Consider the following 266062-nt stretch of genomic DNA (forward strand, 5'->3'; position numbering starts at 1 on the left):
AGTACTGAGCCAGTTACTTATTACAGATACAGGAGCTGCTCATGCAACGTAGCTCCTGGTGCACGGCTTTTGTGCTGATGTTAATGAACACAGGAGGTTAAACGCTTCCATTTTATAATAATACCACCTGCAGTAGGAATACCAAGAAGGGGAGAAACCTGTTGTGATGGTGGTATCCTATCACGCTCAAATTAGCAGTGTTTTTAAATTAATATGTTTGTAAAGGGATTGACACATGATTTTGTACATCACTGCCAATGGGACTAAAAATAAAAAAATCAAAGATTAGGAGATGTGGCCCAATACTTTTGTCCATATACTGTATATATTGTATATGCACAAGACTTTTTTTCACAATAGGATTACCTATTGTCAGCTACTCTTGAATGGTATAGGCAGCACTGTTAATTGGAAAATATGAGTGAAAAATAGATTACCTAGTGTCAGTTAAACTGTGTTACAATAGTTATGCATTTGCCTGTCAACTAGTATCTGTGTCTAATACAGAACTGCTTCAATACTAAGCAGTATTTAGAAAATCTAATGAGCATCTTCAACGGTTAATAAGATAAACCTGCAGTAGAACACAAAGGAAGAATGCACTCATTAAAAATATGGTCAGTTTTCACAGCTGACATTCTGACTTGTTAAAGTTTGAAAAGCACCCGTTATTAAGATTATTTGCCTTTCAAACATGACAGTGCTTCAACTGGAAAAATCCCTTAAAAAAAACTTGCATCAGCTGAATAGAAATCAGCTGTGATGCATTTTATCTGCACTTGTAATTTCCTCACTGTGACATGTCAAATTGTCTTCTCTAGAGTTGCATGCTTCTCCTGGTCATGTAAAGCAGCCCAAAAGGGAACCTAATGAGAATGCTTTGCATGACTGGCATTTCATTATTACCAAGCAATTAACATCTACACACACTAACTCGAGCTTGTCTCGGGGTCTTAAACACAGTATGATAATGCAGTGCTAACATTTGAAATAATTATCCTGACATATGACAAAAAACAGCATGTTACAGTTAAATCTCTACCGACTGGAAAACCTTCAAACCAAGCACGACAGTTTCTTCTGTTGTTGAACTAACGTGGCTATAATCGTGTTAGGGTTACCTTTCAGAGGGCAGATTGTGTTAGGATTTGCATATCAGGTTATTAAAGCAGGACTGCAACACAAGAAACTTATTTCCGCTAAAGTATGGAGATCTTGTTTTGGATGTAAATGCTTTGGGGAAAGTATGTTCAGAGGTGGAGCAATTATAGTTCCTGGTTAAATTACAGACCCATGCTTATAAAATGAATTCCCTTTCAAAATTATTACTGCATGAAAACTAATGAATTCAAATGAAGCTCAATTTAAAAACAGTCTGGTCCGCCTTTTCTTTCACTTGATTTGTACCATATTAACACTAACTTACTTTTGTCACCCAAAAGGCTCATGTCCTTTATTCTCACCAGTTTCAGACGGGGTGATATTCTTTTGCACACTAGGAATGTGACAAAACAAATTACTTGTGATATGCTTTGAGACTTACTCTGGCACTGGGAGTTGAATATTCAAAACTGGAGAAAAAAGTACAAATATTAAAAAGTATTGATCACATTTGGTAGCGATTTAAGCAAATGCTCAATCTACCAGCATCATCACTCAGAAAATAAAGTACTTTATTATTGTGCCTTTTAGGCTTTGACAGCAAGGGGCGGTACAAGTTAGTGCTGCTGAACTCTTGAGAGCAGGTGCTTCTTTGTATCCTTTCTGTATTGTCACCAGAGGTTCAATACTGAAGACCAGTCTTAACCTTATGGTTTTGTACAACAATCGACCTTTTAGAAATGGTGGAAAACCGAGTATGCTGGGTACCTGAAATCACCATTTAACGTTCAAGCAATTGAACTGTAAGAGGAAAGTGAAACACCTGGAGAAAAGATAGAGAACAAGTGCAAAACTCTGCACCACAATGCTGCTGATACAAGACAGTACGAAGCTACTCAGAATCTATTAAAACATAATAATAATTAAATACACAAAATAAATTTCCATTTAACTCATATAAATAAGGAAATGGGAAAACTTTAAAGGTACAGTGTTTTATATATTCCTGCTAGATCTCAGTAGATTGATCAGTTGCAGTCAATTGAATTCTGTTTTCTTACTCCTTCCAGTTTAAGTGCATACTCCTAGCTATGGTGGCCAATGCAGTGAAAGCTCTGGCTGCTGTTCATCTGTAATCAGCGTAGGCTGTCAGTCTGCTGTGTACCTCAGCTGTCAATGTGTGTCGTGTCTATTTACTCTGGAGGATGCTATAAAACTTTGTGTAAAGAGTCGATGAGTTAGTGAAGCTCACTTCATCCTAATAGCAGTTGTTGGTGATATTCTGAACTTTTTTGTAATGGTTTTAGCTGTCGTTAGCCGCTGTCGTTAGCCACTGTCGTTAGCCGCTGTCGTTAGCCGCTGTCGTTAACCAACATTAATGAAACCGTCTCTGAAGTTTATCTAACATTGTTGGACTCAGACACTTAGTCAATAACCTCTCAGGAAATTTGAGAATCTAATCAAACTGTTTATCAGAGGGCAAGTATGGTTTGTAGGACACTCAAGCCTAACATTAGCTGCCATTATGTTAGCTTATAACCAGCTGTTGTTGTTTAGCTGTTTGCTGTCAACTGTAAGGGGACAGGAAGAGTTGCCTGTCTAATCTGCTGATAATAAGTAATTCCGTCAATATCAGGAATAAATATGATGTTTATGCACATTTTTGTGTATTGGAATTCTGACCACTTCTGGAGATGAGGCTTGAGGTGAGGAGGAAGTGGATGAGGTGGAAATGAGGGAGCTGTGATGGAGGAGGAGAAAGGCATAATGAGATGACAATACACATGTACAAATGTTAGATGGTCATATATCGTTTGCAGCAAATATGTCCCCTTTGCTGCTTGGTAACAATAATGTAGTTTTTGGTCCATAAAAAATGCAGCTTTGTTCCAATAATGAGCCATATGGTGTAAATTGTACTGCACTCCTGTTTCTGAGGGTGAAAGATTAAGTGAAAGAAAAGGAGAAACAGGAAAGAAACCGGTAGCGTCAAGCGCCGTCGACCACAGGTGAGATCAATGCACTAACTGCTACTTGTAATCTATCAGTTGTCAAACCTGCCTCAGTGTCACATTTTGTTAGTGGAGGCAGCAGAACTGACAGAGAGTTTCTGACAGAGAAAAAAAGGCAGAAACGAAAAAACCCTGCTGCCTTGCTGCATTCAACACATCGGAGTAGCTCCCCCAAACATCCATTTATTCATTTTCACATGACAGTATCAATGGGGACAACACGAAACAGCTTCACATCTGAACCAGAATTATTCATTACAATCACGCTTTCTGTCTGTACAATTATTTATGTGCTTCAATTATGGATAAAGCAGTGTGAAAGGGCCAAACTACAGATGAAATACAAAAAGTTTATGGATTTCAAAGGCAGAGCTGAGTTTTTCCTGCATGATCCACTTGATAATTTTGAATTGTTTTTAGAAAAAAAAACCTTGTGACTGTAAAAGGATTAATTCTGTTTCATTGTGGTGCAAACGAAATACAGTATGATGATGAAACGGCACTGAAATAAATGAAGTCACTTGCTCTATGCTTCATGTCTGAAGGTTCAGCAAAAAACAGGACTCACAGCCAAATTAGGTAAACATAAAGCTGACATTTTTAAGGTAGGCAGTCAAAGTTCACAAGGGGCAAAACCTTGTGAACTTTGCACTGAACTTCTATGCATATATATCAATTAAAAAAAAACATTCAAAGCATGAAATGAGAAAGAGAGAATTAGGACATAAATAGACACAAGACAATCAGGGAGATAGGAAACAGCAGGCAGACATAAGCAAACCAAGGTCATGACAAAAGGAAGTAAAACTAAATACAAGTCACAAGAAACAATTTAGTGCCAAAATAAAAAGAATAACTGGAGGTCACTACCATCTTCATTACATCTGATTCCCAAACAGCAAGGTGGGAAAAAACAGCTACAATTCTGAGTTAGGCTTCACAAAGGGACATCGCTAACGAGTGACTTATGTCACAGTGGCTACATGATGACCATTTTTTAAAACGGGCTGTGCTTCCAAACCTCAACGTTAGCAACCAACACAGAAAAAGTGCCCAGCTGCATACTTCATGTCTAAGAAGCACAGGGTCTGAAGCCAATTTTCCAATTTTCCCAATTTGTGTTAACATTTTTTTTTTGCTTGGTGAAAATTTAGATAAGTATTTGATCTTGTAGTAAAATTAAATGTGAATCCAGTATTCTATGATTGCATATCACACAGAATTATTGTAATTCATGTCAAAATTCACACTCCTTAGTCAAATTGTGGACCTAACCTTTCTACATTAACACCGACTAACTCAAGGTCTTACAATAAATAGCAACTCCCCTTTGAGCAAACACTTTTTAATGACAGGCAATGTGACCTGAAAGAGAGGAGAGTATAGAAAAGATGCTTAATGCATCATGGGAGGAAAACAGGTGTTTTTCTTCCACTGAAAGTCAGCCTTATTGCTGAAGGCTCTGGAAACAACAAGTAAGCCTGTCCTCTGAAAGTAGGGTTTGATATTGAGATAGTATGCTACTATGATGTTTTTAAGATAAGATGGTAACTGGTCTGGGCCTTGTTTGATAGCTGTATTCCATTTTTAGGGGCTGCTGCACCAGTAATCTATTCCAGTTCACTATAGTGGAACAACCAAGCCATCATTACTGTTATTAATTCTACCTGTGGTCTTCGTGCTGTGAGACGATATGATCTAACTGTGATGTGAGAACAGGTGTTAAGTGTAGTTGCTTCAGTTTTTGAAGGAATGGGCCACCCTTGTTAGCGGGCTCTAGTTTTAGACAGAAACACAAGCATTACAGCGGACTGATTTAACATTTCTATGCCAGAAATGTAAAAAGAAAGAAAAATAGTGAGCTCGTAAGGTATAATAGGCTTTAATTTTGAGCTTTATTTATACTGCTTTTCATCTCCTTAGAGGAGATAATCTACTGTTTTCTGCACACATACTTTTTGTAGTTCACCTACACAATCCTTGCACTGATTTAATTAAATAACTACAATGTACAAAGAAAGTGGCTTTTGTTTATGTCAAATAAAGGAACGCAACAGGAACACTTGTATAATTTTATGTAATATAATAACTTTGCAATTAATACCTTTCTGAAATCCTAATTGCCTCAAACAGACTGCCTAAAACAACAGATCTAACAACGACTATGTGCCTTTTAACTGTCCTTCACAACTCATAAAACTCAGTGTTGCCTCTGAAAGTAGGGTGGTGACTGTAAATATTAAGGTCTGAGGACATTGTTAATGGATTCTCTGATGACACATTTCACCCAGGCACGGATTGTAATTGCTTTTTACATGACAAGTAATTGTGTGAGGGCTTTAGAGACAGTGAAAAAGTCCCTTGAAAATAGAGACCTATGAAATTAAACCTTGGTTTTCAATTTTCACTCCCACAGGGGAGTGGGCAATTAAATGGGTTTAACCTAGTACTGTATAATAAGACATAAATAAGTTTTTCTATGCATATATATTAATATATTTTTATATATACCCATTAGCCACGTCATTAAAACCACTTGTTTAATATTGTGCAGGTCTCTTGCAACAAAACTGTCTTTGAGCACGCGGGGCACGGTAGACAGGATTTTGGGGCATGCATCAGGTCCTTTGGGTTGCAGAGTGAAGGCCTCCAGGGACTGGACTCATTCCAGTGTTCCCCATAACCCTGAACCTTTGGAGTTTGTGTCAGTGCTTTGGTCTCTTTGTTGTGGTCTTCGAGCCATTCCTGCTCAGATTTTTTTGCTCTTTGTTGGGATACGTTTTTCTACCACGCACCAGCCCCATGTTTAGGGACTCTCATCGACAATGGGGTCGTTTTATAAAAGGGCAACAAGTGCAAGACTTGGGGTGCTATTTTAGAATCATATTATTAGATTAAGATATAGATTTTTTTTTTCTTTTTAAAAGGCTCAAAAATACTTCAACCAGCAAGAGAAAAGCAAAAACTAAAGTTGCTCCAAGTTTCTTATTGATGATCAAAGAAAGATAAAACCCTGCAAACTATCTCAAAAAAACTGCAGGGCCTCCTACTTTCTGTGTACCAGGGTCCATAGGATCTTTAACGAATGGTGAATTGATTAGTCAGTAGGTTTTGGTTTAGTATGTGCTGAACTCTTATCTCAGCAAAATATGTTACCATGGAGAGAGGTAGTGAAACACATTTGTAACCCTGAAAATCCTGAGTTAAAGCTGAAGTTATCTAGCTATTCCTCAGAAGATTGATTTGTACGAAGATTATCAATAATTTCTGTTGGTAGTTTTAATGTTGTGGCTCACTGGCACGTAGGTTGTACTCATTAAACCAATAGGAACAGATGCAGAGTGTTGCACCCACTCACTGTGTGTTTATGCTTCATTTCAAACCAACACTGGAGCTTCCATATTGTGATAGACTGACTCACCAAGGTCATTCCCATAACATAAACATTGTCTCTGAAATGCTCAATTGACAGCTGCAGTTCAGTGATTAAAAATCTTGGCTATCCGCTTCTTTATTGGACAAGTTTTCCCTGTATAATGAGTTTTTGTGGAAATGTATTTCCATCTAGTATCATCCTAAAAAGTGTCTTCCTCTCAATGCCCTAAACCCTTTGCATTAGACATTTTCAAATAAATCTTTCTGCCTCTGTCTTTGGCTCTCTCCGCTGTCTTTCTCTCCCTGGATTTAGGATAAAGACTGAATTACACAGCAGAACAATCCTGGATAGCAGAGACAGAGATTACCCTCCCTGATCTTTCTACAGACAAGAAATTCCGTGCAAGAAGTTCAGTGAAAAACTCTCCCTGAGGGTCTTACCACCTCAGTACTGACAGACTGCACATTAGCATGCATCAGAGAAGAGAAAGAAAACGGTTTTATCCTTTTTGACCCACCACTTGACTTGAGATAGAGAGGAATCTAGTGAGCCAGTGCAGTGGATGTTAGGCTTGTCACCACACTGATCTGTACTCGGGGAAAAAAAAAAGAACGAAAGACGAGAAGCGAGGTTCTGCATACTACCGTGTCAGGGGCATATGGCTCTAGAGCCAACAGGTAGAGTACACTTCTCCTTTTTTTCTGTTTAATATCAAAGACTAAAAGACCCTGGATTTATCTGCTCTAAATATACATTTGCAGCGCGTGTCTACACTTACTGATGTTCACAGAGACGCAAATGTGCAGAAACGGTTGTAGCCACATTTTAAGTCATTAGACTGTCCATTATAAACAATAAATAATAACTTTATTACTGTGTCAAACAGAAGACCAATAATTTATTCTTCTCCACAGATTCCAAATATCGATTACAGTTCGAGCTACAAGGATTGATTAAACAGCAGGAAATTAACTAGTCATAAGGTCATTAATCAAACATAAACAAACAATGTAGTTTTTTTTAAAGGTTTGCTATGTTAAGCACTGCACTAAATAAAGTACTTACCTTATATCTTACCTTATATCACTTTATATTTCTACTCCACTACAGAACTGAACGTTTACTAGAGCATAAACATAAAAACTTTATGATCAATAATGAAATCTGTTGCCATATCATTATAAAAGTTAAACTAACCTTTATGTACATCTTGGGCTTTACCTTCAGAACTGCTTTCATTCTTCATGGCACAGATTCAACAAGGTGCTGGAAACAATCCTCAGAGATTTTGGCCCATGTTGGCTTGATAACGTCACACAGTTGCTGCAGATTTGTCAGATGCCTCTTCATGATAGCAGCGTCCTGAAATATCCATCAGAAGATTGATGCAGTGTAGGATGGACTTGGTCAGTAACAACACTCAGGTAGGCTGTGTTGTGTAAAGGATGCTCAGTTAGTACTAAGGGGCTGAAAGTGTGCACAGAATTTGTCCAACACCCTTTTAAACTGCCAGCAGCTGCCTGAACCTTTGATCCGAGGCAGGATGCATCCATGCTTTCATGTTGTTTGCACCAAACTTTGACCCTACCATCAGAATGTGACAACAGACATTGAAACTCATACCAGGTAAGATTTTTACAATCTGTGATCCAACTTTTGTTAAGTCCATGTGAGTTGTAACCTCCGTTTCTTGTTCTTAGCTGATGGGGACTACACTGTGTGGTCTTGGGTTGCTGTAATCTATCTGCTTAAAGACTCAACCAGTTGTGCCGAGATACTCTTCTCCTTGCCTTTGTTATAACATAAAGAAATTCCTCTCAGCTCAAAGCAGTCTGAATTCCCCTCCAACAAGAAATATTTTGCCCACAAAAGTGCTGCTATTTGATATTTTCTCTTGTGTGGACCATTTTCTTTAAACCCTAGAGGTGGCTGTGTGGGTAAATCTTATGGTTTATGGAAGCTGTTTATCTTCTGGAGTTTCGTGTGTTCTTAAAGTCCTGTATAACATTCACAGTCTTTAATATCAGTCAGTCTGTGTGCAATCATGATAATGAGCACTCTGTTCTCATTTGTAAGTTTCCTCAAATGACCATAATAACATAATTTCTTGTAGATAAAAGCACCACCTCCTTTGCGATGTCTGTCTCAGTGCCATTTCTTATCGTGTCTTCTTGTGTATGTGGTGGCAAAGTTGCATTTAAAGTGCCATCCAAGAACTCGATGTTCTGCATGTTATTCATATAAGCTGCTGCTTCACTGCTTAATTAAGAGGCATGAATAATATATTGACTTCTGTCATAAATGGAACTGGCAGTCGGTCTGCCCTGGATGCAAAGATGTGTCAGACCTTAGTCAGGAGCTAATGTTAAGCAGAACACCTACCTTGCACCGGAAAGCTATGGGGAGAAAAAAAGGGGGTGGGAATTGGAAGGGATGGATATTAGATGGTGATGTGCAGCAGAGGAGTAATATTAGAGAACGGATTTAAGCATGACTTACTGTATGTGATCTGAAAATGTGAAATTTTGAGGGTTGGCTTCTCTGGCAAATGGGTCAGTGCCCATGGGGAGTAGTAGGGATGGTCTTAGCGGTGGCAGCCATGTTTGTGTGAGCCATAATAAGTGGGTCAGTAAATAAAATGGAACTCATCTCTCAAAATTGAAAGCGATGGCAGCATTACTAAAGCTGTTGCATGAACTGAAAAAAAAATAGGACAATGATTCATTATTATGACCCAACATAAAAGCGTTTAGCAGTCAGGTTTAATATAAGCATTTGCTGAATTTGTCATATTTTAAGGATTAGTGCACATTTCCTCTTATTGTTTGACAGGATAGTCATCTGTTGTGTGCTACACCCTCTGGAATAATTCACTGTGTGTTTCCAAGTTTCCAAGAGTAGATATAAAGATAAAAGTAAGTGAGAAGGAAACTCACAATTTACACAATTTGAGGACATAAGGAAAGCAAATCTGTTTCTTATGTAATTTTGATTCTCTGTATAATAAATTCAGCTCACAAAAAATTCAAGAGCTAAATTTAGACAAATCTATTTTTGTAATGTTTCCCGTCTTGTCACTATGTATGATCTGTAGCATGCAATTATTTTTCCCATGTTGCCCAGTTTCAGTTTCATCTGTAGGTTTCAGTGAGTCATTAACTTTCCTAGACTGTATACTAGACTGTCTACTGTATACAACAGTGCTGTGAGCGAGTATTAGCCCCCCCCCCCCCCCCTCTTATTTATGTTAATTGTTTTGCACATTTGTCACAATTAAATACTTCAGATCAAGCAAATTTTTAATATTTGACAAAGATAACTCAGGTAATCATAAAATGCAGTTTTTAAATTATGACTTAATTTATTAAAGGAGAAAAACATGAAAAAGTAATGGACCCCTAACCCTAATAGTTGATTGCCCCACCCTTGGCGGCAAGAACTGCAACCAATCGTTTGCTATAATTGGAAATGAGTCTTTTACAGCGCTGTGGAGGTATTTTGGCCCACTCATCTTTGCAGAATTATTTTTATTAGCCACATTGGAGCAAAGAATCAGAATCACATTTGAGTCTGGACGTCTTCTTTTATTTGAGTCATTCAGAGGTAGATTTTTGAGTTTTTTGGATTATTGTCCTGCTGCAGATCCATGTTCCTCTCCAGCTGGAGGTCACAAACTGATGGCCTAACTTTCTCCTTCAGGATTTTCTGCTAGCGAACAGAATTTATGCATCTATCTATTCTGGAAAGTCGTTCAAGTCCTGAATCAGCAGAGCAGCCCCAGACCATCACACTACCACCACCATGTTTTGTTTTGTTTTTTCATACAGGGCCATGTTGGTTTGGATAGCCCCTAATAAGTGAAATAATTTCAAAAGTTGCCTGTTGCCTCACAGCTAGAAGGTCCTGAGTTCAATTCCACCATCCAGGGTCTTTCTGTGTGGAGTTTGCATGTTCTCCCCATGTTTGCGTGGGTTCTCCCCGGGTACTCCCACAGTCCAAAGAGATGCAGTTAGTGGGGTTAGGTTAATTGGAACCACTAAATTGCCCATATGTGTGAATGGGGGAGTGAACGTGAGTGCGGTTAGTTGTCTCTGTCTATGTTAGACCTGTGACAGACAGGTGACCTGCCCAGGGTGTACCCTGCCTCTTGCCCTAAGACAGCTGGGATAGGCTCCAGCACCCCACGTGACCCTGAAAAAGGATAAGTGGAAACCAAAGGATGGATGGATTTTGTATTTAATCTGGTTATCTTTGTCTAATATTAAAATTTGCTTAATCTGAAATGTGTAAGTGTGACCGATATGCAAAAAATAAAGAAATCAAACCAGGCAAAAATGCTTTTTCCTAGCACTGTGTGTATACAGAAGTTGCTTTAGTCTCCTAAGGTGAACAACATTTCCCTGTAGTAGAAGAGTGACCAGTGAATGAATGAGGAGTGAGTCTCAGAGTGATGAAAAATGAGGGTGAGTGAAAAGGAAAGTCGAGGAGGGAAAGGATGAGATGATTTATCGTAAAACCTGTGCTCTAGTCCTGTCTGATAATCTGGAAGCAGTGGGTGGGTAGACAGTGATGAACACTATATTGATGAGACTGTTTACACCATTCTCAGAGGGACTAAAAAGTTGTGTGCAGACAGAAAGAGATTGAGAAGCCCCACGCTGCTGTCTCCAAGAGGTGCGAGAGGTGTGTCCGATTGGGGAAAGCCTTCAGATGCCATTAATTTCTGAAAGCACACATCAAGAAATGTTGAAAGCACATTTGGGGCAGCAGGGTTTCTTAGTTTGGTTCTCAGTAGAGCCGACTGTCCTCTTTTTTGTCTGAAAATGAAAAAAAAAAGTGAGAGAATAGAAGCATAGTCCTGAATAAATGCGGGTCCTTAACCTTACCGTTGAATCAAGGCAGTGAATGTTCACTCAGATATTCATGTTATCATTCTTAATGTCTTTGTGTTTTTAAACTGTGCGGGTCAACAGCAGCACTTGACCTGAGCTACCTGTTGTTGTCAGCCCTACCAGCTCGTACTTCGGCTCATATGAGTAATTATTTGTATATGTACTTACCTGTGTGTAGCAGATATGTGACTTTTAAGTTTGTGTAGGAGGAAATCTGACCAAGAGTTCACAACGTGCTGGAGACTTCAAATCTACAAGCGTGTGCTGACACAGGGATGTGTTGCAAAAGAGCAAAGCTTTGTATTCAAACCTGCATGTTTGTGTTGCACCTCTTCCTTTGAGCAACAGTGAAATGGAACATTATGAGCTGTTAATGCAATTCTGATTGTTGTCTAAGTGCTACTACCCAGAAAAGGGTTACCACTACATTCCACTTACATAACCACAGCAGTCAAGGTGTCCAGAATAAGCACTGTTGGAGCTAAGAAATTAGTATAATAAAGTAATCCACTGGTACTGCAAAACAACACTGTAGAAAAGTAAAGGCAGAGATTGAATTTCATTGTGGAGCAGAAAAATGAAACGGCCACTTGATCAAACAAAGTGATCAAACCAAAACAGTGCTGCAAAAAAACTTACCTGCAAAGCTAAACAACATGTATAAACACCAGGACTCACTGTCCAGTGTGCAAACAACATTTTAAGGTTTGACTCAGCCTCAAAGTATGGCTTACCAGCAGCACATTACTTTTACTGTACATATATACAGTATATCAAGTGGGCTGCAGTGAATTAGTTGCCATATGAAAGCAATAGTGTTATTTATAACATCTTATAGTGTATGGGACTATGACGCAGGAGATCCAGCAGTACTGGAGAACAGGTGAATGGAAATAGCTATTAGTGGGGGGCAGGGGGTACACAGGTAACAAAAGGTCCTGCACCAGGTGTGGTGGGGTACAGCAAGTCTGGTGGGGTGGCCTTTGTGGACTGAAGGCCCCCCCCTCCCCCCCAAAAAACTGCCAACTGCATGGGAATAATAACAACATACCAAGGCAAAAGAATTATTAAAAAACTTTGAATGCACTTTTTTAAACTAACTGCTAAATTTAAAAAAAATCCTGTTAGGCCAAGGTTTGTTTCATGCAGTGTTAATGTAGCAATAAGCCTTATTTAGTTAAAAATGACCTCTTGCACTTCACAGTAATTGTCAGTTTTCAAAGACATGCCCTGTGTTCAGGGTAAAGCTTGTAAAAACACTTCCTTTACCGTGAACAACTTGATGAATGCCACAAGGCTTTGGCTGCATCTGCACTGTGATGATTAAAGCTCCTGTCTAAGTTGAGGCTAAACGTTAGCCATTGTCAAGGTCACAGTCATAATTCTGAGTGAAACAGAAACCTCAACGGGAATATGAAATTAATCTCTGTATGCATTTAAGCAGTGCTCAGCATTATTCCCCTCAGAAGGTCCCAGGAGCCGTTCTTCACTATGCGGAGATAAAAGACTCCAAAGACAACGGTTCATACTATCTTAAGCTTTACCTCTGAGTAATTTTGAAGACAGCAAAGTGTATTGTAATTGGACTCACTCCAGCACAGAGAAACTACTGCAATGGGAACTGTTCAAAAATACCTTTTAAAATGCAGGAGTTCATTAATATCGCCATTCATTTCTTAGTCTCTGTGTGGAAACTGAACACTGTCCTATTACCGTCCAGGTTCTTCAACTCCCAATTACCAGTAATGAAAAATGCCAAAGGCAAGGTTTCTGCAAAGAATAACTGCACTTTGAGACGCTGTCACAAAATTAAACATTAAAGCATTGTGATTTTATGATGTAGTTTCACTTCAGTCATTACTGAAAAATACTTCAACATTTCACATGATATTATCGAGTAATTACACCAGCAGACATTTTAAAAAGGTTTCTTTGATGGTTTTGGGGGTTAAGCGTAATAATGGTAAGTTCACAGTAATGTAGCTCACTTTATCTTTAGCTTGAATCTGGAAAGAGCTTTCCAAAGTGTTTCCCATTCACGCAGACACTCGTGCAGCAATGGAGACAGAGTTTTCCTGGAAGGCGATCACTTGTCATAAGAAGCCAGTTGCTTGGCCACGTGGAGGTGTCCCTGTGATTAATGGACAACACTATACCACCTGAGCCACAGCAGCCTGATATCCACAGACAATACAGACGGTGTCTTGAACCACTAAGTAGTTATTTAATTAACATTAACAACTGTTTCCATCATCACTCCGATCTCAATGAGACCACATGGTTAAAAAATATGATTTAGTGATAATAGTTGTCTTCTGTATTGGTTCCATAAAGGGAACAGTGTCAACTTCTTTCTTTTGTTTAGTCCTGATTCTGTATTAACCTCTTAAGCCCCAACGCCCCCTGATACGGGGGCAAAAAGCAGGAGATCAGGTAGGCTTGGGGCTTAAGAGGTTAAAAAGAAATCGAGTTACATTTAAACATCTTATGAGTCTTCAGAGGTGATGTAGTTAATGGTTAATGGTTAACTGTGTAACTCTTACCTGAATCTAACAATTTTTTTTATTTTTTTTTTGAAAGGCACTATTTCTTTTGTGCTTATTCAGTTCAATTTTTACATGGCACATATGGCACAGGGTAAGAAATAACATGTTGGATTGCCATAAATATCTAATTAAGTTATTTGATTTATTTTATTATTGTGTATTTTGTAATTGTTTATATAAACAATACTTGTATAACAGATGTTTCAAAACATTTTGGTTGCTGTAGTTTAAATACATGCCTTTAATAGAAGCATTTACAGTCATAGTAAAACAAAAGTATGCTAGATTTATGTTCTGAGGTTTAATTATGTGTTTAAAAAATAAATATATTAATATTTAATCAATTACAGAAAATTGTTATTTCAAGTTATTACTGATAACAGGTCACGGCAGATGGCCACCGTTCCATGAGCATGGATCTGCTGGAGGTTTCTTCCTGTTAAAAGGGAGTTTTTCCTTCCCACTGTTGCTTGCTCATCGAGGGTCATATGATTTCTGGAGTTTTCTGTTTTCTTTGTACTACTGTAGGGTCTTTATCTTATGATGTAAAGTGCCTTGAGGCAATTGTTGTTGTGATTTGGCGCTATATGAATAAAACTGAATTGAACTGAATCATGGGGTATACTTTGTTTTCACACACTGTGTGTGCATTTTGGGGTTTTGTTTTTTCAATAAATAAGTGTTTGGTTATATGTGTGTGAATGTTGTTGTTCATCTCAGGTTATATCTACATAATTTGAAAACAGAGTATGGAGTAGATCATTTTTATGATGTCCTGATATAAAAGTTCAAAATTCTGACACACTTTACAAACTAATAATGAGTTTAATAATCATAATAATTGCTCATGATCGGATAGAGTTTTACATTCATTATTTTGCTGTTTCTTTTTAAGTCTGTAAACTGGGCTCTTGAGTCAATGTGTTGTTTTATATTTAAGTTATAATTAAGAAATAGTCTTTTTTTCTGATTAAAGAAAAGAATAATAACAGACAGTATTTCTGTCCATGTCACATAAAAGACCAAATATTAGCTTATGATTACTCAGAAAGAGTACAATATGCAAAAATCCACGTGTCATTTCACAAATATAACTGTTACAGATGAAATGTGTGTTCACTAAGAGCATCAAATGGGAGTGTTTTGCCATATCGTTCTCAGACTAAGGGTGAAATCACTATGTGACACGAAGTGACATCCACTGAAGACCCACGATGAGTAATTTTGTTGTTCGCTAAAAACAGCAGTCTAGATGATCTGTCATAGCCCTGTAGTTAGAAACACAATCAACTGGGATGTAGCTTGATGCACAATTTAATAATAGTCATTGGTAGTATCCAGGCCACATCTCTGCCGTAATGAGGCAATTGCAGCAACTTAAATGGGCAATTTGGAAGAAAAAGGGCATGTGGCAGACATGCTGCAGCCCAGCGTGAAGGCCTTGGGGTATTCTTCTGTCTTATTCACCATGTGAATGACTACCGAGTGACCAGAGGGACTTAGAGTTGAGAGAGAGTCCAAAATCTCAGGTTTCTGCTTTATTCTGTTCCAACTCTCACAACTCCTCATGACTCATCATCAAAACACTGCAGATTCAAGGTGTCGACATGCGGCCACAGCGCTGGACAGTGAGGGGCTCTTACTGTGTGCTCCTCAAACCACCAACGCCAAAAATGTCAGCAAAACTGTTTTACATAAACCTGAAAAAAGTAACAATGTTTACTTTGATAACTTTATCATGAAGTGTTAACATGTGCTCTCATTTATATTTAAACGTTAGACACGTACAGACACATACAGATTACTTTTCCAAATGTCCAGGGATGGTTAGAAGTCACCGTAAGCCTGACGAGGAGCAAAACAAACTGTATGGATGACAGCTGAAAACTGGAAAAACATGCTTTAATTTAAGTCATGTCGTTGAGTAATCATTTCATTTTTTAAACTGCTGATATTTGGAAATACAAGATTGTGGTAAAAAAGCAAACCAAGAGAGCCACAAACAGGCAGAAAAAACAGACAGCTTGTAAACAGTCCAAGACTTTATTCAGAGCTGAAACCGAGTAACTCGTGATCACTGCAAAGGAAAACGCGGTGCAAAAACTATGGCAAGTACAGTAGGTCAAAGCTAAACCTGAATCTAGTCTGTTAACAGTGATTGATGTATAGTATGGACATTTAGTTATTTTACAGTTCGACTTCAATCTCTTGTTCTTCTCTTCCAAACCCATTTCACTTGACCTGATGGTCCGACTGGGATTCTTGTAATGTCTGACCTACTTTTAGAAATGCAGTTGCATTCCAGTATCTAAGCAGTCACTTCAGTGCACTGACAACATGAAAATTAAGCCCCAGATGTAATGAAAAACTTGTTATTTTACATGTAGTACACCCATTTCATTTTGCAAATTACACATTTTCTCTCCAAACTCGATATTAGAAAATAAACATGTTATTCAAGAGGTTCTGGCATGTTGCAGTGACAGCTCAATGGCACCTCCTTGGCATCACTATCAGCCTCTGGCCCCTTTCCTCCCTCCTCTGGATAACAGTCTCGCTATGTAGCAATAAAAACTATATAAGACATCCTTATATATCAAATCCGTTCTTTAAGTAAGGAGAACCAATATAACCTGGCATCTCTATTTAGCCTCAAGGCACCTTTGTCTCTGCGTCTGCCGTATGTCATTATGAGGCTGAACACATTCTTCAGGGGTGTCATTAAGACGGTTGTTCAAACGACAACAGCGCTAACTTTGAGGGAAGTAACCTGTGATATAATTGGTTTGAGGCAGCAATTGTGACTTATTATGAAGTCAAACGACTGCCTCAAGTTTGTTTCCAAGTGCAATTGTCATTTGGGAATCTCGCCCAAGATCAGAAGCCACAAGATAAGACACTAAATCGATGCAAGAAATGATGAGTAAAATGTATACACGTTTATTAATCTTGAGACTCAAAGCTTCCAGCTAGTTAAACAACCTTGAATGCATTAGAGTCTAACCTGGCGTATAAAAGGTGAAAATGGCCAATGAAAGTAATTAGTGTTCGCGCTTTCTCACAGCCGCAGTCTGAGCAAGGTCGCAGGCTTTTAAAATATGATTGTATATGATCAAACAGAGCACCCAAGGAAATTATATTTCAGCTGGAAAATAAAAAAAGCTGCGACTGAAGAGGGGATTTAAGGTGAAGCTAAAGACAAAATCCAATTTGCACTTTGCGCCGCTAAGTTCCACATTAGGATGAGCGGTGAACAGTCATGGGTCTCACATACATTTCTCAGCACATATTAATTGTAATATGACTTCATAAATTAATTTCACATCCTCCTAACAATAATCATTATTGGTTATTACTCCTATTAAAGTATATTGTGGTAGAAATCTTTCTGTACACTCGAACCATTATAGAAAAAATTGGAATGCCTCAGTTACACCGCGATCTATATTTACAGTAGCAGCTTTAAGGTTTACCTTTACTTCTGCAATGTGTACTGTATGTATTTATGTGCATATGCTAAATATAGTAGTGACATTTTAGATATAAAAATGATCATTTTAGCCACTGGAGAGAGCTCCCTAGGATATGTGAGCAAAGAGCCTTTCTTCAGTACCACTTTTCTCTCTCAGCCACTGAGAGACCTGCATGGCATATGTGAAACAAATCATTTTACTTTTCTCTGTACGGAAACCTGTCAGCGGCACAGCGGCGGTATGCAGGCAGGTAGAAGGTAGAAGCAATTGGATTCTTCCTCACCAGTGGCTCCAGGAGCTATCAGCCCCTATCCAGGCCTATGAAGGCAGAGGAGGATTGAGTTTGAAAGATGATAATAGACTCCTGAGGAAACTAATCTATTTCTAAAGAAGAAAGGGGTATAAATTCTCTCACTTGCCCCCCACGTCCACCTGCTCACCGTTCTCCTTTCATCGTTTCTTTTCGCATAGCATCACAGGTCAGTTTTACAATTGAAGTATACCAATTAAATGGATCCTGGACAGCAAGGCAGCTATTATCGAAGAGAAGCAGATATTTCCAGTTCCTTTTTTGTATTTGTTATTAGTAAAATGTATAATATACAGATCATACCTGACATGTAAGTTATTGAAGGTTTCAACAATGATTTGAACACTTTTATATTATTAAAAAAAGACTGCTTTTAAATGAAATACTGCATGTACATGTAGTTTGATTCTTGTAATTAAATGCTTTCCACACACCTTATGCTGAATATACAGAAATCCAACTTTACAACATATGCGGTACCATTTGTTTTTTGACATCACCTTTTATAAATAAGTCATGGTTAGTGTTAATTAATGCCAGGTGACTGATAAAAAAAATAATTCATACATTTCAAAGCCACCATATGCTTATAGGAGACACTGAGTCTTGTAGTTTCCACACAATCACTCCTGTCCTCCTCTGTGTGGAAGTGAAGGTCCATGATTTAGTAGAGCTTCCACTGGCCCTTTTCTGGATAAATAATCTTGAAATCAAGTCTGAAAGTTTCAAGCTGCAAAGCAGCAGCTGTTACAAGGCCAGGAGCACATGTAAACAAGGCAATACCAGGACCCAGATGGCTGCTGTCAGTCTGAAGCTCCTGGATCTGCCCTTCACTTCTGAATCCTTGGCAGGTGGATGGTGATAATGAAGATGATGTTTGTGATTACCGGTCACATCCGGGCTCACTGAGGAGAGAGCACAAACCAAAATGCCAGTCAGAAGGAAGCTCATTAGAAACATGACATCATTGGAAGGAATGATGCTGTTTGTCCGTGAAAGGATGAGACTGATATATTTCATTTGCTTTATCATCAACAACTGCCATGAAATAAGAAAACAACAAATCATCTCCCTGCCTTATAAAACTGCCCAAACTTTCTCCCTTTTTTGTGTATTTTCCCCTAAATTCATTTAATTCTGCTGGAGATTCACAGCTTCAGATACATAACTGCATATATGTCACTGTTTAAGTACATAAGCACTGAATTTGTTGTGGAGTATTTTCAGCAGTAAATTAATGCAGATTTGTTGAGTTCTAATGCCAGCATGGAATCTTGCTCAATTAAACTACTGTCCTCATGTTCACTGCAATAAAGTAAGATGTAGTGTTGCTCTGTTTTAGGTTTTAATAGCTTTTGGAGGGCTATGGCATAGAGATGTCTCGGGCTTTGGATCTACACAAAATAATTAGGATCAATTTGTTGTTTATTCAGTGTGCTGCTGGCTGTTCTTTAGCTAGCAATGAATTGATTCTGTATGGGATGTTTTTTTGAGCAGCAACTTCTGGAGCTACAAAGTAAGGCCAACATGGAAGTGCCGAAAAATGGACACTTCAAGCTGACTGATAGGTATATGCACAGGTGTATATATGCTAGGAATCACAAGCTAACTCCTGTCACTGACCTTGAATTATTTATGTTGTTTCTGTTGGTTTTAAATTGTAACTGGAGTGTTTTTTGGTATTTGCCTGCTGGAGAAGTTTGTACGGCAGTTCTGGTAAGAAAGATTATTTAGTTTTATTTTAAATGTTTATGTTAGCAAACACTGATTGGAAGACTCTTTGGTAGTAAGAACTTTACAGTCTAAGGAAGCACTCTGCTAACCAAATCTGCTAACTTTAATTTTCATCCAAAAATACTTCTGCCTCCTAAAAACATGTTACTTTCTAAAGAAAATGTCGCTGGTATTTAATTATAAGTCAAGTTTGCATATCTTTGTATTATATTGTCAATATAGACTACATTAAAAAATACATTAAGACCTGAAGTCTAATGTCTTGCATACATTTAACAGCTGCAATACAGCAATGCTCGGACTGTATCATTAAGGGAGTTGGTTAATTTTCCACTACCCTATTTATAATCAGCTGATGCAACTACGGTGCATCACACAGCCTCTGTGTCATCCCCCCAAAGGTGCTTTAAAAGGCATCTTGGGTGTTCCTTTGTGTCAACAGCCATTAATATGTTTATGTCAATGTTTTAACGGTGAACGCATCATCATCATCATAACACGCTATAAATAGTAATCCTCAGATGGATTACAGGAAGTTTTTTTCTTCCTTCAGTTTATGTGTGCACTCCAATTTGGGGCATCTCTAAATTACCTATAATGTATAATGTATAGGGCGTTTGTTTCAACCATGAAGCTATCAGTTTGAGTTTGAACACCACCCCAAATAATGATAACATGAGTCTAATGATGTCATATTTGGATGCTAAATAATTTGTAAATACATACAGATACGCTCCATAGACGACCTTCTTTTTCCCCCCCACTTTTACACATAGTGGTCTACTCTACAATTCCTGATACATCCATCCCGTTTCATGACTGCTTCTCCTCTTTGGGTCACACAGATGCTGAAGCCTATCCCAGCTGACACTGGGTAAGCAGCAGAATTTGTTGAGCAGGTCGCTAGTCATTCGAAAGGCTAACACCAATTCAGAATAACCAATTAACCTCAAGTGTCTTCAGACGGGAGAAACCCCAAGCAGCCACAGGAAGCAACCTCCACTGTGAGGCAACAGAGCTAACATCTGCACAACAGTGCCACTCGCTTTACGATGCAAATCATGCAAAATTAAACATAATTCTAGGTATTTAGGATTTATTTTGCACATATTGTAGTGACATTGTTTATGTGTATCCACATGCTATATAATTATAGCATGTGTGTGTTTGCTGATTGCATGATACTATAGTCTTTTGCATGTTGTAATATCTTTTATTGCCGTTATTATAAGCGTCACAGTGATTTTTGCTACTGCTAATACTGCTGCTTATTTGGACACTATGTCAAAGTCTCTATTATATTGCACTTTTTCATCTAAGTAATTAGAATTTTCACTCAGATTATGCATAAATCAGAAAGTTGTAGAGCAGTATGCCTCTGGTATTAACCCTCTGGCTGTTCACGCTGGTTTCACATTTTCTGAAAGGTGTATCATTAAACTCAGTCAAACCGGTGAATAATACTGAGCCTTTAAAAGTAATATCCTTGATATCAATCCATCACAGTTGGGCAGGTTAGTGTAATGGTGATCAAGTATCCCGATAGTGGGCCTATGGTACAGTGTGCAGGATCATAATTTAATAAGCTTTAAAAATAGAACAACAGTCCCCCTGATCCATCTTTTTTGCCCCTACCTTTAACATCATAGAACTTAAATAACCTAGAGTTCAGCACAAACACCCCCCTGTGTGTACACCTCAACAGATATCAGTTCAGACAACTGCACCATGCCATCTGTCAGCATCCATCTTGCTGTTTACACCTCTCTTTGGAGACTTGAAGTGTTCAGGGGGGAAATTCAGTGTCCCTTGCCAAGTGAAATAGGGCATCCTCTTTAGCCTAGCTGAAGCTACTTCAGGATACCTCAGACTTCATCCCGGTTCATTCCCAGAGGGAAAGAGTGATGCTGAACTCCAATAGATGACCAGCTGCCCCAGGACTTTCGAGTTTCTTGCTTAGGCCCAAGAGTCATAAGTCTGTCACGGGCAGGATTAGTCTAACCCAGACCTTTTCAAAGTCTATAAAGGCTGTGCTATCAGAGGGTATCGTACAAGCAGAAATATAAGACTAGCTCCAGAGGCCATCTGTACTCTGGGGATTTAATTCCGATTTTTATGGTGCAGCAGAAATTGACTGCAGCTCTTTTCCCCATAACAGCAGCACCCACAAAAATTACTAGTTGCTTTACCAGCAATCATAATCTACGAGTTTAGTCTTATTTGGTAAAATAACAAGAAGATAAAGGTAAAAACATTTCATTATAACTAATACAAAATTATATAATCATATTTTGTATCTTTATGACCAGTTCATTATTCTAACTTGTTGGATTTCACCAATTTTTTTGTCATGTAATGCAATGTTGCAGTAAGTGACTACACTTACACACAGGAATGACTTTTAAAACTGGCTGTGATATGAAGTTAAGTATGCATTGATTCACTGTCCCCAGGATAGCTATTTGATGGTATACAGCTTACAGATAAGTCTTTGTGCCCAAGAGCACCTCAATCAATTCCTCTTACTGAAGCTTCAAGGTTCAAATGCAGCAACAAGCTGCAGACTAAATCACAGAACGGCTTTCTGATGAATAAACCGTGCTATGCTGAAAGCACTCTTTACTTTCTTTATTTTAGCTGCAGAGGAAACATCCAGAGACTTATTGTATATAAAAACTTAAAGGTACAGACATGATGTCAGATTTCAAGAAGCATCAACAAACATAAATGTAAATAAGTAAATACATAAATGCAGTGAATATATGTGAGGATTCAATTGAGACCTAGCAAAAAGAACAGTAACATCAGTTGTATAACAGCCCTCAAAAAGCTGTAAGAATGACCTGATCTTGTCCAACAGGTAATTTCCTCCCCTGCAAAGGTGCCTTCTTGACTCAAAAAATGAGTCAAACTCGAGGTAAAATGCCTTCGCAGCAGACATAAACATGTTTATAGACGGGTGCAGGACAACAGCACAGGTGGAGAATATTTTATTCACTGAATTACTCATTCAAATTGTAGACGTGCATATTTTTAGGCCTGGCCACAATGACTGACAGTGGTTCTGTCTTCTCTTGCTCAGCAGGATTCAGTTTTACCTAAAGATACTCTGGTAAGTATATTTGGTCTTATACTTTTGTTTTGCTAGCCAAAATATTTCATATTCACATTTAATATCACAGTGAATTTGAGATAAGCTCTGCTAATCAGGCTAGCTGTCGAAACTAGCATTAGCTGCTAACCGAAACGTGCAAAAATTGTCTCCTAAATCCTAGCCGACAAACCAGCAGATTACCTTAACATGATTATGTCAGTCTTTTATATACTATGTTTGAACTTTTTCTTTCATGCTTTCTTTTTACCATCTGATTATTATTGTAACTGTGACTGGAGAAGTCCTCTAACGTTAACAAAGCAATAACTTCAAGTTGTGCTTCCATCAGCAGCCTCAGATCAGATATATCTCTTCCATTAAATGTGCGAAGTTTACAACGCAACAATTGTGGGATTTTTGTTGACGTTGTTGGAAACCAATTAAATTATATATCTTATCGCACCTTATTGTGTATTCATGAACTTGTAAGGCATAATAAATCCTGGTACAACACAACAACTCAGTGCAAAATGTAACTGAATTCACTTTGACAGAATGAGCAAAAGCAGAACAATGTGGAAAACATAAAAGTGGGATTCATAACAGAACAGAACTAGACTGTATTAGGATGCACAGGAGTACATCGTGACACAGTCAGTAGTTGGATTGACTATTATGGGATGTGGATGAGGTTTAATTTGCATTACTGACTTAATCACAGGGTGCTGTGTGTGTAGTCTGTGATGCCAAAAGCAATGGCCAGAAATCTCTTTTGGGGGAAGGAATGAAGAAATGAAGATGCAACAGGCATTTTACATTGCCAAGTTTTGTAGGACACTGTTAGGTTTCATGTGCAAATACAATCAGACAAGGGAAGGTTGAGGCTGGGAAATAAAAAAAAAGGGAGCAAAACTAAACAGTTTCATGTAGCTGGAGTAGATAATTCTGCAGTTTAACAGTAAAATATACATTAAAGGTCATCTTTAAATTCTTGAAGTAAATTCTCAAAACTGCTTCTTCACTTTGCACCCACATACTTCATTACAAACAGACTAATACGTGTTACTTAATCGCTCATATATGCAAAAATATTGACTTTGACTGCCTTCCAGCTATTAATATCCACCATTATCTGGCTATACAATAAGTAGGTTCTTTTTATGAACAACAAAAAAGGCCTACACAAAAGAGCAAATTATGGCTCTAAAAGGAAAACTACATCCTCAGTGTACAACAGACAATAAATATTTCTAATGGTCGGTTCAGGAGGCAGCCTATCTAGTCTCCAAAAACTATTGGCTGAAAATAGATATAATGGGCTGCCTTTTTTGGGATCCAAGCAGAGATGATTTTGGAATTTGCTTGGAAACTGCTCCTGTAATGACATGTTTTACTAAACCCACAGAAGAGAGGTTAGAGGGTTGGAAAAGGTGCTTGGGCTGAAGAGAGACATAGGGCAGAAAGAGAGGCTTACAACTGAAGTGAAATCAATACAAGCTGATTTCCCGAGGACATGGACCAGCAATGATCAATACCACACTAACAGCACTAGGAAAAAATACCTAACAACTGCAATGATAGAAAGCGCCTTTTGTATGATTATAAGAGGTTCAACCTTCAGAGTTTTTACGTCCAAATCTGGTTTAGTAACAAAGTTTTATGTACAGCCTGATTTTGACAAACTCCATCAGAGCTTTCTGTAGTTTAGAGGTCATATTACTATGTAGAGTTTCTCAATGGGAAGTGTCAGTTCATCCATCACTCCAGTTCTAACCTGGTGGCCAAACAATTCAATAAAAAAAAGAAGAAAAAAATCTAACTTCTCACAGGGTGGCACGATAGTGAGTTTGTCAAATTTGGTGAAAGAAAATGCTCCAACTGTCTCCTGTTTTCAAACTTAGGCTACGTCCACACGTACACGGGTATTTTTGAAAACGGAGATTTTCTGTTTTCATTTTTTTTAAAAATCCCATCCACACGTAAAAGCCAAAAACGAAGGAAAACGCTGCTAGGAACATGCCAAAGCAGCAGGTGGCGCTATATTCCTATCCGTGTAGAAATGTTGGCCAATCAGAAGTCAGCCTGGGTGGGAAAGAGTAAACAAAGATGGCGCATAGAAGCAGAACTGAGTCCTATGTGTGGAGGGACAGTAACTGTGTGTGTATATGTAAGCATTTAAACACTGCAGAGAGTAAAATTAACAGTAATGGTATTTTGTGTAAGTCCGCCATTGTAGAAATTCATTTCACCGAAACAATAACCTGGCGCACAGTGTGACGTCAAAAAATGCGCACACCTTTGACGCTGCGTTTTCTCAGTTTTTCTCGTCCACACGTAAACGCAAAAACAGAGTTTTCAAAAATATCCACCCTGGCAGGAGTTTTTAAAAATCTCAGTTTTCAGTGACCAAAAACTCCATTTACATGTGGACGAAAGGTGCAAAGAAATTTGTGTGGAAGCACAGTTCCCCAAAAACATGATGGATTCCAATAAAACTACTCTAAACATACTTGAACATGAAATAAATGTAAATATCAGTCAATGTCAGTTTGTTTGAATTGGAGCCTTTTTTTCTGAACTCATCTTTAGCTAAGTACATTTCATCTCACTTAGGTCCATCACTACCTTTTAACCACATTGATTTCTGTTATTGGGCAGTGCTACTAGAAAACAAGCTGCCAGATGGAACAGCTTGTTGTTTATTTTCAGTCTGTTGTGAAACTGTAAGTTTATAGAGATTACACCAGCATTACAGAAAGGCAGGAGCAAAAACCAGTGATTCGGTGTTCCAGTGTTTTACCATCATGCCCATACATGCTGTTATGGGTGAGTAAACAACTATTCCCCTGAAGGTTATTTCTGAGTATTTTCAATAAATAATTAAGAAGCCAGCATTTAAACTATTACTTATATGAGATTATATGATGGTATCCTATACTATACTATAGTGAAATATATATACTATATTACACCATAATGACAACTTTCATTTATAATTTGAGAGAAGTCTGGATATGTGGAGTGTAAAAATGAGTATGTGTGTGGTTTCAAATACATGTGTAAGTACCTGTGTTTTCAAAGCTAGCTGGTCTTAAGTGTTTCCCCAACGCCTCTTCACACCTTCTTCAAAGTCTCTTAGAATCCTCTCACCCGCAGTAAAGTGTGTGATTACAAACAGCTAAATCATATGTAGTGGTTAGCCTTGCGATCAAGCCTTTACTTCTGGACGGAAAAAAATCAAGCTGTACAAAAGTTATTCTTCTGATCAGAAGCAGATGATGTGGATACAAAATGAACACAACAGAACTAAGTAATAAAGTATTTAAGCAACTAGAAAAAAACAGGTGTAGATTTTTTTTCCTGAGGTAATAAGTTGTATAACTTATGCTTTTGGATATTGGTAAGGCTTACAGTTATGGTTGTGGCTCTTTTGATTGACAGGTGTGCCAACAAAGGGAGCTATAACTACATCCCTAATGTTTTGGAAAAAGATGCAGGTTTTAAAATTTTGCCTTGGTAAACCACCTCAGTTGATTTTAAATCAAACAGTCAATATGTGGATGAAGTGTAAACTGTAAATTTTAATTCAAATGGTTTTATTAAAATTTTACATCAACTGTTCAGGAATTACAGCAGGTTTTATACATATTTGACTGTTTTCAGTGGATCAAAATCAACTGGACAAACCAAAATGATTTTAAATACCAGGTGTGTGTTGATAGTGTGTAGTGTGGATCCCAAAACTTTTTCTTTTTTGAAAGATTCAGTTTTCTACAATGGTATAGTGGTTAACACATTCAATTTGCGAGGGAAAGGTTGCTGATTTAATTCCATTTACAGACACAGATCCCTACTGGGGTACCCAGTATAAAAGTCTGCCAAATCCACCCAGTGGCGACCCCTTGTGGCATGGAGTCAGCAGAAAGCGATGTAGACCAATACCAGCAAATTTCACTTCAATCAGCATTTAGCACAAGTTAGCTATTCCAGTAAAACAAATTCAGTCTCTTCAGCTTGGTTCATTTATAATAAACGCAAATGTATCAACATTAAAACCACCTTTCACCAACTCCTTTCAACCTGGACCTGCATCTCCAACCTGAAAAGCTGAAGTTTGTGTCCCAGTGGCAGGTGAGTCACAGAATGGCCTTAACACTTAGGATATGACTGGAAAGCATTAACAATTCATAACCGACAACCTGTCTTGCTTGTGTGTGTGTGGGTTTTTTTAGATAACATTTTCAAGGAAATACACCACTTTCTTGTATCTTGATTAGAGTAAGGATTTAAGATTGGGTTTTTTCTGCTTTTTAAGTGGCCCGCAGCACTCTTGGCTTTGGGAATTGTTGCTATAGAGGCTTTTTAGAATTCACTGTTTTTTGGCTAAACCTTTTCGTTTCACATCGAGTTCCAAAATTGGCCTCCCGTGAACTCCACTCTGTTGTTGACCTTTGTGATATCTCTATTAATCTTGAAGGTAACGGCAGCTTCCAGAAATTTCTGGAACCTGTCTCTTTTATTTGATATAAATAGAGAAAAGAGGCTTCCATCCCCCAGTTTTGTGTGTACAAGATGAAATGATATCGATGTGTGCTGTCCACATATCTCCAGTAAAACGATGTTTATCTCTTGTTTTAGCTCCTGGTGTGGTTGTAAATTTTCTCCTGACCAAAGGCTGCTAATCACACCCAGAAGACCCAACAGCTGTGAGTGTCGATGGAAAGCGGATAAGCTAATTTTTCAAAGTGTGAAACCCACACAAGTTACGTTAGCCACTCTCACATACATATGGATGGCACATGAACGCTTGAAGAGTGTGCACTTAAGCTTCGTACAATGAATTTCAGTGATTGCCGTAGAGCCCAATCTATGATATCAAGAATGACAGGCAGGATATGTGGAAATAATAAGACGTATGCATTTCTCCAGCCAGTTGTTTTTTTCCCCCGGAATTTTGTTTACACAAGAATGAGATCAACTGAGGAGAGAAACTAAATGAAGAGAAACCACCTGAGACCTCTTGCAGGGAAGGCTGAGTGCTCCCATTCTCAAACAGAACAATTGAATATAGCTCTGTGCCAGAGACATCATCCTCTTTCAATTAGATTCAGACTCCCACAGAAAACGGAATAAATTACCTCTTTATCCACAAAAATAATATCATTTAATAAAATTTCATTCATTTAGTTTGCCCGCACAATTAATGAATAGCTAGTTTATGATCACTGATCTGCTATAAATGCCACTTTCTTCTTTTTGCATTTTTTTTCCTACATCTGATTTTGTCTTTATCTGCCACTTATCTTCACTTTGGTGTCTAACACCTCAGTCAGAATTAAATGTCATTGAACAAGTGGTCTCACAAGCGCTTTACAAATACAAAAAGAAATGATGTATATTTCTAGGCTATATAATGAACCTGCAAAGGCAGCTTTTTTGCCACATAACCCTATTCTGAAAGAATCAAATGTTGCTTCTCTAATTTTTTAGCAGTGCTGATTGTGTGACTTTTGGGATGATTCATTAATCGGGTCACCAGTTTGGTTAGGACTGAAATGTCTTGTTAACCATTTGGTAGCCTGGCATGCAATTTTGGAAAGATGTGGTATTTAGAGGACTCTTAATGACCTCCCAGGTGATCCTATGACAGTACCTCCAGCATCACCTTGAGGATGATACATGTAGCTTTTTACTCGTACCTTTTTGACCTAAAATTTGTTTGTGTGACATTTATGTTCCTCTTCGTAACTCTGGGGATACCTTATTTTGTTTTTATGGCCAAATAAATACTGTCATTCACATAAGCCTCAACTACTTTGTGTTTAATGGCAACAAGAAAACATTTGCATGCCAACAATTTGAAGTCAATGTTAGCACTTTATTAGGTTTGTCACTCTGATTATGTTGGTATACAAAAATGATAATTTAGCTTAGAGCATTGGCACGCACTGCATCTTCTGCCAGCTGCTGGTATTGTCTAAGTCTAGATTATGTTATCAGTAAGTACTGAGAGTAAATCAACAGTAAATCTCAATCAGTCTTTTTCAGTCTGTGACATATAGTCTCAGCCTTAATGGTTTCTAAACAACTTTAAATCTTTCACTGTTCGTATCTAAAATAATAATGACCAGTGTAGTTGTAGCGTACATTTCCAGACACAAGAAACTGTGTATCTGTTGGGAACTATTTTCTCTAGACGTACTAAGTATGAATATTATATCGTAACGATCTCCCCTACGTGACCCAAAGCTCCAACTTGTCCAAATATAGACACATGACCCTTGAGGGAATGGAATATGGAATGAGGCGCCAACATATTAGCAACAATCCTGTAAGTCCAGTTAATTCGAGGGAGATCTCCATGGATCAGACACATTTTCCCTGCACATCCCAAAGACCAAATTGGATTGGCCAACTTTAGAATTCTGAGGTTAAGTAAACACCTTGAACTCCTTTCCCTCAAATCAGTCCTGAACACTTTCTGACATGTGGTAGGGGGCATTTCCCTGCTGTAGGAGGCCCCTGGTGTAAGCGGATACGTTTTCCATAAAGGGATGGACACTGTCTGCAACCATGTTTGAGAAGGCTATCTGTCAAAGTATCATCCACTTAAATGCCAAAACCCAACATTTCCCAGCAGAGTCATACTGCCTCAACATGATGAGAAGATGGCATCATACTGCCTCGTTTGTTTGTTTTGTAAAGCAGCCTACTGTCATACGTTTCCACACAAACATACATGCAGACCTCATGATATGAACTTTAAAAAGGGGAATTCAACAGAACAGGCCACCTTCTTACTCTTCTGTGTTATTTCCAGCATTGTGTGCTATAGTGGGTGTTTTGTGGCATCGGACCACATAGGCCAGCCCTAGCTTTGCCCGCAGTGAACCTTGGTTGCCCATGACCCGGTTGCTGGTTAACCAGTGGTCCTTTCTTGGACCGCTTTTAGTATCTGCTAACCACTGCATGCTGGGAGCACTCCACAAGATGTGCTGAAGAAGTTCGACCCAGTTCAGCCATCACAATTTGGCCCTTGTTAAAGTAAAGAATCGACTGTTCACTTGCTGCCGAATATATCCCATGCCTTGACAGGTGCCATTGAAACAAGATAATAAGGGTTACTCACTTGGCCTGTTTGTGGTTGTATAGTTGTGGCTGCCTGGTGTAAGGCAGCAGATGAGTGACTCAAAATAAAATACTGCATGTGTAAGGTCATGGTAATGAAGATACAATGCCTGCTGTAACATAGCTCTATATTTTTTAATGAAACATTTGTTATTATGATAAGTTAATTTTAATGATAAGTTTTTTTAATAGATTTGCGAGCAAGAGTCAACAAATCAGATATTAGCAAGCTTATATTTTGACGCAGACATAGACTATGGTTATAACATAAATCATACGTCTTAGGAATGACTGAAGGAAAAGTAATGTCCTCTTTGTCTGAAGAGAAAGCTAGACTATTTGATGGTATATTTACTTCCTGTCTCGTAGCCATAGTGAAATGCAATCAGAGACTGGCCAGGCTGGTAAACACAAACATACTGTGTTTACTGACCACACATCGCATGGCTGTTTGGATAGCAACGATATAAACAGATACCTATTCCCCTTCCTTGCTTGGTTGTCATCATAGCAGAATTAAACACACAACACTGTAGTACACTGGCACAATTACATTATCAGTGAAGCAAAGACAAATGATGAGTAGCCACGTGCACTCTTTTTAATAACTAAACTAGAGAGAGAAGTTAGTTCTAAGTTAAACATCCCTTAATAGATCAATCACTTTGAATCAGCTGTGCCTCCCTTTTGTCTGATTTAATTTACTTTCTGTAGTTAAAGCTAAAGTATTTGAAATGTCTGGTCTGACCCCCAATAAAACTAGCATCCATCCTGTTTGCACAATTACAGAGAAAAGGAGGATCAATGGGATCTAATTTAAGACAGAAGCATTATTCTAAAACACAGAGCCCAGTGCATCGCTACATGGAGCCAGCAGAATGATTAAGTGCCTTGGTTATATCCTGTATGGCTCTGCTGCACATGCCACAGGGAGAGTGTTCATGTCCATGAGCTCATCACCCCAGCCTCTATTACATCCTCAGAGCAGTCAATACTGGGCTCTGACCACCAGTCACTCTCAGGTTGCACACACAGGCAGAATACAAATCAGCTTGGAAAACTGCGAGCTCTGCTGTGTCCAAACCCTTTCTTACCAGACTGCTCTTTGGAAAGACATGTTCCTACAAAGCTAGTGGGTCACACAGCAAACATATCCATTAATGGGGAAATAAGTAACAAAATCAACTAAGGGTAATATTGGCGTGATAATGTATAAAACCATAAAGTTACCGATTGGGGCCTAAGCAGCAAAGCTGCGCGGTTGCCCATGTTACTTCAACAATTTCTCAGATTTTTTTCAGAATAGCCAAAAACTTACCCACAAACTAAGACTTGTAAAAACTGTTAATGGCTTTTAGATTTTGACTGTTAATAGCCCAACAAAATAAGAACCAAAGACACCCACACATTAGATCTTAGACAGTATTTTATCTGGTAATGCTAAATGTTGATATAGACAGAACATGCCATCCTGAGACTGTCCAAACACAACATACAAAATGGAAAATATTTGTATTTGTGTTAGCTTTCCAAAAGTTTTCCTTCTATCAGGTCATATCTAACTGTAGTAGATCCCATAAATAGGACCCAACAACCAATTTGTTGATTGGTTAGTTACCTATACATCTGAGTATGAACCCGTCTGTTTAATCCATATGCAAGATGCGCACAGCGCTGCAGGCAAATACTTGTGCACAGACTCACAGCTTTCTCCTAACATATCATTAGCATGCCATTTGCAGTTCATAAAGTCAGAAATAAGCATCTGCCATGGAAATTGTAGTTGGTACAATTCTAGCCTTACAATATTCCATGTAATAAAATAAAATCACAGTTGACAATAAACACCATCAAATCTTTCTCCAAAGGTGGCATAAATCCTCCTCTGAGTAGTCCCCACAAAAGTAATCAGACAGACATTTATTTTCAAATTATTTATCTGTTCCACACAAGGGAGAGCACATCGTAGCATCTATTGATCACAACACTGGAAAACATTCATAGGTTTCAGCTTTTTTGCCACAGATGAGAGCGGCTCCATATCGTAGTAGTTTATATTTTTTAATATAAACTACTATATTTAAAGTGAATGCCTTTAAACTGATGGCCAGTTGGTGTATCAGCTTGAGGTGTTGGAAATATTTGACTAATTTCAGACATTTTGTAAACAAATTGATTGAGCCTTGATGAAAACCGTTGTGACCTGGAAGATCAGCACTGATAAACAAGAGTTCCTAAAAATAAAATCTCAGATGAATTAAACAAGAACAGTTTAACTGGCATAGGCAGCAAGGTGGCACAGTGGTTACCACTGTTGCTGCAGTGCTATAACCTGAGTTCAATTCCACCATCAGGCCGGGGTCTTTCTGTGTGGAGTTTGCATGTTCTCCCCGTGTTTGCGTGGGTTTCCTCAGGGTACTCCGGCTTCCTCCCACCGTCCAAAGATATGCAGCTTGTGGGGATAGGTTAATTGGATAATCCAAATTGCCACTTAGTGTGAATGTGCGAGTGAATGTGAGTGTGAATAGTTGTCTGTCCCTATGTGTTGGCCCTGTGACAGAGTGGCGACCTGTCCAGGGTGTACCCCGCCTCTCGCCCTATGACAGCTGGGATAGGCTCCAGCGCCCCCCACAACCTTGAAAAAGGATAAGCGGAAGCGAATGGATGGACTGGCAAAAGTAGAAAAAAAATCAAGGGTTCATTCCTGCTGAATGATAAACAAAAGGTTGAAAACAACCCTGTTAATATTGTAACAGAAGAAGTCAGAGAGTGTTAACAAAGGGAAGAGAAGTTTTCAATTTTTCATGCGTAGTTCCTTTTTTCAACTGAGGAAAACAAAGCACAGTGGTCTGCTCAAATTGACATGTGCTGGTAAAGGTCTCTGCAAACTTGCCCTACACTATCTTCCCCTTCTTTCTCTTTATAAGCTCATCTCACATCCTCAGAGTTAACCCTAAAGTCAACTTTATGCAAGAGCAAACCGACCTCCTTGGCTGCCTTATAAGAAACAGAAGGTCATCCAACTATTTCTTTGCTCCTAAGCTCATACACTCCTGTGTATGAGCTTCGAGTTACTAAAGTTTCTTGCAATTTTTCCTCAGTGATCGTCAGAGCAGAGGAGTCCCACATGAACTCTACAATCTTGGCTGTTTTGTGAAAGAGATTCTCTGTCATGTTTCTGTCAATCAAATCACTTCTAACCCAGGCTATTTTATGAAGACCAGACAGACTGTTCTGATTAATGTATCTGTAGCCTTAAATATTGCTATACTACAGAGAAATCTTTGGGTGCTGAATACAACCAGCCTTGTTAAAACTACTTTCTGTATGATTAAACATTAATCAGTAACTCAAATGTAATCGAGTTCATTTGAGGAAGGCATATGATCGCTTTGCCAGTGTATCATTTCTCATCTGGTTGTATTTGTTGGGAACATTGACTTTTGATTGACAATTACATGATATACGCGTTAAATGCTGAGCTCAGCATGTGGTTAACTGTATCAACAACCTATAGGAATGCACTGGTCCCAGTTTAGATTGTATATGTAATAAAGTCTGCACACAGAGTCAAAACAGTTGATTTAAAAAAAAAAGAAGAGATTGCTAAGTCAAGCGTGTCTCTGTCTCTTCAGTAGGTGTTGATGAAACACCTTGATCGAGACTTATCTGATGGTGTCTGTAATCAGCTCATGTAAGCTTAATATAAAGAAACGGTTATTTTTTCAACAAATTATACCTCAGATGTGTCTCTTTCAACCAATGTGGTGACAATCTGCTAATTAGTATGGCCAGATCACGAGCAGATACAGTATTACTCTTTTCACAAAACACAATTTCCATAATAAGGGTTTTGAATTTGCACCGTTCCTCTTATTAACCTTCCATTAACCTTTAGATAAACACAGGGAGCTCTGAGCATTATTCCCTGGGATCACACACCAAAAGCCTTGGTCGAAATTCATCAGACCATCTGTGGAATTGCTCATGGGTGATTAGGCCACTGATAGCTGCTTGGCTCAGTGAAGATGAAGATCTCATAGAAACTGCTTGGGAGCAAGTAGACGCAGAATAGCAAAAACTTTGGTCCAGCCTGCACGTCTTCCTTTACATTAGCAATTTAAGATAGTCAAAGGTTTAGGATTGCTGAACTATGTCGAGGGGGAAATCTGTTTATTGCAAAACTTTATTCAGCAGAATTATGTATAGCAGTATACGCTCATGCTAGAATATGGTTTGGTCTGTAATTTTAGTCTGCCTATAGGTGGTTGCCAGGTACAATGATGGCCCAATAAAATACCGTGACAAAAGTCACGTTTTGTGGATACAGACTATGTTAGCGTAATGAAATAAAAAGGATGCAATGAGTTTATAAGGTGTTGCAGGTGCATGAACGCCACTAATGGCCCATTTTATTGGTTGCTAGGTGGTTGGTATGTAACATATTAGCATCAAAATGTGTGATATTGATAATAACCTTCTGGCTAAGATGTACTCAGATGTACTTGTTTGTCAAATTTGACTGCTAAACGCCTGAGTGTGTAGAATGAGTTTGCAGACAGGCAGAGATTATAGTAAGATTTAAAATAAAAGTAAATTATTTTAAAGAAAGAGGCAAAAAACATAGCAAACAGTCACGTATTCTACAATTATCAAAAAGAAGGTACCATATAACTTGAATAAAGTCTGATTATGAGTGAGGGCCTTAACAATTAAAAAACACATACATGTTTGGTTTGGACAATTCTCAGCAGCACTTAACTCATAAGAATGATTCATTAAGCACAATGAGACAATTTATCAGCATCAAAGCCAAAAGAAAAGTTGTTTTTATAGGAGAAATTAGCAAGTCAAAAAATCATCAACAGCTTCGTCTGCAGAGAAACAAACCAGTCTCTAATTCTGATCCATCAGAGGGACTGAGTGCAGCTGTGGCTGCGTACCACAGGCTTTTAAGGTGGCTTTAATTAAATTATTACTTCAAAAGCCTTTACTTGACCCAGGTGTCTTAGCTAATTATAGGCTCATTAGTCATCTTCTTTTTATTTCAAAAATTCTCGAAAGTAGTAGTCGTAAAACAGCTGGGTGATCATCTGCAGAGAGATGGTCTAGTTGAAGAGTTAGAGTTCATCACAGCACTGGTGAAGGGCACTGATCCTCCTGTGGCCTCTGACAGTGGAATCATCTCTGTGCTTGTCCTGATACACCTCAGTGCAACATTAAATACTACTGATCACAATATTTTTACCACAGAGATCAGAATAATTGGTGCGAAAATGTAAACCAGTGCACTGCAGTGGTTTCAGTTGTATGTACTGGATGGACTCCAGTTCTTCTTCACAAATGAAAGCTGGTCAGAGTTCTGCAGGGTTCTGTGCTGGGACCTTTTACATTATACAAACTTCCTTTAGGTAGCATTATTAGAAAACATTGCCTACATTTCTATGCAGATGATAAACAAGATTATTTATCCACGAAATGAGACAACCTAAACCAATTACTTAGGTTGTCTCATGACATAAAGACATAAAGGCCTGGGTGACCTCTAAAGTCATACTTGTAAATTCAAACAAAACTGTGATTACTGTATTAAAAAAATATATCAGTAAAATGGTGTTTAGTAATTAGTGATTATTAAGTTTTGGCCGTCTTCAATAGTGTCTCTTTTGTTGTGTCTGCTTCTGCAGTCTTCTCCTTCCCCTCAACCCTGTGTGACTGATGCTGCCTTCCCTTAAACAAGTTCTGCTGGAGGTTTCTTCCTTTCAAAAATGAGTTTTTCCCTTCCCACTGTGTCATAAGTGGTTGGGGGTGGGTTATCTGATTGTTGGGGTTTTCGCATTAATACTTATATATATATAATATATATATAATATAAAGGGCCTTAAGGTGACTGTTGTTGTGACTGGTGCTATATGAATAAAACTGAATTGAACTGAATTAAAATTAAGTGAACAACGTCAAAGAGAACGTCACACGTGTGACTCGACTGCTAATTTGAAAAACATGAAAAAAAGAAAGATGAAAAAGTGTTTGCTACTAAAGAAAAGCACAAAAAAATAAAAAGATAATTAAAAAATGTGAAGAAAGGTTGGTTCCATGTGCACTTCCTTTTATAGAGTGACGAATTTCATGCTTGGTGGAACAGATGTGCGCGTCTTTTCTGCTACCATTATGGCAATTATATGCAAATCTTACAGCTTTGACTGCAAATAAGTATTTGCTTAAATTTATTCATTCCTTGTTTTAGCACACACAATCACTACACTGACAACATACAAAGGCTGCAGACACTTGATTGCTAAATGCATATATAACTTGACTGCAGCACCTATACGTCCGTCACCCCAGTTTTCGTACTGAACATCTGCGCTTCAGTGAATTTCACCGATAGTCTGCCTCCTGTTTTATCCTATGCTATATTTCACACTTTAAAGCCTAGCTACTAATTTTTACCTACTGTGTTGTATTTTTTTATGCTGTGTGTATCTTTGTTGCTTTTCACAACAAGGGTTCTGATAAACATTATAGGTATTCTTATATATTATAACAAAAAAACTGTACCACATTCAGTTAAGCTAACATTTACATTGAATTCCCAAGTTTTTAGGGACAACAGTGAAACAGCACTACAATAAATTTTGCATTCATGAAGTTTATGAAGTTTATCCGTGTGTGTGTGTGTGTGTGTGTGTGTGTGTGTGTGTGTGTGTGTGTGTGTGTAAGATGAATCCAGTCTAATGGTTCAACCTCCTCTCCCTACGGTTGATTAACTTTGTGATCCATTAAGTGGCTTCATCCCCTCAGTAGGGAGAAAGTGCCCTCCAGCCTACCCTCAGAGGATTAGGGGAATCCCTTACACATCATCAAAGGAACTCCAAGGTGAACCATGCCACTGACTTTCTATGAAGTGTCAGTGAAGAGAGCAGCAACTCAACTGAGCAGGCTCAGATTTTAGTCTCTATCCAATGCAAATGTGTTTGAATGATGTAGGCGGTGTTAGCTGTAACGCATTCCAAAGTAATGGATTACTGTAATCATGTTACATTGCTCAGTAACCCAGTAATGTAATGTGTAACAGTATAAAATTCAGTAATCACATTATAGCTACAATTACATTGTTACTTGCGTTATAAAGATCGTGATTGCTTTAAAGTCCCTTTGTGTTGGTTTTCACCTTTGCTTTGTGTTCGTTTTCTGTTCATACATGTGTTCTCATTAGGATAGGCATTTGATTTGTAGCACTAACATTTATATTGTTATCTGGTATTTAAGTGACAGTGGGCTAAGATCAAAGTTATGTGTTAGCATAAGGCCATTTTTATGAAGTTCCATTGAATTATTTTTGTGTTTTGACCCTTCATTCTTTATTTAATATTCATAAGCAAGATTTTTTTATTCTGTACTTTAGACTTGATCAAAACAACATATTTTTTATTAAAACACTACTGAGAACTCTGAAAAATTAAGGATTTATTGTGACCTTTTGCTAATAATTCAAGATTCAGCGCAATATCATCCTTGAAAAGTCAATATAAAAGAAGTAAGAGCTGTGAAAACCTTACATAAATAGAATATTTAAGAAGATATTTCTTCATTTTAACCGTATTGGCACAGTATGAAAGTATTTATTAACTCATACGTTCTCTATGTAGAGCACTCACAAAGTAAACTGCTGAAAAGTAAATGTGTACTCTATAGGTTGTGTTCATCAAAAGAACAGAAGCTTTATTTTTAACAGTTACACCGAGGAAAAAAATGATCACAAAACAATTCCAAAAAATATTGAAAATACCAAAAATAATTTCACATTGCAGTATTTCCCATGTCACTCACATGATCTAAGTCTTTTTTTTTCTTTTAATGCTGACACTTTCCCAAACCTTGTGTGTTATTATTGATAACAATGTCATTTATTATTGTTATTTCAGTACAACTATAAAAATGCGCAACTTAGTTCTGCTCTAATGAGGACGGGATACCAAAGAAAAAGATCAAAACAACAGCGAAGGTCTGATTAGTGTAAGGCACGCACTGAAGTAAAAGCACTTTGATGATGTGTGATTATGAGGACACTGCAATTAACTGTAATTATGTAAATTTGATTAAGTTCGTAATGAAGGCATTCGTATTTTTACGAAGTGTGAACTTTTCACAGGTAACACCTTCCCATCTAGTATCATGTACACTAGCATCAGTAGACAGTAGCATCATGTACACTGTCTTGCACAGCCGCATTTAAAATCACTAAAGTTCATTAAATCGCATATTTATTTGCTTCTTATTTCAAGTGTTTCATAATTTTGTCAACAGAATGATCTAAATTTGCAATCAGATACGATCTCTTCTTATTCTTACCTCGCTATAAAATATTACTGTGTACAGTAATAAAACTGTAGTTTTTCCTTGTGCACTCCTCGTAGAAATGAAGTCAGATTTCATAGGACCCACAGTGCTTCAGTCGAGCAGTGCTGTGAGTTATATGAAACTGCAAGGCCACAACTTTCATTTTAACTTTCCCTCAACGAGCCCAGACAAGGTGTGAATGTGGCATGAAATGAGGTACGGAAGCAGGGCCAATTGATATTTAATTAATGCTAGGCCTGACTGGAGGGCCCAGGCTCATCTGCTGCATGTCTCATCCAATATGCATGATTTACAAGCAGGCTTCTTGCCACAGCAAACTTTCCACGCAATAAGGAGCATTAGTGTGAAGTGGTGTACACAGCCAGCACAGATAGAGGAATTCTGGAGCGCACGAATCATGACAAATTCCATGTGAACTCTGCCATCATGCTGCACATGCAATGCAAAAGAATCTGAGAGCATCAAAAATGTTAGAGGATCCCTGCTGCTCTCTGTTTTACCTCATCATTGTATTTTAGAATTAACATTTTTGCTAAAAAGCCCGAGTAATTTTATTTAAAACATTTATAAGCAAAGCACAGCATAAACACCGTTGCTGTTTTGGGAAGCTCTGAGTTGCAGAGGACACCTTTTTTTTTTAAAGGGAAACCTCCTGTTTTATTGATTCATGTGCTATATTAAGATGAAATTGATGTTGACTGACTCAAGATAATATTTTACAAATCCCCTACTTGCAAAATAGTATCATTAAACTGTTTGACACTCATATTAACCCAACTACTGTTATTGTAAGCACTCTGAATCGCCTTTCCTTACATTATTGTGGATAGAGGGCTGCAAAAGGATCATTTCTGGAATATTTGAGAAAAAAATACACTAAAAATACAGAAGAGATACAAAGTTCCTATCAAACAGGACTAGAAATTTAATCACAGCTAAATGCTGAGAGCTTTATTTATTGGATCAACTTATGTTTCTATCATGTCATCCCAAACAACCCAGATGTTCAGCCAGTTTGGATGACTTTTCACTTTAAAGGTGTTGACAATGTCCTTTAAAATGAAGGGGGAAAAAGACAATGTAAAGTCTAATCGTACAATAACTTTGGAAAGCACTGCATTGTTTTAATAATGTTTTATAAACTCATAGCCAAGAGGATTTTGGATAGATGTACACCAGGATTTGCGTGATGCTATCACTAATGTAAAATGTTTCGTCTGAGCGAGTACTGTGGGTTCTAGAGTATGCTTCACAACACATATTTTTCATGTACATATTTTATTGATGCCGCATATTCAAGCCTGCTCAGGTTTTTCTGTGATTTACCTGACTGAAAATCTAATGTCTTCACAGGGATAATGACGTTAAAGATGAGTTTGCAGTTAAAAAAAAAAAGGTTTCAATGTTCTTGAACACAATAAAACAGATATAAACAACCCCAGTCAAACAAAACCCCAAAACATTATTCTATGTGTTACGTTTCCCTAAAAAAGTACGAGGGATGAGGGAAAGTAACAATGTGTCCAAGTTGAAAAAAAGGAGACAGAGAGACAAAATGGTTAAAATAAAGGGTTTTATTACTACTTCTATTAATAACTGAACTAAAAGAGACGGACAAGCTGCTATCACCATTTATAGAAACAAAACGAAACTCAGGTGTTGGTCAGTAAACTGAAAAGTAAGTTTAAAAAAAAAAGTATTAGTCACCAAACCCACAAAGAATCGCCACACACAGCTCACTAGCTGCAAAGCAACAAGGCTCTCACCCTGGAGCTCACCTTTCTCTGGCCTTAAATACTAACTGCTGATGGGAGTCAGCTGTATAGAAAAAGGGTGGCACCTAAGGCAGGAGAGACAGCAGGACACACCCACCCAAGGGCAACCTCAGGAGGCGGCCCTGCTGGGGCCTTAACAGCTACTTTTTAAAAAAGTAAATAATGCATCAAAAATAATGAATGATCAGGCTTTACAGCAACATATGTTATCAACAATTAACTATTGTGTTATTATCCCAAAAAGTTGGTTCTGTTCATCTGGACGGAGCATTTTTAATGGGAGAAATGTTTTGTCACTCATCCAAGTGACTTCTTCATTGTAATTAAGAAAAATATAACAAAATGGAAACATGAAGGAAAGAAGACGCCCTCGGAGGCCTCATTCACACAGGCCAACAGTTAGTGATCTCTGGTTCCTGGAGAAAATGTGTATTCCCCAATACACAAGTTGGCAGAGAGAGTGCTGCGCTAAAACCCTTCTTGCGACTGCTTTGGCCACTAGCAAATTATAGCAAATAATCGGCAACTGTTGGCCGAGCAGTAGTAAAAGTTGAAGGAGTTCGATGCACACCAGAAACAGAGCTTTTCAAAGACTACTTTCAAAATAAAAGTTTTGCCTTACCACTGCTTGGTGTCCAACCAACACATTTCCAAACTTGTGTCATACTTCACAGTTTCTACCACTTGGTGAGTAGTTGGTGAGTGTTTGCAGAGATCTCGGCTTCTTCCATGCAAACTACAGGTGAGCATAGCAATATGTTGGCAACTAAAGCAGTTGCAATGTTATTTTCAGCACTGTATATCTCTTTGTGAGCAATTTAAACTAGGAACTGACAGCAACCACCACCATCTGCTCGGGGAATACATTTTTCTCTAGTGACTGGAGGTTGTTAAAGCATCGCTGACTGGTCTAGACTTGTCTAACTGGGACTATAGAAATGGATTTCCTAACTAGCAACTATTCGTTGAATGCAATTCTCTAGGCCTGAGTGACTGACATTCTCCATTACATTATCCCAGTGTTTCAAGGAGCTGGTTTTTGTTTTTTCATCCAACAACCTCCCTCTGAATCCTTTGTGGTAAAAAGATGATATCTTTCAAATGTTCAAATGGTTGTAAATGCTTGAAGCAATAATTTCCGAGTCCATTTAGGAAAGCTTATTAGTAGTATGAAAAAAATGGAGAATGAATATTATAGTATATTCTTAAAATTAACTGAAGTTAAGCTAATGTGGACCCTGATTTATATTCTCTACCTGGATTCAGTGGATGCCTGTGGAATTTAGAAGTTTTATAAGCCTTTATCGTATATCACATTTCCAAACATGCACACAAAGAAAATAAAAACTCTTCATTTACATTTTAATCCCTACAGAACGTTAAAGGGAACAGATTCTTTTTCCTCCTCAGGCTGATGTCCTGTGAATTCAGCAGGCAGTGGAAACAGGACATCCTTTTTCCTGCCTGGGCCATCTGTCAGCCCCCCAACATTGCCCATGTTACATTAAATAAATGCCTGTTTTTTTCTCGGGAGCCCATAGCCGGGTTATTAAACTGCCTACCTGTGTTATGATGATAGATCTCCCCAAAACTTTGGATGCCCAGCGAGCCCTGGTTACCCATAAATGCAGAGCATAAAGAGATTACTTGTGCGGACAACCACTGTAAGCAATGAAATCAGGCTCCACACAACTGACTGAGTTTGTATGTGAACCGAGGGCAAATGGATGGGATAAAAAGACTTTCATAGCATTCATTTTGGGTGGAACTATGCAGTACAACACAATGCAACACAGTTACAATAACAGTACAGCAATATAAATACAGGCCCCAATAGTAAATTAAGCACATGGAAGGAGAAATGTCTTTGGGAAGAAAAGCTCACATTTATAATCACTGAGGTAGTTGAAAGGTGTTGACATTTCAAATTTCAAAAAATAGATAATTGCCTGGAGGCCACACAACCAAGAGATGGCATTATATGTCAAATACACCTCTGCTTGAGTAATATTTCTTAATTTCTTCAAAATCTAAAAGGGCAAACCAAAAAATATTTGCCTTTTGGCTCCCTGGCTTGCTACTCCATGTGCCCGTCCCATAAATTTTTAACTTTATTTCAAAACGCCCAACTTAAAAATATATATATAAACAGTGCTCAAGACACACATAAAGAAAAAACAACACTCCAAGAGTGAGTCTTATTCCACGAGCTTAATGTAAATTATTAAAAATATATATATATTATGGCTGGCACACAACAAAACAGCACAAACCTTGTACCTATTCTCAGTAGCAACCCATACAGTATAGACTATGGCTGATTAATTATGCAATAGCTTGCTGACAGAAACTGGAGAACCTAAATCTGCCTCTGCCTCACAGTCCCAATCATGTCTGCTTGCCAATTTCCCACCAGGCCTTAGTGACACGGCTGTGGACGGCAAGCGTGATAATGGATCGTTCTAATGGTCAAGCCTGGACCGCACATTAGGAATCTGGTCGATTCTCAGTATTGCAGAACAGGAAGTGCTGCCAGCAATCAATGCTAGGCTAATGTGCAAAGAGGAGTAAGTTGAATGTCAGTGTTGCTGATCAATAACTATTCATTTTCAGCAACCGCATTTCCACAAATAGGACACTTAATATTGTGTGATTGGATAATTACCATGCCCAATTAAGGATGTGTGACAGTAAGCGATGAATAGTGGATGGAAAACATCTGCCATGAGGCGCTAATGGAGACACGCGCCAGACTCTGATCGACAGCTGGGAGATGGATCTTGATGTCTGTAAACTGTGGGACGCCAGCTGAACCTGCAGGAGTCAGATAATCCTCTCTCTACCTCCACAGCACCAGAGATAATGGATGTCCATCCTCTCAGATTCTGCTCTAACAGGAATACCCTGCTCCAATGGATTTTCAACTATTGCTGACTTTTTTCATAGAAAAACAAGAAATGTCCTCAGAATTTAGTCAAAACAGAAAAAGAAATCATCTATGAGTTCCCCCTATTTAAGCACTATTGTTTCCTCTTATGGTGATAAAACGTGAGCTGATGCAAACATATTTTGGGACCAAAGCAGCAGAAGGTCAGAACAGATTATCTTGTAAGGGAATCGAGTGACGTCTCCATCCTTCCAGTCCAGCTGAATCCTGCTCTGTCCCTGCTGATAATATTAACGTATTTAATCTTTATGACTCCTCACAGACACATAAAGTGAAGTACTGTAGGCCAGCATGGCATTCAAGCATTTGATAAAACATCTAGCCCGCTCAAACCATCTGACTTTGTGACACTGGACGCAGGGAACCTTTGCACATCATGTTTTCCCAATAATCCTCACAAAAAGGATTTGTGTCTGATGAAAGGTCATTGCCGCATGACATCTTTCAAGCTTCTTTGCAAACTCTGAACCAATGTGATCAATAGCCTTACTTTAATGTAACAATACTGTGGGATAATGCTCTTAAATGCACAAACTGCAAACGCACTCTAGCTTCATAACTCCAAAGCAGCAGCTACTTCACTTTAACTGTTTATGTCATGTGGAGCAGAATAATTTAAACTGTACATCTTTGACCAGTACTCACAGACAAGTGAAGCAAAAAACGTCGGCATTCAGAGAAAGCCTAAAGAGGCCCATTACGATTGTGATAAGAGTAATTGCTATTTTAGTGATATCATCCTTTGGGTAATCTAACTCTTGATTGTTTACTCTCAGCTGAAATGTTACTGGATTAGATGCCTGATGTGATGAGCGTTTATCCGATTGTGAGACAGGAAGCACTTTGATGGACCATTACTGCCTGATTCTCTACGGAGAATGCTCTTAACAAATAAAATGTTTATCCTATATACAAAAAGGTTTTTTATGAATTGTGGGAAACATAGGTGCAGACTTCAATGATGCATTTGACATCCTACCATACATATTCATTACTAGAACACGCTATCACTGCAGTATTTGTTGGTCTGGTCAGGCAGGCAAACTGATATACTTAACAACACTGACAAAACAAGTACATTAAGTACATAAGAAAAATTACTATGCAAAATCTTCTTTACTTACCATTACACTCATACAGTAAACGATGATTTCATACATCATTAAAATGTAATATTACATTAAATTATTATTATTATTATTATTATTATTATTATTAATTATTACATGTAATTAGTAAATTACATTTCATAAACATCTATAACATTAAAGATTCGTTACAGTGACTTTGACTTAAGTTCATGTGCTAAATGATGTACCCTAATAAGGATACTTTAACAATCACAATCTAGAGATATAAAAAATTCATTTATTCAATATTTGCTAAATTAGATATATATTTTTGTGAAATAAAATGACATTCTAACCCAGGGGTGGGCAATTCCAGGCCTCGAGGGCCGGTGTCCGGCAGGTTTTAGATCTTACCCTGGGTCAACACACCTGAATCACATGATTACTTCGTTACCAGGCCTCTGGTGAACTTCAGGACATGTTGAGGAGCTAATTTAGCCATTTAAATCAGCTGTGTTGGATTAAGGACACATCTAAAACCTGCAGGGACACCGGCCCTCAAGGCCTGGAGTTGCCCACCCTGTTCTAACCCACTGGCAGGTGGCTGCTAAGCAACTAAGGTGTCACTGTTCACCAAATTTGCTTAACTCCGAATAGTGTAGAAGCAGTTTGTTTTGCTTTGCTTATTAAAGCAAGATTTAGAATCAGAATCAGGACCTTCTTTACTTTTAAAAGTTTCATTTTTCAGCTCTTATGAATGTAGATACCAAAAAACTGGCCCACCAATAAATCGGCCAGGCTCTAAATTATATAATAAATTACTTTGATTTATTGTATAACACAGACTTTGGAGGCTACATCATGAAGCTGACTAAAACAGTGAGTTTTATAACCAAAAGTCTGTCCTAAATCTCCACAAAACAAAAAACAAAATAAGAAATAATAATTGTATTGGCCAATTCAAACCAGAACTTAATTCAATCATAGCTAAAGCAACATCATGTAGGTTTCACATCCGCACACCACCTAAAATCCTCATTATTTTGAGTTGCATCATGGAAATTAAAAAAAGAAATTGCACACAAAGAATTTGATTAGAAATCTGTGAGAGAATTTTTAAACTACAGTAGAGGTTTTCAGGCCACAACTTCACGTACGTATCTGTCATCATAAAACACATTACACGTTATGGTAATGCATTTCCATAAAAGCAAAGATGCTACTAGTCCCAACCCTCCCTAAAAAGAGCCAATCATCTGCTTTATAACCGCCAATCACAAAATGTAAGTGAACTGTGTTTTTAGACTTCAACTGGCTAGTTGTATATCTGCTTGTTACAGTATTAAAGTATACTGAAGTATATGTCTCATTTTTTTAATTTTAATAAGCAATTCTAAAAAATCTGTTAAAGCCAGGAAACTTGCATGTTAGGTTTGACCAAAAAACTAACTAAACTCACTAAATGTTCACAGATTGTTGGCAGGAAGCAGGTTGATGCTATTAAACAGCTTGCCATTGCTGTTCCTATTAACAGGTTTTTACTAACACACAGTTTTATTACTGAGCTTTTTCCTGTTATGGATTTGGCAGAGGTGGACACGAGAGGACTAATTCTCTAATTCAGTTCTTTAGAAAAAGGAACTTTGCTATTCCACAATGTGTTAGACGCTCAAAGTTAATTGAAATGGAATAAAGAAAGCCTATTGAAGAACCCATAAAAGAAAAGTCTTCTGTGTATGCCAACTGCTTGAGTTTTGGCTTTTTGCTGCACATTCATTCACTGGAGGCAATCAATTGAAAATATGAACGTTGGCCTGAGATGCAAAACATTTTCTCTGACTCCAAGAGGAAGTACAAAAGCAAGTTAAACTGTTTGCTTTAATAAGACTGATGGGCTGCTCAGCTTTGCAGTTTAATGTTTTCTCTATGTTCTTGCATGTAGGTGTCAAAACTTTGAGCTTTTTAGGCTGAACCCCACAATTACATTGAAACTTCAACTGCTAAATTATTTATAAAACTACTTATTTAAAGTCCAGCTTCTGCAAGAACTGTTAATAGTAAAATTTTAAATGAATGTAATCCCAAAAATATCATTGGATTCTATTTGGATTCTTATTCACAATAGTAGACAAATGTGTTATTGTTTTTTGAAAAAGTCACTTTTCACCTTCCTTTTTAACCTGGTGATGAGTACCAATTCAGATTCAAGTCTTTTTAAGAAAGGAGTTGTTTTTTTTTAGATCACCAAATACAACTACATCCTTACTGCTTCCATAGGAATTAAGAGAGTAAGTAGCAGCCAGGTGCAGCTAATCATCTCTATAAAAGAAGTAGTTTTGGTAGTTTGCTTTCTGAATCATTCCAGTATAACACAATAGCACAATCTTTCCAGGAGTGGAAGTCCTAGCAATCATTCACTCCAACGTCAGACTGTAGAGGTCTCAGTGAACCCTCAAAAAGAAAAATAAAGAGCTACATTTCAGACTCTGCAGACCTCAGTTAACGTGTTAAATGTTAAAGTTCTTGACAGTACAATAAGAAAGAGACTGAACAAGTATCGTTTGTTTGGAAGGGTTGCCTGAAGAAAGCCTCTTCTCTCTAAAAAAAAAAAACATAGCAGCACGGCTTAGGTTTGCAAGGTTGCATTTGAAGAATCCACAAGACTTCTTGAACAATTACCTTTGAAACCAAAGTTTGCACCAAGTTTGGAGAAAACCAAACAGCATATTAGCACAAACACCTCATATCAGGAGTCGAGCACGGTGATGGAAGGATTATGATTATGGCTTGCTTTGCAGCAACAGGAGCTGGGTGCCTTGCAGTCATAGAGTCCACCTGAAACTCCTCTGTATGCCAAAGTATTCTGTAGTCATACGTGAAGCCAAGTCTGACAGCGAAATCTTGGACCAAACTGGGACATGAGGATGTTCTCAAGCACAGCCACAAATCTTCAACAGAATGGCTGAAAAAGAATCAAGGTGTTGCAATAGCCCAGTCAAGTGTCAACCAGATTAAAATGCTGTGCTGTAATCTGAAAAGAGCTTTGAATGGATGAATAGCTACCAATTTCTGAAACTGAACTGTGAACTGAAACATTGTTGCCAACATTCCTCTACAACAACGTAAGAGACTGAAAAAGTCGTAAAGAAACCGATTTCTTCAAGTTATTAGTGCTATAACTTGTTCTACAAGCTACTGAATCATTGGGGTCTAATTTACTTTTCACAGGACTCCCGTGGAGTCTTTTTTCATATCACTGTATATATATGTGTGTGTATATGTGTCTGTTCACATCTGTGCTCCCTAAAAGACTACACACAAAATTAAATTGAAGAATTCAATTATGAGTGACTTTTCTTCCAACAAGCACCCAAAACGTTCAAACCAAAATTTCTAACTGAAAGGAAATCACTGGAGTTCCAGCTACTGTACCATGGTCTCTTTTATATATCAGCTGGGGAAGATTAGTGAAACTTGCAATCTAGTCCCACCAGCTTATCTGAATTAAGCAGCAGTATATGAAACATATATATGTAAAGCTAAATGTGGTAAAACTGGCAGTGTGAAAGAGACAAGGAGACGAGTAAGCAAATGTTAAACAGATTTTTTCCACATTAAAATTTGAACATAGTGAACATTCTCCACTACTGCTTATGTAACAGCATTTATCCATTTTGTTAACAACTTCCAGGTCATGGCGAGTCTGGAGCCTATGTCTGGGACTGGGAGAGGTGAGGTACTGGATTGGTTGCCATTCTATCACAAGGCCAACAATAATTAGACATGCTCACATTCACACCTTTGGGCAAGAATCACTAATTAACCCAACACTGTACTTTGGTAGGAACCTGGAATGACAACAAACTCCACACACACAGGCCCCAGCTGGTCAGTGGAGCCAAACCTCAAACTCTGTTGCTGTGAGTTGTCAAGGCTAACCACTTTACCACTATGCCATCCCTGTTATAGCATGATGAATAATAAAATAGCATAATCAGTTTGGGGAAAACTACGTTTTCACAAACACAATCCTTTGAAATTCACCAGGCTGGAACAGAAAAGAAGTTGTCAAAACTGTATGAGCAATACATTTGTAAGTTAGGTCTCTAAAATGAGATGAAAGTAGTGTGGTCTGTTATCAGTGAATTCATCTCGTTGCTGAAGAGAATACACATGGTAAAAATAATTGGTTTGCTTTTTATAAATATTTTACTTGTTGTTTCTCCTATTAGGCAATGCAAGTACAAATTTCCATATCCGTGTTTGCAAAATGGAGAGGAAGACTTCATAAGCACCTATTATAAAACGATATATCAATATGTTTACTAGTTCTACAAGAAGAGTGAGACTGAAGGCTTGTATATATAATGGATGGCAGTCATAAATCCTCCTTCAGCACTGAAGCATGAAATGATGAAGGTGAGCTTTGTGCAGTTTTCCTCTTCGTTTCTTATCACAGGAAATAAGCCCTTGTTTGCAAAGTTTGCAAAGTCAAATTATATTTTTTAAAGAAGTGTTTTTCCAATGAGCAACTTTGACTTAAAACTCAGCATAAGTGCACTACATCTTAATCTCAAATGTATTATTTGAGAGTAATATTTAGTCAGGGCTGAGTCATTGTGGACATTTTTATAGTTTATAGTTAGTGTTACTTGAATTAGCCTTTTATAACATGCATTTCAATGTAGTATAAAAAAACTAATATCCACGTGCTGTGTGTGTTTATGCATGTGTGTGTGCGTTGTGAAGTGAGAGGGGCACACAGTGTTGTGACATTCAATCACTCTGATGTTGGAAAATGAGTAATTGTGGGTCTTGAGGAGGCAAACCCAGGGAAAAAAGTGTGACTCCCAAAGGGGGATCAGAGATCACTGACATATCTGCTCGCTGGCACTCTGATATCTGACTGATAGGATCATGTGGTTGCAATACTGTTGCAATACTGCACACTTTCTGTTCTAGATTGTAATCACTGAGAAATGTACAGTCTTGTTCGCAGTCTCTGCAGATCAAGGAGCAGATGGGTTTTTTTTTTCTTTTCTGGTTCATTTGTGAATTTCACATTTTGAGAGCTTTTGCATAAGTACTGGACCAAAATAAATGTCTGCAAATTAACACAGTATTAGAAGACGTAAAACGTGGCCGTGAAGTATAAATCAGAAGAGCGTAGATGCAGTGACAAATGTGCAAGCTGTTTCCTTTTCTGAGATATTTATTCAGCCCGTTAACTACAGTCTGAAGCACCTGGAATGGTTAGAAGGGGGGAAAATGTAGCGTGATGTTAGTGGCAATTTGGTACAGTGGGTGAAAACATCTCATCAGTAAGTGAGGTCAAAGGAAATTGGCAATAGTTGTTCACACTAACAGGAAGGACATGAGTTAATGAATAAAAGTGCAGTACAACGGCAAGGAGCAGGGGAGCATTCACTGCCACATCTTGTTGAACCTTGAAAATGTGCGGGTCGCTGTACCAAAGGACCCTACAAGGTTCAACTGCTGTCTGCTATTGGAGAGGAAATAAGGACAGAGAGAGCCTATGTTCGCCAGACCTACAGTACACTGTGCATGATGGCATAGAAGTAAACATTTCTCACACAGAAAACCTCTGATTTCTGTTGCACCATGTTGCTGTGGGATGAGAATTTATTGCAAATAGCATCCTGGAACTATCCAGCCTGTGTCGGAGGAGCAAACAATGGTGCTGTAATTCTGTTAGCACTGTTTCTTGGCATATACTAGCCCACCTAACGCCAAGTGAGCATCATTTAAATGCTGCACCATTCTTAGCTGCTGACCAGAAGCATCTCTTCATGGCTGCAGTCTACCCGTTTTCAATAGGACACCTCCAGCAGAATAATGAACTATGTTACAAAGCTTGCATTATCTCTGCAAGCTTCCAGGGAAATCACAATGACTTCAGTCTACTCAACTGGCCTTCCATTCACCGGGAATCAGCACAGCACAGCACCTTTAAGCTGTAGTAGAAGATCTGCCGCATGAATGTGTAAGGGACAAAACTTGGAGGAACTGAAAGATGCTATAGCCTGAGCATTAACTCAATTTTTTTTTTTGCCTGTCCCATTTGGTTCTTTAGCTGTCAGAATTGTTGTCTGAAGACCAACAAGGATACCCAATGGATTTACTTTGCCAAATGGATCATCACGGCCTTGCCGTATTTGTCCATTTGATCGACCTTTGTTGTTATTATTTATTTTATTATATTTTCAGTTGTTACAGACGGGACAGACATGACTGAGGGATAGGAAAAGGAGAAAGAAAGATGAAGGAAAAGAAAAACAGAAGGGAAGAGGGACAGTGAGAAAGGGCTCTTAAAAAGAGAAAGAAGAGAAAAAAAATCTCCTGGATCACCTGTTGAGAAAAAGAAGAGAAAACAAGCAAAAAAAACAGAGCAACATACTAAGCACAACACCATCACATTAATCTAGCTAAGTGTAAACAGCAGTAAATACTAAATATTGAATGTTGTTGTGTAGCAAGCAGGACCGACAGCGCTTTATTGGCTGCTTGGAAATAGCAGCCAATAAAGGTGTAGTTTATGTCTATGAACAGTGAACACCCGTGTGCACACCTGTGTGGATCAGCGCGCTTGTATTCAAAAGGTTTCCCCATGTAATGGTCTGCTAGAGGATGTAGAGAACCATAGCCTTGTCCCCCAGGGCATGAAGCAGGCATGGAGGAGATCCAGGCTCCAGACGTCCAGAGGCCCCAGAGTGCGAGAGCCCAAGGAGGACCACCGGAGGGGCATCCGTGCCACCCTCCCGGGAAGAGCTGAGGAAAGACCCAGATGAGGGGTCACCCAGTAGCCGCAGAGCAGAAGCCAGAGGGGGCTGCAGTGGCGTGCCCGCCGGGCTCTCAATTTCTATGAAAATTCCTTATAAATTCATTTCTATGGAGTGTTTTTTTCCTAAAGATAAAAAAAAAAAATCTCAGAATAAAAATAAATAGTAAATTAAAAGCCTCTGGCTCTAACTCCATTTGCACATTTCACAATAAAAGCCTTGTTAGGAAGACATTTCCATCCATTGCAACTGTAGAGATTTAAATTTGAAATTGTCACAAGAAGATTTTAAAAAAATTATCTTAAATGTGATGCATGCCCTTGCACAATGAGATGCTATATATCTGCAGCGTTTACAGTTGCGAGGCTTTATGTGTCTGTGCATGTGTGATATGAGCAAGGAGACAGGCAGACGGTCTGTTGACAGTTTTTTTTTCCAACGCCGTAGTGTCAAAACCGTGCAATCGAACTGCACAGGTGTGTGCTGACATTAAAATGAAGGCCAACTTCAAAGGAAGGACTTCATGCCCCCGTACCGCTTTTTTCTTATCTGCGAGTTGGTTTGAAACTAAGAAGTTCACAGTTAAGAGTTTTATAAAGCATCTCAAAGGCTACAAAAATTTTTTTTAAAAATTAACGTCATTTTGCTAACGTAGACCTTGAAAACAGGCAATTACAAACAGATTATTTAATTTGTGTGAATCTGCTGAAGCTAGACAACAGTGAAATTGGATTTTGTGTTCATAGCAATAATGTGTGTCTATGTGATAAATCTCAACCACCATCTAACCCCCAAAAATGCAACATCAAAGCTGTCGTCTTAGCTCATGGCCATGACAAACAGTTGCTTCACCAATGTTTCATTCCTGGATATCAGCTTTTTCCATTATTTCTCATCCATTATCACTGAAGGTCAACACAGGACATCAGTCTGAGTAGATTCAGACACCTTGTTCCTGTTGGGCGACTCAGATTTTCACCGGTTCACCTGGCTTGGTTCTGTCAGCGAGTGTGCATAGCGTATGTGTGGGAGTGTGTGTGTGTGTCCATGCATGCCTGTGTATAGATGTGGCTGTGCATACTATTGGAAATGAGGGTGAGCTGAGGGCTTCTGCAACACATAGACTAGTTTTCCTTTCTGCCTGGCAGGGCAGGCAGACAGAGAGGAGGGATGATGGGAGTGCAGTGCGTGGGTCTGCCAGGGCTGCTGAAGCACATCTAAGGATGACCTTGAAGGTCCAAAGATGAAGGCTGAGCGAATTTTTTGGGGGCATGAAAAGGAAGGAGACAAAACCTGCCTGTCATGTCACTTTGCTGACACGCAGCGTGGGTCTACTTACATGTCCCGCAAACTGCGATTACGCTACACTGTAAGAACAAAAACAATGATAACATTCGTATTCAAAATGATGACTCATGTTTTTGGAGGTGAAGAGTATAAGTTAAGAGTGCAATAAGACGTCCTCACATGCTAAGAGTAGAAGTCCTTATGCAGTCACCACAAGTCAACAACTGTCCATGTAGAAAAGCCGCCATCACTCGGGTGAGAGTTTCTGCATGGAGAGTGCTGGAGGGTATACAGGCTCTCTGCTCTCAAAGTTAAAGGTACAGTAACACATTTTTTGAGACTGTTTAATAGAAAAAAAGAATACTGTAGTCATAAATACATACTGAATAGTGTTTAATTACATCTCCCTACAGACTGATGCACTCTCATAAAATTTGAATTAATCCATTAACACATTTGAGCAGGTGCCGTTTTGTGCAAGCCGCCATGTTGCCCGCCATCTTGAATACAGTGACCGAGAGGGACATTCCACCTTATCATGTTTTATGACAATTTAAAGATCACAAATGGTTCTTTCTAACTAGAGCTGACCATTTAACATTTGTACATGTATATTTTCATAATCTCCTTCTTATTATGTCTTTTGCCTCCACCTCCTCGCTCACTTCCGCCTCACCTCCAGAACTGCAGACAGGGCTCTATAAAAATGTGCATAAACACGCTAATTTATTCTCACAGTTACTTATTGTCAGCAGATTAGACATACAACCCTCCCGCCTCCGGACGGCAGACAGCGAGCTGGCTAAACAACAACAACAGCTGTTTTAATCTAATTTTATTCCAGCTAATGTTAGGCTCGGCTCGAGTGTCACAAAAATCACACTTTCCCTCTGATAAACCGCTGATTAATTCTCACACCATATGAGAGTTTATTCGCCGAATGTCTGAGTCCAGCAACGATCTACTTCAAAGAAGGTTTCACTAACACTAGCTAAGAACCACTAACAGAGGTTAACAGAAGCTAACCGTATCACTGTTATTGGTCTGTGACACCACTTGGAACTTGAACTACAAAACAGACTGCACACTGACAGAGAAGAATTAGAAAAGCACAAAGTCTTAGGTAGCAAAAATAGTATCCCTTGCCAACAGATTCAGATGGCATCTAATTTAAATCAAGATCTGTGATTAGCAGTGCTATTGTTAGCACTACTAAGCTAAGCTCATGGCTGGTTATTTTAAGAACTGCTACCCATTTGCTCATTACACTTAAGTTGCAAAATCATTTGCATTTAGCAACAATACTAAAATGTGCATCTGAAAGCCTGCCTTAGAGTCAAAACCTGTTGATCTTTACAGGCTTGTTTTACCAAAAGCAAAGGTTTAGCATTCTTTCTAGAGGAGAAACTATTGAAAAAATATGAAAAAATATTAACACAAGGGGAGAAAAAAATAAATAAATCAGAAAATTACATTAACAGCAGTAAATATAAAATATGTGACTCTAAACAGCTCGACAGTCAACATTAGACCAATGCTCCCAGTGACATCGCGTCATAAAATAAGATTTGCACTTGATCTTTCATGAAAATAAATATTCATGGGAAAGCTAATGAACCATTTTAAGATCACAGTTGAGCTTGCGACAGCAAATTTGTGGGAAGTCGGTATAGACTTGAAAACATGAATTTGGTAGCACATGTAGTTGAGAGAGAGAGAGGGAGAGGAAGAGTTGGAGAGATGAAGAACAGCGGCAGAGTGAAGACAGTGATTGCTGAACTATCAGAAAATAAGTTGTCTAAATGAAACATTCGCCATCAGTGCTTACTGACAGAGCACAGTTTTGGTAGACGGCACCATGTGCCTGACACCGGGCTGATTATTAAAACCGTTCACACAATGATGTGTGCTTGCCCTTTTCATGGTTCATTAACACGATGAGATGTCCTTCCACATTCAAGCCGCAGCTCATTAAGCCAGCCATTAAATCATGCCAAGTATGAGAAAATGATTGAAAAACAAGAATGTGCCGCTGAAGATAATGACAACTTACTGTGGTTAAAAAGCTTTGCTTGTAAAAAACACAAACACCTGGGAGGGAAATGATAAAGAAAATGCAAGGTTTCTATTATCGTACAAGAAAAATGTCATTATGTTTACTGTGGCAAATCAAAAAGCAATTGCATTTCATTTTCATCCAAGCATGTTTGTGTAAGAGCAGGCAATGATGGTCAAAGCGCACACGCTAGGTGTGTATTTCATCTGAGGGAGAATTCAATCTACGCTGTGACCATATGTTAATACATAACTGATATTAATCTGTACGCTTTCATCTGCCTGCTTTGCCGCTTATTAGTGTGAAGCTGTGTTTTGTTTTGTTTTTCTTTATGTAAGTAAGCAACCAAAAAAAAGTCTTTTACTGTATATTTAAGGAAGGGAAAGAAGTATGAAAAAAAACTTAAAGTTGTGGGCAGTTTTGTCAAACAAAGTATGTTTTTGATGACATGTAATTATGCTAAAGACATGTAACAATAAACCAAGACATAATGTTCTTGCAGGGTCACTAATTTGGCAGAGTCTTGCATTACATAGGCATTTTAATGTGCATTTAAATGTGGTTATGCAGTTTGATATAACTTTAATGCATAAAATCTTGGATGTTTAAAAACGCCAGCACAGCTTTACACAGCACTGTTATTTTGCTTACATTACCCTCCTAATTTCACTTTGATAACGACCATTTTGATAGGTCTCACACATCTGTCATTTCCAGTAGTTGAAAGCAGGCTTAGTTAGAGAAAGGTGCATGATTATCCATATAAGTTAGATAAGCCCACAGAAAACGGGGGAGGAATTCATGATGAGTCACAAGAGACTGATTACATAAACTAATCCCACCACAGCGAAGCTAAAACCTTGAACAATCTGCAGATGAGTAGGAGGTAGTGGGGTTAATATGCTTTTGGAGATAGTTCAGTAATCTAGGGTATGTCAAGGTAACCTAAATGCAACTGAGAAAGCAACATTAACATAAAGCACATCCCATGTCCACAAAAAACAAACGTGGATCTAAAGTTACCAAGGAAACAACCATGAAGCTCATACTCAAGCTCTGGTGGAGAGAAGAAAAGTGAAAATCACAGGGAAGGTGTGTTATGTGTATTTCCTAATTTATTAGCATTTAGAAAATGAAGGTGACACAACTTAAATCATGTTGTCCTTCTTTGTCTACCATATCTGCAGACATTACAACTGGTTAACCCTGCTGAGTTTGAATTGAAATGTTTGTGTAATTTATTGCTCACAGTAGCATTGCATGTATCTGACTGCATACATCAGGTTTTTCAGGGGGAAAAAATCTAATCAAATCACACTGACGATGCAGACGTCTCAAAAAAACTCAAATATGTTACTCCTGGTGTTACAGGGTTAAGCAGCAACACTACTGAACAGCCAGCGGAGTGTGTTCATTTTCCAATAACTGGCAAAACCTTTTCCTCAGTTTTTTAAGATCAAGATAAATCAATTGAATATGAAGGGTTGTATCTCTGGCTGTGGTATAAAAACAAAATAGATTTTTAAACATAAATCAACACTATTTGATGTCCATCACATTCAGGCCAACAAAGGCCAGAGCAACTTTTTCCTTCTGCTGCCTGCTACATTTGAGTACGAGCACATCTATTCACTTAGAAATAGCAGAGCCTAGCGAGGCCTGTCCACCACACGGACCTGGCTGAAAGATTTTTTTTTCTTTAATTTGTTCTCGGTCTTTAAAATTTAAACAGGTATGAATGCTTTGCCTGTGCATTGCCCCAAATATATTTCTAAACACAGTGAAATCGATGGCACGTTTGTACCTGCGCTTGTAAAAAAATAAATAAAAAGCATGTAATTAAAACACTGCCAGACGAACTTCTCAAAAATGCTGAATTAAGAATATATACTCATGATAAAGTCATTTGCTACATAAGGCACACACCCCCACCAAATGGCAGATGGTGTCTTTTTCTGGCAGTCTTTGGCAGCCACATCATCTGTCTGCTGATGACAGGAGCCATTTTACTAATGTACTCATGAATGCTTTGTATGTCACACAGCGTCCTTGACACTCACCTCGACTGTCTCATTTACATTTATATAATTATAATATAATATTAATAATACAGCTACAACTGTCTCCTTATTTTCTTTGTATAATACCATCTAAATATTAAGGCCTTATATACCTAAACACAGTGCCTTTGCTGGCTTATTTAGCTTTGAACACCCAGGCTCCTGCAGATGTCCTGCCACCAATCTGTTATGTGGCCTTTTGATAGCTTGCCCCCTTCAGTTCTAGTTATTCTCCCTCCATTTGTTTCCATCCAGCCGGATGTTTCCACTCCAAATAGCTTTCCTGTGTCATTTCTGCAGATCCTCCTGTCATTCAGCTTGACAGTTTGCGTGCAGACAATTTGACTGATGGTTGCCCTCCCCTCATAAACCTGTACCCTAGTCTTCATGCGGGTCTGACTGAAAGGGTTAAAGCCTGCAGAACAGCACAAAGGGGTCACACTTCTTTAGTTTCTAGGGAGTCTCTAAGTGCGTTGTTGACCTTGTATTCTGCAAGTCCTCGAGGGCTGTGCTGTCTTATGGTTGTTCAATCAATTTCACATCTGGCAAAGGATTTATTGCAACATATTACAACTGGTCAAAATCCTGTTAAAATAATCAATCTAAGGATCATCTGTGTAACACTGACAAAGTTTAATTTTCACATTTGTTTTTTTTTTTTATTAATCATGGTGACAGATACTGTGTACATAGTTTTAGTAGCTGTGTATTATTTTGCAGTATCCCCTTAAGTGCAAAGTGCATAGTTAAAATACCTCTATTATATAATCTATTCCACTGCCTACCTGTGCCACTGTTAAAGCTGCTATCATCAGAGTTATTACTTATCTATTTATAGTTTCAATTATGATAGAATAGAGCATATTTTTATACTCCTTTATTCTAATAGTATGACTTAAGTCTGTATACACGAGAGCCAGCTCTAACTTCACTAAATAGCAAAATGCTACATATTTATGTGTTGTAAAATACTTTTTCACAGCATTACTTTACTTAATTTTTACTGATACAATAATATGTAAGTAACACCATAAATAGTGTAGTGGATCCATAGTGAGGTGGTTAACATGTGTACCTAACTCCTCCTCCAAGAGGAGACACAAATCCCACATTTAAAAAAAATCTGCCAAATCAACTATGCAGATCCACCTTGTGTGAATAAGGGAGCAAGTGAAAGAAGCTTTAACCCATAAATAGTATAACTGTCACATGAGTACTTTTCTTTTCAGAACTGTTTTCATACTTTTGATTAAAATCTTCTCTCGCTGAAAACAAAAAAACCCTCAAATGATAATTCTGAAGTAGTAGTATCACCAGAACCAGTATCAGAAGCATAAACCTACAAGTTCTAGCATATCCTTACATGCTAAAGACGGAGGACAAGAGCAGTAAAAACTACATGAGGCATGTGGAAGATGGCAAATAGTGATAATAGTAAATCATGTCATTATACTGGTACCATCTATTAAGCTTCTGGTACTATGATTCTTAGAGAAGGAAACAAGACTTCTGTAGCTCATCTTGGTTCTGTTTTTAGGATTTAACGAGTCTGACCAATCACATGTATTTTCAGAGAGGAAGAAATTCAGTTGGCTGTTGAAAAAAAATTAAAAAGGGCAACAACTGCCTAACAAAGCAAAACAACCAAAAACAGAAAGTGAGACTCCCCCCCCCCCAAAAAAAAAAAGAAAGAGAGAGAGAGAGAGTCCTATAGTCTGACATTAAAAGCAATTAAATATGTTGATATGAAAACTGACTTTGAGAAATGGAGTGAAGTTGGTGACTGTCTCAAATTAGATTGCAAGCTTGCTGTTCTTCTCCTGGTCATGTAAGCTGATGACTACATTTCCCATTGCAAAATGAAGGTAACATTTAGCTACCTAATAGCCACAAACACAACTTCCTGGGCTAGGTTTCCAGCATCTACCTCTTTACAGTCTATTATTCAACCATAGTGATAGGTAAGACGTAAGCCTCGGGAGGACCGCTGTATTTTAATTTTTTCCTCCTCATTTTCTAACTTTCTGCCTACTGCTCCCTAAGGTTATATTTTTTTATTGCAGGGCTTATACTCTAAGTATAAGCCCTGCAACAGGGTATTATGTAAACTGAGTCTTATTGCAGTGCTGTGTATGATGTGAGTTCTTCTACCACCACCGTCTAATCCAGATTGTATTCAAGTTCATCTGTTTCAGCTTGAAATTGTTGCACTGACACTTCTGTCTCTGTCTTTAGTAGCTGCTGCGTCTTTGAGCCTCTGGTGTTGTTTTCTATCCCCCACTGAGCTTTGTGCTTGCACTGACACACCTGTCCCTTCAACTTCAAGACTCTGATGTCTGACAGGAATTTCGACGGCACACACTAGCTGGATTGTGCCATTGCCCTGTCAAGATTTTTAACGATCTTTACTGTCCTCACTTGGGAGTCAGACTGAGAATCTCTTGTTATTTAACTGGTTCATTTATGCAGCTCTGTTTCTAGTCTTCAGCCAGTAGGTGTGGATTGTTTTAGCACCCAGCTGCTGCTGTAACGGCAATGGATTCCTGACTGCAAAGTTAAAGAGGGCCTGTTTGTTTTCATTAGCATCTACGTTATTAGGATCACTTATTAGGATACCAAAACATTCAAATTTAGGTTTACAGGTCAAGTCCAAAAGTTAAACCTTGTCATGTTACAGCTCCTCAATATTAATCACATTCAACACAATCTGAACTAAAAACTACAGGACTATAAACCAAGGACACTGTGAATTTGAGTCCATCTACGTAAAATATACAAGTGATGTCAAATAATGACTTGATTGTTAAAAATTCATTACATTTTAGGAGATAAACAGATAAATGTAACAGCAGAGACTAGTTCAGTAGGTCAATTTAATTGAGTGATGATGAGGCAACCCAGGAGTCCGCGCAGTGAAGTGCACTGGTCAACAGCTTATGAGAAACACTTGTGTAAATGATTCTGATCCCATTATATTCAGCTCAGAGGAGGCTGGGAGTCACAGCAGGTTACCTAATTTGATCTCATTCTGTAATGAGGATAAACATCTTTATAATAGGTGCAGCCAAGTACTGCTGGACCTGGTAGGAAACTCTGAAGGGCTCACTGTGATAGCCCTATTACCGTATACTGTATGTCCAACAAAATGGCCTTGATGTAATTCTCCATCTCTCAGATCCCTCATTTAAGAGCTGGAACATATACAAGACTGTAAAGCATGATGGAAAATTGCTTTTACTAAATGTGTGCTCATCCCCTGTTGACTGCTGTTATGGCCATTATCGCTTAACATTAGATAGTGGAGGAGTTCTAGATACAACAGCTAGTGTAATTCCCAGTCATTTAACACAGGCCTGAGTGGTATGAGCTCAGATAACGCTGAACGTTATCCTGCTGAGACACTACTGGTTAATAAGAGTCATGCTAAAGGAGCCGCTTCCCTTCCTCTCGTTGTGCTTATTTGCTAGAAATCGATTTGTGTCTCTCCTGCTGCCAATGCGTCTGACAGTTGTCTTTTTGCATTCACACTGCAAGCAATCACACTGACTCGTCTGACTGAACTAACTGCTAAGCTATTCCAGGCCAGATAGGAGGTCTCTTATTGAGTATTGGCATAGGAGCACAAAAACGCTCACAGATGTTCTCCGCTGCAGGTAATGTTTAAAGGTCATCCGATTCTAAGATTAGTTTTGAATACCAGGAAGTCGACGAGCCCCTCGTTGCTGCTTTGCCTAGAATGGATCTGTTGTAATCAGCTAAAAGGAGCAGATAAGTTTGCAAGAAATACCTTGTTAGCTGTCCAAAGCTACAGGGGTTACATGTCAGTCTGTCAGACACAAACTTCAGTTTAGAAGAATTTTTCTTCTAGCAACAGGGTTTAGGGTTTTCCATTATGCTGTGAAATATCCAAGCATGCCCTGCAGGGCTCTCTGTAAAAACAGCATGTCTTGAAGCATGCAATACAAGGAACAATCAGTACATAGCAAAGTGATATTAGCACCAAGCTAGCATAGCTTGCAAGTCATCCCATCGCCTACAGTGTTAGCAGAAAATAGCCAGGCATACAAGATTGTAATGTCACGTTTTCAGCAAAACTTAGTTTAGTTTTGTTGTAAAAGTTTCAGTTTGTGGTTCAATTCATATGACAACATGTGCAAATTCCAGTATTCATTTGAACTACATCAATTCTTCATACAACTTTCCTGAGGGTAGCAGCATGTGAACGTAAAAGCTGAAGTAGATAAAAGCAGCAAACCAAGACTCAGAGGGAAGCAGCTTTTAGAGGGTACACATTTAGACACAAGAAGCCCTTTCCACAGATGGTGAAGGGAGAAATAACACTCATGTCTGAAACATTACTCACAGTTGTTAAAGGTAAACACTGTTGGTAAGTGTTAGGTTGGCTTATAGCTGAAATATATGTGCTTTTTGCACCAAAAGAAGACCATTATTTACCAGTCATCACCAGTTTTCTGTGCTGCTACTTTTTATGTGTTTTTATTAAACTGCCCCTTCTGTAGATGGCGTTGAGTGGGACATGACCAGGTGCAAACAGTTTTCACCGTGATGAGTCAGGAGCTGCCCACCTAGCGGCTACTTTAACCGTTCAGTGTCAGTCCTGTGGAGATGGAGATTATGATAAAATTATACTTTACAATGCAGCCGCACAGAGGCAGGAGCATGACTGTAACATTGCTTGTTCTTTTGCAGTGTGTGATGAATAATAACTAAATGACTACATTTGCAAAACTGTATTTATTATATCCAAAGCCAAGCTAGGCAAAAGTTCTTATGTGAGTAACCCAGGTGTATAATGATCTCATCGGGTTCATAAAGAAAGGCTGCAGGAGGTGCCCGTTAGAGTCTCCGACTTCACCTCATTTGGAGACATTAAGGTCTGGATATCAAAGCTGGAATCAGTCTTCCTGCTGTTTTTTGGGGAGCGTAAAGGGGCTCAATTATTCCGAGATCTGAATTTGTGCAATAAAAACATAAAAAGAGTTTTACCTCGTGTCTGTGGAGCCGCATCAGTTCAGGCTGTGGCTGTGCGTGCTTTGTAAAGTACAGCTTTTTTAAATGAGTATTCCAATTATCAATATTATAATTGGTAGTTATGATGCTGGTTATGATGCTTGACATGCTCTGCAATCAGCTGCAATACACAACAAATTGATCTTACAATGGTTTTTAAATTGAGGTACTCATCAGCATCAAATGTTAATTTAATTTAATTAAAGACTAAAAGTCAGATGTGTGTGTGCATGTGTGTTTAAAACGAGCAGGTGTGAAACAACTGTAAAAGCAGGACCCAATGTGGGGAACAAAACATGAAGCACTGTGGATACATGTTCTATGTATTCAGAGTCGGTGTTAGCCAATGATCTGTGAGAAGTCGTGCAACTCCATGTTGAACAGGGTGAAGTGAATCAATCATCTCTTTCAGCATGTGCTTTACATAATACACCAAGATCCAGACACGGCTAACTGCTGTTTTCCAAAATGGAAACCTGGAACGCAATGCTTCACTTAAATATTCAAAAATCCTTCAGATTTTCGAACAATGCGCCGCTCCGCTCACACTGTCACCTCTTGTCACATACGTAACATTTTCACAAAGCAGTCATTCTGCATAATGAGGATAATCCCTTAAATCAAGCTCCTATTGTCAGTATTGAGCTGATCCCATTTGATTTCCTTATCACGCTGATCTATCGTCAGCATGTTCTGCTGATAAAAATCAAAGACACAAAGAGGTTGGATTATGAATAATGGCAGAGAAGGAAATCTAATCAAATTATACATGGTGTTTAAGCTCTGAACTGACGCTCAAGGACTTCAATGTGACAGTTTACTCTGATAGACTGGCGTACTCGTTATAAAAACATGTGCATTATATGCTGCATCTTTTATGGTTTGTAGAAACAGTGTACAAAAAAGGTTAGTACACAAACCACAGCATTACACTGCTTAACAAATTTATTAGACCAACCATGGCCCAGTGTAAGGATTATACCACAGTTGCCCTAAATTAACAGTATTGGTGTTATTTAATGGATAATGTTGTTATCCATTAAATTTCCAATTTACAGTTTTACAAGCAGAACAAGTAGTAAAATACATTTTTTTTATTAGGATGCTAAATTACTGTTATTTACTTGCATTTATGAGCAGAAAAATTAGTTTGAGAGGTTGAATGTTAGGCTTAATCAACCTCTCAAATCACAGAGATGTGAGTGCCTCCAATTTGGGTATAAAAACAGGAATTCAGTCATTTTTAGTTTCTTACAAATATTCACAAATCATTTATTTTTCTCATTGCTTTTTTTGGCATCTCACATGCTCGCTGTGAGATTTTATCAATTTCTAAACAAGTTCACGTAACTCCAAGTTCTGAGCTTCGTTTGCTGGCGAGATTTTACATGAACATTAGTTTTGATTTCACCTGGGTGCATATTTGTTGGTTGTATTTGTTTCTGATTCTGCAGTTTAATATTGTATTTTCATCTCTGCGGCTTTCTGTTTCTGAACTTTTGCACATGGACTAAAATAAAAACCGACAGCATTCATTAATAGTGTTTCCAAACCACTGTGATTTAACCTCGTGGCAGCCAATTTATGAACTCTGTAGCTCCGGCATGATGTAGCAGCTTCACAGAACTAAAAATTTTATTCCCAGCAGCAAACAAAGCTAAATGAATTGCTCCACACATTGAGAATACTGTTAACATGCTAGCTTTCCAGCAATTGGAAATAACAACATAGCTCATTCCCATTTGTACTACAAGTTTGTCTGATAACAGTCTGTCTTAGACAAACTTCTGACTGAAGTGAGAGCTGAGCACTGTAGCACATCAGACTCAAGGACCAAAAAAAAAGTGAGAAAAAAAATGTGATAATACGAACAGGCGGTCCTTAGCGATGAACCTTCAGAGGATTCTCAGCTGAATCTGCAGCTCTCTGTCTTTGCAGAAATTTGAAGTCAGCCTCTGCTGTTTGAGTGCGTCTTCACCAATCTGGTTACCTCTGCACTGCACTAAACAGAAGCAGCAGATATTTATACAAGGACAAAAAGAACTGAACTTTTTTTTAAACAAGTTAAACTGTACACACATTTATTTCTGGTGTAAAGTTTGACATATTAGCACGGAAGTCTGTGGGGGTTCGGATCGCTCAAGAGGCCAGACGAGGCACGGCGCGCTTTTGGCATTTTCATATTGGTTGCCGTTGGTTACCGCAAAACTATTATAAGTTTGCGACAGCTTTATAAATTATGAGAGACAAATCCTTTTCTCTAATCAACAGGTTCAGACCGTTTGCAGCAACATGACAGTCGTGTGTGCTGAGGGAGGAAAACTCTTTCTGCTCACTGCATTAGCAGCCCAGCTCGTCTGTAACGTGCTCATTCATGACTAATACGCTCATATCACTGGTCAAATGAGGACTTAACACATATCCATTAACCCGTGTCTCCAGTTATGTTTTATTTGTTGTCTCGATTTTAGCGGCAAACAATGGAAAATGATTCAGTGAATAGTGGGCTGCCTATTTACCAGTGACCTTTTTTCACTCCTACAAGCTGAAGAGGTGTTTTGGATTCAACCCCATGTGTTACACTTTTTTTTCTTTTTTTTTTTTTGTGCTTGAGATGAATCAGCATTTGGATCATTTTATAGCCTCAAAAGCATTGGACTGGCTTTTTTGTTGTTGTTGTTTTTTTAGGAAAATTCTTGTTTTTAGCTGCTTTATCTTTGGCTTGTAATTTGTAATAACTCTAAATTGTACACAACGATAGAACCTAAAAATAAGAAAAACAAACCCCAGATCATTAGGGGGGAAAAAAGAAGAACTAAAAACTTGAAGTCATAACTGACTGACCAGAGGTGGTGCGATTCAGGAGGGGGAATCCACAGTGTTTGTGTTAGGGTCAGGCGGCAGGGGACAGATGCTTGACAGAGGTCAGACAGACAGGTCATAAATATGGTGGACAGGCTAATCTGGCCTATGACAAGTAAAGGGCGGATCTGCTGTAATGGGTGATAAATGTCAGAGCCTCCCTGCAGCCTCAGATGAGTGATTGTTAAGCAGCTTCTCTCAGCTCGAAGCTTCCAGCCAGACTGACAAGCAGTAGAGGAAACATTTACACGGACAGAATGGCTTGTTTGGACAACCCCCCACCCCTCCTGCTCCCTTTTCCTTATTGTCGCCATAGGCAAAACGAGAGAGGGGAGATTAATCAGGCTGTTAGCATGTTTGATGGAGAGGAGAGGAGGAATCTGTGTGCAGAGGAGAGTGTAAAAGGTTAAAAAAAAGAAAAGAAAAAAAGAAGAAGAGGAGAGTTGTGATTCATCAGGGGTTAGTGATCCACTGAGGAGCAATAATTTTTAAAGTAACAGGCCTTGATTACAATAATGTCCCCATAGCAACTATTATCTTTAATGACTATTATTATTACTGTCATAAAGTGGAGAGTGGAGCAAGTCTTATTGAAATATGGTGTTATGCAACTACGCTTTTGAACGGTTTCGCTCATTAAAAAATAGCTTTCCTGTTAAAATCCTGCAACTTTAAACATGCAGACGGACAAGTGGCATAAATGAATGTGTCCTTCATATAAGGTGAAAGGCATATGAAGACACATATGTATGACTCCATAAAGGTGCTACATTGCACCCAATTCAGTCTGTTTGTGTTATGAAACCTTTATTAGATTTGTTTGTCAGGGTTATGTTGGTGCTCGTGTGATGACGGATGAGTAACAACGTTACAGAGGGGAGCGACTTACATTTGGAGACTCTGGAGACTTTCCTCTTAACCTCACCAGCGCCTGAACCGGCACAACCATCCTCATCGTCACAGTCCCCGCTGTACCGCCCCTCTGCATCGCCGCTTCCTGTTTCAATCTGATCCAGTGAGCCCAGTTTAGGGATTGACTTTCCCTGCAGCAGCTTTTTGAAAAAGAGAGATAGAGAGACAAAATTTGATGTTTTTAGTAGAAAAAAATATATAAATGAACTGGAATGCTTTCACTTTGAGCTCTAGGTATCTATGAGTATGTATTATTATGACAGTATAGACAACAGGAATGTGAAAAAATCTTGAGCTACCTTTTATTTACATATTTTTTCAAAAGAGCCAGACTTCTCTTGAAGCTTTCTTTTAAAGTTTTTCTTTCAAAACTGGCAATTCTCAGAGGAATGTTTTTTTTATTGAGCCACTTAACTGACTTATGAATCATTCACCTAACTCAAAGGATGAAGCCGGGTAGTGTTTTCATATGACAGACAACTTAGCAAACTACCAATTCTAAACTGTATCTTTAGACAAAAAGACATTTCTTCCCGTTTTTTTTTAAGCCAAACTTACAACAAATCCCAAAGAATCATTTCCAATTTGATTCTCAGAGAGCTGTCAGCTGAAAACTTTGTAGTCTCTCCAGCGTGTCCTTAAAAAATGAGAAAAACTGGACAAGTGGAGGACGAAAGAAGAAAAGGTTAACTAAAACTAGACTAAAAACTGGATGAGTTAACTAGAACAAAGATATTGGCTAGAACTTAAAAAAAAAGGATTTGATGAACTCAGAAAACTAAAATCAAAAATAGAGGGAGGAAATAATTTCAGCTTTTGTTATTTTGGTAAAATCTATTATCACAGAGGCTTTGATGCAAATGTTTGAGACTCCGGATGTGTACAAGATGGTGAGTTAACGGCCGTGTTTTTATTGTAATACCTGTACTGATTTTCCTAAATCTTGCAACTGGCATATGCCCCGAATACAAAAATAATTAAAAGCACTAAAAACTAACTCTGAAACTCACAAAAACTAAAACAAATCTTAACACAAATAATAATACCAAACTGAAATAAAATAACAGCTGATTAGAAAACACAACACTATAATAACTTTAGTGTCTGTCGCTGTGTTTAAAGTGCGGTGGAGGCAGCGTCATGGTTTTGGGCTGCATTTCAGACACAGATGTACAAAATCTATATCTGACAGAAATCCACTGTGAGATATGGACCCAACATACCAATTTGACTGGGAATGGCTTCATTTTTAGTGATTCAGGACACACTGCAAGTGTTGTTATCTTAGCAAAATATAAAGAAATGAAAGTCAGTTTAAGACTTTTGCACAGTAATGTAGGTTGTTGTGAAATAAAGAAAAGATGGGAAAAAATGTGAAAAAAGTTGCTCATTATGTTGCCAATCAGCCTGAATCCTCCAGTTAAAAAAAAGAAATGCATAAAGAAACAATGAATCCCCACAGCGACTGCACTGCAGCTGACTTTTGTTTGTAAATAAACACGTCTGCCCTGAATTTTGCAGCGTCCTGATTTTGAATAAGATCTCTTAAAAAGAAATACTTTTAATAATGAATAAATACATAGTAAAATGTCCTTATTTGTTTACTCGGGGATTATCACCATCAGCTATGATGTACACTTCACAGAATCCATATATAAGGTTTATGACAGTCGTCCTCCTTGGCCGCAGTGGTCTGCAGGCCAGCTAACCTTTCTGATGCATTGCTGTGCAGCAGAAACCCAACGCCGGGGGAAATGCATTCACTAATTGGTTCATTTAAATTCATGGTGCGTCACTGGAAACAAGAAAGATTTGTGTGTGTGTGTGTGTGTGTGTGTGTGTGTGTGTGTGTGCCTGCGTCCGTGTGTGCACTGATCAAAAAGGTAGTGTCTATGCTAATTAGTTAGTGCTGTGGTTCAGGGCTGAAGAGGGTCAGAGTTGCTGGGAAGGCTGAGCCGGGACATGTGTGTGCTGGTCTGAAGTCTCATCTGCTGACTGGTGACAGGTTAGATTGGAAAATCTAAGCTTTCCCTCCATGTGTGTAATTAGCATGATTTTCTCTCTAATTATGTCAGAAATATGGCCAAATGTTTAATAGATTATGAAGAATAATGGGTTTCTGTGTTGCCTGAAATTAGCCTGGTCTGGAGGTTTGAATCTGAAGGAGGCAGAGCACTGCTTGAGGGCTCATTATGTGGAGTTCAAAGGCTGTCAACTCAGAGCCCATTTTTAAAGGAAACAGCATCCAGCAGTAATTAGTCTGCACATGGGAAACAATACACGACTCGAGATTTAAGATTCTATTCATCATCTGCATGGAGTTGAAAGGTTAATGTCTATATATACATAAACCTGCGTGCATGTGTGTGGCTGAGAGGGAAAAGAACTGCTTTCTTATACATAATCGGAAGAATTCAAACACATGACCTTCAGTCGTCTCGGGTCACATCTGTATTCTGCAGAAACTTTTCTGTTCACAGTTTACTCTAATTGATTGGTTTGTCAAAAACTGCAGAGGGCCTGAAACTAAAAATAAAGGCAATAAGCAACACATTTCTGTACTGTTAGCCAAAGATAAAAACCTGTTAAAAAATATACTCATGAAGTGCAAAGCCAGTGTCTGATATCTTATTTCTGTTGTTGATTAGAACACACTAGCTGTGCAGACTTCCTAATTTTATATGTACAGTGCAATTCTTAAGCCAGCCCTGGTTTCTTTACATAAGGAAATTTGAAACAGGTGCAGTGAAACATGTGGAAACTTGTATGCAAATACAGTATTTAAGACAAAAACAGTGTTTCAACAATTCTGTAGAATGCTCATCTTCAGGCATCTCGATGCCTTTCGTTCTGTTTTTTCCCCAGTTTTTACACACAGTCCCAACATGTGTCCAGTTTTTGGAAAAAGCTCTTGGGGAATCACCTTGCTGGTCCATATATAACATTATTTTTTTGTCAAACTATGTTATCGTCTATGTTTTGATTGAAAAAAAAATGATGCATGACAGATCTTGGCTGTACACACTCGCTGTATGAGACATGTGGCCACTATTATCAGTCTAGTTCTGATGTAACTTGGCGTACCTCAGCCTTTTCTCTGTGTTTTCGGTCCTTTAGAAAGCCTCCCTTTCACTGAGACGATTTCTGATAAAGTTTTGATGACCAGTAGATGGATCAGCTTCAGGGCCTGCATCAAGTTTTTGCTTTATTTATTACTATTTCTTGAAGTTTTCTTTCTTTTTTAGGCCTGCTACTTATTCTTTTGTCTCCCACTTGTCCCATTTCCTGTAATTTTTCAAGGGCACACAGCACACCATGCTGAGATATGCCAAGTGTTCAGCTAATAGCTCTTTGGGAATCACCATGTTGTTACAAAACTCTTTGTGATTTTTCAAAAGTTCAACTAAAGAAACAATATCTGTATTTTTGTGAAAGAAAATGGTTTACTTTAATCATTTCTTTGCTAAAGACACAACACTGGATCGTCCTTTGAGTCAGGTGTCTTTTGATGCTTGATTGATTCACAAGTTAGTGTTAAGAAGTGGTTTATCAAACAATAAAATTATTCTACAATATAAGGACTGCACTGGCTGCTTTTTCACTCTTTTCAATGTCCAGAGAAACCAGTCTGGCTCCTTGGGAGCAGCATATAAAGAAATGGACAGTGGCTCGAGACTTTTGCACAGCATTGTAACTTTTTTTTAATGATGACCACAGTATTGATTTTAAGTTGATCCCACATATACATCGTCCTGGTTCTGCAAACATACATTCTATCCACTAATAAAAAGAAAAGGTCCACAAATCTCCACTCCCTGTAAGCTCTCATGTTTTTCAGGAAACTCACTTTTTTTGTAATGAGAGTTTATATTCATGAGCTGTGCTTTCAAGACATCAATACACTTCAAAAAGACCCAATGGTGGTATGAGCTGAGAGCCACAGCAGGATAGGAAAGTCAGAAAGTGCTGAGAGACTGACCAACCCTAAATAAACATACACTAGCCTGCAGCTATAAGCTGGTTTTGGTCTTTTCATGGGATTTGCTGCCAACAATGACTGTATATTGCCAGCTATAGCCTGCTGTAAGACAATGATAGGAAAATAATAAGACTCAGATGAAAGCTAAATATAAAAAGGTTAAGGTCAGGCAGTGATAATATGAAAGCAAAATGGCTTAATTTGCTTCGTTATTTAGTTATTTATAGTACAACAGTTTCACTCTCATGTTTTATGTGCTTTTGATGTGCAAAAGCATGTGCCTTTGGTTTTTATAAGGTCACTGGCAGGTGACTCGATTCCCCAAACGGCGCTAATCAATGAATCAGGCTTTATAAGCTAATAATATTTCACAGCTAACTCATTTGTTCCATCAGCTGAGGAAACATTCATCATGCCTGACCAAGAATGTCAATCAGCAGGCTACTCGATTCTTCGGCTTTTCCTGTGCAGGAAAATAACTGCCCTGCGTTGGATTGTATTGAACAGCGACGCTGCTCTTTCTGAAATACAATGAAGTGAGCCCAAATTGCCTAACAGTGTTATTAGCCTCTCCTCTGTGAATGACATGAGGTTTTGTCCAGCACTGGCTGGGAGACAGGTGCTTTGATTCGCTCTAACCCATGGTAGCCCCCCTTGGGCAGGCCTCTGGCTGTTACTGGAGTGTGTGGAGAGTTAGAAATGACCAAATGATATCAAGGACTCTGTGCACAAACAAAACTGTCTTTGTGTGAAGCAACTCTGCTACTACACACGTTGTATGATTTTTTTTTTCTTTACAAAGGTATCACCAATTCATTGCCTTTTTTCCCTCTTTTCTTTGGAAACTGCACAACAATTTAGAGCCGGCAAAAATGATAAAATTATTTTCTACAAATCCACACACCATTCCACTTTATTAACAAAAAGAAATTAGAAAAAAACTATTAAACAGCAAGTGTGCTACATGGAAACGTTTGGGCTTCCCAGTAGGTCACAGCTTTCATCACGGCTTGCAAACACTTTTTGTAACCAGCTAAATTACAGAATTTTTACCTGCTGCTTCCTGATATGAAATATATCCAAACTTTTGCTTATAACAGCCTGAATCATAAGGAAAACTGGACATTTATTTACATCAGATTCAGCACTGCTTTGTGAATGCATCGCTACTTACTTTAATTAACTAGAGGTGGGCGGATCAATCCGAATATCAATGGTATCGATGCCAACACTAATATTGGTATTAAATCAATACTAGCGCGATAGGATCGTTTTTTTTCACAGCCTACAGCACATTTAAACAATAGTCAAAGAGGAACATTTAGAGGTCTCCAAAAACCCAATTTCAAAATAGATGAAAATCTGAAAGGTGTGTTTTGTTGTGTCAACTAATTATTGCGGAAAGAAAGAAAAATCTGTGATTTAGTGATCATCAAAACATGTTCAGAATTAGAAAATTAATGGTAATTTATCTCAAACCATGAAGCACTGGTATTGGTACAATAATGGCCCTGTATTTACTTAGTATTGGATCAATAATGAAATCTGCAATTAACCAGTATAATTAACGACTGTATTTAAAAATCATGTCCTTCTGAAAGTCTCACGCCTTCATTTGTAAGCCTGCATTTCTTTAAGGTAACTGGCTGATTTGAAAAACAGGTACAATGTTTGGCTTCTGTGCTATGATCCTACGTTACACTGTACAGTAAAAGGCTATTATTTTAAAGGGAGAGAGCTGTGCCCAGAGAGGCTGCATCTAATAGGATTCTGTCACAGACAGAAGTTCGGCTAGCGATAATTTAACGGCCAAGCAAAATGGCAAAAAGGAAAAAAAAGAAGAAGAAGAGTTCCTTTTGTGGCGTTCTGAACTCGCGGAGTAAAGTAACTCTGCTCTACTTTTTTAACTCAAAATCAGTGAAACGTTTTTCAAGATTGGCAGAAAATATCAGAGGACACGGGATGGCGAGGTGGAAAGCGAAGACTGTGATTATTGCATTCTTAATCCTGGTTTGTTTATTTGTGGGATTTTGTGTTGCTCTCCATTCTGTGCTAAACCATTTGCTTTGGCGTCTTCAGACAAAAACTGGTATTACGCAATATTCAGAGGCCAGTGCCAGTGCAGCCATGCAGTGATTTAGAAATGGCTTTTTATCTTCAAGTTGCAAAACAACACCTCGGTGACACCGAGGCTCATCCACCGCTCGCTTACCAAAGCATTTTACAAACCAATCAATATTAGAAAAGCAGCAGAAAATGAAACATATTTTCACTGTTGCGGTGACCACACAGCTCCTGTTCAAAGCCCTTTGTTTTAAATTGCATTTAGGAGGAGTTTTATCGTGCATGGTCTGCCTGTCTTTCTTCCTTTTGTTCTTATTACACATCGATATGCGGGGAATATAAAGACAAATCACAAAGAATTCAGAAACTCACATCACAAACAACATGCAAACAAGGCAGATTAAAATTCTGCTCTTAAAGTTCCAGTAATGATAATAAGGGTCTGTCAGTAACTCCACTAATTTGGTCAGGGCTTAAATATCAATATTGGATGGATTCTAATTAAATTTGGTACCAATATTCATTGTGCCCTGAGGTTGAATTTTAAAGAGTGGTGTGATCGCTGGACCATCCTCTAGCGTCATCTTAGGGTCAAAATGTGACCTTCTCCCATACCTTACATCACAGACCTTATGGCCATATAGTCCCTCCAGCCTCAGCTATACTCAACCTTCAATGCTAATCAGAGGCCTGGCACACGACCGTACCTGCTAAAGATCGGGATGTTAATATCGTCTTTGTGAGCCTTAAAGCAAAACCTAACCCAACACGCAAATGTGAGGAAATGCTTGTTAGGTTAATTGATGATTCCAAGTTGGCTGCAGGTGTAGATGCGAGAGTGTATCGGCCTTTCTCTGTGCGTGTTGATGTGCCTCTCCAGCGTGTAGCCTGCCTCTGGCCCTATGTCAGCTGGGAAAGGCTCCAAATTTTCTCACCCATTTCCCCAAAGCGATATATACACCGATGAGCCCTGTGAACTGGAAACCAATCTGAGTGCACCACCTCGAAGGATGTCTCAATAACCTAAAAATGCATCTGGAGGAGAAAAGAGCAAGGAGAGCAGAGGCCTGCAAGAGCTGTGATGGAGGATGGACAGTTGAATGCTTCACAAATGTAAACCGTTTATCTGAAGAAGGCATGTGACACACAGATGGGACATCCAAATAGGGGCAGGAAGACAAATTTATCAATAAATATTTCCTTTTAAGTCATTTCAGTTATTTAGGGTGATCTACTTCATGATCTTTGTGCCTTTCCACCTTTGCGTTTGTGCAATTTTTTAAAAAAATGCACGACATCTGTACATTCGTGTCACACTGAGGCACATTGTGCATTTGATTAAAAGCAGGCCTGGATCTACAAGTGTCATGAACACTGTTATGCTTATCTGACATCGGAGATAAAATACAGCAGTAGGCTGTGACAAAACAATAAACATAGGATACAGCTGCGCTACATGTCACATTGCTGTCACATTGCTGTCACATTGCTTTTGAAATGACAGCTCAGAAGCAAGGGTGCCTCATTTGTCTGTTGCTTCCACTCCTCCGCTCACATCTCTGGTGGGAAGAACTTTCCATGCGTCTTTCTCATTGAAGAAGAAGAGGCACAGAAAGAAACTGAGGGTGTACAGTCTCAAAAGATGAAGAAGGGTTGTTTAGGTGCCTCTTATTTTTTCTTGTTCTACCAAAAAAAAATGCAGCTGGAGCCTGGGGAGTCCAGGGGTGTCCCATGGTGTCTGGTACCATATTAACAGAGGATTCTTTGGGTCCTGTGGGTTGCCAGGTGGAGCCTCCATGAAAAGGATTTGCCCCAGTATATCCCACGGGTGCTTGATCAGATTGGGCTATGGGGAGCATGAAGACTGGGTCACTCCCTCGGACACACTTTGTGTCCTTTAACTGTTGAGTGGTGGTTCAGTTTCCTGCTGAGGAGACGGGAGGTGCTGCCTGCCATCGGGGGCATGGTTATCGGGCGGAGAATCATAGATGTCTTTGTGTGTAGTGCGTCTCAGAGTAACAGCCACATGAAACAAGATTTCCCAAGTATAACAACATGATAGCGATGACTATTAATAACTTCCTATCAGTGGTTTTAATAATATATTTAATAATAATGTAAATATGCAGTATTACAGGAGTTTGCCAAGGATCCAAGGGCTAGACTATCTTCTGATTTCTTTAACGTGGTCTGAGCAATACTTCTGCGGACATCCTGCAGGTCTTTCAAAGGTTTGTTTTTTGTTTTGTTTTTTGGACATTGGCTGCTTTTTTACTTAGTTTTAGTCCAGTCATTGTACGTGACCATTTTCAGAGGAACGGTTGTTTTTAAGCCACTTAACACTGAGCCATGTATCATTCAAGCATAAAGAAGGCGCAACAGATAAAACAGTATTGTGTCGACACAGAACAGAAAACTTACCAAAGAGCCCATTTTAAATTGGATCTTTAGGCACTTTGTCACTAGCAGCCTGCCACAAAAACACATCATTTGTTCCCCTTTCTTTAGTCGAATCTATAAAAATTCCAAGAATAACACAGCTTTACCATATCGTGATTGACAAAGAGCTGAAAACTTGGCGAGAAGTCTGTCTACAGAAGATGAAAAGCATCTGAAAGTCAAGTCGTTAAAAAAACAGAGAGAAAATCCAGCAAAGACCTGACACAGGACCTGAGAGACACATTTGGCCCTTCAGCTGTCCGTCTACTGTTCACTGAAGCCTCATCAGAAATGGCCTCAGTGAAAGGGTGCAAGTCATTCTTAAGGAAGGGAAGCAGGGAGAAAAGGCACAAGAACTCGACTGAAAACCGGTGGCCACAGGTCTCCTGCAGTGAGGGTGTTCAGGCATCTGTAAAACGCAGTGGAAGCTTGGTCATGGAACAACAGGCAGCCAACATCCGAGGAAGACATTTCAATGTCCTTTCAGAAGTGTGAAGAACTGAAAACTACGTCAAGAAATTACAGGAAAGCTTGCATAAAAGAGTTCAGAATAAAGTTGGTCATAGCAAATATTGATATTGAAGCTCATTACAGTTGTACAGACGCCATTTATGCCTTATATGCTGTATTTGTATACATGTAAAGTGCTGTACCGATTTCCCGTTTCATAGCAAAATCTAAAGGAAGGACGGATGGCCCAAGACTTTTGCACAGCACTGGGCACACATACATTTCGCTGTATTTTAGAGTCCTCCTCTCCCCGCCCTTAAAAAAGTCCTGGCTGCCTGATGTATTAAGTTCCAAACTCGCCACAGTGCACATCACAAACTTTGTCATAACGCGTGCTGCTTCCTCCACCAGCTCAGAAAATCACAACAAAGACTCAAAGTCGTAAGGTGACTTAAACGAGTTGGCATGGGAACCAAGCTTTGGCTTACCTTTCATCACTGCGCCGTACTCTGACTGGCTACATCGCACTATATATACTGGCAGTTTCAACTGGACAGGACTGAAAACTGCTGCTAAACACAGTAAAGCCTGCCTCAAAAAAAAATCGTCAAAAAATCTGGCACACACTTACGATGGGCTTATGATATCTTCATCACCTGCTCCATAAGGAAAGCCCAGAGCATCATCAAGGACACCAGTCAACCAGCCCACACACTCTCTTTTCTCACTCCTGCCATCTGGAAAACGCTACCGAAGCATTAAATCAAGCAGCAGCTATTTCAAAGACAGTTTCTCCCCACAGGTAGTGAGAATAATGAATACTTCCCACAAACACCCCCCCAAAAAAAGCACACATACATAAACTAAAACAGTACCTAAAGCATGCAGGTCAGAGTTTCATTTGCATTTTCTGAAGTATCACTCAGTTATACTATCTGGCACAAAGTGAGGTTTTATTAAGATGGGTATTGTTTGGCATCTGCTTTTGGAGTAAATGTGACTCAAGCAATTGAAACAAATAAAACATAAGAACTAATTAAACTCTGACTGTAGTTTCATTTGTTTGACCTGCGGCGACTTTAAACAGCGAAACCATGGTTTCAGCGAGCGTTATGCAGACAGCAGAAAATGTCACCGCGATGCTGTCAATTTTCACTCAGCTGTCAACTCCAATTTGTGACCTCGCACCATTAAGGCACGCACTTCAGCTGCATCTACAGTAATGGAAAGAGGTGACTGCCATGTAACAGCATCTTGTAAATGTTAGGGCATTATCATTATATTTATCCTGCCTACACAACCACTCAGTCTGCATTTCACAGACCAAAGTACATACACTCCCCAAAAGCACTGCCAAAGAATTCAAAGTTTCAGGTAAACTGTCACAGACAACTAAAAGCATTTCATTTCCAGATCGCCGCTCGTGTGCAGGGTACATTTCCTAAAGAGGTGCAGGGTGTCGTATGGCAACATGAATCACACCTTCAGACATCCAAGCAATGAATCAAGCCCTGTGCAGATTTTTAAGCTCATTAGTATTCCCTTTGAACATGTTCTGCTATCTGTAAATAGAGGGTGGGAGAAGAGATGTTACAATGATCATTTTTGCCAGTCAGAGCAGGGGGGAGAAAAAAAGTGTCAGTGTGCGTGTCGGCTCCCGAGACGCTCGCTGTCATCGCCCATCTCCCTCTCGTCAGCAGCGGCGCTGACAGTGTGTTTATGCAGAGCAAGTGCATCAGCGACAAAGAGGCAGCGGGTCAGCGATTGAGTGGTCAGAGCAGACATTAGACTACAAAGTGAATATTATCATTCAAGTTAAGCTCTCCTATGAGTCAGCTTAAAAAAAAAGACACTGCTGCCAAACTGATAATGCATTATTTATTTATTTATTAAGTTGCTTTATTTAGCCACTTTGTTAGGTACACCTGATAACCACTTTTAAACACAAATAGCTAATCAGCCAATCACATGACAGCGATTCACTTCATGTAGGCATGATCTAGGTGACCCTCTAAAGTACATTTAGGAATATGTAACAAAGGGGATTTAAGCGATTTGGAATGTGACATGGCTCTTGGTGCCAAGCAGGAGTATTTCAGAAACTGCTGCTTTTCTGTGGGCTCAGACATCAGAGAAGAATGGCCAGACATTAAGAGAGGCAACAATATCCCAAATAACCACTATTTACAACCAAGGTATATACAGAAAATAATTTCTGGGAGCAGAACGGGAAACTGAGGCTTCAGTTTACACATGCTCACCAAAATTGGACAACAGAAAATTGTTGCTTGGACTGACGAGTCTTGATTCCTGCTGCAACATTCAGATGGTAGGATAGGAATTTGCCAGAAAACAAAATGAAAGCATTGATCTATCCTACTGCGATGATGTGCAGGTCACTTTCTCGCCACACTTTAGGCCCTCTGAGGAATGTTGTCAACACCTTGCTGCACGGTGAAGGATTAAATATGAACAAGGCGTACCTAATAAATTGTCCAGTTACTTGTTAGCTGTTCTAAACGTTCACATCTGTTATAGAAAACAGTTCAGCTTTAATTAAAAGCTAAGCATAAGCACTGCTACTGTAGCTGACATCATTAGGTCGCTATATTTGAAATGAACACTGTATTTGCAGAACGCGCTCCTCCACAAACCAAATCAACTACACACAAACGCAATTGAGAGGCGGCTCTTAAAATTTAGCATGAACATGAATTAAAATTTAAAAACGTGAATTATTCATGTGTGATTTTGGACTTTGCTGTGCTGCAGAACTTGAATTTCACAACCTATGTCCAAGTGCACAAAGAGGATTATGCTGCTGTTGCTTAAACTATAATCACATACATTCACTTAAGATAAACTTATCTGCGTGTAGGCAGCTTAGCCGGATTTGTCTTTGAATGTTTTAAACACCTTGTGTGGGTAAAAAAAAAAAAAAATCATTATCCTGCAGGTTCTGGGATTTTTCTCTAATTAAGACACACTTGCACAGTAATGACATTTATGACTTTACACACTCCTTCGTAAGCTGCAACAGGAATTAAGTGGATGTGTTGTGTTAAAAATAAATCATCTTGAGACTTGAGGATAATGGTGATAAATAAGATTGGGTTTAATCCCAAACCGGACTTTCAGATGCTGCATTTTGGTATACGCGTTCAGGAGCACAACAAATAAAATGTGAATATATTCGCAGCGTTAATCCTCCTCTCCTAAGAGGAGAGACGATATGAATAATTCAGAAGCAAAACTGCTGGTCAACCACCACATCAATGGCTGGTAAATAATTCAGCCGGCAGAGTGGGTGAGGAGCTGCTTGCCCCTGATTTTGATTGAGAGACACTGGGACAGAGCCTACTTATAGATTCTTGATGGGTTTTACCATATCAAGAGGAGAGGACAGGCAAGGAAGGAGAGGAGCCCACAAATAATTCATAGGAAAGAGCTGCTGATGAGCAAGATGATGAAATCTAGAGTTTGTACACTCAGATTGTATAATAAATTTGTCAATAGATGCGTTGCCGTTTTGTGTTTTCTGCGGTCTCGAGTGCAGAATAGTAATGATATATTTCCATTTGGTCCCAGGGAAACTTGGAGAAGCTTTTGTGCTCTGGTTAGTCAAGGTCAGGGGCAGATGAATGAAAACATTTCTGATATGTAGATGGAAAACATGAAAATCAACATTTGCATGGCTATCACTCTTATCCTCATACAAATGCCCAACAGCCGCATCTTTAAAGATAATAGGAATGCCACCTTTTGCCTTTCAGTGTACACTTCCTTCTTTCTCTAGAAAAGAGATTCCGGGATTTACCTGCACACGTGCATACTTTAAGACAAGTTTCATCATATTAAGTTAACCCCCACTATAATGATTTGCATGATGCTGTTTTATGTAGTGGATATGCAGATGTGCACACAGCCACTTGTGTGTACACTGCAATAAATAATTGATGTTTCTGCTGGTCACAGACTCATCCCTCAACACACAAACACACACAGAAATTCAGGATCAGCATTTAAAAGTGACTGAATTTGAAATATGAACCCAAATATCCTTCCCAGGACCAAGTCTCCTTTTTAAAAAGCCACACTGGCTGTGAATCACAGCCACTTCTTAGCACTCCTTGGTGTGTAAAACCATGCTGCATGCCTCATAACATGAAATGGTAGAGAAATAAAGTCTGACAGTTTAAAATGAACGCCTGATGGCAATTCAGGTCATACACTCGGGCTGATACTTGTGCCGCACTTCAGCAGCTAATGACATGCCAATCAGAACTATTTGCAAATCAGACCCATTTGCAAATCAAGTCCCAGCCAGATGATAATAACTAGACTGAAGGCTTGTGAATGCACAAGCTGCTAGATGAATCGTGCCAGATGTATAATTTAAAGTTTTTATATACAAGATCATTTGTAAAGTTTTACCCTCCTCCATTGCCGACTACTACGAAAACACACACAGTTTTCATATTTCTCCTTTCTCAGAAGTAAAAGCACAATCCCTTAAGATGCCATTTTGCTCTCTTACAAATTTACTGCTTCAGAAAGTCCGAGCTCAACATTTTAAGTGTGATTGTCTGAACATTTGTACCAACCAGCCTCCCTAACAAGAGAGTTTCCCTGAAAACATAAAAGACAGCTCATTTCCGCAAGTTCTCATCCTGAAAGCAGAGACACAGTCGGGGAAATTTATGGCAAAAATTCAATAATGTGCTTTATAACACCCAAAGTGGGAAACATGTGGCCCTGATGCAAGCGCAGAGGTGATGTTTAACTGTATAATGGATGGTTTTGTATTAATGATATAGGTACTATGAGGAATAAAGGTAAGGTTTCTTTCCAAGTACTCTGGTGAGATGACATGCACACCGAATCAAGCCATAAATAAAGCTTCGCAAATGCAGAGTAGAAGGATAACATGTAAAAATAAAAAAGGCTTTTTGGGGAAAAGTCTCCAAAATATTTTTTTCCCTTGAGACTGAACTTGTAATTCTATACAAGCAGATTTTACAGCCCAGTCAACACTGAAACTCCAGTAATGCTTCACTCCCTCATTCATTTAGGGGCCTGGTCTCGTTAGCCTGAAGTAACTGACCAGAGGCATTTCCAAGATAGGTGTTGAGTGGCAAGGCTTACTTCCAGAAGGACTAAACTAAAACTAAAAAGCAAAGTTGACTGAAGTGGTTGTGCCATAGATTGACTAACTGAGTATTTTCTTTCCTTTTTTAAAAAGCACTGCAACACCCACACTGCTGAACATGAAGGAAAAACACTGAAAAACATGTCTGTCAGTTAAGTATCTGAAAAAGCATGCTTGACAACAGGTTTTTAATTCTGCTGATTACTGGAATTATTGTGTAAAAAATATCAATTAGCTTGGCTGGTAGAATAAATTACAGGCTGTGGTGGGTGCTGCAGGCAGAATGTACTCTGATTGATTAGTTATTAACTGGTTTTGGTAGCTAAATGCTTTATGTATCTAATTGACCACTTACATCCATTTTAACTTGTATGTGCATCTCCACTGACGTTCTCCTCTCAAATTAACTGCTAACCGATTCTGCCTCTTTTTTGCATCACACTGGTTTGTACTGATGGATTCCCTGCTGCACTAACTGTGCATTATAACCGTGTAAAATAAAATACTGGCAGCCTCCAGTGCTACCCTTAGCCTCCTAGTAGATCCACCTGTGGTATAAATGTGAAAATCCAAGGTGATTGTTGGAAAATCGGCCTGAGATTCAAACTCATGTGAGATTTTTAGTAGATTTTGAGTATTTGTTGAATTTCGAAATCCTGCATTAATTTTCAGAAAACTCGACCTCTGATTGACCTTGAGGCCTCAAGGACACCACTGGTCTAAGATTTTTAGTTGATGCACGTATGGTGTCATTTGGAAATCCTCTGCCACCCTATTCTCGGGTTATTGTGTTCAAAATCTTGGATGTCCACGCCACCCGCCCGAACCCCTGGCGGGATAACCACAATTCCCCACAAACCTCTTGCAGCTGAGGGGTAAAAAAAACAAAAAACAAAAAAATCTCCATGAAATCCCTGCTTTGAAGAAAAGGGAGGAGTAAGGGTCTAAATCAAAATCTATATCTGGAGACTTGTATTCAAGTCTGGACACTTTGGAGACCTTTTGGTTTTCTGTCGCTGTTTGGATAGATTTGAGAATGTCATCGTTTGGGTTAAAATAAACTCTCTAGAAGCTTCTCTACTGTCATGAATAACTGAAATCCAACCTCATCTAACATATGATTTGTAGTACCAAGTTTAAAAAAAAGAGGTTACAGCCAAGATATGTGTGTTAAACTGTATTTTCAAGGCGTTTAAAGCTTCTGCAGTCAGAAAGCTGGTTTAGATTATCTGAATGGCCGTTCAGTCTCCTGCCATTGTTAGTTTTTATACGCATCGTGTTTTGCTGCAATCACTATTTGAACAACAATGTTGGCATTTCTATTTTTCAAGATCTTTTCAGTAGTAAATCGCAGTGAAAAAGAGTCTGAATATTGTCTGTACTGTAGCTACTGAAATCTCTACCTACAGGAAAGCAGTAAGAAGAAAGCGTACGGAGTGATATGTTATTATTTTTAACTGATATGAAGCAATAATAAAGCACTTCCATTGAGCATTAGTCTGACTCAGTATAACTTTTACTAAATGTGTCGGTGCAGGGTCTTTTCTTCTTGTTTTTTTGTTCATTTACTTATATCTTGAATTCATTGAAACAAAGCCGGATAAAAATCTAAAAACAGGACTGATGTAGATGGTTCCCATCATGACTACACACGAATAGGCAGGGGTCAGCATTTACCCTGCTGCATCAGCACAGAATCTGTATTTTTATTTTGTCTGCATGTGCCGGAGGCTGTGCTGGCACACACCATGAAGACTTGGCGAACAGAGCGTGTGCAGAAGGGCAAATGTTGTATTTAAACACGGGTAGGTTTTAACTACAAAAATCAGACTGTCGAGGGCTCTCCTTTCCACATAAAACTGCTTATTGAACAGCCATCACAGTCAACCAGACACTTGTGGAACATTCAGAATTAGCCAATTTCAAATTGACTTTAGGAAGCAAAAGTAAAGGGGAAACTGGCAGCACAATTTCAAAGCTGAAACGCGACGGTGTTTGGGCCAAAGCGGCATCGCCAAGTTTGTCCTGAATTACTGGAGACTGATGTCTCCAAGAGGCTGATCAAGAGGCGTCTTTTGCTTTCTGTATTGCTTCTGCTTTATCTGTTCAAACACGTACATTTTTGGAGAAAGTCACAAACGCACTTTCCCCTCTGCATCCTTCCACGTTTGCAATCAGACTTTAGTTTATGGTCCGCTTAGCCAAACGAGCAAACTAATTAATGTCACGAAAATTCTTGCTGATCACGATAACGTCATTTGTTTTCATACTTTAGTGGAAGACTATTTGCTTTGCAGCGAAAATGATATTATTAGCAGTAAACACAAAAAGTCGTCTGTGTTTAACTCTGTTTAATTAACAGAAAAACTTTTATTGTCTGGCATTTTATCTGGGTACTATTCATACTCCCTGGGACTCGGTGCCATCTGTGATTTGCTAACATTTGTGTGCTGTGTAGTCAGCGTCGATATTCTTGAAACACCTGAGCGAGTAAAGGAAGCTTTGTTCCAAGGAACACGTTTGTGGGCAGAGTTCTCTGAACATTTTATTGCACAAATGATGTTCATCATTGACCCGCAGCTGACCCGCAGATCTAAAGTAGGCTGCGATGTGTCAACACGTTTTTCAGCAGTCTGTCTCATACAGGTCATGCAGTAGATGCATATTTTAAAGTATCCCAGATGTTTACACATGAGGCGAGCTGCTTACATTTTATTTGCACCATAAACTTGCAAACACGGCCCAATACGTGTTTTTACATTTATGTTCATACTGAGGGGGACACAAAACTTTAAAACACATTTTAAGAGAAGCCATCCAATAGCTCTCAAAGCATTTTATTCAAAACCGTGAACTGCACACCTCAATGCCTCTTTGTGACAGCTGATGAGAGCAGTGGATACCGCTTGTGCATGCCAAAAAAAACGTTTTACCAGGATGCTGCAATGGTGCCTAATGGTGCCTACGCAAAACTAACAGCAATCTCACAATGTATTTTTTAAGCTTCAGACTAGAGATGTCAAATTCATTTCATATCAAGAGGTCTAAGGAGCTTGGAAAGAAAAGCGTCTGGACTTCTTTAAGTTGCTTGAAGATGTTTCAACTCTCATCCGAGAAGCTTCTTCAGTTCTAGGGTCAAATGGGGGAGAGTCCCAGATTTAAGCTCTATTTCAGTGTCCCCCAAAGAGGGACATGGATTGATCCTCTACCTAATTACACGAGCCAAGGTGCGAAAATGGCTGTAGGTCACAATCAGCCAAGGTTTCGAGTTAACCCACTGTGAAACTAGCCCCACCCTATTGTGTGATTTACTGAGGTCAAAAGGCCCAGGATGTGAGTGGGCGTTAAGGCGTCTGGGACGGGATCTCAAAACTGGATTATAGATGGCAGACAGTTGGTGTTGTAAACCATCGCCTCTCTTCAAAGATCACAGTGGACATAGATGGTTTCTTTCATATCAAGATCCACATAAGTGGGCCAGACAACTGACACTCCCCTTTCAAATGTGCAGTTTAATTCCCCTGTTGAACTGCACATTTAATCTCTGAGATAGTTTAATTGTCCTAGATTTTCCATGTGATATAGAAACGCTGCTACGGTAAAAGAAAGAAATCTGTCAGCACGACTCTTTGGGCTTGAATTTTAAAAAATGTGTAAAATTACAGGAAAAAAAAAATCACATGGCTCATTGCCCAGAACGTCCTGTAATTATAAACAGAAAGTTTCTGTAAATTCACAGAAAATGTCCCTTTTTTGGACCCATTGTAAAAAAAAACAAAAAAAAACAGAGAGAGGACAGGAACTTTTCTGTTATTTAATAGTTTATCTGTTTTTTTAATTACTGTGCTATAGTATGAATGCCCAAATTATTTACGCTCCCTGTCATATTTTCCAAAGGCAGATTGGAGTCTGTGCCAGGCTGCTTCTGGTCCCTGGACCTTATGTTTGACACCCTCGCTTTGGACATTACTTAGTGTACATCATCACTGCATGTTGCAAAGCTGCTTTGGATTAAAATTGATCAAAGTTCACGCTAATTTTATTGAGTAAGTTCAGTAAATGTATTTATTTCAGTAATTTAACAACTGGCTTTGTTTAAAAACAGCCAGCAGCCACCGAGTCTGTGTTATATGTCTTTTAATTTAGTTTATTCCAAACACTAGCATGTTAGATATTCAAATATAATTGAAATAACTAACTTTTCACAGAACTCTTATTTTTATTGTTCCAGGGATTTTGTCTGAAATGTAAGATTGTACAAAGACAGATTATTATTCAAAAACAACAGAAAAAAAACTGTGACACCTCACATTTTGTGCATTTCCTGAAAATCAGATGTACCTCAGTAAGTTTCTTCACACGCCAAAGATTTGATTCTCAGATGAGAGAGTAATGTGATAATGAGCTACATGTCAGTGTTGTGCCCAAGTGTCACTTTTTATCACTGTTTGTGATGCCACAAATGAGGTCGCAGACTTTCTCCTTTATAAAACGTGGCATAAGGAAGAATACAAGTGACACTTGAAGAGAAAGGAGAAAAGAGACGAGGAAGAAACTGAAGAGAACCAGCATTTTTCACCATGTAAACAAACTGAACAATTAGTCATCGGTATATTTCACAGGGAAAAACCATAAAAATCAAAATAATTTTTATAAACCAATCACAGTATAAAGCATCTTTTTTGGTACTTTAAATACCAACATTTAAACTTAGACAGCATTAACAACATTTAATAGACTCCTCAGAAAAAATTAGTTGATTAATCAACGTCTTTAAATATCAATGCAGCCAGCGCTACTTCAGTTCTGTCTTGATTAAACTGAAAGAGACTGAAGAGCACAACTTTCCCTTCCATGTGCGTATACAAAACCTGAAATAGACAGCACAGCAGCAAAAACACCCCTAAAGCAAAGAATACAGCAGGCATCGACAAAAACAGGCATAGGTGGGTTTCAAAGCAGCTTGCACAGGAAGGTAAGTAGGTTTTCAGCAGCTTAAATAAGTAACTTATATGAGACTCGCCAGCTAGATGCACAGAATGGTATCAGCTGATCCACAAGCCTATGTGCATTATCAGCAGTTATCAGCTGGTGCACTGCAGTTGTGAGGGTTCACTTGACTTTCGGGCGGGCCTGAACTACAGTTATGGTCAGTTTATAAACTGCCAAATATAAAGTACTCTAGGCAGTATGGGTCTGTTCTGGGCCCACCTCTCCTTATATATGGAAATTGGGGGTAAAACCTGAGGACAGCAGTGAAGACCCTCTAAACAACACCCAGCACGTGAGCATTGGCAATGCAAAAAGCCTGTTTGAGCAACGTGACATGCTGTAAGACACACTGACTTCACACAGATTTCCTGCTCTGGGGTAACATAGCAGTGATGTAACATGTAGGTATATATGTGCATGCAGTGGAAGCTAAAACTGGAAAAGATGGCAACTCACTGGCTTAATTAGGGAAGCTGCCAGCGACTAAATTACCAGTCAATTAAAAGTCAGTAAGACTGTAAAAACAATCCAAATTAAACGTAAACTAACGAATTAGATCTGCATGTAGGAGTCATCTGAAGCAGCTAAACAGCAAATCCTCAAATATACTCATATTTGAAATGTTGCTGAAAATGTTTGGCTTTCTGCACAGTGCAAAAAAATTGCAGACATAGCCGTTTGTATCGATCAAAGTACTGCAGAACCACATGGCTACCACCAGTTCTGCTTTCACTTTTGCCTCTTTACAATGAGAGGTGGATGCTGCCCGGTATATTGATTTCAAAAGGTGATCTAACCCCTTAATTAGAGATCCCTTAAGGTCTATTTAGGCTGTCTTACTATCTATTAATTTTCTTCCACTTATCCAATTCAGGATCGCAGGGAGGGGGCTGGAACGTAACACACAGAGAGACAAACAACACTCACATTCACACCTATGGGCAATTTAGAATCACCACTTAACCTCACTAACTGCATGTCTTTGGGTACAACATGCAAACTCCACACAGATGTGGATTAATTCTGGCTATTTTTAAGACTCTTTCTGACTTTTGATTGACTTTTAATGGAGTCAAATGACCAAAACAATTTACTGCCAAAAATGACTGCAGATTTAAGCAGTGTGTTTTTGCAAAGTCAAAAGTATAGCGTGGTTCTTGCAACTGTCGCCAATGTTTCTGTTTATTGTGTTGTTGTTCCGTTTGCTAATCATTTCCTTATGAATGCTTCTCATCCTTAGGTCTCTCTTGTAAAACAGACACCTGAGAGAGAATCTTAATGAGACTGGCTGATGAAATAAAGATTTCATAAAACAAATGTGCCACCGTTAGACACAAATCTTTAGCCATATGTCATGAAGCTGATGATATTACTGAAGATCAATCTTGCAAACTGACAGAGATACAGAGGATTCAATGAGCAAAACGCTGATCATAGTTTGGTTTTTAATTCTGGCTGAGTCAAAGACAGCAGACTGACAAAAAAACCCAAAAAAGTGTGCTAAAATAGCCGAGTGTGCTACATATAGAGCAATGAGCTACATTAACTCCGGGGATTATGAATGACTGCATAATATAGGCTCAGCCGCTGATCATCCGTTTCATACTTACTTGGCAGCAGAAAAACAATTTCTGAGTCTTTCTCCATTAAATAAAACATTTACAGAACCACAAGGTCACATAAAGAAGCACATTTAAGATGCCAGCAGCAAAAAGGCACACACCAAAAGATAAATACATACTGAATGTCAACGAGGCAGATCAGGGACTCTCAAATGGTTATGATATAGATTTATGTGTTCTGACATCCCACAGATGGTGTGAATTAGTCAGAGAGGAGGTGCCAGCATGAGGTCAAAAGAGATGACCTGGCCTTCAGCCTGCCACTTGGGAAACCAAAGCAACAGACATGTGAAGCTGCCACTGCTGCAGTGGAACAACCCAAAGGGAAGCTATGGCAGCTGTTATTGGAGCTGCAGAAGAGAGAGTGCTCCCGTAAACTGTTCTAATCTCATCATCGTCAGAGATAAACAGCACTGAAAGGAGCCACAGCAGCACAAACGTGCATAAAAGCAGAGGGGGTGATAGAAAAGCTACATTGATTTTAACAAAGAGCAGAAAAAGAATTGTGTAAATATAAGGACAGACAAAGCGGATCAAATGGGTTTCTAAACGTGTAATGATTGATTTTTTTCCCCATTCATTGCCTAGAAATGATTTTGCATTTGAGAATAGTTTTCAATAAGCCAGTGCTTACCGGTAATATGAAGGATGATATAAATGAATTAATTTGTTGAGAATCAAAGGTTGAGGCCTTCAGCTTTACGAGCAGCTAACAAAGGACGCCTACCGTAATGTCTCATAAAGGTGCCGAGAAGCACAGAGAATTACCAGACTGCCTCAGGAGGCAGTTCCCATATGTCTGACAGAACGAGGGGTGGGGATGTCGACTTTAAAGGAAGCGAGAGACCCATTTAATGATGAAATCATAAAATCCTGTGTAAATATGTACAAAGCACGGGCGGCTCTTACCTGATTGATGTGCTTGAGCTTGTCAATGATCTGATTTATGACGGGGTCAGCTCCTTTCACTTTGACTTCGGGGTTGGCGATCTGAGCTTTGATTCCGTTTCCGACCACACGGAGAGTGTAGCTGTGAACACAAGAGCAGAGGACAGAGGGTCTGTAAATATATTCAGATACCTTCCAGTCATTTTAAATAATACCAGTGAGGTACATTTCACAGATAATTCATTTAATATAGTTTTTTTAGCACTTTTTTACCTGTGCAGCGTTTACATGTTTTGCATAATGTCCAACATATTGAAACAATTTCACACATTTTCATCAGCTGGTTTACAGACGTCACCACATCTCACAAGAAACATGCAGCTCATAATGACATCTGATGATCTGCAGTGTTATGTAAAAGTCTTGAGCCACCTCTCATTTCTTTATATTTTGCTTTCTTTGATTTGTTTTTAAGTGGTTGTGAGAACTAGTTCTAGGTTCTATTTTATTTTGTGTCTTTGGGCACTTTGTTATTAGCATATATTTCTTTAGTGAATCTACAAAAAATGCCAAAGATGACACAGTTTGAATAAAACAGTATTTTTTTGCAAAAAATAACCGTTTTCAGCTGTTAGCTGAAACTTGAAAACTTGGCTGAAAATCCCAGCATGGTGTCCTTAAAAAGCTGGACAAGTGGAGGGCAAAAGAAGAGGCAATCTTTAAAAAAAAAAAAATCTATCTACAGCAGACGAGCAATATCTAAAAGTCATGTTTCTAAGGAATAAAACAAAATCCAGCAAAGACCTGACACAGGGCCTGGGAGATGATCCTTCAGCTGATCCATCTACTGTTCACTGAAGCCTCATCAGAAATGGTCTCAGTGGAAGGATGGCTGCCAAGAAGCCCTTTATAAGGAAGGGAAACAGGCAGAAAAGGCTGAGGTGTGCCAAATTACACAAGAACTGACCTGAAAATCAGTGACAACAGGTCTGATGGAGTAATGAATCCACATTTGAAATGTTTGGTTTAAATCGTCATCAATATGTACAGAGGAGGAGAGGACACTGTGAGTGTATAAAACCTGGTTTGGAGCTGCATTTAAGCCACTGATGATGGGAATATTGTCAAAAATGATTATGAACACAGAAAAGTACCATTAGACTGTGATCCACCATGAAAAACCATCTGGAAAGCGTCTGATTAGCAACAGCTTCATTGTTAAGCATCATCACTCATTGATTGGCCTCTCAGATGGGATGCTAACATTTTTGAAGCAGGGTGGGATTATCTTGACAGAGAACAGAACAAAAGGCAGCCAACATCCAAATAAGTGTTTTGAATGTCCTTCAAGAAGCCTGTAGAACTATTCCTGAAGACTACTTGAAGAAATTACAAGAAAGCTTACCTAAGACAGTTCAGGCTGTGTTGAAGAATAAATGTGGTCACACCAAATTCTGACTTTCCAGCTTGTTAGAATTGAACAAACTGTTTTTTTCCTTATTTACTGTATTTCCATGCACATTTCAATAAATATCTGCACCAACTTCCCATTTTCCCAGCAAAATATGAAGAAATGAGCTCAAAAGACTTTTGCACACTGCCTAGTTTTAACAGTTACTGCAGCAGAGAAAAGAAATCTACAGCATAGCATACAAAGACTAATCAAATAAGACAAGAAAAAACTTTACATTCTATTTATCTTCATAAGTAGTTGGAAAATACCCATATGGAAAATAAATAGTAAAAACTTACATGATTTACTCATGAAAGTGGACACTTTCTCATTACTTTCATCTATTGTTTTAGTAAGTATCCAAAACATACAAGTTTCATTATATAATTTTTCAAGGGATCTTATATCTGTTTTCACTCTTGTATGCTTTTCATACAAGTTTCACACAAGACATATACAAACTTTATAAGATTTATATATATCTTTTCCATATGGGTATGCCTTATTGACTTACAAAATGCAATAAAAATGTAGTAATAAAAAGTCAATAATATATCAGGGAATTTTCTCCATCACATATTTTCACGTTCAATTTAAGCACATTTTACAGTTCTACTAGCAAACACAAGTGTTGCTTTATAGTGACAGAGCTGAATGAAAATTTGTTGCTTGTATCAAAAAGTACTGTCAGCAGTAACAGCAGAAACTTTCACACTGGAAGAAAATTCTAATATCATCTTGTCTTGTAATGGCAAGTAATACTAAACTGTGATAAATATTCTGAATTCACACTAAGGTGACAGTAGAATTACTTTGCAGCCATACCCTGAGGTTAAAGAGGGATTTGTGGTATGGAAGAAAACATCATTCACTGCACATTTGTACAGATGCTCATATAGCGGCTATCGCATTTATGGTTTATGAAAACTATAGCCTGTATGAATCCTCTTAGAAATGAAACTAATATGTAGCAATATAGCTGTTCAGCATACAACATCGGCCCTTGTTTTAAAGCTGTTCATTGTTGTCATAGCTTGGTAATAGGCTTCAGTTTACCTCAAGGACTCCTCATTCTTTAGCCTGACTGCAGTCTGTCAGCTGTAATGCCTCTGACTGGACACAATTCACTCACATCTCAATTTACAGTGTATCATTCAGTCAAACTGGTAGATCAAGGTAAAGTCAGTCATTGCTGAACATTTGCTGAGCTCTTTGAGCTTGTCATCCGACACAGAACGAGGTGCCGACCCGGGCGATCGCTTTGAACTTCAGTGCTTGAGAGTTAAAAATAAAACAGAAGACGCAAGCATGCTGCTGAGGTGGCGGCAAACTCCAGCTGAGTGTGATCATCAAGAAACCCAAGGTCACAAAGAAATACTTCTTTTTTTTTTTAAAGAAAGAAGGCCTTAGTTATTTAAATGCAAAGGTGACGACACAATTCAAATATAGTCAAGAAGCAATTTTAAGATTAATTACTTGCAAATCAGAGCCTCTAAATGTAATTAGTTTGAGAAGAAATGGCAGCCAATCCATGCCCCTTCTTTACTTTTAATCAGCAGTTACACTGTTATCATTCTAATTATATTATCAATGTATTTTTTTTGTTTCTATATTCTTTCTTGTCTTCACGTAGTCTCTCTGCTGTCTGTCTTCTGACAGCAGCTTACAAAGAAATGTCAAAGTTGACATTTAATATATGTGGACAATAGAGCTATTAAAACGTCCAAATAACAAAATCAACCTCAAAGATTTTCCATCATGCATTCGTCGTGTCATTAATCTCTTAAAAATAAATTATAATTTCAAAAGTTAGAAGAATTCCGTGACTATATTGGCAAAAGAATAAACAGCTGTGTCTGGAGACTTCTCGATTGTTAACATCTTCATTGACGCTTATGACTCCGGGAGTAACAAAGCCCTGATAAGTAAACTGTACAAATGTATGACTAAACTCAAAAGGGACTCGACAATTTACATAAAACAGAAATGGGAAAAAGAAATGGACATTGAGATTACAGAAGATGGGTGGACACAGATTTGGGAAACACAGTTTACCACAACTAACTCCAACATGTGGCGGGACTTTTGTTGGAAGAACATTATACGCTTTTTCATAACACCTAAACAAAAGTCTAAATTCAGTGCTACACCTGCACTTTGTTGGAGAAACTGTGGGGAAGTCATGGCAGATCATGGACACATATTCTGGTCCTGCCCATCCATACGACCCTTATGGACGGAAGTTGCAAAAATAATCACAAAGGTACTGGGATTCAATGTGACTTGTACATTCGCATCATTGTATCTGGGATATTTTGCAGAAGATTTAGTTACAGACGATGTTTATCTCCTGAGAATTTTCTTGGCATCTGCAAAAAAGGCTATAACAAAACGCTGGCTTTGTAAAGACCCGCCCACTATAATAGTTTTTACCTCTATAGTGGAAGACATCAAATTGATGGAATGTATGACTTTCACCCTGCGACTCCAGGGAGACTTGGGAAGGAGACGTTGGAGAAAATGGCTGGGCTTTACAAATTGTGGCAGCACCCTTTAAAGCATAGAACTTGCAATACCAAAGTATTGATATATGTATGTGTGGATGTACAGCTGTATACACGGGTATATATTGTCTTCCCATGACCTCATATTTTGTCTTTTTTGTTTGTTTTTTTCTTCATAAAAATGTTCCTAAATAAATAAAAAGTATAAAAAAAAAAAATTAGAAGAATCATATTGTTCCTCATGCAAAGGATGACGTGATATAAATAAAGGGGATTTTGGTAGGGCGTTCATTGTCAGCACTCCTTGAACACCATGTAATTACCGATGCATAAATAAGCTATCAGGCAAACAGTCTAATCGGGAGGCGAGCAGTGTTTGACACGAACTCATCAGCAAACACCTTTTGCATGTGGATAAAATTGATTCCTTTTAAAACAGCTCTTCCAGCTTTTGTTGTCTGCGTACTCACAATTTTTACTACAAACCACAGCAAAAATTGATTTTTGCTCCGGGTACTTAACATCATCTTTTGAAAAACAAAAAATCATCATTCAGAAGCACACGGCTGTTTTACAATAATGGGACTTTGAGACCTTTGGGGGTTTTTTTTACCAAATGGCTCTAAAAGCAGAAAATAAATAAATACATCTAAATTGTTGTGTTAAATTTACTCCTGCAAAATTCAATGTCTATAACCAGCAGCGCACTCCTCTGTAGGCAGCCTGAGACAGCACAGACACCTCGCTGGATGTTGGTGTCTTTGTAGGAGCTGCTGTGATAAAGCCACGTGGGGGCTATGCAGACACTTCTGTGTCCATCAGCGGCATTTAAAAAAAAAAAAAAGACTTCGACAGTACCAAAAATGCAACAGTGACATAAGTAAAGTAAAGGACGTCATGTAACCATGTATCATGACATTTTTAAAACATAGAACCAAACTGCGAGTAGGAAGTAAGCTAACAATTTACTAAAAGTTTCCACTTGGTTTTAAAGTTTGTTTGGGTTTTTATTTATTAGTTAGACTTCTTAAAGCTATTTAATATATCACATTTTCACATTTTTATTGCATGTTGACACACTCCTGTCCATTCATCCATCCAGCTCCTCCACTAGGAGCCAGTACGAGCTGTCATGGGCCAAAACTATTTTATGTATCCGTCTACTGTATATCCAATAACTGCAGTGCTGTGTTAGCTCAGCGCTGTATGCATTGGCTGGAGCTTCATGCTTTGGGACTATAGGTGCAGCTGAATCTTGTACACTATAACTGTGATCCGCCTGCTTCCAGCTTTGTTTAATCCCTGGACACACCTGCAGAGATTGAAATTGTGTGTAGGAAGTGGAAAGAACAAAAGTCCTTGTTGGGTCTGCCCTACCGTGAAAGGTCCACAAGAAAAGTAAAAAAAAATAAAATAAAGTCAGTATTAAAGAAAGATTACTAGGTCCACATGCACTTGTAGCCTTTGATAATCTCATAAAATCCCCCTTCATTACCTATAATACTGTCTTTTTCCCTCTTTCTGATTGACTGCATATTGAAGAGATTACATCAGAGCCATCTGTGCTCACGTCCACCCAATGAAAATGTGACAGCTACATTTCTGCATAAGAAAACATGAAGGTGAAATCTGCATACATCCTTGAATTGGGATGTAGTTAGATATGGATTCTCATATAAAATGGATGTCCATACATACACACACACATACTCACAGAGTCAACTCATCTAGCATTCACTAAGAAATGTATTTCATTATGCCACTGGGATCCATAACCTGAAACGCATGCAATCTCTTGTAACACGCTGCACGGCTGGCAATGCAACACTAAGGCTCTCGGGAGGTTGCAACACCAGAATATAAGAGGTGAGCTCCTTAAAAAGTGTCAGAGATAAAAAACATTGATCATAGCCATCATATATTCTTCAGGGTGAGTAAAAAAAAAAAAAAAGCACACCGTAGCACCAAACACAACCTGCAGGAGGATATCAAACAGTTGAGCGATTGCCTGTGTCTCTGTAGACCAGCAGCAGGATCCTATAATCCATATCACTCTCCCCAAAGGGACGCTTGGTTTGCATCTCATCTCTGCTCGCCCTGCTGTTCAGGGTTAGATTGAAAATTTCAATCATTCTATTCGTGGTTCCCATTCCTGTCCCATCCAACTACACTGTACTGTAGGTGCAAAACATTCACATCCAGAACAAAGCAATCTCAGGCCTCTTTTGCTTTGTTCCTTGACTTCAGGACAGAGTAGGATAGGTACGTCAAAGTAATTTACTCTGATCACAGCACAGGAGGAGCATGACTCTTCTGCAGACATCAGCAGCACAGTGCACTACAATACCGAGGCCTTGCATAAAACAGATAAAAGCCGCCGTGTGTGATTTGATGCGTTCCTTTTGTGCAATCCATGTCCCATATTTTGGTCCTTTTTGTCCTTTGATTAAGGTTGTGATAAAAAACTGGATGAGAATTTGGCTGAATGTAGCCATCTTATTTTAAAGAACATGCCTTTTTATCTAAGGGGATATTTCTTCCCACAGCTTAATGAAGATTCGGTGAAGAAAACATTACTGGTTGCTTTAGGACTAATGCATTTGCTAAAAAAAAAAAATTTGCATTTACTATATTAAAAATGAAGGTCGCAGGGACCTTTCAATTAAACTCTTCAAATCTATATCTCATGTTAAGACTAATTTAATGCCTTCACTTTGGCATGGAAGGAGATTTTGCCGAAGCTTTAAAAAACTTCAATGATGTTTACTGGAAATAAGTTCAGGCAATATACTTGGCCGGGTCATAGCTGTAATATTATTCTCCTTCCAGGCTTCTCAAGACTGGGAGACATCAGCCAGTATTCTGATATAACCAAAAGGCATCTCTATAAATGTCATCTGCAATCACCTTTTGCACTCATGAAGCCCCGGATCATCGTATTACCAGATTTATCCGTCACTGCTGGAAGTTTACACTCAGTATGGTAGACCTGAGGATCTGAATTCCAAATATCCTGGATTCAAATGAATCTTGATGAAAATGTATCAATTTTTTAAAACTTTAATCTTGCTTTTTTGTTAAGTGCAAATAGTTGTTTTCTTCTTGAACACATTTATAAGGCTGAGAGGTACTGAAACTTTAAAAAAAGGTGTGGCACAAACCAGAAATGTAAATATAAAGAATTGTTCTTTAGCGCTGCAGCTAAGGATGGGAATCAAGAACCCAGGAGTTCAATTCCCTGGAATTTTTTAGTCCGCCTGCCTGTCAATCCCGATTATTGGTTCTATTTGAGCGTGTGCTATAATCATCTGATTTCAGTTCATGTGTTGGAGGAGGAAAATAGCAGCACAGTCTACAGCGGGGATATGGACTTTACTTTTATTGCACAAAAGGACGAGAGTGCAATGGTAAAGCGGTGGTGAAGACAAAAACGGCTGCATCGTGCTGCTAACCCAACATCGGCTCTTTGCAAGCACCTCCACAGACAACATGCTAACGCTAAGCTAGCCACAAACCCAAAGTGATGTTAAAGCCGAGTGAATGTCGACCCCAGCCCAGCAGCCAAACCCTGAACTTTAACAGGTAACAAACTGATGAGCAGTCAGGCTGGAGCCTCTGTTTCTACCTATTTTAAAGCCATTAAAGCCTCTGTGTGGGTTTTCATCTTTGCTTTGTGTCGTCGGCTTTGTGTTCATACCTGAATCCAAAGAGAAAGATCATATGTGTGTCCTCATTAGGATAGGGTTTGTGTTGTGTGTGGGACTGTAGCCTTTATACTGCCAACTGATAATTATAAGACCACAGGTTTCAGGTAATTTTACAGAGACATGCAAAAATAATGTAACATGTAGAATAGCAAATGACTTTCTCCTTGGAGTAATTAAGTAACATACTGCATTAATTACATTAGGTACTTAATACATTAAGTATGCTTTAAAGAAAAGCGTTCTGTGTAATAAATGCATTCTTGAGTAACAACCCCAACAAAGGGGGGAAATGCCTCCAACATGCACAAAAACATTTGACCACACAGCACGCAATTAATCTGCACAAATGTAATGCCTTTGATATGCTGCTTAGAGATGGTGGTGGCTCTCAAAACAGTGATCAATCCCCATATAGCTGCAATCAACACATTTAAAAAGGTAAAAAGTTTTACTTTGAAACTTTCAGGAACCTCCAGCAAACACGCAGTCGTTCAGGGAATGGACATTTTCTCCAGTTTACCGGTCTGTAGGCCAGTGTGAGTGGGGCATTAATATTAAGTTGAAATTCACTCTAGAAAGCTCAAAATAGTTGAACTAACCCGTAGGCTTGAGTAGTAACGCCTTAAATGTCACTCTGTTGTATATGCTGCTGGATGCACTGTAGATCTGTATTTCTATTGGTCAAGAGATTTGGTTCTTTTTTTTTTTTACCTTATGCCATAATTCAGAATGGTGCTCCTTTTATTTATTTATTTTTGTCCTTAATTTACATTTTAAGCTTCATTTTTCAAAAAATTGCTGCAAACTGAGGCACAGCACTCCACTTGTTGTGATTTCTGGAAGCAGTTTGGTGATAACTGCCAAACACTCATCGTTTAACTAGCAGGTCACAGGCTGCTCGAGCTACTTTAGATCAATTAGTATGCTTCTGACGCCTCTGAGATATCAATCACGGGTTGAGCATCTGTGTTTATAGCGGGAAGTCACAGACGTCGTCTTAAAATCATATAATATATGATTGTATTTTATATAACGGCGATAAATAAGACAGCGTTTGTTATTTTAAGCAAAAGCTGTCAGATTGTTTTTTCCCCTACCCTCATATGATAAGACAACTGCTTAAAACTATTAGAAGATAAACAGCCATCAGTGTTCATTTGAATTTGAATCTAATTTCCAGCGTCTTTCCATCCATCTATACAGCTCGTGTGCTCTTTGTTTTTTTAACATTACGCCGTGAACAACAATCAAAATTGATAAAAGGGGAAAAAAAGAAAGAAAACAAGCTGGCTGTAAAAACACAGAAATATCTTTTTCCTGAGAGCACTTTCATCAAAATGTTATGGAGCGAGTAGTTCAGCATCCCAGGAGACGAAGGAGGCAGACCACGCACACTGTTCATGGTTGGCTGAGTGAGAAACAAAGCAGGCCTGCAGTTAGTAGGCTAGAAGGCAATACCTGCCTTTCAGTTGTCACAAAGAGAACAAAAGTCCTTCTGGCTCATTGCCGAGTGTGGAGAAGATCTGGGGGAGCCCGGCACTTCAAAGGAGCCTGTCCACTTAAGCTCAACAGGACAGAAAATACTTCAGGCATAACAAGCGAACATATGCAGTTTAATGTATAAAAATCAACAAGAAGGCTGCGCCTCGAACAAACATCTGCTCGTTACCACAAAGCAGACTCGATGTGAAAATAAGACAGAAGAGTCTAATTAAATACTACATCGAGACTACCACACGTCCTACACAGGAACACAGGAACATGTTTAGGCTCCATAATGCATACAGTCAGTCAGGATCTTTCAAATATCTGCAAGAATGTCACATTTACTTCTGACTGACTCATGAATTAATTGACAAAAACCTTCACAGACAGACAGAAGGGATTAATATAATCGGGATTATGGGGTTTGCCAGTATGTGTATCTGAAACTGTGTACCTTTACTGAGAACTGTGACAAAGAGGATAATACAACAGCAGTCAACTGTGCTTCAGGCAAAGATTTCGCTCCAAACATCACTACTGTCATGTTTGTTCCAATTACTAGAAAGCCCTGAGCCTTGAAGTTGTATTGACTTGTGCCAGAGAGACACCATGGAATTAGCCAGACAGAGCTGTTTGAGCAATGTGACAGCGGTAATTAATATGGTCTGGTAGTCAGTCAGTGGTTAATGGGCATTTTGTGTCAGAAATCTGTACTTACACTGCTCTTGGATACTGGAAACTGCTCATATGAACAGACAGATTAATTATGGATTTATAAACAAAAAGTTGTCCAGGGCTAAAGAAAATAAAAGGCAGACTGTGTAAGTGCACTCTAACAGCAGTGGAGCAAACACACAAAAGCTGGAGTTCTCAAAGTTTTTGATGACTGAGTGCCAATTTAGGGAACCAGCGAATGATCAAGAGTCTCAGGAAAACACGCAAAATACTTTCAGTGTTTTTGATGTGTCGGTTCAGAGGCTGATGGCTGATGCTGGTAATTGTCCTTGCTGTGATTTCTGCAGGGTTTGGTTTTTTTTAATCATCAGTGAGGTGACTGTTAGATTTCTTAAAAGTGGCTCTGTTTGTCAGAGCTAGGAAGGGTTAGTCTGCTATAATGGCTACAGCGAGAAAGCTTAAACACAGCTATATCATATATCATGTGCGCAGGCTTTTACTGATGAGAAAATGAGAACAAAAACACTCTTCAACACAGCCTGAACTCTCTTAGGTACGTTTTCTTGTACTTTCTTTAAATATTCTTCAGGGATATTTCTCCAGGCTTTTTGAAGGCCATTCAAAGCTCTTCTTTGGACGTTGGCTCCCTTTTGTTCTATTCTCTGTCAGGATGATCCCACCGTGCTTCAACAATGTGAAGACTCTGGGGAGCCCAATCCATTACTGATAGTGTCTCATTGCATGTTTTTCTATCCAGGTATGCTTTTTAGTGTTCACTGTCACGCTGAGAAATTAAGCTGTTACCAATCAGAAGTTTTCCAGGTGGTATTGCATGGTGAATCACAAACTGTCAGTATGTTTTGACAAAAGCCCCAACACCACCGACTGAAATGCAGCCCAAAAACCAGTGACATAGCCTGCACCATGCTCTGCAGATGGCCTTGCACACTCACTGCTGTACCTCTCTCCTGACCTCCTCTGTACATATTGATGACATTTTGAACCAAAAATTTCAAATTCATGACTTCACCTGTTGACACTGATTTTCAGTCCAGTTCTTGTGTATCTTGGTACCCCTCAGCCTTTTGAGGAACAGCTTCTTGACAGCCACCCTTCCGCTGAGACCATTTCTGATGAGGCTTCGGTGAACAGCAGACGGATCAACTGAAGGGCCAGAGGCATCTTTCACGTCCAGTGGCAGGTCTTTGCTGGATTTTTTTCCCGCCCTATTTCTTAAGGACACGACTTTCAGACACTGCTGTAGATGGATTTTTATGTCTGCCACTTCTTCTTTTGTCCTCCACTTGTTCAGTTTTGTCAAGTTTTCTTTTAATGACACACTGCACATCATGGTGTGTTATGCAAAGTTTTGGGCTAACAGCTCTTTGGGAATCCCAAAAAGTTCTATTTTATGCCAGTCAAACTGTGTTATCTGCCAAGTTTTATACTTTCAACTAAAGAAATTTTAACCAATCCCCCCCCAAGAGACTGCAAGTAACAAAGTGCTTCAAGGTGAGCACTTTGTTACAAGCTCATGTGTAATATACTGCACATGAGTACGATATATTTTAGCTGTTTTAGAGCACATTTGGTGTTTTAGAGCACATTTGGTGTGTTTTAGAGCACATTTGGTGCACAGATGTAAGCCACCAAGCAATCCACTCCTGTATTAAAGGCTCTTACTGAATCTGTAAAATGTCTTATTTTTCCTCTGTTTTATTTCTTTGCAAGTTTTTATCGTCATACTGATTGAATCACACAAAGAACGGGATTAAATCGTCTCCAAGTTAAGTACTGACTTGGAGCATAAGGAATTTTTGAATGTTTGAATGTTTAACCAAAACTCAAAGTCTTTTATTGGCCTAAACTTGGACAGCATCAGCCTCCAGCATTAAAATGTGCTCTGTTCATCAAAACTCCAGTGTGATCCTTCTTACAGCGCTCTGTAGGACTGTCAACCTTTGGCTTTTAATGTCTCGTGTCTTCCCTTTGAGGTAGGTGGTTTTACGCCTTGTGCAACCAGCAGAGTGTGTTACTTTAGTTCTGATACTCTGCACCGTTTATGTGTAACATTTACTGTGCGACTGCCACGCTTGTCCGAAAGCACATTTCCTGTTGGGGAAAAATACGAGAAATCTTTATTTTTTGACCTGAAAACTTGCTGGCTTGGAAGAAATGCTGTCAGTGGTTATAATGCAGGTAGCAATTACTCAGCCTCGAGAATGTATTCACATATTTTTTTTTGTGATAAAGGTGGATTGTCAGGGATCGTGTGTGTGTGTGTGTGTGTGTGTGCGCGTGTGTGGGTGTGTGTGTAAACAAAATTACACTTATTGAGTTACACACATGACTGCACTTCCATTGTGGCTGTGTTTGTGTGCCAGTGTGGGTTCTAACAATGACACAACAGCTTAGGATGACAGGCACTCTTTCTTTACTCAGTGTTAACTTGTTTGTTTATTCATTCATGATTTTGCAGCACACTGTACTTGGGGGAAATTATAATACACAACCTTTAAGTGGCAACGAGCCCTGAGATCCCTGAACAAAAGGAGCGTGGCGCAGGCTGCTGGAGTAGACCGTATGCTACTACAACAGGGGTCAAGTATATGCCCGCATTTAATGATTCAACAGTTCTTCTAGCAACAATATAACGCCATTAGTGCACTTTGATGTTAACAGATGGTTATGCCAAAGTCAGTAACACATTGCACTAAGGCACCTGCACTTCATGCATGCAGGTGATGTCAATCAGCTGCTGAGCGAACACTGACTGCTACATGTTTACTTTTATTGCGCCTCCTTGTTTGCGATCCTTTTATTATCGCCATCACAGCCTCCTGGTGCTCCTGAGCCTCATTTATAACATGTTTTACACATATTTACAGAAATAAGTGGAGAAAAAAAGATACAATGTGGTAAAACGACACCAACCTAGCATTCACAGCAATCCATTATTATAGTTGTAAAGCTTGCGTTATATTGCACTGATAATTTTCCCCGGTAAAGCTAAGTGGCTCTTTGTGCTTATGAGCAACTGCATCGTGCACACTTTTAATGCCAAATAGATATCAGGAGTCCTCAAACAGCGAGTGAACTTTTATAACACCTCTTAAATATTTGATTTTTACGGAAGGTAATAAGGACAAATGGAAAGCTCGGCTATTGCGGAGATACAATGGCCTCATAAAAGCAGATGGTCACCAAAAGAGAGAAATTTTAAAGATGTTAATACCCCATAAGGGCAATAATGTTCAGGATTAAACAGATGTCGTAAGAGCAGGGCGGATAATAAAAAACTCATCGGAGCTTTTATGATATCAGTGATCATCATACTTACATCCAAAGTAATGTCCTGCTGTATTTTCTTTTTCTTTTTACAATGGATAAATACTGTCCTGTCTGAAATTTTCATTTGAGTGCAAAATACAAATAAATGCTCTGCAGAATTTAATACAGTGATTTTCTGGTCTTATTCCAGTGCAGATTATCAAAATCATCCCTCTGATGAAAAGATTTTTCCTCTCTGGCACAAAACTTAAGAGGCTTAGTCATCTTTTCCATCTTCATCCATTGACCGACGCGTGCCCAGATTTCAACACCTGCTTCGTGGAGATTCAGAGAAAAATCAGAAACAAAAATAAATAAATAAATCACTGATTATGCATTTATGAAGAGTTCTGTAAACATGAATAAACAAATCAGGACTGCAGCAACAACCTTATTCCCAGGCTATCAAACAACCGGGGCAGCGGGGATGGCAGGCTTAAAGTAAACACTTGAACAATGATTGGACTTCCTCTCACAGTAGCACTGTTTCATAACAAGGTGTCTATCCAGTCAAGTAGCAGAGCCAAAGGAGCACGGAAATATAATAAGCAATGGAGAAGCCACACGCTTGTCTGTAAGCAGGATGTTAACGTAGCGTATTTCAATGCCGTCCCTGGCAGCACTGCAGTTCCAGCAGCCTGTATAAAGAAGCAGATCACACCTGCAGCGACTCAACACACATCAGCGTGTTCCTCTGATAGATCCGTGCCTTTTCCGTCACATACTGGCAGAAAGTGCGCTCTTAATAAACATATCTTAGCTTAATGCCACCACAGATATTTCACATTAAACCAGTGATACAAGAAATCGTATTTACTGATTAAAAACAACATATTGTATATAAAACACTGACTTTGCCTCTATGACATCACCTGCTGAAACAAGGTCTGCCTAAACGGCTGTCACCACCTTTTTTCCTGGAACAAGCCAGAAGGGAGCATATTTAAGAAAGACTAACACAAGCTACCATGGTTTGTAAGGGTGCATTTGCAGAGTGTACAGGACCATCAAAACAGACACAGAATCACGCCACAAGTGCAGCTTATAAACAGTTTTAATCACTAGAATTTAACCCACTGAAAAAAGGAACAGAAGTTATAGACTGTTGGATGTCCTGGTGGTAAAATTGCACAGGAAACCATATTATTTGTTAGATAACTGCTTCAGAAGGCAGAAGGCGTCCAGTTCACCTGGTCAAGGGTAGTAATTATTACCAAGAAAATGTAATTAAAGTATATGTTAATTATTCCACATGCCCACTGTGCAAAATACCGTTGTCAGTGAAGTTCAGACTAACTTTTGTTACACTGACACATCCAACAAGGTGTCCCCCTCGACTCACTCCTGATTCCATGCCAGGCCTTGCATGTAAAATCTTAACATTCAAAAGTAACTGCATGCTCTCACAGGGGTGTCAATACTGTACAAATACCTTTTATATTTCAGGGTCCAGCTTTTGAACCTGGACATAAAGGCAGTCTGGATAACTTTAAACGTTCTAGTATTGGATGGGTGAAGGAGCATATCAGACTTGCAGCAGCCAGATTAGATCAGTACTGATATTCTTTCAGCCCCCCCACCCCCCCAAGGTGGAGTCACTACAACATGTTACATCGCACAAAGCGCCTCATTGTTAGTTAGCCAAGATGTCTTCACTGTCGCTCTGTGTAACAAAGTGATTGCAAGTATGTAAACAGTAGCGCGCTAGGGAATTAAATCTGTCTGATAATGTATGAGCTATCCATCTAGTGTTGCAGCAATGATATAGATAAGAGAAATCTGACACCCAATCGAAATCTGTGCCAGCAGAGGCGCATGCAGTCCTTGTGTCAAACACAAAACTGGCCACAGCCAGATAATAGACAAAAACCAAAGACTGATTAGAAAATCAAAAACTAACTCTGATAAAAGAAAGGGAAGAAACGTTGGGAGGAAAAGGACCAGTGAAAGAATTCATTTTAGCAGATTGTCAGTACATTCCTACTCTTATGTTATACATTTGTTCAGAGACTTTTTTGCCACAATAATCATTCCTCCTCTCCATTATGTCCATGAAGATAATCCTTCTAAAATGAATAATTCTCGAAGAAAAGAGTAGAAAATACATGCAGAAGCTCAGGAGCTTTAAGAGCTCTTAAAGTGGCTCAAATGTTTATTTTGTAGCAACAGGCCACATGACTACATGGAAAAGATGGTTTGTAAAGATGTGAATCATCAACCAAAAATAAGTCAAATCTACAGCTTACGTCAAATCTTTAAAACATATCAGCTCACTGAACAAAACACCTTATGATGCCATCGACTAATTCAAAGCTCCACACAAACAGCAGTGCAGTTTGAAGCTGCAGATTGTACCGTGTGTACAGGTTTCTCCCCACACATATTTCTGATTATTTTAAACACAGCTGGCAAAAACAAGTGGCCACATCTGCTGTCTCGCCAGCCACAGACAGTGAGATCCGCCACACTGTCACAACACCTCAGAGAAAATACTGCAGATCCACAGTGGTAAACAACACTTAGGCAAAAGGACCGAAATACCAACAGTCTAATCACCCCTGTGAAGCAGTTTGTGGATATTTGCTCTCAGCCCCATTCTTCTTTTCACTCAGCCTAACAGCGACTGAATGGGTCGAAGGGAAAACTGCTTCTAATGGCAAAGCAGCTCATAAACCTCCAATGGCTCTCCAAAGCTCCACGGTGAATGACAGCTGCAAAACACCATTGAAATTTGAGTTGTGTTTGGGGGTTCTTAAGATGAAGAAGTCTGTGTCATCAAAGCTAAAAGAATGACAGTCATCCTTGGAAGGCTGAGTGCAACGGCATCGAGGCAGACTCAATTTAGAGCGTGGGTGGATTTTTTTCAGTTGGAATCAGTTCAGCATGAGCCTTGTAACGTTTGGTAAAACATACACAACAGAATAGAGAATTTTTTTAATATATGAAATTCAAACACCATATTCTTCTCATCCGTTAACTGGCCTATTTTACTAGTTAGCATGTCGTAGTCTCGTTCGTTATGGGAATTAACCAGACAAATTTCTCCTCACACTAAGAACGGCCATGCACCGCCTCCCACAGAATCGAGAAAGTCTGAACATAACTTTCTTCCAAACAGGTACAGCAAAGTTACCATGATAATTGAGCCAGGTAAAAAAGAGAGAAATCTTCATGTAACAGAAAACTCTGACTTTAAGCTTGGTGTAGCTCTCTAACCCTTTAATTTAGCTTCGTAGTACACCTCTTCCACTCTATCAACCTGGTGCATGTTTGATGAATGTGGTCACTGTTGCTCTGTGGGTCATGTTAACCTTGCACTTTCCAGCTCTGCTATTGTTACATTTGGTGAAAAAGTCTAAACTCACTTTTTGGTAAAGCTGCAGGAAGCTCACGCTTTTACCCCAATTCACTTTGACGCTTTGTTTCCAAGAATCTCCTTATTTATACATTATTTAGACATCCTTTACTTTTACTGCTATAATCCGACCACTGACCCACAATAAAGACCAGATACGCTGGGTCTGAATAGAGATTGCTTCTTTAGATTCAGACGGTTAAGTCCATGTCCATCCATCATGGCCGCAACCGAGTAAGACACAGTTTACCCAGCCTCAACACAGCCCTGATTTATAACCTCTGGGAAACAGGGTTTATTGTATCAGACTGCATATGTTTAAGTCAACTGATTGGTTTGGTGTTTAGTGAAGTGTAGAGCTCAAAGCGAGGCACCATACTGTGTACTGCTTTTCTTACATGTGCTCTTCCCCGAGAGAGACTGTCAGTTTTAGAGTTCCCCTTCTCCGTCCTCTAATAGGCTTATCTGTGTTTATGTTTCCACACAGTATCTCCCCACACTCTTGTGGCCAGTCGCAGGAGATTAACACAACCAACCCTTACCCTCAGTAGAGCTCTAAAGACTACTGCAGTACTCCCCCATCGTCCATCACGATTATGCCCATCTCTCAATGTCTCTCTGCTTGATCCTAAATAAGTCAATATGTTTCTCCCCTCAGGTGGAGCTTACAATTTAACTTCCTTTTGTAATTAAGGAAATGTTCAACAAAACAGCTTTCACATGGTGCGCTCACAGCTGTATTCAATGTCTTTGAGAAAAAAAACAGGGTTTAAACAATGCAATTGTTGTTTTAAGGGGGGGGGGGGGGGGTGAGAAGTGATATGCACAAACAAACAAGTACAGTTGCAAAAGAAAAAAAGAAAAACGATGCAGCGGCTTTTGTGGCAAGTTCAGAATTAGCATATTCAACAAAACATTAACAAACAGCCGCAGCGGTTCTGGATGATGTGCTCGCACAGTTTTGCAAAGATTAAAGTTACATGTTTATTCATTTGAAGAGCACAAACTGGGCTGATCCTTATTAGCACAAACTATGATATGCTTCCTTGCTGAATATAGATTTGAGGGGGGAGAAATAATTCTCTTTCGCACTGTCAGCCTTGTACAAATCAGCCTACTGTACTCTCTAAAGATCACCATAATTTACCCAAGAAGGTTGGTGCATTGCACTCCATCGCAACTTTTCAGATACATTAGAAGAAAAAAAATCATTTAACAACAGCTTCTGTTTATGAGTTTGAAACCACCTACACTTTTGCAAATACCACCGCACGCCCTCAGCCTTGATTGCATGTCAATGGTTTGATGGGTTAATTCAGTTGGTGAATTTTTTAAATAACAAGCCCTAGGGTCGGCCGTGAAGTTTTGCGATTATCATCTGTCGTGTTACTGTGCTTTAACGACGTGCCCTCGCCGCTGGGCAAAGCCATTACGATTCCATCGCTCCTCAAACAGACTAATTTATCGCTGCCACGAGGTCCTTTTATGGCAGCATAGTGTCAGCGCAATTTAAATGTCAAAACAACATATTCACTGTTATTTTATACGGGCAGACAAAGTAATTTGCTTCAGAGTGACAATTCATTTCCATTTTACAAGCTTGACCCCAAGAACAAATTTCAATTTAACTGTATTTTTCACATTTGAGATTAAGTAATCAGTTGAAGTTAACAGAAGAGAGACACTAGATATCAGTCAAGTATGCAAGTAGCTAAAGTAATTTTATGGTTATGTTTACCTTAATGCCCCATCTACTCATTTAGCTGCTAGTTTCCGGAATTTCTTCTCGGACAAAATGTGTCAATTTGAAAAATTGTCAAGTCAAATCTCTGTTGTTTGCACAGCTCAAAATCTTTCCTAATCCTCACAGCCTGCCAATCATAACTTAAATGAGCAAACATCAGCTAACAGAAGAACTTTATTAATCTGCACAGGGTGAACCAACACAGAGGACATGAACGTTTTTACTCATTGGCCACTTCATTTGGGTTCAACTGCTCCTTAACACAAATAATAAGCCAATCACACGTCAGGAAGTCAGTGCATTTAGGCATGATGGTCAAGACAACTGAAATTCAAGCTAAGCATCAGAATGGCATGGTTGTTGGTTCCAGGCAGGCAGATCTGAGTATTTAAGAAACTGCTGATCTGCTGGGATTTACCAATACAAACATTTTTTGCAGAGAATGGTCTGAAAAAGAGAAAATATCCAGAGCGGTTCTCTGGGTGAAAAAGCCGTGTTGGTGGCAGAGGCCAGAGGAGAAGGGCCAGAAGGAAACTCAAACAATCAACCAAATTATGCAAGAGCATAATTTGCATGTATAACACTTGAAGGAGATGGGAGACTGCATGAGAAGGTCACACTGGGAGTCAGCGCTGTCAGCTAAGAACAGAAAACTGAGGCTAAAATTCAAACAGGCTCTCTGCTGCAACATTCAAATGCATGAACAAAGCACGGATCCATCCTGCCTTCTATCAGCAGTTCACGCTGCTGGTGGTGGTGGTGGTAGTGTAATGGTGTGCGGGATATTTTATTGGTGCACTTTTGTACTCCTTAATTCCAACTGGGGATTGTTTAAACACCACAGCCTGCCTCAGTGTTGCTGCACAGTTCACTGTACTCGTATGGCCTCCAAAGCTACCAGATCTCAATCCAATAGAGCACCTTTGGGAAGTGGTTGAACAGGAGATTCTCATCATGGATGTGCAGCCGACAGATCTGGAGCATCTGTGTGATGCTGTGACGTTAATATGAGCAAAATCTCTGAGGAATCCTCACAGCACCTTGTTGAATCTGTGCCATAACAAATTAAGGCAGTTTTGAAGCCAAAACAGGGTCCAGACTGGTATTATGAAGGTGTAAGTAATGAACTAGATGGTGAGTGTACTCCCACAACCATATTTTTTTGTCAAAGAGGGCACTGAAGGAGTTCTAAGAGCCACAAACCAATCAGCTTGTAAATTGAATGTCGCAGACAATAAAACCAGACCTTTTGCTTAATAAATGAAAACCAAAGTTTTGACCTTGATTAATCTCCCAATTATTTATTCAATTAACTAATTAATTAAACTTCAGAACCTTAAATCAGGTTTCGCCCTGCTGTGATAGCCACATAAACCATTTGTAAATTCAAGCATCAAACATGCATGTCTGAGAAGTTCTGACCTGTTTCACCAACCAAAAATTCAGCTGAAGAAAACTTGAAGAATTATTTGAGAAACACACTCGTATGTCAAAGAAAAGGCATTCAACAGTTGCACAGTTGTGGCGTTAACAGGCCTTCTAAATCATTTTAAGGAGCATCTTATGCATCTACAAGCTCTCACTCAACACACTGAAAAAGCTGTTAGAGCAGGAGAAAAAAAAAAAACTTCGAGAGAAAAAAAAAAAAAGTCCAGCCAACAATTCACACAGCTTGAGTTCAGGTGTTATAGATGTGTTGTGATAAGAATTCATCTTATTTTATAACTCGCAAAAAAATGTTCCCTCCGTGCAATTCTGTAAAACGTCAGAGTGACGAATGGAGCATGCAGCGTATTTGGGTTTGCTCATTTTTGACTGAAGCAGGTTTCCAGGCTATGCAGCGAGGACCAGCGCTAATCTTCACAACCTCTTCACACTTCTTCAGCTTGTGTCAACAGCACTGTGAGTCAGTTAGCCATTCATATGCTGCTACAGATGGTCCCATCCTTCTTCTTCAGCTCTGCCGACGACATGATTCATGGGGCTCTGTGTCTTGATTTAGGGTCTCTTTCATATTTCTACTCGCCCACAGCAGAGAGGCATTTCTCTAACATACCCCTGAGGCAGTGACCCTGGTCTGCCTGGCCTGTCTGCCTGAGAGGGAGGGAGGAGGGGAGCACTGCTGGACTCAACACAATGCACACACAGCACACACACAGCTGTAGGTGAGATGCACATATAAGCTAAAGCAAAATTGTATGCACAAAGGCAAACGAGTCAAAGTCTCTGTGACTTTCTCACAAAATGTGCTGTAAAGTCAACAACGAAAACACATCAGGATCAGGTGGACAATCGAAGCGGGGCAAATAAGCGTTCATTTAAAGTCAGCGCCTCCACCAACTCATTAACAAATGACAAATTAGACCTCTGTACCCTTCACTTTACACACTGCAACTATTATCTGTTATTTCCACACCAAAATCCAAATAAATCAGCACATCTTAAAAAAATTAAACCAGCAGCCTCTGATGATTGTTTGCCCACTCAATCTCAGTTTACTAGATTTGTATAATAATAACCTTGCATGTTTCCCTTCTACGTGGAGTCGAAATTTTCCTCCAATTTAGACTCGATGGGCTTCAGATTGCCTTGTCAGAAAGGACTATAACGAAAGACTGTGCGCACCACTTCCTTATCGCTACCAGTAAATTACCTCAGGATCAGATACAGGCTGCCAACTCGCAGAAACTCCACTCAGCAGACACAGAGAGAGAGAAAGAGGGAGGGGAAGATAGAAAAGAGAGAGGGCGGGAAGAAAAAAGTGTCAAGACATGACAAGAGCAGGAGAGTAGCCCCATGGAGACTGATTTCAGCTGCTCTCAAAGGCCATCTGATGTTATCTAAAGATCATCTACGGTCACCTACACTCACCTTTCTACACTCCACACAGCAGCTGGAGTCAAGCACCTGTCAATCAAAACATTCATAACCTGCGGCTACAACAAAGCGCCTTTGTCTTTGCGGTGTAATTAACAGAGGGGGTGATTCTAACTTTGACAAAATAATGTTAGGGAGAGACACGAAGGCAAAGATCTCCTGCAACAGTTTGTAAAACACATGATCAGACGTTTCAGTTTTAAGGAATGCTGTAGTGACCACGCACTGGTGTTCCCAAAGAAAACTACTCGAGACAGACGACTCGGTCATTTGTAATTTGTCACTTTGAAATGTTTTTGCCACTTTTGATGAAGAATTTATTTAAGTAATGATTAACAGAAGAAAAAAAGTGATTTCATCATGTTGTGTGTACAAACAGGATAAATATGTGACATTTAAAAAAGCATATCTAACAGAAAGTCTAACAGAACGAACTATGAAATCCAACAATAACAAAAATGATTTTTTTTATTTTTTTGGTTGCTAACAGAAGCCGAGTATCACAAATCAAAATCTGTAATATTCTTTATTTTATGTTTTTTTGTAGTTTCACCTCTGCACAAAACCACAGAGAATTTTAAATCAAACAATCAAGATTTGATTCAAGTGCAGATTTTCAAAATTAACTCAAGAGGTTTTATAAATTATAGCCCTCTGTTTGTACAGTCCCCCTTTCTCAGGGTCTCAAAAGCACTTAGGCAATTGACTGACAGCAGTTTCGTGGAAAAGCGAGGCTTGTTCATTCTTATTTCATGACAAAAAAAAAATTAAGTGTTGAATTTTAGAGCTTTCACTATAATTTTAAAACTGAGGCCCAAGAGATGTCAGGGCAAGTCTGACAAACCAGAGAGCTCCTAACAATCTGTTTCCACAGTTAAGAAAAATAGCTTCACAACATCTAACCAAGCCAAGAACACTCTCGAGGAGGCAGGTATCATTGTCAAGGTCTGGTCAAGAGTAGAAACACAAAGGTTACACTGGATACACTCAGGAACAGAAAGGCCAAGTTAGACTTTTCCGGAAAACATCTTAAAGAGAGTTTGCATGGATGAAACCAAGATGAACTTGTACCAGAACGATGGAAAGGATAAAGTATGGAGAGCATGATCTGAAACATAACACATTACCTGTCAAACATCATGGAGGCAGTGTTATGTCATGAGCATGTGTAGCTATCAGTGGAACCTGGTCACTAGTGTTTATTGATGATGTGAGCGCTGCTAGAAGCAGCAGGATGAACTGTGAAGGGTACAGGGTTTTACCTTCTGCTCAGATTCAGCCAAATGCTAGAGGTTCATAGTACAAATGGAAAATGACCCAAAGCAAACTGCAAAAGCGAGCCAAGAGTTTCATGAGCTAAAGAAATGGGGAATTCTTCAATGGCCAAGTCAGCAGAGCATGCTTTTCAGTTACTGAACACAAACCTGAACGCAGAAACCCACAATCAAGTAGGAACTGGAGGTATCTGTGTTAAAGGCTGCTTCTTAAAGAAGCAAACAGCATTTGGTGATGTCCGCAGGCTCAGACTTCAAGTACTGACTGTAAATGAATCTCATCCAAGTATAAAAAACAATCCTTACATCTAAAATCACCTAAGTTTGTCCAATTAATTTTGAACCTGTAAAAACAGGGGACTCTGCACAGAAACAGCTAAACAGTCTTAAACGTCTCAAATTAAAGCTACAATCACATCTTCATTATTTAATTTAAAGGAAGCAAAACTACAAAAATTGTCTTTGTCCGAAAAACAATGGATTCATTTCATTTGACTCCTCAACAGGGAAAATTACTATATTCATCTAATCATTTAAATAATTTTTCATCACACGTATCAGTTCTTTGAATTCAGCTGAAGTGTGTTATTATACTGTTTTAAAGTAAATATATTTGTTTAAGTGAGTATGACATATAAAAATAACCACTGCATGCTATGACACCATAGTGTAGCGGTTTACACACCTTCTTAACAAACCAAAGATCCACCGTTAGATCCCGGGAGGAGACAGAAATCCCTCGGGGGGTTCCATCAGGAAACGCATCCAGCATAAAAATCTGCCAGATCAAATATGCAGACCTACCTGCTGCAGCGAGCCCAAAGCAGCTTCCTTTATCAGATCCAGTTACGCCAGCAAATATGCTGGTATTTTTTACATGAAATGGACTCCTTTTAAAAACACTTCTCATTAAATAAATCCTTAAAACTTTAGGACTTTGTTTAGGGAAAAAAAAATAAAACTCCAAGGAGGATGATTTAAAACACATGCACTCCTTTCATGGTGCATTTCAGGGGTTCATCTGTCTGACATCATTTCCAACGTCTTTTCATAATTTATATCTTTTGCATGACCCCTGACTTTTGGTATGCTTCTCAACTAAAAACCAAAACAAAACAGAAAAAAAAACTTTTGACCAATCCATAACAATTAAGCAGCCAGGGTGATTAATGCATCGATATTAATTCGATTCAATTAGCTTGTGCTGCTCTGCTAGCAGGCGACTTTACTGAAAAGTTGCAGGGATTTTTCCACTGGTGACCACTATCATATCAGCCGACTCCTCCTGACAGTTCAGGTGATATATTAAAAAAAGTGGCCTCAGAGACTTGTCACTTTTGTAGCTTTGGGGTGTGAAGGTATGATTAAACTCGCAGCAGAGTCATCTGGATGCAGGCGGCGGTCTTTCACACGCGTCGAGGGACACTGTGGTACAGACGTGCCTCGACTCCTCTCTGCAGCATTGTGGGGAGCAGCTCCAGCGTGGTGGAACCGAGCAGATGGTGAACGTATGCGGCGCTCATGCATGCCATCATCACCTTCATTAGTTGAAGGTGACATGTGACATCATCGGGCCCGTGTGCATTATGGGGGCCAGAAAGAGTTGTTTGCTTCTTTTTCTTCTTTTCATTGCTGCGTGGTTCAAGGTTGTCGATGGGAGGTATTGTGAGTAATCACAAGGCGAGTGCGTGCACGCACGCACACACACGCACAGACTACATCTCAAGCCTCCCCCACTCTCACCTCCTCCCAGCATTAAGGTAAATAAGGGCTTCCAGCAGAGAGCCAATGAGCACGGGCCACTGAGCAGAGATGCATGTTTGTGTTGCCTTCCTCCCAGGACCCTGCTCGTTTATCTTGGCTGTCAGGTAAAGGGCAGACTCAGAGAAGGTGAAACTTTTTTTTCTTTTTTTTTTTTAATAAGGCCGGGCTTGGTTTCCATAGAAACTGCAGGACAACATTACAGGGACGATGATAAGAGAGCAAAGTCTGGTCTCAGGGCATCCCGCAGTGTGCCACATTGTTGCTGGAGACATTTGTGTTTACGTCAGAGAAATGAAAGAGCTATTTAGATTAATTTTCAGGTAGCCTCCAGACTCAGACCTTTTACTGCGGGAGGTGAGATTAATGAGAGCGTATTCACACCCAGCTTTCAGCTTAGGTCAGGAGCTAAGAGGGAGGTTTCCGCTTATAAAGAGGTGCTGAGTCTTCTGTGGGTACAAGCTCCCTGATAAAGGCAGAAAAAGGACCTCCAAAGACTGCCCTGCTGTTATTTTATTTATTTTTTTACTTCTATGATAAGGAAATGATACAGCTGGATTTACCTTTTGAAGAATGCATGAAAGATATGAGGCTAAATTACTGACTGTAACTTTGAAAAAATAAATAAATAAAATAATGGGGGGAGAAAAAAAAAAAAGGGCTCCATTCTAAAAATGTCAATATTGCAAATGAGAGCGACCCACGCATTCAGAATATTCTCCCAGCTAAAAGAGCATAAAGAAGAAACAAATTGCACAGGTAATGAATACTTAATGACTACTACATTTTTCACTTTGTGGCAGTAAATGGGATGCATGTTTAGTTAACAAATGAGAAGGAAATCAAAGGAACAGAAGGTAGCACATGCACCGTCAAAAGCCTGCAGCCTGGAGATAAACCAAGACAATGATACAGAGATATGAGAGTCTTTTGTTTCCAGCCACAACCCTGCGAGAGAGAAAATTAAGTCTCTTCTGGAGCAGAAACTCAACATGGACATCGTCCACGAGCCGCCATGAAGTAAATATGAAACAAGGCCCCCGTGATAAGGCGGCAAACACGTCTAATTCTTGTGCAGACATGCTCAGAGCCACTGCTGAAAGTGCCGAACTCACCATTAGGCTTTTTTGTCATGCATTCAATCGACAATACGACCATCTCAGTGACAGAATAAAAAACACACACACACAGCTCTCTGCACACGAAACAAACACAGAAATATCGGGAGGTTTTATTGTCAATGTCCACTGCTGAAATAGCTCTATTAAATTGTTTACTGGTCTGATTTTCACAACTATTCCCCGCTATGAGCTGCGATAATGGCTTTTGTTATCAAAACAATATTGCTGTGTCCTTGCGATTAAATCACGAGGCAGGACTTCTCCGTCAGCCTCTCCAGGTCTTTATAACATTCTTTTACGACTAAACAAATAGATCAAAGGCAGGGCTTCTCTCACCACTGCTCCTGTTTTACGAGCATTAACTTCACTTTTTTTTCCTACCAACTCTATGTTCCCTGTTTTTCAGCGGCCTGTGATTTATACCTGAGCTAAAGAGGAAGAGTGCTCCGCGGGGACCGACTCTGCGTTTGCTCGACGGTGGGCGGAGGAGGCCGAGAGATCACGCGAGGGTTGAGGGTGTGCGCTCTGACAGCTCATCAGTGGACAATGAGGCCTTGGCTGTTAATGTCCTGCTACCTGGCATGCCGCAGGGCCGCAATCTGCTCCAGATGCTGGAGGCAGGCGTCCAACGTCTGGTGGCAGGGGAGGGGGGAATCAGTGCATGAGAGGCAAACGGGAGCAGAGTTGCTGAAAAATGAAAGGGACACGCAAACACGCGCACACATACAACATGCGCCACCTGCCGCCAGTCAACTATAGATTTACAGTTTCTTTGGCGCGGTGGTCTCACTGGCAGTTACTGTAGCAACATCACTGATAATATCTGAGCACAAATAAATGAAATCTCTTTTCCAGGATGCTGGATTGAAAAATTTATCTGTTCAGAGCAATCATGCATAATTCGAGAACAGGGAGGGTAAAGCAGACAGACACACACACACACACACACACACACTCACAAGGATACAAGAGGGACTTATGAACTCAATTTGGGCAGCCAGACAGAGTTCTTGATTCTGTCACTTGGGATAATCGTCAGGATGTGGTACTCTGACCGAGCCCCCGCGTCTAAACCCAGGCAGGATATAAGGTCATGTTGGAGTGGAACTCTAGCCATGCAGCACCCAGACCTCAAGTGCTCCAGTGGTTTTGTGGTTATCTGCAGCAGCCAGCTGTCGCACAGAGGAGCTTTTCAAGAACGTCCCCTCTCCTCTTCCTCTGCGTCTCATCTTTCTCCCACTCTCCCTCTCTGCCCTAATCAAAACCGTCCAATCAAGCCCGCCCATCTCCGTCCTTCTCCCGTGTCTTAACTTTGGGAAAGATGGGTAAGATGTGAATTCATGTTTGTTGCTAAATTTGAGCCTAACACAAGACACTAATACAGCTTCACAGTCTGTTGGTAGCTTCTGAGGTACTGATGAGTCAGGATGTTTGGGGGTTTTTGTTTTTTAATCCAAGGTTTGAAGGGAAGCAGTTCTCTTACTTGCATGAGAGTGACTAAGAGGACAGCTATGCATAATATATTTGACAGCGCATGTTTAAAAGGTTATTCCTTCCTGTTCAAAATTAGGTCAGTCTATCGCTGCAAACGAATGGAGGAGGCGGTGAGACTCGATGTTCTGCAGCATGTCTGTTTATCATTTAAATTTTGTTTTCTGTCTGTCACTGTCAGGGACAACATGGATAAAAACCGCTGCTCTATGGCATACATCATCAGAACTGAGGAGCAGAGGAGTGATCAGCAACCTGGCATGGTCTTTTCTTTGGCATGGGTCTGGAACCCAAAGTGGGAGCTCCACCTACTGGCCAAAGCGAGGCAGAACTACCTTTAAAAAAAAAAAAAAAGCAGGCCTGAAGCCCAAGCGTTTGGATTTACAACTGTGGTGACAGCTGAATGTGACACGACTGCTTCGCCGGCAGGTTTATTAATGGATGAAGAGAGGGCGTAGTGTGTGCACTGAACAAAGAGCCAGCTGTGGTATCATGTTTATTTGAGGCTGCACAGCTGGAGAGCTCTTTAATACATGCACATGTAGAAGGACTTTGGCATAAGGTAATTATTTTCAAATGTTGTGTTTTGTTGGAGTGCTCGACACAGACCTGTTTTATGCAAAATAAATAACAGTTGCAAGTATTTACTCTTGTGACTTTATCAAAACACAATATGAGGAAATGGGCAGAAGTTGCAGCTTTCTTTTTTTTTTTTTTTTAATTGATTCACACGATTGATCAAAGCCATCTAAAACAGACATAACCCTAAAGCAGCAATAGAGAAGCATTTTATGTTTTCTAGGTTATACAGCAAAAAAATTAGACAGTTTAGTTGGTATTGAACTTATGAGGGAAAAACTGTTTCAAAACTTTTAATAAAAGACATTTAAATTAAGTTAACTAAGACTTTGGAAAGTAGCTCATCAGAGATGGTGAAAAGTAGATTCTCTAAGTGCATCTCAATAACATTAGGGTATAATTATAATAAAAAATATAATAAAACAATACCTCCTAGTAGATGGACCAATGGTATAACTTTGACCTTTGACCTGGGAATTCAATGTCTTCTGAGATCTTAAGCAGGTGCACCTGTGTTATGAATTTCAAAATCCTACATCGCCTTGTTCCTGAGTTATTTTGTTCCCGAGGTTTTCAGAAAACCTGACCTTTGACCTTGAGCTCAAGGTCACTGGGATTTGAACTCAGCCAAGCTTTTAAGTAGCTGCACCTATAGCATCAAGATGAAAATCCTAGATGATGTACTTCTTGAGATATTGAATTCACAAGATTTTCAGAAAACTTGACCTCTGACCCTGAGGTTGAAGTAACTGAGATTCAAATTCATTTGCGATTTTTAGTAGATGCCCCCATGGTGTGAATTTCAAAAATCCTGCAACATCGCCTTGTTTTCGAGCTACCACATCAATAAACTTGGGTCTCCACCCCACCTACCTGGCTGGGTGACAACAATACCCCATCAGCCTTTTACAGCTGAGGGGTAAAAAGGTCAAGGGTACCCAGAGCTCTCTGGTTTCCCATTTGACTTCTTTAGTCCAAGTTCTACTGATCATGCAGTCCATGTGAAAGGAAAGGAGAGATTGCATTTCCCAAAAAAAAAGTCTCAAAACCATGATGTGATAAAAAAATATCTTAATAGCTGTTTTTTAAATTTTGGTGATTTTGTAAACAACAAATGTAAGAGGAAGTCTTAGTCACAGATATCTGCCTCGAGCACAGGAAGCCCCTGGAAACCTGGCCGCTGGCACCAAAGGCTAAGTCAGCAGACAAGCCGGCAGGTTTCCAGCGAGGCTGCTCGTTAGATGTTAGAGATTAACACAAACATCAAATGATTCCATCAGATTTTGCTCCACTTGGTGATTTCTATGATATAACCGCGACTTTGATCCTGATATAAAAGGGAGGAAAAAAAGCATTGCTCAGAGACACATGCAGCATGGGATTAAGGGTCACCAACAGTCATTGCTGAAGAAGTTGGACAGTGCTCCCATATTTTAATATTCGGCGTATGTTGTCCCCTCATGGGAATTTTGCACTGAGGCTCAAACAATCCTCAAATGAACTGCGTTCCCTGAGCAGGCTGGGATAAACTAAGCTCTTGATGCTTCTTCAGTGGATTCCCATTAGCAGAGCTTAAATCTGTCATTTCATCTAAGCCAGGGCAAAAGTCACCTGAGCTTCACATCTAGTTGGGAAATAGATGTGAAAATGAGCCAAAATTATAAGCAAACGATAAAGGAGGAAAACTGAAGTGAGCAGCGAGGACCTTCACATAAAGAATCAGTCTGTTCCTCTGCTCACAGAGCACACATTGAAGACTCCAGGGCTACAACTCCAGGGCTCTTATTACCATGTGATTAACCTCTTCAGGATTAACCGGGCAGCAAAGACACGGCAAAGGTCAAAGGTTAGCACTCAGACAGCCACTCCAGCATAAAAGGTGCCCTATTAAATGAAAGGCCACGCTGAAATCTGCCCGCCTGTCTTCAAGCATCTTTTTGTTACACACTGTGGCATTCATCCCGCTGTACTCATCACTACATGTTAAACTCCAACAGCATGCAAGGTCAGTTGCCTTATTACCGTAAAAATACCAAAAAAAATAAAAAAAAAATGTTGTACTCAATTAGAAAAAAGCACTTTGAAAATATAAACACGCAGCCAAACACCTGGTGTGTGTTGGCAGCAGTAAGAAAGACTGCAGGTGGGGAGGAATTAAAGCGAGCCTACGCCGGAGGAGGTAATCATGAATAAAATATCACACTCTGGTACTTGTTGAGGCTTTCTAGCACTGCTATAACAGCTGGTTGTTTTCATCCACTGGTAGGAATTGTAAGAATGGGAAAGTATTTACTACATAGCGATGGGAGCACCTCAGCCATGATGCCAATCAACAGGCTGATGAGTACTGAGCAGTCAATACTACTTCATTACACGAGTACTCAGTACTGACCACGATCAGCTTTGAAATGAACATTAATAAGTTAAAACTCTGCATTTTACATGGTTGTGAAACCGCTTAAAATCCTTAAACTGCCTTTGAGGTGGTTAATGGAACAGCAGATATCTTAACGTTTGCCTCAAATACATGGAGGTAAAAGAGCACCAGCTGAGGACTAGTGCTTGAGAACAGGACTTCAAAAAAAGGAAAAGAAAAGAAAAGAAAAAGAGCCTTATAAATACAGGCATAGTAAAAGAAAGTACACCCCCATCGGCTCTGAGGTTTTACATATCAGGACATTTTAAAAGATTATCCAGGCTATATTAATGTTAGGTCATTAAAGCTGTGATGAACAACAACGCATGACATACTATGCTCTTTTTATTCAGTGGTGGCTGTGGCTCAGGTGGTAGAGCGGGCCTTCTACCAGTCTAAAGGTTGGTGATTTCTCTGAATCCTTCATGTGTCGAAGTATCCTTGAACAAGATGCTGAGTCCAGATTCGTCCCCAGTGTTCCCATCAGAGTGCGAATTAATGTAAATGTTAGATAAACGCAATGTATGAAAGTGTGTGCGTGATTGTGTGAATGAAAAAGCACTACTAGTGCTCAAACTGAGTGGAGGGTGTTCCATAAGGATTCGTCTATTTACAAAATCCAGAAGCTGTGTGTGTAAAACTAAGAAAAGCTCACGATTCAGGATCCTGTAGAACCAGCTTTTGTAGTAACAACCTGAAGTAACTGTTTTCAGTCTCTCACATTGTTATGAAGAAATTCTGAAATTCTCTTCAAGTTCAGGTTTGCATTGAGGCTCAGCTCTCCTCTTCAACATTTAAATCAGATTGAGGTCTAGACTTTGACCACAGCAGCACACTTTACTTTAACTGATTCTGTTGTAGATTTGCTGATGTGGTTGGAATCATTGTACTTTTGCAGTATGTTCACACGCTGCTTCTGCATTGGGGCTTAATTTTTACAAAACAACACAGTATAATATATCCAGTTCAAGTCCATCTGAGGTTGTAATGACCTCATTTTAAGGACCGGACTTTTGTCATGATGATATCTTGAAGCATAAAACCTTAACATTTAAAGAGGTTGAACAGCAGCTGCTGTTCAAACCTTCTGTTTGCAAGAGCCAGCCAATCATAAGATCAGCCAAACTCTGTGGCTTACTGAGAGGCTATAAGATAAATTGTTCCCACTTTATTGGAGGACAAACAAATATTCAAAATGAGTCTAAATGAGCTGCACAGTGGTTCATTCAAGCCTGAAATCATGAAAAAGTTTATGAATAACAGACTTTTTTTTGTTGTTTACGCCTGAATATGTCATGTCATTGGGACAAATGACACCCTTGCCCCAATCCCTTAACTTTACTATTTCATGTGCCAAGAAATGCTGAGAAGTGAAATGAAAAGAGAAAAAAGAAAAACGGGGAACCCACGTATACGTAAACAATTCAGTCAGGATGTTTAAATGGGCAGCTTGTTAGTTTAGAGGGAAAACTGTCAGTGTTTCATATACAGCTGCTTTCACCTCGCCCCGAGGAGGACAATAAATGGCACAAAAAAACAAAAAAGCTCTCAAACTTGTATCAACGTCAAAGCACAAACACACAGTGCAGATGTAAGGTGCAAAATTCTTAAAACAAGGAGTCGAAAAATGGTCAAAATTCTGCTTTAAACCTGGACAATAACGACTACAAAGCATTCAGCGCCAGTTAAGAGACAGCTTGCATGAGAACATGTTATTACAGATCAAAGCAGCAAATTACAAGGCTGACTGCTCTGCAGGGATTGTAAATTGAATAAGTTTTTCTTATTCTTGTCATATTTACACATCCACGGCTAACACATTGCTTCTGTTCCACGCAGAGCCTCGCCATGGGGTTATAACAGGTGAACTTAGCTGTCACCAAAAGAAGAAGAGAAAAAATCTGTTTATTATCTATAACACAGATTAATTCCTCGTGCGATTTCTTTCCCTCCCAGCATGAGCGACAAACCGGGAGACGGAGAAAGAATGTGAGAACTAATTCCCCCTTGAAGCAAGGCCACGTCATCGACATGAGATAAAAGCGGCTTGTGTTTTTTCTTTTATGATCTTATCTGATTGTTCTTTATCTCTTTGTTTACCAGGGACCGTGATGAGGACGTGCATTAAATCTCTCTTAAATCTCAGACTCCTGTGTCGTGTTTTTTGTGCTCAGCCTTTTTATTAAAAACGACAAAGCTTTGGTTGCCTTAGTCCTCCTTTAAGACCATAAAACAATCTGTGCCAGCACACACAAAGAGCTGTTATAAAAGGCATCCGTGCACAATCCAACGTACAGTTTCAGACACATAACACGCACACACGAACACACACACACCAACTGCACTAATCGTTTAAGGTCTCAGAGGCCTCGATAAGCTTCTGTAAATCAGCCACCAGCCAGCAGTGAGTTTTATTCCCCTCTCTCTCAGTGGATGTTGGGTTATGACCCGTAGGCAGGAGGTTATTTATTGCTTTTGTCTCAGCTTGTGTTGACTCCCAGCCACTCATCTATGGTTCTAGGCTAATAGAAAGCAGCACAAGATTGCAGATCTGCAGGAAGGCTGCTAAGCTGCAGGGACTTCGCTCAATAGTCTCCTCGGAGCCCGGTCTCCCCCGATTCTTAATGTCTCTCAATCCTTCTGCTTTTGCAGTAATGGCAAAATCAAAATGAAGCGAAGCTGTGAGTGAACCCGAGGTGAAGGACTCCCTATCAATACGTGTTAGCGTGAAAGTGGAAGAAAGAAAGGAGGGTTAAACTGCAGAGGAACGCCCACAGACCATAAGCATTTCCCAGCGGCTGCTGCCAGACATGATAGACAGGCTGCAGCCTGCTGGCCTGCCTCTTTCTCCAGCACTTAAGAAACATCTCTATTCTCAGAGATGGCTGCACTCCATTGCGATGGAAACCCGAGGTGTTAAGGCAAAAAATAGCAGAAGATGAAAAGAGTAAATTGTCGACAGCAGAATGAAACTTAACCTTGATACTCCGTCTCCATAGTAATGCCGCTTCTGATAAGCAGCACTGAGCTACTTTCTTAAGAACTCTGAATCTCTCCGTTTGCTGCGAACGTCCTGAAAGACCTTTTCCCCGCTCCTTCCCTCTTACCTTCACATGGCACCGCGAAACAATCTCAACACAGCTGTCATCCTTTACAATAGACCGTCTAACCTGAACTGGCAACTCCAACCTCACTGTGGCTTGAAATACAGGCCCACCTGTCGTTTCAGCAGCCCTGACAGCAGCTGACAGTTAAGAGGAACAACCGCAGACTGAGAATATATGAAGGGGTCCTTGACTGATGACAGCACGGGTAAGATCGAGAGCTGTGATGTAATGGAGACAAGGCCACTGACGGATACCGTGAAAGAGGCCAGGTTGTCTGCTCCAGCTCACAACCATTCATATCCAAGATCTATGTGTGCGGGCAGTAACAGCTAATAGATTAATTCTACAGTGGTGTCATGGTGTTTGTAGGGGGCAATATATACGAGCAGGGTCAGATGGTGCACAAACAGCCTATTCATGACAGGAAAGAAGGAAACCTTTGACCTTATGTAAAATGGGATTATACTTCATGTGTCAACAATATTGCATCCGTCGTTTTAAACAGTTTAAAAACCCTATTTGGGCAAATTTAAATCAATCGGGGAGTTAAGTTTATCTTTACGTCCACAGCTGATATTTTCAAATCATTACCTCAAAGTCCGCTTCAGTCCCTTCACTCGAGCCTCTTTGATGCACACTAAATTCCCTCCAGTCTCTCAAAACCGTGACTCTTCAATCTGAATTTTGGGAAAGTGGTCAAAGTTTCTGGAAGAGCAAGTAAAGGGACGGGTATACTGAGCAATCACACACACATTCATACAAGCACTTTTTCCTGTGTCTCAGCACTTTGTCTAACATTTGCACACACACACTCGCACCGGGGGAAAGTCGGATACGGTGACAGGCAGACTGCAGGGATCCACCGACCTTCCAGTTGGAGGGCGAACCCGCTCTACCTCCTGATCCACAGCCGCCACTGAACTCGTGGATTGCTTTTGGGCTCAGACGCTGCAGATTCTTCAACTGTAGACTAACGTTTGGGCTCTGTGTTGTAGCTAGAGGCCCAGCTGTCATCAGTGAGAACGACTGTTCATAGGAAAGTTGTGTCAGTTTGAAAGAGATCAATGTTTGGTCTCTGTAAAAGTTTGAAGTCCATGCTGAAATCCAGACTTGTAAGTGTCATAAAGTCATAAAAGGACAAATTTAAAGAGAGCAGTAAAGAGATGCACAAGAAGACAACCTTAAAGGGGATTTTTTTTTAAAGCAACCAAATCTTTGAACTACATTATTGTTTTATCCTTGTCAGTTCATTTAACAGTTAGACTTCTTTGCAGGCAGAATTCTCCGCCCAGTGTGTCATGTTAGATTGCACGTGTGGCTTCAAGTGTAGCTGAGACATCACAGATAGCGCCTGCATGTAGGTATGTTGGTCTCAGCTGGGTGAGACTAACATACTAGCAAGGAGATTGCAAAGAAACTTCTAGCAGACGAATGTCAAAGCAGCCTCCTCGAGTCAAACCGTGCACGTGCATGAATCTGCAGAGTGAAGCTAAAACATCACATCAAAAAGTCTCACTTCCTTCCAAACTGCTGTTAGTAGTTTTCTTTAAGTAAGCCTATCAACCAAAAACAAAACTGTTTCTCAATGCATCTTTTAGGCATTTGAAAATACCTGCAGTACCATTTCTAATATGAATTTGATGAATCCTTTTGTATCACTGAGCGTTGGCGTGTCTCCATCAGCATGATGTCAGAAATTAAACGATAAAATTATCAGTGACGGATTCTGACAGCATGCCCGCTGGCTCAATAAACTACAGATGGGAGACAAATTAAAAGAAATACCTGAATATCACATCAAATTTTGATGATTATCCCTCCAAAAACACCCTTGATCCCACTAAATTTATTTCAGAGGCTTACAAAAAATACGTTTTACCACACTAACATGGCTTTATCTAATGTGTCACACCGTCTGTATGCATCATTTACATCTTTAAAACAAACCTTTTAACGATTTCTGTTCCGTTCCAGCAGGACATCGCGTCATTGGATGCGAGGTCGCTCGCACACAGCTGATCAGCCAGGCCGCCGTAGTAAGTGAGGTACAGACGCAGACTGCTCAGAAAATCCCTGCAAAAGCAGCAGCCACATGGAAGCGCGCAGCTAATTAACTTGTTCAATAAAGCGTTGTGCATTTTAATTGTGCATTAAACCATCTAAAAAAACGAAGAAGAAGAAGAATGGCACCACCTCTCCACATATCTGACATCTTCCTCCCACTTACTTTCTCCTGTTAGCGAGTGAGCCTCCCGGCGCTCTGACAGACGCTTTAAGAGGGATGGATTCTCTGCTGCTGTGCTGGATGCTGACCGACTGAGCAGGCTTCCTGCTTGGTGGGCCGCACAGTTTGTAAACCTATAACCCGATGAGAAAGACAGAAATTAAACACTCTAAACACTGAGGGAGAAACAAGCATTTTAAGAGTTCGCTCGTTAAACTGTTCTGGCGCATAACAAATTGGCCTTATTTTAGATAGGTGAGAGGCACATGTTTATACTGAAGCCATTAGTGCAGCCAAGCCTATCATGTCCAATTTCTGAATCTACTGTATGTGCAGGGTTGTTCAGCAGCTTTAGTTGACCACTAGATGGAGCTGTGGTGCCTCAATTAGTTCTGCAAAGTTGGCATGCTCAGAAGCAAGCACCCCGGGGCTTCCAGTTCCCAGCAAAAGCTGCCTGAATTGAGCTACACGTCAAAAGAAAAAAAGTGCCTCTAAAAATGTTCTCATAATATTGAAGGATTTGCAATTTCTGACCAAACAAACACTGATGTACCTGTGAGGAGTTATTTAATTTATTAAAGGTAATTTATCCTATTAAACCTAAATAATATCTCCAAGACTTTTTTTAAATTCCTTATTAATCTCCTCTTAATCTCAGACATTAACAGATCCACAGTGGACACCAGTTTTACCTCCTGCAGAACCTCAGCACAGTTTGAACTCTACTCATCTCAAACAACATTAAATCATTCGTCATGATCTAAACCTGTGCCGAGAGCCGCGGTCCATTTTCCTGAGCATGCCTGACAGCATTACGAACGAGCCTGTGAATTCCCAGAAGCACTTGCTCCAAATCCTGAGGTCCGTGCATCCTTGCTGACAGGCCCTCCAGCGAGCGTACAAACTCCCTCCAGTGGATGTCAATCTCTGCCATGCTCGCCAAACACCCTCGCATCACGTTGATGCAGTAGCCCATGCAGGGCTTGGACTGGGTTAAGCCCTGTGGAGCAAAAATTAGAGAGCGATCAGTGCTGACGATAAAAGAAGTTTCATTAATTCAGATCGATACGCTTGCTTCAGAGAGGTCCATCCGTACCTGGCAATGAGGGCAGTAGTGCATCTTAAGCAGGGCCCGTCTGCACTCGCGGCTTAGCTGTAAGTGGTCCGTGGTATTGATGACTTCGATTCCCAGGTGCAGCGCCTGAAGAAGAAGCTTCCCAGAGACCCCGGAGCGAGCAATCTGATCGGCCAGGTCACCGGGCACTCCGCCAAACGGTCTGACGCTGCGGCTTAATGACCTCACGCACTCGGCGTGGCCCAGCGATACGCCGCCGAGGCTCGGGCTGATGAGGTGATCGTAGACCAGAGGGAAGAGCGCGTCAAAGAAGCGCTGCACTAACTCATCGACGCTGAACTCAGAGCCCAGCAGGAAGAGGCTGATGTCAGTGAAGAGTTCCTGCACGGGACCCGCAGCCTGATCAGCCATGCTGTGATACAAATCCTGGAAGAGGGTGATGGTGTAATTCTCCGCCTGCCACAACAAGGCCTCGAAGGACTCTGTGAGATAGACAACAGGAGAAAGAAAAAATTCAAAACTTCATATTTCAGCACCTTTAATTTGAACTCTACACTAGGAGTAAAAGATGTGAAAGATACCTGCTATGTAACAGTCATCATCACGCCTTTATTGACATATACTGAGGTGTCAGAACTCATCATTAAGGAGGATGTCAAATATATAGAAAAGAGTTAAAGCCAACAAGAGCGGGATATTCAAAAGGAAAAGCCTAAAAATCCTCCAACAGAGCTTCTAATAATGGCTAAAACTGCTCTGGCATGAACAGAGCTACATACACAGTACAATACTCTTATAGAACTTCGGCTTCCATTAATACCAAATCAAGAGAAACAGAAAGGAAGACGAGTCTCTAGGGCTCCCAGCAGGGGCTGCAGCTCCCCGCGTCTTTCCAGAAAGAGCGAGGGGAGTACGTGCAGGGAAGCAATTTGTTCTCTAATCAAAAGTTGAGCTGACAAAGAAAAATGGCAAAGAAAGAGACGGGAACACACTGAAGTGGGGACTGCTGTGATACATAATGTGAGCGGAGCTTCCGTACATACGCAGCGTTTAACCAGTGAAGCGATTCAATTCATTTAATTCAATTCCTCGGTTAAAAAGGAAATTGCATTTATCCAACTTGCACACAAAAGGCACGTATATTCCAAGACCAATTAAAACCATGTTTGACTCTTTGTTTCTTCTTTCCTGACTGAACACGTAAAAAGTCGCACGTGAGCGTAAGATTTCCTGAACATGATGTGAGAACGCCTCTGCGTTTTCCCTACAAGACGGAATAATCCTAGCACAATAGGGCATGGTTCACAAGGGCAGTAAGCTGGCCTTTATCCCTTTGTCTCGGCTTATACCTGAGCCACGGCCTTTCTCACATCATGTGCTTGTCATGAGTTGTGAGGCAAAAGTAAGGGCGAACGCCTGGAGCTACCTAGAGGGGGGGGCCAAGAGTCTGCGAGTGAGCTTAGACTGTCCAATGCTGCATAATATGCACCGATGCAGAAAGATTGACCGAAGGCCCCCCTGGTGAGGGCGACTGCAGGGCGGACAGAGAGGGATCTGGCATGCCTACAGGCGCACCATCTCAAGAGGCAGCACTAAACACCGAGTCACCAGGAAAAGAGCGTGATCACAGGCCTTCTGTGATCTCGAGACTCAAAGATGTGTGTTTGTGTGTGAATGAGAAAAAGAAAGCCGCGCCTCCTACACAGCAAGTGCTCTGGTCAGAGAGCAACATGAAAAACAGGGAGAGAGCGTGTAAAAAAGACACACAAAAAAAAAACTGCACAGACAAGAGCAGCAGCTGTTGGAGTGTAAGGTGTGTTTGTGCATGCGTGTGTGTGTGTGTGTGTGTGTGTGTGTGTGTGTGTGTGTGTGTGTGTGTGTGTGTGTGTGTGTGTGTGTGTGTGAAACAGACACGCATGCAGACCATCAGAGAAACGGAAAGAAATATGTGCTCACAGAGTACAGTTTGAGATTTTTACTGCCTCAGGTGTGTGAGGCAGAGCAGGCAGAGTTATGAAGAGTCCCACGGGGATTATAGTGCATGCTTCGGGGAGGGGGGGTTTACCACGTTAGATTATGGAGTTAATGAATCCCACCTGTCAAAGCACGTAATGAATATCTGTGGAGTAAACAAATTTGTCTCTGTTTTATCTCTCTCGCTGCTTTCTTCTCCCTCTGTTCCCTGGGATATAAATCTCTCATCATAGGTACATTAAAGCAAACTTAAAAGGCTTGAATAATAAAGCTGATCACAAATTCTGCTGTCTAAACTAGTTCACGGCACTGACACAAAAGCTGCCCGACATGTTATTTTTCATTGAAGATGGTGAGTGGGAAGCAGAGCCTTTCACATGAAGCCCTCGTCCGACGGCCAGGCTTCTGGGTAAGCCTGAGGACAGAAATAATAAGGAGAGCGAAAAAACTGGAAAGATGGAAGGAAAGTGACGCGGAGGAGCTATGTGGAGGATGAAAAGAAGGTACATCTTTTAATATTTGGACCTGTTTAAAACTGCTGAGATCGATGGTTTCATCAATAAAGGAGGGCAAAAGGTTCGACTTGGTGGCAGATCGAGGTTCAACCGTCAACACTCACATCTGCTTCAGAGCAAGAGAGAAATCCACAAGCAAAATCCCAGGACGACAAAGACAGCAACTAGCTGACTATCTTACAAAACTGGAGTTTCATTTTAGACTTTTCCGCTGTTTGGTTAGTTTAAGGCAAAATTAGAGACTTACCAACACATAAGCAAGCCAATATCAGCCATCTGCAAATCTAACGGTATCGGCATTTGTAACTGTAGGTAAATGAAAATGTAAGAAGTAAAGAAGACAGCGGGAAACACCCTTCAGCCATGTTGTTAGTGTTGATGTTGCATAGCCCAGCACAGCTGATCTGATTGAGCAGCATAAATGAGTAAGCAAATAACAACACAACAGTTGGTTAGGTTAATGAAAGGTCAAACCCTCCAACCCACAGGCGATTCAAAACATGCGGTATTCTGCAGTGGAGCTGCAAATCTTTTATTTCCATCCTGCCTAAATAAAAATGCACTAATAGATGTGCAGTGTGGATGATATTTCTTTAAATGTTCTAATTGCCTATTTTCATATAAAAGCATTTTAATAGAAACCTTAGAGGGTTTGTTTCTGTCTGTTAAAAACAAAGCCGAGGATGAGACAATGTGCCCGTCCTGCCCGTGTGTATTCTGGCTGTCAGTGACCCTCCCCACTACGCCAGTCATGTTTGCATTTCTGGTGATGGGAGGAGGAGATGCTGAAGCAGCATGATTGAAATCACTGTGGAGTGACTTTTACTGAATGTCTGCTCTTCTTAAGTAACTACAGCAGCTTGATATACGTGTAAATGCTGCCTCACAACCACACAGCCAAAGTAAGACGGGCAAGAAACTTTGTTTGACCAGCTATGGAAAATATTACATGAGAGATAAAAAGCATTTGGCTACTGAAAGGGTAGCCAAAAGACTGCATCGATATATAAACTTCAAATGTAAAATTGGGGAATGAGAGTTTGAGTGAAATTCTGCCAAATGGAAAAGAACGAAAAATAAAAGTTAGCTAATGTAAAACAAAAAAGTGTAGTTTTCAATGTATCATGTGCGTCATTTGGAGTCACTACAAGCCATTACAGCATGCCACCCATCAAACTGCACAGATGCCTCCCTCGCCTGCTCGCATGGTAAATAAACTGATATATGAACATTTCATGTTTGAAAGCTCGAAGGTCCGCAGCTATCATCCAGATATATTGGCTATTATATCACAAAGGCTCCTCAGTTGAATTCCTACGTAGCTGAGCCTCTCTCCATGTCTAAAAGGCTTTTAAATTTGATCCCATTTCCCTCATTTCTTCCATAATTGCTGTTCTTCTCATTTTCTTTATTGTAGGATGATCTGGTTAACTGTGACAGGGGTAGCTAACAGAGTGATGAGTTACACTTGAGGTCGGAGCCTCTGGCACTTCACGCGAAACCAAACAAAATCATTTTCCTTCCACTCCCTTGTGTTGTCTCTCTTCCCCTACATCTCTGTGCATCTGATTGTGTCGGGGAGTAACAGAGATATTGTGATAGCAAGAAAGCAGATGAGGCATCGGGTTCACATCTAAGACAGTAAATCAATACTGCTGTTACAGCAATACATAAAAAAGTACATGGTCAAGAAGTTGAAGATGTAAACTGATAACAAGATGCTGATTGGTTGCTTCTCCACCAGAGGGAGACATTTTTTTATTCAAATATGAATATGTGAGATCAGCACAGCCTGTCGAAACTGACCTGTGCTGCACGCTCCCGCCAGCTACTGCCCACCAAACAACCACAAGTGATTGCTAATCCAAATATATCAAAACATAAAGGAAAAACAGCTCCAGTGGCAGATTTGCTCACATACACACATTCACCTGTGAGTAATCCACTGCCACTGAGCTCATACCCTGAGCTACTGCAACCACAGGATTTTTCTACAAATTAGACGTTATTTAATATCAAGGTCAGGAAAGGTTGAGCGGCTCAGACAGACAAGAAGGGAAAAAAATCCTGTCATAATAATTGAAACACTGATGCGCGGCCTTCAAACCATTCAAAACTGCAAAACCAACAAAGTCAACAAGCCTCCACTTCTTTCTAAGCATATTTGCATTCACAGACGCGTCACTGAGGAAAAGGATCACTCAGCAGGATGAGGAATAAGACGAGCCTTTGTAGTCAGAGACTCTTTTAAAAGCAGACAATAGACCAAAAAGCTGCGGCTCTCTTTCACACGCGCTCGGAATAAGCAGAGGCATGTTGATTCAGTAAATGCACAACACTCGAGACGCATCCCTCAATGTGCGCCGTAACGCACAAACACATCAACATCGGCGACTTTGTTTGAAGCTCGCCACTTTTTCAGGTTTCAAAAAGCTTCAAATGCCACCAGCTGACCTCAGCTGAGCTGCAGAGCTATGCAAAGATGGCTTTTATTAATGTGATTCATCTTCTGTGTACGGCTGTGTGACCACAACAGAGGAGCCCCGGTGACATCTGATAGGCTGCAGAAAAGGCCACTCTCCATCTAGAGAGGATGAGTCACTGGTGCTGTGCGCTCGGCTCATCCCAGAGCAAAAGACACACAATGAAAGTCAATGACTTTTAGGGTGGCACAGTCAGTACAGTCAACAGAAAACTACGCCTTCACTGTGGGATATTAGAGGATGACAAAGAGCACCAGCACACTTTGATGTTCCAGGATGGAGTCTGATGGCAGTGTCAGAGATGCCACAATAACCACAACACAAACACAAAACAATAAAGACATACAGGGAGACCGGGCAACAACTTGTGTGTACGTGTGGAAAAATGTACGTGTATTTTCGGCTCATGCTTCATCCCAGTTTGCAATTTATTTATGAGTCATTTCCAATAAGAAGTTATTTCTCTTTATGGGATTTAATTGCATCTGTTGACACATTCTGGCGTGTCGAGTCGAACAGACTCAAGATTGCTTTATGCTCACAATTAAGGAGAACATTGTATATAACGGGGAATAAATCACAAATTGCAAGCCCATAAAAACAGTGTTGCCACATGCTTCTGCCTGATTATGTCCCTTTTTTTAATACTTAGCCTAAAAATCAAAAAGTTACTTTTAGTGTGCCTTTATATAAATCACCCAGAAACGTGTGCGAACACTCCTTTAAATGGACCCGGTAATAAATTAGGTCTATTTTAACATGTGACCTGCTTCCTCTCAGGCTGTAAACTGAAAGCTGGTTCAGTCAGAGTTATCCTTAAAAAAATGAATGAATGAATGAATGAATGAATGAATGAATGAATGAATGAATGAATGAATGAATAGACTTTTAAGCTGCTGGATATAGAGCGTAAAAAAACTTGCCTTTAATCTGTGCAAGACGCAGCACTGCACACTCTTTTACCCACCTAAAGTACTTACTCACCAAAATCCACTCACTGCAGGACCATCGGGGGGTTGATAAGAGTTTAAAATAGTCTTATTTTTGCTTTTCTGGCATGACAAACATCCACACAAGGATGCTGCCATTATCACACGGCACAGAGCTTCCCAAGTCTCTGCTGGGGACGTAACTGACAACCAGACCTATTTTTTATATGCTGGGACACGAGCGAGCCGGCAGCTCAGAAAAACACATGATCAGAGAAGTGTCACCAAAAAAAAGATACCGTAAGGCAAACAAATCAGACTTTGCATCAAAACACGAGCAAGCGTGCAGCAAATGAGTCTGGAGCGCTGCTGCGATATACGAGGAGATTGAGACGAAGCACAAAAGTGTTATTCAGTGTACGTGAGTGAGCACCTGCCTGCTCCCATTTACAAACCACCAAGTAAAGCTGGGCCTTTCATGTATGTGTGTGTCTGTGTGCTTGTATGTGTTAGGGCATGTTTAAGCGCGTCTGTATGATGGTGGTACCTGGAGTTCATATCTGGCTGAGCCATTATAAAGTATCTCATATCAAAACCTTTCTCTGACTAAGTTTTGACTTTCTGGATTGCCAATCTGGCAACTGCAGCACTGTAAACACCAGCAGTGCGACCACCTTGACCCGCAGATGACCAAGGTGGGGGGGGAGGGGGGGGGGGGCTCAGGAGGAAAGAAAAGCGCTGGGATGTTTTCTTATTCCTTCTGTCTTTAGTTTCAATAAAGGGGGCATTGTTTAAAACTGAAAACAGTCGCCCGCTCTGAGGTGTTACGGAGGTTTGCTCAGGCTCAGGGTTTTCTCAAACAGAGACGGGGAAGGGGAGAGAAATGTGATTTATTTGGAAAGGAAAGGAAAGGAAAGGTTCTGCAGTCGTGAGTCATCCATCCTAACATGCACACTCTCAATACAGACACCAGACAACAAATAAGCAAAGCACAAAAAAACTTTAAAAACTGAGTCATGACGGCTGGGAGAAAGCTGTTTTTAAACCATGCTTTTCTGCACTCTGGGACCCGAAATCTTCCTCCAGAAGGAAGAAACTGAAACTCACTGTTCAAAGGGTAGCTAGCTGTCAAGAAAAACCAGAACAAACCAACCGCTGTAACCATCTGGCGTACAGGGATGCTGTGTTCTGCTGTGGTTCACCAATCAGCCTGTTAAGATCTCTTAACAATTTGATTGGGAGAGTTTCTGTTTTCTACAGATAAATATTCAAACCACGACACCGAGGGGAAAGGATAAAACAGATCGAGCAGAAGCGTGCTGAAATAAAACCATCGTGGTTTTATCGGTGTGGAAACGAGAACGCTTTGTCAAACACAAGAGTCTCTGGTCCCCATTTTTGCACGCAGCTTCAAAGCTTGATTTAAAATTCAGCTTTGAATCAATGATTGTTCGAAGATATTTATAACACCAAACACATTCTACAATGGAGCCCTTAATGGACGTGGTCGCTTGTGCATGAGTACACGATCACATCTTTTGTCAGAATCATCGTTGAGCGGGACGCGGCTGGTCACGTGATCCTGAAGACTCGTCTGCAGACTTTAAAATGTCCCTGTTTTTTCAAACCTGCTCTGACACATTTGTGCACAGAATAAATAGTGAGGGCGAGAGCACGCATCCCCGACTGGACAGTGTCCCATGTACCCGGACTCTTTGACTTCTGCTTGTTAAAAAGTCAAGAATCCAGCCCACGAGATTTTTATTTATGCCCAATTGTTCTAAAAGCCACCTTATTGAAATACGAGCCTGAACTGTGTCGAAGGCTGAACGGTAGGCTTTCCCACTGGTGTTTAACAATCAGGTTCAACAAGGTTACTGTGGCATCGTCCACTCCTTTGGGTGGTGTGTAAACAAACTGCATGGAGTCGTGCCTGTGCTCAGTTTGCATTAAAACCCCTGACTTCACCAGTTTTTCATGCATTTTCTAAAGTCATTTAAAGTTTTGAGATAACTAGATTTAGGAACAGCAACTTTCCACACAATAGGTACATAATGTGCCTGCAAAGACTTATTAAAAATGTAATGAAACCCAGTACTAAGGAAGGTAAAGGAGCATTATGACAGGATAAATTAAGACAGATTAATCTGCTTTGCTAGGATGGAATCAGGCTCAGCTTGCCATCAGGCCTTATCTCTGTTTACTTCTATATATATATGCTCCCCACCTCATAGCAGCTGACAAACGCATATTTATCCAACGCAAATTCAGCCATCCTGCCATAAATCTAACTACGCCCACCTACAACAAAGAGCCTTCTCTCTATCTGTCCATATCTGTGCGAGGATTGCTTTTCTCCATCTCTCTCTCTCTCTTTTTTTCCCCTCTCTCACTCTCTTTTCTGCAGCAGGCTTAAGAGTCAATATTTGAGGATCTGTTGCAGCACTTGAACACTTCAAAGAGAACAGAGCTCTGCTGTGAACATGGCCTTTAATACGCCGTTCAGGAAAAGAAGCAGAGAGGGTCAATAAAAAAGGACCACAAGTGCTTCTTTTGGGGAGGGGTGTGTGTACCTGTATTACTCACGTTGTGAGGCTCTCTGTGTTTACTCTCTGTTTATATTGACAGAAATATAAAAGTCTCTAAGTTTAGGTTCGGGGTTATGTTTGGGTTAGGGAGGCAGCATCATAGCAACCACTGAAATGAATATAAGTCGGTGTAAAGAGACAGAAAAACAGCTGTGTGTGTGTGTGTGTGTGTGTGTGTGCGTGTGTGTGTGTGTGTGTGTGTGTTGTACGTGTAGAGCAAACATCTATTCGTACCCGTGCAGAAAAAAACATCAGGTTTAGCACACTTTGACTTTTTCAGAGGATTTTCAAAGTGACTCACACATGCAGAAATGCAGACAGAAAGAACGGGAGAGCGAGCTGTCACCGTCTTAGCAGCCAAAGTGAAAATAATAATATCATAATAAAGCTTTCATTAGCTTTCAAAGGTGGCTCTGTGTGAGGCTGTTCAGCGTTTCCTGCGGCTGGCCTCAGGGAGCTGTTAGATGCCAGCGATGGAGCCAACAGGGCTGTCATAAACCTGAAAAGAAGGCCTAATGCACGCACGCTGCCAGTGATTACTCTATTGAACTGGGTAATTACATTAGATTTATATAAAGACCACGATATGGAACATTAGGTTGTAAGGTCTGAAAAGCTTTGGAATCTGACCCCACTGACTGGCCTACATAAGAAGATAAACTTTTAACTAAAGTAGCCAAGTAAGAGTGGCAAGGAAGAGCTTGTGATTAATCAGTCTTACAGTCATCATAATCTCTGTGTCTGCACTGAGCATGCCCATATCACCAGTGCAGAAGGAAAAATAAATAAAACAAGTAAACACTTGGATGGAATAACTCATCAAACATCCAAACTAAGAGCTGCACAGGAAGAACTTTGTCCCATGTTTTTCCCCCCTCTCACAGATCTGCTTCAGCTCAGCCGTGTTATCAAGATGTCTGGAGTGAGCGGCTCTCTTGATATCATTCCAGATGATCTCTAAGGTCTGCGCTATAATTAGGCTGCTCCAAAACAAGGATTTCTTTGGTTGAAATCATTCTGCTGGAATTTTACTTTGATGTTTAGGGTAATTGTCCTGCTGCACGATTCTCCTGCTGAGCTTCAGCTGGCGGCCTGCCACCCGGACATTATCCTGTAAGACGAATGACTATCCATGACAAACTTAGGAATTCATTCATTTTCGAAAATGTCCAACGCAGTGCAGCGAAGAACCCCAAATCATCACGACGACTTTTGCCCAGCCTTCTTCCCCTCACCCCCGACTGGTGGCGGCAGATGGCCGCCTCTCCCAGTGTGAAGGAGTTTTCACCAGTGTCCTTTCAAAGTGATTGTTGGGCTTTCTCTGTATTACTGTAGGTCTTTACCTTACGATATAAAGCTCCATTGTGCAACGTTGTGATTTGGGGGTTACATAAATAAAAATTCAACTAAATTAAATTCTAGGTCCCCAACACTAAAGGATCTTAAACACAGATTAGGAGCACCACGAAAATAAAATGAACAATATCCCAAAGGCCAAGTTAACAGCATGAAAAGTACATTTTCCAATTTGTCTGTTTTTAAATTTTATTTCATTTAATACTTTTCTTACTAATGAAAATCTTTTTCCTTTTGCTCGCTCCTCAGTCGTTTAGGGAACTCTAACATTAGAGCCCGGTCGATATATCAGCATCTATAACAATCAATAAATGAAAACTACAAAAGTACAAAAAACACAAGAGAAACACCCTTCAAGCATGTTATCAGAACTGATGACGTAGGTTGAATCAGGTTCTATCTGAAATACTGAAAAATATGCTTCTACGAAATAACCCCACACAAGCAAAAAAAGATACCTACACATGCATTTAAATGTGACCCCAAGCGCTCCTTTGCAAGAGGACCACCAGCTATTGCACAGCACAGCCACCAAAGCACATCCTTCTGGGAATACAAGCAGTTCGAACTGTCCCTTTACAGCAATCAGTCAAACTAAAGAAGCTGATACTTCCGAGGGGGCTAATCAGAGGAGGATTACAATGTTTCTATTAGACAGTTTTATCAGCTGTAGTGAGCAGGACACCAGACACTGGACGCCCCCGCCCCACAGTAAAAACAACATTCATTTGTCACTCATGCCAGGATACTAATGATAAGCAGGACAATTATGCCATTATACCAGTATGTAGGGGGAAAAGGGACAGGATGCAGGGGAAGAGTGTAAGAGGAGTACAGACAGTAGCCTTGGTGTGTTGCTGTGTTTAGGATTCTATCACACACACGACTACGCCTAATCCCTGAAGACTCCTTCATTACTTAGGAAAAACTTCCTTCCATCCAGCTGACAGAAGAAGTGATATGTCTTTTCTAAAACAAATACAGGAAAAAGGAGAAAAAACAAACACTAACTCTAGTGTACTGCAAGAAAAAGAAAAGAAAAGAGAGAGCCAGGCAGCAGTATATGTTCTGTTTTGTGTAACTTAGAAAGCTACAACCATTACACTTGTATCCGATCCTCCTTTAAACTGGACATCAAACTTATTTAAAGAACCCCGGTTTAAGGGCTACTTCCAGAAAAAGAGACTATTACAGCCCCAAACCATTCACTTAACATACCACCAAATCAAAGCAACATGGTTTTAGTGGGAACTGGTGAGTGTGAGCTCAGGCTTTGCTGTACACTGTTACAGCAAAGACTTTTTTTAAGCTGCACCGTCAGCTTTTCTGCACAAACTTCACACTGCAATATTACCCCGCTGCCCTCCTCACTGCTCTACACTATGTAAATCCTAAAAACTGTGTAAACCTGTCACCAGGAGTTCCTGTTTAGCAGTGTAGCACTGTGTCATCTAATCTAGAAAATGGCCTTAAGACAAACAGCCAGCAGCCATAAATCTACATTTCAAACGCAAGTACACAGGAGACAATGTAAAGTGCTGACAAGTGTGGGTATTTTTAGGGCTCATCTCTATGCATCGAGTGGCTGCAGTGTGTGTGTGTGTGTCTGTGTGTGTGTGAGAGAGAGAGAGAAAAAGTCAAAGATCAAATGCCAAGACAGAAGAGAGTTCACGTGCACATGTGTTCATGCTGGCAAGCCTGCGTGACTGCTAACGTCCACTTCTGGAAGGCAGTAAACAATCCAGGATTTGTGGAAATGTGTCAGCTGAAATAAATCTCCGGAGCAGCAGTAAACTGAACACACACGGCAGCAGAATGATGGAGAGTCCGCAATTAGCTTCTCGTCTGACACTGTAACTGCACTCGAGGGTTTCTGCTGGAATGTCAGATGAGGATGTTGGGTAGTTAAAAACAAAAGAAAGGAGTATTTATGGAAAAAAGACAATATAAAACAGCAGTTTACATGCTTTAGGTTTCTGTGGTTCAAAAGACTAAAACTAATCTAAATTCCAATCTAAAGAGACAAAATAGAGCTGTGTGCTGTAGTACATGATGCTGCAGGGAGACTGCTGTGCAGGTTTGCTGCAAACAGCAATGAGAACGCCAAGTAGTTGAGCAGAAGAGCCATAAGGAGAAGCACATTTTTGCCTTTCACTTCCACCTGAGTGGACAAAAGATTTTTTATTTACTTTTGTTAAATTGTTAAAGTTTGTTTTTGTATTTATTATTTGCTCCCATCCTGTTAAACAACACAAGGACTGCAGATAAAAGAATAAAAACTTTTTTTTTCTAATGTGACACTAACGTAAATATTAATTTATTGGAATAACAACTGTAATCCATCATAAACTGCTGTGGTACTCTTAGCCTACACAGTCAGCATTTTTGTTAAATTTCCTTCCTGACTTCAAACAGGATAAACTTTATTAATATGCCAGTTCTTTTCCAGTCTTACAGAACAAAAGCACTTAACCCCTTAATGCCACCGTGCCATCACTGTGATGATGTTAGGCATAGCCCCCACCCACCCCGCCATAAACAAATAAGCAAAAACAAAAAATTAAACTATAAATGACACAAATGAACTCACATATTCATACAGCTCTTTTAATGCTGACGTCCTGCACAGCACTGTTGCTGTTAGACACTCACACTCTGTTGCTTTTGTACTTATTATGTGTTTAACCTCTTCAGATTTTTCTGATACCACTGTTTTATCCTCTTTGTGAAATCAGCTGCTCTGCTATCAGTACCCTTGCCCCTGTATGCAACTTCTTAGATGCCCGCTATGAACGCGTAACATAACAATAACTTCACTTATCGAGATTAGAAGGTATTAACTTGATAATCATCTTTATGCGATTGCCAAAGTCAGTCTAGATTAACCCATACGACACGAAGATATCAGAGACCAGAAGCACAGGCATCAAACTTTGGTGTCCCAAAACTTAAAACATTTTAGTGTTTGTTTCTAGAGACTGCACTGACTCCAACGGCAGAAGAAAAGAAGAAGATAAAGAGGAGCAATCTATGATAAATGGCGTACACCGTGGAAACATGTTCAGATAAAAGCAAGAGCGCAAAAGCAAAAAACAGAGCTACAGGCCGGCCAACAATTACACAAGAACTACAAAACATCAAAAACAGCTAGCTTTGCTTCAAAGCTCTCAAGTTAAAACAATATTTCATTGTTAATTCATGTGAGGATCACACAAACAAGATGTAATATAGTCTTTAGTTTTAGAGGTTCAGATTACCCTGGAGCCAGAGGAGCTGTTTCCTTATTTCTAGTCTTTAAGTAAACCAGTCATTGCCTGTTATTTCATTATTTGACAGATTTTACCGCACAAGTGGCATCAATCTTCTAGTAAAACTCGCTGTCACACAACTAAATACATACACGCTTCAAAATGTCATATAATTTCTGTACCTAAGAACAATGTCAGCAAGATTAGAAAACCACTGTGTTAACCAGCATGTCTGATACAGGACTTGTAATACATGACAGAAGAAATAGCCACAGTCAGTCTGACTATATTGTTTCCTTGCAGAAGCCCAAACGCCTGGATTGTTGGAGGGTATTGACTCTGAATAATCCTGCTTCCCTCTAAATCCTCATCCTCTGACTTCAAACACTGTGCAAAGACTTTCAATGGAATCTGGCATCCTCCCAACTTTCTCTCCTTCAGTCGGTCATTCTTCTTCTTCTTCACATTCTTTTTCACCCTCTGTCCTCCCCTGGATCAACTGTCCAGCCTTGAATCACAAAGCCAAGCTCAAATTCTGTGGGAATTTCGCAGAGAGGCCCCTGCGATGGCTCACACACACACACACACACACTCTGGTAAGGGTGACGACAAAGAAAGGACGCCTGTAAACCCGGTGGACAAAGAGCCTGCTAAATGAAAGGTCCCACACAAGGTTCAGGTTAAAAAAGATTTGAATCCTACTATTTGAGCTATTAAATCGTCATTCAAATCCAACCACGTCTCAGTGTATTCAATTTATGCAAGTATTCCCCGCACATTCATGTTTCAAGGTCCACCAGGTTAGTATGCCTTTACACCTTTCTAACCTCTCAGTCTTCCAATCTTTCATTCGCCCACATAAAAAGATGCACTCGGGGCTTTTTATATTTGACAGAAAGATTTGAGGCCGTGCATAAGTCCCCTTGCGTACAGGCTAATTGTTTGATAACATTGAAAGAAAAGACCCAGTCTAAGGGCATGCTATTGATGGTACTGTGAAGCTGTTCTCGAGTTCAAGGTGAAGTTAAAATACATCGTGGTTCCGCTTTTTTCAACGTGTGAACAGGCGACACCTTTCCTTTCATCCTTTCATCAGCGTTAAACACAAAGTACAGGTGTGGGAATGTCAACAGGATCCACCTATGCCAAACGCTGGAGACACAGATCATTCAGCATCACAAACTTCGGGCTTATGGTGCCGCTACACGATTTACCAGGCCATCATCTGCATTGCAGATTATCCAGTAAACAGAAATTTGGGGGGGGGGGGGGGGGAATCAGTACTCCTAGTAATAATTTTGATGGGTATGACTTTATTCAGGCATTTGTCAAAGACGACAAATACTGGCAACCACCAGTGCTACCCCTCAGCCTCCTAGCAGACACACTTGTGGTATCAACTTGTCAACTCATCGTCTCATTGTCGAGTGGCATTACCAAGATTTTCAGAAAACTTGACCTCTGACTACCTCATTGGTCCTTTGCGGCTAAAACAGACCAGACTTTTTCTAGAAGTTCCAATCTGCAAATCACCAAAAAGCACCACAAGAGGGCGATCATCACTCCAAGGACGGGAAAAAAAGATCAGAAAAAAAAATATTACTTATTACTTAATATTAATAATTTTAAGTATTTCCCAGGATAACTAAAATCAGTGTTACATTGTTACAGTCATCAGGATTTCTCCACAAGGGAGCATGACTTTATTAACAGACATGTCAGTGTGGAAGTGAAGCAAACAGTAAAATAACACATGCATCTCCAAGACCTTCAAAATTGAGGATGTTGGTTAAATATCACCACAATATAAAAGCCAGATGGAAATCTCCCCTTTTATTCTGCAGCTCCAAGTGCTGTTTAGTAGCCAACACGGTTTCTGACGTGAAGAAAACAAAAAGGCAGCTTCTATCTGAGGCAGCCTGGTGTTTTTGAAAGCAACATGAGGAATGTTCATTTCCAAGACAAAAGATCCTAAAACGCAGGCTCCTATAAAAAGCAGCATATTTTTCTCTGACTGAGGCCGGCAGCCAATTTGTGACCAACATAGAAACTTTACTGGAAGCAAACACTGTGTTACTGTAGTCGCTGATGCAGTGCAGCTCGGAGTTGGTTGCAGCGCAATATCTGACCTTGGTAAGAAATTACTGAGAAATTCTTTGAGAAATGTGCCGTTAGTTCAGTGTACTGGCTGCTCTGCCTCTGCACCTCTTTGCCCCGGCAATCACAAAGGAATATCATCACAGAAGAAGAGTGCCTACGCAAGATTAAGACTCCTGAAGCAACAAGTCAGCAGCACAGACGAGCGCTTTCTATACACCTATTAAATAAAGAACCGTTTAATCTTAAAGAGTTCATTGGGTATTTTGAGGTAGAGCTGTTTTAAAATGCTACTGAGAAACAGGCTGAGGTGGAAAAAGCGATTTACGTAAGTGATGCAGTTGTGTTTTGTTACCATCATAACAAGTGCAGCCTGGCAAACTACAATGTGATTACAAAGGAGCACTGGAAAGAGCAGTAATTGCAATGAGTTAACCTCGACCCCTCTGGCTTCACCTACAAGACAAAATAAATTAATAAAATAAGGATTTATGAAAAAGCCATTAGAGATTTGGACTTTACCTGACCCTCTGATAATAAATACAAGCTGTGTTTTGTTTTGCATTACTAGCTCGGGGGCTCTAAAGATGGAAATGTCCAGCACCATTTTATATTTCAACTAGACTGCTATACAAGACAGAGAAAAAATAATAATGCAGCACCTGCCTTTAGGCCCAAACACGCTTGATAAAAGAAAATGGGGCGTGGAGCTCCCCAGGGCCTGAGGCCCAAGGGAAGCTGCTCTGTTGGTAAATTAAACTCACCTCAAGGGGTTTTTAGAGGAGCTTATGGACTCTTACGGGCTTGCAACAGCCAAGTACATTAGAGGAAAAAGTCACAGACTGCTAATTACCTTCATGAATTCAATAATAACATATAAAACGAGCCAAACTAAGGGAGGAAAAGCACAACAGCTAGAGGCAGATATCCAGGATTGAATCACATCTAAACATACCACAGAATATGTAAACAAAAATCACCTTACTGAGATTTTATTCTTCTCAAAATAGGGATGATTAATTTGACTGAATTTTTTCTAATTTTTCTGTAAAATCAATATTTATAGGCACACTGCATGACTTAGAAAACTACAGATTGAAGCAGTAACCCCCTGGCAAACTCCAATTGCTAAGGAAAAATGAATATTCCCAGTTGCCAAGTGGTTGCTGGCTGTCACCAGTTGATATCAGTGGCAAAGACACTAAAACAGCAACCATTTGCAAACTGGTTGGCGGAAGCACGTTTTCCCCTACACTCAAAAAAATGAATTTGGGTGGTTGTTACATGCATAAGATCCAAACTTGTAATTTGAACGAAATAATTCCATGTTTCTATGGTGAACGTAATTAAATCATGTAGCATCTGCATGAAATTCAGCAACTTAATTTGTTCTTGTTGAGATGACATCATACAATCTAGTAAGAGCGGTTAGTTGCCTGGATCCAGCCACTCTTACTGGAGTTAGCAAATTAAGTTGCTGAATTTCATGCAGATGCTACATGATTTAATTACGTTCACCATAGAAACATGGAATTATTTAGTTCAAATTACAAGTTTGGATCTTATGCATGTAACAACCACCCAATTTCATTTTTGTGAGTCGACTCACAAAATTCACAAGATCACATTAGATGTCAAACCACAGGAAAATCAGTGGGGTTACAAGAGGCAGACAACCACACCACGTGTATGCTGTTACAACTTCTTATGGTTTAACTTGTCAAGGACAACAACATAAAGCATCATCAAGCATAGCTTTCCTACTTTTGTTACGTCTGTATTGACAGATTAATGCCATGGTGGTTCGTGCTGTTGCCTCAGAGCAAGAAGATCCTGGGTTCAAATCCACAATGTGGCGAAGTTTGCAGTGGGTTCTCTCTGCGTACTCTGGTTTCCTCCACAGTTAAAAGTCATGCAGTTGTACGGGTAACTGGTTATTCTAAATTGCCCAAAGGTGTTAAAGTGCAAATGATTGTTTGTCTCTGTATGATAGACTGGCGAGCTCTCCAGGATGTACCCTGTCCCTCTTGCCCTATCACTTCCGCAGCCCAAATAAAGATAAGAAGATGGGTGGATTGGAAGTTGCTGTAAATCCATTGATTTTTTTTTTTTGTTGAACATTACTTAATATGAATACAACATGTACTACAGACATAAGTTACATTTCATTCATTCAACAAGATTATCATCGGTGTAACAAACAAATATTGTACTAGTTCATGTAACAAGACTGACTTTTGATGTGCCAAAGTGTTTAAACAATATAAGATGGATTTAAATAAATTTAATTAGACTAACGTGGTGCAAACATGTTGATTGAACAAAAGTCAAATTAATTGAATGTTAATGTTAATATTATGTTAAACCTACACACATATATCGTGTTGACACAACACAATCAAGATGGATTAATATAACATGATTTGTTTAGATGGACTATAAGTGGCAAGATAAAATTACGTTCATCCAATGAATAATTTTTTTGAGTGTATCAACCTGTCACCACTGACCAGTCTCTAGCCCTGCATGACTTGGACTAAAGCAATCAATTCACTGCCACTGAATTGACTGGCAACTGCCAGCAACCACTCACCAACCAGTTAGAGAATACACATTCTTCCTTGATGACCGGTGGTTTCCAGATGGGTCTCTAGGCCGGTGCAATCGGGACCTTAGCATTCCTGACCTCTTACTTTACCTTCCTTAGATTCACCAAACTGAAATGTAATTTTGCAATCACATTAAAAATACTCTTTTTATCCAAATCAAGCTCAGGATCTTGTAGTTTCCATGAGTGTTACCCGACTGAGTAATAATTTTACTGTACTTGAACAGAATTTATACACTGAAATTGTACTTCAAAAATCAAAATTAAACCCCCCGAGTTACAAATATAATGTGTAATTGGAAGCGATTAAAAGCAACCTTACTTCCCTCCCACTAAGAGCTCCTTGTTTGGCACAGAGCACATTTAACTGATTTGACAGCTGACCGCGGTCTCCTCTCAGTCAAGCTGTGGGGCCGCTGCCATTCAGCTGTGTTCCTTTTATCAATTCAAAGAGCAAAGGATGGGCAGTGGATCCTTTAAAAGCTGGTAAACAGAAACACAATTAGTATTTATGAGAGCAAATTGCAAGTCCTGAGAACAACAGGCTAGCTTTCCACTTCAGCGATACCAGCAGCCAGCCCTGCCTGTTTAATGCTGCATTCATCAGCACCAGTGGAGTTCCTGACAAAATAGTAGCTTGCAATTAGAAGCAAAGGCTGACTGACTATGTCTGCTGGATTCCTGTGTCTCGTTTTTTTTACCCAGCCTGGAAACCAAAATGACACACTGCCTGGAAGGAAGACCACAAGCCACAGAGTGTTAATGGTCACAACAGTTTCACGCCACAAACAGTGAAGTAAATTTATAACAGCCGATCTCAGCTGTCTTATCGAGTGGTCATGTAGCATTCATTAAAGCTGGAAGATGAAATATGGCCTTTTCCTCTTCCTTGATTTACCAGCTACAGTCCATATTTATTCATTCATGCTGTTTACATTTTGATTTTTGTTATTGTGAAAAACAGACTCTCTATCTTTAGATCTCGGTAAATGTATTATTGTCATAAATAAACTTGCTGTTTTTCTAGTTAGGACTTCTCTACAGTCAGAAGAGACAGTAAAAACCACTTTAATGACTGTTTGCATGGAGAAAGGAGATCATTCCTGAGCTAAACACATACAGGAGACAGTTCAGCTACAATCAGGAAGGTAAAGAGGCATTAGCTGAGAATAATGACTGGAAAAGATTATAATATATAAGATTATATGAGGTTGCTAAAGCAGGAGACTCCACATGTTTGATTTTCTCCTTCTCTCATTTCTTCATGCAACACCAAAGGGATTTGTATTTCTTCCGGGGATCAAACCAGGGATCTTTCACTTCTACATAAACCACTACAGTATAAAGATGGAAAGTACAAGCAAAATTGCCAAACTGGCTCAAATGTGTTTATTAACGTCTCTTATGCTCTCTGATTACCCCATTTTATCTCGTGTGTTTAATGTACCAAAGTTCCTGTTGTCTTGAGAAGCTCTCAAAAATGATATTGCATTTAACAGCAACATACAACCCTATTCAGGTACAACACTATCATGAAGAGTGAGATGATTCGCCTTGTAGAGGCAGGAATATTTAACAGAAATAACAATATATAAAGTTTTGGTTAACAGCAGCAGTGAGCAGTAGTGTGGGCTACGTTGCTATGAAATATGCATACAGAGTAACCTAAAAAGGATGAATGAATACAAAAACATCTAAAGAATTAAAATTCATAATGAATCATTTTTAAAAACATAAAATTGGGTAAATTGTAACATTTTAATGTACAAGATATTAAAAAAAAACTTCATAAACAATAGATTCCAGGGTTAAAATAAAACTTATTGCTTTATTAAAAAAACAACTGCAAACAGTCTACTTTCAAGTTTTAAACTATAGCTGCAATTCTAACATTTGACTCTGGGCTTTATTTACCTGAAGGTCCTTTTGTGCTTTTCATTGGTGAACTCACTGCATGCGCTTTCACAGGATTCGTGTGTAGGTGGTAGAAGCAGTTTTTGGCGTGTGAGCCTCGACTTATGCCGACCGGTAAACGTCATAATTTGCAAAGTATAGTTTTCTGGGGTGTGTCAGACGTTTTCGTGACCAACCCGAATTTGTGCTACAGAGGTAGAAACAATCTCCCAAAATTATCATGGCTGGACATTCTCCTGTTTGATGCTATGCCGTTCTGTCTCGCAGTCTTAAAAAGTGCATGTAGTACTTTGTAAGACTGCAAACAGTCATTCAAGGGATGGAAAAAAACAAACCAAAAAAAACTACTGTACACTGTATTTTGCAACACCATGAATTATAGGATTTTACATCATCATCTAGTATTTAACCTCATATTGCACAGCCTTAGTAAAAAAAGGAGATGTCTCCCTATTCAGCCTATATGCCCCTGTGCAGTCCAAAAAAATCCAAGAGCATGTAGCTCAGCTGTGCATCAAATGCTGATTGGTTGACAAATTGGCCAGAACTGATGGCAGAGTTCACCAGGAACAAGAGTAGCAGAAAGAAAACCCATCAAATATCACATGAAAAGCTCAAGAGTATCCCACAGACTTTTTACACCAGAAACTTCGAGTTCTGCTTCCACCTGGCAACAGGCACTCTGTGCAGATAGACGAGCTGTCTGCTCCCTACAGCCTGCCAACAGAGAGCCAGGTTAAGCCCAGCAGGGCCCTCTTCCTCAGCAGGCACCTGAAGACACTGCAGTAACAGCATACCTAGCAGCTGTAGCTTCATATTTAACAGATAGATGTGGATCAAATGAAAGAAAAAGCATGCTCCTCAGAACAAAACAAATTTTTTTGACAGTTCACAAGTAAAAAGTGCCACCATTATCATTTGTAGGCCAACCTCTGTGATGTAGCTGCACCCACACATGTACAGTAGTGTGCCATCAGCACACACATAAACTGAACTCTAGAGGAACTACAACTGTCTGCTAGACCAGCAGGGAGTCATTACAAATTCCTGATGATATTATTTACACAAACAGTTCTCCAGCAGGCGCGATACAATACTCCACTTTTCAAATGCCCCAAAAAAAGAAAATCAAACGCTTCTCCTGGAGGAGAGCATTGCTCTCATCTGCTATCTCAGACTGAAACTCTTCTCAAGCATCTCAACAGCTGATTCATAGCGGGTTTTGTTTGAGGTTTATGTGACTCCATCCCCACGGGGAGCTGGGGATTGCACAGGTTGGTTGCCATGGATGTAAGACAAACCTGCACGAGATGAAAAAAGATCTCCCCTGAAGCGCCGCTCAGCAGGCTGCATATTTGTGCGTTGTGTGGACCAAGCGCAGGAAAACCTCACAACGCTGAATGAAAACATGCAGTCCTGGGAGACTCGCTGACAGACCGGCAGCTGGAAGAGGGGGGGAGAAAAAAAAAGCGGAGAACTCAAAGACCGTCAACTCCGTCTTTATTGTTTTTTTCCCTCCACTTAGCTGCTCAGAAAACTTTTTTTTGCTGTGAAATTACCTGACAGGCAGCAGTCAGGTTTGTTTAAGAATTAAAATGTTGTGAAAAAATTGTCTTAAGAAATGTAATGAACCATTCCTGCAGGATGAATTCTGCTTTGAGGCACTGCTCACAATTAACAGCTCAAGAGCTCGTTTTCATTGTCTTAAATCACCAATTGTTTTCTTTTCCCCTCACAAAAGATGCCCTTGAAGATTTTTTTAAAGAATAAAAATACACCAGAGTCCACTAGGGGAAAAAAACAAAAATTTAAATAGCATTTTATGGGTTCCTTTTATTTCTCGGTGTCTCCTAAGTGTTTATCCAGCTACATTCCTCTAATTTCCTCATCCCCCTCTCCCTTCAGCAGCATCATATAAAGATGCCTAATTGAAGGCTTTGCACAGAACAAATGACCACATTAGCCGACCCCCTTTTAACTCGTGCTTCTTCCTGTCTGTGGTTGTAATGCATTAGACACTCTGCATGTTCTTTGTTGTCTCTCAAATTACAGTGCAGGCTGCCAATCATTTGGAGACTCCGTCTACCAGGGTTGTTTTTGCTCCACACCCCCGCCCCCGGCTCTGGAAGATAAAGCTCGCCTGTCCATTTTTTTCTTTTTTTTATTATATACTATAAACATGAAGCAGAACAGCACCGCAGGAAGTATTGAGAGTAGTTTTTTCCCCAAAGATGCTATAGAAGGTTGCTGGCTCTTTGCTTTACTCCCATTATAACCTAAAGACAGTTGAAAGAAGTCTCACACTCACACAAGACGAATGAGAAATAATTCATTCATATTAATTCAGCATCACTGAACATTCCCCAGATAGGAGCGACGGATTAAATGCTTGACTTGGGATTCTTTTATGTCTGCACATGAACTGCAAAACAGTTCTGTTTCCACTCTGTTAAGATCTTAAAAACCTGCCAGACATTTCTGTCCCTCCGTGCTTCCCATACATATCGTGCCACAGTGAGTCTTCTCAGTGTGACAAAGGCTCTTAAAGCATGTACGCCAAATAGAACAATGCCACGTGGGTGGCTCTGGTGGGTGTGTGTGTGTGTGTGTGTGTGTGTGTGTGTGTGTGTGTGTGTGTGTGTGTGTGTGTGTGTGTGTGTGCGTGTGTGTAAACAGACACTTAAGGCTGTGAGCCGAAAAGTCTTTGTCTACATTTGAGCAAATATCAGCTCTGATTAGCACAGGTTTACCTCAACAACAAGACAAACAACATTCAACAGGTGTACAGAGAGGAAGTTAGGTTACAATGAACTAAACGTCTCTTTTTTTAATCATTTGCACTTTATTGCACGTTATGTTATCTTTCGTATTTATGAGCTATTATTTTCTAAGTAAACAGTAACTTTTAGAGAGTGATGTTTTGATAGGAGCAGTGTTTTTTGACTTTGATTTTGAACACACAAATAAAACACAGACATAACCTCCTCAGTATCACTCACCAGTCTGTAAACCTATTAATTATTAATTATTATATTGTTAATGTGGATGCTAAATTTAATATTTAAAAACAATGCACGATAAGAGTGAAGTGTTGGTTTCATTCATAAATTATCATAATAACATTGGTTCAGGATCAATACTGCAACTGACCAATGGAGTTGTGTTAGCATTTAGTTAGCATTAGCCAAAGTTTGGCTAATGCTATTAGGAACAAGTGCACTCAGAGAGCGCAGCTTCCCCAAAGGGTGTGATCTAGACCTGAGTTTCCCATAAATTCAACAAATTGTTATTCATATCTACCATCACACAACATTTTAACATGATATCTTACAAACTCCGGACACTACACAGCTAACAAACACACAAACAAACTGAACCAAATACATACTCTCTGCCTTTGGAGCAAGAACCATCACCACTAAACCAGCAGCAGTGATGTAACAGACTTTTATATAAACGCAGGCAATGTTCTTTTCTTTTTTCCCCACATTGGAAAGCTATGAAATCACTGCAATGTGATTGGTCAGTTGGAATGTTGATCCTAGCATTATTATGACAATGCAGGAACAACACCAAATCAGCTTAACTCTTCACCCCTTACTAGGAGTAACCCTTGAAGCTCTTTTCTCTACAACAGAATGATGACAGAGATGAAACGTCACCTACCGATCAGTTAAAGCTGCCATGCCCCTAATAATTCAGACTTTTAGTGTTAATATCTTTCTAGAATACAACAAAATAATCCTTTGTCTGTCTATATATGTATGTTTGTCCATGAGCTCCTTCCGCACCATTGGGGCCCTTTTTCCAGGAAGTGCAAACTCTTCAACAATGTCTCAGATTTTAAAAACAAACTCTAACTTCATTGACCGTTAGATCAGCAACTCTGATCTTCCTGCTCCAGAAAGGCTGATCAGAGTTAGTTCAATCAACTCTGAGCTAAGTGCACGCAGAAACGAAGCCACCATCAATGGAGCGCCAATACCAGGATTCACCATGGCAACTGGTAAATAAAGAGCAGAGTCTCCATTTTAATTCAGTGTACCGAGGAACATGGACGCGTGTTTATTGACCGTGATATTTACCTTAAAGAAAGAGGAATAAAGAAAAAAGTCCTTTTAATTAGCTTGGTGCACTTCATCAAACAAAGTTAAATAAAAAGCATATTTTTTATCATGTCTGCTGACATCGTTTGCCCATCAAGAATCTTCATTAGATGAAGAATTTTACATTTGATTTTTAAATCTAATTATTCAGCTGCAAACAAAGCATAAGTGACAGAAACTGAAACAGATGTGATATCAGTTACCCAGATAGCAACAGACTGTGGGGACGGAGCCGCCCTTAAATAAAAGCTGTTTTTGCTCAAGTTTATGACCATTTTGTTTTTTCAATAATTATTCAGGAAAGGTTTAATGTACTAATGGGCTCTAACAACCTATTTTATTTATTTATTTTATAGAGGGTTTCATTATTTCTGCCATTACTGGACAGAAATGCTTAATAACACTAAGAAAAAACGTTTTAATGGTTTCCAGTGTATGCATTTATAACCTGATCTAATATCAGGCTTCACTATCAGATTCTGTCTCTCTTACAGTCATGGCAGAGATGTTTTACTGAGTTACTGGGAGCCTAACAGTAAGCATATGTAATGAGTGTGTTATAGTTACTAAAAATTGTAACAGAGCAGTCTACATCTATACTTTAAATGAGAAGATCATGTCAGGATAAAGTGAGCTGCTATGAATGATGATGGGATGAGCTCACACAGTCACCAGAGTGAAAATGGATCCAGGCCTAATCTGATCTGAATCCATGATCCTTATCAGTTTTGTATTCCTCTTGCCGTGCAACCAGACTCCAACAAAGGGATGGTTCAATGATCCATTATAGGGCCAACGATAGCTACTTTCAAGCAGATCTAGTTCTGGGTTGACCCAGTGAGGCTGACTTAGGTGATTTCAGTGAAAAATATGTTGAATTTTGTTAATAATTTGATAACTCAGTCTGAATCTGTGAGCACATGTCAACAGGAAATGTAATCGCCTGACTTGCTTTTAGTATTTATGCACCTATAACACCTTATAAATGCACCTTATCATTTTAATTTAATTGACTGGTACTTATATAGCAATTTTCTACTCACTCTCAGTCTATTTACGTCTAAGCACTTTTATCTAAAATTCGTGCGCACACACTCACACTCAGATGGATGCATCAGGCCACTTGGACTTCAGTATCTTGTCCAAGGATGCTTCAACATATGGAAGGAGGAGCCAGGAATTAGTTGTTAGAGGACCCGCTCTACCTATTTCACAAGAATATCTAATATGTAATATCTATATTTGCAAAAGTCGAATTTTACATGCCTAGCAACCACCTAACACATCTAATACACCGTTGTTGTTGTCGTTTCCTTTTCTCTGTGTTATTAAGTATACCTGCCAATCGCCCAAAAAATACTGCAGCATGGACATGTATTAATGTTTGAAATGGGCACATCATTAATAGAAAGAAAGGAAGAAATCACTCTCCTTAAAGCTGTCACAAAGAGTGAAGTTAGCAATTTGTTCCAGACTATAAGCATATTTTTTTCCTCCTCTAGAGTTTGACTTGCTGGTATTGACTCAGTTTTACATCCTGCCTCAAGTGGTCACTCAAGGAACTGCAGTTTTTGGCGGGAAATAAACAGATTTGTCAGATGTCAGAGATTCAGAAACGTTCATTTTAAATGACGTTTACTAAGAAGAAACATTGATGGGAACCATTTCTTTTCATTTAATTTTATGACCTTTAGTTTTCAAAGCTATATATGATAATCAGAACATTAAGAATGAAAGAAACAGCTTCATCTATTGGCAGCCCTGATTTAGTCTGAAATATAAAAACAAATAAAGAACCCAAACAGCTCATCAGCTTTGCATAATGGTGTAATATGTGAAATATTCAGTAACAATGCAGCTGTGACTCTAATATTCTGAACGTCTGTTGCCACTTGTATTATTCAGCCTGGATGCTGGAAGCAGTCGCCGCTGTTTGTTGACTGATGCAAGCTGATGTTGACAGGGATCTCTGTTTAGTTTGGCACAAGCTCACTCTGGCTGCCTTTCCACAGACCAAACTATGAGAGTGCTGCTTATTTTCAAGCAGCTACTGGTTACCACAGCTGACCCCGGAGTCCAGAGGCTTTAAGGAGACCTCTGGAAGAACACACAGATTGACATTTAAGCAGGAGTCTAAATGCAATTTTTGTTTTGTCATAAAAAGAGCAATAGCTTGATCCTGCTAAATATGTCTGTGTGATTCATGTCTAATGTGATCCCTCTGTGCCACAGGGCTCCGATGTCCTTTATTACACTGAAGATGGACACAATGGTTCATTTTTAGTTTGATCCCAGGTTCCTGCAGCTAAAACTCCTCACTAGATTACCAAATGTACAACACATAGATGAGACTGTTATTAAAAACTTCATAACTGAGTGAAACTTTAACATTTTATTGCCACGGGGAGTATAAAGCAGCTGCTACAATCCTTACACTTTCCCAGTGTCAGCAGTTTTAACTGTTTCAGATGTGTCATCCTTCATAAACTTCTGAAGAAAGGCTACAGTGTGTGTTTTCTTTCAACTTTTCAGCCTTGAAAAAGACACAAGAAACATCTGATGACAAAAACAGGGCAATGCCCCTGCAAACCGCGACTGAAACACTGTGATCATGCAAGTCACTCCTATAAATCTCTGGAGCGTCGGGGGAGGATAACAGCACGCCTTTTTTTTAAGCTGAGAGACATCATTAAACTGAAGTGGCTTAATTGTATGTCTGAAATTGTACATTTAAGTCATAAGCTCTAAATTTGTTGCACACCCATTCAGCCATCGTATGTCGGCTATCAGCCGGAGTGAAGGGAGAAAAAGGAGAGCGTGCAGAGAGAGGCAAGTTGCTACCTGTAAGTCATTGTTGAGTGAAAGGATGGAGAGGAATGAAAAACAACACAGCGATGGAAGGCCACTTCAGTTCCTTTAAGATGCGTTTATGATCAGACAACTACCAAGGCCAGCACTCCAAATTCGAGATTATGCAACAGTTTTGATTTATTCCCAGGATAAAGTTTAAGGCCTTGCACAGGAATCCTCGGCACACACACCTGACAGATATTCACCCCTACACACGGCCTCTCTAGGCTCTAACAGAAACAGCCGGCATATCTAATCTGAAGATCACATGGTAGCTGTAAGGAGGACAGAAACTCTCTGTCTGCTCTGATGTGGAGTCAAATTGACTCACCCCCTGTTTTGACAGCACCCTCACAAACCTTAACTCCTTTAAGTATACTTCAGCTTGAAAACATGAGAAAACATCTACGCACATGTTATAACGATAAACATTTGAACTCAGCACGTGCTTACAAGCACGACGACTGAACACAAAGAAAGAAGTACCTACCTTGAAAAGCGGCCACGTTGCGCGCTATGAGAAACTTCAGGCTGGAGCTGGACGTCTGGAGAAGGTTCTGGATGTCTCTCCGGGCTGCCACCTGGTACCTCTCCTCCATCTTTTTGGTGCAGCATGTGGAGTTCTTGGAAACACACACCTGAAGGTCTGAACCTAAGAGTCATCAACACTACATGTTAGTGAAGCTTGAAGCTTTACGGATTAAAACATGATAAAGCTAAAACACACAGAGGGGAAGTTGAAATCTTTTGCCATCTTGCTTTCAGATTTAAGGGATTTGACAGCCCACGCTGCTATTAACACATGGTCACAGACGTAAGACATAAATTACAGGAACTGCAGCCATTTTTTTTTATTTCCAGAGGCTCAACTTTAATTAGACAAACAAGCACGATTTTAAATATAAGCACTATTTTTAGTACTTGATGAAAATAATTTGTGGTCACTGTCTGCCTAAAGTCTAGAACTCGTGGACATGTAAGGCCTTTACTGCAGCCACCTTCAGTTGCTGCTTGTTTGTGAGTCTTTCTACCTTCAAATTTGTGTTCATTAACTCAAAAGCATGTTGCATCAGGTTCAGATCAGGTGACTGACTTGCCAATTTAAGAATATCCCATTTATCCTTCCCTTTTCTTTAGCTTGAGAAACTAGGCTGTTTTTGCTGTTTGCTTTGGGTCATTGTCCATTTGTACTGCAAAGTGCTGTTTGATCGGTTTCGCAGCATTTATCTGAATCTGAGCTGAGAGTAAAGCACTGGACACTTCACAATTCATCTTGCTGCTTCTATCAGCGCTCACATCATCAATATCACTAGTGGCTGTTCCACTGACAGCCGTACACGCCTATGCCATAACACTGCCTCCGTGATGTTTGACAGATAATGTGTTATGTTTTAGATTGTGAGCCGTTCCTCTCCTTCTCCATACTCTTCTCTTCAAGTTCATCTTGGTTTCATTTGTGGCCTCTTTGAGTTGTTTTCTGGCAAATTCTAATCTTGCCTTCCTGCTCTTGAGAGTAACCAGTGGTTTTCACCGTGTTGTAAACCCTCTCTATTTACATTCATGAAGGAGTGTCTTGATTGTAGACCTCGACGATGATACGCCTACCTCCTCGGGAGTGTCCTTGACTTTGTTAGAGGTTGTGATTTTGATGTCTTCTGTGGTCTTTTGGGCCTTTTGGTGCTTCTGAGCTGGTCAATGTACCAGATTGCTGATGTGGCCTATCCTAAAGTTTGTTCTCTCTCTCTCTGATAGGGTTATTTTGTTGTGATGGCCTCTTTCTCTGTCACCAGCATCACTCTGGGCCACATATTTAAAATTGCAGCAAAAAGCTACAAAATAAAAATTTCACACTTTAGATACTCAACTTTAAATGGTGTATCTGCTTCATTTGTCATGCAGTAACAAGGGAACAGGCCCCAAACAGCCACAAAAAGGCTTGTCAGTCATCTGTCCAATTACTATAGTGCCTCTGAAAATAGGGGACTATGCAAAAAAATATCTCATAATTTTGCAAAAAGTTAAATCTTTTTTGCAAAACCCCTTGAATTTAAACTGTAAATCTGCATTTTATTCACATATTAATTGTTTGATTTAAAATCCCCTGCAGTGATGTTCAGATGCAAATCCACAAAAATTGTGTCTTTGTCCAACAAATTATGGACCCGTCAATGGAACTTTAATTCTATACCAAAACATTTCATCTTGGTCCCTGAAGAAGATGTTGCTGGACTTCTGACTTGGAGGGGTTTTTTTTATTAATTTACTTCTCCTTCATGCAGCTTAAGTTGGGTTAAAGTTGTGCCAGAAACCTATGCTTAGGCTGGACAGTGACCTCAGATGTGGCTGATGATAATGTTAAGTTTTGCAGATATCTGGTCTGAAAACTAAAGTATTGGATGAATACATCGACGAAATGTGCTAAGCCAACAATTCATGTGGTGGAGAACCAAACTGTGGGGCAGTTCAATAGCTCTTGAGGTCCATTTCAGCAAATCTCATGCATGTCAAGCTGATGGAGGTGCAATAAGATGTCAGATTTAGTAATCTTCTGGGAACCATAAAAACCAAACATTTCAGTACAATACTTTAATGTGCACTAAAGCAATGGATGAAACTAGACCACAATAGAGACACATCAACAGGATGGATAAAAATGCATGTGCGCATGATAAACTGTGAGTGCATTTGAAAACCTACTGATCGAAACTCTGACAAAGAAACAGCCTACATATGTGAAGCATCAACAGCTTATCCTGAGAATTATTTCAAAGCCAGCGGACATTCATCAAACATTGGTTAAGAAGACATTACAACGAGGCTTTTCTAGCAGTGCACAGGTTGATAAATGCTTTGCTGAAGCAAGAAACCCAAAACAACGAGATCCGGAGGTAAGATCTGCATCAAAGCGTTATCATCTCACTCAACTGATGTCTTGAATATGCCACTGCTGCAAAACACAAGCAGTCTCTCCACATAAGGGACAATCAAAACATCCTCAAAGAGCCCGAAAACTCTGCAACAGCCTCCCCGACATGCCTAGGCAGAGTGTGCTGAGCTGTTGCCAGAGACACTATCAGTGCGCTGCGAGCTTCAAGAGTGAGGGGAGGAGAGCAGAGCAGGCGATGGCACACGTGGAGGAATTCAAAGTCTTCCTGATAAGACGACATGAAAGTGCCCCAGGTCCTGCTTTTTTAACCTAAATGCTTTCCAGAACTATTTCCACTTCCATCACTGCAGTCAACAGCATTTTTAGCCAGGGTGATGGACCTCTGACTTGCTGCGTTTTGACCCGAACTGGCACTTCTTATCAGGCAGGCACTGTCAAACATGGAAACAGCTCTGTATCTTAGATTCCTGGAATTTCTAGGGGCTATTTTTCCACAAACCTCACTTCAATTATAGAAAAAGAAAAAAAAAACTTTACCTCTCACTATCTCTCATTACACTACCCGCTGTATGTCAGGACAATAATCTGAATCCATCAAGGCAACGATTTACATCTTTCCACTGTTATGATGCACTTTAAGCCCTGAGGTTGTTAGAAAAGTGTGAGCTTTAAAGAGTGGCAAATGTTTTCACAGGGTTAGGAGCCACTGAATTAAGAGCTTATAATGCCTAAAGTTAAGTTTGCAGTTCTGTACCGACACAGCAGCAAACCCTAAATCCACACAGCCACACAGGCTGGTTTGAGGAGTGATGATGGTAACATAAGGGTTATTTAGAGGTTTATGAGGCATTTGAGGGTTTTTCAGTCATTTGAATAATTTTTCCTCACTGCAGCAGGGAGATGGGGTGGCGAAGTTTATAGGGAGCAGTTTGTGGCAGGATGGCAGTCAACACCATTAAGATTTACTTTTCCAGGAAGAGGCCAGAGAAGACCAGGAGCAGGAGGCAGCAGCCATCCAGTCAATGACAGCCTACATGAAATACCCACACCCATAATTCTCCCCCTCCAAAAAAAAAAAAAAAGAAATCTTGAGCCGAATTACCATGTGTGGCGTTCAGAAAGTTAAGTGAGTCCTAGTTTGCCTAACTTTACTCACAATAATTCCTGTTTATCTCTCCAAGCCACTTATCTGCTGTAAACACCCGAAAGAAAGCTTTTCATCATGGCCCACTAGTAATCTCAGCAGCTTCAGCTACTGGTTTAGTGTAGCTGAAGCTGCCTGATTTATGCTTCATTTGCACTGGTGTGTCTGCTTTTTTTTAAATAATAATAATAATAATAATAATAATAATAATATTTAGAGGCATTTCCAAATGTATTTATGCTGTGTAACACTTTCAACACGTACAAATATGACACTAACAGATGAATGAGTGGATTTTGTCTGAATCTTATATATCTTGATCTAAAAGTCACAAAGCCACATGTGAGTCCTCTTCTGTCATTACAATAACCGCACACACACACACACACACACACACACACACACACACACGTGAAAATGTGTTTAAAATGCACGTTTTGTCACAGCAAAGACGGAAAATGACAGGTTAAAGCAGCTACACAGCTGTTAATGATTTCTGTACGCGGGTCTTCATTTCCTTCCAATCAGTGTTTCTTGTGCTGATTGGGTGACGTGAAGATGTAAATGAGGACATAGTCATTTGCATTACCGTCTATGTTTTGTGAGATTTCATCTGGAAGGAAACCTCTCAACATACCTGGTCTTGGATTTGAAGGCAATAAGTGACTTGGTCCGATTTGTCTGAGTTGGAAAACTTTGCGCACTTCGTCGCATTTGTTTGCGCTGCCGAGTCCTGATGCACAGCAACATGCCAGGAGGAAAACACAGCGGACCCACAGCGCATCCATTTGTATAAAATCCTGGGTGAATGATCACAAGAAATTAAAAAAAATTAAAATAAATAAATAAATACTTAAAAAAGTCTTTTTGGAAGTTGATATTTCTCTTAAAGCTAGAGTGCGTCGGTTATCAGGTGAGTCCACATCTCAGGGTTGAGCGTCGGCACGTGTCGGGTTTGTGTTTCCGTCGGGGAAACGCTGCGGATTACCCTTTAAATCCACACGCAGAGACAAAGTTACAGCCGTGTGACTTGACGCTTTCAAAGAGGCATGTTGGCCAAGTTGGCTGGACCGAGAGCAGAGGCGGTACCATAATGTTACCTGCACCCAGCGGTTGAATCCGCGTCACAAGCGCTACCAGGCAGCGCCATCTAGTGGGCAGAGCTCAGCATTGACCCGTCTTTAAAGCCTTCTCTCCAAAACTTGGAAGGATGTCAAACTAATTTTAATATTTTAGGATTAAAATTAGATGAACTATAGATTTTCAGATTTTTTTTATTTATTACGTCCTCAATGAAGTCAGAATGGCTCCTATTCTGTAGGACATGAGCTTCTTTACAATCGCCAGGCTCGATAAACTAAAAAAGTACGAAGTTGTGGTTTTAATGACGCGTACGCGTGTGGTTTAATTGTGAAAAGATAAATATTTAAAAGCCCATTTGTGTGCTGAGTTTAATGTAAACTGGTGTGCCTGTCCCCCATTCATTTACTTCATTCATTCACAATTTTGCATGATGTTTAGGATTTGTTTAAACTTCATGAGATTATAATCTATGGCGTCTAACTTTAAGACCAGGTATGCAGTGTTTCAAAAAGAAAAGAAAAAAAGCAGTTGATCGCCATGGTACCTTGTGCTGCAGAGCTAACCCTAGTACAGATTATGTTTAAAGTATGAAATTCCCACCAGCTGCCTAAAAAAAAATGGCCCTCAGTGCGCTCAAGTCTTTGCGTTTCTGGATTACTGAACGTCAGTAATAAAGCCTGATTCTTAGACCTAAGACTAAAATGTGCTTGTAAACGTTTATACCAGAGCAGATAATTCAGGCTTTATAGTCATGCCTTTCACCCCCTTAAACACCAACAGGGCTGCAAACAGAACATGTATGGTAATCCACCAGATTCTCCAGTTTCTTAATGACAGATACTCTTTACCTACAACATTTATCCTGCAGGCTTTCCTTTGTGAGTTCAAATAGGTTTAACCGTTTTCCCCCAGAGCAGACCTTTTTCCAAACTGAGCAAAGCACACTAGGTTGCTTTTTCCCCCGTCTCCTGCTCCCGTAATACTTTGCACTGTGTAATCAGTGTCCACTTATCCATGTTTGTGATTGGTCAGAAGTCACCAATGTCCCCTCTTTCATATGAACTCGCTCAGACGCGGATTGAGAAACCTCATGTTGATTTATCTAGTGAATGGCCACCTTCATGTGACTGTGCCTGCACTATAAATGCAGGTCTTTAGTTTTGTGTGTACAGGAGAGCCTTAATATGTAAAATTAAAATATGTTTTCAACTACAGAGAGCACAGCCACTTGTAACAAAGGTTTCTGGCTTGCAGATGACTTTTTGATCACATGCAACAGCAACACGAGTAATGCCAAAAGGTAGTCCAGAGACTAGTCAAAGACTACGATAAGGTTTTGAAAGCCACGACGTGACACGTCACGATTTAAAGCTCCAAAATAGTTTACGTCTAGCCAAAATCCATCAACTTTGCAGTGTTTAAACCTTTAACTGCCAACTCAGAGATTAACACAGAGTCAGAGGAATGTGCAATAGAAATTTAATCTTTCAAGAAGTGTTACAATAACCACCTGAAAATTTTAAAGCTAACACTGTTAACAAATGGATGAAAAACCAACATATCCAGTTAAGATTCAGGTCCGTTCCATTTCCTCGTTTCCACACAGGCCGGGACAAGTGCAATACCTGGAGGAACACAGCATTGCTACCCATCCCCACCTACACAGAAAGGGATGTCTTAGAGTCTCCGATCACATGCAATAAAACCTAAAGAACCTCTGATGAAGTCTGCCAGTCCCACTTAGCAGAATATAGCTCATCAACGCAGTCAGTTTTGCATGGATTTGCACAGCAAACACTGTTAAAGCTGAATGCAAACCAGCAAAACTGACCACACGACGATCGACAGAAATCCACCTTCGGCCATTCCACAGAAAGATGCAGTTAGAAGTACTTCAAGTGCTTACATTGCAGTAGATTGTGCAAAACACTACCTGCACTATAAGCACTTTAGTACTGCTGAAACTGAGTTCATTGGACGATTACTGGCAGACACTCCCATTTGGTGATTTGTTTGTTTTTTTAAACTGTCATAGTTGAATTTAATCAGGCTGATGTGACACAAATTTTAAACAAACGCAAATCTAAACAGGTGGAGAGCAAGCAGGCCACCATCAGTTTTGCATAGATTTGCACAACTCATATATTCTTGTAGTGCAACTATGCAAAACTAGCAGAGAACTGCGAGATATTTGAGCCCAATTAGAAGTTCAAAAAAAATTGTCTGGTGGCGCTTATCACAGCCCCTTATGCCAGAAGGAGCACTTAGGGCAGTAGGTGCTAGTCTATTTCACTATCTGCACTAGATGCACCTTAGCACAAAGACAGTACTTCAAACGGGAAAAAAAAAAAAAAGACATGAAACATCAGAAGATTGTGCACATCAGTGTCAGGGTATTGCTGTAAGTGCCTCCACTGCAGTAGGTATTCCATAGTACTACCTGCACTGTAAGCACTTTGGCAATACACAGACCATTACAGCATCACATGGAAGGCCAGCCATGCTGCTCCACGAGGCAACTTTGTTTGATTAGGGGGGGTCCTGCACCTCCGGGGAAGGTCGATTAATCTGAAATCATAAGAAAGCGCATTAGGGGAAATCAACGCATTGCAACAAGTTCCACGTGTAAGTGACTTTTACTTAATTAACGACAATTCGGTCTTCCAAACATCGAAATAGCGCATCAGCGCCCCTGTTTAACAGTTATTGCACGAGATTTTTGTTGTGGCACGAGGAGCTGGGACTTATTAGAGCAGCACGAGGTCAGCGAAAACATGAATGAGCAGCACAACCTGCGGCCCGCGTTCGCTGCGACACGGGAGCGCCTGCGCATCGAGCACTGTTGTTCACCCCTCCCCCACCTTCTTTAACATGGCGCCTCGAAGTGCGCCAATCTTAGCATAAACGACTCGAAAAACAAGCACGCAAAAGGCAAATGTCGTAGCACACATTAGAAGAGGTAGCAGTGTGTTGCTTTTTTCCACGTGGAGAAAGCCACGGCTCGCGATTTCGGACGTCCTAGAAAACAAGGCTATCGTCCGTGTTAGGAGCCGAGGCTAGCAGCAGGCAGCAGCCGTTTGAGCAGGTAGCTTAGCTGCTGCGAGCTGGTGTTAGCTTCCCGAAAACATGGGGGGGCAAAACCACGCTACGCTGTTGTAACTTCCCCCACACCAAGAGCTACCGTAACGGTGCAGGTGCATTCGTGGGGGTCCCAGTAAAACTAGTTTGCTTTTAATTGGCTTGTTTTTCTCCTAAAGTCAGTTTCGAAAGCTAATAAAACTGAAATTGAGTTTAAGGACGCTGGCTAGCCATTAGCTAACAACAAATGAGCACACGCTCAAGTAAAAGAAATTGCACCTATGGCACATCTGCCCCTCTGAATTCCGCAGTTTTACCCCCACATTTTTCTCAATAAACCCGCCCTGATAGTGTTATGTTTAGAGCTTAACCCTTACACAACTCTTACATTAGTGCGGCTAGGCTAGCCAAGCTAAAACGCGCGGCCTAGAACTGCCCCATGTGCTGCTGCTTTGTTCTGGGGGGCACTTTAACTCACACACCACTGCACTCGAGAGCGAGCAGCCAATTGTCCAGATTTAAAAACTAACTTTTCACACGTTGAATCAGTGTGTCGACATAAACTCATCGTTTATTAACAGGAGACCTGGCATTTTTCCCCAACTAGTTGCTAAAACGCAGCGGGGAGAGCTCCGTACAGCTTTTCAAATCTCCCTCATTCCCTCAATGGTGGAGCCGAGGATGCCATGCGCCTCACGTTACACTGTTTTCATGGCCAATATTTTCATTTACGCGTTAATGTTTGGATCTCGCCGCCACCACGATAACAAAAGACGCGTAAAAATAAGCGTAATGCGCACAGCTTAGAGTTTCATTCACCAAAACCGAGATTTAAAAAATAACCCTAAATCCGACTTCCTTGCCGATAAACATGCGCTCGGTAGACACTCACCAGCCGAAATCCACCATCTTCGCTCACTTGCTTGGGCTGCCGTGTAGTCTCTCACCGACAAAAGAGACGAATAAATACACAACTATCCCGCAAACTTTTCAAACGGCGGACACAACGAGATGTGAAGTGAAATCCGAGCCGATTGCGGGTCAATTTATAGCCCAGTTACACTGCTTAAAAATGATAGCGAGCTTAGGAAAGTGGCGCGAAGACGACCCGTTGGTAACCATGTGGGTGAATGAAGGGCGTCTCCCACTGAACGTAAATATCTAGCTACAACCCCCAACTCCCCTATTAGCATACATAAACTACGGTACTTCCGACCCATATCTCCAACCAAACAGCCTCCACCTCTCCAGAGGAAGAAGAGGGAAACAGTCGGCGATCACAGCGGCTTTCAGCACCTATTTATTGAAAATTAAATGCACGCATAGCGGAAAAACAGCTTCTCTGTGGACGGTCGAGTTTCACATTTATAACCAAAACACCTATAATCTTCCACCCTGGACTCATTTGAGCAAAGATAACGGAGCTGGATAGCAAAAGTAATTCGTGTTGATTTAATTTAGTCACGTGCAAAAAACAGCAGAAAAACAAAACTAATTAACCTGTTGCTGATTCACAACTCATTAAGATTAGCCTGCAGGTTATTATTTTTTACATACACCGACTTTCAGCCACATGTGTAACAAAAAATTATTCTATCACTACCACTAATACATACATTTTTTTTACTATTTTCCGAAGAATATCTTAAATATGTTTACAAAGCTTACAGATTTGCTGATAATTAATTAACTTGGCAAGTTATAATTCTTTATATATTTTCAGTAATTTGGCCAGTATCCAATGTAAACTAACAACACAAAAATATATAAACAAAGTCATCATAAAAGCTAAAAGTTATTTTTCACTCTTACAATAGGAAGAAATATTTATTTATTTATTGTTTTTTATGTAAGTAATTTATTTATGTAGTTAAAAATGTTTAAATAAAAGAACATAAATCATTATTGAAATAATCAGAAAAGGCTTGTACATTTATTTAAGTTGGGTTTGAAAAGGAAAAAAAATGTTTTTATGTGTTGGAAATTGTAAACACAGTTTTTACAAGTAAAATAAGCTTTTGATGCAGTTATTAGTTAATCAGACTGCAAGTTAGACATAAGATGAAAGCTGTGGGAAGTTTGCTTATCTAACTAAGACAGTGTGGCTGTTTGACAGCTGACTCTGTGACTGTCACAGCAGGAGATGCACAGGTGTAAAGCATGAATGAAGTTAAGCACTTTTGCATTTGAATGGAGCACAGCCTTTGTTAGTGTTATCAGCAGCACCTGAGCTTCTCAAGAATAAATATCTGCTGTGGAAAAAACAAAAAGACCCACTGATGTTTGTGTTCCTTTTCTATTCTATTATAGTTCAAAGCAAAATTTTCGCTACTTTAAAAAAAAATGAAGTTGCAAAGATTCATAAAATTTTATTGCTCATAGAGAGCTCGGAATATGTTGCACCCAGGCCTCGCTTTCTTCTCAGATTTCAAAGATAATTAAGAGACTTTACAGCCAAAGGCACCAAACCACATCAGGGAAGTCTGGTGCTACATAAAAAAAATAAATACAGAAATAAAAAATAATAATGATTCATGGCCTTTACTCGGCATGTTTTCTGCAGGCAGTTTAAAGCTTTCTAAGGACTTTAACAGCTGTTTCGTTTAAATTTGTGAATTTATAGAATTGCTCAAACGCTTTCTGTATAGCCTGTGCACCAGAGAAATTTATGTGAAGTGGATGAGCTTCCAAAACCTCATGTTTTGTTATTTTAATTGATTAAATTTGTACATGCATGAAACTAAATCTTAAATATAATTGTACCTTTTATTTGATGGTGGTAATTTTCTTTTGACTCGAGAGGAATGTGTTTTTATTTTCAACTGAAACTCTAAAGCTACTACTGCAGAAAAAGCTGTTTTTTAACTCCACATAAGCTATTTTTCATTAAAATATATATATAAAACAAAGTGCAAACTATCTTGTCACCTTTCAAATTTCAATAATTTATTAGCAGTAGGTAAGCTAATCCATCGCTGTGTTTACTGGTATATTTACTGAAACAGTAAACCTTTTCACACCTTCTTCTACCACTGCAGCTTTAACATTCAAATGAGGCTTTTGTTCATAAAGTAAACATCCAAATGCAGTTAAATAAATGACAAAGAACTCCTTATACAAAGAAGCTCAATCAACATAGAAACAAGTGACAAAGCCAGTCAGCTTTGAAAACTTTCAAATTTGACACTCCTTTTGGCTCATTAGCCTCACTGAGACTAAAGAAAATTATAAAGTTTGAAGCAAATTAAAATGATTTTCACCTTTCAGAGCAAAGTGCTAAAGATTTATCGCAGCTCATTGTCACTTTGTTTCTTACTATTCTTTTCTTTTTAAGTGCTTGAAGGCACATGTGCTTGTGTTTGAAGGGTGTATATTCTGCTGCTGCAGCATGGGCTTTTTTTTTCAGCTTATCTTCAAAAAAACCTTTTGAACTGCACACATGCATGTGAGCGCAGTACAGTATAAAAGCTGGCCAGCAGAGGGAACTAGCAAATTAAAAACTGTACCATAATGACATGATTTGCTGCTTAACTGTAAGAGGAAACTGTAACCACTTCCTATCCCTGGAGTTTCTCTTCATTTTGCATCCCAAAGTAAACGAATGAATTCATGCCCACCAGATTATTACAACTTGAAAATTCCAGCTATTCACTGTGAAGCTCGAGCCTTTGAGCTGTACTGGAGAAGAAACAATGGAAGTTGTGCATGTTTAGTCCAGTTTTTCTGGCAGTGTGTTTGTGTATTACATTAGAGCTTTAATTCTCTCTGTAAACTGGAAACATTTGAAACCAGAATAGCTGCTCCTCTCCACCTCTCTGAGCACATGGTGGGACACACTGTGGGAGTGCGATCGCTCAGTCATGACCCCCAACCCCCCACACAAAGCCAGTTCCTCTGCATATGGAAGTGAGGCGGGGGGTGGGTGGACACAAGGAGGTTGTAGACCTCACATCGTCCCATGGGGTCAGATAAAAGCTTACGACTCTCCTTAAACGACCCACCCCCACCACCACCCCTGCTCCTAGCTCAGCACTCTTTGCACAAATAATAGTTAAAGATTTATTAAGGCATCAGCACACTCTTCATATCACACATCATCATTTTTTGATAGAGACATAGGAAAAGTGCTTTAAGCATTAAGGAATGGGGCTGTGTTGGTGTAATATAAATTCTTAGAGGAGACCTCACGATAGAAAGGACAACTTACAGCACCACGCTGCCACCACTTGTCCTACTAAAGCCTGTATCGAGATCCAAACATCCCCTCTGATGCATGGACACTTTAAGGCCTCTTCTTTCCAAAATGGCCTACCAGAGCCAAAGCCCCGCCCACAACAGGGGCCATAAGCACAGGGGCCTCTGTTTTTTGTTCTTCCCATAGAAGCCTGACCACCATTGTCTCGGCGTGACCCTGAGGTCAGCTGAACTCACCTCGCCCAACCACGGCCCATTCAGCTGTGGAGCTTCACACAGGACAAAAACATCTCTAAAAAGCGAGCATCGCTTCATGCGAGGAGGGGGTGGCGGTGAAGGGACACATGGACAGACGACGGCCACGCTCTGCAGTGTGTCAGATTCACAATCTGAGCCGTATTATTTCTGTTTTTAAGTCTCCGGATCAGGTAGTTCAAGCCGAGGTATGAATCAAATGCGATCCAGTGCAGCGTGGCTTATAACGTTATAGTCCGGCAGATAATCAGGATGATATCCCCATCAAGTACGAGTGGTTTAGACCACGCTGAGTCTATTAAAGAAGTCAATTATAGAAAGTTATAATGAAGTTATATTTGACACGTTTTCTATTAAGTCATCCTCTGATAGTTTAAATACACATCTTGCCGGAGGGGAAGTTAAATTTTGCTGCAGGAAAAGAATGAGGCCGTCCACGCCTGTCATCTGCAGGCCTTCATTAAAGTGTGTGTATCGAGCCAAATATAAGTGGTGCAGTAAGGTTTCTTTTGACAAAATACTCTATATTTTATCAAAAAACCCACATTATATGAAAAGCATGATATGTATTTATTTATTTTTGTTTGTTTGTTTTTTTACTAAAGAGAACAGCAGATGGTGAATGGATCAAGATATTGATACTCACGCTGGTATTGGTATTAGATTGATACTCGTGGATTAAGATCGATGCTTTAATTCTGTCCTCTAAGTTCAGCATGTAGCCTGGCACATTTAGATTCCACGTCTTAAAAAAAAACATTTCAAAATATATGAAAGGCTGAAAGATGTGATGGCACACAGCTCTCCCTGCATAAGCCGCATCAGTATCAGAAATGCCAGCCCTGTATTGACTTGGTATCAGATTGATACCAAAATCTGCAGTACTGCACAGCGCTGATAGAGAACCTGTTTAATTTTAGCTCGAGCCTCTAGCATGGCATCGTGCTTTCAGAGACAACGGTGTCCCCGGTGGAGGAGAAGCTCATGGAAGTTGGCAGGTTGAAAATGTGCAGCATGATGTGGCTGAAGGAGCATGAAACATGTTCACAAATCGATGCTTCGCACGGCGCCACGGGAGAGACGAGAGTCACAATTGAATGTTGAGTGGGTTTTTTTTAAATAAATACGTTTTCTTTTTGTTACAGATCATTTCGTAGCTCGGGGATATTATGCAAAACTGCCAACCTGTTATTAACTCTGAGGGAAAACTGGTAGAGAGTAAGTGCTAGGTGCTTGTTTTCCCATTTGGCTTTAACATTTAGGCTCTTTTTATTTTTTCTTTTGAGCCCTACTCATACCATTAAAGTTTCTAATTGTTAACTCTACAGCCATCTCTTCAGTTTCCAGTACATCTAACTCTAGTTTCTATGATGTAATTTTTGTCTATTCAACCTTAAAACATGTTGTTGTTTTTTTTTAAATGATGGTGTTTACCCCAGAGTGAAACTCAGTTTCCCAGGAGCACCATTAGAGGTTTAATGATGAGAAAAGCTCAGACCTAATTTCATTCATCCAGCACCTCCCCCTGAAAGCCACTCAGAGAGCAGCTTAAGGTTAAACTTAACTTTACCAAGGCAACTGTTTGCATCAAAGCATGATGTAGGGCAAAGCCAGCTGTCTGCTAATCTAAGGGTGGCTCGATCAGCTTGCATGTCCATCAGCGTGAGTGTGTCTGATAAATAAAGAGCTGTAAGTGTTGAATTGGGTGAATTTAGTTTAGTGTAAAAGCACTGAGGGATCAATAAGAGTAGAAAAGCTCTGTTAAGGCGATGGAGTCTATAAAAGTACTTGAAGTATAACTGAGTGGTTATATTTAACAGATCGGAGTGCTGTTGTATTCACTGTGTAATATCAGTATCTAACCACATACATCCCCCTTTTGTTCATTTACAACACTTCCACTTTGGGAAACTGAAGACACTTTATTTTACGGTGTCCTAAAAGTAAGTTAAACACCTTTTCCCTTTAAACTGATGTTCACACGTGATTGAATCCTTAAGTAGAAACAGATCACAAAGACTGGGCGAGGAGTCCCTTGAAACACTTTCATTTTAATAAAATCCACAAAATCATGACTTTCATTTCGGTTCAAACAAAGTCAACACATTTCGGCTGTAAAAAACCTCAAAGTGCTCATGAATTTAATGCTCTGCAGTGCAGTTTTTAAGCTTTTTTCCCCTCTTTTACTTAAACCAATTCATCAATAAATTAATATTAAATACACATTTACTGTACATCTAAAGCTGCCACGTGTTGGTGGCAGTAATAAAGAATTTCTTATAAATACATCCCTCCCCCATTTCCAAGCATATCTGACAAAAACAAACTGGATACAACTACCAATGATATGTTAAGACACCAGTCTGCTGTCTGATTGTCTTGTCACTTCACTGAGGAGCTCTTGCTCTTTATCTGTATTTTTTTTTTGGACCGCGCACAGCTCTCAGGTTGTCCTCAGTAGCTGAGATTCATGATTACCCTCATATCAGCAGAGAAGTGTCATCAGAGCAGCAAGCATTAGACTTTGTAGTAGATGTTGGTGGGACTCTGGGGCATTATCTCCTGAACTATGTACACAGGGGGCCCGTAGTCACTGCTCACGCGCTCAAAGTGACGGCAGATCATGCTGTCGGAAGCCCGCAGAGGAAAGACGACGTCGCTGCGGTCCGAGCCGTTGTTGTCGCTGCTGATGCTGTCCCGTTTCGGCACACCCAAAGTGTTGAGGGACACGGAGGCGGACTGCTGCCCATCTGGGACGCAGCGACGGTGACGGTGCCTCCACAACACGGCCAACAGAACTGTGATGACCACGAGCAGGACCACACAGCCAGAGACAACCCACGTGAAGAGTCCTGTCTCCGAGCCCACATCTGTCAGAAGATAGAAAAAGAAAATTTAAGGGGCAAGAGACGCAAAGGTTTAAAAACAACTTCACTCACTTAATGCCCCGGCACGGCCTGATCAGTACATGTTAGCGTGAAAAAGCTCAGCTGAAGCTGGACACAAGAGAATATGCTTCATCTTAAGTGTCACCCTGTTAGAAAACACAGGCCCTTTTTTTGGCACATGACAGACTCATGTTAACGTGAGGTTTGAGTGCAAACTGGAGGACTCAGTGAAATGTCATTTTGATGAACAGTTTGCAGCATTGTTTTATTCTTCTGTCCGTCTGCGGAGTCACACGATGATCACGAAGTGGGTCAGAGCAGAATAAAAAGGCTGCTCAGACAATTTCAAATCCAGTCTACTAAGGATTGATGAGTTTGGTTTCTACCAATCGTTGTTAGCGACAACAAATTACACAAATAAACTCAAATATTTCAATCAAGAGCCAATGTGTAGTTTAAATGTTGCCTTCATTTTGCTTTTTTATGAGCTAAAAGGACTATAATCACTTTCTAATGTTGTTTTATTGTTAATTATTTACTATTGAAAGCATAAAAATGTATTTAATAAACTGCAATTTGTTCAGCAGTGTTGCTGAAGCTGCCCTACAGAAGAGTTTTGTCCCATGAGGACTGAAGCGAACACAAGAGTCCTGGGGTAGAAATTGCAAACAGACTTAATGGTTAATTAAAAATCTGTGAACATTATTGGGGGTTTTTTTGATATGTGTGGGAATCTCAACATTAATGCACAAAAGGAAGGTAACTGAAAGGGCAGGTAAAGGTAAGGCTTGCACAGTCTGCTCCTGTGTGCTAGAAATGCCCATGATACTGCTGTACACGATTCCCCAGGCTATATTTTTGGTTTGTCTTCATACCAGCTTTACTTTTTATATCCTCTTCTTTCGTGGAGGCGTCCTTGGCCTTGGACTTTGGTCGTGTAGGTGGGAATCTGGTGGGGGACTCCTGAAGTGTTGAAGGTGGATCTGAAGAGTCTGGAATAAAAACCACACAGGCTGATATAAGCTGCAAACCTCACACCTTCCAAGTTACTGTAATGAGATTTATTGGTTCATTCAGAATCTAAATAAAGAGCTAATTTCTTTCTGTTTATTTATTGATTTCGGATCAACAGTCATTCAGATAAAAATGAATCACAAGACAAAGAGCGAAACTTGTTTTTTTCTCAACGCAGCCAGACCACAGAAAGCTGGGTTTTGTGTCACAGCTGCGATTTTCTTTTTTTTTCTTGACAGGAAAAGCATCACTAACATGTTCTCCTTTTTTCCCCACCCACTCACACATAACATATACATATGAGTGACAAATTAAAGGAAGAAAAACAGCATAAAATGTCTTACTAAGATGTTGCCTGAAAAACTTTAATGCTCTGACTTTTCTGTGAAACTCTGCTGGAGGGCTGGAGGATGTTTCAAAAAGTCTTTTTTTGGAGGATAAAGGTGCTGAGGGAGACCCAAACCACAGTAGCAACGCTACAGAGCCTCTAGATCAATACACTGTAAGGGTTGGTGGTACAGGTTTGCCCTTAATTTATCAGATGGAGCCATTTAAAAAAAATTCCCTCTGGTTTTTCCAGGGGGACTTTTCTGGAAAAAGACCAGCTGTTTCACAGTTCGGATTTTTCTCTGTGGTTTATTAGAAATGTGATCAAGTCTGAGAATATAGAATTAAATGAGAACAATTAAGTAATCAAAAGAAACCCCGTCTTGTTTTAAATTGGTTATATTTACCTTTATGATACTCTCTGTCAGTGAGAAGTAACTAAATCCATTCAATCAAGTACTTAAGTACACTTTTGAGAAGTTTCAGCCACTTATGTATTGGGGCCGCCATCCTTACAAGTTAGTATTAGGATGTTGGCTCCACGCTCTTCCACTTATCTAAGTCAGGGTCGCTGGAGCCAATCCCAGCTGTTAAGAGTTGCGAGAGGCAACAAGAGTCAGCGGATCTGAACCGACACCTTTCTTTCCTCTAAAAAACAAAGCACTGTTAAAAAGTCCTACTTCTGCTTTAAACTTCAATCAGGGTTCCTCCTGATTTACTCTTCATTACTCAGAGAATTAAAACGCTTCAGTGTCGTCCCAGGAAACCATAACAATGAGATCTTTCTATCTTAGTTTTCTCGTAAACTCCCCATGAATGATCGCCATAGTCACCTGGTTTTGTTTTTAAGCCTACCCAGAACCAACTCTTTGTGAAAGGAAAGGAGATCACGCCATCACGCAGCTCAGTTTGCATTGGTTACATCTTACATCAAATTACACTTTTAGCATTAATTAAATAAACTTCAGAGATGCTGAAGTCATTAATGGACTCGAGATAAAGGGGATCATCTACTAAAGAGGAAGAAAAAAAACAGAAGTGGATATCAGGCTGAGCAATACTTAATAAATCCATTTCATTTCACCATTGGTAGTAATGATAGGCAACCTTGAATGTGGACTGCGTTTGTCAGATTACAAAGCACACATCTTTCTTTGTTTGACCTGAAAATGTCCATAGAGGTTACATATATATCTATATCTATCTATATCTATATCTCTATATATATCTATATATATATCTATATCTATATCTAAATCTATATCTATATATATATATATATATACATAGTAGGGGTGCAACAATACTCGTGTTGATATTGAACCGTTCGATACAGTGCTTTCGGTTCAGTACACATGTGTATCTAACAATACAAAATTTATTTGATCAACTTTTCTTCTGACGATGCTGTCTGTGTTGAGCGCTCAGTGGATCTGCGCTCAACAGTGCAGCCTAGGCTGAGTAGTCGAACGCAGATTCACTGAGCGCAGGGCAAGCTAGTGAGACAGAAGTTAAGCTCTTGTTGCAACATGGCAAATTGAACCTCCCCCACCCTCATTCAGATCTGGCGTTTGGAACTATTTTGGTTTTCATGTGAGGTATGACCCTGAAGGTAAGCGCGTCATGGACTAAAGTAAAGCAGTATGTCGGATGTGCCACGCAATGCTCAATTACATTGGTGGGAACTAGTGCGTTAGCGCAGTTAGCCCATTAACGTGTTGGCCGTCCAGCCCCACGCACGGGGCGATCCGCGGTAGCTCGTTAACGGAGATTTGCCGTGTTGTGGCGTTAACGTCATTTCATCGAGATTAACGCTGACAGCACTAGTGGGAACACAACGAATATGACTGCACATTTACTCCGACATCATCCTAGTGCAAAGACAAGTGGAAGCAGACAAAATCAACAAGCACGCATGCTACAAACTTTACACAAGTCATTTAGACAGCCATTAGCACATGATTCTCCTTATGGGGACCTGATATGTTTAATATGCTGCTGAGAATATAGCCCAGAAGAAGCGTATAGTATAGCTTTTATTTTGGAAAGAGCCATTTCTCTGTAATAAACTTTCTTTTCCAAAGATGAGTGATTTCTCGATCAGATAGATTTTTTTTTATTACTTTGTTGTTTCAGCAACATTAAATTTAAAAACTGTACTTTTGAGTTAAAATATATATTTATAATTTTAATAAATGACAAATTAAAAAGGCATGAACATTTTTTTTGTATCGAAAAAATATCGAACCGTGACACCAAAGTATCGAACCGAACCGTAAATTTTGTGTATCGTTGCACCCCTAATACATAGATATAGATAATAAAAGGCATCGCAGGTATGCTTTCTGGGGTATTTGGCTGCAACACAGGATCGATGCACAGAAGCCATTTTTAAGTGAATTTGTTACTCATCACATTATTCAGGGGTCCGTGTTTAGAGCAAACCTTTCATCATGGTCAATAGTAACAAGGATTTGTTTTCTTCTTAAAATAGTGTGAAAAAGGTTTATAAAGGACTCTTTCTTAATATCTGCATTGCTTTATTAGTAATTTATATTATTAAAAAGGAACTAAAGTCGTCTTTCACCAATAACCTTTCAGGTTTCTCAGCCTTCAAAAATTGTAGTTCTTAATTTAAAATTTGGCAATTTATGGGATAATGTGCAGGCCTTCAAATGAACTGGGTTTAACAACAAACATAAAAGTATGGAAGCTTGTTTCTGCCACTGGGGGAAAAAAACATTTGGAAATAAAACAACATCCATAAAGTCAAACATTTTAGTTCTCATCTCAAAAGTTTAAATCTGTAACTTGAAATTTCAAGGTTTTTCTCAGATGTTTGAGTTGGTACGTTGAAGTTTTTTAAAAGTTTATTTTTTATTAAGTGGCAGAAAGAAGCTTCCATATACCAACATTAAAAAGTGACAGTTTAACATCTAAATACAGGAAAGAAATATTATGATCTTTGCTCAAACATAAAAATAAATACTAAAGTAAAAATGAAATGTTATACCTTAACTGGGACTACATGCATATTTGAGTGTTAGTTGGCTTAGTTTGAACAGCAGTCATTAAAGCTTCACTTCAGTGTCTCATTCATTCATCACTGATGTTCACATTTCCTGCCAGCACATTTACTGTGAACGTAAAAAATATGTCAACACAATTAAACGTTCAATTTAAAAAGCTCAACGTATAACTCAAAATCTGACGCTTGCAACGACTCGTCGTGACTTTTAATATATGTAGAAATTAAAACACGATAACACCTAAAAATTGAACTTATTAATATTTGCTGTCGCTGTAAAAAAAGATGTTTACACCAGTAAACACAGCGGGAGAACAGCCCCATATTTCCAGTTATGATCAGTGGAGAAATGCACGAAATGCTGATTTATTTATTTTTTCATCTCCAACTCAAACTCCTGAATTATTTATGTAGATACCACTTCACATTTCAGAGGTCAAAAAAATAATATTTATTTTTTAGGCCTTTCATTTATTTAGCTTTTAAAGTTTCTGGAAAAACACACAGAAACAGCAGCTGTCATGTTTCTGTGATTATGTGGAGTTAAAGAAGCAAACAAGCACACTATAAACACTAGTTTCTTCATTTACAGGGTATGGCTTGAAAATTGATAAATATTGCGTCGACAGGTAGCGTACACCTGTGTGCCTGTTGTGTTTAAAGAATGATGCATCCTCAAATTAAACCACCAGTTATTGTGATGTTAATATGACAAAAAATAAATAAAATAAATACCACGGCAGTCTCAAATGATCGCATGCATGATAATACCGATGGCTTTAAGCTGCTAGTGCTGGCTTAAATTAAGGATTTGGAATAATTCATGACAGAAATCTCTCTTCAAGAGAATTGATGGATGATCACAGGATTATGTGACCGCTCAGTAATTCAAGCCTGGAGATGATATTATTGCTTTAAATATGTTATAACCTGAAATAAACAGCTGGTTCCATCTGTCAGATAACTACATGTGTATGTATATGTTTGTGTGTGTGTTCATTTCATCCACACATGTGCCGGCACAGACACGTGAAAGCAAAGCTCTTACTCTGGCCGACTCTCAGCACCAGCTTCATGGATTTGGTCCTGCACACCCCTCCATTAGTGTTATCCAGACCCTGCAGGAAGCCCGTGGAGGTGGCTGATAAACACAGGGAGGAGGCAAAAATTAAACACTTTTTTCTTCCCTTCCCCAAGTTTCGTGTAAATAATAAACGATTATCAGGGAATGCATAATTACGCGACGACTCCTTTGCAGACAAGTTGGGTCAGTTGCCAAAAGTTGCATCACTTATGCAACAAAATGCCACACATAGCACAAGCTGTGATGTTATAAACAGCAGATAATCACACATGTGAAAACACCACAGAAGGTACAGAAGATGCGGTGAGGGCTGAACCAAAAAGATACTTAATTTTTTAGTGTATATTCTTTAAAAAAATTTAAATTAAAAAAAAAAAAGCTGTAATGCTCCCAAAATACTTAACCTCCAAAACATCTTGAAGAAAACCTGAACAGAGTGAGAGGATTTGTTGCAGGATGGTTGCATTAGTTGCAGTTAGGTGAAGCCAGCAAACTGGAAATTGAGTGTGATGTTGCTGAATGTACTAACCAGTGAACTGACTAAGCATTGCATCTCAAGATGCAACACGGGAAATGAGACGAATGGAGAATATTTTAGCAGCTATCCTTTTGAATCAATAACCAACACTCGCATGAGACACACACACACACACACACACCAGGAACTCTCACTCACCCCTGTCATTCACACACATACTTGTTAGCAGCATTTAGGTCAGATAACAACATCTCGCAGGCTACAAGCCACGTTGCCATGTAAGCTCCCATCAAATCTGCCTGATGCTGTAAAAGCCTTCTGTGATTTGGGGCATGTAAGCCCTTGGAATCACACTGGCCTGCCAGAGCGAAGTGTGCTGTCAGAGCGTGGCGAGGTGGGTGAGGCTACATGGTCAGACTTGCTCTCTATCTCATGCATCACTTGCCTCTTAAGATGCTGGTTTAACCGACGGCAGTCCAATAACGAGGCCACGTTTTTTTGTGTGTGCGGGTTTTTTTTTTTACTTTGATTCTCACGCAAACTGACAAATTGAGAGGGAGCCAAGGATGATGGCGTCCTCTTTACCCAGAGAGAGAGAAGGAGAGAGGGCAGGGGAAGGAAAAAGGAATCAGCTTCTAGCGTGGATTTAAAGGCGGTTCCACCTGTAGGAACCAGCTGCTTTTTTCCCCATCCTACTGAGTTTAATTAGAACGTGTGCCACACGTTTGACAGCCATGGCTTCAGACACAAAAAAACACTCACAGGTTATGTAATAGTCCTTCCCCTTGAGGAACTCCAGACCCCACAAGTTGGGGCTGAATTCCTGAAACTTGAACGTGAACTTTACATCACGGTTTGGTTTGTCGCAGTTCAACAGAGGCGTGTCAGTCTGGTCAATGGTGCAGCTCTCCAGTTGACTTCGCGAGACCAGGAAGACTCTGTAGAACTCCTCCTTTCCCCCAGAGGAAGCATCTTCCCTGGGGCACACAATGTCCATCTTGTCCCCTATCTGTGGATACAGGATGAGACCCTGACCAGGAGTAAACCTGTGATAAAAGAGAGAAACACAACACTTTTTTAAAAAACAACATAAAAATTCTGTTAAACCAGCAGAGACTGGATCATCTTCACTTTATGCAATTCTCTGCTTGAACTTGATGGATAATAAAGTGGCCACATTTTAACTTCAGTGATATAAATAAGAGCGTTTCAACAAGATCTTGCAGGTTTTCATTTGATCACATCAGACCAGAAATTTGTCTTAAATTGCTTGTTTAGACTGAACAGAACAAACCAAAAACCAAACACAGCAGTCATAAAGGAAAAAATGTTAAGTGATCAATCATGAAGTGGATCAACCGAATATTAGTCTACAGTAATCCCTGGAGCTATTTTTTAAAGCTCCCCAATTCCATCACTTCAGAGGATTTTTTTGTGTTATATGAATATAAGATAATATAAGAATATAATATAAGAAGAGCACATGCAGAAATGTATTGGTTTCATCACCAGCTAATAACATGGCGAAGATAAAAAAAAGTCATTAATTAATACAAATCATTCTGTTTAGTTTCAAATGGCACAGGAGAGGAGCTGGAGCCTGGCGGTGTTCGGTGTTATCAGTTACTTCTCAGTCATTATAAATCACTTCTGGAAAATGTCACTGAGCAGATTTCTGTCAGTCCACAGCAGAAAGTTGTATTGATCGCAAAACTGATTCCTCCACTTACTTGGCATTGGAGCTGCTCCAGTGGATAGACTCCAGAGTGATGGCACGGCATGAGCAAACGATGGCCAGCAGGAACAGGGCACCGCAGCACCATGCGCTGCTCCCCATCCCAGGAAGAAATCGGAGACTGGCTACACGGAGGCTCGGTATCATAAACCGGCTACAATTTGCTGTCCCTGCATGTCTCCGATTGCTCCAGGTGCGCGCAAAGGACACGTTCCCGAATGAAATCCCACCAAGTTGCAAGTTTTCCTCCTGCGGCTGTTTGAAATGTTCCACATTGTGCGTAATTGGCTGGAAAATAATTCGTGTGACGAGATCCGTGTATTGAGGACAGAGAGAGTGTGCAGCGTTTAAAGCCATCAGCTGACCAGTCCGCCCATACGGGCTCGTGCGTAAGAGAAAGCCGGGGCTGGCTGGCACATCGATTGGTGAATTTTTATTTATTTATTTTTTTCACATTAACATACTGTACATTGCGTTACATGCACGAGCCATAAAAAAAGCGCATTTTTAAAAGCGTATTCAACACATTTTGTGGAAATCCAAGTCTGGCTGTTTTCCAGACGATTAAATAATAATAATAAAAAATCCAGAAATTATTGCACTTACTTTTCTCAGAAGCCACAGATCTTTATCTGTTCCTTCTTCTTCTTCTTCTTCTTCTTCTCGAAAGTGGGTTTGGGAAATATTAAGGGTCTAAACCAGCTGTAAAACGGTTTGGAACTAATTTATAAGGACGTCATGTCCTTATAAGCGCGTTTAGTGTGTTAGTTTTTTTTAGAAACACATTCGTGTCTTGTATGATTGACTATTTGTCACTATTTCAGGAGATCTACATTTAATTAAAGCTTTTTTACATTTTATTTTAATATTTTAATTGATTTTTTTTACACCTTCTGTCTCCTGCTATGTGCTTACGTCACAGGCCATGAGGAATCTGGGGTAGCATATTAATTATAATGGTAATAATAATTAGCACATGGATATATTAATATTCTATAATAATAATAACAATAATAACAATAATAATAATAATATTAAACACTGTTTAATTAATTAATTAGATTATCATACTGTTGATTGGCCAGGGGGCGTAGCTTGTGTTGATCTTGTGACCTGATGTGTGCTTCCTGTCAGTCAGTCACAGAATGATTGTTGGGTTCTTAGCTTTAGGAACCTACTTATACAGACTTAATGTGTTTGTAGAGCTCCACTAGACTAAATGAGGGTCCATCACCGGCTCTCCTGTCCCTTAGGAAGCCTCAGAGGACAGGAGCAGAAGATGCTTTTTTGTAGGCTTGTAAAAACTGGTGTGAATATTTGTGACACATCCTGTCACACCAATAAGCCCTAGTGCAGTTCGTCTTGTGTGCTTAGTCCTCTAGAAACAGCAGTGATAACCTGGCATTGTTTGCTATGAACACTGAGAGAAAAAAGTCCCTGGAAAGCAAAAAGAAGAAAGAAAAATCACTGGTCCATTAAAACTCAGTGTCTGATGGTAAGTGTGTGGCGTGTTTCTTCTGTTGCATGTTATAAAATGTGCGTTTTGTGTTTGAGACACAGGCTATGACTTCTTGTGATTATCCTAATGTTGTAGTATTGTGTATGTAGACGACTGCTTTTGATCTCAGAATCTTCACAGATCTGCATCTTTTGCCACTTCTCACAAACATATGTTTGTATTATATCTTCATGCAGCTGTTTTTCTTAGATTTATAGTGTACATATGATTTATTTATGCAATTTGCACTACTCCATATCTATTTTTTTAACAAAAGCTTCAAAGAAAAATGGAAGCGCTCAAATTATTTTCTTGTTGTTGGGCTGCTCGTGTGGTGCAGTCCCGGAGAAAGAAATAGAAATACACCCGGTTCTATAGAACAGTTGTTCTAGGGGAACAGTGTTGCACATCTTAATGAAAAGTTAACACACAGACGGCCACAGACGCGCTCTCGGTGCTCTGCAGCGAGCGAGAAATGATGCAAATGAGGGAAATCCACAGAGTGGACCAAACTAATGACTGTTTTTGATGACCAAATTGTTTCAGTGATGATCTATTCTTACCTGAAATGTATTCGTTTAACCTCAGAGCTTCTCCAAGTCTTCTAAACCAGACATCGTTATTGACTTATCTAAACACACACATCAAAGAGGGTTTTGGCCTTTTGCCAAAGGAAAATTACCAGGACTGTGACATAAATATCTTCAACCTGTACTTTTTATACAGCGGGCTTTAATTTACTCAAGTTTAAAACAATTTATTTTGTTTAGAAAAAGGCCAAAAATACCAGGATAACGCATAAACTCCTTTTAACTACGTTAACAGAGACACCTTCTTATTACCATTATAATCAACCATATGTAGAGCAGAAGCTGTTCTGAGGCAGGAAAAACCCCGTTCTGTTTGTGTGTTTTACTTGTTGCCTTGCTCTGAGTTCATAGTTGAAGACTTCTCTGCACTCAGAGAGACTTAGCGGTCGGTTTCATCTGACCTGTGAGTGTTTGAACCTGTGACCATGTTAAACAAAGAGGGCAGCCAGCCGGAGACCTCTCAGGCAATTAGAAGTTAGGATGAAAAGCAAAATGTGTCATTCTTAACTTGTCATCGAGTCTTTCCGTGTGTCTAACATGGCATTGCAGCATAATTGTTGAAGACTGGCTGCTGATGTCCACATCTCTGCGAGCGTGTGGACTGTGATGCAGCAGAAGTGAAACTCCGGCTTGGTCGGCACATTAATGGTAAAACCCTTTAGCACCAGCAGAGAAGATCTCAGCCACTGCCCCTCCTAACATCCACACGCAGATCGGGGATTTTTTCTCTTTCTTTAACAAAAAAAGTCAGTTATGCAAGTCCTACCAAGAGAATGACATTTATCCTACAATCAAGTTTCTATTCTTCTCAGTGGACTATTTGCAGAATGAACCTCAGGACAAGAAAGTACTGGTTTGAAGGATCATGAACGTTGAGGTTCAGGGGAAACACTGATGTGGTGACGAGTAGAAAGGGTAAAGGAGTGAAAGCTGTGACTCACACTATCACCTCGAATGAACCTGCTGTATCCAGGACGCGCAGACTTTAATGAGGTCAGGACATAAAGATGACCACGAACTGCTAAAACAGATGTATTTCTACAGAACCTCATGCAAATGAGTACAAGAAATCGCGCACATGGTGGATCTTCTTTAAAGTCATCTGTACGTTCTGCATCCGAGACTCTAATCCTCTGATTTTCAGGAGAGCCCGCGCTAATGACAAAGATTACACAGGACTTCTGTCACAGCTATGAAGCGCCACAAGTGACGGCTGAACTGCCCAGAGATGTCTGCATCTCTGTCGGGACATGACTGGGCTGTAAGTGTTCAAAGTGCAGGCAGCATCTTTCATATTTATAATTCATTTAAGCCTCAACATGAGAAAGCAGACTCTGAAATGTTTTTTCTCTCTCTCTCATGTAAACATTCAATTCATACAAGTCCAACTTTTGCTTTTCCTGAAACAAATTTAAGGCACACAAGTCTCACATGCTTTGTAATTGGTTTTATTTTCTTTTCATGCAACTTAGAGTAAATACACAGCACAGCTTAAGCTATTTACAGTCTGTGTTAGCAAAATTTTTGGGATTTCTCAGCTGATCTGTGAAATCAACAGAAATCTAAAAATGAACCTTTAACTGTTTAGTTTGTTTGATGAGAAACTGGCTTCCTCTTTCTCTTTAACCGCTGTCATCTCTAGCAGAGCTGATTCATCCGTAATGCTCACATTTTAAAATGGTACTTTTTCCACTTTTTACTGCATCCATGCACCTGTAAATACACTATAACAGCAAAGTAGTAAGGTGGAAATTATTCTTTTAGTTGGTAGTTTTGTGGAGAGCTCAACAGGACTCACTGGAAACATTAAGGTGTTAGGCTAAAAGTCAGAGAAGCAGAGAAGAGCACTGACTCTTTAAACTCAGATGTAAGGTTGTGCCAAGGCAGAATTTAAAGAAATTGTGGGTTCCTCAAAGATTCGATGAGCCAGATGCAAAAACAGAGAATTGTGATTAGAGAATTTGGTCTTTTTCTTTCTGTACTACTTCATATGTAATACAACAGGAACTGCAGCTATTTCATATTTCCTTGCAGGTGTCGCTGCACCGCTGCACAAAATGTTCCCAACGGGCACCAAACCGACAACCCTGGAGTTATAACCATCTAGACAGCTTAAATTACAGCCAGTGACACAGAGCATGTGCTTGACTGAACGGTTATTCCCCTGCAGTTTCGCTCTGTTCCTGCAGATGCGTCATATTCCTCAGGGTCATGATGACTCCTCTTTTTCGTCGTAGCAGTGGCCTTCAGCTTTTTTTGTCCTGTGAGATCTCCCAAAGTGAAGCTAATGCTAACATGTTAGGTGTCTGTTAATAAGAACAACCCCTATCACGATTAGCATTAACCTCAACCTGGGACCATGCTTGAAGGCTCCCGTGCTTTACTCCCATGCTTACCTCAATGTCGGCAGTGTTGAAGGTGTCCTGCAGGGGGTGACAGACAGTCTGATTAGAGAGCATTTATACACTCCAGCTGCAATGTTTCCTTCACTACAGAAGCTACAAAGCGGCACAACACTGTGACTTTGTGGAAATCTCGATTTTAGCTGTAAATTTTAAAGATTTAAGAGGATCTGCTTTACGTTCTTTCTCATTCTCTCTCATAATTAAAAAATACTTCAAAATGAGGCTTTAAGGCAGAAGGACTGTGCTGATAGTTAAATTCTGATTATTCTTACTCCATTAGTTGGAAATGAAACATATAAACTGATCACTGCCCTCAAAACTGAGCTCTTTTCCCCTCTTAAGTTTGACATTCAGTTAAATTGAACTAAATGTCATAAACTCATGTGTGTGACCCTCTAAATTCTTTGTCTGTACCTGAACTGGGCTTTAAAAGACTGAAAAAGTCCAGGTGTGGCACAGCTGGAAGTAAAGTTATGTATCTGCCGTAACTCCTCAGAGACACCGCGAGCAGCAACAGGATGTAGCAGGTGCTGTTATGTTGACTTTGGTTAAGAATCAAGATACTAATCTTGGTTAACAGGAAGCAAGTGTAAGTTTGTGTGTGTCTGTTTGTTATAGTGGTAGTTATGAAGCTACTGACCTGTCTCAGCAATGACAAAACACTTCCTCAGCAACCGGTCTCTCTCTCTCTCTCTCAGTTTCTCTCTTTGTCCTTCCTCGCTTAGCTCTTCGCTCTCCTCAGTTTCCTTTCCTCCCCTCTGTCTGACTCGCTTGTTTGCTCTTGTGTAAGTGTAAACCAACTAGTGGGTATTCTTGACTTTTATAGGTGTGCATGACTCATGTAAAATCCCCTTTGCTATGAGTATGACTATTAAAAGACAAGAGAATCACATAATACTTTTCTGAAAGTTGCCATTTATCTGTTATGTAAATGCTGCCTACATTGGATGAATATGTGTCGATATATGTATATATTTTTTTTAGGATTTCAAGCATTTACTTATTATTATGTGCGCTGTGAGGATAGCAGTAAAGGCGAACACAAGCATGATGGCAGTTTTACCATCTTCAGTCTATATTTAAATACATATTTGAGTCACAGAGCTGAAGAGGTTGAATAAGGACACTGAAATAATTGGTGATTTTTTTTTTCCTAGAAAAATTTAACTGAAGCTGATAGCAGTTGGGGTAAAAACCAATAATTATTTATTTCATGTTCTCGAATACCTTTTTTAGGGCTCTTTATGTCTGGTTTGAGGTAACTTTACTCACTTCTTAGAGTGTCTACACTTTGTGCTAGGGGCAGTGTACAGTGCTAAAGAGCTAACTGTATGCTAATAGACTGACAAGCAGCTCTGTTCATTATGTTAGCATGCTAACAGCTGCCAGCTGCTTCACAAAGTGACGCTTTAAAAAAAGAAAAAGAAAGGAAAGAAAGAAAAACAGAAAAAGAAGTCATATGATCTTTAAAATTTACCTAAAATGAGCTCATGAAAACAAGTTTAAAGGAATCCTTTCAATAACTGTGGTGGAACTTCCCTTAAGATCACAATCATCAACTGAGTGGAATGGTAGGGAAAAGGCAAAATAAAAAAAAAAAAAGGAAATCACCATTCAGCATCTGTGAACCATGAATTTTACATTTCCCAGTGCTGGCGGCCTTTTGATTTCATCACTGGGGCCCTGATGTAAGTTACTAAAAAAACAAAATAAAACTCTAAATGTTGACTTCATGCTGTCACCACAGGAGACGTTGAAAATTAATTTTCCCAAGGGACAACATGAGAAAATGGGACTGCCATGGCCACACCAATAAGATGAACTCAGTACTGTTTCTTTTTATCTCTTTATAAACTGCCACTGGTGAAATTACATGCTATAATTAGGCAGTGGAAACATGACGTAAGCATGGTAAAAACAACAACATTCTTAGACGTTAACTGTTTTAGTTACATCTTCAACATTATGGTTCATTTTTAGCACAGACTTACACCTGCTGGTGTACAACACAATGCAAAAACACCATTACAATATCAGTTCTTGGCTCATTTCAGTCACATGAACGTTTCTCCCTATCAGATTTGGGAAGCCGTAAGTTGTAACACCTGTCCTATTTCAGCTGTGAACAATCACTTTCTGTTGTCCCTTTCACTGAGTGCATTGCTGCCAGCTCTTTCATATCTCAAACTCTTTTGCTATCCCTCACACAAAGATAATTAACTGGACTCTGTCGCAGACATTACAGCCAAGGGGAGAGTCAAAATTGTCAGATTTTCCAATATGTTCTCGGTCAGAGTTGTCAGTGTTGGGGAGTAACGGAATACATGTACCGCCATTACATATTTAAAATACAAAATATGAGTAACTGTACTCCTTTACAGTTACCGTTTAAAAAGGTGGTATTTAGAATACAGTTACTTTGTTGAAATAAATGGATTACACGGCACTATTTTCCTGTTTCATATTGTCGCAGGTCAGGATTGTTTGGGTTTTGTTTGGCAGCTACGTTCTGTTGTTCCAGGCGGCAGCGTTATGGTTATCATGGTTACAGGGTTACGCTCTCTCTGCAACTCTGTGTTTCCTGGGTGAGAGAGCGCCTTTTTGTTGTTGTTGTTGTGCTAAGCTAAGGTCGCTAAGTCTGACGTCACTAGCCGTGTCTGGGCTCAAACTCCGCTGCAGGTCCATAAATCAAATGATCACTGTGGCATCACTCAGAGTTGAAAAACTATCTAAAGTCTTTCATCTCTAATAAAATGATCAGCGTTCTGCTCTACTAGGTGTAACAATTGAGTTTATCATCCAGGCATCCATGAAAACGAAACGGAATTTATGACATTTAACGGAGTTAGAAATTAGCAGCAAGTTAGCTCGCTAGCTTCCACCTAAATACAATATAGCATGTCCTGACTGAGGGATTTTGGAAACAAATTCAAACGTACAGCTCTGCTATCACTTCCAACATAAATGAAGACAGAAAACTAAACAGCAGTGACGTTTGTAGGGTTATTGAAGTTTGGCTAGCTGGTATATATAACGATGTGCTACATGACTGCTAGCGACATAGCTATGTGAGCATAATATAAACACGCTAACTTTTTTCCACTTGATAAAAGTTAACGTGAGGCTTCTCGGTGGTCAGGAACAAATGTAATCTCATTGCAGGTTGCTGTAAACGGACCAAACTTCAGCCAGGCGAACAACTGATATAATTCATCCACAAGGATGAATAGGGTTAGTCATTCATATACTGCTGCATGGGCTGGGCTGTAGCTACATCGTAAGGTTTTAAAAACTGAGCTTTAAAATGATTAGTAGTAATAAAAGCCGAGGGAGGTCAACAGTGATCACTGACTGTTTTAGGAGCTTTTTAAACATTTAACATGTTAACAACAGAAAACCCATATTAAACGCAGACTACTTTAGGCACGGAAGCAGGATTTGTCACGTCATCACTTAAAGACCAGATAGGCAGAATGTTACAGGCATAGCCACATGAGCAATGTAGTCCGTGCTGCAGGGAGAATGGACCGCCATACCCGTTATGTGTCTGTGAGCGCGAGGAGGGAGAAAAACAAGAGTGGAAAACTATGAGTTGTCATCGAGCAGAAACGGGAGCTGGAAGGATGTAAATATAATAATAACCACTGCAGCCAAGAAGAGTGCCTGACGAGCCCAGTTGTAAGTAAGCTATTAAGACTCGACTGTACACCGTGTTCGTGTTTTCCTCCAAAACAATAGGAACAACAGTTCCGTTGGAGCAGCCTTTCAACGCCTCTCTCTGTCTCTCGCTAGCAAACTTGACCCAGACAACAAAGTAAAGCTATTTTTCGGCTACGAGCCCGACACGGAACCCAACATATTAGCCAGAGGTCCATTTACTACGGTTTGGAGCCACAGACTTTCAGTAATAGTAATAAATCACATTCATGTAGTTGTAAACATCATGATAATATATTAAGTAATCCAAAATATTCAGAATACGTTACTCAATGAGAGTAACGTAACAGAATATGTTACAAAATACATTTTGGGGCATGTATTCTGTAATCTGTAGTGGAATACATTTTAAAAGTAAACTTCCCAACACTGAGTGTTGCATACATCTAAAAATGGAGCAGGTAAGACCAGCTTTGTGATAGAGAGTCATTATCTGATGGGAGTTTATCAGAGCATTTGATGGCTGAAGTGGGACAGACTGCATGATGTATACTTGCCTACATCTGAATCCCAATTCCCACTGCTTAGTCAATGAACAACGTCCCGGTCTGCACCAAAGGAAAAATTCCGTTTCCTTTGGGGAGGGGGCGGGGGGGGGGGGGGGGGGGGGGGATACTTCTCATGACATTTTCATACATTTTGTGGCTGTTACAGAAGTCTCATGCACTCACACTGTTTTTGAATTTGCACCTTTACTCATACATTTATTGAAGATCCATTTCTTACCAAATGCCAGCAGCATCAGTGATCGTTATGACTGTGCACAGCTGAAATGACAGTGTTTTCTGTTTTGTCAGTTATGGGAGTGTCACTGGTGGGGATTTTGAACGAGACCCTTTTCCACTAAATGACTGATCCTGCGTGTAAGATCCTCATTACATATCTAAGGTGCCGCTGTCCCAGAATGCTATTGCTTCTAATGTTGGCTTGTGGTAACCCAGTAAAGAAGTCATACTGAGAAGCAATATTTCTGAGAAGGCAGAAGCCGCCCCATCCTTTCTGACTGCCACTCTGCCACTACTCCAACAATGACAACAGCACCGCGCGGAGCTGGTCTGTTGCTTCATGCAACCCGTTCTTGTTTGGTGTAACAAACTCTTGTCACACATAAATCATCATTCCTTTGAGCGTGTCAAAAAGGAAACAGAAGATAGAGTGATGATGTATTAGTTGAAGGGAAAAGACTGAAAGTACACGTGGAGGCGGGGGAGAAACAGACAAGCGCAAAAGGGACCACCCCCTTTACATACTGGAAATTTATGCGTTTCAAAAGCAGTCCTCACTTCTTCTGTCTCGTTTTCAGTTTAACGCGCCCCCCCTGCAGATTACATATTTAGGAAGTGAGGTGCTTTGTATGTTTCCCTTTTTGCCATTTTTTCTAAAGAGGCTTTGTACAAAAGAAATAACTGTGTGATGAAAGAGAGAAAGTGTCTATAACATTGAATTGAAACAAATTTCACATTTAGGTGTTAAGGGGAAAGCAGATCCTAATCTTCTGTAGAATTGAAGGGACAAACCATAAAATTTTGTGAAGGTGATATTTAACGCCTTCACTATTACCTCATCTGCTTGCAGTTCTTTTCTAAGCTACTACAAAAGAAACTATAAATGAAGAATAACTTTCTTTTCTCTCTGTGTGTCAACGAAAGACAGGTTTCCACGTGGGCAACCAGAGCGCCTCTGTTTTCCTGTCATATGTGGGATATGTATGAGAGGCCTCGGCAGACGTACAGCTGATATGATCTGATGGCACTTCTGTCCTCCGGTGACGTCATCCCGTGTTGGCCTGCGTGCCCAAAGTCTTTGACATATGTAGCACCACAGGGAAATTTTTGTACAAAGACCCGACAGACGACGTTTGTGGAGTAGAGGTTTCCCCCGATCAAAAGCCATGCATCTAAAATTAGCTGGTTTAGAGGAAGTGTGTGAAGTGGAAAGACCAACACTGGTTATGAATCAATTCCACAAACTGCTTTAAATATTGCACACCTCTCTGCTTTTTTTGTTTTACTTATAGGAACTAATTCTCCACATCAAAAGATTCCCTGAAATTTTTTTCCAGATCATACTGTTACCCTAAAAACTTTGCACTGCTTAAGCAAAAAGATTTCCAGCCCTGAGGGTTTTCAGAGGGTTTGCCACCAGTTAGCATACTGCCAATTTTTATGTTAAAGGTTAGTATTTAAAACTGTGATGATTCTATCGAAACAAAAACTAAATTAAGGGTTTTTGCTCAACATTTGAAATTGGAAAGCTGTGAAACACATAAAAAATGAAAAGTGTAGTTTCCAGAACAGTTTAAGAGCACTGCACCTCAAGAAATGTCACATGGCCTGTGCAGTACAAGAGCACTACTTATGGGTCCATTACATCTGGTGTTTTTGCCCTGGTGATCAGCAGTGTGCGACAAAAGTGACGTCACAGCCATTGGCGCAAGCCACCGCTTTGGCCGACTGTTTGCGTCTCATTTTTGTAACTTCACACATTGTGCCAGTGCAGCCAGGCTGAAGACATGGGCGTATGATTGTGTTTTAAAGCTCAAAGATTCACAGAGTGCACAGAGGGGTTGTTGCAAGTTGAAACTTTATGTAAAATGAGATTTTGTGTGGCGACACCCATCATTCAGGAGAAGACCTGCTCCCTAAGATTTGCTGTAAATGGTACAGAGCTGCAGTCATATCACCATAACTGAGCACTTAGACTCAGGCTGTGTGGTTGGAAACCCCAGTCAGTCAAAATTCACAGCAGAAGATTCCCAAACTGGAAGATCCAGCTAATGTGAAAGCTATAAAAACTGCAGGTCCACTAATAGCCACTAGAGGCAGTCTCCAAAAGCAAATCAGTCAGACACCAATGTTAACGTGCCCAAATTAAGAGCTTTGAAAAGCATATTTATTGCCTAATGCAGAAACCATTTTGGACTTCCACAGACTTTGTACATCAGATGTGGTGGGTGAAATTTTTGTTTTATTAAGCTGCACCCACACTGCAAGCAATTCACTCATCGCTTTGAAGCTGACAGTTGATTGCTAGTGGGCATTCCTGGTTCCGGTTGCCAAGGTGAACCTGTAATGTACTTACTATACATTACAGGTTCACCTCTAATGTACACTTTCACTGGTTTTCCTGCAAGTTGAAAAAAGTTCCTCTTGGGTCCCGCCTACTTCCTGACACCCACAGTTATTACTTTCTGTGGTCTCTGCTAGCCACTTCACTGAAAATTACTTCCAGTATGTACGTAACTTTATTTTCTTACATATATATGTACAGTAGTGCGTTGCAACAGTACAGTTTATAAATGCAGCATGCAAAACAAACTAGCCTATTCAGTGAAATATGGTAACTTCTGGCTCCAAAGAAGACCCACCATGTCAGCCGCTGAAATGCTGCAGGTGTCATCATAGTGTTTTACACCATAATTGGTTATTCCCAAACCCGGAGGCATGAGCATTCAAAACTTATAAATGGTCAGACATACATCCAGGCAGTGAAGCTGCCAAGCATTTGGACAAGTCAACTGTGTCTACATATAAGCAGGATGTGAGTTAAATTTATTTTGTTCTCCCTTGGTGTGAACAAAAGGAGAAGCATGGGAACACAGAGCTCAGTATTATACACACCACTGCACGTTTTCTTGGCAGCAACACTCAGATGACAAGTGACGTCATTGAGCAAACTCCCAGGTGAAGGTAGGCGGTGGTGACTGAACCCCAGAGTCTAGATGCTTTTGGTGGTGGTAGAGCAAAGTGAGCAGATAGTAAATGGAGATTTTTGGACAGACAACCTGAAAGAGGTGGAGACAGGGGAGAGCTGCACAACACACTGCCTGAAAGGGAGAGCGACAGAACATAGATGAAAGAGCAAGGATTAGGGGTTGGTTGGCTCGGAGAACATGGTCAGGTAGATTATTTGACATGAAATTTTGAATGAGCTGAATTTCAGAGCGTGGGAAGGGGAAGTAACAAAGAAAACTGAGCAGCAGGCTCATGAATCAATCAATGAAGACGCTATCTAAAATGTAAATAAAAACAGAATCTCAAACTCACATTTTATCCACAGTGGAACAAAGAAAACTTGAAATGTTTAAACCGAGAAAATCATTGTGAATTTGATGGCAGCAACTCAATAAAAGGTTGGAAATTTAAGAGGTAACAGATCATTAACATGATTGGGTGTAAAAAGAGGATTTTGGAGTGTCAGAGTTTCTCAGAAGTAAAGATTCGCAAAGGTTCAGTAATCTGAAAAAAACTGCGTCTATAAATTTTGGAACAATTTCAGAACAATGTTCCTTAACATCCAAAGATTCCTAAAATCTGAAGAAATCTCTGTGCGCAGCGGACAAGGCAAAAAATCAGTATTAGCACTGTAAAGAATGATCCATTAAATAATAGCTAGATATATGTGTTGTTGTTGTTGTTGTTGTTTTTTAAATCGGATTGTTTATTGAACCTTCAAACAATTAAAAGAAATTAAATAGCATCACTTCCAGTACTCATTATCTGTGAACACACCCCCATAATCTGATTTATATTTCTCACTTTCAAGAAAAGGTCTTACACGACGTCTGTTCAACATGGCATTAACAACGCAAATCTACAGTTTAGATTTTGACCTGGGAGACGACCTCAAGGTTTCAGTGCCCAGCAGACAGGGCTGAAACCTTGAGAAACCTGAGCACTCTGCTTCCTGTGATGAAACCCTTGATGGGGGTGGTCTCTTCTGGGAAGTTGGTGCCCCTGTTCCCCTTCACGGGGCACATGGCGCCACTAAAGGGTTTGAAGAGTATGAAAATGACGTGACTCAACCCTACTGAACCCAACTAGATTTGACTAGATTCTCTGAATCTTTTAATCTGATATACAATAAATTATTAAATCTTCAAATTCACTGACATTTTACAATGAGTAACATACTGTTAAACCTTGTAACCTATTTACCCACACAGTTTTCACAGTGATGAATCCCCCATGCCCCATCATTATTTGTAAATGAGTCAGCGATTTGCTCTTTAACACAAATAGATGTCACATGTTTCACCAATATTGTTTGGGGTTTTTTTTGTTTTTTTAAATTAATAAGTCAAATTTCACAAGAATTCTACATCAATAGAAATCTGCCTTCTGTGGTTGAATTGGTTGTTAAAGCAAATTCTTTCTTCTCGACAAATTATTTCACGCAACAATGACAAAGCTGGTGTCATTACATCAGAAGAGCATCTGATCTGAATTTTTAAAAGCAAGAAACATGTTGGCCCTAAAGTGGAAGGTAAATAAGACCCAGCAGGTTCAACCTTACATGTGCATGTTTGTGCAACTAGTAAAGATTATGAGATTTTATCCCTTTTATATCACGAAGCCTTTATAACATTTTCCCCTTCCATGTGTCGGTACAAATCACAGTTGGTTAATTTAGCTTTTCTAGTGTTTCTGCTCAAAAGAATTAAGGGAACACAAAATAAGACATCCTAGATCTAAATGAATTAAATATTCTTATTAAATACTTATTTTATGTTCTTTACAAAGTTTAATGTGCTGACAACAAAATCACACAAAATAATCAATGGAAATCAAATTTAGCAACCCACGAAAGTGGAAAAACACACTACAGGCTGATCCAACTTTGATGTAATGTCCTTAAAACAAGTCAAAGTGAGGCTCAGTAGTGTGTGGGCTCCTGTATGACCTCCCTACAATGCTTGTTCCTGATGTGTGGCGGATGGTCTTCTGAGGGATCTCCTCCCAGACCTGAACTAAAACATCTGCTAACTCCTGGACAGTCTGTGGTGCAACGTTGCATTGGTGGATGGAGCGAGACATGATGTCTCAGTTTGCGTTGACACACAAAGGTGTGTTTTCATCTCCTGTTCACAGCACACCAACCTCAGTTAGTCCAAAAATCTGGTCCCCAAAGAACACCCGTCGTACCACCACTGCATCCACTGAAAATAGAGTGTTATTATTGCCATGAGCAGGGACATCTCATTGCTGCTCATCCCGTTCTCAAAAGAGAGGAACAGACCAGGAAGGGTAAACCTCATGCCTTAGAACAGACCTTCCCAAAGTGTGGGGCCCGCCCCCTGGGGGGGGGCGCAGAGCCATTGCAGGGGGGGGGGGGGGGGGGCGCGGTATGAAAAGGGGGGGGGGGAACCCAAAACGCTTGGATACTGCTAGCACGGGGCGCTCACAGAAACGCAAAGCAGGAGATGAAGCATGGCTGAATATGTTTCCAAACCAACTTCATTCTAAGCCAAAGACTAGAAAATATGGTGAAGCATATCTTCCCTTTGGCTTCACCTGCACAAGTGCCAAGGTAGGTCTCTGCGACAGAATTAGTTTTCCCTGCGTCGGGAGCAGCGCTGGGCTGTTCAAATCACCGACAAACAGTATCCCACACTCTTGATTTTTAGTTCACAAACACTTGTTGTAATGACTAACTACTCCTGACATTTTGGAGATGTTAGCTCTTCATACAGTAAAGTTACAGTGGGATACAAATAATATCAGGCTGATCCTGCCACGATTTGTTCCCTCGGTTCAAATCACGGACAAACAGTATCTCACAGCTGTTTATGTTTTTAAACCCATTTTGCACAGAGAGGCCTTTTTTGAAAAATGTATTGATAGCAATGTTGAATATTATTACACAGGAAAAAAAACCAATTACATGTAAAATAATTACACCGTGATGCCTCTGCCTTTCTAAATGGAGGAACAGGAACTGCGTGTGTATATGTAAGCGTGTAAAACCTGAATATTAACATTAACAGTATTTTGTCTCTTTCTGTCATTCTGCAATTCATCTCATGTAAACAATAACGTGGCGCACAGCGTGACGTGAAAAAAGGCACATACCTTTGACATTGCGTGACAAACTGTATTCCTCGTCCACATGTAAACGCAAAAACTGATTTTTTAAAAAACATGTGAACGAAAGGTCCAAACGCATAGAAACAGCTGCGTTTTCAAAAATACCCGTGTAGGTGCGGACGTAGTGTAAAAGAGTTTGTAGTTTATTTTATTACCACCTGTAATTTATTGCAGATTACTTGTATTTGCTTAATTGTTTACATTCTGCAAAAACGTTCAAATTTAAAGATTTGGTTGACCTCAGAACTGCGCAAACAATGTACAAAGCAGCGAATAAATCTTTGCCCCACAACATTCAGAACTTGTTCCAAATAAGACCAAATACTCATGACCTGAGAGGAATCCTTATGTTCAGCAAGCCAGTAGTAAGGACAAATGTAAAATATCAGAGCATTACAGTCAGAGGGGTTAGTGTGTGGAACACCTGTACAGATGAAATCAAGTACATCAATACAAAAATTCACACGATTGTTCAAAAATAATAAATTGCATGAATATAGGAAATCTTGACTTGTCTCATTGTGTCCTCATTTTTTATAGATCAAGGGTAACCCAACCTTAAGTGTTCATTAAGGTGTTTGTCACATAGATATAAAATAAGATCAGAGATTAAGCGGCTGTTATAGACAGCGTGATTGGTTTATGTAAAAATGTAGTTTGATGTTGTTCTGGTTTACATGCTGAAAATGGTTTTATTTGTGTATGTTCAATGTGTTAGACTTGTACATAGTTAACCATATATGATCAAATAATGTTGAATCCTGGATATGGATTTGTAAGCAATGAAATTTGAAATAAGGGGGTAGGAACAAGAAAAGTGCAAACTTCATTCTACTAATTTTCGAGCACACAGTAGACATAGATATATACATGAAAACTTGATGATTTTTAAGATTTTTTGTTTTTGTTTTTTTCTGTTATTTCAATTATATTTGCATGTTCGAAATAAAATTATATCTATCTATCTATCTATCTACTAAATGTTTGAGGTGTGAAATAAACCGCAATGGAGCAAAATATGGGTGTGTGTGGTTGGAGGATGTGTGCGTGCGGGGGGAGGAGGGGAGGTGCGAACATTTTTCTTGTAAAACAAAGGGGGGCCCAGCAAAAAAAGTTTGGGAACCACTGCCTTAGAAGATGTGACTGTAATTCAAAGTGATAAAGTAGATGAAGAGTTCAAGCCTTTTGTGTCAAAAGGTTTTGTCTCATTGATGGGAGAAGAAAAGAGGGTTCCTGTCAGTATTTTGTGTGACACTGGTGCAAAACAGTCGCTCAATCAACACATGGTGCCAATGTGTTAGCGTGGGGAGTTAGAATGTGTGTAATGCGTGTGCCTTTGCACTTTGTGCAGCTCTCGTCTCAGTTTGTGGTGGGTGAGGTTAAACTTGGTGTGCGACCCCAGTTACCGGTTGCAGGCATTGACATCATCTTTGGAAACGATCTAGCTGGCTGCAAAGTTTTTCCGTTGCCTGAGGTAGTCGAAACACCAATTGCAGACACCAGTGGTTCTGATCTTGCCGCATCCAAACAGATCAGGCCAAAAATTGGTCATGACAGAGCTCTGTGTTAACCATCACACTTCCAGCGCGTATCACCCGGAGAGTCAGGTTGCATTAGAAAGGTTCCACCAAACTCTAAAAAAAACATGCTTCGCAAACTTTGCACTGAGTCAAGCCGTGAGTGGGATGAGGGGTTGCCACTACTGTTGTTCGCCGTCAGGGAGACATGCCAGGAGTCTTTGGGGTTCAGTCCAGCCGATTTAGTTTTTGGTCACACTGTGCACGGTCCGCTATGTCTTTTGAAAGAGAAATTTTTCTCCGGCATCGTCCAAGAGAAAACATTCTGGACTATGTTAGTTCGTTCAGAGAGAGGCTGCATAATGCCTGCAGTTTTGCTCGTGATGTGCTAGCAAATGCTCAGGTCAGAATGAAAACCAATTTTGATTAAAAAAAAGTCAGTAGCACAGATGTTCCAGTCAGGTGATCGCGTGTTGGTTTTCTTGCCTGTCGTTGGTTGGTTCTCCCCTGCAGGCAAAGTTTTCCGGTCTGTTTGTCATTGAGCGCAAACTGAGTGAAACCGATTAAAAGGGCTTAGAGAACGTCATGGCTGATGCCCTCTCTAGGTCATGAATCAAACATTTCATTTGGGGTTAAACGTTTGATTTTTGGGTGGGGGGGAAATGTTATGATCCAATGCTGTCAGTGTTTGTTTTATGTGTGACTCCTCCCACCAGAGGATGGCTGTGGGTTTTCCCCTTTTCTTTCTTAGGAGGTGGACACCTGGGCGTGCCTGCAGAGTAGTTAGGTGAAGTCTCTGCCTAACCTCGGATTGGATAATTGGTTGATCACCTCCAGTATTTAACCACCAGATGTTAAATACTCTCTCCCAACCTCCACCATCCAACAAAGAACCGGTGTTTTTGATTCGTTGCTGTGTAGAGTGTCTTTGCCAATTGATTTGCAAGTATCACCTATGTGTGTGTGACTGGCGTTAGTACTTTAATCTTGTAAATAGCTGTAAATAGATTTGTAAAGTAGCAATTGTGTATTTTGTTCACCTTGTATAAATTGTTCACTGCAGCAGCCTAGTAGGCGTGAGAAGCCATTTTTGTTGATTAAGTTTTCTCCTGTTTTTCGTTTAGAAAGTTAGGTAAGTGAACTGTCTTTTGGTTGGTTTTCATTTTGTGTAGGAAAGCGTAGGGACCATTAGGGAGTTTTGTTTGTTATTTTTGGCACTGCTGAAGCAAATAAATGGCTGCTTAGCACTTTAAAAGATACTACTGTTTGTGTTCTTTCTTGGGTGGTGCGTGAGTGGGGCCAATTTCTTGTTGCGTTCAATACACGCCTAGACTAAGAACATAACACAGCATTCAAACAATTTCAGCTTTACTTTCTGTAATGATCTAAATAAATAAACCCAGCAATAAAACAACACTTCAAACTGATACTGACCAAATAAATAAACATTGAAATGTTTCCCCCACACACTGATATAGATCTAATTTTAAACAAGTCAAAATATATGCTGAAACATTATTTTCTGCTTTTCTGCTAAAAATGAGACTTTCTTCATTGGTGTTTTGTTTGTTTTGTTCTTGTTTTTTAAATTCCCAATTAATTGACCAGAAGGTGGCACTGAAACATAAACTTAAAAATGTAGCTGCATTCTTGCTTTTAGTATATCTTGAATAAATTCTGAATGAAAGTGACACATGGGGCAACAAGCCAGTGTACAGCCTTTAGTACATAGTAGTTGGACATATAGGAAGGCTGTGTTTCATAAATATGTGTCATATATGTCAAATGCAACAGTACAAACAGTCCAGGATCTCAGGAGAAACACATCTACTGACATCTACGGACAGTAGATTCCTTGACACCGGAGTCTACTGTAGACTCTGGTGTCAAGGAAAACACTCCTAAAAAACACAGAGGGCAAAACCTCTTTGTTATTTACCAAATAAAACAAATCTCTGTTTAAATTAGAAGACGAAGGAGATGATTGTGGACTTCAGGAGGGGCAGACACACACCCCTGCACGGCGGAGGATCTGCAGTCAAAGTAGTACCCAGCTACAAGTACCTGGGTACGTACCTAGATAGCAACCTCACCTGGAAAAACAAAACTTCCAGCCTGATCAGGAAGGCTCACCAGAGGCTCTACTTCCTGAGGCGGTTGAGGCGTCTGGGAGAGCTCAGTCCTCATCTCCTTTTACAGATGTGCGGTGGAGAGTGTTCTGTGCTCTGGCATCAACGTGTGCCACGGAAACTTCACTGTGGCAGAGAGGAAAGCGCTACAGAGGGTGGTGAAGGCTGCACAGAGAGTTGTCGGAGGCAGCCTCCCAACCGTAACCGACATATACACCTCCAGATCCAGGAAGAGGGCCACCTGTATCATGAAGGACCCCACTCACCCAGCACACACACTCTTTGTCCCGCTCCCCTCAGGCAGGAGGCTGAGGATAATTAAATGCAAAACCACCAGACTGAGAAACAGCTTCCAGAAGCTGTGAGACTTCTCAATGCATAATGGACAAGAACTGTTATTGTAGCACCTTAATCACTACTGACACTTACTGACACCATCACTTTATCAATGCTGGTCATCATGCCCTTTTGCTGCTAAAGCATTTATACCTATATTTATACCTACATTCTGTAACCATACTCCATACTGGTACTCAGGTTATTGTATTATTCTGTTATTCTGTTTTGTTTAAAAAAAAAAAAAAAAAACTTTTTAAAATTCTGTTTCTTCGTTATTCTGTTTCTTTTCGCTCTGGGACGTGTGTACATAATTTCGTTCCACCTCATGTAAACATGTGATGCAAATGACAATAAAGCTCCTTGAATCCCTTGGATCCTTGAATAAGCAGCACTGCCATCTGGTGGCGTACTTTTGCAAGTAACTAGACAGGAACCAGGCAGCTTGTTTACTGCACAGACACTTTATATGATCTACAAAAAAACTATTTTTCAAAAACTATAAACCTCTACAGTGCCCTGGTGTTTTAGGAAATTGTCTTAAAAAAGTTCTGATTCAATTGCTGGGCTTCAGGCTGAGATCACAACACTGGTTTTGTGTGCTCATTTAGGTCCATTCAAAAGAGCCTGAAAAGCTTTAATACAGCAAAATAATCATTAAAGATTCTGCAGTGAAATGTGAGCATGCTGGTGTCGCTGACCATCCTAACACCTCTGCACATGTGGCCAGGTATTCTTGAGTTACACCCTTCCATTGACATTTCAATCAGATGACTCATTAAGTTGTTCAAGGAGTCCGCAGTGCATGACTTTTTACCCATTGTTCAACTGTTATAAAAATGGGAGTGCCCATATTTAGCTTCTAAATACTTTTCAGGAGAAGACACATGGCCACATGCTTGGCATAGGCTCAGACACATACACATTTCAGAATGGATGACTGGAATCTGAGTTTGAGATGTCTGGCAGCTACAGGAGGGTGCATGTAGGAGATAAACAGGAGACATAGTATTATGAAAGTAAATGAAGCGCCCAGTCATGGTGAGGAGAATATGCAAGTCTAAGTTGTCTAGACAACTTAGACTTTGGGACCCTGCTTGTCCAGATTGAGATTTGATATCTGAAAGATTGTAATTTGAAACCTTATATAATAAAGTCAAACACTGGACCCAATTTTTAGCCTTCTTCCTCTTCTTTAGGGGTCACCACAGTGGATGATCTTCCTTCAATCACCCTATCCCTAATATGCTTCTCTGTAACACCAACTGTCTGCATGTCCTCCTTCACTACAACCATGAATCTTCTCGGCGGTCTTCCTCTTTTCCTCCTGCCTGGAAAATGTTGTCCCACACTCTCCTCTGAACGCATCCAAACGTCAGCCTGAGCTGTCCCTCTGATATACTCACTTCATTTTTCTCAGTGCCACAGTCACCAAACAGTACATCATAGCTGGTCTCAGTTTCAAGCCTCAAACTGAGAATCTGGCCATTACAAATTTCTTGGCATTTTAAAACTAGATGTCATGAGCAACTTAGAAACAGAGGACACTGCACACTCACACAGCAGCAACTAATCAGTTAGAAAGTAGCCACATACTAAAGCATGTCCTGCTGTACCTTTGATTTTAGTCTAAACAAGAGCAAAATTTGTAAGATTAACCTCACGTTAAACTCAAAGAGACTTCAAACTAAGTGAGACCATAAACCCATCAGGAAAGTCTTTATAGAGGTTTTATAACCAAGTGAGCCACAGATCCCTCGGGAACTGTGTCAGGAAGAGCATCCGGTGTAATAAAAAATAATAAATAAATCAAAAACATGCAGAGCTACCCTCTGTGGCAAACTCCTGTGAATAAAAGACCATTTTAAAGTAGCTGTTTAAAGATCCATGCGCTTTCCCATAAGACTTCTATACCAGGGGTGTCTAACATAAGGCCCAGGGTCCAGAACTGGCCCATCAAAGACTTGATTTTGGCCCACTGACTTTATAAAATGTGAAGACATGCATAGATTTTGAACTTTTAACTGAAATTTTATTCAGAAGTTGTTCATTAACAGCTTTTTCTATTGACAAAAACTGCTCATGCTCAGCCGTACTTAAATTACACCAAAGTGATTAACTAAGAGATAAAAAATTACATTTCAGTGAAGTTCCTGTTTTTCTACTATTAGTGACTCCGTAGTTAATTAACAATAACTTTTTTCATAATTACAGATCAGTCTGTGCAATGAACTATCATAAGAAGTTACCACCACTCCCGCCTACTTTACATGGAAGTGGGCTGTATGTGGCCCACGATCTAAAATTAATTTGACATTCCTGTTTTATACTATGCACCCTGCTGGCTAATTAGCAAGACTGCAGTTTTAATGTGTGCCTACTTCACTTTTCACACACAGAGCCTGCCTCAGGGAGGCTTTAGACCCGGCCACTGCAAACAAACGTCAAATGGCACGCACAGGGGTGATCTGGAGCGTCTCGTGAAAGCAGAAAGCTGTTTTAAATTTTAAAAAAATTCAATTATCACGTGAGTGTTTTGCTGTGAGGAGCACCTTCATCAACCAGCCGGCCAAAGTATTAAACCAGAGTCCCTGATAAGTTTATAGCATTTTCAGTTTGATTGTGCTCTCCTCATTTATAACGACAGATCCTTGTGGCTCAACAACATTCATTTGTTGTGTTTTGTTAAAATTAGCGTGTGTTGTTGTTTTGATGTAGACTGAAAGCTTCGATCAAGTCCAAAACTATTTTTTTCGGGTGTTTAAAAATGATCTTATCATCCACTCCACACAAAGAAATGCAAATCAATGTGACAGACATAGTAGAAAAGGAAGTAAAGCAAATAGAAATCTAGATTGATGAATATCTGAACGCGCCACCGGCAGCTCAAGAGCAGCTGGGGTACGTTTCCTCTCACTGCCAGCTATGAAAAACAAAGTGCCCACCAAAATGTTAGAAATCAAGTTTCATGGAAAAAAACAAACAAAAAAACAACTTTGTGGCAATTTTTAAAAAAAAAAGAGAGAGAGAGAGACGTGGCAGTTTTATCTTATTCAGTTTTTACCTTTTATGCCTCTGAGGTTAACAACTACTCATGTAAAGCAGCTGATAAAGCCGGAGGGAAACACTTGAAATGGCTTTTCACTATCAGAAGAAAATGATGATTGACTCTGAGATGTTGTAAATATGGTTATAGGAAGGAGTGTGTGTCTGTGTGTTGCAATCACAGACAGGAAAGAGAGAGAGAGAGTTAGGCAGATAGGCACTCCCTTTTTATTGATATGCTGCTCCACTTCTTCCACCCACAACTCAAGTAAAGGAGGTGAGTAAAGAAGTCTTTGAATTAGATTTTAATTTGAATCCTGCTTTTAGATTTGAATTTGATTTTATTTTTTAAACACCAACTTTAAAGCGTTTAATCTCTACTGATTCACAGCTACTGATTCACAGGTGCAGGTTAGTACTGATCTGGTTAGTTCGGGCAGCAAACTAAAATTGGAGTCAGTTGCAGCACAAATGCTGCTCATTGCTATTAATGCTTAACATGGAAAAGGGAATTTTTTTTGTGATTTGTGAAAGCAGAAATTCACTTTTGCTTTGAAAAAATGAATCCATACCAGGGAGATAAGTTCACTGATACAGGAATGTTTGCATGCAGCAGCAGAATAGCAGACCCCGGGGTTGCCTGAATGTACGTGTAGCAGATTCCTTTCTCGTTGATCACTGCTGTTGCACCTGACGTGCATGCTATGCTTTCATGTTTTTATTAATCACGCCATGGAAACAAAAAGCAGCACATAAAGTCAAACTGCCTCTTGAGGAAAAAGCTGACATTTGCACTAAAACTCACAAAATTGTCAAAGTTAGAGTACAGTGGTTACGTGCAGTGGTTATGATTATTCATCCGATTAGAAAATGCCACCTAAGTGATAGATGATTTTTTTTTTTAAACACCCACCCAGGTGATTCAGACTCGAGCGCTGCACTCACTTTGTTGCAGTAATGCGCATTCGCTATTTTTAAGTAAGGAACGTAACTTTAAGAAACAATGCAAAGCTGAGCAAATGTACAGAAGGAAGTTTGTGGCGTCATCTTGCTGTGCGTGGTGTGGTGTGGACATCAGCTTGTCAACATTTTAGGCAACCAGCATATGTGAAATCTGTCTTTCAGTGCAACAGTTGCATATTTTCCTTCTCCATCAGTGATGAAATTGTTTATTGACAAACAGCCGCAGTACTTTCTGTATTTAACTAACGTGATGCATTACAGCCCAGTTTCGTATCGGCCCGATGGCTGGCATGAATGGGACACAGGTGGAAAACCTATCTAGCTCCAACAGCAGCACCTGGCAGGAAGAAGCTTCAAGAGCAACCGAGATCGTAGTTGCGCTGCTTATCTTCTTGGTGAGAAATCTTCTCTTTTTTTGACTTTCAGTTCATGAATTGTTTCCGATGTAAAATTCACATTCAGTATCAGTTCCACTTACATATATACATGTGGAGTAAATGCTCCATGTATTGCAGCTACAACAGGCAGGGAGCCTGCTCAATGTAAATGACGATTGTCATGCAAAGGCTGAAAAAGCCACCAGAGCTCATTAAATAAGACCAGCTCCATCTTCATATCGGTTTCACAGAATAAACAGTAGGTTCAGTCTTCACAAGAAGCAAATAAATGAATTCCTGCAAAATGTCAAGTTGCTGTTTCCCCGAGCCTAACTGCAACCTGGTTGTCTTGGTACCTCAAGGTGGGCGCGCCTCTGAATGGACTTGTGGTTTGGGCGCTCGGATTTCGGAGTCATCGTCATGTGTTGCGTAGAGGCAGTAATGAGGAGACACGCGCTGCCAGCAGTTTCCGTGTCTATGTCCTGAACCTTGCCCTGGCCGATTTGGTGCTGATCCTGCGGATTCCTCTCGGGTTGGGATATCTCATTCACAACAGCTGGCCATTTGGGTACACCTTCTGTCGCATCATCATGTTCCTGCGGGTCCTGGGATTGTACGCCTCTGCTTTCCTCCTCTGCGCTGTGGCTCTGGAACGATGCTTGTGCCTGCTGAGGCCGGTGTGGGCTCGACTGCGACGGCCAGCTTGGGCCGTCCCTTTGGCCTGTGGTCTCATATGGCTGATTGCTACCATCTTGTCTGGCCCCTACCTCTACTACGCTGTCCTGCAGGAGAAAGATGGGAAACACCTTTGCGTCGAGAGTGAAGGGCATAATACGACTTTGTTCGTAATCGAAACTTTAGCAGGTTTCATGTTGCCCGTACTGGTGTTCCTGGGAAGTAACCTGGCTGTTTTGCTCACTATTAGGAGAGCTTCACCTCCAACACCCACCTCCTCCACTCCTTCAATGGCACGCAAGATGAAAAGGATGTACCATGTGCTCTTTTTCACAATGCTCCTCTTCCTCACCTGCTGGGTCCCCTATTTTGTTTGTCGATTTATACAGGCTTTGGCCAAATCTCTGTCTGAGTCAGCAGCCTATGGTAAATACATATCTCTGTACCTGGTGTATATCAAGAGCGCCCTGAACCCCGTGCTTTACGTGTTTGCTGCCAGAGGCTTAGGCCGTGCCATCAAAGCTTCTCTGGTCTCCACCATTGACCGACTTTTCAATGATGACTCCTCAGAGTCCATACGAAGGAAGTCACTGAAAAACTCGCAGATGTAACAGGGAGGCCAATAATGTAATAATTTAGCATATTAACTCTTTATTTCTTCAGCATTTCTTTTAACATGTGCATTTCTCCTTTTGCGGAAATTATTCAATCCCCCTTTAAAATGTGAGTTATGTAAATACAGAAGTGGAAGTGTTTGAGTTATTGCAAGTGAATGTACCGCAGTGTCCTCTTTATGAGTGAAGGCCACACATAATCTTGTAAATAAAATGATGATTTTTGCTTTAGTTTGACAGTTTTGCAGAGATGTGATCCTATCTGGACTGTGTATTTCAATGATCTGGACTGTTATTGATTTGTTTTGAATGTACACATACTTTTTTTTATTTTAATAGACTATTAAACATTTTGAGAATGGGAATGGAAAAGTTTCATTTACAAAACAAAACAAACAAACAAAAATTACTACTATGATTTGCCAAAAAGAGCATATTTGGCTCATGAACAGGAGATTCGGGTTTGGCTGTTGCTGCCAGCTCCTAACAAGAAGCTGCCTCTGTCTGAACATGCTGATGGCATGATGGTTGTAATTCTAAGGGAAAATGAATTCATGAATCATCTTGTTCACTGGTTTATGCAACATGCACAGCAATGAAAAAAAAACAACATCATTTCGATGCTAACTTCCTGGCTGCAGGGTAAGTTTTATTACACGGAGTTCTAAAAAAAAAGAAAAAATACCCATACCTTGCATAATCCTTTCAAGAATGCTATTCTTTCCAGCACAGAGCAGATTCTCCAAATTTATTAAAACCAAAAGTTTTACAGATTAAACGCATTCCAGTAGCTTTAGTTAGCTGAACATCAAAACATCAAGCAGCAGCAAGATTTGGATTTATTCAGAGCACACCGAATCTTCCACTGTAAAAAAAAGTTTAGGCAGCAGGATTTTAATTAATTCACTGTTCAGTTGTGACTTTATTTAATTTTCAGTTGTTTAGCCTAAACTTGCCACAGAAGTTGAATATCAGGCTTTTATGTCCACCAAAAGACAAAAAACATCCACATAACAGAACACATAATTAATAAAAAACAAAGAAAAAAAGTAGCTGAAAACAGGAATATGATGCAAACTCAATACCAGCGAAGCATGGTAAGCAGAAATATTCCACAAAGACAACCACAAATATGGAAGTAAGAAGTATCAAACCCAATAAATACTGTGCAGCAAATCTCTAAACCTCTTCTTTAATGCTACGTTTCTTCAAAACTCAGTGCGCTACTATTCAATACGCAGCCGGGGTGGAAGAGCCGATCGGCGTGTTCACGTGCCTGCGCAAGCAGCACCTGGTCATCCTCGGTTGGCTTTGATTTCTGCAGAATTTGGCCCAGTTTCCGAGCTGTGGCTGCAGAATCGCTGTCTGGTATAAACTTTCTCAGCAGAGCCTGAGGAAAACAAAAAGTGGCTATTTAAATTGATTTTTTTAAATGATCTGATCTTCTCCTAGGGAAGAGAGGCAGCAGATCAATCAGCAGTGGGTATACACACATTACCGCAGATACAAGTACAGTTTTTAAGGCTTAGAACCAGAGAAAAGATAACTGTTACAGTCCTATGGTGCCAAAAAGTGGCACAGGTGTAATTTTCAGGTATGAAACTTGCACGTTGAAGTGACTTCAGATGACCTACACTCAGCGTGACCTGTGACATTTGGTTGATTTTTCAACTAATTCCAGGTAAAACGTATTATGAGTGATATGACTCGTGAAAACAGCTAGAACAAAAACAAGGGTTTATTCTGTAGCTGAGTAGATAACCAAGATAACACAGAACCCAAAAGTCACATTCTCTCTCTCTCTCTGTGCATTTCGTAACATGAATTTCATGTTTTTCACAGAAGTTGCACCACAGAGAACATGTACAGGCTTTCCTGTTACATGGTAGAGGAAGTGCCCACTAAGCTATTTAGAAATGCTATTCATAAAAAAAAAAAAAAGAGACAGGAACAAAATGAACTTCACCTTTAGTGATAAGTAATATTGTGCAATTTGGTTAAATGAAGCACATTTCAGTTAGTGTGAAAATGTTGGCTGTGCCCAACTCTTAAAATAACAACACTCACCTCCAATGTTTCACTTTTCTGAGAAGGAAGACAGGGAAGTTTGAGAACAGCTCGTTCACTTATTCGTAAAATCTGTGAAGACCAGAAAAGGGGTGCTGTGTGAGTTTGAAGTAAATCATTAAAAACCTTCGAGTCTGTGATTCGATATGGCTCTGGTGTAGCATTCCAGGCAATACTTGATTTCTCCAGAATAGGTTATGTCAGATTTCACAACAGCCACAAAATAGTCACATTTCAGCCAAACATCACGAAAAATTCACTGTTATGGTGATTCTGTAACAAACGTCTAGACGAACCTGTCTAACAACCCCATGATGGTGTCGAAACTGCAGTTCACACCACGATTTTCTGGTAACTTCAACTGTGACATCTACTATTATTAAATGACCCATTTACTGTAATGTATGTCACATTAAAACATAGTTATATAGCATATAATAAAACCTGTAGCAGATCCTCCGTAGTCTATTGCAAAAAAAAGGCAAAAAGAAAGAAAGAAGAGAGTAACGTTCAAAAAGGGAAAATTCAGATCAAAGAAATAAATCGACACAAAAGGTTCAGAATTTGAAAAACACACCAGAGGTGGTAATGAACAGTTTATCAGATAAACCTGTTCATCTGCTTGTTAACATAAACAACAGCCAATTACATGCGCATTCGGGGATGCAGACATAATCAGTGCGGCCAGCTAAAGATCAGACTGAGGATCAGAATGGGGATTAAAGTTGAATTAAGTGGCTTTAAACGTAGCCAGACTGATCTGAGTATTTCAGAAACTGCTGATCGGCTGGGATTTCCCCCCGCACAACCATCTCTAAGAGAATGGTCTGAAAAAGAGAAAATAAGCAGTTCTCTGGGTGAAAATGCCATGTTGATGCCAGAGGTCAACGGAGTATGGCCAGAGTGTTTTAAATAACTTGATTGCTATTTTAAGACTGCTTGAAAATAATAATAAAGTCAGCCTGGTTAAACCTCTGGTTACAACCAGGGTATGCAGAAGAATATATCTATATACACAACATGTCAAACCAAGACCAGAACAGGGGCCAACTAAAAAAAAGAAAGAAACCAAGGCTACAGTTCACACAGTCTCACCAGTTGCCTGGATAGATGAATCAATATCTGCTAAAGCATTCAAATGGCAGGATCAGTAAACAACATGAAGACATGGAACCATCAGGTTCAGGCTGGTTTAAAATCTGAATTAAAATCAGGACAGCAGTGATTGGAGAATGTTGCAATAAAGACAAATAAGTATGCATGCTTGTGTGAAATCATTTGCACCTCTTTAGCTTTCTCCTCTTCCTCCTCCAACTGGTCCCTCAGCTGACTGCATGAGTGCTGCAAAGACTCTGTTTCCTCCTCCAGCCTCTCCAGTGCACGAACCACAGCCCGCAGGTCTTCCTGCAAAGTCAAAAAGAAGACCTCATGTAAAACCACTGATACCGTTCTCATGTTTTAGGACTGTTTTTTTTGTTTGTTTTTTTTTAGCATGATGTGTTATTTTTTTCTATGACCTGTCACATCCCAGTGAAAAAGCAGAAGTTATGTTCATAGACTTTTAGACAATTTCTCCACCATGGATTTCAAACCAATTAATTAACACATGATTAAAGTCCAAACTTTCATATTTAATTCAAGAATTATTTTTAGACATATTCCCCATTTTCATAGGCTCGAAATTTCAATTCGACTCACTTTTAGCTGTAAGGCACCAAATTCAATAATTTTTTTAAACAGAATAATGAATGCACCGACCACCGAAGAGGTCTAAATGTCCACAGAAAATAGGTACAAATGACAGGCATGATGACAGAATTATTTCAATGGTTAAAATCATCGAACCAAGTCAAGAACACTCTGGAGGAGGTAAGCATATAATCGTCAAAACCAACAATCAAGAGACACCTTAATGAGTAATTTGCACCTTGTTGGTCTACAGAAAGGTGAACAAGAACAAGAAAAGCTCAGACTAAATCTTTAAACAGAAAACACCAAGATGCACTTGTACCAAAACAAATTAAAAACGTAAAAAAAGTAAGTAAAAATGGGTGCAGAGAGAGGAAAAACAGCTCATGGTCTGATGAATTTGTGGAGAGTGTTTTGTGTTATGGGTCCATGTGGTTGACAGTGAAACTAGGTCACTAGTACTTAAAGATAATAAAACTGCTGTTAGCAGCAGCACGATGAACTCTTTAGTGTATTCTATTGTATTTTCATTTTGAACATGTTAAAATAGTATACAACCACAAAAGAGAAAAAAAGAGGCAAAAGAAGCAAAACAAAAGAAAAATTTAAAACAATTATTATAAATAACTTACATGTTCAAAAAAAAGTAGGAAGAAGCAGAAGCTTATTTAATCCCACCCCCATTCCACTATTTAGTAACTAATAGTGTATACCAGGGGTCTGCAACCTTTTACACCCAAAGAGCCATTTGGACTCGGTTTCCACGCAAAAGAAAACACTGGGAGCCGCAAATACTTTTTGACATCTAAAATGAAGATAACACTGTATATATTGTTTTTTACCTTTATGCTTTGTGTGAACAACTAAGGTGTGTTGCTTATGAAATCCATGAAGTGCTACAGAGAAAATTACATTTTATTTATGTAATCAACACATTTTGAACTCTTAAAGAAATATAACAAAAGGAAAGACACCAACCTGAACTAAAATGATCCATGTAACAAACAAAAACTGTTGTCAGCCACCACCCTTTGGGCTGTTGGAGCCTTGACCTGACTTTTAAAAAATAATTGGTAAAAAAAAGCACTATGCTGCTGAAAAATTAAAAATAGATATTTGCAAAATTCTGCCTAAATATGTATTTTACCAGGTTAATGCGTGCGGCGGGGCGTGGTCTGCAGCGCCGCTGCAGGGGAGGCGGACGCACCTGAGCCACACCCGCAATCATGCCTCGCTGCCTTAACGTCTGCGCTATCTGTGCTGTTGTGTTGTTGGTGGTGTATGTCGGGCTGTGAGGTGAAAAGCTATAGCCGGCTGTATGCGTACAGCAACCGTGTGTGAAAAGTGGTCAATAAAGAGATGCTGAAAAGCGTGTTCATGCAAACATCGTCGGTCTGCCATGATATGTTTACAATAAGACTTATGGTCCCGAACCTCTGCGCACAGCGTCTGCTTATCGGGGCTGTACAAAGTCAGTTTACGCAGGACTGTAAGCTGTCATCTGTCAGGCGTGAGCGGTGTTTGTCTTTAACATAGTTCACGGTGGAGAATAGCTGCTGACATAATGTGGATCCGAAGATCCATAATTGGCCTACCTGGGGTTGAAAGTCTCGATAAATGCACGGCGTTTCGGCGGGTACACCGGCTTCCGCGAGTGTGACTCTTATTTTGAGCGTGTGATGAAAAAATAATAGAATATAATTTTATTTTTATATTTCAATATCACAATAATCTTCCAATTTAGAACTACAAGTTAAAAAAAAGAACTAAACACAAATAAAATACACTTTAGCTAAATACTAATTTATTTTCCCAAACCACGCGGAGCCGCAGTATAAGGACTAAAGAGCCGCATGCGGCTCTGGAGCCGCAGGTTGCCGACCCCTGGTGTATACATTTGTTACATGTATTTTTATAGCCCCAGTAATAAGTCAAAAGATACAAATTTACAGGTCTATATACATATATAAACATACTTGTGCACCCACACACATATATACACATCCCTATAGTGAAAATAGTCGGGGAGAACACCCCATCGTTTAACTTTACATGCCTATATTCTCTGCTCAGATTGAGCCAGTTGCAGAAAAACTAATCATACAGACCTTCACAGTGCAAATAGAAAACTAGGCCTGCAACGATTCATTGAGTAATTCGCTTATAAAAAGAAGAAATCCTTGACACAAATTCTTTGCTTTGATGCTTCGTTTTGTAGCATTCTGATGTGTTAAATGTATCAAATCTGACAATGATGTAGGGAGTCTGACAACATAAAACCCACGCACCGTGAAGAGCAAAGAGGCAGAGCCATTACTGAAACAGTAAGCTTAGGTAGAGTGAAAGAAAACGTGTTTCCAACATTGGTTTGTTGATCGAAGCACCTGATCAACAAACTCCGACATGAAGAAAAGCAAACTTTGTAGCTGCTCCATCCATCAGTGTTTCTTTTACACGGTGAAAATCAGTAAGGCTCCAGAAGTTATTAAAATATGCAGATGAACTCTTAACTTAGCCTAATAACACATTTAAATCATACAGCTAGCAAACATTGGCGTGTCCAAAAGGGGGCATGGAATGCACTAGATCATATTAATTTTAAGGTTAATAACATTATCAGATTGAACGTGAAATAGTATAAAATACTGTGTTAATTAAATTGCATTAATATTTAAAAAACAAACATTGATTTTGAAAGACTTGTGTTTTTCTCTTTTGAATATTTGTTATTCCTCATTAGACAAAAGTATTTCTTATCCAATTACTCGATTAAATCAGTGGAATTATCAATAGATTGCTAAAATTAATGACAGCTGCAGCCCTAATGGATAATAAACCAAAGCATACTGCAAAAACAACAGTTTCTCAAGCTAAAGAAAATAGATTCTTCAATAGATAAATGAACCCAGTAGAGCATGCTTTCAATTACTGAACACAAAAACTGGCAGAGCATCTTAAAGGAGAAAACACAACATCTGGTGCAGTCCATTAGTTCTACACTTCAGACACTCATTGACTGCAAAGGTTTTTCATCCATGTAAATAATAAATCATTATATTACTAAAAATAAAATATGTTAAAAAAAACATATTATTTTTGAGCTTCTGAAAAAATAAAAATGGCTACAATTCATAAACATTTAAAACAATGAATTAAAGCTAAAAGTCTGCACTTCAGTCTCTCATTTTTAAAAATCGATGTGTCCTAGTCTACAAACATATTGACCTAATTGTATCAGTCAGTTTTATTGTGAGCAGTTAAATTCCTGTTTTGTTTTGTTTTTTTAACCCCATCCTTCGCCTGCTCTCACGTACAGCTGAGTAGGTGTTACTTCAGAGCAGAGAAACCACAGCACACAAAATGAAACAGACTTTATCTCACTGGTGTCAAAGACCACAGTCTAACCATAAGGTAGGCAGTGCAAATCATTTTTCACATACCTGCTGAACAAACAGAATATCAACTTGCAGAAATGTGAAAACCTCTCTATATCAGTAGGTTTTTGCACAGATGTATCAAGTTCATGGCCACATAAATCTTCCACCAAGAGACAGTTTAGCTTCCAATCAAATCCTCCAAAACAATCCAATCATTTTTTATGTCTTTCACCTTCAAGATGCTCAGATTCTTCTCTCCAACCGCTGACTTCTTAGTCTCGTCCTGGTGATGCCTGGATGAATGCTCCAAATATTTTTGTTTCTGCACTGGAACTTTGAGTTGTGCACACTGAGCCAGGAACCTAAAATGGGTCGGAAAACACATCAGGAAAAGGCAACACAAACTGCAGTTTAAAAAAAATTCTCGAATGATGATGTCTGAATTAATAAAAGAATAAAACAGAGGATTATAAATGAATAATTTAATGAGGGTTCATCCGCTTTCACTCAATCCTTATCATTGTGATGCCCACCCACACAGAGCAGGGCCCTGCTTTGTGTGAAACAAACACTGAGCTGATGAACTCTGAGTTTCTGGTTCCAGAAAGGCCGATCGGTTACAACACAACAACTGATTCATCAGTGATCACTGCGTTGTGTCTAAATATGCAGACCAGTTTTATTAAATAGTGATTGCTGCAGTAACATGGACAGGCTAACAACCTAATAGCTGTCTTATCTTAAACTGCACTAAAGTCACCATCTAAGCTTGTCGTGCTTTTTGATTATTTGTTTGAATGTTTTGTGGTGCTTGTTCTCATTCTTGCTGAACACTGGTGTCGCTCCTTTTCCTGTTTAGCCCACATTTTAACCATTATTCACTATCTGACCTACATGCAGTTGAGCTGTGTTGATGAGACACTTAGTGACTTTTCTAGGGACATCCACATCAGGTTACAGTGCAGGATATGTTTTAGGGTTTCAGAAGAGTTTGTGGTTATGACTGTTTATTTATCACAAGAGTATAAACTGGGTGTAAGCAAATACCTGCGGACACAAACACAGTACCATAAGTCCTGAATTACTATCCAGAGTCACAGTGTTACACCCAATTTTTGTTTCAGGGAGCAATCTAGTCTATAACCTATAACCTAAGGGTTAACGAAGTCATACTTTTCACTAGACCTGCTTTCTGGAACAAAGCCCGGAGCAAAGCCACAATCTGAACATCATCAAGGTAATTATGTGGGATGTAATGAAAGGGTGTGAGCCATGCCACACCTTTAGCCACTCTTCTGGTCTTAACAAAGCACCGCAAGGCTTCTAATGTGCTTACTGATGGGGTTCAAACATACGCAAACATCACACAAGGCGTGTGATGTTCGTGTGATGTGACAGGCGTTCAAGTTCAAGTGCCGCATTCAAGTGCCGCATGTTCCTAAAACCAACCTACACAAACTTAATTTCATGTGTGACTTAAATTTAAAGTAAAGAGATATCCAACTGCATGTAGGTCAGATAGTGAATAATGGTTAATTGCTGTTAATTGCTAAGATATTAGAAAAGGTTGTGGTTATTATGTTTTAGACAAACATAATATCTGACAAATTTCAGTCTGGCTTTCGTAGAGCTCATTCTACTGAAACAGCCCTTCTTAGAGTTTCTAGTGACATTCTGATGCAAAACGATACATTACATTTTGCATGAAAGGCTGAAATACTGGGTTGGTGTATCTGGGTCTGCCTTAGAGTGGTTCTCCTCGTTTCTCTATGAACGATACTTTTCTGTGGCGGTCTCTAAGTACAGGTCATCTTCCACGTTCCTGTCCTATGGTGTGCCACAAGGTTCTGTGCTGGGACCCTTATTGTTTTTAATATATCTCCAGCATATTTTGAGCCCCTTTGAAGACATTTGCTAGAACTGCTGCGAAGATGACATCCAGTTATATATTTATTTTAATCCTGAAGATGTTTCTAGGCTGCAGATTCTAAATGAGTGCTTAGAATCCATCAAAGGCTGGATGGCTGACAACTTCCTCTAACTTAATGAAGAAAAGACTGAAGTTCTTGTATGTGGTCCGGACAGATATGTACCTAACATAATGAATGCTCTTGGTCCTCTTTCAACATTTGTGAAACCGTCTATCAGGAACTTAGGGGTAACCTTACTTTGGATGTTCACGTCAAATCTCTGGTTCGGTCCTGCTTCTATCATTTAAGAAACATTTCTAAATTGAGCCCTATAGTATCTCATACTGAACTGGAGATTGTTATTCATGCATTCACTTCATCATCTGTAATTCACTGTTTACATGTCTAAACAAAAACTTCCTGGAGCGTCTGCAGATTGTCCAAAATGCTGCAGCAAGGCTTCTGACAAAAACATCTAAGTACTCTCATGTAACACCATTGCTTATACACAGGTGCAAAGCTCTTCAAGGACAAGCACCAGCCTACATCATTGAACTTTTATAGCCCTATGTCCCTAGTAGGTCTCTGAGGTCTTGTGATCAGAGCCTACTTGTTATTCAGCATACAAGGCTGAAAACCAAGGGAGATAGAGCTTTTGCCACTGTGGTCGCCAGACTGTGGAACTCTCTTCCTCAGAACTTAAGATCTGCGGACTCAGTGGTCACTTTTGAAAAACAACTAAAAACACATCTTGTTGCATTTTGCTAACTTTTGTCTGTTTTTATACTTTGTGAAGCACTTTGTGATCTTTTTATCTAGAAATGTGCTATATAAATAAAAATTTTACTTACTTATGTTGTTTATTTATACATACTTTAACTGTAATTTCAGACTTAATGCTTACATGGTTTTCATTTTTTTCAGATGCTCCTGGCTTTCCTTCTTCTGTGTCCGCTTCACAGCAAGAGCTGCTCTGTGAACACGGGGGAACAAAGTGTCCTTACAAGGTAAATTTTCTTGCTAATATTGCATAATGTCAACAGGAAAACCTCAGAGAGCTTGAAATATATGTCAGGTTATGGTTAAAAATAAGAGCATTCTACTTCTGCTGTGAGACTCACAGTACTGATAAGTCCATTATGTTCTCCAGAGCAGTGATGGAGGACCTGGACATCAGCGCCCTGTTGTCCTGCACTTTAGCTCTTTTACGGTTAGGAGATGATCCTCTTTCAGCTTTAAAGACAAGAGCCGCATTAGAAAATACAAACAAATACCAACTTTACAGTTTGCTGTAGAATGAGAAGTATAAGAGGTGTCCTAACCTTTCGTCTGTGATGGTTTTGGATGGATGATCTTGGCTTGGTCCTAAAGTAAATGAAGGGTTGGAGGTAACAAGTCAGCCAGAGCTGCTACAGATAACAACAACGACGACAGCTGGAGTGTACTTACTCACCCGACTCGATGTTTCTGCCTTTTCCTTGTTTTTCCTGTTGGGTGTTTTTGATGGGGCCCGGTCAGAGCCTCGTGTGGGTTTCATGTTTTATGGTGAAAAAGTCGAAATAAACCAAAACGTTAAGCTAACGTAGCTGAAACATGACAACGTCTGACTCCCAAAATCGTCTTAAGTAACGAGCACGAGTTTTATTAGTGAAACAATTAAGCCTTAATTATTAAAGGCATAAAACAAATCATAAATAGTTAAAAGACAATATAATTATTTGAAATCTAAAAATTGGCGTTATTGACGCCCTGCTTTTTCGCGCTGCTGTTTTCAAACTCCTCAGCTCGCATGCGCATAAGCATCGACGGTTTAACCCGGAAAGTCGCTTGTCAGGCAGCTGTTCCAAGACAATAACGATGTTGCCGTCGTCCAAAGACCGAAATAAGGGACGGGAATAAGTCTGACTAAATTAGTTGCTTACTGGCACATCGATAAGGTTAACTACCTTCCGTAAAAATTTAAAACAAACCCCTATGTGAGCAAAACCTGGACCAAATCGCTACCTGTGAACGCCAACCCGAGGCTAAATTAACCCTAATCCGCCATTTTGGGGAAAAGGCAGCCACCCACTGTTTGTCTAATAAATACACTCCTCCTCAACCCTACCTCTCCAAATAGTCAGTCTGAGCTTTCCCTTATTGCTAACGTTGTCCAGTCTTGTCACTCCCAGGGAAAATAAGATTTTCAGCTCTGCCACGGTCTCCGGGGTCAGAACTAATAGTAAGCAAGTGCCCTGACGGTGGTTTCGCCATAATAACTATTAATGAGTAATTAATGAGTGAGCAAGTGAATGTCTGAAGGGCACAGTGTTGGAGGGGGAGCATGAACATCGTGTGTTTTTGAAGACAGGAAGAAACACAGCTCCTGAAGCTGGAGGAAACCCATAAAAGCAGGGAGAATATTTTCAAATTCCACAGAGACGGGAACAAAGGACTCTTGCTGTGAGGGATCAATGCTAACCACTGAGCTGAGAAGCCACAAGTCAGAGATTTCATGTTCCCCACTTCAAAGTGCTGCTAATCACTTTAAGAAGACTGTAAATATTGGAGCAACCACCGCACACCATGTGGTGTAATCTGTAAACTCAAATCTATATTTTCATGTAAATGTTTAACCTTTACATCTTATTTCCCCCTATTAGACAAAACTGAGTTAAACACCTAACTGAAAATGAGCCACAGCATAACCAAAATGCCAGTGGCACGGCAGCCGCCAGCTCACAAACCATTACGACTCTCAGATTATTTCCAGTAAAATGGCAAATGTGACCTAACTTTGGTGAAGAACCATTAAGTGATCATTGTTTGCAAGTTTCACTAACATTTGACGAATACTCTTGGAGTACAGACCCTTATAAACTGTTATGAGCAAAAAAAAATAGACAAAAACACCACTTTAAGAACACGATATATTTGCTAACATAATTGGAAAAACACACAAAACCCCAAAAAGATGACAGAAGATTCAGAGATACAACTGAAAGATGGAGCATTTCAGAATTCCAGAATCTTCTTCACATTGCAACACTATTAAATTTCAGTCCCTCAGGTGTGTCACACCCTCCGTGGAAAGTGAAATTTGCCCGTGAAGCGTCCATGGTTGTGCAGGTCGAAGGGGCTGAGCACCCTCCTGATGCCCAGCATGTTGCCCTGTGCGATCTTCTTAAAGGTCCAGGGATTCTGGTTGTTCTGCTCCATGTCAGCTTGTTTCTTTTGCAGGGCTGCTAGACTCTCTTTGCTCATTACCTGGAATAAAGACATGAGAATACTGTTACCACAGAGAACCAGTGGGTAAAAACTGCGGTCACTTCTAATCAAATCGCATCATCTGAAAACAGTTCAGACTTTTTCTCCCACCAGTGCATGCCTTATCTGTGATCTCACCTTCGCAGGAAAAGGAAGCTTCTTTGCCACTTCAGTCAAGATGTGCTCGACCTCGCCCAGCTCCACCTTTCCTCCCACCTCCACGATCAAACGTCCGTAACGAACCGGTGTCACGTAGTGGTCGATGGCTCCCTTGCCCCCACCCATGCGCTGACCCAGACCTTTCCGTGTGATGGGCTTGTAAGGGGCGTTGATGCGCCACATTGCAAACGTGGTCCGGGCGTCCATCTTTCGATTGATCGTAAGACGCATCATCTCTATATGACCCCAGTGGAGGTACCCGCCTCCCATGGCCTGTATATCAGATCAGAGAAAACAGGTCACTTAGTGTCATTCTCTATTTTTTTAACTATTTAAAAAAACATATGGCCGCACACAGATTAAACCAGGCAGCAACCCTTAAGTCAGTTTAATGCCAAAAACAGCAGTCCCTGAAATCAATCCACATAAAAGCCCATTTTAAAGAGGCCAACATTGGCACAAAACATTCTGGCACAAAAAGCGGCTTTGTTTTCCATCACTCACTTTCACCATCTACCCGGGCCAAACTGACAAATACCTCACTTCATTTAAACTGTGTAAAAGGCTTAAAGTTACCATGTTGTGGCCGCTGTGTGACAGACAGGTGCCGTTTCATCTCATTTAACTTGCAGGTGTACTGTTAAGTTTTTCCAGCAAGTACTTTAAAAAAAATATCTTGAGTAAAATTAAAAAAGAATCAGGTTGAGTCACCTTTTATTTTAACTATAAATCTTGATCAGCACTGAACAAACAAAATGTCAAGGCACTTAGTCATATCCTGTAAAACATGCAACATTACTGTCAGCCATATCTAAAGTAAGATAAATGCACTCACCACAATAGCGTACTGTCCCGTGGTGAAGGTGTTTGCAGATTTAGCTGGACCCTGGATATCCCACAGCTTCTTTGCCTCTTTCTTGGCCTTTTTTAAGTTCGGCACCTTGTTCAAAAACTTCAGTTTGGGCTTGTCTGGCAGCACCACATCTGTAGAGGATAAAAACAGGCACAAAGGAACACGTCACATATTTACATACTTACCTGCTACTGAACACCAGAACTGAGGGCGCAGGATGCAAATAAAAAGGTTGCTATGTGGAGAAGGGTTGGGATTGGAACTCTAACTGCTATACTAATAGTCCACGCAACACTCATGGTGAAAACTGCACCTCCGGCACAATTTCCTCCACGGGTGTTGTGGATCAGAGGCGACCTTTTCACAACAGAAAGGAGTGAATTGACGCATGCAAAGTGTGAATCGTGTTGCCATGACACATCTAGAAGAAACCCGAACCCTAAAGATTTGTACAACCCTGCTACAGCCACATTTACGTCAGCAATGTTTGTAGGAAAACTATAGATGTCTTCCCACTGTTCATGTTTACATCGCAGTGCAGTCTGATTGGTGACCCTTCCAAATCTACAGTGAGATGAACGTGTTTTTGGTTTCACCTTTTCAATTTTGAACCTGTGCATAACTGAGGAAAATGCACGGGACATTATTAGAGATAACAGGGCCGAGCACTGGGCAAAATGGTCCGTGTGGCACCTCTGTGCCAACCAAGAGGGAGCATGCTTACAGGTCAGCACAACCAGACCTCTTCTACAAACAGTAATTTCCTTTTCTTTTTTAAAAACAAATCCAGGTTAGTTTCATTTTCACATGTAGGGCTGTACGATATGACCAAAATCTCATATCCCGATATAAGACATCTATCGTCCCAATAACGATATAAATCACAAAAATGTAACATTTTCTGTAAATTCTGTGAATCTCGGGCAGCTCGACCAGCGTGAAGTGTTTCCAGCTGCGCCTCAAGTAGCTGGAGTCCAGTATTTTAACCGATGCATGAAACTATACATTTTTAGACATAAGTTGTAACGCCCGCCGTTTTCTTTGTGAGTATTTATTACACGGCGTGCTGCGGGGAAAAGCCTGTTCTAACATTTGAGTCTAAGGTTTATTTTTTAACACCTGACGGCTCTTTTTTGCTTCTCATCTGTAAATACTCTGCATCCTATTTCACGTGATTCAGTTTATTTTAAAAAGTCTCAACAAGATCTTGAGCTTTATTGTGAAAGGTTTATGTGGAAAATAAACAAGCGGACATGCGGTGGTTTTACAGTTGTTGTTGCTAACGACAACGCATAAAAACAGGCGCTTGTCCGTCTGTAGTGTGGTTATATTAAATGTAAGAGAAAGAGAGAACTTTAACAAATTAATATAGCCACTACAGTGACCATCAAAACCATGAAAAAATATTGACGTAAACTGTTTATTTTGTGACACCACGAAACAAACAATAGTGTAAAATGAAACGATAGATGTTTTTATATTGTCATCCGATATATAAATCGTTATATCGAACAGCCCTATCCACATGAATCATAACTACTGACTCATGCACATCTGGCATATCCCTCTGCATGATTTTTGAAACAATAAAGATATTTCATGTTTTCTTAATAGGTGGAGAAGTCAGCATATAAAGGCCCGCAGGTTGAGAGTTGGGGTTACTTTTGAAAGCTTCATGCTGTGATTTAAGTCATGGTTGGGGTTGTTTAATGAGAATGAAGCATGACTCAGGACCAGCACTGTAAAGCCATAAAAATTAGCCAGCCTGACACAAATAAGTGAAAAGAAGATGAATAATTACCACTGTAGTCTGGAGGGATTTCATATGTCTTCAACCCTGCAGAGAGGACTTTCAAGTAGCTGTGCAAAGGACCTGTGGAGTAAACCACACGTGAGACAACTGTGCAAGAGAAATTTTGTGATTTTCAGAAACAAAACAAGTCTTACTTGTGTGGGCTGTTATATTTACGAAAAAATGCTTGAAGCAAGTCTGCGGTGAACTTGTCTTCATCTGAAACTGATGTTGTCATGTCCTGTGTGGAAAATCTATTTATTGTGTGTCCAGCTTTGACAGGAAGTCAGCTGCTCTTTGTACATGTGCAGCTTATTTTTAACTGCAGGTTTCTTGTTTGGCATAATGTAATTATCATATCCTGTTGAATAAAAGAAATACGGCATTTCTGTCATAGAATTGCTTCAGTAGCCAAATGTCTAATCACTTCAATCAGCCTCAGCGTTAAGGACCTTGGGGGTCCAGGTCCTGTCCAAAAAGCTCACTGTACCCCTTCAGCTGAATTCTGCTGATACACTTCCTCAATCATATGTGAATTTAAGTCAGTCAAACAGTTTGGTCATGAAAAACTTTAACCCCACATTGCCGATAGCCAAGCTTAAGTTAAATAACAGTAGTTTAGTGCTCCTGCAGCAAACCAAGCTCACTGAGGAGAACTGTGACTTTGGAGCAGACCTGTATAGGTTAGACTTGGGAAGTACTACTCATGACTGATGAGGTCAATCATCAGCTTGGACAAAAGTATGAATTACTGCTGTCAGCGTTAAACTCGTTAAAATGGCGTTAACGCCATGATTGCATTAATGCGGCAAATCTTCGTTAGTGAGTTAACGCAGATCGCCCCGTGCGTGGGGCTGCACGGTCCTAGCGCACTGACAGCACTAGTATTAATATTTGATTTCAGCTATTTTAAGCACTACCCTCAAAGTCAGTTGACTTTGAGGGTAGTGCTGTAATAAGATGCCACCGCTGCAACAATTTTGGTAATAAAATTGCGGGAACCGTGTTTGTCACAAAGCGGTTGACCAAAGCGGCACTGCAAAGTGCTAAGGCGCATGCCGAGTGAAAAATTGCCAAAGCTCTGCTGATTCAATAAACTCAGAGCCCCAAACCTCATCTCCTTACCATCAGCTCAAAAACTTAGTGCAAGAGCAAGGTTTCCACAGCTGACCAAGTCCTGTAGTATGTATGTGTGAGTGGCCCAGTGGCCCAGTTTTAAGGCAGGACCTCACTCAAAAACTGCAAAACAAGTGAAAATGTGTTGGAAGACACCGTGCCCTTACAGTCACTGTACTAGTTTGTGGTGAGCTCACTGATCCACATCGGCACCAGAGAGAACATCTCTCCTGATTTCTCTCTGTAGTCTTGTGACTGCTTCTCTACGAGCCTACTTACACACATCCATGGATTGATGTAATTGTGTGTATGGTGTGGTTTAAAGTAACTTGTGTATGCTTTAATTTGTTGTATAGCTGGTAAAGGTGGCCCAGTGTCCAGGTTCACTAAATCTCACAGTACTGACTCTTGCAGTCCTCTTATAAATATAAATGTAACGAGTTTTAGCGTATAACAGCGATGCATTACTGCACTGTGATATACGAATGAACTCACTCTTTATTTTTAATTGTTGTGTTTACTGGATTTAATTTCATAATGGCACAGCTTGGTGACTTGAGCCAAATACCCCCCCGGCAAAGCTGGTTGCCCGTCTAGTTGATAACCGTGGCCAGGATCCTGTCTTCATACACTGCCTTTCTTTATGGGCTGACTGTGGGTATGGGAAAGTAGGTTTACACATGAGTTTAGCTGCAGTCTCGTCTACTTAGTAGTGAATGTCGGTAACCTAATCAAACTGTCCCGTTTCCACCTTTACCTGGAGGTTAACGTTATGATGAGGTTAACATTAGCTAGCTTGTATTACCTTGTAGGTGACTGCTGGTTTGACAGATTCCGGTCAGCCCGCCGGCAGCAGCTTTAATGAGGGAAAGCATGATGTTAGCGTTGAAATGGACCCTACAAACACCAAACAGTCATTCCGTGTGGTACATATACGAGGATTTTAGGTGTGTGAATAATATAAAATTCTACAAACACCACGTTGGACACAAGGTCGCTGCCATCGCGGAGTTACTGTAAGACTTCCGGCACAAAAAGAAACACTTCCGGTGTTCGTGTCTTTCGCAATAAAAGTATTACAGCCCTCTTTCTCGCTTTTTCTTGTCATTATTATCATTAATCTGATATATTTAATGTGATATAAACATATCACATGAAAGTACAAAATCTATTGTGGTATTTGATTTATATACACATTTAGCACATGAGTTCAGGAGCTGACAGTAAAAATCCACCTTAACCTCCTAAGACTCGAACTCTTTCATGGCCTGCATTTTTAATTTCTCTTTGATATTTGGGCTGATTGGGACCTGAGAAGTTTAAAAACAAAGAATTGCCAGATTTTTTTTTTTTACCTGATTTTTGTTTCTGACAAAAAATGAGATGGATATTTGTTTTACATTTCAATAGAACAGTAGCAGTATAAAGTCCTCGTCAGTGAATATCAGGCCCTTGTAGAGCAAAATTTAGTATTTTGGTCTAGAGGACCCAAAGTGTTATGTCCACATATGTGGACACCAGGTCCTAGGAGGACTAATAAGGTCAATAGATCTCAACCTACTTCTATTATCCACCTATGGGGGATTTTAGACGTATGCGCACTGCTCTGTGGAAGTTATTTTTGTGCCACTGGAACAAACAAAACTTTAGAAAAGTAAATAATACATTTTTGCCACACATAAGTTTAAACTTTCTAAATAATCATCTAAAATGTTCAACTTACTAACTCACCTTGTTGAGAAACTTGAACTCAAAATTGAAATAAATAATGTAAAATTTCAAATTAAGTTGACAATTTGAGATGAAAATTTCAACTTATCTCTGCCAATCAATCATGTTTGTTTCAGTGGCAGAAACAAGCTTCTATACCACAGTCCACCGCTGTCATCAGAAGATCAAATTTAATTACCTTACCCTCACATTAACACCAGTGATCCTAAGAAACTTGTTCTAAACAGGTAGAAAATGCAAACTCAACACAGACAGACACCTGTCCAACAGGACGGCTGAGCCCTTGTGCTGCTAACATCTGTAGAGCTGAGAGAACGCCGAGAAAAAGGATGGTTGAAATTTTATTATAACAGCAGAGCATGCGCAATGAATAAATGTGGCATCTCGCTGCTGATATACATCGGTTTACCACAGGAAACGCTAACACAGTGCATCAAAACTCACGCCTATCAATCGTGTGAAGAAGGCAGAAAAAAAACAAAAAAAACCACCAAAATTGTATTTTTCACTGATAAAAATTTTTTTTAGTATTAACAAAATAAACTATGAAACATTTGACAAATCCCACTACAGAGTACGCACCTGCCATTATTTAACACAGGTAAAATTTGAAATCATTTCAGTTTTTCCAGCCTCCAACATAGTACTGTTAAAAACTGGTAGAGACTACCCTGCAGTCAAACTCTTTACGTCCCTTAGGTTTGCATTTCCTATATCATCAAATATTTGCAAAACACTTCTGTTGACATCCGTTTTTACCAACCCGCAATCTTCCTTACTGTCACACTCCCTGTCTAAGTGAATTAGAAGAACCTTTAAAGTATCAGGAGTAGAAATAGTAAAGGCAAAAACACTGTCGGTAATTTGATCTCTACAACAAGAACAACAACAAAAAAAGAATAAATGTTCAACAGTCTTTAAATCGGAGGCACTTTAGTATTCCTCAAACAGTTACTTTGTGGTTCAAAGTCTGAATGTCTCTCGTTACTCATTCAGCAGCCATCAGTGCTACTCTGCAGAGCATCTTGCCCATCACATAATGAATAAAGTCACTGATTCTAAATCCCGTGGTAGAGGAGATCATATTTGGGAATATTTTGAGGATCTATGGGACTCTGGACAATCATTTTCCCCCGCATGGCTCCTCTGTAGATCACTTCAATCAGGTCCATGAAATCTTGCTTGGTTTTGAAGCTGCCAACGAACTTGGTGTGATCTGGAGAGCTGAAAGACAAACAATTATTAACAACTGTTTGCCTTATTCTGACTCTTTGCGCATCAGCAGTAGCTTATACTTTTGGTATGTGTTGATATGTATCCAGAAAATTGACATTGATTATTCTTAAGTTGAAAGTCATGCCATCAAAATGAATTTGAAAAAAGTCTGAAATCCCTTGTTTCTTTAAACTTAGGAAAGGAAATACAACACTTTAATGAAACGTGTCAAAATAAATAGAAATAGAGCATCAGAGTTTGTAAAATTCGAATGAGTTTGAAAGTCAATATTTGGTATGACCACCTTTATTCTTCAACACAACCTGAACTCTCTTAGGCAAGCTTTTATATAACATCTGTAAACAGCCTTCAGGAATGAATGTTCTGTTGTCTGTTAAGATCGATGTGATGGGCAGAGCCGTGAGTACTCAGACCGTGCTTATTGAACGAAATATGGATAAGATCTTGGAGAAGCTCACAGCTCTGCAAAGAGAACTGGATAGACCTGGGGACCAGTGATGGACATTAGATCACCTGCGAAATCAAATGCAGCCTGGTCGCTCTAACCTTAAACCAAACAACCATCATCTTATTCAGCTACCCGGTCGTCAGCTTAGAAGGCTTCAAGGCCGAAAGCTGGCTGGAACAACTCCCCCTGATAACAGGACTGTGATTTGACCCTCTGGCCACATCCTTCAAGGCCAACTGCGGCGGCTGGAGAACTGCTGACTTTTGCTTAGAACTGGGTGAAAGGACGCTCTCTTTTCAGTTGATACAGGATACACACATGCACACAGACACACGTAATCAGACACAGATATACAATCACCCTCCTCCCCCCTCCAAGCGGCTCCAATGCACGTCCTTTATGTTATATGGTGGTGTGAAGACTCATGTGCTCTCTGTGCTGAGGTGTTTTTTTCTGTTCTCAAACTGTCGTCCTGTAGGAGCTCAGTCTGGGTGGAGTTCTTTTTCCTCATGTTCCCTCATATATTGCATATTCATTGTTTCCATCCTACCTCTCTCGACATGTCTTCCCAATGTGAAGTATGGGATTTGTATGTACAGTCAGAAGGGGTCCAATCTCACTGCATATGCACGTAAATGGCTATCTATCTACATATCTAAGATGACCCCACAGTGCTTAAATAATGCTAAGGTCTGGGCTTTGGGGGGGGCAATTCATGACTGATAATTTTCCATGTTTTTTTTCTCTCTATCCAGGTATACTTGGATTTAGGGGTGGGTTTAAAAAAAAAAACAGATTTCCTGATTCAAATCTCTTTTAATTTGAATAATTTGATATTGATTCATTATTCAAAATTCATTGAACCAGCAGCAAAGAAGATAAAAACTACACTTCTGTTTAATAAACATTGTCATGCAGTTCCTCTTACTTTGGCAGTTTTTCTTCCACCATGATAAAAATCACACTTCCTGCACAGCTCTCTCTCTGTACTTCAAAACTAGTTTACCATCAAAAAATCTCTGGTTTCTGCCTCATTTGGTGGCTTATTACGCACCAGTCTGTGTAACTTGACTTCCTACAGTTTTTTCATATGTATTTTAAGGGAACACTGCACACCATGATCACAAATGCTATGTTTTCAGCTAATAGCTATTTGTGAATCACCTTGTAGGTGAAAAGTGCCAATTAATGTCTGTTATCTTTTGCACATATCATAGATTCAATTAAATAAGCAGGGACACATAAGGTGTTTTTGCTGCCTAAAGACACAATGTGTGTGTTTTAGATTACGTCTTTGCTAAGTTATCTTTTAAGCGTTTGTTTAACAAAACAAAACCAAAAAAAACTCAAGAAAGTCTGGCAAGCAAAATATAACTGAGGGGTAGCTCAGTGGCCCTCGATAATCACTCGGGTCACTTCCCTGGTTCAAGCTATTCAACTGCTTCAAACTAATGTCTTCTTATAGTGATTTTAGGTTAATGTCATTCTGAGACCTAGGTCCACTCACCCATAATCGACCTTCATGTGCTGTCCGTTGAAGAAGAAGACAGTGGAGGGGATGTAGCTTATGTCGAAGTATCTCGTGTAAATGGGAGCTTTATCAACATCGACGATGTAAATGGACGCCATGTTACTCAAGTCGTGGGCCGTTTTAGAGAGCTACAACAGAAAGAAAGGAGACACATGAGCTAAAGTAGAGAGTGAGCAGTCATTATTTACATTCATGTCACCGTTTCAGCTTACTATCTCGTCGAGCTGCAGACACACCGAGTCATCGTCCCTGCCGAACCGTAAAACCACGACTTTTTCTGCCACCCCTTTAATGACTTCGTCGATATCTTTTTTGCACGTTAATTTGGGCAAAAACAAACTCATTTTGAGGCTAACGAGCTAACGTCTCCCCCTGTACGTTTGTTTTACTTCCGGGAGGGAAGTGCGTCATCATTGCGTCGTGTGCGACACCATCAAATATCCGCCTTAACTTTAATTAGTGACACTGTGGAAATAATTTAAATAAGCTGTGGTTTATAATTTATTATATCATATTACCATTTAATATATTATATAGATTTAGCTGGCTAAAACGGCTCGTGTTCTCTTCTCAACAAAGACAATCGATGCTGTGCCACCTCGTTGTTTCCTCTACGTCACATTATAGTGTGACACCGTGACCTTCTTCCCTAGTGTTTGAGAAGCCTGGCCGTCAACACATGTGAGCACACCTCTGAGAGCGTTCTGGACTCTGAGTGAGATGTTGCCGTTACTTGTAACACTTGAATAACAGCGGGAGTCTGGGAGAAGCGCTTCTGTAAAAACAGTCTGGCTCTCCTGGTTTTTTCTAAGCAGCTCTTGTTTCGTTTCATTTGTTGCGATGTTGCTGCGGCTCTTCACTCCCAGAGGCTGTGCTGTTTTCTGGAAATGCGCTCATTCTGTGCCATTCTGCGCTTTCGGGAGGCAAGTGTGCAGTTTTAATACCAGCAACAGCAGGGCCAGCAGGCACAGAGCGTCCATCGCGGTGTCCATCCGCCTCCTCAGTGCTATCAGCCCAGCGGGGAAAGATGATGCACAGACGAAAGCAGGTAAAACCCAGGAAACAGAGGCTCTAGATCTGGACAGGTGGAAGTCTGTGATGAGATCCCAGGCTGCATTTGATGAGAAGCAGGTTCAAGATGAAGCAGAGGAAAGTGATGATGATGAGAACCTGAAAGAGCCAGGAGATGATTCAAAGGACGGGTCTTCTCTGGAGGCAATGCGGGATCTGGTTGCAATGTGGCAGCAAGCTGGAAAGCTTGTACCTGAAGAGATGACTAATGAGGAGGTGGAGACACTGGCGAAGCTCACCACCAAGTCTTCCAGGAAGAAGTACCTGAAGTACCTGGCTATCAGGGAGCGTCACAAAAAGGCCCGTAAGGAGAAGCAGCAGCAGAAGGCAGCCAAGAGAGAAGCATCTTTGATGGAGAGAAGAGAACTGGAGAGCGGTGAAGAGGAAGGGGAGCGCGAGGGGGGACCCAGGTTGAAAAACACACTCTTCCTTCAATTTTGGGACCGTTCTCTGGACAAGCTGCTGGCGTGGAAGTCCGCTCAGTCCATGGTGTTCGGTCAGCCACTGGTGTTTGACATGAGCTATGAGTCGCACATGTCCAGACGGGAAATCGAAAACACGGTGTCCCAGCTGATGGATGTTGAAGGGCTGAACCGGCGTGCCACTGAGCCCTACCATCTCCACTTCTGCAACCTGCAGCCAGATGGACTCTACAAGAAGGAGCTGCTCCAACGGTACGGTGCAGAGACTTGGGAGCGCCTACTCATCTCCACCTCTGAGCGGCAGCACGTTGACCTGTTCCCCCGCGAACAGCTCGTGTACCTCACTGCAGACTCGCCCAACGTCCTCCGCACCTTTGACCACTCAAAGGTTTATATCATCGGAGCTCTAGTGGACCGCTCGATCCAGAAAGGCTTATCACTGGCCAATGCAAAGCGTCTGAAGCTGGCCACAGCCCGTTTACCCCTCGATGAGTTCCTCCACTGGGAGATGGGAGCCAAAAATCTGACTCTGGATCAGATGATCCGCATTATGCTCTCTTTCAAGGATACAGGGAGATGGAATGAGGCGTTACAGTTTGTGCCTAAAAGGAAGCATGACGGCTTCCACCAACAACAGATGCAGACTGCCAGACACAGAGCCAGAGATGATGGCGACAGGCCACAGAGGTCAGGAGAGAAAAGAAATATAAACACATTTAAAAACAAAGAGCACAGAGAGTCCGGGTTCACTGGAAGAGACAGAGAAAACACACCAGCTGGAACCAAAGTACGGACATCATTAAAGAGTGACATAGAAGCCAGAAAAAGTGGAGGCAGGAACAGGATGTGGTGGCATGAGGAGTGAGAAAAATAACTTTTGCTATTTTGTAAATGTAAATTGAAAGTGAATAAATGCTGCTTTAATGACAACAATGCAAAAGTAGAAACTACTTTGGTCTTTATTTTAGAAAAACAAAGGATGTACAGATATTTGCATGTTGTGCATTCACTGCAGATGAAACCATCACTATTACTGCAAAGATGATGAAACAGCTCAGTTTTAATTACATATTTTCAATCGATTACCAGTTATTTTATTGTAATGTGTTTTGAAGCAAAAATACAGCCCTTATACATTTCTTTTTAAATAATAATAGACGAAACAAAAACGACATGATTAAATGAAGAGAAAAAAAAGAGTCAAGGTCATTTTTGCTCTTGTAGTACCATCTTTCCACTTCCATAACACTGAATGTATATTAATGCATTTACATGATGAAATATACAAAATATATTAATACAGTGTTTTCCTAAATAAGGTAGCACCATTATACAGAGGAAGTGTGGCTCCTGCAGTATAGGAGGGACCCTGATTCACTTTATATACAGTCACAGTGGAAGCAGCTCACTGGAGGGTATTTACACAAGATACTTTCAAGTCTCAGGATCAAACTTACAGCTGGAATATGCAAATAAAACTCAGCACACCCTCAAACACACTACAGACTGGAGGCTCCGAAGGAGTGTTAGTGCCACATTAAGAAAAATATGTTTTTGAACATTTTGAGAGTCAAAATGTGGCAATTAAAACCTTCTAAAAATGCCTTGTATAGACGAGTTACTTCAGAATTGCATTCAGTAATAAGGCAATAATTTCTCTTACTACATAAATGCAGTGCGGTGATAAATATGAGGATGGTGCAAAACACTGCAGCTGATCAGAAGAAAGAAAAGCACAAACTTTAAAGAGTTAGCTGAATTTCTGCAAACCAAAGTGGTTGGCAATGGACAGATGCAAGCATATCCAATGGTTACACCTGGGTGCAATAAAGTAGGTAAGTGTTGTGTCACAACATACAATAAGACAGCAACAGCTGATCAAGTTGTTTCACTAACTCATCTACACAAGAACTTCTGTAGAAGGTATCGCAGCCGTGCCAGCTGTTTGGCTTGAAACAACTAATCTCCACATTTCTTTTTTTAAAATAAATATATTCTCTGCTCCAGTTGCCTAGGTAACCTCCAAATGCATATACTTTCAGATAATAAGTCAATCATTCTTACAGGTAGTCACTTTAGTCGCTGGCCTGGAAGTCGAGAAAAACTGATCTTGGGTTCTGTCCATCGCCACTGACTACGGTCACCGATCATCACGCTGCTGTGAATCCCTTCCAGTGTGCATGTTTGCATCACTGCTCAACGCATAACACGGACTCACCTTGATGTCACATCCCAGTGAAATGTCTAATCATTGCGTTACGATTCCTGAATTCAGTTAAAGAGCAAATAAAAGTAACAAAATAAACAGAGCCATATATTTCAGACCATCATCTGAAATGTAAAAATAACAGTCAGGGTAAAACCACAACCAGGAGAGCAGCAACTGTCTGCTGCTGTTCCAACTAAACACAAAGCTCCAGTAACCCTCAGACTACACTCAGTCCTTTGAAATAAGCTCCAACGATGTTTGTGGTAATCTCTGTGACCTCTACAGCACCAGGATGTCTCCTGTACAGCGCTCACAGCAGTTAAACGTAATGTTCTCGTAGCGGGTGTAAGGGTGAAACCTGCCAATGCTCTTCTTACTATTGAGGAAGTTTGAGGGGGTGGAAACACTGAGTGGAGACTCAGCCTTGTTTTCGGAGCAGGAAATGGGATCTAAACTCTTCAGCACCTGAGACAGAAAGTGAGTGACATCTGTGAGTTTCTGGATTTTCTTACAAATGTGAGAAATTAAATATGATATTTATCATAAACAAACACGTAAAACCTTCACCTTCTCTGCCATCTTCTCAGCCGGTGTGCTGCAGAGCTGCTCAGCTGCTGCGCTGCTGCTTTTTGCAGCATTGGTGCTGCTGCCGCCGCTGTTACCCAGCAGGTGGGCGTTGATGGCGTCTGCTAGCTTGTGATTGGCCACCGCCAGCTCTCCCGTGCTTAGGGGTTGTGAGATGGGATAGTACGTCTGTTGTCTGCCCCACTGCAGAGACACCAGGAGCTGCTCCAGAGATCTGAAAACACAAAAACAGGTAACGTCAACACATACTGCCATCATTCACGCCAACATCAGTGGCTGTGAGTTCCAGTATGCTTTAAGTTTAGAGTTCTTATAATAGACACTCCAGTTTATTTAATTCCTACATGTGAGTCACAATCTTACCTGTGGGTGAGCATCATGTCCCTGGAGAACTCCTCTCTCTCCAACAGCAGGTCCTGAATTGCTCCTTGTGCCTCTCTGGTCTGTCTCTGCAGAGCTGCTCTGGCATTCGTTAGTTCCTCTGCCATGACTCTGAGGAGTCAACACAAATTCAAGTTTATTCAGCAAAATACAGATTATATATATATATATATATATATATATATATATATATATATATATATATATATATATATATATATATATATATATACATACATACATACATACATACACACACACACACACACACATACATTTTTTAATTTATCTTCCACTGAATTATAGTGTCCATTACCTGCTGGCCAGGAACTTGCTCCTCCAAACGTCACACTGGATACTCATTCGCTCTAGTTGCTCTGCAGTGTGTGCCAGACTCCTGCCCAGAGCCTCGTTCTCCAAAATCAGCTGATTTTTCTCCCGTGACAGGCGCTCAAAGTGGTACTGAAGGTCGTCACCCACCGACGCCACCAGCAGCTTCTTTAGCTCACGGTTCACCTAGCGCACAAATTTGATAAAAGCTCCTTTTACAACTGAAAACACAAGTTGAACTGTCTTCTCCCTTCGTATTGTAAAGAACTTTGTCATTAAAAAGAAAAAAAGCTTTAAGAATTACAAACCATATTAGTTACATTTTTGTTGTGCTCACCAAGGGTCCTCAGTGTGTCTGATATTTAAATAATGCGTGTCAGTTTCATTGCAGCCTCACCTCTGTTTGCACACGGAGCTGATTGGACAGGCCTTCTTTGTCCTGCAGTAGCCTGCGCTCAGAGTTCTGCAGCTTCACCAGCTGTCCTCTCCAGTCCTCCACCAAATGCAGCGAAGGCAACCCCTGCTCCTCAGCCTGTTGCCCAGTCTCCCCTTTCGCCTCAGTGGCTCCTGTGCGGCTGCTCCGGCTAATAGCAGCACGTGGGACCATGATCCTCACAGCCTCCACCTCTGTGCAGGCCTCTCGAGTTACTTTCCCAAGGTGGAGCACTCCGAGCGGTTGCGGGGCAGCGGGAGGTGCTGGATGGGTAGATTTGGGGCTGTGCTTTGGACTAGCTACTTTCACGAGGGGAACTTCAGATGGACCTGGTGGAAGTGTATCTGTGTTAACCTCCAGGATGGCTGGCGGTTTTTCAGTTTCCATGCCATCGCCAGGACCTCGGACAGGCACACTGGCAGAATCTGGAAGATAAAAAGGAACAAGAATTGTGATCACACTTTGAGTCCGATTCCTCTAACATGCGGGCAGTGCAGTGGAATACATATGCCTAACAATGTTGTAAAGCTTTAATCCTTATGTGTGTCAGCTTTGTTTATGTTTCACTAAAACAGAAGCTCCGCAAACACCAAACAGCACAAGAAACGCATGAAGACGATAAAAAGACAGACTTCCATCAACTCTTGGTCAAGTTTACTTCCGCTGACTTTACAAATACCCGTGTGTAAAATGTGGACACTAGAGCACAAAGAAATCACACGTACCTCTAACAGCAGCAGTCATGGTGGAGGCGGTGTTGGTGTGAAAGGTAGTCTGTTTGGGTGAAATCCACGTCTTGATGACGTCTCAGGTGGCTCTTCGCCCTGTAATAACAACAATGGGGAAAGTGAAATATTTTTAACACCTGTAGAATCCAATGATTAAAGAAGACCGCCAGTCAAAGGTCAGGGTTAACAGCTGAGGCTCTGATAACGTAACGTGATAACGGTAACTTGTTAGGAAGCTAACTGTGCTAACGTTAGCCGATTGCAGAGCAGCGTCAATGATAAACAACTTCGCTTTATATTAGCATTAGCTGTGTCATAATGAGTATACAAGACGCTTTTCTGTGTATTTGGTATCGTTTCTAGTGAGCTCACAGATATAACTGGATAACATACCGGGTAGAATCCTCCTCGCTCAACTAGCCGTAAGCCCCAGGCTGTTTGTTTTGCCACCGGACACAGTTGGCCTCTCGCGAGTTTCGTGCGAGATTTTTACCCTGATTTATACCTCTCAGGCAAAACTTCCTGTTAAACCAGCAATACACCTTTCTAACCCCCCTCGCCAGATGGAAATAACTGCGTAAATATTAAGCCACGATTTTTTTATGTAATCCTAAACTTGAATAGCTGTTACATTATCTACAAAATAATCGTTTTTGTCGAAAAAGTAGCGCAGGTCGCACGTAGCCTGTCAGATGTAACCCAGGAACTATTCCACCCAATTACTCCCCTCAACGTCACAACACACTGATCTCAGATCGGTTTATCTATCATTCTGCTAACATGTAGACATCTAACATCTTAAGCCTCAGCTGATTTATGGTCCAAAATAGATGCAGCGATAAACCGCTGGTGTAACAGAGTATTGATACCCCTCCCGCCCCGAGCCCGGAACCTTCATACGAAGGGAATAATTGCTTTCCGGATGAAAATACAGTTGCAACAAATGTTAAAAAGGGATCCCCTTTTTCTGCTCCAGGGGTTTCAGGACAAATGCTCAGTGCTCATAGCGCACTGTGGCATTGTGGCGGTATGTTTCAGTTTTTAACACATTAATTGGACTGCTAACCATGGGAGTGCACGGACTGTGGAGGCTATTGGAGAGCACAGGGAAACCCATCAACCCCGAGACACTGGAGGGAAAGATCCTTGCTGTTGGTATCCTCAGTTAGAAATGCTGTATTTATCTTTGATCTGTCCACCACTGTTTGCTTCTTCTGTCTCAGCAGTGTGTAGGTTTTACTAACTTCAGTCATAGCGGAAACCTTAACCAGAGCCCCCCTCAGACATCAGTATATGGCTGAACCAGGCGGTGAAAGGGGTGAGGGACCGTGACGGCAACAGCGTCCAGAACGCCCACCTGCTCACTCTCTTCCACCGCATCTGTAAGCTACTGTTCTTCCGCATCAGGCCAGTCTTTGTGTTTGATGGGGATGCACCGCTGCTGAAGAAGCAGACCCTTGTAAGTCTGTGTGCCCGCGTGCATGCGTGTGTGTAGCAGGCAAGCGATTCCTGCTTAGCGTCTTCATTTTAACCTTGTTTTCCTCCTGCAGGCTCTGAGGAGGCAAAGGAAGGAGGAGCTGACTCGCGAGTCCAGAAACACCAATGAGAAACTGCTCAAAACATTCTTGAAGAGACAGGCTATCAAAGCTGCACTTGGAGACCACAGGTGAGGGACAGAGGGAGCATCCCTAAACCAGCAGTAAATAGTTCCTCCCATGTTTACCCTCCTGTTCTTCAATGATATCAACAAAATAAAAATACCTCTGTTCTCCTTCTGGAGTCATTATAGTGTCAGGGCTTTGGCCTGAAAGTAACGCACATTTCTTTCCTACTTCCCAGTAAGGAACCTCTCCCCAGCCTCTCCAGCGTGAGGAGAAATGAGGTGGATGACATGTATGTTCTTCCAGCACTGCCACCCGCAGAGGAGAAAGCCAAAAGCAGGTTACTGTTCACTTGCTTGCATACATAAGTTAGTCAGAATCAATCCAAGGTCTTTTCTGGGTAAACAGAATGCTGGAAAGCTCTTTTCCTCCACATGTGTGGACATGCCAGGAGGGTCAGATGCTTTGTGAAAGCAAATGGCTTCATATACACAACTAGAAACTTTTTGTTTTCATGGCCTCTTCTCTCAGATAACCAAACAGTTCATATGAACCAAGGAGCAATTAGTAAAATGCATGGTTGTCTTTATTTAGTGCCATATCAAACATAGTGTGCAATAACACATGTCTGAATGTTTTCCTGTTGCATTTACAGCTCAGAGGAGGAGGAAGAAAGAGAGGAGGAGGAGGAAATGGTTGATAGTTATTACATGTATCAGGTAAAATGGTGTCATTGCACTCTGAAGTGCACCAAATTGGTATCATCTCCCCAAAATGTTAACATATTTTTGCAATTTTTCCTTTACAAACTCTTCTTTATATATCCAGTAAAATTCATCGCCTTGTGTCTCTGTTCACATATGTGTAACTGTCTTTAAGTTTATTGTATAACTGTCCTCACTGACTAAAGTGAGTTTGTTCTTCATGTCTCAGGGAGAAGTGTGTGAAGACCCCAACTCAATGGACATCAACTCAGAGGACTTTGCCAGCCTGCCTCCTGAAATGAAACATGAGATCCTCAAAGACATGAAAGAGTTTTCCAAAAGACGGCGGACCATGTTTCACAAACCTCCAGAGGTACATCTCACTCGCAGGCTACAGTTATTGCTAATGCTTTTTTATTTTGAAATGTTTTAAAATGAAAATAGTTTGGTCTGGATAACTCCTCACTCATGCTTCAGTGTCTCCTGACGCTTCTTCACTCTCTCAGCGGTCCGGAGACTTTTCACAGTACCAGCTGGCTGGCCTGCTGCAGAGGAACCGGCTGAACCAGCGTCTGGAGGGTGTGGAGAAGGAGATGAACCACCGGAGCGCGGGCAGTGCTCCAGATGTCTGCCAGCAGGACGGAGCTCAGCAAAGCGTGGAGGCACAGCGGCTGGTGTCAGAAGACCATTCTCACTATATCCTTATCAAAGGTGAGGCAGTCAGTGGATTGTTGCACTACTGTCTGGAAAATAGATAATCAGTGCCACAGATTTCTTTTCCGAATCACATTTAAATGTCTGAACATTCATTTAGAAAATGGAAAAGGTTCATTGGAAGACAAGTAATGTTCATATACAGTGGGGCAAAAAAGTATTTAGTCAGCCACCGATTGTGCAAGTTCCCCCACTTAAAATGATGACAGAGGTCAGTAATTTGCACCAGAGGTACACTTCAACTGTGAGAGACAGAATGTGAAAAAAAAATCCATGAATTCACATGGTAGGATTTGTAAAGAATTTATTCGTAAATCAGGGTGGAAAATAAGTATTTGGTCACCTCAAACAAGGAAAATCCCTGGCTCTCACAGACCTGTAACGTCTTCTGTAAGAAGCTTTTCTGTCCCCCACTCGTTACCTGTATGAATGGCACCTGTTTGACCTCATCATCTGTATAAAAGACACCTGTCCACAGCCTCAACCAGTCAGACTCCAAACTCCGCCATGGCCAAGACCAAAGAGCTTTCGAAGGACACCAGGAAAAGAATTGTAGACCTGCACCAGACTGGGAAGAGTGAATCTACAATAGGCAAGCAGCTTGGTGTGAAAAAATCAACTGTGGGAGCAATCATCAGAAAATGGAAGACATACAAGACCACTGATAATCTCCCTCGATCTGGGGCTCCACGCAAGATCTCATCCCGTGGGGTCAAAATGATCATGAGAACGGTGAGCAAAGATCCCAGAACCACACGGGGGGACCTGGTGAATGACCTGCAGAGAGCTGGGACCAAAGTAACAAAGGTCACCATCAGTAACACACTACAACGGCAGGGAATCAAATCCCGCAGTGCCAGACGTGTTCCGCTGCTGAAGCCAGTGCATGTCCAGGCCCGTCTGAAGTTTGCCAGAGAGCACATGGATGATACAGCAGAGGATTGGGAGAATGTCATGTGGTCAGATGAAACCAAAGTAGAACTTTTTGGTATAAACTCAACTCGTCGTGTTTGGAGGAAGAAGAATACTGAGTTGCATCCCAAGAACACCGTACCTACTGTGAAGCATGGGGGTGGAAACATCATGCTATGGGGCTGTTTTTCTGCCAAGGGGACAGGATGACTGATCCGTGTTAAGGACAGAATGAATGGGGCCAAGTATCGTGAGATTTTGAGCCAAAACCTCCTTCCATCAGTGAGAACTTTGAAGATGAAACGAGGCTGGGTCTTCCAACATGACAATGATCCAAAACACACCGCCCGGGCAACAAAGGAGTGGCTCCGTAAGAAGCATTTGAAAGTCCTGGAGTGGCCTAGCCAGTCTCCAGACCTCAACCCCATAGAAAATCTGTGGCGGGAGTTGAAAGTCCGTGTTGCTCGGCGACAGCCCCAAAACATCACTGCTCTTGAGAAGATCTGCATGGAGGAATGGGCCAAAATACCAGCTACTGTGTGTGCAAACCTGGTAAAGACCTATAGTAAACGTTTGACCTCTGTTATTGCCAACAAAGGTTATGTTACAAAGTATTGAGTTGTATTTTTGTTATTGACCAAATACTTATTTTCCACCCTGATTTACGAATAAATTCTTTACAAATCCTACCATGTGAATTCATGGATTTTTTTTTTTCACATTCTGTCTCTCACAGTTGAAGTGTACCTCTGGTGCAAATTACTGACCTCTGTCATCATTTTAAGTGGGGAAACTTGCACAATCGGTGGCTGACTAAATACTTTTTTGCCCCACTGTAAGTTCATATTTTAAACAGTTTTTTGTTCAAAAACATCATGGTGTAGTTCTTTTTATCAGATTTTTATTGGTGGATCATTGTGTTTTACTTTTCTTTTAACATATCAGAAGGCTGAAATGAAAAAGTACAAGCTTGCCTCTGTGTTAGTTTATAAAACTGCACTCCACTTTACCTTCATAGGCACCAAAAAGAGTGAGACAGCCCCCGAGAGCCAACCTGCAGCTGCACCCTGGGCTGGGAGCTCCCTGTCAGGCTGTCAAAGACGGCCCAAAGACAAACCTGAGCCTCTTTGGCGTCCTGTCTGTGAGGAAGAAGATAAAGCGCAAGCTACCTCCTCAGGCGACTCCAAACCCTCAGCATCAAAACCGTCTGATGGAGACGCCTCACCGCCCTCACCTCGGACATTCAGAGCTATCCAGGCTGCGATTAACGACAGCTCCGACGAGGAGAAGTCCTACCGGGTTAAGACGGATGGTGGCAGCATGTCTCCACGCACACTGCTGGCAATCCAACAGGTTCTGGCTGAGGATGAAGGTGGAGCTGCTGAATTTAAGAGTAGTTCGCCCACCAATCAAACAAATATTCATCATCGTGCCCCAAGAGCGGTCACCAGCAGCTCGGAGGAAGAGGCCGAACCTTCACTCAAAGAAAAAGACCTTGATATGAAGCTCACGGGGCAAAGTTTACGTGACAAAGACAGGTTGTTAGATAGCAGCTCTGAAGACGAGATGGAAGAATTGATTGGAGAGAGAAATAAAGCACTTCGATTAGCAGCAAAGGAGATCAGCTCAGAAGATAAGATGAGGAAAGCAGAGCTGTGTGAGGATATAAAGACAAGCTGTCGGGCACAAGTAGAGAAACAAGAACAAGATAATAGACGAGAACCAGAGCGCACACGTCAGGATGCTGCTGCTGCTGCAAACAGTCAAAACCCAGTATCTACAAACCTCTCTCCTCAGCTCTCTGGAAGACCCACCGCACTCTTAGAGCAGTTCACCGAAGCTCCAGAGAAAAATGGATATGAAGTGAAGTCAGAGAGCAGCGAGGAAAGCGAGTCAGAAGGTACAGAAATGGTGTCTTTCACATTGCAGTCATTCAAAATGTGTTAAATCTGTAGTGTGTTTGTGCTTCCAGATGTCAGATTTACAGGTTTAAATAAGCAGAGGGTTTTACATGTTAATATAAAATTTTGAACTGAGACTTGTTGGTTTCTGAAAAGCCTGACTTCTCAGAACAAAACCGATCACTGTATGGATAATATAAGAACAGGGCTGCATATAGGACGTCAAATAGACATCCTACAAATTGGTCCTGTGCCTTGGGTAAAGATTAAATTATCTAGCTTACAGAGTAGGTTCAGCCATCAAGGAAAACCAGTCGCTTAATGTTGTGTTAACCAGATTTTAAAGTATAATTATGCCAGTTACCCCATGCTTGGTCTAACAGTGTTAGCGTTTGTTCAGGTCGTGCAGCCCTGATACATCAGCAAAAGCCAGATGGTGGCTCAGCTGATCTAGTTGGTAAATCTGCCATAAGGCACATTATTAAGCCGCCTTTGCTTGCCGACACATTAGGTGTCTGCTGCAAGCCGCTTTGCGACCCAGCCTGATCCTCTATTGTTGTTGATGCTTTCCACATATACGCGTGGTCCCAGAACATATTCACTGCAGTTAGAAATAACGCCACATTTTCTCTTATGAGAATGCAAAGGTCGTCTCAGTCTGCTCTTTCCCTGTTTTCTCAGAGAGCTTCATTGAGGTCTCAGAAGACGACTCAAAAGAGGAGACTGCAGATGATTCCCTCGTGATAACTGGAGAGAAAGCACATCCAGATAAAGTCCATAAAGATGACGCAAAGGAGGAAGGAAACTCAGAGGAAAGTTTAGCAGAAATTTCCTCAACTGTTGCTCTGAACTCAGAGGAAGAAGCAGAAACAAAGGCGCAGAATGAGATGAAAGAGGAAACGGAGACAGAATCCAGATCAGCTCCAGCCATCAATGAATGGGAACACTTTGATGTTGTAAGTTTCTGTAATTCTGCAGTTTACTGATCTCTGATAGACAGAAAATTAGTCATCTTGATGATCCATTAGTACTCAAGCGGTGCTACAAATATTGTCACACGTGGCCTACTTTCTTCTAAGATGTAAAAAAATTCTTCTTTTTTCTTCTTATGTGAAACTAAGGGCTCATTTTTGGGCTCTTCAGTGCTGAAATCTTCAGAAGACTGGTATTTTTTTGATATTTTAACAGAGATCAACTCAGATCATACTGACCACTTCAGATCGAACTGTCAGATCATTAAAAAATGATGGGCATATTCCCAAACCCAGTCCATTAACTTGAGCTGGTCGTGTAAGTAAGTTTTACCGAACTGGTGTTGATTTGTCTCCTGAGGAAAGACCAGATGTTGGGAGGATACTCAACTAACACCCTTTCGTATTAATATTATTAAGCAAACACTCATTCGATGATTCATGACCAAGGTTTTGCAACTCAAAAATAACACGTACATCATGTCTGTACTTTGATTTCTTATCAGCTCTGTGTCTGTGAAGATTCTCAGTCATCCAGGTCATCGTAGTCTAAGAAGCTTGGAAAGAAAAGTGTCTGGACTTCTTTAAGTTGCTTGAAGACGTTTCATCTCTCACCCGCGAACCTTCTTCAGTTCTAAGGTCAAAAGGTGCAGAGTCCCAGATTTAAGTCCTATTTGGTTTGACCATTTTCAATTGGTCAAACCAAGTTATCTGAAGGTCACAAGGAAGGGACAAGAACTTGAAGATGTTTTACAAGGGGATCAGGAACCCCCTGTTTATCCTCTATCTAATCACGCAAGTCAAGGTGTGAAAACGGGTGTAGGTCACAATCAACCAGGGTTTCGGGTGAACCCGCTGTGAAGCCTAGCTCCACCCTATCATGTGATTTCGGGTCAGATGGCCCAGGATGTGAGTGGGCATTAAGGCATCTGGGAAGGGATTTCAAAACTGGATTATAGATGGCAGACAGTTGGTGTCATAAACCACCACCTCTGTTCAAAGATGGTCGCTCACAGTGGACATAGATGGCTTCTTTCACTCCTCTTTCAAACCATCTGTCCTCTCTGTCCAAAATGTGAACACAGGTGTCCTCAAAAGAGAGACCTTTGTCCTTTAGATGCAGATAGACAGCTGAGTCTTGTTCTGTCGAGGTGGCTCTTCTATGTTGTGCCATAGGTTTATGAAGTGGCTGTTTGGTCTCTCCAATGTAGAGGTCTGAGCATTCCTCGCTACACTGTACAGCATACACCACGTTGTTAAGTCTGTGTTTAGGAGTTTTGTCTTTGCGATGAACCAGTTTTTTCAAAGATGTAAAAAAAAAAAAAAAAAAAATTTCTTCTTATGTGAAACTAAGTTCTCGTTTTTGGGCTCTTCAGTGCTGAAATTTTCAGAAGACTGGTATTTTTTTTATATTTTAACAGAGAACAACTCAGATCATACTGATCACTTCAGATCGAACTGTCAGATCATTAAAAAAAGGAATTATTATGATGGGCATATCCCCAAACCCAGTCCATTAACTTGAGATGGTCGTGTAAGTAAGTTTTACCGAACTGGTGTTGATTTGTCTCCTGAGGAAAGACCAGATGTTCAGAGAATACTCAACTAACACCCTTTCGTATTAATATTATTAAGCAAACACTCATTCGATGATTCATGACCAGTTTTGCAACTCAAAAGTAACACCCACGTCATTTCTCTGTCTGTACTTTGATTTCTTATCAGCTATATCCATTACTGCTTGTGAAGAAATGACGGTTTCAGACTTTCTGGTTTATCTATAATTATTTGTTGTTGTTTTGCACGTCAAGCATTATTCAGCATAAACAGAAACAAGACTATAAGGAGCAGGTTGACATGCAAAAGTGTGATTTTGTTCTGCAGGATGAGCTGGAGGCCCTGGAAAGCTCCCTGAAGGTGGAGCAGAGCAACCTGAGGGAGCAGAAACAGCAGCAGGAGAGAATGGCCAACACAGTCACCGGGCAGATGTACCTGGAGAGCCAGGTGAGAGAGAAATCACATCAGCACATACAGCCACACGCAAACCGTAAACAAGTATATATATTTTTTTAAAAAGTTGATGTGTACACTTTAATTAGAAAAAATAGAAACCAGCATGTAAATAGATTAATGCGCTGACAGCGGATCTGACAGATCAGAGCAGGTGTTAACTCCCAGCAAGGGATACGTTTCCCAGCATCACCTCTGCCAGACATTCCCAGAGTCATTGCTACCTCACAGTCTTTGCTGTGCGTCTGCTGGCTCGCTCACACCCCTGAAAGCCAAATGCTGTCAGCATTTTCTCCTTCATAAAATTCACACTAAGGTAAAAGCTCAGTGTGTGCGATCTGTTTTTAATCCTGTCAGCTGCTCCTGTAATCAGCTGCTAAGAGCAGAAGTATCTCTCAGATGACCACGGAAACATCCGCAGCCTGTTGAGCTGAAAGGGTTGTAATTTTAAGATCAGAGTCCTTTAACACATCTCAGGACATAATGAGACGTAAACGCCAACTCTGATACTGAGAACGCTCTACATCGTCTTATTGTACTTTGTGAGTAATGACCGTTTGAAACCAGGAGCTGCTGCGGCTGTTCGGCGTCCCATATCTGGTGGCTCCGATGGAGGCCGAGGCTCAGTGTGCGGCGCTCGATTGGGCCGACCACACCCACGGGACCATCACAGACGACTCGGACGTGTGGCTGTTCGGAGGACGTCACGTTTACAAGAACTTCTTCAGCCAGGACAAATATGTCGAACATTACCAGTACAGCGACCTGCAGAGCCAGCTCAGTCAGTGAAGCTGCTGTGTGTGTGTATGTGTGTGTGTGTGTGTGCAGTTATATAAAAAATATATATCAAAGGATGGAATTCAAGCCTGCTTCCAATCAAATGTATTAAATCTACATACATGACTGCTGTGGAAACACAGCAGTCATGTTCTTTCATGGGCACATTATAGTTATTTTCTCTTAAACCAGCACACCGACCCACATGGCTCCTTGCATGATTGATTTAGTTTTATTGGTGGTTGCAGCTGCAATGGTGTCATATTTTATGGGAGTGTTGTAATAGTGCTAAGATGGCACATCACAACAAGAATTTCATGAGCTAATATTGTACATATGAGTGAGAAGTGTTTGTGTAACAGGCTGTCAGCACAGTCTTATTGCTTAGAGTGCTGTCCTTTTCTTTATTTTTCCTGTTTACTTAACAACCTGTAATCTCGCCTCCATCAGGTCTGGACAGGACTAAAATGATAAATCTGGCTTACCTGCTTGGAAGTGACTACACGGAGGGTGTGCCAGGGGTCGGCTACGTGACTGGCATGGAGATACTGAATGAGTTTCCAGGACCAGGGCTGGAGCCACTGATACAGTTCAGGTGGGTGAGATTGCTTCTGTGCGCAAGAGACAAAGACAACAATCAGTACTGGATGTCTGTGATCTTTTGGACCCAAGTGGATGAATTAAAGAGTCTAGCAACAGGAAGAAATGACCTCCTGTATAATGTTCCTTCAGACAGCGAGGTTGAAAGAACCTGTTTCTGAAACTGCTCTTCAGATTGTCCAGTGTGTTAGGGAGGGGGTGGGAGTCATTGGAGTCAAACATGTCCCTGTGCCAATTTTTTTTTTTTTTTTCAAGCATGCTGCCACCATCAAATTCAAATTGAGCCAATATTTTTCTCATTTTTTTAATGTTCTACTGTGAATAATGTTATCATATAAGATTTGCAAATCATTGCATTTTATTATTTTTTTTGCATTTACATATTTTTTAGGATTGGGTTGTGTGCTAAAAAACACCATGAGTAAATTATTGTTGTTGCCTTTGTTTTTTTATTTTTTTTTTAATTTAACTGTAGTAACTGGTGGTCAGAGGCTCAAGAGAAAAAGCGCCTGGTGTCTGATTCTCGGGACACAAAAGTTAAGAAGAAGCTGAGGGATCTGAAACTGCAGCCTGGTTTCCCCAACCCTGTGGTGGCTCAGGCTTACCTGCACCCCACTATTGACCAGTCAGACAGCTCCTTCAGCTGGGGACGCCCACAGCTGGACATGATCAAAGAATATCCTTTCTCTGTTTGTGGGAATGTGTTTGCCTGCTTTTCCTGAATGTATGAATATTTCTTAACAAGCGCTTTACATTCTGCCTGAGTCGTTTTGGCTGGAGCAGTCGGAAAACAGAGGAGACTCTTCAGCCTGTGATCAAGCAGCTCAACACCCAGCAGGTAACCAGGTTACATTCACGTGTGAGCATGTCAAAGCAACAATAACCTGGCACGGAGGCCAATGTCAAAAAAGGAGAGAGAGGCGCACACCTTTGAAAATGCAAAACAAAATCTTTGCGTTCTTTTTCCACATGTAAACAGTTTCTTGAAGTCTTCACTCGGGAAATAGCTTCTCCAAAGATCAGTTTTCAGTAACCTCAAGTGAGAAGAAATTTAGTGATAGGCTAAACATAATGGTTGAATATTTGCAAGTTAAAAGTAATGAGTAAACAGTTAAATGGTTAGCTGAAGGCTATCAATTGTAATGGGTAGCTAGAAGGAAAAATACATTTCAGATCACAAGCTTGTCAGTGGTGTTCCCCAGGGCTCTGTCTTAGGCCCTTTCTATTTATTATTTATGTTTTACCATTAGGTCACATTAGAAAATTTAGCTACATTTTCATTTTTATGCTGATGACGCTCAGGTTTATCTGTCAACTGAGCCTAGTTCGGCCGCCCACCTTCATCTCTCGTTTCTTAAACTGTGACAAAACAGAGGCTCTTCTGGTAGGAACCAAAACTGTTCTCGATAAATGTTATAAATTCTCTCTATGCATTGACAATTGTTAAATCTCTTTTCCTAATAGTTTATGACCTTAGGTGTTGTTTGTGATAGCTCCTTATATTTTAAAATGCATATCAACAATTTTATTCATACTGTGATTTTGTTATTTAATTGATTTTAAGGTGTCCCAGAATGTTTTGAAACACAAATAAAATTTATTATTATTGTTAAACACAGCATAAAATGGCTAAAATGTTTAGCTAAATGTTAAGCTAAAACCTAAAGATACAATAAACAGTGCAGATAGTTGGTTATAGTTTGGCATGTTATCAAAAAAGTTAGCTTAGCTAAGATATGTTAACTAAAATAAATAATTGCCTAAATGTTTTATTAGCTAACGTTTATTGATTGCTGACATAGCAGGAATCAGAATAATGAACGGTTACATATCGAGCTAAAAACAGTAAGCACGCTAGCATTACTTAATCTTAGTCTTAAACAGTACTAATATGCTGTAAATTCAAACCCGTGGATATCAAACAACCACCTGGGTCTCAGGGGTTAAATGTCTCCAGTTAGACTGTGTAACTTTTGAAAAATCAATAATAGAAAGAATAAATTAAACTGGCTTGTAGCCTTCTACCGTTCATGTCTTGTCTGCTTTGGTTTAGACTCAGCTGCGGATAGACTCGTTCTTCCGCATGGAGCAACGTGAGAAGCAGGCGATCCGCAGTCAGCGACTCCGCCGAGCGGTCACCTGCTTGAAGCGAAAAGATAGGGAAGGAGGAGCCGAGGAGGAAGAGGATGACAGTGAGGACGATACGCATTCCCTGTCTAAGTCTAAGAAAGGGAGTCAGGATAAAGGAGGAGAGGAGAAAGATGTGAGGAGATCTGTGGCAGGAGGAGGCTTTTTAGGTTCAGAGATGACTGATGAATCTCCTCTTACAGCTCTCAGAGATAGCAGTAGCACCAGTCATGACTCCCTCTCAGTAAAGTCTGTTCCTCAGTCTAATAAAACTTCACCTAAGAGAACCAGGATGAGCAGCAGTAGCTCTGGTGAGGACAGCGACGGTGGTCCTGGAGTTGCTATGGTTACAGCCCGATCTGTGTTCGAGGGGAGCCGGAGAGGACGCGGAGCGAAAAGCACGAGAGGGAGAGGAAGCATGAGAGGAAAAGGCAGGGGGAAGAAGACATGAGGACTTTGATATGTACTCCCAAATGTCTGACATCTACATGTCTGATAAACTCAGGGTTTCCATTTTATGAAACATGAATTTTGTTAAAAACTGCTATGAACTATTAATAGAAAATTATTTTCCTGCTTGTAGATGTTTGTGTGACCACAATGAGTTCATTTTGCATTAAATTTATGAGATATGGTACATGTTCACCTGTCATTTGTCGCCCTCGTGTGTCAACAATGAAACTGAGACAGATGCAGGTTTTCAAACTCCTTCTTTCAGGTCTTATTTCAGCTTCTTTTTATCCGTGCTATCACTTCTGCCTACCCTGACTTGAAAAAACGAACATGTTTAAACTTTTGCACAGATGAGAAACTTCACTATCTTGCAAGTTAAATTGTTGGAATAAGATCAAAGATTTCTATTCCACTTCCCTCTCCAGCTCCGGTTCAGTAGCCGGCGGTGCAGCTGTTGCTGTCAGTCACTGTTACTGCTTCATGCACTGGGAGTTCAAGCATGCCCAGAAAGCGCTTGAGATATCGGGTACAGTGAGCCTCGGTTTGGGAGTCCTGGACAAGAAATTGGAAAACACTTTGTTTGTGTATAACTTAAAACCACAGAAGGCAATCGTTAACAATCCTAGGGATCAGGATCCACAGTGACCCAAATTCAAAAGACTTCAGCCTTGATTATAAACCAAGGACTGCTTTGGCTGCTATCAGATCTCCTGCGTTGGACATTCCTGTCCTGTTTCTTCCCTTAGTCATGGAGACACAGCAACCCAAGACCATGGAGGATCCCAAAAACAGACACAAAGGTGAGTCATTAAAAAGCATATAGAGAATACATGATAAATGCTGGCATTGTGGCACCGAGTATAAATCTGATATCTGACCGTGGAAGACGTGTGGCTTTGCTGATACATCTGCTTACTATTTACACACACAGAGCTCTAAATTGAGCTCTCCCTGTCCTCACTCAACCTTTGTATTGTGGCTCGGTGGGCTCCCCTGACCTTTTCTCTAAAGTAGCATTGCATAACTAAAATTGTGGGTCAGACGCTCTGAATAGATGTGGCTCACCGGCTGGAGTTACAAACAAACAAATGCAGCAGGATCAGAGAGGCATTATGAGCTGAGATGCTAAAAGTAAAAAAAAAAAACAAACCCTCCAGTACTTCAGCAGTTCTGCTTATTGTTGTATTATTGTCTGTGAGATGAAAGTGTAGGATTTCTGCTCCCACTCTGCCACAGTGGTGCACACATAGAACAGCCACCCTGTGCTGGAGCTTCTACAGTTCTGTAGTGAATAAAAGATGGAGCAGTTGGCTTATGTTTTTGTGTGTGTGTGTGTGTGTGTGTGTGTCATTGGACAAAAGAAAGGTTTAAATATATTGTAATTCAAGTGATTTTGTTCTGTCCCTTCGCTTTCATTTCATGGGTTAAAAAATGTGTAATGTGTAAGGTGTAACATGGGATTTCAGGTCACGGGGCTAAAGCGGATGCATCTAAGAGTAATTTGTGTCAAAGACCAGTCACAAAAAAAACCAAACACACTGGAAATGACAAAAAATAGACCTCACAGCAGCCTTATTTCCATAGAAGAGGATATTGCAACACATGGTCAGATACCAGTGACCTTTAACAAAACTAGCATTTCCTGGAGGGTACTGTCCAGCACAGTACTGCCTTTGCAGTCTTGATCCCTGCGCACAGAGATTTCTCCAGATTTCAGACTTTTTTTTTTGATAATATTATGTTGCACTGATGAGATATGAGATAAGTCCTCACAATTTTATGTTAGGAACATTAGTCTGAAATTTGCAGACACTTTTTTTTTGCCAATCAGTGATCTGCCCGTCTTTACTTCTTTTCTAAGAAAGTTTCTAACATGTTGCAAATTCACCTAATTAGTCGCAAAATGTCCCACCATCTATTTCTTATTAGTACCACTTGCTTTTCCAGCCTTTTGTTGCCTCCATTCACACTTTTCTGAGACGTGATGCTGCTTTCTACGGTACGGTACGGAGCCCCGCAAGGGACATGGGAGAAAAAAATTAAGACGGACTTTTGCGAGATCTCGCAAAACTAACTCGGGATCTCGCAAAAGTTCATCGTAATTTTTTTTCTCCCATGTCCCTTGCGGGGCTCCGTACGGGGCTCCGTACCGTAGCTTTCAAATTCAAAATTAGCTAATATTTTTCATGGAATAGTTCAATGTTACTAAAAAAAAACATTAAAATGTTTTCTATGTTCTACTGTGAATACAATATGAGTTTGGGGGATTTTTACAAAGCATTTCATCTTTTTTGGAATTGTTGTTGTAATCCTAGTGTAGAAAGACACATGAGATCAGAGAATTTACCTAAAATTTGTCCATCATGTCTGATGATCCTGCTTTCCCTTACTGTGAAGTATCTCTATATAAACACAGTTATTATGATATCTGCCTCTTCTGTAGATGCCTGCAAAGCAGGTCCTACTGTGGATGCAGAACTAGCCAGCGCCATAATGGCACGGCAGTTTCACCCGCCTGTTACTGGTCCCGAGGTCTGGGAGGGATACGTCTTTTCTGGTCTGGAGATCCTCATCAAAGAGTCCACAGACCTCTATGGAGCTGTGCTCTGGCCCTCAGTGAGCCCAAAAATTGTCCTTGAGTTTAGATGTGATGTATGCTCATAATTTTTATCCCTGTCACTTAAAAAATATATACTTGATTCCCTTTAACAGGCCATGGTGCTCTGTCACTTCTTGGAGAACAACCAAGACAAATACAACCTGCTGGACAAAAATGTGATCGAACTGGGAGCTGGAACTGGGCTTGTCACCATCGTGTCCAGCCTGTTAGGTACTCACACAAGTCAGTGATTAGATTTAATCTTGTTAAGTTATTTTTCTCTTCCTCCATAGTTATTCCTCAATTTTACTTTTACTGTCTCTCCAGGTGCTAAGGTGACCTCCACTGACCTACCTGATGTGTTAGGGAATCTCCAGTACAATGTGACGCGTAACACCAAGGGCCGGTGCAAGTACACCCCTCTAGTGGGTTTTATATTTTAAAGCATCACATTCCGGAGTATCACCATAAGAGTTAAAGATTGAAAGTGTGTGTGTGTAAATCAACCCACCCACCTCTGCTTTCAGGTCACTGAGCTGATCTGGGGTCAGGAGTTGGATCAGCGTTTCCCATGTGCCACTCATCGCTTTGACTACATCCTGGCAGCTGATGTGGTGTACGCCCACCCTTACCTGCAGGAGCTGATGGACACCTTTGAATACCTGTGCCAGGAAAACACTCAGATCTTGTGGGCTATGCGTTTTCGCCTGGATCCGGAGAACAGCTTCGTGGATCGCTTCCGGCAGCGTTTTCACTTAGAGGAGCTGTACGACCTTCCCAGTCTGAGTATCAAGCTGTACCGGGCCTGGAGGAGGGACGGCACGACCAAGGACCTCAGAGAGGCTGCTAAACATTGAAGGAACTGGATGGGTTTACTGTGTGTGTTTGTGTTTTTGCTTAGTCGTGCCTCTGAGGGTCACATTGCTCATATCCAGTCTTCTCACAGCACTGGTGATGTGGGAAATAATGTTTCTGACAACTCAGTAGATTTTCAATAAGAGGTCTTTTGGTATGTGACTTCATGTGTGCAGTGCAATCAGGGTTTATCACTGCTGGAAGGACTGGAGAAGCACACATCTGTGTCTCAGACTATTTAAAGGTTAATAAAATTACACACACTAATGGTTCTTGTATAAAATATCTTCTGGGGACCATGAGGAAGGGGGATGCAACTTGTTCTCTATCACGGGTCAGGCTTTATATTTTTGGGATTAAATGATAGAAAACTGCAACCTTTACCTCCTTTTTTTGTTTTTGTTTTTAATGTTTTCTATTTTAAACTGTTTTAGATTGAAAATTAGCTGCTATGAAAGTTATTTCTTTGAAAATTTAAATAAAAATATGAACTCATCAAGACTATATGAAAGGGGCTGCACCTTGTGTGTGTGTGTGTGAGACTGCAAATAAGCCAAGGTGGTTCTACAGGCCTCAGCTGGCATGTTTAATGTTGAAGTTCATGAAAGTACAATTTAAAAAAGACTGAAGAAGTATGGTTTGTTTGAAAGAACTGCAGGAGAAAGCCTGATAACATAGCTTAGGTTTGCAAATCTGGGTATGAACGAACCACAAGACTTCATGAACAATGTCCTTTGAACAGATGAAACCAAGGTGTGTGCCCGTAGTGCCCTGCCCCATATTTGGTGAAAACCAAATACAGTATATCAGCACATACACCTTGGCTTGGTTTTCAGCAGTCATGGTCGATTGGTCGATACCAAAGTATACGAGAGTCAAAGGTGAGGCCGTCTGACAGCTGACGCCCAAACTGGGTCAGTTGGCTCTACAAGCTACCGAATCACAAGGTGTACTTAATATTTCCTCATTGCTTCTGCATTTTGGCTTCATTTTTGTTTAATAATTAACAGTTGAGTGTGTTGTGTGATGTTTTTCTCCTGAGGTTGTATTTAAATCATTTTAGAAGCTGCTAAGAACAGGATGATTTTTTTTTTATCATGGCACACATTCATCAGCCACTTAATTATGTACACTGTTCAACGAGCCTGTTAACATAAATATCTCATCAGCCAACTACATGGCAGTGACTGAAAGCATATAGGTTGCAGACACGGACAAGTGAACCTACTGAAAAATAGAAAATAACCTGAGCAGCAGTTCTCTGGGTCAAAATGCTTTGTTGATGTTAGAGGTCTGATGAAAGTCCAATAACCACTTATTACAACCAGCATATGCAGAAGAGCATCTCTGAATGCACAGCACATCAAACCTTGAAGCAGTGGAAATCACACTGAGTGCCACTCCTGTCAGGCAACAGAAGAAAATGTTTCCTGGTTTGATGAGTTGCATTTCTGCTGGATGGTGAGATGAGAATTTGGCATGAACAGCTTTGCAGCATGGTCTTGTATCAGGCTGGTGGTGGTGATTCTGGGTTCTTCTCCTGCACCCAAAAACATGAAATATTAAACCTTAAACATTTATTTTTATTTTTTTTAAGTTTACAGTGAATTGCAGGTAATTTTTCACCAGCAAACAACTTCAGGAGGTCAAATGAAAGATCACAACCATACTGGGCAGTACATACTAGGCACACATTTTTTGTGTTTTGGAAACTCCCCAATGAGCTTTATTAGCTGCTTTGGAAAAGGAAGGTTCCCGTTACTTTCTATTCATGTGACCTATAAAATCTGATACCTAATTTTTGATTCCAAATCTTCCGACACATCTTGGCTCATTTCTGTCCGGTCTTTCCTCGTCTTTCGGCCAGCTCAGAGCATATGCGCAGTTTGGCTGCGGAGGTAGAGGACAGGTGAAGATCTGTTTAACAAAGCAGCTATCTAAGCTGGTGTCAGTAAATGTCACAGCCACCATTAAGAAAAACAAATACTCAACAGCTGAAGATTAATGTGGACTTGTGGTGCCTGTCATCGAGCTTAAAAACTCCCATCTTTTATCCAAATAAGGCTGCTTGGCATTGGTAGCACAACCGGGCAATGACTTAACCACTGCATACTTTCTATTAATGTGTCAAAGCACCCCAAGGTCCTGGATGGAGTTCGTGTTTTAGGATGTGAGTGGATTTAGCTGGACGATAGGTGAAACTGGAGGGTGGGGAGGTGGTACTTCATGCAACTGAGGGTGGTCTAACTGAGGTTTATATTACTGAAGCTCGCTTCTTTTCTCAGGGGCTGGATACACGGGGGCTGCATGCCAGGCTGATCCTGTTACCTCCCATCTGTGGTGAAGCAGTTGAGGGCATTGCAGGAAAAGCAGGCACAACATGGACATGTTCCACGTTACACGCGTCGCTTTTTAAAATAGACGAGACCTCATTTTCATCTGCAAAAGCAGGTGATTGCAGGAGACGTAAACAATCAAGAAATAAAAGTGCTGCTTGAGCTTTGACCTCTTGAGGAAACATGGTGATCATCCCTTTAATTACTAATTAAAAGGCGTATACAGAATTATTAAAAGCTTTTTAATGCACGTAATGCTGATGTCCTCCATTCAGGCATGTTTCATGTTGTTATTGCTGGTCTCTCTCTTTTTTCTTCCTCCTTATGCAGGGGTTACAGTTGTTGACTGCCTAACAGCAGGCATTAATTGAAACAACACAAACTTGGGAGCTCTCTGCCAAGATGCCTTCAAGCCAAGCATAAATCCTGTATTGGCCTTGGTTCCCCCCTTGGCCCCATGTGTCTCCACTTTTTTTAGACTACTTACTATCGCAATAAATGATACGTGGACTGATTTGAACTCACGGTGGTGTTCAAGTTAATGTAAAATTGTCTCTTAACTTTAAAAGTTAGAAAAATACCAGCTTCTACAGGTTTAACATGAATTCCTAATACATCTGGGTATGGTGTTACAGACCGTGCAGGTTTTTGCAAAGTTCCAGCTTTGAGAAGTCAAAAAGTACAGGTGAAAACAAACCCCCCACCCCAACCTCAGCCTGCTGATATCATTCTGTCTCTCTCTCTCTCCTTTTAGCTTCCTCTTCGGCTCGTCTTTGTAGCATGTCCGTGTGAGTCTGCTTCTACGTGTGTTCTGCTCCGGGATATTGCTTGTGTTTATTTCTCATGGGTACTGCTCTAAAAATATCACCGTGTCCTTGTGATGATGATGGGTGTGTCCTGGAGGATGCTCTATAACACCTCAGTCCGAGGTCTGTGATGCATTCGGGTTGCTCCTGAGATCTTTCTCAAATTTGAAGCTTGCAAAAGGTATGTGAGGCACAATATTTGGAGGATTGTTTAACGTACAGTCCTACATAGACTCATGTCTCAGTTAACTGTCTAACATTGCAGAGCATTTTATATGGATACTTTGTCCACACCCTCTGTGGAAGAAACCATGTATATGGGAAGTGAAGAAGAAGAAGAAGATGAGGAGACAAATGGAAGTGAAGAGGAGGATAAAGGTAGGATGACCCTTGGTGGGTTATGTGTTTGCTTCAGATCAGATCAGAGTACCTGACATTTAGATCTTTCAGATGATTCGCAAACAGATCAGTCATCTGTTGGGAAGCAGCAGAGACCAGCCTGGGCTCCATGTTTCTTCTACAGAGGTGGGAAAGAGGTGTACAACTATGTCGGCCAAGAGATCATCATTCAAGAGGCTCTGGACTCGTATGCTGGCATGATATGGCCAGCAGTGAGTAGCACTGTTTCCCTGATTTGAAAGCTTGCATGCAATCATTTTCTCTAATATTACCAGCTTGGGATGGGAAGGTCTCAGTCTAGAGATGGAGCAAACTACTAATTCTGTACTCCTTTGACATTTTGATCAAATATTTTTGTGAAGTTTTCAACCACGTTGCATCATCATCATCACTCAGATGGACACAGAAGCTCAGCTAGCTGACTTTGCATCCATGAAATGTGTTTGTGACAACTGTGGAGAAATCTGAAGAGTTGTGGTTCAAATCAAAGGGACTGTCACAAGGATTATCTCTGCAACAAACTTGGTGAACTCATCAGATAACGCAGTCCATTTGATTGGGTCAAAATTTCAGTTATTTTTTTATGTAAGTGCTTCAAATATTGGCAATAAATTTGTATTTTAATCACTTACATTAACTGCTGTGAGAAGTGCTGCACTGAAATTTGCGGTACATACAAAAACGAATGTCATCAGTACTTCTACTCCTCAACGACTGCAGTGAACACTAAAACAAAAAAACAACCTCACCAGTTCTGGGTACCCCTGCCCACATATTTTTGAGGTTCTTGGCAGGCTGGTTGCTGGAACAAGGGGGACACATGCTCTGTTCCCCGTCTTCTTCTTGTTGCTGAAAATAGTTTTTAATGACTCTGGCTGAATGTTTGAGCTTGTTGCAGAAGGAATATGGGACAGAATCATCGAGAAGGAATGATCCTACTCTGTACTTGAACATAAAGTGCTTAAAATTGATATAGGGAGTCAAAAAGGATGCTTAGAAAAGTAATGGATATAGAGTCTTGCAGTTCATCGTCCTGCTGCATAACCGAAATGTGTTTTAAGGCATGAACTGATTGCTGGACATTCTTCTTCAGGGTTTTTCTGGTAGAGAGCAGAATTCATGGTTTTATCCGTTACAGGAAGTTGTCCTGACACTCCAAAGCACAATCACGCTATCACCAGAATGTTTGACTGTTAGCATGATGTTCCTTTTATGAAATTCTGTGTCAGCTTTAAGGCAGATGTAACAGGATTCAAATGTTGCAAAAAGTTAAACTTCGGTTGATAGTGGATTTCTCCTTGGAGCTCTCCCATTGATGCCATCTTTGCCCAGTCTCTTTCTTATTGTCAAATCAAGAACTCTGACCTGGACTGAGGCAAGTGAGGCCTGCAGCTCTCTAAGTGTTGTTCTGGGGGTGGAGGGGTGGGGGATTGACCTCCTGAATGAGTCGTTGATGCACTCTTGGGGTAATTTTGGTAGGCTGGCCACTCCTAGGAAGGTTGAGCACTGCTCCGAGTTTTCTCCATTTGTGGATAATGGCTCTCATTGTGGCTCACTAGAGTCCCAAAGCCTTAGAAACAGCTTTGTAACCTTTCCAGTCTGGTAGATGTCAATGTGTTACTTTTTGAGAGGTTTTAGTCTATTTTGCTTTGTCAAACAGGCTGACATTAACTAAATCGAACAGGGTTTGCTAATTATAAAGAGAAGATTAAATATGTACATATGTCCTCAGGGGTTGGCTCTCTGTCATTACCTGGACACTCATCGAGAACAGATCAATCTCGTGGATAAAGCAGTCCTGGAGATCGGAGCAGGAACCGGCCTTGTGTCTGTCGTAGCAGCACTCCTTGGTACGTAGGCAGAGATGAAGCTGTTTTCAGAGAGCTGTGAGGTTCTACATGTTTTGTTATTTCTCTTTCAGGTGGCTGGGTCACAGCCACAGACCTACCAGAGGTCCTGAACAACCTGAGGGTCAATTTGTGCAGGAATACCAGGGGCCACTGCAGACACACACCCCAGGTAGCAACTTTGTCATGGGGCTATGACCTGGAGCGCACTTACCCATCATCGGTCTACCGCTACGACTACGTGCTAGCAGCTGATGTGGTCTACCATCATGACTTCCTGGATGAGCTCCTGGTCACCATGAAGCATTTCTGCAAACCAGGAACAACTCTAATCTGGGCCAACAAGGTCAGGTTTGAGTCTGACTTGACTTTCACTGAGAACTTTAAAAAGGCCTTTAACACAAGCTTATTGGCCGAGGATGGAGAGATGAAGATCTTCATGGCAACAAGTAGACAAGGAGAGGAATGTTTTAGTGATGTCGTGCTGGAAGATCCGCTGAGACAGAAGGAGGGGAAAGAAAGGAAGGAGGTTGAAGATAAAGATAAAAAGGGGAAAGAAAAGCTTGTGGAGCAAAAATGCAATGAGGATGACTTGAACGATCATGAAAAAATAAGTTATGATGAATTACCAGAAGAAACCAATGTGCTGGAGGATGAAATAGAAAATGAAAAGGAAGACAATACTGAGTGTGAAGAAGAGGAGAACACGGTGGAGGCCCTCGCAGATGAGAAGGCTCAACCAGAGGACACAGATTCAAGTACTGAAGATATAACAGGTGCGCTATTTAAATGGCATACCAGTGTATCACGAGATGTATCAGTGTTACACACAAAATAGTAATCTCCTTGTGTTTAGAGGGTCAGTTCACTCAAATTTTTTTCTCCTTTCACAAGTTTTGAAGATATTAGTTTTTAAATGCTGGAAATCTTGTGGAACCAGGTTTAAGCAGTAAAGCATTCAGGAGACTTATTAGTCTTAGGTATTAGGTAAAGGTGATGCCTCTGTGCCCTGGGTCATTTGCAGCTGGTGGCCCAGGGCATTGGGTTCTCCAGAGTGTTTTGACCTCATCAAACAAGGAGCCCTGCTGAGAAATACTTTACATAAGATATCGGCTGACACTCAATTACAAAGGGACCATTTTTTCACTATAAATTTGTGAAAGTTAAAGGTATAGAGAAAATGATTCGTGAAAGTATTTTTTCCCCTTTCTGTCTAAAATACCTCAGATTTTGCATTATGATCCATGTGTGATCCCAACATTTATATATATGGAATTGCACTGACATGATTTTTAAACATTCATGGTCTTGTCCATATTCCTAAAATTAGGCAAAGGTGATGCCTTTGTGGCCTTTGTAGCTGAAGGCCCAGGACGTCAAACTCTACCAAGTTATGACCAGTGAGATCTTACCAAATAAAGAGCCCTGTACTAAAAATAGAAAAATAAAAAGCTAAATGTACAGATATTGATCCTACATGTTGACCGAGTCTGAAATGGCTCAAATTTTGCATTATAACCCAATATGTGAGCCCCACAATCATTAGACATGATATTCAAACATTCATGGTCTCCAGATCATGACCACCATCAGATCTCTGTTGAGTTTGCTTCCTGCTGTACTTTTAAATTTCTTGAAACCATAAAACATAAAGTCATAAACTTTGTTTTATAACTACAAAACCAGTGAAATTCCTTTTTAACTGAAATTCTGTTTAGTGACAGTTAGCATATATTAGCATGCTAATGCCAAATTAAGATAGCACACTATAAACATGTTTATGACACAATATTTGCAGGAACAGTGTTTAAAAGCATCCTACCATCCTAGCACTAGCATGTAGCTGAAAGTAAAACTGAATAAGCTTTACACCTGATATTGTCTGTTCAAAAAGTACAGTCAGTGTTGCTAGCCTCCAAAATATCGTGCTAGCATGCTATATAGCCACAAAGTCAACATAGCAAAACGTTTACAGGAACTAATATTCAGCATTTTTAATAGTTTAAACTGATAAATACAGTATTAAAATCCTGTATTTATCAGGATTTTAATACTGATAAATACAAAAAAAATGTAGAGCAGCATTTGTTTTTCTTTGCAATTTTACCTTTAAGTAAAACAACAGCTTTAAGGAGACTGGCAGGATTCTTCTCCTGTTAAATCTGAGATGTAAGACACACCGTAAGGCCACAAGGTAGACAAGCCAAAACTATAACCAAATGCCCTGAGGGAAACCACGGGGTTGATGTGGTGCCTGCTGGTTTAGAGTGACTGAACCTAAAAGGAACTGAAGCAGAGACATGTTTTCCTTTGCTGTCAGGTTATCTGACCCTCGTACGCAATGACACCATTATACCCATTAAAATGCTAACATTTGTCTGTTTTAGTGTTCCAAATTATACTGTGAGGAAAAGGCTGACTCATAAGCTTCCCAGTATTTGTCTGACACTCATCTTAGCAATCTTAGAGAATTATGCATAATTTATTTTTGTCCTTACTGTGTCTGATTGAACTGAAGCTCATTTCTGTTTGTCTTGTTTGTTCCCACAGGACAGGAGATTAAGAAAGAGACAGCTCTAAAAGAGAACTGGATCCCCAGCATCGTCTGCAGCATTGCTAAAGATATCTATCATTATGTAGGGGAGGATATCGTTATTTATGAATCCATAGACTCTTTTGGAGCAATGATGTGGCCAGCGGTGAGCATTTATGAAAACTGTCAAAACACTATTGAAAGTGGACCTTTTGTACGCTTTCTTGATTTCTGTCTTATATACATTGTTACGGAAGCCTGTGAGCAAAAAGCTCAGGCTTTAGATTACTGTAATTTCTTACTTTCAGATAGTTTTTTTAGTCTTGGAACAGTATGATGTCACTTAGAAAAGATACCCTAAATATGGTCATGCATGTGGCCAATCAGAAGTGGCTTGGCTTAAAGGAAGGATGGCCTTAAAAGCAGAGCAGCTAAAACAGCTTGTTTCAGACAGTGGATGAACCAAGGCCCAGTAATTTGTAAACTATAAATCATGCAAAGCTATTATAAAAATTAGATAAGTATACGTAGTATGATCGTAAAAGCAGGACCACACTCAGTAATTTGGTCTTGTCTGATCCCCCTCTGTCCTGAAGGCGTTGGCTTTGTGCTCCTTCCTGGAAAACAACAGGCACATGGTGAACCTGAAGGGGAAGGAAGTGCTGGAGCTGGGATCAGGGACAGGACTAGTAACCATTGTGGCCAGTCTGCTGGGTGAGGGTTCTCACACAATCTGACACAAAACACAAAGCATGTATATGCAAACACGCAGAGGCACTGAACATTTTGCAAGTCTTGCAACACCACAATGCCCTTGTATCGCTGTAACGATGATGTATTTCTTCATCATCAGGAGCTTCGGTCACAGCCACAGATTTGCCAGAGATTTTAGGGAATCTCCGGGCTAACGTGATAAGGAACACCAGAAACCGCTGCAGACACACGCCTCAGGTGGTTGCTCTGCCATGGAGCTACGACCTGGAACGCACCCACCCATCATCGGTCTACCACTACGACTACATACTGGCAGCTGATGTGGTCTACCATCACAACTTCCTGGATGAGCTCCTGGTCACCATGAAGCATTTCTGCAAACCGGGAACAACTCTAATCTGGGCCAACAAGGTCAGGTTTGAGTCTGACTTGACTTTTACTGAGAACTTTAAAAAGGCCTTTAACACAAGCTTATTGGCCGAGGATGGAGAGATGAAGATCTTCATGGCAACAAGTAGAGACTGAAAGGCCAAAGAGGTGTGGATAGATTTCCTGAGACACTCCCATGAGATAAGCCATTGAAGTGTACGAATTGCCAGCAATTCAAATGGCTCCATTGAAATGATCCAGTGTTTACTAATGCTGCTATGAGCTTGAACTAAAATTTGTTACCTGCTGTTTTATACATGTTGGTGGGGGATAAAAGAAAAATCTGAGGAGATGAGTGTGAGTTTGGATCTGCTGTGGCAGTGACGTTTGCTAAACAAATGTTCAGATACCAAATCCAAGGCTGCTGAAAATGTGATCAGTTTTGAAAATCATCTGCCTTCTATGGTGCAGTCCCTTTCTAGACACATTAGACACTTTCTTGGGGGTACGTGTTACACTGGTTGACAATAACCATCATATAGGAAAATTTTCTATATCATGCTGATAACACACATCCTGTACACTTTTGTAGAGTTATATTACATCCTCCAACACTCTATACTCATATTTTGTAATTAATACTTAAATAGAGTCAATACACACTTACCTACCACTTTATTACTGGGTTGGACCCACTTTTTTTTTTTCTTCAGAACTGCTTTAATTCTTCATGGGATAGATTTAAACATCTCTCAGAGATTTTGTTCCATGTTAACAACAACTTCTCTTTGATTACTTGAGCTTTGGGACATTGTGGATTATCCCGATAGAAGTTAACATCAGAAGACAGGTGCACTGTGGTCATAAAGAGTCAATACTTAAGTTGTGCTGTTAAAAATATCCTCCACACCATTACACCACCACCACCACTAGCTTAAACCATTGATCCAAAGTAGGATTCATGTTTTCATGTTGTTTACATCTCATTTTGACCCTAAACATCACAGCAGAAATCCAGACGTTTTTACAATCTTCTGTTGTCCAATTTTGGTGAATCCATGTGAGTAGCCTCAGTTTCCTGTTCTTAGCCAACAGGAGTGGTACCCGATGTGGTCTTCTGCTACTGCTTCAAGGTTTGACATGCTGTGTGTTCAGAGATGCTCTTCTACATACCCTGGTTTTAATGGGTGATCGGCTTCCCAACAACCTGACATATTCACTTTCCCCCCCAAAAAATCAGACTTTTTATCCTTGAAGGCCTATAAATAGTCAGTTTACTGCAGATGGTTTTGTTGTTGTTTAGACTTGAACTGTCTTCTAAGATGACTTTTAGCCATCTTTTTCCTCAGATGGTAGTATAAGAGGCAGCTTCTCAGATGTAAAGATTTTCTCTTAAACATACTGTGTTTGGGATAAAACAAATCATCTGAACAGGACTCACTGGGCTGTGGGGAGGGCCATACGTGCCAAAAGAAATTATATTAAACACACCATTAAAGAACTGTGATTAATTAAAATTGGAAGTAGACAAATGTGTCAATAATTAATTAATAGAATGTCATTAAAATAGGAAAAAAAAATATTAAATGGCTTAAATGAAGTGAATTGAAATTGAACTTTTTCCCCCAATTTTAAGTATTTATTTTATTCATGTTTGGCTCTCTCAACCCTCCATAGTAAGTATAAAAAAGCTAAGAAATGTCTTTTTTTGGCATGTCAGCTGTACCGTTTTTAAGTCTCTTTTGCTGTATGTGCAAGTGATGCTCAGTGAACACGTGAATTCTTCCAAATATTTTTATTCAGTGTCATTTTTCTGATTGTGACTTATTCCATGTGACCACAAAATAGTGACAGTAGCTCGGGGTCTTTCCCACGTCATCAAGGAAGAATAGGTATAAAATAATACTAAGAGCATACAACCTTATCTCGTAACATTTGATAAAATATTGGCATTTACTAGATTTTATGACTATAAATATAAACACAACCGTAAGAAGCTTTTCTGAAGTCTTTCTTGACACCAGCGGAGTGAGAGCAACGGATATGAGACGTCTGTTTGGTGCCATGAAGTGGACGGTAAAGTCCTGTGGTGAACGTTAAGGCCTTTTTAAAATTATTTTTAAAGTGAAACCGTCATTGGCAGCGTGTAATTGTTGATAGCAGAGCCCTGAACGCAACATCTGTCTGAAAAACAATCCAAAACTCCAGAAAAAGGAGAAAAGAGAAGATTTAAAAAAGAAAAATGGATTCCAGCAGAGAAACCTGAGACTGCTGCTGAGAAGCTAAAAACAGAAGCATGATTTGTGACCACCGATTCACCCCCAGAAGAGATTTTTCTGCTCCCCTTGAGGACAAGAGGCTCAAAAGCAGCTGCTTTTACATTCGTAGGCATGGACCGTCCACTTGAGAGAGGTCTTAAAACAACATCAGGGAAAGATGAGACCATAAACAGTCACAAAATCCACACCAGAGGGTAGGGGTTCATCTTCACACGTGGGGCGTGACTCCACCACCACCACCTCTCCGATATGGTTTATGCCTTCATACATGCAGCGATGATTAAACAGCTTAAGGTGGAAATCGTTCTTTGGTTAAAGTGATGAAACAGAAATCATACTTTAAGTTTTATGGATTCAAAGAAAAAAAAAAAGGGGGGGGGGAGATCTGTCCGTGTTAGATATGCCCTTAAATACAACCCTTTGAATTTTTGCTGAACAGGTTTCAGAAGCATGTTGTGAGGTTTGTCTATTTTTAGAAGCATTTTTTCCATCTACACCGTTTTCCTATGCTTGCACACGGCAGTGTGGACCATTTACACATCACATCGTCACTACATGAAGAAAAAGCATGCACAAAGCCTCAGAGCCGCACCCATTCCAAGGTAAGGAGGAGAGGAAAATAAAATGTACATTAGCTGCAAACCTCACTCACTTCTCACACATGCACTGAAGGCCTAAACTTTTCAGCAAATGAGCATTGTGTATTATAAACTCTGAGCTCTACTCAGGCACCAACCTCGCCTGGATTATTTTGAGCAGAGAAACATGTGGCACATGGCAAATGTCCAGACCTATTAAGTTCAAAGAAAAAAAACAAAACATCACAACTTGCAGAAGCTGTAATTTAAGGTCTGTGTAAATTAGATAAATTGGACAAAAGCACTGTGTTAGTCCTCAAAAGCAAAAAACAAAACTTATGCTCAGCTCCCCTCTAAATGGCTTTCGTTACAGTCTCGCTGGGAAAAATGTCGATGTACACAAAAACACCCTCACAAATAATATTCACTCACAGACACGCACACATGAAAACAACATCAGAGGATACCGTCGGCGATTAAAAATCATTCAAATAGAAACAAACTGAAAATCCGCTTCCACAAAACTATGCTTCCTTACATCCTAGAAGACATGCATATACTCAAAACACATCGATTAGAATAATATTTTTGTGTTATATACCTATTGCATCTTAATATACTGTAAGTTATGAGTGTATGTACATTATTTTATGACACTGTGTACATGTGCAACGCCGTGACTGCTGCACAGAAACTCGTCTTAACACTGTGTGAAAGTTTCACGATGAAACCAGATCCGAACATCCTACCGCTGCCCGCGACTGCATCGTGACGTTAGTGAGGTCTGTTTTAGGTGGTTGTCGAAGGCGGCGGTGACGGCCCGCACGCAGCGTGCACGCGGCTCGTCGCGCTGCTGATACGAGCTTCGACGCATCTGTCGACACCACCGAAGGTTGATGGGTGAAAGCGGATGAGCGCCTCCTGTGGTCATATCCTCCCCCTACGACCGTTTCATCCCATCAGAAAAAGTTAAGGTACATGAAGAAAGGCACCTCAAAACTGTTGTGTGTTCTGAGACAGACAAGAATAAATGTTAGCTTTAACCCAGGCGGGCTGGACAATCAAAAAGAAAAGGAAAAAGGGAGATTGAGCTCTGTCCGTGACTCCCTTTTAACTCAAGGATCAGGCCCCGTGTGTCTGCACGTGTGCAGCAGCGAGACCTCCGTCTTCTCTCTGTAGTATAACAGCAAGCTTTGAGTACTCAGTTTGTTTTCTTCGCTAATAAACTGGGTCGTGGCCCTTTTGTTTTTGTTTTTTTTACAGTATTTACACCAGACAATGAGGTTTTTCATGTGAAATGAAGTCCAGACAGCTGAGAATGGGGTGGATGTGAACGCCTCCAAAAATCTGTGGATGACAGCAAAATAAAGGACGACGACTGAGCTGCAAGATCAAGCCGACCCTGGAGAGAGTTCAGAGCTCTTAAAAACTCATTTATTGGTTGTTTTTCTTGCTGAACAGCCAAGGCTGCTCGACAACATGTTTAAAGGTAACTTCAGGATGAGCGTGATCCCTCTACTTACGCTCGCTGTCATCATTTATTTTGGTGTTCATCAACAATTACATTTTTTTTTAAAAATCTGAGGAGGCAGCTGGTTGGTTGGATGCATAGACCATGTGACCCTGAGGGACATGATATCGTAGTTGTCATGTGATGGGACCGTGGGTGGCTGTGCTGCCTGAGCGTGCATGCAGGTGTGTGCGCGCCGTTGCCTAGAACAGCGTGTAGTCGGCGGGGTACATGACAGGGAGCCAGTTCTCGCTGAAAGCAGCGCAGTGTGTCCATCCGAGGTGACGCATGAGCTGAGGAACGAGAAACAGAAAAAAAAAGAATAATTAAAAATCACTGCAGTGAAAAAGACGTCATCATGTGCTGGCCATCACTGCTACCGTACCTGGATGGAGTTCTTCATGTTTTCCTTGCTGGGCTTCTCCTCCACCATCTTTGAGGCGTATTTTAAAGCCCGCCCGTACATCTTGTTCACCAGAGCATGTTTATATGAAAACATCAACACCTGAGCAGCCAAGGCAAAGAAACAGAGAAAGAAAACTTTAGCCATGACTCCAAATCTAAAAAAAAACAACAACAAAAAAACCAAACACCAATTTGACTTCTCTTACCTTGGACTCAGTTAGCTCCGCCCACTTCTGCACCTCCCAGAATGTATCCATCAGGGCTTTGGAAATGTTCTGCAGGATGTCATCAGAGCTGCTGGCCGCCTCCTCCGCAGGCTCTTCAGCCACCGTCTGCCCCGTGGCGACAGCCCCGGCGCCATCCTGCGACGCGGGGGGCAGGAGGAGCTGGTCGGCCAGAGCGCAGCCCTTCCTGCACAGAGCGTCGAGCAGGGACGACTTCTGCTTCTCCATGTCGCTGAAACACAAATATTACTAGAGGTCAAGAGCAGCACGGCTACGTTAAGCCTAATTGTGCTTTTGTTTTATTTGTTTTATCCTATTGTAAAGGGTCCTTGGGTGTCTTGAAAGGCGCTTTATAAATAAAATGTATTATTATTATTGCTCTTTTTTTTAAAAACAAAAAACAAATAAAGGAGCCTAAATTCTAAAATGTACTTCATGTACAACTAAAGAAAAGGTGCCTTTTATTTGCTCCACCTCTCTTTAAGTATTTCTCACCCCACCAGAATACACGCAAGTCACAGGTGATGATTTAAACTTTTTCTTTCTTCCAATCTCCCTCTATAAGATGCCAGGGTCACATAAGGTACTCTTAACGAACCTTATTTATATATTAATAAAGATGTGGTTTGATGACCATCAGAGTAGTTTCCAGGTTTTTCCAAAGGTAGCTGCAAAGGTAGAGACAACTGTCACTAAGCTCCGATCCAACTCCAGGCATTGTTCTATAAACAGAACGCCTGGAGTTTGCATAAAAATATAAGCCAGGTCACAAAACAACATCAAGGGTTTTTTTTCTAGTAGGTTTTCAATGGGTTGAAGAGTTGAGCTCTTGTTTGAGCTGCCAAAAACAAACTAAACTAATAAAATGTGTTATGTGTGGGACACCTTCTCAGGGGTTCATGCTTAATCTAAACAGAAATATTTAATAAAACTAGTTTGTGGTGTTAATGCTGCTCCTTGGTGCGACATACCTCTTAATAGAAGCGGCGTCCGGCCGTGGGTCCGTCTTCATGGTGAGGTAAACAGCCAAGGCTGTCTGGTCGATGCGGGAGATGACGAGGTCTGCTGCTGACACCACCTCCTTGAGGCGTTTCACACGCTCCTTAAACGCAAACAATAAAAGAAAAAAATGACTGTGAGTCAACACGGTCGCACAGTTTAAACTCCGTCCCACGCCTCCTGGCACATTCCCCGTTCCCCTTTCACCTTTTCTGAGTCCAGCTGGTGGAGCCTTTGCACATGCAGTGCCAGGTAGTCGGCGTAGTTTTCCATCAGTTCGTCATAAACAGCGCTGGAATCTAACCTGAACGGTAAAAGGTGACACACGGATGAGCGAGAAATGAAGCCAAGTTGAAGCGTTGGCGGACATAAGAGATGAGAAAGTGCACACACTTGGTCATCCACTGAATCTTCAGATCCCTCATAGCTTCTGCAAACTCGTCCTTAACGTCCTTCTCCTTCTCTCCTTCCTTGTCCTTCTCCTTCCCTCCATTCTTTGTTTTGTTGGGAGCAGGAATTAAGTGGTAGAAGACAGGAACGACATCCTGCATAAATGTACACACACACACACACACGCACAAAACAAACAAACAAACAAACAAACCAGCTCAGTCGAAATAAAGTCATTCAACCTTCAGCATAATCCATCATCATGATCCCAAATTCTCATCATGATCCCAAAATCCTCCCGTTTCACTGATTTTTAAATTAAGGAAAAAATACCCAGTTATAAAAGTTTCAATTATAACTAAAAAGATAATTGTATTGACCACCAGAAAACTAACTACTCTGTCGAAATAACAATGCATCAAAGAACAGAAATACTGACATGCTTTGAAATGATAAAGCAGAAGTAACAAATCCTAGCTTAAGGTAAAGAGTAAGCCATTTCCAGATGGTAGGAGAGCAGTGGACGCTCTGTTGTACAGTGTTTCTAGCTCATCCAGTACCTTTTTAAACTTCCCTTGTCGTTTTGCTGAGGCCTGCCCCTGGTGGTCAGAATAACACACAGTAAGGAAGAGACAACACAAGCACACCAGAAAAAAGGATTCTCTCTTTATTTCATCCTCACTGGCAGACTCGGAGAGTCCGCACACCTACCTGTTGCTCACTAAACGTGTGGTCTTAGATTTAAATCTAAACACATCTGATCTACTCATTTCCTTTATTCCTGCAGCAGGGAAAACTGAATGCAATCAGTGCATTATCAGAACTATATAAGTTCTGATAATTATATAAGTAAAAGTGGAAAACACTGATCTGTAAATGGCTGCTAGAGTTCAAACTGAAGTCTTTTGCGCCGCAGCCACCAAGTAAAGCCACGAACACGCAAAAGCTTAAAAAAAAAAAAGGAAAGAAAGAAAGAAAGAAAGAAGAAATTAAGAGTTGATTCACAAAGCGTCTTTAGAGAAGTTAAAGTGAGTGCTTGCAAACTAAGAAAAACCAAGAGAACAGGCTCTGCAAACAAAACAAAGCAATTGTAGAGCAAATTTTGGGGGGATTATTGCAAACAGCCCCCACGCCCAGTGGTAAGTAGCAAATCCCCCTCACATTAATTTAGTTGGGGAAAAATCTTTTTTGTCTTTTCCAACTAAAATTCTTCCAAATTTTCCAAACAATCGGACTCAGCTGTATTCAATGTGTGAGAGAGCTGCATTTACCACATTAGATTGATTCTGGATTGAAACAGAAGTATAAACGAAGCCAAATGAATGAGAAAAAAATATATCAGGCTTCAACTTAAACAGGTTTGTGCGTGGAGGGGAGCAATCGAGCACCGGTGTTTTCTGATCCTCAGGACTGCGAGTCCTGCCGGCTTCACATTAAATGCATCTAAGTGAATGCTTGGCAGGAAATGTGAAATCCAGCACGACTTTGTGTCCTGATGAGCAGGACCACATATTTCTTTGAAGTATCGAAGTTTACAAAGAACAAAGCTACTCACAGCTTTCTTGCCATACTCGCTCTTGGGCACGATGAGAGAGCCTGAAAGGTAGCATCCTGGACTCGTTCCCTTCGGGATCCTGTAAACAAAGTAAAGGAAGAAAGAAAATAAATTCAGAATTATAAATAAAGACTCACATATTTTCAAGGTGAAGTATTTTCACACTGGTTTGTGGTCCTGTTTTGAAGTCTAGAGATGATAATCATCATCATGGTTACAAAAACCTGGTCTGGTCTGACTGTGACACCACATGCTCACTGACGAGTCATTAGCCAACGAGCTTGCAGCTCGATACTACAGAGAGTATCTGTGGTAATTGAAGTGGATGAAATGAAATGTTGCGTTTAAAGAGCAACCAAATCTATTTAGAGACCAAAAATGGTGCTGCGGTGCAAGGCCACAGGAAATAAAGAGTTTTGGAGCATGGATATGCAGACTAAATATGTCTGGCTCCTTGGTGGGTTTGACTCACTTGTCATCTGGCAGGCCTGTGACGTAGAAAGGCTGTGTGGCACCCGGGGACAAGGTGACAGAATTCACCTTCTTCTTGGCCATGAGGGCAGCGCGATGTGTCTCGTAGACATCCAGGCTGAGGGTGGTGGAGAGACGGTGAGAAACCACGAACGGCAGATCCTTAAGTCGCTCCAGCTCACTGGACTGCTCGTGGCGGACCTGCAGCCGGATAGTGTAGTCTCCCTTTTCCAGCTTTAAAGAATACTGTAAAAATAAAACAGATTTCTTTTTTTAAATCCACTTTCCCGTCATCATAAAGCAGGTACAACCTGCAGGTATGAAGGAACTGTTCAGAAATGCGTGTACAGGCATTCCTTGTGGCATCGTCTCCATGTGTACCTGGTGTGGATAGGCGTCACCGGAGCCCAGCAGTCTCTTGTTCTGGTCAAACAGCATCCAGAGCTGACTGTCAAACTCTGACTCGTACAGCAGCTCACACAGCATTGGGCAGCTGGGTGTAACTTCTCCACTCTTGGGCTAAAAACAAGCAGGAGAACATTATACACACGCCAAAACAAAAAAAAAAGCTACGTCTTCCTCTTCATATGCTGTGCAGGTGGTTTTACCTGGTGAAAGCTGTAGGTGAGCACGATCTCATAGAGTTGTCTGTTATCAGGCAGAACATCCCTCATCCCCAACGCTTTTATCTTTGAACTTAAGGGCCTACAAAACAGACAATGGGCTCAATAAAGGAGCTACAACTAAAGTTAGAACCAAATTGTGCACACCTACGCTCACCTCAGAGGCTGAACCCACGACTTGAGGGTGATAGTTGGAGACACTTCCTCGTATCTCAGTGGTGAAGACACTTCGAAACTCGTCACTCCCTCCGAGGCATGCTGCACAGACACAAACGAGAGTCAGAAAAGAGACAGAAGAGAACTGATACGGTCTGAGCAGCGTCTTAATTCCTGCTGTTGCTGTTCTCTTTGTTCTTACTATGTGCAGGGGTGACGGAGACGTGTTGAGTCCGTGGAAGGCGATGGTGTAGTCCACCGTGACGTCACCCAAGCTCGCCCACCAGCGTGCAATGCAGAACTCTACCACTTTACCTGACTGGAGAAGAGATTATAAAGCACAGTGCTTATCCACACCGTTTTGTTTTTCCACATCATAATTTACACGTTGAATCCAAGCCAAAAGAATATAAATATACACACCAGAACAGGGAAAGCCTCAGTTAGTGAGCCTCTCTCCAATAGTGACGAGAACTTGTAGAACTCGTTTGCTCTGTAGGCTTTCTGTTTGACCAGGTGCACCGCATGGAGAACAAACTTTGACGAGACGTCTCCCGAATGAGACGTCAGTGTGACCTCTGCAAGAGAGAGACAAGAACAGAGGTTGAAGAAGAAGAAGAAGAAGAAGAAGAAGAAGAAGAAATAATAATCCACTATATGGTCAAACACGTTGGCTACACACCTCCTAATCATTGAGGTGCTTTCACTCCCTTTGCCACAGGTATATAAAACAATATCAAACAGCCAGCCGTGCAGTCTGCCTCTATAAACATTTGTGAAACAATGAGTCATTCTAAAGAGCTCAATGAATTCGACTGTGGTGCTGTAATAGGATGGGCCCGCTGCACCGAGTCAGAAATTTCTTCCATCCTAGATTTTACAGAATCAGCTAAGAGTGGTACTGCTGCAAAGTAAAAGCATTTAGGAAACGCACCAACTCAGCCATGAAGTGGCAGACCGCTTAAGGTTATAGAGAGCAGTCACCAACAGCTGAGGCTCACAGTGCATAAAAGTCACCAATGCTCTGCTGACTCAGTAACTGAAGCATTACGAGTTCTTTTCACTGGATCTAAGCTATAATTAACAGTTGACTGTGCAATATGTAATTGTGAGGAAATGTCCCGCCTGGCTTGTTGCACAGGTGACATTCTATCACATACCTTGCTGGAATTCACTGAGCTCCTGAGAGCGACTCATTCTATCATAACTGTTTGTAAAAGTAGTCTGCATGGCTTGGTGTTTGATTTTACACACCTGTGATCATGGAAGCGACTGGAACGCCTGAATTCAATGATATGAATAGTTGGGTGAATGGTGTACACTATATTTCCAAACCCAATCTCATTTTTTTAACCTTCACCATCTTTAATATTAGCTTCCATCACTGTGACCGTTTAGATATGATAGAAACGTTCATGAATTTTGATGAAGGTTATGTTGATTCAGAGATTATGTAGTCTTTGGTCCTGTTCCACGCATTTCCATTTGAAAATAGATGTAACGGGTGAGAACTGGATCTGACTATGACTCCTCATCAGCTAACAACTTGGGAATGTGAACTAAAACTTGCAACCAAGCCCAGGAAAGTGTTCCCCGTGGACTACTTCCATGTTGGCTTCATCTTTCACACTCAGAAGTGCTGTGCATATTTTTTATTTTAACATTTCCTCTGCAGAGAGAATGGTACTGGGGCACAAAAAAAAAAAAAGCTGGTACCTGCAAGGCACCACTAAATTGCTGTGCACAAATTTGGAACCAACTATAGGAGTGATCCCGCAAGACCGAACCATGATGCTTCCCCATGGAAATTAGTCCAACTTCTGCTACTCAGGGTTTGGCTAATGTGGGCCAGTTCTCTAAAGGGAGGCAGATCAGGCCCAGTGTTAGCACAGTGTCAGTGGAAAACAGAGAGACACCGACCTGCCCAGGAGGCTCCCTGAGGAACAGTAATGAAGTGGCGTCTGATCTGGCCCGGTCTAAAGTGGACGTCTGTGAAACACACCTCATGACTACGACTGTCTATTACTCTGTAGGAAGAGAGAAGATCCATCAGACAGAGAAACACACAAACCTCTTATGCGGAGGGGGGGGCAAGCATGTACTGACTTACTTGGCAGGGATAACAACTGTGATTGGAACTCTGAATAGTGGCCCACAGGTAGAAGCTGCTGTATCATACCCACACACCTGAAAGACAAAGTCAAAGTGAACATAAGTGCACACAGACACATGAGCTCGATTTTTTTGACTCATTCTCTCCTTCACGTGGTGCCCACCTCTGTGTAGTGGACTCCCTCTCTCAGTCCAACGGGGTCGATGCGGACGTTAATGTGACGACACTGGTTCATGAGCTCGAGGTGGGAGGGGCACTGGACCCACGGGGCAGCGCACGTGAGCGCCAAGTGAAGCTGCAGGTTGATTCGCTCAGAGTTTCCTGTGACGGAAGAAGAATATAGCTACATTTTTTTTTTTTAAAGAACAAAAAAATAAAAAAATAAATAAAAACATGATGTATGAAAGTACCTGTGTTCTCTGGAAAGATGGGCTCAATTCCAACTCCGTGATCAGTGGGTCCAAGAACGTGGGCTGGGTCCCTGAGGTAGATGCCTCTCTGTGTTCCCACACTTACCGAGAAGCCTAGGTGGCTTGTGGGTAAAGAGGCGTGCTGAGTGAGGTAGTCTAACGCCTTTTCCACCTGAGAGGAAGACAAAACGATACATTTGTTTAACATCCATCAGGGAAAGAAATGGCAGAATATCAGGTTGAAAGTCTTACAATCACAGTACCTGGATTATTCCGTGGCCCTGTGCAAACACCTCGATGTCATCAACCTTCAGAGCAGTGTTTTCCAGTGCTCTTCTCACAGCAGGAGCTGAGGGATGGATCCCGTTCTGTTTCAATCCTTTTTCACAAAACAGCAAACACCAGCATCAGCTTTGAATTCACACACATTTCTCTACACACAGCAGGCCGAATTATCACATCTCACTAGACCCACCTGAGAGGACCAGTGCGATTCCGCCACAAGCGTTAGGTGATGACATGGATGTGCCGTTCATCAGCTGGGTACCACGAAGGGTCCAGTTGGGCACGGAGGCAATGGCACCGCCAGGGGCGCTGATGCTGACCCCCAGGGCCCCGTCGGTGCTGGGACCCCTCGATGACCAGGTGTACTGGTTCGGAGGCAGCTTCTCCCTCAGGGAGTATTCTGCCACCATCATGTCTGGCGTCACGTATGCGCCAACTCCTGCAGAATGAACAAAGCAAAAATGAAACCAAGCATGGCTGAACAGATGTTTTGATCCAGAGGTTATCAATCCGTGGTCCAGGACCCACTGCAGGCTAAACAGTTTCGGAAGCACTGGTTTCATCCGAGTGTGTACCTATAACACTGCTGGTGGTTCCTCCTGGGCAGCCGACTGTAGTGAGGCAGGGGCCGTTATTTCCCGCGCTTGACACAAAGATCACATTGTGTTTCTGCACAGCTTCAGTGATCACCTCACAAATCCTCCTGAAGGACAAAAAGACAGCGGCGAATGAGTAACAGTAAGCAACGAGGAGCGACAGAGGCAGCGCCTGCTCTCCATATACTTACCCTGAATTGGGCCAGTGTGTGGCCTCCCCATAACTGTAGTTAACCAGGTCACATTTGTAGTTGATTACTTCAATCATCTTTAAATGAGAGACAAATAAAGAATAAAATGGTGCAAACATATACAGATATTTTCTTTAAATCTATATTCTCAGGACTTTGAGGAGTATACCGCGCGGATGAGCCCTGTGCCTGTTTCCATGGTGCTGAGGCGGGTGTCTCCAATCTTCAGAGCCAGGATTTGGGCACCCGGGGCCACACCATTACGTTCGGGCTCCTCTGGGAAGTAGCCTGCTGCGATGCTTGCCACATGTGTCCCATGAGCCCCTTTAGGAGCAGCATTAGATCATGTGTGAATACCAACACGTTTAAACCGACTATTAGGCATATTAGGAATCTAATGCGCTGGGATGGCTCACCTCCGCTGGTGACTATGCAGAGCGTGTTGCCGTCATCATAAATATTAACAGAATAGTTTAGCATCTCGACAGTTCCTAACGTGGCGTACTCATGTGACTCTCTGTATGAGCTCAGCACCGTGCACTGGGACAGCTCTCCGCACTCTGAAGTGTCAACTACAGCCCTAAAGGGAACAAATCACAAATAGATTACTGGTAAACAAGGGAAGGTTGTGAAAAGAAAGGGTTAAAAAACAAAACAAAACAACAACAACAAAAAACTGTAAGGATACAGAAGGGGAAAGAAAATTAAAGGTGGCCGTACTTCCATGTGACGCCATCGTGCCAAAGCACACAGTCATATACAGGCCCAGGATCACTGTACTTCTTTTCTAGCGATGCCAGGAGCTCTGACTGACACTGCAACTCTTCTTTCTGCAACTTCTCAATCTGTGGAGAGAGCGAAAGATGAGAGATACAGTCGAGGCATCCCATGCTAATAAAGGGTGCCTAACTACACTCGGAAAAGGCAAGAAATGAAGCCCAATACGTTAGATCCTCTCCTCCCTCCTTATTCCTCTTGGTGATAGCAGCTATTCTTGCTGCTCCATTTTCTTTGTCACTTCCGATTTTGATCTTTCAAAATTGTTTATCACCATTCTTGTTCAATAATCAGCCCACAATCCCACTTCTTTAAATGTATTATTTGTGCCATTCTCACTTTCAAGTTCTCTCCTCCAGGTCGCTCTATGAATTTATAAATGTACATATTTTCTAACATAAACGTTGCCTTTTTCTCTCTTAAATGAACTCAAAGGAGCAGGTCTGACCTGTGAGGGGTTTGGATGAACGAGGTCAAACTCTTCCGTCTTGCGGCAAACCTCAGCGAGTGCTGCTCTGTGTGGCGGGTCCCACATCTTCTCCTTTCGCTCTTTCTAGTAGTCAAAAACCACAAAAAATAAAACAATAACTCTCCAACATAACACACAGTCTAACATACAACTCAGGAAATAATCTGAGCTGAAGAGCTGTCAACAGGGACACTCCAATTATGTTTTTCCCTCATTCATTCACCAAGTGGGTGTATTATATGGAAAAAAAGCAATAAACTCTGTACAAACTTTCCAAGTATGGATAATCAATTCAGAATAAAGGTCAGAAATCCTATCAGTTCACTGATTTCAGATGGATTTTCTATGAGAGGGAAAAGGACAATTCAGCAAGTTTTTTGTGTTATCGCCAAAGCTGACTGAAGTGTTGAAACATCAGGAAAAAAAGGCCTGTCTGTGACTCAGGTGGCCAGAAGCTCCAATGCCAGGAGTCTTTTGAGCAGTTGCTATCATGTCCAAGCTTAATTGTCCACGTGTCAGGAGTACTGGGCTTTGTGCTCAACACTGTGTCAGACAAAATGAAGTAATAATGTCACCTCTTCCTACCTGTACTCTTTCTTTCAGAGCCTTGGGGAAGAACTCGTAGCCATTTTTAACTCCAATGCGATACTTCCCTGATGGATTGACCCAAGCAGGAAGGATCTGGACGATGTAAAAAAAAATATGCAGTGTGAAACAGATGTAAGAGAGCGCCTATAAAGGAATGTTTTTAATGTTTGTGTACATTGAGGTGTTTATATACTGACCTTGAGCGTTCTGCCAGAGAGGCCAGTGATTGTTCCATCTTTAGGCTCCACCACAGTGGTCATGTTCACGTCACCACTGCCTGTCGTATCAATGATGTCAACAATCTTTGGCTTCCCCTCAGTTGTGACCTAAGAGAACAAAAAAAATTGTAAGAAATCAGCAATCCACTAGAATACAGACAGAAAAAGGTGCAAATCATAACTGGTATCTTACACTGAATGGGGAGGGGGATATGGACAGCAAACTAAATGAATCGTCATCCATAAATCAGTTAAGTAACTCAGCCTGTAAAATGATACCTGAAAAAGCTCAACGTGCTTTTTAACATGAGGATTTGTTTACTACCAGAGAAGCAGTCAGTTTCAGTCTCAGCCCCTCAAGCATGACTGAAGCAAGAGAACAGAAAATAAGCTCAATGTATTATGAAAGCTACCCAGCTAGACTTACACATGTGCACTGGCAGGTTTAGACTAACATGTAGTGTTTAACACTGTGTTGGTCGGCTTATTTTCTTACGTTGTGACTTGGCAGTTTGGATAAAGTTTCACAGTTTACGGATCACTTATCAAAACGCCAAATACGCTTAATTTACTCTGCCTTGCTACTATTAAGCTAGCTACAACATCCAGTCAGCATGTAAGTCTAATAGTGTAAATACTGGAATAAAGAGGGGTAAAAAAAAACACGAAAAGAATTCAGCGGCTAGCTTCCAGGCTGTCATGCTAGCACACATTTTAACTTACTGGCTAACTGTACGCCAGATTAGCACGGAAATACACTCTGACAGCAGGGGTAAACACACACTACTAGCTGCTTCGCCTTAATTTAGTTGTCATTGTGGCGTTAAAGTTAACTACTGGTGTATCCACATATGCTAAGTATCTAGCTAGATAGCTAGCCGCTGCCGTTGTATACCAATGAAGTGAATGAGTCGGCCCTTTAGCTTCGCTAGCTTCCGCCAACTAGGTCGTAGCTTTACACGAGGCAGCCGGTCAGATCTACCTGCATGCCGGGGGCCCCGGGATCCACGCCGGTGTCGAGGATGGCGATGAGCACCCCTCGGCCGTCATACTCGGGGAACCGGGTGAGGTAAGAGGCAGCGCCGGTTTCTTTTTTGGGGAGCAGCCCGTGGAAGGGGAATGGCTCTTCGGTAGAATGAGCAGCCATGATCGGAAGAGCGACAATGAAAACAAAGCAGCGAAATGGGGAAGAGAGCAACAGTACGCGTGTGGGACTGACGGGGAGGAGAGCTGGTTAAAGGGGCAGTGCTTCCAGTAACCCCCAGGCCTTTATCAGCCTGTTAACTTATCTGCTTTAGTCTGGACTGGGTTTTTACTGTCACGTGAACTGTCTGCTGGCTGGAAACCAAGATGTGTAATTGAGCAGTGTATGACTGCATGAAAGCCAAGAGGTTTCACATCCTTGATAACATCCCCCTGCACACACAAACACTCACACACACAGAGGGGGCTGACTGATAAAACTCAGAGGTGTATCAGCATCTGCAGTGTGTGCAG

At 40.4% G+C, this 266062-nt stretch overlaps 12 protein-coding genes and 1 long non-coding RNA gene across 16 annotated transcripts; 5 read left to right on the plus strand and 8 right to left on the minus strand.

The window, feature by feature from the left end:
* Positions 1-15956: 15956 nt before the first annotated feature.
* Positions 15957-154280, minus strand: gpc5a (glypican 5a). Its single transcript, XM_006780326.3, has 9 exons — positions 153928-154280; positions 149750-149911; positions 122613-123073; positions 122283-122516; positions 121520-121650; positions 121240-121365; positions 86435-86555; positions 64808-64970; positions 15957-18615 (listed from the first exon to the last, which is right to left on the minus strand). Exons 1-9 carry the CDS (start codon positions 154076-154078, stop codon positions 18458-18460), a joined length of 1707 nt encoding a protein of 568 aa, XP_006780389.2. The 5' UTR covers positions 154079-154280; the 3' UTR covers positions 15957-18457.
* Positions 154281-164417: 10137 nt separating this feature from the next.
* LOC102798867 (ephrin-B2a-like) lies at positions 164418-172811 on the minus strand. 2 transcript variants are annotated; one of them, XM_006780327.3, is made up of 5 exons: positions 172450-172811; positions 171482-171765; positions 170206-170298; positions 165664-165780; positions 164418-164770 (listed from the first exon to the last, which is right to left on the minus strand). In XM_006780327.3, exons 1-5 carry the CDS (start codon positions 172809-172811, stop codon positions 164418-164420), a joined length of 1209 nt encoding a protein of 402 aa, XP_006780390.2. The 2 variants fall into 2 exon arrangements, with proteins under 2 accessions (XP_006780390.2, XP_087700622.1); XM_087844496.1 differs by having other exon boundaries at positions 164418-164756; positions 165626-165780; positions 172450-172721.
* A 22009-nt stretch (positions 172812-194820) lies between these two features.
* On the plus strand, positions 194821-197509 carry LOC102799168 (C3a anaphylatoxin chemotactic receptor). Its single transcript, XM_006780328.3, has 3 exons — positions 194821-194834; positions 195782-195915; positions 196260-197509. Exons 2-3 carry the CDS (start codon positions 195802-195804, stop codon positions 197181-197183), a joined length of 1038 nt encoding a protein of 345 aa, XP_006780391.2. The 5' UTR covers positions 194821-194834; positions 195782-195801; the 3' UTR covers positions 197184-197509.
* Positions 197510-197807: 298 nt separating this feature from the next.
* Positions 197808-208308, minus strand: cenpq (centromere protein Q). The gene is made up of 8 exons (XM_006780329.3): positions 207683-208308; positions 207552-207594; positions 207351-207462; positions 207134-207202; positions 204552-204681; positions 200538-200657; positions 199254-199325; positions 197808-198576 (listed from the first exon to the last, which is right to left on the minus strand). The coding sequence occupies exons 1-8, from the start codon at positions 207764-207766 to the stop codon at positions 198385-198387; spliced, it is 822 nt and encodes a 273-aa protein (XP_006780392.2). The 5' UTR covers positions 207767-208308; the 3' UTR covers positions 197808-198384.
* An 816-nt stretch (positions 208309-209124) lies between these two features.
* mrpl16 (mitochondrial ribosomal protein L16) lies at positions 209125-214446 on the minus strand. Its single transcript, XM_006780330.3, has 5 exons — positions 214201-214446; positions 212289-212360; positions 210470-210618; positions 209614-209907; positions 209125-209475 (listed from the first exon to the last, which is right to left on the minus strand). The coding sequence occupies exons 1-5, from the start codon at positions 214268-214270 to the stop codon at positions 209284-209286; spliced, it is 777 nt and encodes a 258-aa protein (XP_006780393.1). The 5' UTR covers positions 214271-214446; the 3' UTR covers positions 209125-209283.
* Positions 214447-215454: 1008 nt separating this feature from the next.
* On the minus strand, positions 215455-218748 carry txnl4b (thioredoxin-like 4B). The gene is made up of 3 exons (XM_006780331.2): positions 218554-218748; positions 218318-218469; positions 215455-216350 (listed from the first exon to the last, which is right to left on the minus strand). Exons 1-3 carry the CDS (start codon positions 218683-218685, stop codon positions 216185-216187), a joined length of 450 nt encoding a protein of 149 aa, XP_006780394.1. The 5' UTR covers positions 218686-218748; the 3' UTR covers positions 215455-216184.
* Positions 218749-218981: 233 nt separating this feature from the next.
* trmt10c (tRNA methyltransferase 10C, mitochondrial RNase P subunit) lies at positions 218982-221041 on the plus strand. The gene has a single exon (XM_006780334.2). It carries the CDS (start codon positions 219182-219184, stop codon positions 220697-220699), a length of 1518 nt encoding a protein of 505 aa, XP_006780397.1. The 5' UTR covers positions 218982-219181; the 3' UTR covers positions 220700-221041.
* blzf1 (basic leucine zipper nuclear factor 1) lies at positions 220865-225364 on the minus strand. The gene is made up of 7 exons (XM_006780333.3): positions 224894-225364; positions 224498-224596; positions 223737-224197; positions 223326-223525; positions 222992-223120; positions 222611-222842; positions 220865-222508 (listed from the first exon to the last, which is right to left on the minus strand). The coding sequence occupies exons 2-7, from the start codon at positions 224514-224516 to the stop codon at positions 222323-222325; spliced, it is 1227 nt and encodes a 408-aa protein (XP_006780396.2). The 5' UTR covers positions 224517-224596; positions 224894-225364; the 3' UTR covers positions 220865-222322.
* On the plus strand, positions 224619-237576 carry ercc5 (excision repair cross-complementation group 5). The gene is made up of 15 exons (XM_006780332.3): positions 224619-225655; positions 225784-225959; positions 226051-226166; positions 226340-226441; positions 226757-226820; positions 227035-227178; positions 227312-227516; positions 229450-230331; positions 231014-231288; positions 233188-233307; positions 233881-234094; positions 234541-234685; positions 235166-235366; positions 235444-235528; positions 236744-237576. The coding sequence occupies exons 1-15, from the start codon at positions 225568-225570 to the stop codon at positions 237266-237268; spliced, it is 3342 nt and encodes a 1113-aa protein (XP_006780395.3). The 5' UTR covers positions 224619-225567; the 3' UTR covers positions 237269-237576.
* A 181-nt stretch (positions 237577-237757) lies between these two features.
* On the plus strand, positions 237758-241655 carry mettl21e (methyltransferase like 21e). 2 transcript variants are annotated; one of them, XM_087839581.1, is made up of 5 exons: positions 237758-238070; positions 239714-239886; positions 239983-240112; positions 240197-240294; positions 240397-241655. In XM_087839581.1, the coding sequence occupies exons 1-5, from the start codon at positions 238019-238021 to the stop codon at positions 240724-240726; spliced, it is 783 nt and encodes a 260-aa protein (XP_087695707.1). In that variant the 5' UTR covers positions 237758-238018; the 3' UTR covers positions 240727-241655. The 2 variants fall into 2 exon arrangements, with proteins under 2 accessions (XP_087695707.1, XP_087695708.1); XM_087839582.1 differs by having other exon boundaries at positions 239983-240100; positions 240397-241652.
* LOC102776912 (uncharacterized) lies at positions 241292-242930 on the minus strand. The gene is made up of 3 exons (XR_436537.3): positions 242717-242930; positions 242519-242614; positions 241292-242264 (listed from the first exon to the last, which is right to left on the minus strand). It is a non-coding gene; the product is annotated as an uncharacterized LOC102776912 (long non-coding RNA).
* Positions 242931-243832: 902 nt separating this feature from the next.
* mettl21ca (methyltransferase 21C, AARS1 lysine a) lies at positions 243833-251518 on the plus strand. Its single transcript, XM_006780337.3, has 8 exons — positions 243833-244047; positions 244132-244244; positions 244317-244477; positions 245998-246115; positions 246187-246888; positions 248663-248811; positions 249242-249359; positions 249499-251518. The coding sequence occupies exons 2-8, from the start codon at positions 244142-244144 to the stop codon at positions 249882-249884; spliced, it is 1737 nt and encodes a 578-aa protein (XP_006780400.3). The 5' UTR covers positions 243833-244047; positions 244132-244141; the 3' UTR covers positions 249885-251518.
* Positions 251519-252991: 1473 nt separating this feature from the next.
* Positions 252992-265810, minus strand: tpp2 (tripeptidyl peptidase 2). 2 transcript variants are annotated; one of them, XM_006780338.3, is made up of 29 exons: positions 265548-265810; positions 264545-264673; positions 264345-264440; positions 263739-263843; positions 263234-263358; positions 262930-263093; positions 262683-262837; positions 262514-262590; positions 262302-262429; positions 261917-262165; positions 261705-261820; positions 261442-261613; positions 261195-261352; positions 261029-261105; positions 260839-260945; positions 259342-259496; positions 259121-259237; positions 258920-259020; positions 258748-258844; positions 258521-258658; positions 258141-258385; positions 257669-257747; positions 256674-256712; positions 256117-256268; positions 255931-256027; positions 255696-255826; positions 254707-254956; positions 254481-254600; positions 252992-254388 (listed from the first exon to the last, which is right to left on the minus strand). In XM_006780338.3, the coding sequence occupies exons 1-29, from the start codon at positions 265710-265712 to the stop codon at positions 254299-254301; spliced, it is 3834 nt and encodes a 1277-aa protein (XP_006780401.2). In that variant the 5' UTR covers positions 265713-265810; the 3' UTR covers positions 252992-254298. The 2 variants fall into 2 exon arrangements, with proteins under 2 accessions (XP_006780401.2, XP_006780402.2); XM_006780339.3 differs by lacking the exon at positions 256674-256712.
* Between the last annotated feature and the right edge of the window lie 252 nt (positions 265811-266062).

The sequence above is a fragment of the Neolamprologus brichardi genome, chromosome 1, assembly GCF_056152115.1.
Source record: "Neolamprologus brichardi isolate AB-2024 chromosome 1, ASM5615211v1, whole genome shotgun sequence".
In the NCBI taxonomy this organism is placed as follows: Eukaryota; Metazoa; Chordata; class Actinopteri; order Cichliformes; family Cichlidae; genus Neolamprologus; species Neolamprologus brichardi.

Bases quoted from the DNA above. Each gene is read 5' to 3' on its own strand.
- gpc5a (XM_006780326.3), bottom strand. From the start codon at position 154,078: ATGGATGCGCTGTGGGTCCGCTGTGTTTTCCTCCTGGCATGTTGCTGT. The intron at 121,651-122,282 runs GTTTAGATCATG...ATCGGGTTATAG, and splicing joins GACCGCGGCTCTCGGCACAG to GTTTACAAACTGTGCGGCCC. The intron at 86,556-121,239 runs GTTTGTTTTAAA...TTGTGTTCACAG, and splicing joins GGAACAGAAATCGTTAAAAG to CTACACTCTCCGTGTGGTCG.
- LOC102798867 (XM_006780327.3), bottom strand. From the start codon at position 172,811: ATGGCTTTAAACGCTGCACACTCTCTCTGTCCTCAATACACGGATCTC. The intron at 171,766-172,449 runs GTAAGTGGAGGA...CTTTTATCACAG, and splicing joins TGGAGCAGCTCCAATGCCAA to GTTTACTCCTGGTCAGGGTC. The intron at 165,781-170,205 runs GTAAGAGCTTTG...TTTTTATTCCAG, and splicing joins GGTGCTGAGAGTCGGCCAGA to ACTCTTCAGATCCACCTTCA.
- LOC102799168 (XM_006780328.3), top strand. From the start codon at position 195,802: ATGGCTGGCATGAATGGGACACAGGTGGAAAACCTATCTAGCTCCAAC. The intron at 195,916-196,259 runs GTGAGAAATCTT...TGGTACCTCAAG, and splicing joins TTGCGCTGCTTATCTTCTTG to GTGGGCGCGCCTCTGAATGG.
- cenpq (XM_006780329.3), bottom strand. From the start codon at position 207,766: ATGAAACCCACACGAGGCTCTGACCGGGCCCCATCAAAAACACCCAAC. The intron at 207,595-207,682 runs GTGAGTAAGTAC...CATTTACTTTAG, and splicing joins AGGCAGAAACATCGAGTCGG to GACCAAGCCAAGATCATCCA. The intron at 204,682-207,133 runs GTAAGCATTAAG...GACCCATTTTAG, and splicing joins CTGAAAAAAATGAAAACCAT to GTTCCTGGCTCAGTGTGCAC.
- mrpl16 (XM_006780330.3), bottom strand. From the start codon at position 214,270: ATGCTTTCCCTCATTAAAGCTGCTGCCGGCGGGCTGACCGGAATCTGT. The intron at 210,619-212,288 runs GTAATTATTCAT...TATCCTCTACAG, and splicing joins AATCCCTCCAGACTACAGTG to ATGTGGTGCTGCCAGACAAG. The intron at 209,908-210,469 runs GTGAGTGCATTT...TCTGATATACAG, and splicing joins CGGGACAGTACGCTATTGTG to GCCATGGGAGGCGGGTACCT.
- txnl4b (XM_006780331.2), bottom strand. From the start codon at position 218,685: ATGAGTTTGTTTTTGCCCAAATTAACGTGCAAAAAAGATATCGACGAA. The intron at 218,470-218,553 runs GTAAGCTGAAAC...TTTCTGTTGTAG, and splicing joins GTCTGCAGCTCGACGAGATA to CTCTCTAAAACGGCCCACGA. The intron at 216,351-218,317 runs GTGAGTGGACCT...TTTGTCTTTCAG, and splicing joins CACATGAAGGTCGATTATGG to CTCTCCAGATCACACCAAGT.
- trmt10c (XM_006780334.2), top strand. From the start codon at position 219,182: ATGTTGCTGCGGCTCTTCACTCCCAGAGGCTGTGCTGTTTTCTGGAAA.
- blzf1 (XM_006780333.3), bottom strand. The intron at 223,526-223,736 runs GTGAGGCTGCAA...TTTGTGCGCTAG, and splicing joins AGCTCCGTGTGCAAACAGAG to GTGAACCGTGAGCTAAAGAA. The intron at 222,843-222,991 runs GTAAGATTGTGA...TTGTGTTTTCAG, and splicing joins GACATGATGCTCACCCACAG to ATCTCTGGAGCAGCTCCTGG.
- ercc5 (XM_006780332.3), top strand. From the start codon at position 225,568: ATGGGAGTGCACGGACTGTGGAGGCTATTGGAGAGCACAGGGAAACCC. The intron at 227,179-227,311 runs GTACATCTCACT...TCACTCTCTCAG, and splicing joins TGTTTCACAAACCTCCAGAG to CGGTCCGGAGACTTTTCACA. The intron at 234,686-235,165 runs GTGGGTGAGATT...ATTTAACTGTAG, and splicing joins GAGCCACTGATACAGTTCAG to TAACTGGTGGTCAGAGGCTC.
- mettl21e (XM_087839581.1), top strand. From the start codon at position 238,019: ATGGAGACACAGCAACCCAAGACCATGGAGGATCCCAAAAACAGACAC. The intron at 238,071-239,713 runs GTGAGTCATTAA...CCTCTTCTGTAG, and splicing joins TCCCAAAAACAGACACAAAG to ATGCCTGCAAAGCAGGTCCT. The intron at 239,887-239,982 runs GTGAGCCCAAAA...TCCCTTTAACAG, and splicing joins GAGCTGTGCTCTGGCCCTCA to GCCATGGTGCTCTGTCACTT.
- mettl21ca (XM_006780337.3), top strand. From the start codon at position 244,142: ATGGATACTTTGTCCACACCCTCTGTGGAAGAAACCATGTATATGGGA. The intron at 246,116-246,186 runs GTACGTAGGCAG...TTTCTCTTTCAG, and splicing joins TGTCGTAGCAGCACTCCTTG to GTGGCTGGGTCACAGCCACA. The intron at 249,360-249,498 runs GTGAGGGTTCTC...CTTCATCATCAG, and splicing joins CATTGTGGCCAGTCTGCTGG to GAGCTTCGGTCACAGCCACA.
- tpp2 (XM_006780338.3), bottom strand. From the start codon at position 265,712: ATGGCTGCTCATTCTACCGAAGAGCCATTCCCCTTCCACGGGCTGCTC. The intron at 259,021-259,120 runs GTAAGAACAAAG...GTGTCTGTGCAG, and splicing joins CTCCGTCACCCCTGCACATA to CATGCCTCGGAGGGAGTGAC. The intron at 254,957-255,695 runs GTATGTCGCACC...TTTGTGTTTCAG, and splicing joins GACGCCGCTTCTATTAAGAG to CGACATGGAGAAGCAGAAGT.